General features: G+C 32.1%; 1 protein-coding gene across 2 annotated transcripts; it reads left to right on the forward strand.

Moving 5' to 3' along the window:
• Positions 1-80,690: 80,690 nt before the first annotated feature.
• LOC113398764 (lachesin-like) lies at positions 80,691-165,891 on the forward strand. 2 transcript variants are annotated; one of them, XM_026637650.2, is made up of 10 exons: positions 80,691-80,805; positions 81,513-81,666; positions 108,208-108,335; positions 120,625-120,832; positions 142,432-142,605; positions 151,275-151,403; positions 153,182-153,320; positions 160,628-160,776; positions 164,411-164,467; positions 165,535-165,891. In XM_026637650.2, exons 2-10 carry the CDS (start codon positions 81,594-81,596, stop codon positions 165,630-165,632), a joined length of 1,155 nt encoding a protein of 384 aa, XP_026493435.1. In that variant the 5' UTR covers positions 80,691-80,805; positions 81,513-81,593; the 3' UTR covers positions 165,633-165,891. The 2 variants fall into 2 exon arrangements, with proteins under 2 accessions (XP_026493435.1, XP_064072970.1); XM_064216900.1 differs by having other exon boundaries at positions 80,735-80,751.
• Positions 165,892-288,358: the final 122,467 nt, after the last annotated feature.

Here is a 288,358-nt window from a genome sequence, read left to right on the forward strand (position 1 = left end):
TCACAGTGGCAGTCCGAAGTTTCAACAGTGGCATTGTTAACACTCTCATATCTTGGAAAACACGAAAGGCCGTTGATCTTAGCTTGAAGCTTGAACTTCGATCGATCGATGAATCTTTGATCGGGTTAGATTGCCGTCCTATCAAATTATACGAGTCAGGGAATAGGGAGTGCATCTGTGTTAGCGTACATACTTGTCGACTAATATCTCCTGAGTGTTTGTCGGTACCTACTCCGTTGCAACCGGGCACCGTGACTGAAATCAAGTCAAGAATATATCAGAACATTATCTTAGTATTAAGAAAATATATATTTTTTTAATCTTGAGTACTGTGAAACACTCTTTGTTTACTTTTTCGATATAATCATAATATTGATATTAAGTCTTTATAGAAAAATATAAATAAATTTATATATCGTTATACATTTGGTGGATAGTCAGGCTTAAAGCGATCTTCCAACGATGCCACGAGAGATCAAACGTCGAGCCTCTAGGGGGAAAAAAATATATACACAGTATAAAATAGTAAACGCATACAAATGAGGATATGGCTGCATTTTCCGACTTTTAAATATGCAAATTTAAATACGATTAGTGCGAGTGGGACAGTATTTTAAGAATTCATTTGATTTAAACACGAGTAAAAGAGACGACGATATCGATGAGCTAGAGTGCAATTTCCGTTTTAAAACAGTTAACCTGAATGCATATTTTAACCATCTCTTACTTTATTAGCGATTGAATTTGTGAGCTTAGAGATTACTATGAATTATCAATTCAGCGCTTTATTAGATATTTAGTTATATCTTAATTTATTTTATTATTGTATATTTTAGTTGTCGGTCGCGGCTTCGTTCGCGTTTTAGGAGATGGTCGTCAAGTGTTAGACAAGACAAAGTAGCCCATCCTTCCTTGGAGTTCAAATTTTTGGTTTAATAAAAAAATTCATAAAAACAGTTCAGTAGTTTGCCCGTGAAAGAGCAACATACACAGAGAAATATTCTCATTTGTAATGTTAGTATAAATATCAAAAAAGTTCTTTGGTGTATTGTTGAATCCATAAACAGTTAGGTTTTAATGTTGATAATAGTTGTTTTTAATGCGATTAGCAAACAATGTACGTGATGATTATTAAATTAATTGGAATATTATACCATTAATAGTATTGGAGTAGCAAAATCCGGTAGTTTGTCCTATCTGTGTACATTAACTAATTGTCACGGCGATCGATTGAACGGAATAAAAATTGTAGTGTTGCAGTGTCATGTAGCGGTTAGTTACAATGAAGTGGTCCCTGGCGCTGCGGGCGGGTTCTTTTTGAAATGAAATAAAAATATATATTATAATAATAATTGGCTTTTCTTATTAACCAATACGAAGTCGACAGCTACTAAATGTATCATTCCTGTATGTGTATAAGCACTCCTATTGAGAGAAAAATTGCTTAATTAAAATTGAGATGCTGCAGCAATCACTGTTGGTAAATACAAAATAGATATGTATGTGTATTCAGTATTTAGCAATGTGTAGTTTATATGTGTAGGATACATCACATGCAGGTTTTCTCATCGTTTTACGTTCACCGCGGATGAGCTCGAGATGAACTAAATAAGGACAAATGAATCACATGGGCAGCTCGCCGATTGAGGTCTATCTTAATGTCGAAATATCATATAATTTAACCCAAAGTTATATTTTTCTAATCGAACCGGTAGTCTCTGAGATAAGCCAGTTCTACCACCAAACACCAATGCTATTGCCGGTTTGAAGAGTGAGTAAGCCAGTGTAACTACTGGCACAAGGGGCATAACAGCTTAGCTCCCAAGGTCGGTGGGGCATTGGAGATGTTTAATACTTCTTACAGAGCTAATGTATAAGGGTGGTGGTGACCACTTACGTTCAGGTGGCCTATTTGCTTGTCCGCCTACCTATGCTTTGAACCACTTTTCAGTTATACACATTTTATAAAAAGAAAATTTCGACCAATAAACTGTCCCGAGGTTACGACGGTGTCTCTGAATAGGGAGACTAAATCCTTCAGCTAGATAAGCATTTAATTTTATAGATTGTAATCTAGGTAAACATTTTTAATTATTGTGAGTGCTTGATTTGTTTTAAAAATTGAACTGTACCTAAATAAATTTATCGTGAGTATTAAACATGTTCTTTTGTAAAACATTTTTTTTTTTTGGGAAAGTCGAGATGTGCAGTGAGGTCTATTAATAGTGAATGGCGCCTTGTTATATACAATTTGAGCAAGTGATCACTGTACTACTATTTGTTTTATTATTAAAAAGGGTATTAATATTCTAAAAAAAATAAACGAACTCCGAATTGAACTGCTATTACGTCCATCCAAAGTCAGGATGGGTAGCTAATGAACTTATATCCAAAAATCTTGGCACCGAGTTTCAGTCTCGCCTTATATTTCCAGCGTGAGATTAAAATTTTAATACATGAGTGGAAAAATATTATTAAAACAAAATAAAACCCAAAATTGAACAGGAATAAAATATACCCGTTACTTCAGTTAATAAAATTAACCCGTTAAAATGATTGGTAATCATTTAAACCAACACGAATCCCAGTAGTTATTTGCTTTAAAACCAAAAATACATGGCTGCACACCCATCATCAGAATTTAATGTCCACTCGGTGATTTCCCTCGGGGTGAGGAAATACAGTCGACCTCACGTAGATAGAAACACTCCATAATATTTCTTATTACTTTTAAAATAAAGATCAACATTGTAAAAATGTAATCTCATATCAAGTTTCCTTGGTGTACGGTTGCGTAAAATATTTAATTTGTTCCAGCACTACTTATTGCGTTTTGCGCTTGACGAATTATATTAGGGCTTGTTACGACGTACGTCGGTCTGTACGCATCGTAAAACTCTTGAAACGACTAATCCAACAAGTCCCTTAGGAATTGATTATTGAGAGCGCTTAAATCGAAAGATATCGGTAATGTATACGAGATTTACAAGTAAAAATTAAAAAATAAATCGTGAAGTCTAATTATTTAATTTTAACCATGGATGAATCTTGAAAAGTGATCTCCCAAGGTGTCTAGGGGAAAAAAATATACGTGGTGTTAAAACCGAAGCCTACATTATTTTTTCCTATTAGTTTGATGTTTGATCTAACAGGGACATGATAACATTTGTACCTTATTTGAATTTATATAGTGTACAAAAAATCCAAAGCTATAAAAATTGATACCCCTGACGTGTCCCTTACACTTTTGTGAAGATTCCTGGCAAAAGGACGACTGCGAAGCAAAATAAAGTTATTGATATGACTTAATCGCATTAGATTTAGGCGTGGATTCAATAAAAAAATATATTTTTAAATTACAAATTAAGTTTTATCCAGGTCTAAAGATTGATTCAACCTATTAGTTATGCCAATCTAGGTAATTATTAAATGAAGTTTAACATATTACTAGTACTATTGGTCGTTTGGAATTCTTGATTGATGAAATAGAAGTTTGTTGTTAAAGAACCTACGAATAGTTAACCTATTCAAACAATATTAATACCGACTTCAGTTGACTGGTCCTTTCAGAATCCTGAGCTAGAATAAAACCAACTGAATTTATAAAAAATAAATACTTTTATTTCACCAAACAGTTCTTTTTTTAAAATGCCCATTTTAAAAAAAGAACTGTTTAGTCTATTTTTTTTATTATTATATTTATGTCTCCACTGATTTTGTCGGTGCCTTTGGTGTATCTTGTATTTTGCTAGTGCCTGCATTATTATTTTCTAATACAGGCACACTTCTTCAGTCTCTACTATTGGTTATAATTTTGGATCTTGATTCTCTCTTCAGATTGTGTTTAACCTTGTGGGTAGGCTATGTACAGTTGCAGCACAATATGCTTACAAAAATATTCACAATAACAATAATCTTTTGATAGAATCAGCGATGATCATTGTATGAAAACGAGAATTAAAGTTAAACGTATAAAACCAAGTTTTCGACTTTGCAAAGTCAATACATCTTTTCTCGGGTTTCGATACTAAAATTCTGAACGTATATTTTTAAAATGACGATTCGAAAGTGCTTGCAAGAGCCTACAACAATAAAGCACATTGATTATGATTTGTGTATTGACATTATTATCATAGCTATATACACACGAATATATAATCACGGTCTCTGCATAATTATATTTACAATGACGACGACGCTCTCGGCTCTCCTGTGACGTAATGGCCCCTCTCTGCCGCCGCTCTCTATTCCTTGTGTGTGTGTGTGAGTGTGTGTATATGTATGTGTATGTGTGGCGCGAATAAAATTTTTATGTAGTTCCATATTTATTAATTTTCTTAAAATATATAGATTACGATGATCATCAGTTTATTTTAAATTTATAGTATAAGTTGGCGAACGAGCGAATGGGCCACTAGATGATGAGTGGTCACTACCACCGCCCATACACTTTGGCGCTGTAAGAAACATTAACCATTTTGTATTGTTTTTTATTATTGTTGTATTATTACATCACTAATGCACCACCGACATTGTGAACTGAGATACCAGTGTATCTCAGTTCACAAGGTTCACTCACTCACCCTTCAAACCGAAACGCAACAGAACTAAGTATTGTCGATAGGCGGTTGAATATCTGATGAATGGGTGGTATCTAGCCAGCCGGGCTTGCACAGAGGTCTACCACCAAGTTTCAATATATCGGTTATGGTCACTTTTTTTAAAATATTTTTTTTTAATTATCACGAGTTAAGTATTTATTATGATTTTTTATTACACACACACACACAAATACACACATCACAGTATCAACGATGTATAATTGATAAAATACGTAACGTATAATAAATATTCTGTAATAGATCTCTACATTTTTAAATTTGATCTGTCACTCTAAGATGTTATCTGAAACGAAATTTAATTGATCGATCTTCGCTAATGGGTAGTTAACGCTTCCACCGCATTGCGGACAGGTTGAAGAGTACCCATCACTGAGTCACACAAACACACAGCCGTGAAAATGTTTTGTTACTGTATATATTTACATACTACAGTATATATAGGTATATACTAATATTATAAATTAGGACATTTTTTTGAACACGGATATAATACATTACATTAGCAGCCTGTAAATTTCCCACTGCTGGGCTAAGGCCTCCTCTCCGTTAGAGGAGAAGGTTTGGAGCATTCCACCACGCTGCTCCAATCGGGTTGGTGGAATACACATGTGGCAGAATTTCGTGAACGGATGTAATGATCTACCAGAATTATTAACACACTTAATTATTAATTGATTAATGCTTTAATGACATTTTTATTTTATTTTCTTATTAGTGAAACGTACATATACGATACACTAGTATTTAACGGCTGTTTCGTCTGTGTGCGAGAGGGTTGTTGCTGGTGTGATGGACAGTTTTCCGGGATAAGAAGTTACCCATATCCTATTCTGGACTATAATCTATCTCTGTCAATTTTCATTTCGTTCTGAAACGTGATTGCGTAACAAATATCCATATATAAAGTCATAAAGTATTTTTATTCGCCTACAATAATAATGACATGTCGGTTTCGTTTAGGAATTTAATGTTATGTTTGTATTTTTCGATCATAACATATTTGTAGGCAAATGACAACGATACATATTTAACCGTTGAGAAAGATTAGACTTCAATTATAATATGACGCTACGACCTATGAGAACGGAGCAGTAAAATCAAACGCGAGTAAAACTGAACGTGGATTTTTGTTTCTCATGAAAAAGTAAAGTAATGCAATGTTGAGTAAATCAAAATTGATTATGAGTTAAATAATTCCCTTTTTTACAAGGGCACCTACAGGCCACAATATTAACGTATAACAGGAACAAAACGTAAATGACCTTCCTCTTCTCCTTTTAGGCGGAGGTTTGGAGCATATTCGACTCGGCTGCTTCGATTGGTAGATACACATGTGGAAGACTCTCATATATACACATCCCAGTGTGATATTACAAATGCAAATAAGACACAAAAATTGATTTGTGTATACTCGATCTTAAATCTCGGGCTTAAATCTTCGTTTAAGTTACATCTGTTCTAACTGGGCCATGTCGACTATATTCGTACGTATATAATATTTTATGTCATATCAAATAGAGCGCGAATTCTCTTCTTTAACAATAGATGCTTTCGCATCATAATGTATGTTGTGTGCTATTCATAGACTTTCGACAAATAAATTTTCACATTAATAGACATGTCTCGAATTTGACGTCATAACAAATCTATGTATTATATTTTAATAATGTAGTGAACAATAGAAATGTATAGAATGCAGATGCCGAGATGGCCCAGTGGTTATAACGCGTGCATCTTAACCGATGATTTCGGGTTCAAACCCAGGCAGGCACCACTGAATTTTCATGTGCTTAATTTGTGTTTATAATTCATCTCGTGCTCGGCGGTGAAGGAACACATCGTGAGGAAACCTGCATGTATCTAATTTCAACGAAATTCTGCCACATGTGTATTCTGCCAACCGGCATTGGAGCAGCGTGGTGGAATATGCTCCAAACCTTCTCCTCAAAGGGAGAGGAGGCTTTTAGCCCAGCAGTGGGAAATTTACAGGCTGCTAATGCATGCTAATGCAAATAGAATGTAGGTATGTCTGAGTATCGCCCTTCGTCTTTATTTATGTTAAACAAGCTTTTATTTAAAGTCACACATATGTGTGGGTTCAACTTTATTATATAATTTTAATCCAGTTTCATTCTTTTAATTATTTTTGCACCAATTTATATAATAGAGCTAGTGACTAACGATACGCCGTGCAAAATTACAAAGGGACTCTCGTGGTTAAATCCCGAATAAAATATGACGTCCTTCTAACCAATTATGGTCATTGCTGTTATTCTCAAGAGAGACTCGCCAACTCCAACGGATTATCGTCTCTCCTGTATTCTAATATATTGTAAAAAACTCTACAATATTATAAAGTTCTGAGAAGTTTTTATCGAAAAATCCTAGAAATTAATTAAAGAAGAAAACAAAATATAAATATATAAAATTAATTAGTACTTACTTTGATAATAACACTGAAAGAAAGTAATTTTCTATACCTTTAGAATAAAATAAATCCCTTCCATTGTTACCGTTAAGATCTCGAAGTCGAAGCAGGAAGTACGTAATCTGAGCGAAGCTGTAATGGACCGCTTGCCGCTAATTACCGCTTGAAGCGACCACCGCAATGCGGGGCCACCTTCAGGAATACGTCTTTGAGGTAAAGCAAAAATAAAACTTAATGTAAGTACTATTAATTAATACGTCCTAGTCTCGTAATAAAATTAAAATAGGATATGTTTTTATATGTATTTTTAACCTGTTTATTTATTACGAGAGAGTACTTCTTAAAACCTCAATCGATCATCATGGAATTTTGCACACACATGGTCAGGACTATGAAAAAATACACAGTACCTTACAAAATCTGACCTCTTTAGACGCAAGCGAATCCGAGGATGGAAACTAGTTAATTTATGTTCTTGTATTCGATTTCAATGTACACAAAATGGTTTGTTTGTTTGAAGTGAATGTCAAAATGTTAAGCTTTATTAAAGGATCATTCATTGTGAATTATTTGAACAAAATTATTTATGTTTTGGTTAATGTTATAAGCACATCAAAATGTTTAATCTGAATGTTTATATGTTCATATTACATAAACAATTGAACATTACAACTGGCACATGACAATATTATGTTCTTTTTTTTTAAATATAAATTTGAAACATTTTGTTCCAAAAAGTTTTTAACCAATCGAATATATTATATAGGTAGATCTGTTCACTCAAGAAGGCGCGCCCTTCCACGTGAAAATATCAGCGTGCATTAACAAATATAATATAATTTGTATATTTTTTTGCTGCCTTTGTTCTTACATGTGTTTCACGCACACTAAGATATCTTTTAAGCACGAGTGTCACTCACACTAATGCACCGATAATTTATTGTTTAGGACCTTCAAGTGTGAATAGATCTACATCTACATAATTAGAGATGCATATTACATTCGAGTTGGATGAAGGTTACGTCAAAAGTTTTAATGCTGAATACCAAGTCGGAGACCGTAAATATCACACAGCTGGGCTAAAGCCTCCTATACTATTAAGGATAAGGACGAAGGCACGCTGCTCTACTGCAAGCTGGTAAATGCTATATAATATCGTTGGACACATCTAAGCTTCCTTAATATATTTTCCTGTATAACGTACGAGATGAAAAAAAGAGTCCAGATGACTCAGTGGTTCGAATGCGTACATCTTAACCGATGATTGCAGTTTCAAACTCAGGCAAACACCACTGAATTGTCATGTGCTTAATTTTTGTTTATAATTGATTTCGTGCTCGGCGGTGATGGGAAATATCGTAAGGATATTTTGGATACACATGTGGTTGAAATTCTGCCACATGTGTATCCACCAACCCGCATTGGAGCAGCGTAGTGGAATATGGACCAAAAACCTTCTGCTCAAAGATATAGGAGGCCTTAGCCCAGCAGTGGGAAAATTACAGGCTGTTACTGTACGAGATGAATTATAAGTACTTATTACGGATATGATGATTGTAAGTTAACTCCTTGGTCTCTCTCGAATTTGGATCAGTGTACTGCAACTCCTCTGATGTTCAGCAAGGTCAATTCAAGTAACATTTTTGCTCGAAAAGAGAGAGTATATGTACGTATATCACCGTAGAATTGTAAATTCCGTTAGATTGTAATCTATCTCGCGAGATTGTAAACTGCCGAATGTAATGTAATGAATTGTAAACATTTCAATAGTTTTTGATATTTCGGTTAGGTTAGAGTTCTTATAAATTCACTTTAATTAGTTTCGGTACATTATAATCTACCGGAAAGTAATGCGTTGAATTGTAAGCAGTATGTTACTGTTCACAACCTATCGACAGTTCACAATTTCGCGAGATAGATTATAATCTAACAGTATTTACAATTTTACGGTGTGATGTTTATTTTTAAATGCGCAGGTTGTGGTTGATTGGTGTCCGCTGTCAATACATCATTATTTACTTTAATGTCTGGCCGCCCACAAACCACATTGTGGATGTTGATATTTTCGAGCGATCAAATCAAAATGACATCGTGCGTTCACTTGCGATACCTGGTTCATACGTCATAAAATTCAATCCGAATCCGAAAATAATTTTAAAGCTTATATTATGATAATCATTTTAATCGTAAGTCAAATGTGATAATTACAGTAAATGTAATCAACTTCAAGCTAGTCAGGATACTAGAGCAGTTGTTCCGTGCGAAATTTACTTCGTCTGTCTGTCTTTTGCACTTTCATGATTGAATTAATAGAACGAATTTGATGAAATTCGGAGTAAAACAAGCTTGAATTCCAAGGAAGAATTAAGGACTACATTTTATGCCTAATATCTTATGACCAATCCCTAAAACGCGAGCATAGCCGCGGGCGAATACTAATATTCAACATTCTAATAATAATCGATAATATAATAGATTATAATAATAAATTCAGCTACAATTTGAACACAGTGAAATCAAATACACGTTTAAAACGATTTTAAGTTTGAAGACAAATCTTTAACCATTTACAAATAGTGCAGACCTTAAATTAGGCTTCGTTTGAACTAGCAACCCGACCAGACCGCTGTGGGTGAGTTTACAACTAAGTTCTATAAAGATGTCGCTCACCTACCCGTGGCGTCGCAAAATAATGAACCATTAAATCGTGGAAAAGTTACGACAAAGTAACCGTTACACTTACATGATCGTAAAATACTTTAACGCGTTCCTTTTTACTGTACGTTGGTGTAAAATAGGGTGGAGTTTTCTTGAAGTAATTAATGTGTATGATAAAAGAAGAAGCTGTTCAATTTATAACAAAGGTATGAAAATATTAGAATTCAGAGTTTGAGAGAGTCAGATCAGAGATATGTTTATAAACGTGTGCAACTAGATATAAGGCCGTAGATCCGTGGGCTCAAACCCCAGGTCGGCCGATAAAAACTTATTGGGTTGTTCTTTAGAAAGATTCTCTCTGTAACATCTCGGAGTTTAAAAATTGGAAGTTTGTACACACCTGGTTGGTCCGGTCTGGAACTCTTGCCGGTCGTGACATGGCGAATCGCCATCCCATCGAATTTTGAAAGTGAGAGAAGACACAGTGCACCTGTGTTTGCGGCCTAACTTTACACTATAATGTAACCTGTGTAGTTGGTTGGTTTCCACAACACTTAGAATAATAAATACAGAGTACGAAATAAACAAACAGTGCATTAAGTTTAACGACTGCAATTCATTTATTTTAAACACATATATTAATAATTCAATATAATCGTTACGTAAACATATTAATATTTAAGAATTATAATATTCTGATCTCGTTATCGAAGTTATTTTTATGCACAGAAGGAAGCGACCAGCTGTAATTAAACCGCACACCGCACAAAGAGAACGCTGTATAATTTAAATAATAAAATGTGAATATATATTTTTTTAATTTAATTTATGGCAAAGGAGCAATTGAGCCCTCAATTTACTTTTTGTTATTAAAAATAATTAGTAATGGGAAACTAATTTTAGGAAAAGTTAATATATATTTAAGTAGAGTCTTTGTGTTTGTAATATAAACTAGATTTTACTTATCAAGTATTTGGGGATTTTTTTTTTAATATACTTATTACAAAGATTTAATAAGAATTCGAAACAGAGGCAATTAAGGTCTTGCTATTTGCTGATAAATTACCTTCCGATATGGCACATTTCTGTGACTCTACCCAGCTAGGCGAGCTTCCCAAAGCCACCGGCAAGGAACCAGTTATATATAATCACTGGAATTTGTTGAAACTGATCTTAGAGGGGTCGGTTGTTTTGTCTAGTATCTTGTTTTGACTTGTAGTAAAACGCCCCGAGCGTGTCTGTTTGTCTTTCATGAATTATTTACTAAGCTTAAGCTTCGTTTATATGATCGACTCTATGATATTTATATCTCATAGAGTCGATCAGATCAATTACTATATTATATGATTACTTAGAGCTTACTTACTTTATAAGCGAAATCTTTAGTCGTCAGTGGCGTTTCATTCTATTACAAAATTTTATAAATATAAATTTTAACTTTTACATCCAAATTGATCTTACTATTTTCATGTGTTCAATATGTTCAAATGGTCCAACGTGTAATATATGTATATTCCGGTGTAGATTTAAATATTCCGGTGAAAATTTTTGACATTATGACAATAATTTAAAATTTTCAATATAATTTTATGTTGATGATGAGCAGCGGGGTCCCTGAACCAGGACCTAACGCAAGAGCTACCTCACATAGATGGTCAACCCACATGCATAATGATTATGGGCAACATATCCATGGTATATCGTAATGTACAACGCCTAATAGTTTCCGGTAGTACAGTCTCACTACACGTGGCTTCAGCTACAATTTTGAAGATACAGCATTTACATGGGCTCCAGTGAAACGCCGCCATAAAACTGACCTGGCTACGTAAAACTGACTGGTGATTTAAGAATAAAAGCCGAAGATTGGCCGGTTCTGAAAAAGTCCTAAGTCTAATAGTAGATGAACACGGGCTGATGGTAAAGATGTCATTGATTTTTATTTATAATAAGGTAGATATGTAAGTGACGGTCAGGCTTTGTGCAAGCTCGTCTGGGTAGATACCACTAACTTCATATATTCTGCAGCCAAGAGCAAATATTTAATATTGTTGTGTTCTTGTTTGAAAGGTGACATCTTAGTTTCCAAGGTTAGTGACCACTTACCATCAGTCTGCCTAAGAAAATTATCTAAAGGTAAGAGATTATCCTCATCCGTAGATCAATAATAAACATATTATATAATTTTTTGCGTCTTGAATTTGTCATTTGTGCCTATGATAACAAAGGCTCACTGATATATTTAATCAAGTATTATGGATTTAGCTGTAGTATTTACTGATATTATTGTGCTCTTCTTTTAACATATTTTGTGGTGTAAATTTGTGTTAAGTTATTGTATCTGTAGAAGTAGTATTTATCGTCGATAATAAACAAATCAAAACTACTGTATATTTTCTTATAAAAAAATATAAAATAATCGCCAACTTAATTAAGTAACCAAAATTTAAAAAAAAAGTTAAAAAAAAAAAAATATATAGAGACTTTATATAGAATATTATAGTTAAAATTGACCAAAAGATAGTCGAGTTACCCAGAACGCTGGTTCTATTACCTATATGAACAGATAGGCTTAATCTTTCAGCTAAGTAAGCGCCAGCTCGCCGGGTGTACCCCCGTTTCTTAGAAAGCTCGTACATTCGTTTTTTGTTATCTGATGGCGACGAATGATTTTTTTAATTTAATAATTTGTACAGAGGAGTTAAATTGTAACTAAATAAAATTGTGTCGCGTATATCGTTTGCAAAATAATTTTATTCTTATTATAGTACTTCTACAAAATCGCATTTAAATGACATTCAATCAAAATATTTTAATATATTTATTAAATTAAAATACGTTAATTATAATATTATCGATTAATAAAATGTTAAAAAAATAGTTCAAAAGCAAAATTAATTTACGCTATTTATTTCTAAAATTAATTTGTTTTGGAGGAGAAACAACAAAAAAAAAATGTTTTAATAAATTTTGGAAATCCAAATTTTTATGATCGAAAAATCGCTGCTAATCTGATGTCTAATTTTAATTATAATGAGAACTACATAGTAAACATAATAAACTAAATTAAACAATCTTCTTAAACATACTATAGTTGGATTGTCTATGGATGTAGTAGACATTAATATGTCGTTTTGTATCTGTGGAGACGGTATTATTTAATTTATTTATAAGCCTACATCTTACCGTGATTCAAGCGTTGGTGTCTTAGGATGCCAGGCTTTGTGGCGTGCCTGGGTCTAAGCTAGGTGAAGTTACAATGCGGTGAATAGGACGCCTTGTCTCTCTTATTTAAACTCTTCGTTAGAGTTTAGCGACAAAATGCGGTTACTGCTGTTGCCTTGCTACTGGAATTTGTATTATGTTAATAATTCTTTTCGTAGTTTCACGATGATATTTTACATTTTAAAATTAGTTTTCGTTCCCTTAAGTGTTAAGTGAATATATTTTTAACCATTAAGAAATAAAGCATTGGAATGAAACAAAAATATTTTATCATTTGCTAACTACGTGTTGAAGTTGATAGTTAGAAATTGTTATTTAAATGAGTAATTCTATATTGACCCTAATGGTTGAAAACAAAATTTGCCACACACAATAATAAATATTATATACTAACTTTTATATAATTATTATAATCGTCTTAACTGTACTTCGGTAGCGCTGGTCATCTTCAACGCATAATACAAGAAGTCCTCAAAGTGTGCGTCCACATACGTATTGTAACATAATACCTTTGTCTTATTTATTCTGAGCTGATGGCAACGACGGTCGCGTAATTCAAATTTAATAAAAATCGATTTAAATGTTCAAAATCCTAAAAAAAAAAAACAATACTTATAAACAATAAAATATATAAACGGTGAACAAACTTTAACGAGCAATCAAATTGGATTCAAGTTCGGCGTGAACCTAATCGTTAACAACAGTCCAATATCATATATTACTCTACCCCTTTATTGGGGGACAAGGACAGTGAATTATGAGAATCGCTACAGAGAGATGGACAATAAAATTTATAGCTCGGATAGCGCGAGAATGTTATTTGGTTCATATACAAAGTCGACCAGATGTGCGTTCCGCTGGACCGACAATTTACAAAGTTGATTTATACTGAAAGCCTACGCCAGTCGCATTCGAATACGAAATATCTACACACATCGATAGATCTATTCGATATCTAATTATAGAAGCGCGATCGTCACGTTGAATTGGTGCCAATTTTGTTGATATGTGTGAATGTCGAGTGACAGATAATGGATTCATTTAGGGGATTTAATTAAGCGTAATTTGAAACTTTGCTGTGAATTAAAGTGGTAAATTTAGTCTTCGATTAAACGGATTTCTGGTGACATCGATCGGTCGGTAGAGTATTGCTTTGGCATTGATAATTCAATTTGAATACGATTTGTATGATTTTAAATACTATCGAAATAGGTCAGGTATTTTGTCTATTGAACTATTCAATTTCTGTAATTGGTTATCCGCTTTTTAAATTGAATATGGTCAATTAATAAAAGTTCCATCTTTGGATAAGTTTATAGAGAAGAAAGTGTTTTATTTGATGACTGTACCAATAAAATTTCATTCAAAACTGGATTTAAGAGTATATTTTCATATATAATAAGATATTACTGGGCTACTGACTCTTCACCTTTTTGATGGTAAGGTTTACAGTTTACTCCAAGAATTTGCCCCAATATGGGACACATAATAGATTTTCATCCAGGTCTCCTAAATATAAATTTTCCTTAACCGCCGACCACAAGATAGAACACAATCTAAGCACATTAAAAATTCAGTGGTTGCTAGATCGTGATAAAAATAATCTTTCTATAGATACTTTGGATTATATAGTGTACTAGCTGTCCGTTTCGACACGTACGGTACGGTTTTGTCGGGGTCGATCGACCGGTGATCTTCTAGCTTACTCGAGGAATGATGATGATGGATGCATAGCGAAGGTCTTTGATCAGGAACGGCACAAAGCGCTTCTTCCGAACATTCTTTCCTTAGGGCTGCTTGGGAAATTATGCAACTTGATCACCATCTTTTTGGCTGATTAGAGCATCAAGGTCATTGTCGACGGTGCATGCTCTGACTTAAATTTCCTCAATTCTTGTATTTGTCAAGGTGGTCTAGTAACTCCTACTCCATTCCTTTTGCATATTAATGACAAGCTGCAAATAAGTAACATTAATGCTATGCAGACGATAGCACTGTAGATATTTTATACACCGGCCTTGTTAATATATTTATAGAACACGTTGAGTTGAAATAAACTTTCTTCGAAAATCGAGTCTTTAAACTTGGTCCAATTCAACCCTAATAAGACTCTAGTTTGTTCGTTGACCGCTATAAAGAACGCTCCCCTGGCTGATACCACCAGTATTGGAATACATTTCAAACCTTGGTGGTTAAGAAGGCGAGATAGTGGTTTACATCGGCTCACCGTTTTCTCAAACATTTCGAGGGATTGTTTGTATTAATTCCGGCCGCTCAATTTCAACGCGTCGAAATACTAAGATCCATTTACATTTCCTCGATGTCCGAAAATCCACAACAGCGTGATTTTTAAGACATTTTCTCATAACCAATCTATTAAATCGATTTTCACTGTCAGTTTTTTCTGAACTGATATGACTTGGGAACCTTAAAGAAAAAGCTCTATTCATACCTTAAATGCTGGCAACGCACTTGCAAGCGGCCTGGTCTTGCAGACTTTCATGACTTCCTCTTTTCTTAAAGGTCAAGTCGTATCGCTTCCTAAATAGTATTGATTTGAAAGAAGGTAGCTTTACGTTCAATTTAATCATTTATTTCGCTTGTTGGTAGGAGCTTTTGTAAAACCGACCGGGTATGTTTCCACCCAAAAAATTTCGTACGGCGCCAATGTCTATGATCACTCACCATCAGGTATTCCATTTGCAATGTACAATAAAAAAACAATTAATATTACTTCAAAAGAATACTACTCGGATATAATGCATTGATTTTTAAATGGTATATTGCGTATAAGCGACGAAGTCTGATACGATAAGGATACCACCATAAGCGGTCGGTGATTATTTTTTATTTTGCGACAGATGTTTTCACCACATTTAATTACGGCTTTGTGCAAAAGGTAATATTTACTCATCCATTAATCTACCGCAAAGTATTAATAATAGCAACCATTTGTAAACGATATACATATCTCAATAGAATCAAAATAAACTTTATCAAAGACTACACACAACTACAATATTCAAGACTAGCAATACAGATTAAGTATTTCGAAATTGTTGTGCAGTCAATTTATTTCAAGTGAATAGTTCCCTTTCAATAGTATTTTTCCTTACCTTTTTTGGTCAAATATAATCTCTGGCTAAAATAGTTTTGTAAATAATTCTATCTTAGAAATATATTCTATATAGAATGAATTAATAATCCAAAAACGTTAATATAAACTTTATTTGATGAAAAATACTTGAGTAAATTAGGAATATTTCTTCTGAGATTTTACTATGATAATGATGCTCTTGGCCGATTTCAGCCTTCAGCCTCTTAAGATAAATTAGCCAACAACAGATGATATATTAATTAGACAAGCGAAAAATAAGTACATGAGTTATTTATATTTCCTTACTCAATTTGCTGTGACGACAATACCGACACGACCGTACAATGTCCTGAACACTGTTGGACTAACGCTTTACGATCTCCTTGATGTACGAGAGCATATACATCCAAGTTATAGATTCCAGGCTGCTACTAAGAATGTTTTGACAAATAGCCTGACAGACAGGCGGTCAGGATATGTAGCCATGTAGCCTTAAACTATCCACTAGACCAACGAGGCAGTCAATGTTCATTTAATTTAATATATATTCCAAAGAGCATATGACTTTAATATCATTCTAAAGGCTCATTTTTGCCTCAATGTGCTTCACCTTTATTGAATTACAATTCTCTTTATTCATAAAGACCTGTTTAGTTTTGAAATATTCCTATAATAGAGTTAGCAAACAAATTATATTAAAAAGCAAAGAGAGCTAAACAAATTTGGACAGACTTCCATTGGCAAGCGCCAGGCTATTTCAGGCTAATTCGTGACGTCAGAGCTGTTTATCTAGTCTTTACTAAACAAGCTAATATGTTGCTCACTCTCGCTTACATTAATCTGTGCTGAATAAATTAATGATCACAAAGTCGATTTATTTACTCCTATATGGAAGTGAGTTCAAGAGCCGTAATAGTTTAGAGGCAAGTACACTTAAATCTTAACTGAGGATTGCAGGTTCAAGTCCAGACTAGAACCAATCAGTTTTCATATGGTAAATTTGTGTATTCATCTCTTTCTTAACTGTGAATGTAAATATCATGAGTAAATCTGCACGTGTCAGATGAAAATCGGCTAACATAGTATGTATCTACTTATCCATATTGTAATAGCGTATAAGTTCCAAAACTTTCACCTCAAAAGGGATAGTTGATCTTAGTTTAAGTTTCTTAGTAGCCGCTTGGTAGTACTAGTGGTAGTACTGATCACTTACCATAACGTGGAGTGTTTGCTCGCAAACATTGCAAATATAATTTGAAAAAAAAAAGTAATACATAATTGAAGTCGTTGTAATATTTTAGAGAAATGTTAAAAGTCATAGCCGAGCCGACGGCGAAGCTTTTAAATATAAAGGCGCTGGCATTATTTTCGTTCCCATTTCAACACTAATAAATTCCAGCCGAAAAAGTGCGCGAAACGGTTTACTTACGGTCGGTTTAACAAAGACATTTCGACGTGGCCGGTAAAATGATAAAATTTAATAACATGGCTGAAGAACTGCGCTTTGCTACGTAATTTTTACCCGACGTGCTCGTGGATGAATTTTTATTTTACTGATAACCGTTGTGGGATGTTTGGAGGATTCTTTTTGTTTTTTTTACATAACTTTAGTGAATACTAATGAAACTACTAGTATGTATACTAATACTGATAATTTCCATTTCGCAGGTTCTGTTAAGAATTACATCACAAAAGATGCGTTTTTTTGGACCTTACAATATTTAAATGAATAATGAATTGTTATTTTCGCGAAAAATAACCTATAATAGAACTAAGGAATATTGACTAGCGTGTATTTAAATCTTTTTAACAGTATGTTTTAAAAATCGTAATTCCACCATTATTAAGTAGGGGGTTGTGTCACATATTCATCATATAACATAACGTGATCGATTATCGGCTGTCACTGGCAGACAGACCATCAATCATTATTTTTGTCCTACATTGTCTTTAACCCTTACTCATAAGATTATTCCGTTTACAGTGAGCGACTTAATAATGACAGTATTAAATTTTCAACCGTTCGTTCATTTATCATTCACAAATACATTCGTTCAATGTATATATAATCGAAGCGATTTTAATACTTTAGTGAATTGATGTTGTAAAATTTTACGATGAGTTAATTACTTTTTTTTTTGTTTTATAAGTAATAATTTTGTAGGAGTTAAATCTATAGCTTAAGTTAGTAACTATTAGCAGTTCTGGCTTCTCTTTAAATGCTTTAATTGGATATGAATTTCGTTAACAATACAATACTCTTCTATGAGTCTACTTATTATATAATTTTTCACAGTTGGTGGTACCACCCAACAACGTAACAGTAATCATTTGTATTTCAGAATTCAAGGATGAGTGAGATTTTAGGTATAAGGGACTTTAAATCCCTTGTATAAATAAAAATTTTATTCTATAAATGTAAAAGTTAAATAGCAAACGGATCGAGTACTTAAAAAAACTTCAATTCAATACTTTATAAAAACAAACGTACAATATCGAAAAAAAAAAAAAAAAAATTATATTTTAATACATAAACATTTTCTGTACGAATATCTCTCCTCATTATAGTCGATATTTTTATACACCGTTTTGAAGAAAACAACCACGGCTGTAATTAAACCGCATGCTAGGCACAAAGAGAAAACTGGATAATTTTAACAATAACAAAATCAAGTTAAATCTGTGTACATAATTTAAAATTGTGGCGTTGCAGTGTTTCGCGGTGAGGCGTAAATTTTCATATTATTTATTGCGAGCTGTGGAGATTTTTTTTAATGATTTCACGTTCTATGTCATTATACAATGCGTTCGAATATATATTTATATGTTATAAATTAATTAATGTCGATTATAGAATTGAGTCGTGATAGCTTAGTGTCTAGATTTACGTTTTTTTTAACAAGATAGCTGGTTGAAACCCATGCAATTATTATTGGATTTTCGTATTCTCGTGATCGGTGGTGAATTAAACTATCGTAAGGAAACCTAATAACCCAGCAGTACCCACACCTCATCTTCGTGAGGGGCGTCACGATTCCTTCTCCAACAATCGAGAAGAAAAGAGATTTTTGCCCAGCAGTGGGAAGTTTATGAGTTATATAGTGTAAGCAGCGATATTCTCGGCAAGAAAATATTCCACCCGAGCAATATTCACGGAATTTGACTTTGTATATTTAAATTAGAAGATTAATATCAACATAAGCGCTTCAACAAACTCGCATTACCAGTATAGCTAAGCCTTTCCGAGAAGCATCCGTATTTTTCATTATTTTACATACTCAAATGAATATTCTTATATATATTAATAGCGTACACCGATTTTTGTCCTAGTGATAATGGGACGATAACTGCACAAGATTCGTTATGGTCTTATTTTGAAGAGCTCCAGCCGTAGATGTGCAGAAAATTTAAGAGGATTCTTCATTGTAATTTACTAAATAGTTACGATTTAACAAATAATTAATCTTAGAGAGCGGAAAAAAGTTACTGGCTTGTTGCAGAGCGGCGCTATGGCTGTATATAAAAAAAAAGTGCGAACAGACGTCGTAAGTTTACAATGAAATTAAATCAAACCTGTCATAGGTTTAGAAATTCCTAAAAGTCTGTTGAATAAACGCGAACTTTCGCGGGCGACCCACTAGTATATTTTATAATTAAAATATCCTCTGACACGAATTTGTAGACCACGGAATTTACTTACGCGTAACACGTTAGATTCGTAAAGACCGTCGCATCACGAGCGTCCGAGCCGGACGATTCCGACGTAGTGCTCAACAAATATGGGTAACCGTTTGACGCTAAGATAAACGAAATAGTTTAGAGACAGTTTAACTCTGATACCGTGTTTTGAAACGTGACTAACGTCCAATACTTTTCATTCTGGAGGCGATAAACTGTTTGTAAATACATATACACGTATGTTAAGTCCTTAAGCGACAGTATATTTTTTGTATCAATTTTTAGTTTGTATTTTTTATTTAAGTGTACATGTTTTCATTACCAGAGAGCATCATAGTATCAGTATTAGGATTAATATGCAACACCAAGATAAGTCTGAATATATCCTTCATTGAAAGGACGTTATTTGACTTCGTGAGATTAGTAAGCCGGTTCGAATAGTATTCGGCAAGTCTATAATAAATCTCTACTATGAAATAGCTACTATTTTCGTGTTGTATTTCCTTATATTATAAATGCAAAATTATATTTGATCGTAGCGTTTTGACGATCCACCTACCTGTTACATAAAAAAAAAAATCTATTAAGTATTTCTTTAATTTAATACAATACATGGATACAGGGTTATATATATACAGTTATCTCTAAGGCTATATAAATAACCCAATAAGGTAAAATAAGTTAAATTTCATGTAACTAGAGTACTAAGCTAATAATAGTATTTAAGTATACTCATACTTACATAATAATTCATAATTAAAAGAAACTTTTCATTTATGAATGAGAATTCAATCTCATGTCTCGCTCTAACCGTATATTAAGTGAGAGAGACGGAGAGATATAAGGTTTATTGTTGAGGCAAATTGTTTATACATATACATAGAAATATATTGCTGTGAGAATGGTATTTACATTTTCATACACGCCGGATGCAGATGTTTATTTCACTGGACCGATTACTTAATTAATTTTAAACTAATTTCACACTTAAATGAATAGTTTTAAATTAATAATATATGATACATATATTATATACTATAGATAACCCGCAATACATAGAGGTAGCCTTGCTACATATGATACTATTATTTTTAGAGGGTAAACAAATATTTCTACTTACTTTAATCAGAACTATAACATATTTTTTATTTATTTATTTTTACAGAAATAAAAAAATACGCTCTTAAAATTATTATCAACCTTTTATCGTAATGAAACTATAAAATAAATATTATTATTTTACTGTAAAATTTTAATCACTAAAGAATATTATACGTAGTTATAATTAGAGCACCGAAGGCTCTCAGATTTACCGTAATGGTATCCCTCATTTGTGCATACGCGTTTAACGGAAGAGTTAATAACTTAAGTACAATATTTTATTATATAACTAGCTGTGCACGCGACTTCGTGCGCGTTGTTTGAATTTAAGTTATTTGGATATTGTAGCGTGATTTTATTTTTATTCTATATATAATTCTAAAATAAAAGTAGCCTAAGTTACTCTTTATTACATCCGCTATCTGCCAGTGAAAGTCACGTCGAAATCGGTTCAGCCGTTCCAGAGATTAGCCGGAACAAACAGACAGACTGACAAAAATTGTAAAAAATGTTATTTTGGTATGTGTACCGTGTATACATACATATGTATTTAGTAAAAATGGGTTATTTTAATATTACAAACAGACACTCCAATTTTATTATATGTATAGATTGAGTTATTAAAATTTGATTTTATATTTTTATAGGTTAATTCGGTTTATATTTTTGAAGGTCAATATTATTTTCACCTTTAAAGACCTATCACTATGAATGTTATCCATATCGGTTGTTAATTTTAAGTGCTTAGTGAAAAGATGATGGTGTAACTATTTCTGTTCATCCTTTTCTATTATAGATTTTAATAATAGCGCATAAATGTTACTGGTGTGCGAAAGTTCCAACTAAGTTTATTCGCTTTTGAATCAGTTGGGACGCCTCAAAAAGTGAAGGAAGTTATCAATTCGGTTGATATATTTTTATATTTGTTAACTGAGAACTCCGTCGTTTATGAATAAAATAAGGATCCTATTTAAATTTGTAGTATTTTTTAACTTCATATTGTTAATATCAATGGAGCGATTTGAGTACGTTACTTACGAGCAGTTGGATATCTTCTCTGTTTTTAGACGTTTAAATAGTAATGATGTCTATTTTATGCCTAGGACTGTTTTAAGTGTTGCCATCTTACTTAATTTAAATAAAAAGTTGCTAGTTATAATATAAACTTCTCAAACGTACTAATTATGTACTTAAAGAAAGTGTTTGTTGCCAACACGTTTTCTGAACACAATATAAATAATGTATATTATTTTTAAAAAAAACACTATGTTTGGTAGCAGCTTCATCTAAGTATTTAAGTTGGTTTTACCATTGGCTTTTTATAATTATAAATATTTTTTCGAGAAAATAAGAGCTCGATCGGCTTTTCATTTTTTAATTTATCACATCCTTATATTTCCTTACAAAATAGACTCCATCTTGTCCATAGGCAATGTTAAATAGTATAGAAGTATTCTGCTATAAAGAAAATTATATGATATAGTACTCGGGACAAAGCTGAGAGCGTAAAATTTTAAGGGTAGGATCATTAGTTCCGGAGGTTTTAACAAAAAAAATTTACGACCTTATATGGTCCTTTAATAGTTTAGAGATCCTTCCGTTACACGTATTGGAACGATGGAATCACCAGATATCCATAAGAAGTCTGACAGTGGTTGTCAAATGTTAGTAGCATGCTAATTAATTCTATTATTATAAATATAATTGTATGGCACGCGCTTTTCCTACTTCACGTCACGTTTCCATCGCATTTGCGAACTAATGCCGAAAGCCGGAGCTCGAACGTTGATCAATTAAAAAAAAAAAAAAAAAAGTTTGGGTGAACGTAACGAACTGAATTACGTTCAGTATTCGTCAAAATAATATGTAGCATGCTATTTAATTCATTTTCGTTAATCAGTCTAGTTATAAAATTATGTTCAAACGTTCGGATGAATTTTAATCAAGAGTTAAGATTCCAATAGTTCGATTGTCAAAAATAAAATATACTGTATTTTTTTCTTTTTTGTAGGAACAAAACTTTCAATGGCTTTCAATGTTCAATAATAATCACTTTTAATAAAATTAACTTCTTTCTTTTTTCACGTCTGGCTAAGCGGGCAGATGACAAATAATGACTAAAAATATATATATATTTTTAGTAACATTTTAATAACATGATGAGTTTCCAAATATATAAAGTACGGTAAGAAACATGATTGATATTGAAACAAGCCTATCTATAAAATTGATCTTATAATTAGTTGCCTTATTATGATGAATACTTGTCGAGTCACAACCCTCAAAAACTTTGTGGCACGAGATTAGACTTCGGTAGTTAGCCATTGTTAGCCCTATAACGGGTAAAGTTAGAATAATAAACGTCTGAATATAATTTGCTTGTATAAGCTTGAAATATTGTCTACTTGGAAATATGTTAGCGTATCTTACATTTAGCTTAGATGTAAGTAAAGATGGGCCGATATTATGGACTGGCTCACACAAAAGGGACTAATGCTAAAAAGTACTGTAAATTGTAAGAGCCAATCGATCAGTTAGCAAATTTTGATTTCAGGGCTGCTGACGCTCGATGAAGATGTCCTTTCACGTCCAAGACCCAGAGTTTAAAAGATACAGCCCTGGTGACTAGACTAGTGACTCTCGGGCAATGGATACTTGAAGTGGCCAGCCTCAAGTGATAGTGTTTCAGACGGCCTTGAGGAGGAGGACGTATGTTGGGTAGCAGCTTTGGCTGTTCCCTCTGAGAAGAGCTACACCAAGCCACGAGCGCAGCACAGCAAAGAGCCGTGGATGGGTTATATTGGAAGTTGACCATCTTTGTGGTTTTGTTGGGAAAATTTGCGTGAAGAAAAAAAATCGTCTGCCTCACTATCTATCGATGTCCATAGTCATTTGGTAATGTAGTATTTATATATATTAATTTAACAGAACAAATTATATCAGAAATTTTATCTTTTCTTCTTTTAACGGTCATTTACTTAAACATTTATTGCATTGAGCACTACATAAGATACCATCAACAACAGCAGTTTTTCCCGTCAAATCCAATTCAGAATTCAAATTCTTTTGGGGATAAATGTACCAGCCCTCCTGTCACAATAATAAGGCAGCTTGTTATATCTTTAAGATTTTTTTTTGCATTATTTCTCTAAGGGCGCATGCGAGGGTGAGGGCGGATGTTAGATAGCCCACGCGTATATCTATCTCTATTCCTAAAGTCAACCAAATCCGTCCGTTAACATTGCGAGACCGCCTTACAAAACATCGAAGATTTAAAAAAACTACATTTATTAAGAGTATTAGTAGTAGTGTTAGTAGAATGAAATCGTGAGGCGTTGTTATTAGTAATTGAATAAAAGAAGAAATACAACTTAGTAAGCGAGTAAGCAGTCAAGCCCGAAAAAAAGAACGTTGTTTTTCGTAAAATGTTCTAATTAAACTTAATATACGCTATTTTGATACGTGTGTCCTCAAAATATTATAATTATAACAGTCAATTTCGCATATCAACTTTTGATATTTCAAGATCATATCATCCAATTTCTGCATTTAAATGTTACGTAACAATTAAGAAATGTTTCATTCAAATACGATCTTGAAAAAATGTTCCCATCCGAAAGAAGTTTTTACTTCGACGAAATTAATGAATATAAAATAAATTGAATTTCAAATTAAATTATAGCGTAAATAAAAGGTTTTGTTTAGTCGATTTCATTAAGTCCTGCCTCTTTACAGCTATAATTTAAAAATTTAACGCTAGGACACGTTTCAGTTTTTCTCCAGTGGATTTAATTCGGTTTTCTCAGCGTCCTGTTTCCAACGTCGCGTCGCGGAAAAAAGTCAAGCTGAAAAATTGTGTAAGAAGCTGTAGCGAGCGGAAAATAGCTCGGAATTAGATTATAGCGAAATAAAACGAATTCGAAAGAATATTTATTCCTTGTTTAATATAAGTTTGCTTGTATTTTATAATAAATGATTATAATTTAAGTTGTGATATAATTGATAAGTATTTGGCTCCGCTTATTAAGAGCATGTTTTTGTAATAATTATAAACGAAACTTTCTTTTAACCTTCGTCGAAACGAAGACGCGGACTCAAAAAGGTGATATAAATTTTGAATTCAATGCAATGCAATGTCGTACGCATTCTAGATTCTGGTTAGTCTCGGTCGTCCTATAGCTGGCGCGGTGCACATTTGTGTTTTTTGTGTAGCGGCGAAGGTTAATATTAACGTTATTCTTGCAGAGTTATTTCTCATTCTTTTTTGGCGTTATAATTATTTCGGTGTTTTGTAAACTTTGTACTTAATTTGCCTATATTGAAATAAGAACCTACATTATTTTTATTTGAATATATTTTTATTATAAATACGAATCGTCAGCTGTTATTAGATGATAATAGTGACGACAACTGCTGAGAGACAATTGAAGAGATGACCAAAAAGCCTTGTTTCAAAAAGTTGAGTATTACAATCAAACTAAGGGCGGAGAAGACCTTGGACCAAATGTGTTCTCTCGCTTCTTGCAGCCAAAAAACTCGATGTTAGCCTTTATGTAATTTTTACAGAATGCTAAACATTGCATTTATAAATATTTATGTTATATATGTAACCAACACTTTGGAAGCTATAAAAAATCTTTATCAAGGCGTGAGTACTTGAAAAATCTGCATCAAAAATTAGTCGAGCCACGAATTCCGACACTTCAAACGGTGATGCGGGATTTAATAGCAGCGATTATGCATATGCCAGGAAACAGTAGTTCTACTTCTACGCATGAGACTGACCAAAGAGAAGATGCAGTTAGTCTTCCTAACGCCAAAAAATATAAAATTGTGCAATTTACCGTCCGCAAGGCGAAGAATGATAAAGAGTTGTTGCACTTGGTGCAACAAATCCTTGTGTGGCGAACACAATTTTGAAATTTGTCCCAAATTTATTATTTAATAGTTTTTTTCTAAAATATTTCGTTCTTTTGTTTATTTTATTACTCAATTTTAATATTTTTTAATCCTTTGTATTTTTTTTTTGTTAATAAGATTAAGTATTAAAAAAAAAACCAAAAATGTTCAAATGAGTAAATATTCAGCCTCAATTAACTATCAACGTAATTACAATGTGCTATTAGTAAATAAAATAATTATAAAAATGTTAACAAAATATTATTGTGATAAATGATTAAAATACATATAAATATTTTTTTCCATAAGCTCTTAGAACGGCCCTTTTTTACGGCGTAGTCGAAACAACGAAGGTTAGCAATAAGCGTTGTTAAATAAAGTTAGTGATTTTATTATTTTTTTCTTTATAGTTTTGCTAACTTTTCATCGTAATTTCGTTTCAAATATATTATATTTATAATTTAAGTATAAATTAAATCAATTCATTCCCTTTTTTTATCCACATACTGTACAGTTATTAACTATTCTGCTGTGTGCGTAATAAATAAACTAATATTTTCTCTATCTTTCATTATAAGCATATAAAATTAACAGTGGAACCTTTTTTCTTAAATATATTTTGATACAAAAATGTTGTTTCCATTACAAATGTACTATCTGCTTTGTATTTTGCATTGGATATTGGGTTATTAATTAATACTTTGTAAGTATGACTTTTGATTTCAGAATAGTTAAAAACCCCATTAGAGAACTGACCAACAAATTCATACAAAAAAATACACTAATAATATTGGACCTAAGGTCATTGAGGCCATAATACAACTCTCTAACCCTTTATTGGGGGACAGGAACAGTAAATTATGAGAATCGCTACAGAGAGATGGAGATTAAAATTTATAGCTCGAATAGCACGAGAATGTTATTCGGTTCATACACAAAGTCAACCAGATGTGCGTTCTGCTGGAACGACAATTTACAAAGTTGATTTATATTTAAAGCCTATCTCACCGTGTTCGAATACACGTAACCGAACCTTCATTAGCGTTAAACTGGTTCCATACCTAATTAAAGTGTACAATGTCGTTGTTAATTATCTACTGTTTCGTTTATTTATACTAAAAGTACACATTTTGAAAATAGTAATGACAAAATAAAGCTTTGGTTCAAAATTCCGTAGCAATTATTGATTGAAAATTGTAATTAGAGATTCTCAAAATGGCAGACCGATAGCACGGCAAACACACGTCTTACTCATTTCGATTCAATTTTCCGTTCGCCTCCGGACATTTTTGTGGACGTCTGAATTCAAATTGGTTGCTCTGCTTGTGGAAAATTTCATCAGAAAATTGTTAGATACATGCGACAGACAATTTATCCTATCTTCAGATACCAATAGAATCGTCTAAGTTTGATTCACCTAATATCATATATTCATTTTGAAAATATTATAAATATTTTAGAGAATAATTAAAACATATTCCGTCGTTTCGTATGTCTTCTTACAATAAATGAATTAAATTACTAAATAGTATAGCTTAACTCAAACAAATTTTTGTTAAAAAAAATTGTACATTTCAATAAATAAAATTTATAAGGGTCGATATTTTGATGTGATTAATTTTTCGCTACACATTCACAGACCTTAAGTCGATGAGAATAAGTGCGATGATTGAATACAATTAAACTTTTGATTGAACACGATTGTCACTGTTTGCTTTTGCTCAACAAAGATTTGTCGTTGCCCTGTGATTTCCCTCGAGTACTATATGTTTATCTACGTTTGTGCGCCTTTATTTCAATCACAGTAAATTTGTTGTAAACACCGAAGGGCCTGGCGGCGTAAATTATTTTATAAATATAAACGTTTTGGAATAGGCAAACTTTTTCGTTAAGAGGAGACAAGGGTTTTGCCCAGTTGTGAGGTATACGTAGGCTGTTACTTTTATGCGTTCTAAATTGTATCAAGCTATAATACTTCTATAATTAATTCCCCTTAAGTCGAAAACATGGTCACCCTAATACTACAACATTTATTAAATCTATGTTTATCACAAAAGTGCTATAGAGTCGTGTCTCATCATCGAAATTTTAGGTTATTTTTATTTATTTCATTAGCTCATTTTAAGTACTAATAAATGTTAACTAAATGTTTTTACGATTACATAAAAATCTAAGCAGGAATTCCTAGATAACTTTATCTCAAGCCAATCTCTCTATTTGTTGTTTGTTTTTCAGTATTCTTACGTTGCACTGTAAGCATTATTCACGTGATCAGTTTGATAAACGAATCTTGTAAAACACAATTCGCTCACTCCGATATAAGTTCTACTTAAATGAGAACTTGTCAAAATATAGATAATAATTCTTATTGAATTAATAAGACTTCTATTGAATAAAAATGGTAAATTCGAAATTGCATTCCAAAATTATTAATGCTTATATAATATTTAAAATAGTGTGCCGACTTTCAGCAATAGCCGAACCGAAAAATTTTTTTTTTAGAATTTACTTTGTCGTGTTCGAGGTTTTCGAGTTCGAGTTGTTCGAGCAAACGTAAATTATCGCCTGTTAATTCACATTCAGTGGGATATGGTATGTGTTCCCTTTTTGAAAAGAAAACTATAGTGCACTCTATTATAGCACCTTTAAAGTAAAACCTTTACTAAACAAAATTATAAAATTTTAGAGGAGAAAATGTTAGAAAAACGTCACAGTTTTTTCTCAATTACTGGGTTGTATAAGACGGTTAATGAAATTCTATGGTAGATCTCTGTTTACATATTTTTTATTAATTTGTATTTATTTTAGACAGATCGCATTGATAACTCAATTTATGAAAATGTTCGTTTAGTAACGGCATTACTTCAAAGGGGCGTTATGACACTGTGGATTTGTCTCATAATGTTCTATGCTTCTGCTGGTGGTATTATTCAGCAGACAAATAGTAGGTAAATTGCTAGCTCAAATTAATGCTAAAAAATTAAATATGTAAATTCGTATTCCTTAGTATTTCTGTGTTGAATAAGCTCAAATTAATGCTAAAAAATTAATTATGTAAATTCGTATTCTTTAGTGTTTTTGTGTTGAATATTTTGGATATATAGTTTTTAGTTACATTTTGTATATAATTTTTTTTTTTATATATTTTTTTACTGAAATCTAAACTTAACGTGGATCGAACGAATCGTATACCCTCCAATTTTACTTGTATCACAAATCCGTTGTCCCTAAAACCAAATCAAAATAACCCTTGATCAGCACACGTGTGTCCCAAATTTATTCCTTTATATCTCGACTTCCATAATGCCTATTGACATACACTACTTTCCAAGATAATAACACTATTTTATATCCCAAATCTATTTTACCCGAGCAATTGAAGTTGAGTTATCATGAAATATCTTATGTATAATCTTTAATGATATAAAATTACGAAATTTAATATGATATTCGAACAATATGCGCGGGTATTTAAATATAAAAAGGAAAAGTGCGCTGAGCACGAAAATGGTAAGTAGGTATGTTCATTTTAAAGATTTTATTTATTTATTAGTTTATATATGTCATAATATACAATATATAAACAATATTTTGAAAGATGGTTAGATGTGTCCGTAGCTTATGTATTAAGATTTGGGTACTTTTCACTACCAAGGTAAATATTTTATTGTTACATAATTTGGAAACGGTGATCATTGAAAGTATTAATTTAATTGATATAGTGTAAAAAACAATTTTAATCAAGGTAACTCACAATATAAGGAAGAAAATAACCTAGAGATTTTTACTAATTTGTAAAAGATAAAAATAATTATTATGAATATACCAAGATAGATACATGCTATTTTTAAGACCTACAATTTTCTTGTACATCGTTTTGATATATCTCCTTAGGTTCAGCAATAACCATGCGGGCGCAGTACAACAGTTTGTATAAAACACCATCACAGTTAAACTATTTTGTATAAGATATTTACAAATTATAGGTCCAATTTTTTCCCGTCTATCTTTTTTTCTATTAGTGAAATCCACATCAAATACCATTTAATAATTCAGCAGAAGTTAACGATACAGACAGGAACAGAAAGCAATTTTGTTCTATTCTAGTTATTATTAAATAAAATCAATTCAATATAGAAGCATAGATTTACTCATTGATTGTCAAATTAGATACTAAGAATATCTACGGAAAAGGAAATACCCTAATCTGAGAAGATAGAACCTTAATCTTAAATATCAGAAAAGAAATAGCGGTGATCGTTTCATTCCCGAAGTGTATTCAACATTGTACAACAAAAACAACTAACCATGAACTCAGTAATTGTATAACCTCACCTTTCAAAACCATCCTTGAACAGTTAGTTTATTTTAAAAAAATTGCATCAGAGGCATTTTGAACGCTTTCCTTGATCCTGTTGTAGAAATGTACATAAAACGTGATACTCATACCATCGGTACAGGGAACAAACACAAACTTGTTACTCCCGTTACTCGACTCCTGTTATTGACTCTTAACTGACTGATTAATGCTAAGATGCTATGAAGTAAGAGTTAATATCTTACATTACATTAACAGTCTGTAAATTTCCCACTGCTGGGCTAAGGCCTCCTCTCCCTTTGAGGAGGTTTGGAGCATATTCCACCCCAATGCTCCAATGCTGGTTTTTGGATACACATGTGACCATATTTAATTGAAATTAGACATGCAGGTTTTCTCACGATGTTTTTCTTTACCGCCGAGCACGAGATGAATAATAAACACAAATTAAGCACGAGGAAATTGGGTGGTGCTTGCCTGGGTTTGAACCCGGAATCATCGATTAAAATGCTCGCGTTCTAAGATAAATATTTATGAACCTATTGAATTCGAGCTGACCCAGTAGCGATGATAAAATAGGTACTACTAAAATTGTAAACATTTAAAGACTTTTTTAACCGATATACTTAAACTTAATATTATAAATCACAAAATTTACCTATGTAAATAAAATTCTGTACTAAACGTCGTTTAATATGAACTGTGAAATAGAAAAACCCGTCCAAGTTTTCGAAGCAAATGGTAGAAAAAAAAAGAACTGTTTTCCAGAATTAAACTCAGTAATTTATCTTGGTCGTTCAAGTTCGTTGGAGTTTTCTACGTTTTTAATTAGTTTTGTTGCCCTCCCCCGGGTCTGGGAGATTTTGGAAATTATAATTATAACATTATAACTAGGAGACAACTTTACTTCTTTTAAATTTACTTCGACCGTTTGCTTTTAATTTAATTATATTCATGAGCTATTCGGTTAAGAGTTATGATTAAAATGCTTTGTTTTAATATTCTCTACGTATAATAGCGCGTCCTGGCTTTCTTCGGGTGTAATAAGAAATATACTTACTTTACGATCACAACGCTATCAACCAGTTCCAATCTAAACCATCAAACTCAAATACAAAAGATCATTGAAATCTTTCCAACTGCTTAAGAAAGTTCAGTTATTAACACAAGTACAGAATTATATATGTATATGGATTTAGTATATTTGATCTTGTCGGTAGATAATTGAGAAAACCCACCTGAGTAGGTAGTACACTCATCACATATTCTGGAGTCAAACAGGTATTGTATGTTTGAAGGGTGAGTGAGCATTGTATTATGCATAAGAGACATGCCATCATAGTTCTCAAGCTTGGTTGATGAGCTAAGTAAGGGATGGTTAGATTTTCTTGCCATTATCACGTTTTCTGCCTGTAGTTTATTTGTTAGCCATCTTTTAAATACTCTTCTTATTTTTTTAGTGAGGATTTCAGTATAGATATTATGGTAAGTCGAGATATATTTAGTCATTTGTTACTTTGTCAATGGGACAAGGTATTTTGTTATTATAATATAATCCCGTAGACAATTTTTCATTGCTAATTAATGCATTTAAATCATATGCTCCGTCCAGATGAATCGCCAAATGGTATGTTTGAGAAATAAGACTTAAAGTTAAATTAACAAACTAAGTAAACAAGTGCTGCAACAGAAGAATCGGTTTAAAAGGTAAAAGTAATAATAAGTACGGTATAGTTTTAATTACAAGATTACAAGGCTGGCAACGCACCTGCAAGACCCCCGGTGTTGCAGATGTCCATTGGCGGTGGTAGTCACTTTCCATCAGGTGAGCCTCCTACTCGTTTGCCACCTATGACATAAAAAAAAATAAAATTTAGATGATACTAAAGACGTTATTTTAGTTAAAGCCTTGTTAGAAACGATAGTATCTGTATTCCGAACCATTGTTAACTTACATTTATCATGTAAAATATCAATACAAAAATACAAATACGAGCCGATTTAAAGTGTAAGGTTGCCCCAGATACGTGCATACACGACGTTAGTACGGACGAATTATTTCACATCGAATAACAACAAATACTTATATATAATAAAATATTTTAATTTTATTTTAATATATTACAGTAGAAAGTATATGCTGTATACATATATGTATACAGGATCCCTTGCAAAGATAAACATTTTAGATGATCACGAGGCTTAACAAAGAGTTGTCAATCTAATCAATTTATTCTCCTACGAAAGTCTATTAAAATTTAAAGCAAGTCATTTTATTATATTTATATTTTCAACAAACAGCAATAATTTATAAAATTTTGTTACGAAATAATTTTTAAAACAGTTTCTATTCTAATTAATTCGAAACAAACTGGTAAATGTCTCGTTACCGCGCAATAAATGCAATGTCGACATAAAAATATTCTTAATTAACGTAAAATGAATCATCACGATATTCTGGAGTTCTTTGCGGCATCGCTTAATGAGGACTTTGAGTACACTGAAACGAAGACAACACTACGTTTGGATAGAGGAATGTTTTTAAATTTACTATCTATATTATGAAAATGTTGACTATGTACAAAATACTTTCCTGAGAATTACTATCCGGTAGTAATTCCGGCCAAGATGATCCGTCTTAGATTATATCAGTACTTAGTATCAGGTATGAATATCGTCAAGTGTAAATCTAAAGTCAAAAAATAATAATAGTTCGAATAAATAAAATAACGCGGCTATTAAATATATTTATATATATTTCTCATTAAATAAAATTGAAGGTTTTCCTATTTATACCATCATATTGGTTTTGATCAAATTAATAATGATTTTTCATATTTTATACTCACACAGAGTATAAAAAAAGAGCTATCCTTACAGTAGTCGGATATCAGTTATACAATCTGACATCTCACATTGGTAGTAGGAAACGTTAACATGACGGCTAACTCAAGGACGGCGCGCGTTCTTTAGTCAAAATAAAAAGCGCGCGCCTTCCCGGATTCCTGTTACAAACTTCCGTCCCTTTACACAAACAAAATCGCTTAGAGATTGCAGGAGCGAGAGGTAAGATATTACACATAAAAAAGTAGGCACACCTCCGAGAAACAAGTTGCTTTTAATAGAACACGTGTATGTACGTTGCGGTCATGACATTTAGAAATTACAACATTTTTTTTCTTTTGTTTTTATATTCGAAATTTGAATTTAGAAACAAATAAATAAATAAAAAAAATTCATATTTAATATATACAGACATATTCTAAAAACCACCACCCATAGACATTAGGCACTTTATGAAACAGTACTTAAATTATAATATAATAATAAAATTATGCTAGAAAATAAGACGGAACGTTATATAAGAATATGGTTGAATATATTTGCATTACGAATAACGTTTCGTAGTACGGTTCCTCGTCATTTTGACCAAGCTGAAAGTTAACGTTCTCACAACGTTAAAAGGTAATTAAATAGTAAGAAGTTTGTGAAAATTAAATTGTTAAGAAGGGATTAATTATCATTATATATTTAAACAGTTTTTGTAGTGCACACAGATATAATATATTAAACTAGTAGCGCAGTGTGGTTTTACTCGTTTTAAACGTTACTTCTCCATGAGGCAATAACATAACACAAAGACCCATAAGAGTATAGATCTTTGTTATTGCCTATATTGTATTATTGTCTATATAATATATAACTTGTCTCGAAAAAATGAATAAATAACGAAAAATATTTTATTTATTTATAATTCAGGAAATAAACAGACACGTTAACCCGTTAAATTACATGAACATGCTATATGCAATACATGAACCTATAGATAAGAAGAACAAAAACGCTCACATCATTAAAAAGTCAGCTAAAATTAAAAAGTAATAAAAATCAAGATGAAAGAAAAATATGTCTCGTTGCATAAAAACAAATATTTCCAATTAATAATTTATACGACATACCTAATTCAATTATAAACAATCACGGAATTATTTCTTTGATTACATTTCACAACTTAGATCCTGATTCAGAGACAAGTAAACACTTCAGCTTTTCCAAATTCAAAAGGATTATCTTTACAGAGATGATATAATGTGTAATTTAGTGTAAGACATAGAACAATGTGTTCTAAAGCTCATAATTTCTACCTCACTTGCACGTGACAAAGTTCTATAAAACTATTTTTTTTTCTTCTTTCCCGTACGCGACACAACTTTTACGTACTCACTGGGATAGCCACGAAAACATTCCCGAGTAATGTCTGTTAATGTTTTCGTGCATATAAATTCGAGAGCAACAGTTTTCTCATAATATATTTCTCTGGATTGTCACCGGTGCAGATTAGAAACCACTGGTTGTAATATAACGATGTTTTTTGAAAAATAAACCTCGCTTTTTGTCATCAGTGATTTAACATTTGAAAGAAGAAGACAAAGAATTATCTAGGCTACCAAATAACTGTGAATTTCTCGACTGAAAAACCTAATAATATTGTAATAGCCTAACCCGGGATTGAACCTAGGACCTCGGTATCTGCGGCCTTATAAGCTAGCGTTGACTGTCAATATATTACAAAAGATGTAACAGGCTACTACTACACATATTCCTTAAAAACAACAGCATTCATTCAGCAAACAGTCTTACTTTTAGTATTTGTATATCTTAGGTATTATTTGATTGAATACTTCGTTTAATTATAAGTTAACAATAAACTTTTAATTACGAGTTTTGTTTTCAAATATTCCTTATTTTTCCCACAATACCTTTTGTTTTTTAACAATAAATACTGAAACAAAGATGGAACGTTGATTTCATCTGAGACATTCGCCGAGGAGTATTTTGTTATATTCTCATGTTGAATTCGGTTTTATGTTAAGTTAAGATCACTGTAATTTTTCCCTGACATGACCGAAATTCTTAAATAAAGTACCGCTGTATTTCACTCGACGCGTGAAACTCGCGGGAAATCAATTCGTCCCCGCGACGATGGATGGATGACGCAGATTTGTTAACCAAAGAGCGTCCTAATAGACTGGTTATCTCTTAGGATAATTGACAATCAAATATACTCGAAACTGGCTCCTTTTGTAGCTTCATCATTATGGCATTGTATTCACTGATGAAATCCTTTACTTGGTGGTAAAGCTCTGTACAAGCCCGTTTAGGTAGACACCACCTACTCGTCAGGTATTTTGCCGCCTAATAGCAATACTGAATATGTTATGATCCTGTTTGAGTCAGCTAGTGTAACTACAGGCACAAGGGACATAACATTTTAGTCCCCAGGGTGGGGGCGCACTGGCGATGTAAGGAATGGTTAATATTTCTGACAGCGCTAATGTCTATGGGCGGTGGTGACCACTTAGCATAATATTAAAATAATAAACATTATTATTTTAAGCATTTTTACAGGAACATTGAAGTATAATAAAAGCACTTTTACAATTTTTAACAATTTATTGTTATGTAAAAAGGGGTCAACAGCAAAAGTTTAGAACATCGATGTGGTTTCATAATAAGGTAAGGTAAGGTAAAAATGATGCATTTAAAATGAAAATATGCTTTATCCAAGTAGGCTTTTACAAGCACTTTTGAATCCTAATTTAACAAACTATAATAAGTTCGGAATGCAGATTCCACCGAGAAGAACCGGCATGAGACTCAGAAGTTACTCTATTTTAATATTTAAAAATACAAAATCATGTTAGTTAAATACAATTATAAACCTACATTGGTATATATAATACATCCCGCCTAGAAGTACGAAGTGCACAGTGTAGTAAAGGATACGTACAAGAAAAAAGTAACTGAGAGTATCCTAGTAGTTAGTTACTACAAATAATATGACAAAGAATAAAAACTATGTTAGTAAAGAGGAAATATCGCTACATAAATAAACTCGCAGAAGAAATAAAATAACAGCCTCTAGGTATATGCTCCTCTTCTAGTCTAAGGCCTCCTCTTCCTTTGAAGAGATTTGGAGCTAATTCCACCACACTGCTCCTATACGGGTTTGTGGATACATAGAAGAATTCCATTAAAATTAGATACGCACAGGTTTTCTCAATATATTTTCGTTCATCGCCGAGCCCGAGATGAATTAAAGAACAGCATAAAACAGAACAGAATCTGTAATCATCGGTTAAAATGCATAAGTTCTAACCACTTGTCCATCTCGGGTTTCTGGACTATAACTATCTATAGATAAATTGACGCACACATACATGCATATATTCATGTTATACATAAGTATAACATTACATTATTAAAGAAAAAAAACATTCAAATGTTCGGCTTAAAGCTTTACGTGAGTGTGATGAAAGGTAAGAAGGTGGCTAATGCAGATAAATCCGTTTACGGGTAAATAAGGCGTCCTAATCGCTAAAAGCAGCAGTCGCTAAATGTTATTGATAGATTCTAAGGCCATTTGGTTTTAACAGAATTTTTTGAGTATACGTTTACTTATATCGTAGGCCTTTTTATTTATAAAGGCTTATATAAGTAAATACAACTCAAACATAACATATAATACGTATTGATTAGATAAAAGTGTATTATCACAGTTTTTTTTATTATCTATTTAAAAAAATCGAGACTCTCACTGGAATATAGATGATCTAAAAATTATGAAATAATAAAATTAGAATCTAAATGATAAATCACGTTGGTTTCATTTCAAAATCTATCATAGTTTCGAGGAAAAATAATATTGTAGTTAGGGGTGTAACCCTTATTATTCTAAAACGAATTAAGTTAGATAATTAGCCCAAAAACAACCATCAACTTAATAAAGGCGCTGATGTCAAAAATACGCCGGAGCAGATTTGACATGGACACGCCGAGACCCTTTATTCGATATTTTTATGTCACGCCTAGTTGTCATATCATAAGTTGTTTTCCTATATTACTTTTTTAACATGATATTAGCAGCCTATTTCCCACTGCTGGACTAAGGTCTTCTTTCCTTTGAGAAGGTTTGGAGCATATTCCAACACGCTGCTCCAATGCGGGTTGGTGCAATACACATGTGGCAGAATTTCGTTGAAATTAGACAAATGCAGGTTTCCTCACGATATTTTTCTTTACCGCCGAGCACGAGATGAATTATAAACACAAATTAAGCACATGAAAATTCAGTGGTGCTTGCCTGGGTTTGAACCCGCAATTATCGGTTAAGATGCACGCGTTCTAACTGGGCCGCCTTTCCTTAAAATAATTACCTATAATTCAGTAGTGAAATAAAACATTTTCAAATAATTTCATTTAATCAGCGAGAGAGACTTTATAGCTTTATAGACAATAAAAACTCGGTGTTGAGGTTTTGAGCAAGCCCGTCTGCGTAGGTACCACCCACGTATCTCATATTCTAACCCCAAAAAGCAGTACTAGTATTGGAGTTCCAGTTAGACGAGTGAATGAGACAGTATAATGAACATCTTAGTTACCAAGGATGGTGGCGCATATGGATGTACAGCATGATTAATATTTCTTATGGCGCCAATATCAATGGGCTATCATGACGAGATACCATGAGGTGGCCAATTTGCTCGTTCGCCTTCATAATATATATTTTTTTATGATATCGGTAGGTGGACGAGCAAATGGGCCACCTGATGGTAAGTGGTCACTACCGCCCATAGACAATGGCGTTGTAAGAAATATTAACCATTCCTTACATCACCAATGCGCCTCCAACCTTGGGAACTAAGATGTTACGTCCCTTGTGCCTGTAGTTATACCGGGTCACTCACCCTTCAAACCGGAACACAACAATACTGAGTACTGCTGTTTGGCGGTAGAATATCTGATGAATGGGTGGTACCTACCCAGACCGGCTTGCACAAAGCCCTACTACCAAGTGAACACATTTATTTATTTTAACCCATTAACGACTTTGCTTAATTTAAATTAGTTAAAATAAATACACATAAGAATTATTATACAATTAATATAGTAGAAAAATTTAACTGTTAGTTATTAAAAATAGTATATTATATAGCTGTATAAGTACATATTTTCCAAACTTAATTTAGAAAGAAACTTGTAGCTTAAATTTTTTGCTAATGGTTGGGTATAAAAATAGAGTAGGTATTTATCCTGCATCGTGGTAGTCGTGCTATTGTAAAAAACAATTAGGGATTTTTTTTACCATTTAAGATAACGCGAGTTAAGCTCGACTGGGAGAAAATTAGGTGATCTAATCCTCGACGATGCAATCGACTTTACTGTAAAGGTGATTCGAAAAAGGATTTTTGGTTATTCGTTTCACTATTCTTTAGAAAATTTTCGTCGATTTTGGAAACGAAAAAATTGGAGTTAGTTTATGGTATTAAAATTTAAATACTGATCTGTGATATTTAAAAAGTAATACCTTAAAAAAACATAAGCTGTACTCGCTGGTAGGGCTTATTGCAAACCCGTCTGAGTATCACCCATTCATCAGATATTTTTACCGCCAAATAGCAGTACTCACTATTTTTGTGTTCAGGTTTGAAGGGCGAGTGAGCCAGGGTAACTACAGGGTCATAACATCTTAGTTCCCAAGGTTGTTGGCGCATTGGTGGTGTAAAGAATGGTTAAAATTTCTTACAGCGACATTGTCTGTGAGCGGCACTTAACATCAGGTGGCTCATTTTCTCATCCAACTGTAACATAAAAAAAAAATTTGAATGATGACGAGCAAATATGTAGTAAAATTAAAAAAAAAAACCAAGCAATTTTTTATAACCTATTTCGTACTTCTGGTCGAAAAAGGGCAACACTAAGAGTTATTTTTAACATGTACATGTTCATAGAATTTTTATTTCGCTTAGTTAGGCGAACTAACAAATACGCCTAGTAGGAAGCGGAAAGGAAATAGTACTGTATGAAATATTGACTAACTGTTACCTACATATCTCAAATCGGACTAGGTCTCAATCGGATAAGTGTTACTGATTGACGTTATAATATCTGACGTGTGTGTGGTATCTACACAAACGGGCTTCGTAACGCCTTATCAACGAATGGTATTTACTGTATTCGAGATATATATTAGTATGTATATATTTTGCGTTGTTTGAAAATAACTATACTTAATGAAATTAGTGCATCTTTGGTCCACTTACTTCTGATAAACTTTAGTCTTTATCACGTTATGATTGTGTGTAAAGTATCTTTGGTCGTGTCGGATTGCCATCCCATTGGACTGTTAGACGAAATACATTGATATTATGCTTTCAGTTTCGTTGACATGCCACTACATTTAATTCTTATATCATAATTTATAATCGTTTTTGATACCACGTCAAAGAGTTCGCGTTATACGAACCTAGTGTGAACGCAAACGTGTCCACATTTAGAGCCGTCAAAGCATTAAGATTTTCTAAATATATTTTTTTCTATAAAAAATCTTAGCTAAGGTGCTCTATGTCAGAGCTATAACGTCAAAAAATATGTCAGTTCGCAAAACAAAGTTAAACGGAACGAAAACACGCAAAATATTTAAATACAATCAGAATGTGTTACAGCTATTTTTATAAATAAAATAATTCGCTATAACTGTATAAAACGATACTGTTATTTATTAAATTAAAATAACTATTTAATATAGCAAACAAACAACGTTGCCAAGTTAATAAGCCGTCTGCGATTTATGCTTTCATAATAGTGCTGCGGTTACCGCGGATGTGCGAACAGAGATAATACTGAACGAGGCATACAGTTGAAACTGAATTCACATTCACACGTTAAGAAAAACATGAATATCTAGAAACATCTATATTATCCACGTCAAAATTAATGTGATTTTAAAAATGGAACGATATCTTTTTTGTTTTAATGTCTGTAAATTATTTTAATTAATTCAATCTTTATTACTATTTACTCTATATTTATAATTCTTAGAAAATTGTCACATATACATATATTATGTGACAGTTTTCATCTGACTATTAATCTGGCAAAGACTAGATAATTTTAACCACAAATTAAGCACATGAAAATTCAGTGGTGCTTGCTAAGGTTTAGTCAATGATCACTCAGACATATCGATACTTACTCGACCATCTCGAGTCACGTCACTTCGACTTTTGACGCCCGCAGCTTCTCTCGTAATTTAAGGGTCGGTCGTCAGGTACTAGGCATAAAAAAAATTGAAGCTTGTTTCACAGCAAATTTCATCGTATTAGTGATTTGGCCGTAAAATGACATAATAGAACAGACAGATAGACATAATAAATTTCACATTTATAATATTAGTATAGATAAAGAATCACTCAAATTTATCATAATTATCAATTGAACTCATAAAGACCATTTAAAAAGCAAAATATATTTATATTTATTAGTATTATAATTTATTATTAATCATAAACTTAGTTTCAGAAATCATTTGTCGATAACTCCAAAGGAAACATACAATACTGGGAGTATAAAATAATGGAATTAAAAAAAATATTTTCATTGCAGTGTAAGCCAAGTGCCACATCCAAAAAGAAAACGATGATCGTCTCAATGTTTTTTAACAACCTACTTAGCCGGAAAGCGTTAAAGTCTATTCACGTTATCCAACACGATATCTGCAAATCCGATATCGTAGAACGTAAATTTTTATATTTACATTAATTAAGGAATCATAAATACAACTTACACAATTACTTCAATTATATTAGCAAACTCGATCGGAACGATGTAGTTTTATGTATTAAGTATTAAATAACAATACAATAAATTGACAATATTTGAGAAAAATGCAATGACAAGAAACTAAATTGTTCTTAATCAAATCAAAATTAAAACAATAACAAAAATAAGTTTAAATATTTTTTTATAAAACCTTTTATGGGTCCCATTTATGGGACGTTTTCTGCCAGCTTACTCTACTGTAAGCCGCGTAAAAGATCTTGGTTACAAACATTTTGAACATATTGCTGATCGTTTTTTTATATAGATGTTTCGATAGTTGGGCGTTATGCTATAAACGTAATTTGTTAGTTAAACGTTTTGATGAATAGACACTTTGGATACCTGAACGTTTTCACAGTAGCAGTATGTAAATTTCCCAATGCTAAGGCATCCTCTCCCGTTGAGGAGAAAGATTGGAACATATTCCAACACGCTGCTCCAATGCGGGTTGAATACACATGTGGCAGAATTTCGTTAAAATTAGACACGTGAAGGTTTCTGATGATTTTTCCCTTCACCGCCGAGCACGAGATTAATTATAAACACAAATTAAGCACATGAAAATTCAGTAGTGCTTGCCTGGGTTTGAACCCGCAATCATCGGTTAGATGCACGCACGTTCTAACTACTGGGTCATCTCGGCTCTCTTAAACGATTTATTAATACGCCCTAAAATTTAAAATAAAGCACACGCTTCTTGGCTCATACGCAAGATATTTTTCCACCTGTCGTTTTGCTCTTAGCTTTTACAATACATCCCCGTAACAACTTACTCACATCGTTCCTCACCATACAGAAAACATAACATTGCCATTCCCCTCTAACCCCTATGATCAATTCTCATATAAAATACATTCAATGTAGCAATTTATTGAAAGAACACCATAAATTGACTTATAGCATTTTAAGGACGTCAAAGTCGAAATGTATGCGTATTTACCAAATAAGATAATTGTAATTTTTTTTTCTAAATATATTGGCGGATTGGTGGTAAATTGTCACCTGTGGACATTGGCGTTGCAAAAAACGTTTACATCACCAACCCCTTACATCACCAACGCGTCCCTAACCTACGGAACTAAGATATTTTGTCACTTGTGCTTGAAGTCTATCTGAAATACTCAATCTACTTACCACATAAGGTTTTGCTGTTGGACGGTAGAATATGTGATGAAATGATTCTCCCACTTCCTCCCAAGTGGGAGAAGGCATTACAAAGCCTTTTCTCAAGTATATTTTTTAAATTTAATGTTATGCTACTTCTTATTTTTAGTTAATACGTTAGCTTTTTTAAATTTAACAATATTGGTTTTCTGATCTGATGAATGTTGTAAAGTGAAGCTACTCTAGACAGCTTCTAAGATTTTGACATAAAATTAAATAAGGGCTTTAGAAACTATGAACTTATAAGTTTGCCATTAGACCAGCAAGAAGCAAGTTATGAACTATTGATTGTTCATAATTGAACGATTTATAAGGATGCTCTCGGACACCGGTGTTCGAAGTTTAAATATGTGCTTTTTGAATGCAAAATTTGAGTGCATTTATGTATTATGCAATGATGCTAGAATATTCTGGAATAATACTCACAATACGACAAAGTGTAAACATAACTGTATTTATATAAATTTTCGAATTCATCGTATCGTATCGATGAATGTGAGAATACCTTTAAAGTTGACCCGCTAAAGCGGCTAAGGCGTTTCAATAATAGAACCGATAGTATTCTCCGGTTATTTAGTATTTCGATTGCTATTGAATCGCTATAATACCTTCTAACGATACTAAGTTAGTATATTAGTATTACTAAGGTTTCTAGATTATTAGCACCAAATAAAACGGCGATAACTTACTAAATATTAGGAATTAGCTTCTCCTATATGCTTAGTAATTGAAGTTTTAACGGTACAAATCGACTACGGAATCTTTATTATATATAATATATGAATACTAGAGAATATTGAGCTCATGTCAGTTAGAAATATATAACTTTATATATCACTGTAAAATTTTAAAGACCGATAGATTATAATCTGTCTCGCGAGATTGTGAACGTTGATTCGACAAAAAAAAAACATCGAAAAGTTCGATACTTTTTAATCTTTCGGTTTAAGGTTAGATTTTTATAATTTAACTGAAATTTACTTTAATACATTCAATTCTACGGAAAAAAATTGCGTTAAATTGCAGTATGTCATCTAATCTTTCAACAGCTTACGATATAACAAGATGGATTATAATTTAACGGTATTTAAAATATTCTGGTGAAATTATATGAGCAAAGAATACGTACCTCGGGATGGTTCGTTTATACGATACTTGCGTTTCGGCTGAATGTATATTCACACATTTGGAAGACGTATCTCCATCGAAAATGGAAAATTACGATAATGATCCATTTCTGTATCTGAGGTAGTCACTTTATTGATGATCAATTTAATCCTTGTACCCATATGATTTTGAATCAAGGGTGATAATTCCGAATGGATTTATGAGGGGCCTTGCAACGGTGGTGATGACACTTTGACAGTATCACCAATTAGTATGTATCTATAAAACTATTGGCTCTAAATTAAATTGAATTAATATGAATTAATATTTGTTATATTGAAATATAATAAGTATAAATTGTTCAGTACTTGAAGCAAAATATTAAATGTTATATATTCGAGTTTCATTTTTAACTCACTTGTAAGGGATAACGAATGAATAATTAAACTTATAATCGCAACCGTTCGAAAATCAATTATAGAAATAAACTAGCTATTAAGAATTTTTAAGAAATATTTATTCAATTTGTATAATTTATAATAATTTGTAATAAATACTTTGGTAAATAAGGCATATTATTCAATACAAGATTGTACAGATGATAAAAAAGCGTATAATTAATACTTGTTGAGTTCCAGGCAGGATATATTACATACATATATAATTGTATTTAACTATCATGGCTGTATTTTTTAAATATTGAAAAAGAGTAACTACTGAATTTCTTGCCGGTTCTTCTCGGTAGAATCTGCATTCCGAACCGGTGGCAGCTTCACTTAATATAGTTTGTTAAATGACGGCTTAAAAGTGCCTGTAAAAGCCCACTTGAATAAATTATATTTCGATTTTGACATTGAAATGCCAATAGCATAAATGACGGTTGAAATATTTTATATGACATCTGAACACTACAGAGATATCAATGTCAATATAGTCCGATTGAATTTTATATTTTAGTATATATAGTTTAGAGTACTAGCAATTATTTTTAATTTACGTTATTTTTAACCCTTAATGTTTGCGTTGTTCTAGGTTAAGGATTAACAAGGAAATTGCTACTACTATGCTAGTCTTCAAAATTTAATTGAGTTTGTTTCCTCAACCGTACCGATCAATCTCTTTCGTGTCTTCTCCATCCTACGTGACATCGGCGAAATAATCTGTGCCCTGTCGGCACAACTAAAGGCCATTAAACTAAGAATAGAATTGAATCAATGTCAATTTAGTATCGAAAAATAGTAAAGAATAAATAAAGCAAGATGTGTCGTAGGACACCCGGCTGGCACGAAGTTGCTGTGGCTATATATGATACATATTACATACAATGGAATTAATTAACAACGCTTAAGAATTTTATTAAATGACAATGTTATTAAAATCCCGTCTATAAAACCATATATTATAATAGGAAGGAAAGAGAGACAATGAACAAGAACGAGAAGTAGAAAAAGAAAGGTAGCCTGGAGGGGGGGGGGATAACGCTTTTTCCTTACGTGACGATTTATGACAGTTCACTCTACTGTGAGCCGAGTAAAAGAACTTATGTCCAAAAACAACATCATCATGTTGGTTGTTACAAAGTTTGCTGAAGCCGTGTTGCGCCCGTGTATTTGCAGAAGAGTCAATATACGTCAATACATTGCTGTGGAAACAGTTGCCGCTTTGAAACCGTGTTTATAGTGGAAGAGATGCGACAGACGGTCACGACGCGGTCGTCGTACCATGTGAAAAATCTCATAATAGTTCATACATTGCTAATTTACACGGCAAGGTGCCGTGACCATGTGCATGTGAAAAGGCACTAAGTCTACGACATAAAATGCGTTTTTGTGACATTTCAATATTAAAACGAATTGATGGTAGGGGATTGAAATATACAATGACAGCATGTTATTTAGACTTTGCGCCCTGACAGCGAGACTAAGGGAATAGAATTGGATTGATATTGTAAATATCAAAATGTTAGTTGTGTTATGACGGAATATTGGATTTTAAATAACTTTAGCGACTGCTTTTGTCTTGTGCATATAGTTGGAACTTGATTTACTCACTCTCACTTCTCGCTCATGCAATGGTTACTCTTTCCATAAGTTTTCATTAAATTCGTTACAGAGAGTAGATTGACTATCTACCTTAAACCAGCAGAACTCGATGAGACATAATGAAGAAATACTTCAGCTAACTACCGTAACATTCCAGCGTACGCCACATTAGATTTCGCTTTGGGGTGACGTAATGTTCCTAAGTCTTCTCCAAATTGGAATAGTAGGAAAACTTTTCATTCCTATCTGATGGGAGATATCAGTATGTCTCACCACTACACGCTACTTTTGCGCAGCTCTAGCACCATTGTTGGCCAACAGAAATACTTCACTAGCGACCCGAAGTCGCAGCACTCTCAGCAGTTCCCCTGTACAAAAATAGGGAAAATATTTGGAATGCCATTAAACTACTGGTAACTGCTCGTTTCGTTTATTTTTTAAATTACTTTACAACTGATAATAAAGAGGGTGACTTGTGAAAACTATTGAGATTTATGTATATACACAGCTTAGTACATCTGCCATAGCGTACCGCAGTGCTCGAACCGACGCGTAAGCGCTCGCGAAAGTAGTCGAATATGTGCTGTGCGTATGCTCGTGAAGACACTTTCCTTCATGGTTCTTATTGGATCTCTGACTAAAATCCGGGCTGAATCAAAATAAGTTTAAAGTGTTACATTTTTAATAATGACTAAAGATAAGTTTCATATGTCACTGATGTCAACAATACGGGAGTTCATTTGACAACGAGCAAATCACTTGAGTGATTCCGGATTTGTTATTTGTTATCCGTGCGCACATTTCGCCCACACATTATGTCTGATGGACATCCACTCAGATCGACCACCTCATCTATCATATTCATCTTTAATATTATAGGTATTTATAAAAATACCCTACGTACTCCTTCCTTAAAGGCCCGCAACGCACCTGCAAGCCCCCCGGTGTTGCAGATGTCCATGGGCGGTGGTAGTCACTTTCCATCAGGTGAGCCTCCTGCTCGTTTGCAACCTATAACATAAAAAAAAACAGAAAGGTATAATTCAAAAGATAAATGAATGATTTGCTAATCACAAAAATATACTACATTATAATATTTAAAAAAATATACAGCTTACATCTTTATTTAATATTTATGAAGAATAAGGAAAATTCAACCCGAAACCTCTCATAAACTTGCAACCGCAGCATTATCCCGACTTTTAATGTTAATGTCATGTTCACTTGCGGTTAAAACTAATATAAATTATATTAATATTCAAACGTCGCTCGTTCCAGATACAAACTCGTAATGCCACGTATTTTTGTTTTTAAAAAAAAATTTGCTTCTCTTGAAAAATCTTTACGATTATGGTAATTCATTAAAAGGCTTCTCGCGTACAAATACTATAATGTACGGTTTTAAGTATAATTCGTAATACGGATGATAAAAACGGCGGCGAATTCCTTCGAAGTATTTGCTTGCTTTTATTTAAAAAAAGATGGTATGTAGTATTGATAAATATATTATATATATATTCGTACTTATTGTACATAGTATGTATTTAGATTATATGTTTGTATTGATAATATAATTAATTTATTTATATGTAACTTGTGTATTCTATATATTTACATTTATTTATTAGTTTTAGTAATTGTGTAATTGTAGGCGTCTTTTATTAAGGGTGGATCTATGTTATATTTTTTTTTTCTCAGTGTCTATATATATATATAACATACGATTAAAAAATAAAATGCAAATGTTATGAGACCTTTATTTAAAAAAAAATCTGTAGTGTATCCGCGACATATAACACAAACTTCACATTAATCGAGTAATATTATTTTAACGACATTATCTCTAATTTATAAAAAATACAATATGTTGTAGTGCGCCTATTTTCTTTTAGAAAAAAAATAAATAGTCTTATGTAATTTAACACTCTAGAACACGAATGTCCAAATACATTTATTAATTTTGTGTAATTACATTTACATTACATGTAAATACATTTATTAAGTGGAGGAAAATATCGTGAATCTGCCACACGTGTTCCACCAAACCACAGTGAAACAGCGTGGCGGAATATTTGAATTGAATTTTAATTTAAAATAGAATCATCATTTTCTTCTTTCTCCCTTGTTCTGCAAATTAACTACTATTATTATTACTCTTGTTGTGTACAAGCAAATTAAAATTACATTATACAATGATTAAATTAAAAATTGAATCAATGAATCGAAATAGAATATAATTGTTTCAAAATTGACAAATGCAATAAGATACAAATGTATCCGACTATAAGCCGAGATGGCTCAGTGGTTAGAACGCGTGCATCTTAACCGATAATTTCGGGTTCCAGGCAAGCACCACTGAATTTTCAAGTGCTTATTTTGTGTTTATGATTCATCTCGTGCTCAGCGATGAAGGAAAACATCGTGAGGAAACTTGCATGTGTCTAATTTCTGAAACTAAATTCTCCTCAAAGGGAGAGGAGGCCTTAGCCCAGCAGTGGGAAATTTACAGGCTGTTAATGTAAATGTAAAATATATTAGACTATTACAATGGTAGAATCACTTCGATTTTTAAACTGTTCCACTAAGAAAGGTCCACGAGTGCTATAAAGAAGTTTTGACAAATGTCGCGCGGTGGTTACAGTGACGTGAAAAATGGTCCTCTTAGATAAAGGGAGACCAATTGTTATATATGGTATGTTCCAACCCCTTTCCTGGCTCAGTGTAACGAACGATATAAATGACCTACATATATGAAAACATAGAGATATATAAACTTTTATATTTATCTAAATTGTGCGGACTTTTAGTATCGAAAGTACTATTTTCAAAAATATACTTTATTCAAGTAGGCTTTTACAATCACTTTTGCATCGTCATTTATTAAACTATATTAAATGAAGCTACCACCGGTTCAGAATGTAGATTCTACCGACAAGAACCGGCAAGAAACACAGTAGTTACTCTTTTTCAACATTTAAATATACAGTCATGTTAGTTAAATACAATTATATATGTATTTAATATATCCCGCCTGGAAGTCAACAAGTATTAACTCCACGCTTTTTTATCATCTATATAATCTTGTATCGAATAATATGCCTTCTTGTTGTGGTTATGAAACGTAGATTCTAGGTTCGAATACGTGAGAGCAACAATTTTCAACACTGCTGAGCGGACGTATTACATCTGTGTTTTAAATTTGGTTCTTGAGCGGTGATGAATAAATAGGATATATTCATAAAATGAATAATATTCAGTTGTAATGTGTATGTGAAGTTAATATGCAATTGTCTCGTGAATACAAGTATAGAGATGTCCAGAAAGAAGTGCAATGAAACAAGTGTATACTTACCGTGTTTGAAGATTACAAATGTATGTGTTCTTGAGTCATCAGTTGCCACTTGCTTATTATAATACTTCACATTATTTAGATCTAAGTAGGTGGTTAGTCGAACTGTCTCGTTGGTCTAGTGGCTAGATATAAGCCTGCGGATCCTGCCCTAGGTTAAAACTCCAAGTCGGGCCGATAAGAAGTTGCCGAGTGAGTTTTTCTATCGAACAAATCATAGTAGTCTAAAGTCTGGAAGTTGGGAGTAAGTTGTTGATCCTGCACTTGAAGTCTTTACGGCCGTGCCAGATTTTCCGTCCCATTGGGTTATGAGAGTGCACTTGTGTTTATGCGCACACTTGTAGTCTATAATATATCCTGCGTAGTTGGCTGGTCTCTCTTGAGGGTGGTCACTGTGCCTGAAATCGGTCTGGACGACATCTTCATAACTGATTTAATAAGATTTACGTGATGGCTTTGTGCAAATCCGTCTTGGTAGGTACCACCCAGTTATCAGATATTATACCACTAAACAGCAGTACTCAGTATTATTGTGTTCTGGTTTGAGTGTGAGTGAGCCAGCGTAACTACAGGCACAAGGGACTTAATATCTTAGTTCCCAAGATGGTGGCGCATTGGTGATGTAAGGAATGGTTGATATTTCTTACAGCGCCAGTGTCTATGGGCGGTGGTGACCACTTACCTTCGGGTAGCCCATTTGCTCGCCCGCCTACCGATACTTTAAAAAAGTTCTCTTGGCATTTATTTATTCATTACATCTTTTAAAATTTACTTAAGATATCTACTTTTTATCTATGGAATCTTTTTATATATTATATTAAAAGTATATTAACCCGATATAGACCAAAGCCGGTGTCCATGTAGGGGTAATTTTTTTTATAATCCAGCATTTAATTTCCCATCCAGAATCTCACTATGCATTCTCATTTCGCTTTTTCATGCATTATAATATTAAAATCAAATAACTTAACACGTCATACTGCGTGCAATTGAGCGAAATCGCTCATCGTACAGATAATTAAGCGTTTGAGCCAACAAGCGCGGTCTGCCTCGATAACGATTAAGCCGCTGAGCGATCAGAGTCAGTGTCGCTTAAGCGGACAATGAAAGCGGCACCTTGTTTAAAATCTATGAAATTTTGAGTTAACGTTTTTAAAAAGCGCTTGATGCTTCAAGTTTTTTTAATAATGAAGTGACGTTTGGTTTGGATTTTCATTCAATTTTCAAGATTTGTTACACTCACATATATTACTTATTGATTCTTGAAGGTTTCCAAATCGAATCGGTTCCAAAAAAAAACCGCCGGCGAGAGCTGGTTCCACAAAATGGTTGTCCGAAACATAAAATGATATTTTGTAACATTGTGTCGGTATTAAGAAAAATAATAATAATCAAAGTTTAAATCTTAAAGCGGAAAATACCTACAATAATTAGCTTAATCACATGCAGCAAATTCAGTAACAGCTGGAATATCACAGTCGATAAAAAACGTCTTAAAAATAATTGGGATTCAAAAATAGATAAGAATTACAGTCTGCATAAATTTAATTTTTGTATATTATAATTAACATGAATATAGAATTTTATCCTATATGAATTGGATGAAATTCTGCTACATTTGTTATCCACCAACCTACAGGCGCAGTGTCGTGGGATAACTCCAATACCTTTTACTTAATAGGACAAGAGGCTGGTTAATATTCAAAGTCAGTCTATATAAATTAACCTTAAAAACATATATTTTTTTAATTTACCTTATCGACTTAGTCTAAGTATATCTGACCCTCGCTTTCATCTTCAATCAACATAAAGAAATAACATTAGAAATATTAAACATATTCGTATCATTTATACGAACCATTTATTTCCTGCTTCTGACGTAAGCCTTATTTTTGACTCAAATGATTCTTGTTTATAAATGATTTATCTCCAAGATTTAAATAATACACGTTAAAAAAAGACTTAATAACTTACTTATAAATTTAATAAGAATATTATCGCTTTATTTGGTAAGCAACATGTTCAATTTCAATAAAAAAGATTTAAGTTACATATAAATTTAATGTTCTAGGCACAAATGATCAATTAAAAACTTATTAACTTATTAAATTAATTATTGATAGACTTGGATTTCAAATAAATTTATTATTCGTTTCAGAAATAAACAGACAGAAACATTTGTGACATGTGCCCTTCAGTTCTGTAGCTTCGAAATGAATGTAAAATAAACAAAAACATAAAGTTTCGTTAGTGAAATAAATATATTTCTCTTATTATTAAAATAATAAAAGGCAACAAAGTATTCTAACGACGTTAAGTCTAAAGACAACGGAGACCATGACGGCAATAAAGAGTCATGCCATTTGCTGGCACGGTATACGAGTCGGTCTTGCTTCCTAAGAAGATTTAATGGATGTATCACATACCAAAATTACAAACAAAATAATATCTAAGAATAGAAAGCTAGCTATTGTCATGACCACGAGATAGAAATATACATGAGATAAAAATATACGAAGTGGACGTACAATCGTGCAAAATCTAAATTAGAATTAAGTTTTATAGGAGAGGTATTTTTTACAATATAGGTATAGACAGCAGCATTCTTAATTCAAATATTAACTTTTTTACATCGTCAGTGCGTTAACTGGGAAATAAGATATTTTTTTATTAGGTAGGTGGACCGTAAATTTGGCCACATGATGTTAAGTGGTCACCACCGCCCATATACATTGGCGCTGTCAGAAATATTAACCATCACTTATTTCGTCAATGCGCCACCAACTTTGGTAACTACGATGTTATGTACCTTGTACTTGTAGTTACACTGGCTCACTCACCCTTGAAACCGGAATACAACAATACTGAGTACTGCTGATTGGCGGTAGAATATCTGATGAGTGGTACCTATCCAGACGGGTATAGAACTCACGAAGACTTTAAATTGTCAGCGTGCATTAAATAATAAAATTTAAATGATGTTTTGTTGCTAGATAGATAATTATCTCTCACACACACATTGCCGTCTCACATACTTATAATCTGATAAGTAGTAGCGTTACCCATACTAATGCATTCCAAAAATATTATTATTAAAAATATAGCTAAAGCTTTAGCTAGCCGTTAAATTTCTTATTTTCTTCGAATAATTATACGTATATCTACGTATTTTGTGTTGTACAGATATTTTTGAAAATGATAAATATGTCTTAATTTTATAAAGTATCCGACGCATCAGAAAGGCAAATTCTTTGTCCTCTAAGCTTAGAATGAGCTAATAATTGAACTAATTATTTATTCAAGATAAGAATATTTCGTAGAAACTCAGACATTCTTAACGAGGAAAACTTATGAGATGCTATTAAACTTATTTAGACCTTTATATTTTCATTTATTTATATAAAATTGTTTGCATAATTCTGTACTTATAAAGGAAATGTACTATATTTCTATCTCTTTCTTTCTCGAATGACGTAATACCCGTAGGTAAAGACGACTTCGATATACTATGATAAACTAAGATATATGTTCACAATTTAAACATAATCAGTGAAATGAAAACGATAACTTACTGAGTATCAGTGTTCGAGGAATTTATATATAAAAAGTTAAAATGTATTTTTTTTTGTTTTTGTCCTCCATTGTAACCCATTCATTCGTTTGTATTGAAACTATATTTGTCATTTATTATAAAGTCTAATTATACACGAGCGAATCAGGGATGGATAGCTAGTATAATATTATTATAGATTCTCGTAAGAAGCATCTTCAGTGTAATAATAACGCCTGTGAAATTAAGATAGAATTATATCTAATCTCTTGAATGGAAGTCAGACGAACGGCTGAATCAACATTTGCCACACTTGTAAGTAGATAGGAGACAGTGACTGCATTAGTCATAGAATTACCAAAACTCGTGTTAAGAGCTTATCATTATTTTAATATACTAGCTGAGCCTGCGGCTTTACCCGCGCGAATATATAAAAGTTTATATAAACACACACAAACCGTCATCCCGCTTACACTCAACGAGTGATGAATTAAAAAAAAAAGCCTATGAGACTCAAACGACATCTTTACTAAATGTCATCTGAATCGGTTCAGCAGTTTAAGCGTGAGAAGCAAACAGACAGAGCTACTTTCGTATTACTTTTATAATAATTTTGCATTAATAATATTTATATAGATTAAAGTAATGTTATATTTTACAATGAAGTAAAAACTAACAGACGGTACAAGTTCTGTTGTTTCTCTCGTTTTGAGTTTATTGTACTCGAATCTTTTCGTCGATTAACTAATATTATTTAAATCCTTATTATTTCAACCGTAAGAGAAATTAAAATACATTAACCTAATAGAGCCGAGATGGCCCAGTGGTTAGAACGCGTGCATCTTAACCGATGATTTCGGGTTCAAACACAGGCAAGCACCACTGAATTTTCATGTGCTTAATTTGTGTTTATATTTCATCTCGTGCTCGGCGGTGAAGGAAAACATCGTGAGGAAACCTGCATGTGTCTAATTTCAACGAAATTCTGCCACATGTGTATTCCACCAACCCGCATTGGAGCAGCGTGGTGGAATATGCTCCAAACCTTCTCCTCAAAGGGAGAGGAGCCAACAGTGAGAAATTTACAGGCTGTTAATGTATGTAATGTAACCTAATAAATGTTATAATATTAAATAAGAGGTAGACAGCAGTCTGTTAATCTTTCAGGGCCTAACCATTGAACTGAATTTGATGAAATTTTGTATAAAGTAAACTTGAACCCCAAGGAATAGTATAGAATACTTTTAATGCTATTTAAGTTTATCTATGCATAATATAATAATTAAAGATTTTCACAAATAAATATACGATTTGTTAATAATAACTATTTATTACAGCCGATGGTTGGTCACCCAGATACTAATTTTAAATGTAATTATTAATAATATAAAGCAAGCCTATTAATTACGCATATATTTTTTATGCGCATTATACGCATTTCTTGGTGGTAGGGTTTTGTGCAAGCCCGTCTGGGTAGGTACCACCCACTCATCAGATATTCTACCACCAAACAGCAGTACTCAGTATTGTTGTATACTGTTTTGAAGGGTGAGTGAGCCAGTGTAACTACAGGCACAAGGGACGTAACATCTTGGTTCCCAAGGTTGGTGGCGCATTGGTGATGTAAGGAATGGTTAATATTTCTTACAACGCCATTGTCTATGGGCGGTGGTGACCACTTACCATCAGGTGGCCCATTTGCTCGTCCGCCTACCGATATCATAAAATATATATATAATATCTTAAAATTGTAACATCAACACACGTCTTCGTAATCCGAATTCTAAATATGTCCTTTGTTTTCAAATATGCGGACCGGCAAGTGTTAACTATTGCCTGTAGATGGCGCTGTGAGTAATATTAACTATTCCTTTCATTGGTAATACGTCTCCAGTCTTGAAAGCTAAGGCGTTTTCTCCCTTGTAGCCCTTCCATTAATTATACACTAGTGAAAAAAGGACGTGCAATTTTATTAGCTGCTTGGAAAACAAAGTTTCTAAACAACTCGTTTACCGTACAGGCCATAAAGTTACGCAATGTCCTTTCAGTAAAAATAAAAAAATCACAGTCGATTTCAACATTTAAAAGTGCTGTTATAAATGATTACCTAAATAACAATTTAGACGACTACAATTAATTTCCTTATATATATATATTTTATATCTTAAAATATTTATTAGTGTATAATAGATATATAAAATATATATATTATTACAAATAGAAAATTAAATGATATTTTTAAAAAATATTGTAATGGCGGCCAACAGACATTTTCCTTCTATGACAGGCCACCGCTAGATATTCGGACAGCCAAAACGGACGTAAGAGTACCGCCAACAGTCGTCCTTATGTATCCGGTCGCAGTGTTGCTATTTGTGATTTTAATTTTCTTCTAATAATATTTATATATGTATTAGTGTGAAAATATTTGTTGATGATTGTTTTGTTGATTGGGAAATTGGGTTGTCTGGAAGAGATGGCTAATAAGCCATAAGTCCGCCCTTTGTACAACAATAATTGTTTATATTTTTGTTTTGAGTATTATTTAGATTTTTGTTTTGCTTTTTTTTTGTGTTTAGTCCTAAGATTTTGTTTTTTTCATGTTTTTGGTGTACAATAAAGTGTATTACCATAATAACACCCTGGTATGATCTCAGACTCGAAGCAGTCATGTAAAAAAGCAAATAGACCAAAAAGGGATATTACAAATCATAATTTATCAAAACACATTAATCAATCAGGCGGCAAATAATTAGAAGGAACGATAAATGGCACTAGTGTCAATGACCCCGCGGCCAAGATTATTAAAAAAAAAACATTTAAATTAATGCTTAAGAAAAGTCACATACACCATTGTCGAAAACTTTTCCCAAGATTCAACTATAAAAAAAGTTTTACAATTGATAACGTACTTTCAGCGTCACGATACACGCTTAAAATTGTCATTATCAGCAAATTAAATAAATTTAATTGATGGTCAGGGTCAATGCCATGTTTCAAAACATGCAAAACGATTAAGAGCCGATTAAGCCGAGATGGCCCAGTGGTTAGTACTAGTACTTCATCGAAGATCGCCAATACGGTTGATATTTTACGTGCTTAGTTTGTGTGGCGTTTATCCACCAACCCGTATTGGCACAGCATGATACAATAAGCTACAAATTTTCTTCTCAAAAAATGATCATACTTCTGTTTAAATAAATTTTAGATTCTGTTTCTTGGAACGATAAAGTTCCTCGTAATGGAACTTAGTTCTTACAAAATAACATCCAGTGATATCCCAGTGTCATGAAATCTGCATCTTGTGTAAATTTCAGAGAATTTCTAATCAATAAAGTATATTTCCGAACGACACTCGCAATCAGCTATGGCGGGTTTCCAGAGATTTCCCGCGAGACGTTTGTTACGATAGAAAATTTGATTTCATTTTTATTTCTTTGTTTATTTTAACATTTTAAATAGATATACCGTATCTTGTTTTGTGATTCAGACAGTTCGTCATACGTTCGTTCGTCGATAGTATTATATTTCGGAAATATCTGTTCAAATTATTTAAATATTTGAGTGTGAGTTTATTTGCTGCTATTAACTATTGCATACATTTGCAATGTGTTACCAGATTAGGTCTTACTAGCTAATATCCAATACCCACGCGTTATGTTTCACAATCAATTAATTTAAAAAAAACTTTTTAAAGTTGTTTGTGGAACATAACGCAATAACTTTAAAATGAATTTGATAAAACTCAATTAATACGTCACGATAAAAAATATCATTGATAAGATTTAATAAAAGAATAATAAATAAATAAAAACGATCGTTTGTTTGTTTGTTGTTTATATTGAACTCATAGACTGTTTATTTGATGGTCTTCCAATTATGAATGTCAGATACATTAACATACATGTTGCACCGGCCCCTGTACTACTTAGACCCGTGTTACTGGGTACCCGTGTGAGTGACGCGTTGTTCTAATGGCTGGATATAAGGTCAATGATCCCGAGGGCCGAGTTATTGGAGTTTTGCTATCGAAGAATTCTCAGTAACAGACCGAAGTCTGGCAGTGGGAAGTGCTTACACTCCCGTGCCTCATAACTCTTTGGGGTCGTGTCGGATTTTTAGTCCCATCGGGTTACGAGAGTGACGTAATAGAGATTGCACCTGTGTTTGCAGTCGTGTATTACAAGTCCTCCCTTTAGATCGTCCGTGTTGACTGTATCAGTCAGAAAGTTCTCATCAGTGGGTACCTCTCTCATCCACCAAGACAAACAAAAGTCATCTCTGTTCCCTATCTATCTGTGTGCCAATTTTCATACGGAACTGTTAAGATATTAAAAAAATTAAAAAATTAAAGAGATTTCAATAAATTTAATTTTCGTTAATATCTTCCCTGATTTTGAACCGATTTTTACATATTTTTTAATTATAATAATATATGCAGAATTCGATGTGTCACTTATTACCTTTTAACGGCAATTTGGGCAACGCTTAGAAGGCCTACCCATATTTAATATACAAAGTAAACTATGAATAAGTATTAGTTATCAGTAAAATAATATTTTTCATTTTCCAAAAACCATTTCAAATATTTCATCACGTTTACGTATTTAACTTAAACACACACACTATATTTCTTATCGAATAATGTAAACAAACATTTTCATTTTTAGAATTAATTGTCATTCAAAGTCGGGCCAGTTTGCTATAGTAGCGGCACGCTATGATGGCCGTTTTGACGTTTGCCCGCTCATGAAGTTTCGTATTTAATAAATAATTACATCAAAGGAGCAAATTGTTGTTCTTTATTGTCAATAGTGACGTGCAGTTAGTCATAAAATTTATCGAACGTGATTTCTAAACTACAAATATTAGGGTACCGCGAAGATAACTTTTTTATTTATTTTTTTGCGTAAACGTGTACGTCACACTCTCACACTCGACCTCGTAGTCGGTGTTATATTTGTGTTGACAGTAAATATTTTATATTTTATTTTTTATATTTTGATAGTAAATGTTTTTGGTTTCTTTTTTTGTATCAATTTATTTCTTGTGTGTAATGTGTTTATAAAGTTATTCATTCTAATTCCAATTTTTTATTTAAATTGATATCGTTCGAATATATTACTTAAACTTATTTTATATTTTTTTTATTAAACCTTTTTAATCAGATACTACTTGCAACAAAAACTTCAATTAAATTACTTGTAAAAAAACAAAGATTTGAATATATTATATCGATAATAAATTTACATTTCACATCATTTTTTTAATGTGTCAAAACGGCCATCGTATCTTGCCGCTAGAATAGTATACCTCTTATATACAATATACATAGAGTTACAAAATTACCAAAGTATTTTTCCGAAAAAATTCCAGTTATCGAATGAGTTTCAGATTATGTTAAGCTTACAATCTATCGACACAAGCGCAATATTTATAGTTTTATAAAAATCATGTAAATTAACGTAGAAAATATTCGGCAACGTGGCCTGAATATAATCTTATTGTGAACGTCCATTATATCAGCATATACTATTTATTTGAAAAATAAACTTTAAATACACTGACACAGAGTCTCATTTCCGAATTTGACACAGTTTAGATATCGTTAAATAAAAAGCAAGAGATAAGCATTTATCAGAAATTGATTTAGCTATGATAACACGTGAATGTATCGAAATTTTGAAACATTTGATTTATATTTGTTATAAAAAATACTCGCGTGTGCAAAGTAAATATTAATCAAAATGAATTGGAAATATTATTGTGAATGTGTCCTCGGATGGATGTTGAATAACAAGATCATTGTGTTCCTTGGATTATTGTCATTTTGCTTATTCGTTTCCACGTTGGCTATTGCTGGTCAGAGGAATCGTCTGAGTCGAGAGGTTGAGGAACTCAGACAGTCTACAACTCCCAGCCCCGTGACACAAGGGCCCACGACACAAAACCCCACGTCACAAAACCCCACGACACAAAACCCCACGTCACAAAACCCCACGACAGAAAACCCCACGACAGAAAACCCCGCGACATCTGTTAGTGAGGTAACAAATTCTAAACCAGAAGAAGGTGATACGAATAATAATGAAGAAAAATCAGTCATACCACCAATTGATCAAGACAATGAGGCGTCTGTCATAGAAAAATCTGACGGAATTACGAATGATTTGAATTTATTAAAGCGAAGTAGGTTTTTTAATGTATTAGCTGTTGCCGCTTAAGCTGTTAAAATCCAAATTAGGCATTTAGAACATCGAGTAATCTTATTAATTAAAGTATTAAAGTAATTACATGTTGTTCTTTGTAAATAAGTTTGTTTTAAAATTTAATGTAATTTTATAAATAAAAAAAAATATATTTAAAAATAGTTTCATTTTCGTAATGTTGAAAAAAAAAATGTCATTTTGTTATTTTGCAATTTTTTTATAATTTCGCAATTTTTTTTTTTTTTGGTATTTACTCTGTGTCGTGTATTTTGTAAGTTGTATAGTTACCGTCTGTGACGAAACATCGATAATTTTTATCATAGCCTTTATCTATGATATACATATGTATATATTGATATTGTGTCTTAAGCACATTTCGTTAGTTAATCTTTAAGATACAGATTTTTTTTTTTGTTTAAACAACATAAGGAAATACTTGAACGCTGTTGATATTACTATAGCACATTCAGTTTACAACACAAATGAAATAATGTTTGTTTTACGGTACAAAGGCAGAAGGGATATGACATCTTAGTTCCTAGTGTTTGTAACTGGTAATATCTATGTGAGACTATTAGCTTTTCTTACAATACTGATTGGTATGGGGAGTGGACTTAACGTCTGCAGTACGCATATGACATTATTTTTTTTTATAGTTAATATTAATTTCAAGTTTTATGTATATAAGGTATCCCTGGTTTACTGCTAAATTAAATTCCTGGGTAATGTGTGTCTTGTAGAGAATTCCCTCAGCCATAAGTCATAAGTCTACCTTTTGGTTTAACTATATTATTTTGGTAAATAGTATTTAAAATAAATAAACAATTACACATTAAATCTAAACGAATGTATTTGTGATTATTTTAGTATAGTAGAACTTTTTATATCGGGAACAGAGTTTCAACAAGATACAAAATTGTCTCCTTATGCAACTTCCATACAAGCTAAATTACATGCCCTCGCTTAGACTAAACAGTGCTTTGAGCTGTGCCAGCAGACGGCTAGCGAAGTCATTTATCGCTTATGGGTAACAAGGATCGTTATTGTTAACTTAAGTTTCTATCCTATTTAGTTGAAGTACCTAAGACGACACTTCCCCTAGCGGGAAGCCATCGAATTAGAATATAAATTGAACTCTTTATATAAACATTTATAATTTGCATTTAAGGCTCCTCCACTGGCTCCATATCTTAATCTGTTGTAATCGAGAGTCTCGATATCCGATCGACTTGATTTTTATATATAAATTGCCAGTATTTGAATATCTTTGGATATTTTAGACATTTAATGAAGATCTGTGCCGTTTTTTTAATACCATACGAAGATGCTACTCATGCATAAATGTATGTCACAGAACTAGTTTAATTAACCTGTTTCAAATAATAGCCTAGCCATTATACTAAAGGGCGCTGATTAACAGATGTATGTAAGAATAGAGGATTATAAGACAGAGACGCAAGATAAATAGCTCACTGGTATTTCAAGGAGCTCTTCAAGAGCCTAGTTCAACGGATCGAGAAGGTAGTGGGTTCCATGCCGCCTAATATTAGGGGATTGAGAGAAGAAGTTCACCGTTTATGCCAGTGTCGTACAATCTGTTTGGTTACACGGACTGTCGGGCGTTAGAGACCTTCAGACTTACGCTGTTAATGAACGCCATGGTTGTTTCGGAGAATACCTGTGTAAGATTGGACGCATGGCAAAGACGATTAGTCAGCGGTCCGGAATGCCACTCCCACATGGAATACCTCACCCTGTGAGCAGTTGTGTCGGCGAAGCACGTCAGGCAATCGGGTGAGAGGTGGTGAGGGTGCGGAGACTGTCATGGTCCTGCTGCTATTTTGAACTGTCTTATGTAGTCGATCCCATTCAGCGGAGACCACGAAAGCATCCTGGTGTTTGAGGGGCGAAACCTGGGGCTTATAAGATAGAGCGTGATGTCAATATGATCCCACAGCTTCTCCGATATTTTTCGAAGGTAGTCATCGCAGTGGTTAATATGGATAAGAATCCCACGAAACCCGCTTATGACCCGTTAAAGTTTAACACACTGGTGTCACCGCGCGTAGTACCTAATATCCATGATGTATGGATAAATTTGTATATCGCTGATATGATAAAAAATCCATGTGGCTTTTTCATTTAACCTTTATTTTTTTTTCATATTATATTACATATTCTTTTTTTTTTTATAGAGGTGGCAAACGAGCAGGAGGCTCACCTGATGGAAAGTGATTACCACTGCCCATGGACATCTGCAACACCGGGGGGCTTGCAGGTGCGTTGCCGGCCTTTCAGGAAAGAGTACGCTCTTTTCTTGAAGGTTCCCAAGTCGTATCGGTTCGGAAAAACCGCCGGCGAAAGCTGGTTCCACAGAGTGGTTGTGCGAGGTAGAAAATGTCTTAAAAATCGCGCTGTTGTGGATTTTCGGACATCATATTCATGCATAAACAAAATATAAAAGAAATAAACAATATATTTTTTCTTGCGTATTTTTCGAATAGACGATATTTTATCGTCACGATTTCATATCACGATTTCCTGTTACAAATAAATACTCTTTCATTATAGTTTTTGATCTAGAAATAAAGGATATTTAGATAAATTAGTAATAGTGAGTTTTTTTTTATTATTCATAATAACAAGTATATATGTACATCTACCGTAAAAATAGCGGAAGTCTCATACAAACTTCCGTTATCTAGTTTATAGCTTGTTAATATCGTGTGTCGGAATAAAACTTTCAACAAACTATGTAATTACTATATATTCTTCAAGTTTAACAATATTAATTGAAAAATAAAGTCGCGAATAAGAAATAAGAACTGTAAGCTGGTACACGAGAAAAATAGAAGAGAAGATATTGAAAGCGTAAGAAAGTCTAAAGAAATACTATAAGGCGAAATAAAAGCGTATTAAGCGGGCACGATAAAAGCAGACACGGGTTCGACGCGGGGAAGCAATACCGGTCTACTGTCGCGGCCGTGGGTCGACTGCTGTCAGCAATATAGGAGTAGCAAAAATTTAAACCGCGAAGTACCTCATCCAGAAAACGCTGGAATGTTTGGGCCGCGCTCCTTAGACCAAACGACATAAAGGGAAACTCGAATAGTCCAAAAGGTGTCGTTATGGCTGTTTTCTTTATGTCTCCCTCAAACACGGGTATCTGGTTAAAAGCTTTAACCAGATCTAACTTAGAAAAAACTGTGCAGCCCGCGAGCCTAAAAGAGTAATCTTCAATATGGCGAATCGGGTACCTATCTGGTATAGTACGATTGTTCAGTGCGCGGTAATCCCCACGGGGTCTCCAACCATCATTCTTTGGTGCTAAGTGCCAAGCAGATGCCCACGGTGAGGCGGAGCGTCGAGCAGTGCCATCCTGCAACATTTCATCAAACTGCTCTTTACCCACTTTTAAGCGAGCTGGTGCCAATCGTCGCGGTTTGCAATAGACAGGTGGTCCAGGAGTAGTGCGGATAAAATGAACAGTAGAATGTTTTATCCTTCGGTCTATGCCACATGGTCTCGTTAAAGATGGGAACTTTGATAAAAGACTATGGTATTCACTATTACCTAATATCGCCTTGACACTGTAGTGTTGACAAATTGTAAGCGCTGCGGGGCACGTCAGAGAAGTCGTTCATTGCAGAAACAAACGTTTGTTGGATGGCGTATCCAACGACGTTTGTTTCTGCAATCAACTAATAGATTGAAATAAGATATAAAATCAACGCTTGTTATAGATGTAGGACGTCCCTCAATGATATCTATTATAGATACTGGCTCACTACTACCACACCTGGAGCGCAGGCGCATGTCCGTCTCGCACTTTGTTTGCGACACGATTCCCCGACAGTCACAGCTACCCCCTTCAGTGTGGTACGTGAGACAGTGTATTATATCTACTGTTTAGATACAAACACTACAATAGGTTTGTCGACTTCTGCTACTACAAAATTCCAAGTGAACACACAGGTTCGACGCAGGGAAGCGGTCTACTGTGGCGGCCGTGGGTCGACTGGTGCTCCGCGGTCCATTGGCTCCGCCCACTTTTGCGCGTCACAAACTGGATATAATAGTGGGATCGAGACGGCCAGTTTGCATCGCTCGCAGCCCGTCGATAGTGGTCACCACAAGTTTAAGTGGTTTGTGGATAAAAGTTACAAGTTTGGTATGTATGCTTATAAAATTCTTAGACTAATTCCTAGTGTCCATTAGGAATTACCGAAACAATTTTGATGATCATCAGTGAGTCAGTGACGAAATCAGGGCTTATTAGATATCAATAAAATCTAAAGTATAAGATCTATGTAATTAAAACTTTATACATTAAACTAGCGCCCCGCCCCGGCTTCGACAGGGTGTAATGTGGATACTAAATATATTACAGAATGTCCTACAAGTTCACAGCTTTTTTGTGATTAGACAATACAAACCGTTATGTCCCTGCATTTTAAAACTGTAATATCTTCGAAAATATTCGGTATAGGGACATATTGATCTACATTAAATGCACAATGTATTTAAGGTACTTAATTGGATAAGGATTTATGCTGTATTGCTTAAAATCGCTTCGAAAATAAGACATTATTTCTTGTAAAAAGTTAATGATAAAAAATGGTTATTGAGGGCTACTCCTAAGAGATAGACATGTAAACCCTCCTCTTGAATCAATCTATCTATTGAAAAAAACGTATCAAAATCCGTTGTGTAATTTTAAAGATCACAGGGACAGACAGCGGTAAGCGACTTTGTTTTATACTATGTAATGATAAATTCGCTCTTGACAACATATTCCGAGAATTTTATTTATCTGGTTTAATTCAAACCCAAGTTATAAGGGTTCAAAAAATGACGAAGCGCTTTGAGAAAAGGTAGGTAGTGCCCTTGCGCTTCACTTGCCTCGTTTTGGCACTTCCAAATATTTCAGTTTTATATTGTGATATTAAAAAAAAATCAAAGTTTACGTACAATATAAAATGAAACAATATCATATTTTTCTTAAAGACAAGCTTAAATACCGACGTTCAGCTAATACATTATAAATATTCATAGTCATAAGTAGCTCCTGAGCCACCTAACGCTTAACTTAACCAGTATAACGTGACCTCCCAAGTTACACCCGACTAAACCAACTGCACTCGTAATGTTTTGTAAACTGAGGGGGGAGGTGTTTCGAGTGAAATTGGTTGCGTTCACGATACTCGGTGGGGATTCCGATACACATTATAGGTACGATATTTCAATATCGTATTTACATTTCCTTTGGGAATGACGAGCGCTAAATCTGGAGTGTTATATTGTTTTTACGCCGACATTATTTATGCTCTGACGTATTATACAAAAACAATCAAGTTTTTTTTATAATACAAATTTAATTATAGAAGTCATAAAATTCATTTTCTTTGTTTTCTTCGTTCGTCTTCATAATATATTAAGAAAATGTACTTTGTTCTGGACCAACTGGTTAACACTTAAGTTATGCTACTGCTTGATAGCAATATTTCGTAATTTATCTCGTAAACTCAAATTAGAAGGGTTAAAGATGCCTTACAAACTTTGAACATATAACTGCACATAGATAAATATAAAGTTATATAACGTAACAGCCCGTAAATGTACCACTGTTGGTCAAAAATAGCCCATTTAAGAACATTTAGAAAATGGAGGTTTCCTCAGGGTTCCCTTGGATACTGAGAAAGAGAGAAATTTAGCACATGAAACGCTGTTCTCAAGGATTTGAATAAGATATATGTTCTATCAACTAGAACTCAGTGTTATCTTGGTTTAAAAATCATAAAAAAACATTAATACGTTTAATTAAGTCTATCAACGGTGGTAACCATTTATTTAAGATGACTTATTTAACTTACTATATATATATTTTATTGCCTCTGAATGTTCTTCGGTTTTGTTAGATTTGACAAATTATTTACGTGGATTATTATGGATACTTTTTACATTGGTAGGGAGAACTGACTTTATGACTTATTCGTATAAACATTACTGTTGATTGGTTAAAAAATAGCTACGCCATTTTCCATAAAGTTTTCTACACAAAATGACTTAATATTGTAATTGTACTTTTTTGTTACATCTCAACGCAGAAAGTCCTGTGTTAAGATGTTTCTGTACAGAATTGCGTGGAATTCGAATTGCGTGGAAAAAATATTTTATAGAAACTATACATAGTTTTCATGTACTATTGACTTCTGCACAATTATTAATATTATAAATGCGAAAGTAACTCTATCTGTCTGTCAAAGCCATTGAACCAAATTTGATGGAATTTGACACGAAGCAAACTCGAACTCTAAGAACGACTATAGGTTACGTTTTATAATTCTCTATTCAAGGAATGGCATTCAATGGCATTCATGGCAATCAATTGGCAATGAATATTTGTATGCTATTCAACTCAATTTCGTGTAGACTACCTGGGTTAAATATATAACGGATAGAATAAAGTAGGATCCCATATAGATGTTGTCATACTTTGTCGAGACAGAAATTTGAACCCTAATATTTAGGCTTTCAGTACAAATAACAAGCAGTAATATCAAGATATTTATACAATTTGATCTGAACGGGGGTTGATTAGAGAATAGGGATGAGACTCGATAAATTAAGTGTAAATTCATTTATTTAAGTAACGATCCGAGTTGATTTATTACGTGTCTTAAACATTCTTGTCAACTCTTCTATAAAAAAGATTAATAAATGGTTGAATTCCAAGCGGGTCAGCTGGTACAGCTATAATTGTAAATGTTTGAATATTTATGTATTTACTACACTATTATGCTCAAACGACTACATTAGCAGCCTGTAAATTTCCCACTGCTGGGCTAAGGCCTCTTCTCCCTTTGAGGAGAAGGTTTGGAGCATATTCCACCACGCTGCTCCAAAGCGGGTTGGTGGAATACACATGTGGCAGAATCTCGTTGAAATTAGGCACATGCAGGTTTCCTCACGATGTTTGCCTTCACCGCCGAGCACGAGATGAATTATGAACACAAATTAAGCACATGAAATTCAGTGGTGCTTGCCTGGCCTTGAACCCGAAATCATCAATCATCATATAATTAACATAAAAAAGGAAAGTAATAGTCTAAAGGTATTTAAGGCTCTTTTTGAGGAGAAGGCTTGGAGCTCATAAAATTGCTTCTATGTGAATAATAGGATACTCACCAGGCAGATTTTAATCCGATCAATATTATATTAACTTTACGTGCAAAACATTTTTTTTTTAATAACCATAAGCAATTGTTGTCGTTGTTTCTTTGTATATTTATTTATTTTATTTTATTTTTGTATTATATTATATACATGTAGGTATTTATTTATATTTATAGTTATATGTATATTATGTGTATTATTATACTTTATTTACAGTATAATATATAATTTATAAAAATTATTGTACCCCTTCCCAAATTTCTACAACAGTTAAGTTGTAGAAATTTGGGAAACATGTTTACAAGTTCTACAACCAGTCCTCTGCCCAAAGGTTGCCTGGAAGAGATCGCTGTTTTAGCGATAAGGCCGCCTGTTGCAGTCATGCAACTTTTAAATTTTAATTCTTAGGTATAATCTATTATTAAGTGTTGGTGCAATAAAGCATAAATAAATATATATATTTAGGAAAACATGTCAGACGATCTACGTATATTTTTATTTGTCACGACAATTGGTTTAACGTTATAGAAGTTGATATGTTGCGCCATCTAGCGGTTATTTACAACAAATTTTTGGTAATCGGTTAAACGTCTATTCATATCAAACGATATTAAGAATTAAATAGATATCATTGTTTATTTATTTCATAAATGGGTTTATATATTTACTTAGTCTAGACAAGAACTTGCTTATGCAATAATTCAAGTTTTCAAAGACCCGGTCTAGTAGAGCCCAGTCTGGCCATCCCTGATTATATACACATTTCTTATATAATATATAAATTGTTGGTATAACACAAAAAAAATATATCAGAATATATATATTATATAAGATTAAGTATATAGTATTCGGAATTAGTTACTAATTTGCTTAACGTATATAATACGAGCTTATAATATATTTACGAATGTCAAATGAACCAATTGAACATAGCTTACCATCGCCCTCCTTAAGGGGTTCAAAGATTAAATATTCTAATAATTCCTACCAAAGCGTAGGTACTCATTGAAGGGTGTATAAATGAGATCACATCCCTCACGAATTCCTCTTATTTTCACCCTCGCCGCATTGCTGACAGAAAATTGATGAAATAAAAATTGCTCCTTATATTTATTTTCTTATGATTAGTATAATTTTGTTGACGTAAATGCTATGGAAATTTCTGATGAACTTGTAATACAGAGCGGTTTAAAATGTCAATATGAAGAATAAAAAAAAAAAACTCCAATAACATTTCATTACTACGTTTATATATTATTTTATATAAAAGTCAAAAACAAAACAAAACTCTGATTCTAAACCGACTTTTCTTTAAGTAATGTTTTAGAAATAAGAATAGGAAAAATTGGTCAAAACATTAATTCCCAATAATAATTATATTATGGCCGCATTTCGGCTACTAGGTGAACATTGTAGGTATATATATATATATATATATATTATTTTCACAAATTCACTTCGACAGATTATAATCTACCGATAATTGATACGTTAAATTGTAACTACTTACACTTAAGTAATGTTTACAGTCTTTCGACAGTTTACAATCTCGCAAGATAGATTATAATCTGTCAGTATTTATAATAAAGTAAATACATGTTTTGATATATATTCTCCTTCTTGGTAATTATATTAGTACGCATTATGTATGATTGTTTTGAATATTTTAGGTATTAAATATAATTAGATATTTAGATAGTTTGCATTATTTATTAGCATGAATAAAATTACTAATGTGAGATACGATTAACCACTAAGTAAACAATTTCATCCGAGATGGCCCAGTGGTTAGAACGCGTGCATCTTAACCGATGATTTCGGGTACAAACCCAGGCAAGCACCACTGAATATTCATATGCTTAATTTGTGTTTAATAATTAATCTCGTATTCGACAGTGAAGGAAAACATCGTGAGGAAACCTGCATGTGTTTAATTCTAACGAAATTCTGCCACATGTGTATTCCACCAACCCGCATTGGAGCAGCGTGGTGGAATATGCTCCAAACCTTCTCCTCAAAGGGAGAGGAGGCCTTAGCCCAGCAGTGGGAAATTTACAGGCTGTTTATGTCAAACAATTTCATAATTAATTTCACATACCACTCTGTCAAAATATATAAGAATTCATTAAACGTCTTTTATTTGACTTCAATTGAGTGCGGAAAATGTTGAAACAAAAAAGAAGTAAACTACAGGTATTAAAATGACCAATTTGCCTCGTAAGCGAAATTGCACTTTTCTAAATCAAACCAGCCTAATGTAAAGCTAAGACTTAGAATATTCCGAAAGCGAATACACCTAACGAAAAGCTCAAATGAAACTGGTTTTGACATAATAGCTGGAACTTTGGGAGTTTGCACGACTACTTGTTTTGTTCGGTTTAATTTTTACACTAAAGCGTTTTACGTTACAAATAATAATATATGCGTTCATGTGAAAATACGAGCGATTGTTGATTTCAAATGTTCGTGTATCGTTTTGTTTTGAACCGTGTTGGCTCAGTGGTTAGAATAGATCTGAACCCGGTCGCTGCTTAAAATCAATGAAAGCGCCATTAAGTTCCACACGCTGAAACAGTATTTTTTTTATTTTTATTTTGACAACAAACAGTTAACCAATTCATAAATAAATACATCACCTTTCCACAGTAATATTTTATATATTCAGAAAAAAAAAATAGTATTTATTAAATATTTAAACAAATAGAAAATAAAAATAATAATAGTTTAAAATTGGAGTTGAAATTTTAAAATATATTATGTAAGTAAAATACATTATACAGTGATTAGATTTATCATACGCGAATAGGATGGTTAAAAAAACCATCGTAAAGAAACCTGCATGTGCGAGTGATTTTTTTATACCATTTAGCACAAGCTTTAAAATTTCTCGAAAAGGTAAGCAGGTTTTCAGGTGAAAACCTGCTAATAGGTATTAGCGAGTCATTTATGGCCTATTAAATATATACAGTCATAATTATCGTGCGCGTTTGAATTTAACAAAAATGTTATTGTTGTAAGTTACTCCTTATTAGATCAGCTATCTGCCAGTGAAAGTCCCGTCAAAATCGGTCCAGCCGTTCCAGAGATTAGCCGGAACAAACAGAAAGACAGGCAAAGATTGTAAAATATGTTATATTGGTATAATATGTACCATGTATACATTCATTTAGTAAAAAGCGGTATTTAATTATTACAGACACTCCAATTGTATTATAAATATAGATTAGTATGGTCTGATTTATTTGATCTTTGATTTTCCTTTTTCCAAATTTTTTTATTGACATTCTTTTGTTTTATTTTAGTTAAATGATTGTTGAGCTAATGTACGTTATGTACCCTTACAGACACGGTATACATAGTATGTATTTAGTAAAAAACCGTTATTTTAATATTACAAACAGACACCCCAATTTTATTATATGTATAGATATTGATAATGGGCAAAAAATGCGTAGATAATTTAATGTTTACCTGTACTCATACTCAGGATTATTGCATAGTTCTTGAATGTTATACATGAATATATCTTACCTATAAATTAATTAATTTATCTGTTAACTGTGATAATCTGTTTCGTGTATCATATTAAATAAATAAAAAATAAAAACTGTGAATTGAAGGATTTTCTCTAATATAATAAGAAAAAAATGTTTTTGAACAAGAAGGCGCAAATCTTGAACCACGTTTTTTTCAGATACACTGCTAAGCTATCTTCCATCAGCCAACCTGTTTGGCAACATGCATACATATACCTGTTAACATCAATGAACTTATATTAAAATATAGCATTGGAATACAAAGAGTTACTATGTGGAGGAAATATGACTGACAACCAATCTTATAAGAAATAAATTAAAATTGATTTTCTAATGTAAGATAAAAAAAACTATTTGCCTGAAATTCGACCTGATTTTTTGAAAAAGAGTAAATTGCAATTATCTTACGAGAAAAAAGTTAGTCCAGTCTAGTTAACACTTAAAAAATTGCAAATACATTAAATGAACTATTGTTCTTATTATATTAGCGGATAGAGTCAAAGAATATAAAACAGCGTTAAAAATATATCTGCATGATCCACCTAATAAATGTTGAGATTCCATTAAACAGAACTTCATGACCCAAAGGTCCTTTCGACGCAAAAATTACTGCTGTCGTTTAGTGCGCACTGTGATTGAAAATAAAAAACATAAAAGCTTGTATCTCTATGAAGGTTCAAAGTGTAATAAGCTATTATATACATTTATATTATATTTAATATTATGCAGATATATTTTTAACCGTTGTTTTATATTCTTTGACTCTATTTTTTTTATTTATATTGCTTATATAGATCCAGTGAATCTACTGTCACAAGGGACACATCTTAACTCCGAAGGTTGGTGGTGCAATGGCGATGTAAGGAATGGTTATCACTTACCATCCGGTGGCCCGTTTGAGTGTCGGGCTACCGATATCTTAAAAAAAAACACGATAAAGCTTCTAGAACTCTCTACAAGTTCTTAACTTGAGTCTATTTCACCTGGCCTGGTGTTCAGGATGGCACAGTTACCAGCCCACTCCTAATGACCAAAGTTTGGTAACTTTATATATGCGTAATCACCTGAACGGGTATTATACAATATTGTGGTCCGATGTACGTGATTCTATTATGAGTCGAAGATATACGTTCCATTATTTTATTTATTTACAGCTTTGGAATATTTACAGGATGTAACTAAATGACCAACACAAGAATAAGCTAACTAAAGCAAAAAAAAAAAAGAAAACAAAATAATACAAACTCAATAACATTATTCCACATTAGCATTACGCTTTTTTATTGACTGTCAAAAATCTGCTAACGGTCGAAGAAAAACCTGACAGTTGAGAAGAACTGGCGAAAGGAACTCAGCGGGTTTTTTTGTACGTATGTTTACCATAGTCAATGTAATAACTAGTGGATCGCACGCGAAACTTCTCGTTTATTCAACAGTATTATACAAATCACGAAACCTATGACAGGTTTTTTTTTTAATTTAATTTCATTGTAAACTGACGAGGTCGGTTCGCACGATTTACATTTGTTTTTGTTTTATACAGCCATAGCGCCGTACTCTACGTGGCCAGTAACTTTCTTCCGCTCTCTAAAATTAATTCTATGCTAAATCATAACAATTAAATAAATTGCAATCAAGATTCAAGAATCTTTATTTTTGTGCACATCTACGGCTGGAGCTCTTCAAAATGAGACTATAACCGATTTTTATGAGCAGCTATCGTCCTATAATCACTGGGACAAAAATCGGCTTACATAAGATGCGCGAAAAGGGTTAACACAGTGACGTAATTTAGACAAACTTTAAATACATTTAACAATACAGGAATTAAGCACTAAGGAAGTTCGAACTATTATGGATATTAAAAAATTTTGATAAATTTATACAAATCAAATTAATATACTCCTTAGCGATTTAGTCCACAGTGTGCACCCTCAAGGGAGTCTAGCCAAGATTGCAGAACATATTACCTCGGTAATGTCTTATCCATCACTCTGATGGTGTAGTAAATTCAATACTCCCCGTATTCAGATACAACAGCTTTATATGGGAGTATATGCCAATTTCCTCACTCTGGATTGATATTGAGAAATTTACTACATAAAAACCTAGTGGTCCACTTTTTATTGGCAAGATTCGTGATCCCAATCTCTCACGAGCCTTATAACTTAGGCAATAGATAAGGCAACATATTTACTATATAGTATATATATATAAGTTTTGGTTAATATGTCACATGATAGGATGTGGTCATCTGATGGTAAGTGTAACCTATAGATACATTTACCACCGCCAGGCCCCCATAGGCATTGCTTGTGCCTTTAGTTACAATTGCTCATTCAAATGGGAAGATAAGAACATTTTTTTAAATAAACACACACACATGTATTTTTTGTCAATATGAGCTGTAGTTTTACAGTTAAAGTTAAAAAGTTGGGACCTGATTAAAATTAATTCAATTCAATTCATTCAACAGATTTATCACATTCAATTTTAGTCATTACGGTTTAAGCCTTGTTATCTGTATTAATATTGGTATTTATGTCCAACGAAAATAATTCAAGAATTAAAAGTCCTTATATTGCGACATCAATTCTTTAATGATTGTAAACGTCAGCAAAGTTATATTTCAGATTGTGTTTGTTGTTAACATAGTATTATATAAAAGATACAATTATATTATAATTTGAAAATAAAAAATGAAATATATACTATGTTTTTTTTTATAATATAGGTATGCAGATGGACAAATGGGTCACCTGATGGTAAATCTCCACCACAGCCCATAGACATTGGCGCTGTAAGAAATGTTAACCATTCCTTAAATGCGCCAGTGCGCCACCAACCACAGGAGCTTAGATGTTATGTCCCTTTTGCCTGTACTTACACTGGCTCACTCCCCCTTCGAACCGGAATACAACGATATTAAGTATTGCTGTTTGGCGTTAGAATATTAGACGATGGGTACCCAGATGCCAGCCACCAGGCAAGAATATTTTAAAATTAGTTTTTGTATATATATATGTACTGTATATATATACTATGAATGCGCTGTGCAATAATATAATATTTGGTCAAAATAATATTGCGATTAAAATTTTGTATGTATTCAGTCACTACCAAATATTTATGAGGCGTATTTAATTATACGTACAAATCAATGTTATCAATATCTACTGAACAAATTTGTTGAAACTGGAACATAGTATATTATATATAATGGTCTTGGGCTACCGACATGACCTAGTGGTTAGAACACGTAAATATTAACTGATTTTTACGACTTTCGAGGCACGATTGCTTCATGTCCTTAATTTATTTATGTCCATAGTTTATAAGTCATTTAGTGCTCGGCGACGAAGGAAAACGTCGTGAGGTGAACTACATGTGTGTACGGTATATATGTACCCCAACTTGCATCGTGGTGGAATAAGCGCCAAAGTACATATTCAAATTTAATAATACTGTTTTAAATATATTCATAACACCTAATTTTCGTATTACTTTTAGTTTATTATTATTAAACATTAACAGTAACATATCTCTTATTTATTCTTGTGTTAAAATACTCTTCATGAAGAAAAAAGGTAAATTATAAAGCATGCTTAAGCCACATCGTTTCCATACATTCTAAATGTATATTTTATAAAAAATAATAATAACATGGACCTGCTTCGATTGGTCGGATATCATCTAAGCGTACTTGCCAACAAATGGTACGTCTACTTAAGTGTGATCCGCAGGGTTTCTTGCAACCGGTCATTAATCAAACACACCACGAGGGTCTGAATCTCTGACATCCATCTAACGCCTCTGTGTAAACTTAGCTTAATGTCTGAAGATTTATATTCTTTTTTTTTAATACTTGACGTTATTATAGGTAATATGGTGATTCTGTGATGTGATTATAACATATCTTGCTTTAATGATTTCCGCGGCGGTAATTGAACTGATATTTCGATCGAAAATAATTTCATTATAGATTTATAATGATAGACAATTCAATTAATAAGGTATGGACTTTATTATTATTTTTATTCTAATAATAATAAAGATACTTAAGTTATAAAGTAGCTACCATCCCTACACTTCTACACAGCTATAATAAAATTATACATAAAATAATTATATGTTCCTATGTATTCTAGTTGGTATGTTTTTATCCGACACCATCAACAAACATCGTCATAATCAAATATTGAAATATACGCCTAAATCTTCCTCATGAATCAGTCTGCGTTGCGTTCAGACACACAGACAGAAAGTCGGACGTGGTTGTTTGACTTCATTTTGTAATATTTAATTATAAATTATTTATTGCACTTCATCTCACTTGTTACTCGTAACCAAATACCGAACCTTTCTTCTTATTGATGTTGGATAACACAATAATTGTAAACAACAACTATGGAAACGACTATTTTTTTTAGGAACCTTCAATTAGGATCCCTTTTCCGTATACATCCTTGGTGAGTCATAAAATTGAATTATAATTTAAATGTAAGAAAGACAGACCATTTAAAATTAATTATTTAATACACACTCGCTCCACGTACAGCTCAATATTATAAGTATAGATAGAGTAATTATGTAAATATAGATGCTACTCGTTTAAAAGGGTTATTTTAGCAATGAAGTTTGTATTTGTTATGTAATAAAGTTTGTTTTAGAATGGCAGGTTAGATTGACGGTCATAGTATCGATCGTGTAATGTTAGAGGAGCTTTACTTTCACTACAAATTATTTTGTATATACTGTAAGACGAGAGATAAGTAAACTGTTAAATATATAATAAAAAAAATATGAAAGAGAGGGGAATATATTTGTTTCTGTTTGTGTATGATAAACAGCCTAAATAGTGCACTTTAAAAAGATCAAGAGCCGAGATGGCCCAGTGGTTAGAACGCGTGCATCTTAACCGATTGTTCGGGTTCAAATCCAGGCAGGCACCACTGAATTTTCATGTGCTTAATTTGTGTTTATAATTCATCTCGTGCTCGGCAGTGAAGGAAAAAATCGTGAGGTTTCCTCACTGCATGTGTGGAATATGCTTTAACCCAGCAGTGGGAAATTTACAGGCTGTTAATGTAATGAAAAAGATCAAGACATTTTTTTATGTAATTGGTAGGCGGAAAAATTTACTACCTAATTCCAATTGGACTGCCCCTGGGCACTGTAAACAATTTTAGACAAGGGGTAGTGTAAAAGCATGACCAAAGCGCCACCGACCTTGGGAGCTAAGATTTAATAAGATAACGCAACAACTCTAAGCATTATTGCTTTCGGGTGGAATAAATGATGGGCTTTCACCAAGCTCTACTACCAATAATATAATTAAACGCCAAAGCTGGACAAACGTCTTTTCTAAGAAAGCGTTTGCCCACTATTGGGATAATTCCAGGGCGTAACTAGAAACAGGGAATAAGGAAACCATTAACAAAAGTTATTTTATAATCATCATAATATCATATCTCATCGGAAAAAGTGGGTGTCGTAAGGAATATTCATTAGTGAAATCCATCAATTGCTACACGGTCAATTCGAACACAAAGAAACAAAGCCATCCTTTGTGATATTTATTAATATATAGGTAGATGATATTTATTATTATATAAATGCGTTTGTTGTTATATATAACTAACTAGAAATATTACCGTTGGTACTTTTTATGAATCCTCAAAAGCGAAAAGAATTACAAGTACGATAAACCTTGAAACTTTGGATACGTTTTTTTTATGATTAAGTCTATGTAGACATTACAGGCCTATACCTTAAGGGTACTAAGAATTAATAACTCCATTAGGCTACAGAATATTCTAAAATTAGAAAGTTTTCAGAAATATCAATTTTTTATTGGGTATTTGAGCTTATATGTTAGGCTTTCAAATAGTTATTTGTATAGTAAGTATAGTGTTATCTATAAGACGTTTTCTGCCTCGCACAACCACTCTGTGGAACTTTCTCTCGCCGGCGGCTATTCCGAACCGGTACGACTTGGAAACCTTCAAGAGAAGAGCGTACTCATTTCATTAAAAGCCGACAACGCACCTGCAAGCCCCTTGGTGTTGCAGATGTCCATGGGCGGTGGTAGTCATTTTCTAGCAGATGAGCCTCCTGTTCGTTTGCCACGTATAACATATAACAAATCTATGCTATATATATTATGTAGGTGCATATCTATGGTCAATTTTTATTAATTAAAAATGATGAATGTTAGTAATAATAATAATACTTTTAAATAATAATAATAAGGTTGTCTGGAAGAAATGGCTTATAAGCCATAAGACCGCCTTTTGCTTGGCCAATTTTCTTTTAAAGAAAATATATTTTGTATCTTTATGTATATTTGGTGTGCAATAAAGAGTTAAATAAATACTTTCATACGAAATACCAGTTTATATTAAATTCAATCGAATGGTTCTAAAGTATTTATAAAAGCATATTCGAATGACATTTTCATCATAAAAAAAATGGAAGTAATAAAAAACAGGGATGTTGAAACGTATAAAATTATTTTAGCTAACACGTCACGTTACATGAAATAATAATAGTTATCGATGTTGAATAAATTTTTGAACGCAATTTTTAATACTATTGCCGAAGTAAATTGACATTTGATGTAATAAAAACAAAAATATAATTGTATTAAATTTCCACGAGATATTATTCGTATACAGAGTGTAGTTCTATTTCACGGGTAAATAAGTATGGTGTTTAGTGGTTTTTTTTTTTTTAATAATTAGATATAAACAAATAAAACCACAACAAGGGCCTAAGCTATACGAACACGTATGAAAAAGTACTAGTTCAAATTTGTAAATCGTAAACGGTTATTTTTATTTATAGACGACGATTAATATATGGTTTACTAGTTATCGCCCGCAGTTTTACCCACTTCTGAGTTGTCACGCAGGTGTCAGGTACATTTTAAAAAGCTAGCCTACTCTAGCTTAGCCATATTTTAATCTATATGAGTGCCAAATTTCATTCGGATCCGTTCAGCCTATCTAGCGTGATCGACTAACGGACAAACATGCAAACAATTTCGCATATTTTATAATATCAGTAAGATTTTGTAAATATATACTATATAACAATAAAATGTAACTAAAATGTTAAAATATAAAAATAGTTTCAGTATCTTATTTAAAACAGACGAAGACATTCTCGTAGACAAGATAAGCATTTTTTCTATAAATATTTTGAATGAACAAGTTTTCTTTTCACTCCCTTGACTGAAACCTGGACACCAAAAATAACAGATACAAAGGTATACGCAATAGATATCATTTTAATAATGTTTTCTGAAATCTTTAAGGAATATTATCTTTGAGTTTTTAGTTGATCTGTATGTTTAATATTCGAAAAAGAGTTCTTTTGAATAAAAACACTATTATTCGATGTTTTTTGGAAGCTCGGTAACACCCCCTTATATTAATACTACTGCCAAACAGCAATACTTAGTTTTGTTTTATTCTGGCCAGTATAACTACAGGCACAAGGAGATAACATACTTGTTCCAAGATTGGTGGCGCATTGGTTATGAAGGAAAGAGTTAAAATTTCATACGTCGCCAATGTCTACAGGCCGTGGTGTCCACTTAAAATCAGTTGGTCCGAATACTTGACGGCCAACGGATGCGAAAAAGATAATATTTTCTTTTTTAGTCAGTTAATTACAAAAAATATACTTATAAAACGAATTCAGAAACGTCGTTTATTTTCCTCTGGTCTTTTATCTCTGTTTAGACTATTTTCAAATACGATCAACAACTTACTCATCAAATATTCTACCGGGAAGTACTTAGAATTGTTGTTTTCCTGTTTGAAGTTGTTTGATATAGTCAGTGTTGTTATATATACAAGGGAAATAAAACCTTATCTATATTATAAAATAAAATAAAAATCGATGATATAATGTTTAATACATAACATTGATGTTCTCTGTCAACACATCGCAATTGGCCGATCGTTTCAGGTCAACGAGTTACGGTGATTGATAGTGTTTTTATTGATGATCAAATTAAATATTTGTCATCGATAAAAGGTCGTATCTATTACTGGTGAATTATCAAAGGATGTTTGTTGTTATAATAACGGATATCCGTACATCAACACAAATATATATTTGTATTGATGGTTTTTAAACGATAAACGTTAGTTACTCAGTAAGAATTATTAGAAGATAGGTTTACTATGTAATATTAGTACTGGATAAATTAAACACTATAAATAAATGTATATTACAGTAATTGTTACATATGTCTGAAGAAGTTGGTTTTGAAAGAAATGTAATTGAAAATTCTTTACAATGGCCAATGTTTGTTTTACTTGTTATCGCTAAAAAATGTAAACTATACGTCAGAGTGCAAGAAGTTATTATACAATTAGTGAGTTTTTAAATAATCGCATACCTTGGGAATGAAACGATTGCCTGTTGGCTATTATTTTAATAGTAAAAATCGTTGAGATTTATAAAAAACTACAAATCTTAATATACTTAAGGGCGTTGACCTAAAAGTATATTATATTAAAGAAGGCTCTTACAAGCGTTTTTTAATCATGTTAGAAGGTTCGGACTGTAGATTCTACCAATATGGCCGCAACTACAGCCTAACAGCAAAACTTAGCACGGTTGTGTTACGGTTTGAATGGTGTCAGGCAGTGAACTTACAGGAATAATTTAAATGTAAGATGTTATATTATATATAATGAAATATCTTGCCCCAGAAAATATGTATTAATTTTGTGGAGTCAAAATCTTGATATAAATATATAAAAAGAATGAAAACAAAAAAAAAAACATTTCTTAACCGAGCTTTTACAATTTTTTTTTAAGTTACTACCGCTTTGATTGTGAATTCTACCGTTAATAATCTAAAGGGAATATATTCAGGTATTAACATATACTTGGTGGTAGGTCTTTCTGCAAGCCCAACTGGGTAGGTACCACCCACTCATCAGATATTCTACCACCAAACAGTACACAAGAAACATAACATCTTGGTTACCAAGGTTGGTGACGCATTGGCGATGCAAGGAATGGTTAATAATTCTTACAGCGCTATTGTCTATGGGAGGTGGTGACCAGTTACCATCAGACCAATCGCCAACATGTACCATAAAAAAGGTTCAGCAAATATATTCTAAAAAAGAACTAACCAGAAACGACTACAAATGAAGGGAAAATACAATTTAATGGTATAATATAAATATCACCAGCCGTTATTGTTTAATCATTTTGAATGTTAAAATCCTTTTCAATTTCCAGAGACTAAAGGTATTTAATGCGAAAACAAAAGCGACGGAGAAGCTGTTATAAAATAATTAATTGTGACGAATATTTCTATGGGGATAAATCAAAAATTCACGACCTTTGTCGAACTGGCGTTTTTATTGAAGACAATAAAACTTACATTTCAACGGGATGTTATTACTTATTTATAACGGGACAATGGTAATTTGATATCTATTTCCAATGGCATAAGGTTCATAATGTTCTGTGCATTCGTGTTTTTATTATCATGTTTTCATCAGGACATTAAAAATGGCGATACTTCTGGATGTTTACTCGATTAATTGACAACTGTGAAACATATTTGTCTGTTTAATGAGGTTTTTTTTTACAAAAATACTTGTTATTATTTTATATATTAACTCATTTCTTATGACAGATTTATATTTACGTATATCGAATGCTTTTTCCAAGACCACGAAAACAAAGAGACCATTTGTAATATGTAAAGTATCCTTTGAATATCCTGTTACTGCGCTACGATCTTCTCCTCTTTTTGTTTTTGAGAAGGCTTAGAGCTTATTCCACTAATCGTTTAATACACGTGTGTCATATTTTCATTTGACACATAGAGGTTTCCTCATGTTGTTTCACTTTACCGCCAAGTTGAATTATAAGGACATATTAAACATATGAAAGATCCGCGGTGCTTGTCCGGGCTTAAACCTGAAATCTACGGTTTAAATACACGTGGTCTAACTACTTATCATATATGATTTTTCTTGGTGGTAGGCCTTTATGCAAGCCCATCTGGGTAGGTACCACCCACTCATCAGATATTCCACCGTCAAACAAGAGTGCTCGCCATTATCTATGGGCGGTTGTGACCACTTAACATCAGGTGGCCCTTATACACGTCCGCCAAACAACACCATAAAAAATATCCATTAAATGTATTTTTACTAAAAAAAATTTACATTTACCTGCATTCATTTCATTCCATTATAATTTTCATTTATTTGTTTATTCCAAACAGATTTCTGTAATTACTCACAACATAATATTATTTGAATAAATCATGTAAGACCTTAAAAAATAATTTGCCTTAGAACTGCCAAATCGTTTTAACGTTTAATGTACATATATTGTATAGATTAGTTTCCTTAAAAGAAACCTTTCATTGCCGAACAAAACACTGTATTAAGTAGACAATACTTGGACCACTTATAGGCTTCTTTGGCATTAATCTTCATATAATCGATAAAGTGGTGTATGTTATTTGAACGATCACACGTTGAAATATTATACTCTATAACCTATTACTTTTTATACCTCATTACATAATATGTACAACGGAAATGCTTTTTCTGACTTGTATTTATTAAAATAGCATTCGGATATTTATTATTCATCCATTACAAATGCACGTCAAAATGTATTTATATTTATTTTGGGATCAAATAAATATATATAAAACATATATTATTAAAAATGTTGACTGCCTCGTTGATCATCATCCTCCAGCCCTTATCCCAATTTTACTTGGGGTCCGCGCAACATGTATTCGTTCCATAATTTCTCTGTCGGACGTCATCTCACAAGTAACATTCTTTCTAACCATATCGTCTTTCACACAATCCATCCATCGTTTCTTTGGTCGTGACTGCCTCGTTGGTCTAATGGCTAAATATAATACCCCAGATCCAGAAGTCAGGCCAATATAAATTTCTTGGGATTTTCTGTCATAAAAATCTTTAAATTGTAGTGTGTGTATGTGTGTGCACACCCGTGCTTCAGAAAGCACGTAATGCTATTGGTCCTGCACCTGAACTATTTGTCGGGTCGGATTTGCCGTCCCGTCAGATAATGAGAATCTGCGAATAGGAATTGCACATGTTTTGCGAGCACATTTGTGCACAATAAGATGTTCTACGAGATAACTGGTCTCGCAATGGGTCAGAACGACAACATCATTACACCATAACGACGAGATTTATTAGTAACGTTTATTTTATAAATTTCACACGTTTTTTTTAAATAAAAACCACTTTTAGTACGAATTTATCATCATGTGGTCCTTATTGTAATTTTACATACACGGATAATAAAAAGTACTCTAGACTTATTATATATGTAGACTAAGAAATGACTATTAAATAATAATTGGTGGCTAAATTATTAACATTCACAAAAATGTTATGTTATGATACATTAAATAAATATTACACATTAAGCCATATAAAAATCTAATAGAGGGATACGAAGACAGAAAAAAGGTATTAATAGAAAACAAAAAAGATTCTATGTTAAAAAAAGCAAAGTTTATTTCAAACATGCGAGATCTCGTTCAATTATTTTTTACCTGTCGACAAAGTAAATGACAGACGCCAAGTCTAAGAACAGAAGACGACTTCCCCTCGGCATATTTAAAAAAAATACAAATAGCCTTTACGTAAGGGAATCCAAACAGTCTTTGTTTTCAAAAATAGAACACCAGGGAAAGGAAACAAAACACATTCGTATTCCTATTCACGCAAAAGGCGCAAGGTTTAAACGTTTGAGCGGTAACCTTTTCATGCGGCGCTACGTAGCCGTACGTAGCTGTGTGCTACAACGTGCTCAGTGTGCTACGGGACTCGGCGCGGTTCGGACGCGTCTTTGTGGCGCGGTTTAACCAGATCGTGACTTGTTGCGATGTTAGTGTGTATAAGAAATGATTTAAGTGGTTTTTTTCCGTGTTAAATTCAATGGTACTTGCCGATTTTTATAAATAATTGCTTTTGTAGTTCTATCCATAAAAATAAAGAATAGGATACTAAATCATCAATAACGTATAATAGTCTATGTCAAATTATAGTCTACGTCATTGTGACTAAATGACATTATAAATTAAAAAATACATAACAATGTGTACCTAAAAAGATAAATTTTCAATAGAGGTTTTTAAAAGTAATACTTTAATCTTTTTATCCACTTGCGCAATCTGTATTCAAACTGGCGCTGTCATTCTTCGAATATATATTTCCTGATTTTTATCCATATTGAAGATTATAAATATTGATAGCCATTTGGAAGCCAACAATGGATTGGTTATTAAAAAGGGGAATGGAAACAAACTAATTGGCTACAATCAATCCGATCGAACAGAAACAATGATTGAAATGAAATATTCCAACAATATACGATTCGTTTTATTCGACATTAAATTTTAATACATCAATGATTGTATTGTTCAATCTTAAGCCTGTATAACAATACATTATTATTATACAATAGAGACCGGATTATTAATTAATTCAATTCCCTCTGTCCTTTTATAATAAAATACGTGACATCTATAAAAAATACTGTTTGTAGAAAAAAAAATTATTGTCTTTGACAAAAGCATTTATACTTTGATCGAATGAAAAGAGATATAAATTATAATTATAAAATTGTAATTAAATGAACACTGCAGTGAAATAAATGAACACACGAGTGATTGCTGAGATAAAATGTACTGTTTTGGATGATGCTGTGAATAGTTGATGATAGCGGAATGAGGAGCGAGAGATCTTGTTTCTGGTCCATGCTTCAAGCTCTGGCCTTATTGCCTACAATGGCTTTGAAAGGTAAGTTCATTCAAAGTTGTTTAAGTATAATATACCAATGCTACTCATTGTCGGTGTCTGGCAGATAGCTCATCAATTATAACTACTGGGTCGCACGCGACACTTCTCGTTTATTCAACAGTATTTTACACATTACGAAACCTATGACAGGTTTTTTTTTAATTTAATTTCATTGTAAACTGACGAAGTCTGTTCGCACGATTTACATTTGTTTTTGTTTTATACAGCCATAGCGCCGTACTCTACGTGGCCGGTAACTTTTTTCCGCTTCCTAAAATTAATTCTATGCTAAATCATAATAATTAAATAAATTGCAATCAAGATTCAAGAATCTTTATTTTTGTGCACATCTACGGCTGGAGCTCTTCAAAATGAGACTATAACCGTTTTTTTATGTATAACTATCGTCCTATAATCACTGGGACAAAAATGGGCTTACGCTATTAATCAATTGTAATACCGCCCGAGAGATTACTCTAAAAGTATTGACTTTGTATTGTTGTACCGTATGTGTGTGAGTCTGTAATTGCATGCACAAGGGACGTATCTTCTCATATTTGTTTTGTATACGGTGTAGGGAATAGCAAATTTAGCAGGAGTGTAGAAGTAAAGGTAACTAATTTATTCGTTGTCATCAAATATTTAACAGAACAAATTCCTATAATTGATTTGCTATTTATTTAACAGATTATATAATTTATGAAAATTATATTTACTGAAACAAAAGATTTAAATGTGTTCCAAGTCGATGTAAGCACCAGCAGTATGTCAATTGCTTAATAAATCGCTGTTTTGTGACGAAATATCCACAAAATTTTAAATAAAATGCTCGATTAATATAGATTATTACGAGATAGTTAACAAGTTCGCAAGATATCTATATAACTTATAAATAAAATAAAGTATCAAGTTAAGTCAATATCATATTTTAATGAGTTAAATTTATTATTTCAAAAGTTTTCAAGAACATTAATTCTGAAATACTTTTCTATTTTCGACGTCTATTGAATGAATAAAATAAAATAAGCACTCGAGTCACACTCGAGTAAGATCACACAACGTCTCAAAAGTTGGTTAACTTTGTAACTTTGAGTACTAAAAAACAGAATATTATATTTAAATGTCTAACAAAACAAGTTAACATTGACAAGCTTTCAAGTATATTTACAATGAGCTTTACCGAATTATGAGTATAACAGAATATTTCTAAAATCATTTTCACCGAGAATCAATCGTACAATTGTTATTTATAGATAAAATTTAAATATATATAAAATACATTTATTTATCATATCAATTAAATATGAACTACATAATTGGATCGAAATTGTAAAGGTTAGATTCTAAAGTTAGACAGGCAAGAAATTCAACGGTTACCCTACTATGGAAACTTCTGTATATATAATATTAGTTACTTGTGATTAAGTTTAAGTATTGCATAAAAGTCAAAGTCAAAGTATACGCTCCACCCTCACTTTCATATTCGTAATGGCCGTTTCTCCTCTTATGAGGAGGTCTATGAATACACGAGGGGCTGAATTTCATTCGACACATGCATCCTTCATGACGTTTTCCTTCGTCGTCGAGCAATGGATGAATTTTATAAACACAAATTAAGCATGAAATTTCAGTGATTCGGGTTTGAACTCGCGATCTCTGCCTAAGATTAACGTGATTTAGTAATGTCTATGTTATTATAGCTATGGTTTCTAGATAGGTTTAATAATTTTAAAACGCTTATAATTAATTAGTGTCTACTAAATTTAATATGCTTTTTTTCTCGGTTTGATATCTCTTTGTTGTTTTTTTAAAGTACTTAAATATATTTTTCGATAGTTTTAGTATTAGTTAGTTATATTGTTATTAGTAAAAACTTTTGTAACACTTTCAATATTATTTTTTTATCAAAATAAATAGAAATCAGACTATAAACGACATGGATATGAATATAATAAAAATTACGTAGAAATATCAATTATGTATTGAATTCAGATTTTTTTTATTTGCTTCTTATTTTAAGATAAATCCGTCTCAGTAGTACTAATTTAAAGTTCCTGATGAGTTAGAAGAGAAGTATTGAGTGTGTTAGATTTTTTATAGAGACTTAATACATTATGTCAGGATATTTTAAGATGAAACACGAATGTTTATTTAGCCATTATAATAGCTGTAGTAATCGTAATATTGTATCAATTAATAACTACAATAAAACCAATTAACTTAATCAAAATATACTTCATTCAAGTAGGCTTTTACAAGCACTTTTGAATCGTCATTTAACAAACTATTTAAAGTAAAGCTACCACCGGTTCGGAATGAAGATTCTACCGAGAAGAACCGGCAAGAAACTCAGTAGTTACTCTTTTTCAATATCCAAAAATACAGTCATGTTATTTAAATATAATTATACTAACTTTGTATATTGATAATTGCAAAAACACAATTCATATATTCATCAATTATACTTCTGCTTCGTACTCGATCTTAGATACGAACACATGAAGTATCGCGTAGTCATACGCCGATCTCGCACTCATCTTGAGACTTTTTTATTTTTTTTTTCACCCGCCTTCCCGCTTACCTTCCTTTAGTTTAGATAGCTATATCGACATAAGATATTTCTCAACTTAATAAGCTAGGGTGAATGTAAGGAATTAATGTAAATGAGAGGGAGGGTCACTAATATCTTCGGACGAAGCCTCCGTATAATTATGATAGAACTTCAGATACAGGTAAGTTCGTTTAATCATTAATTATACTTCTGCTTCGTCCTCGATATTAGATAGGAATACATGGAGACTTTCAGAGATAAAGTTGTGAAACATTTATGCACATCGTAGGTATATTTGTTTAATTATAATCAAAAGGGATACATTAATGTTGACATCTGATTGAACAAATGATTACTTATAACAATAATATTACATCATTCATGTTATTATTTTTGATATATATTTAGTTATAAAATATAACAAGTGAACTTATAACACGTTTATCATATATTATTTGATTCATGAAGTAATACTGATTTTGCAAATGAATCATCATCAACTACATTACATAAGGTTCTATTATAGAATCTAAAGAATGTGTTGGAATTAGGGGTCCAGGCCGCGGTTCGCCGGATCAAATCCAAGCTGATGCCAAGTCGGTGTGCTGTGGAGGTGGCAGCGTGTCGCGTACTGTAGGCGCTAAATTTTGACACGTCAATGCCACTCTCCTCCAAAGTGGATTTGATCCAGCGGCTTAAGGTCTGCGAACTAACAGCTTTGTGGGGCTTTTTAGTACCGATGAACAATAAACGTTCGTTCTTGCGGATTGAAGTTGTTAAATTAATGTATGCAATTAATGTTTTTCCGGGGAATATTTCGGGTTTTCTTCGAAAAGAGGTAATATTAAATACGGTGCAAAGATCCAATACGAGTAGTTTTGATTGAATCAGGAATTTTAATTGTGATTTTATTTTCATATTTTGTGATATTATGAATATTAATTTTTGATAAAGTCTGGACACGATGTGCTGTAATGAGGGCCAGTAGGGTTAACATCTTTTTAGAAGTTTGATTAAGACGCAGTTGTTCATTTGGATAACAATGACTTAAATGATTTATAACAATAGAAGTGTCCCATGTTGTATGGTATTTAGGTTGCGGTGGTCGTAATCGAAATATGCCCTTAAAAAACCTCTTAATTCTATCATCTTGTCCTATTTGCGAGCCTAGTAATAAACTCAACGCAGACCTACACGTATAAATGGTGCCATATTTAGCCCCTTCTTCGTAGTAATTAGTCAGAAAGAAGATTATTACAGGAATCGATGCTTTTATACAATTATATAAAATTATATAATACGTTGACTTTATACAATTGACAAAATAAAAATCATTTTTTGAAACTAATTTCATATTGCTTCAATGAATTATTTGATAATGAAGCAAACATCACTTCTATAGCAGACGGGGGAATTCTTCTATTTATCCATGCCGCCCGGATAAGGTTCCTAACACCAGGATAAGTTTGGTGTGGATACAGCGATTGCTGGAAGTATATGACAAAATTGGATTTTCACACGAGTTAAACCTTAAGGGTTCAGATATCAAGAGACTCCTGAAGAGCGGATACCATGGCTGCGTAGGCCAATCGGGTACAACCAGGATGCCTTCGGCTTTATCAGAGTCTATTTTTCGTAATGTTTTTAATATAATCGAAAATGGTGGAAAAGCGTAAACATTATAAGCGGCCCAAGGAATAGTAAATGCGTTTACTGCGAAAGCACCCGGATCTCTATGCCATGACACATACTTTTTGCATTTTTTATTTATTCTGCTTGCAAACAAATCGATATCAGGCGAACCAAATCTAGTAACGATTGCTTGATATACCTCATCTGGTAACTGCCACTCGATATCCGGATGTACCCGTCTGGACTCCGCGTCCGCTGTCACATTTTGTGCAGATTTTATATAAGAAGCGTATATATATAAATTACGAAATTCACACCACTGTCATATGCTTTTCGAAATTTGTGTAAGGTGTGGAAATTGAATGCCACCCATTCGATTTATATAGGATATGGCAGTCGTGTTGTCTATACGCAGTAGTATTTGACAATCCATTAAATTTTTGGCAAAAATTTTAATTCCGAAATGTGCGGCTAGTAATTCATCATCGCTCCACTGGCCACTAGCCGTCTGATTCCCGCAAGCAATACCCCACCCCGTTTTTTGAGGCATCTGAAAAAATTTCGAGGTCATAATGATCCTGTTTTATTTTGGTTACCGAGTGATCGATAGCATAATTCCACCAATTTAAGTCAGATGATAAGGATCTCGGAATATGCATGTGTATCGTAATTGTTATCATTTGCTAAATTTAAAAATATTATCCTTTCGAAACTTTTAGTATATAACCAACCGTAATCTACGGCCGGACAGGCCGAGACTAACAAGCCAACAAAACATGCAAATTCACGTATCATCGACTAATTTTTAGAAAATTATTTATTTCTTTTTTGATTTTTGATACGAATCTTTTTCTCCTCCGGAAGTCTGACCTCGAAATTTCTAGAATCAATAATATTGCCTAGAAAGCAACAAGACTTGCTGGGAAATAAACAGCTTTTTTCCTTGTTTATGATGAATCCAAGCGCTGTCAGTAGCGACTTGGTTATGTTTGCATTCAACAGGCATTTTTTATAAGAATTTCCCATTAATAAAAAGTCATCTAGGTATACCGTAGATAAATAACCCGCGGACCTAAGTAGGCGCAAGACTGGTTTTAATATTTTAGTAAAAATATACGGGGCTGTATTTAAACCAAATGGTAAAACTTCAAATTGGAAGAGATCCTGTTCGAATTGGAATCGAGGGTACTTTTTCGAGTCAGGGTGAATTTTAATTAAAAAATAAGCGTCCTGAAGATCAAGTTTCATCATAAAGTCACCCCTTTTTATCAGTTTTAATGCGCTTCTCAAATCTTCTAGTTTAAAGTGTTTAGTGTTAATAAATTTATTTAACTTTTTTAAGTTTAATATAAACCTCATTTTACCATTTGGCTTAGATTAAGAAAATTCTTGATAACAACTGATTTTTAGATGGTTTGCACTTTGAAATGGCTCCCAATGAAAACAATTTATTATATGCACAAAATGAATTTTCTCTGAAGGAGAATATTTTTGTAAAGTTGGATAGGGTAGGTCCAGCATAACTGGTCGAGCAAACTGTGTTTTATAACCATGGATATATGAAAGTATTATGGGGTCATTAGTTATCATCGACCACTGTTTGTAAAAATGTGACAATCTGCCTGCATAGTTTACCGGAATTAACGACACTTGCTGCGATGCTGATGATGTTGCGACGGCCTGAATGAGCTCGACTGCTGATTCTTCTTCGGTGCAGGCTCCTACGTCCTCTGATGTTCTGGCTGCCTGCGAGCCTGAATTGGACCCTTCCAGTTTAAAGATCTCGCAGAGTTGTTTGCTTGTTTTTTATGTACTGGCTTCGGAGCAAGCGGGCCTTTTAATTCGAAACCTGATTTATTTATGGCCTTAGCTGCTTTTAAAGTATCTGCTAATTTTTGTCCAAAGAGGTAATTATCTATTTTAGTAGTGCCCTGAAGCGGATCTTTTCTTAAAAATGAAAGGACAAATCCTCTTCGTCTCATCGAGTCCGAGTACTGACAATCACATAAAATGCGACTCGTATCCATGAGATTTTTTATTAACTCTGCGTCTTTTTCTTTAGAAGAAAACAGTCGCATCAAAGCCCGACCCAACGCTGATATGGCTGAGGTTAGCTGGGATTGTTTTAATTCAATAGCTTTATCGTGGTTTATTATTACATCAGTAAGGGCGGCTTTCAACTCAGCATTTAAAACCGGAGCGTTAACTAATTTACAGTTGCTAGGAACTAAGGATTTTTCTTTCAACTCCTTTCTGACTTCTTTTGTTAGGCCATTGCAGGCGTAATATTCCAATCTAACAGCTAATTCTTTTTGAATTTCGGGGCCAAAGGTATTTTGCTGTGTAGGATCTCTACTTAAGATATCTAGAATAGTATCGTCCAATTCAGGTAGTGACTGGATGTTCTCCGAAACAACGATGGTCGTGTTTAAGGTTGGCGCCACGGACAGGTCAGACGTCGTTGGCACTGTCGTAACGGCAGTTACTTGTGCCGATGTTGACGGTAATGGTTCGTCTTCCTCTGGTGTTGTAATCACCACGACTTCGTCATCAACAGGATTTTTTTTTATTGGCACGTATGGTACTGTTACAATAGTATTGAACAGTCGTAAAATACTGTTCGCGTATATAATATTTTTCGGGTAGTAACAACCGCTATGGGAAGCACGCAAACCCTGGTAACAGTGCTTATACACGAGTACTAAATTTTGATGGTAAGAAACAGCCACAATAGGTATCAGTTCAGATACCAGACGTTGATAAGAAACAGCCGCAAAGAACTGTTCGCAATATCAGATATTAACGTTATAGCACTTATACCCATATACAACAAAGTATTCAATTTATAAACTAACCTTGTTGTCTTCTGTTTCTCGTGATAGTAACCGATCCGAGGAGCGGGAACTTAATGAGCTCGTTCGCGACCGAGAGGAACGCGAACGGTAACGACGCCGTTTGTTCTTTTTTCGTAACTTCTTTTCTAATTTTCGAATCTTTCGTTCCAAAGATGAAATATCTTCCTCTACATTTCTACGTTTAGGCATATTTTTACGAAAAAAACCTTGTTAAACTATAAACTTAAATTTACGTGCGATACGGCGTAGCACTAAAACACGAATGAAGGTATGAGGGAAGGCGGGTTAAAAAAAAAATCTCAAGATAACGAAGCCTTCGTATAATTATGTTAGAACTTCACATACAGGTAAGTTCGTTTAATCATTAATAATTTAACAAGCAATAACAATTATAATATATCACAAAATTATATCGTACCTTAAATGTTAGCACCTTGCTGGTCCAAGAAGAGTAAAGTGTAAAATAAAAGTAAAAGTGTTCTGTACCGAGCTTCAATCACTTACATAAGCCTCACTACAAATCACGTGACTCACAATAATGAACAGAAAAGTCAAAGTACCAGCTTATTTAATATCAATGTTATCAATACAATTCAAAAATAACTTAAATTAAATTATTATTATTACAGAATTGATTAAAACATACAATACATAGTGTAAGCCTTGTTTGTAATCGTCTAATTATTTATTTATTTCTTACCTAATCTGACAAGTGCATTTATTGATGTAGGTAATACACGGATTACGATCACCTAACAATGAAAGCATTTCTATATATTTCCATTTCATAACATTTGTATACAAAAGAGGTTTTGTGTCGTTTTATTAAAATGAAATGTTAATGAAAATTTAACGTTCAAATACAATTTTATTCAAAATATTTCCTGATAACAATACAAAGGGATTATTTAATTTGAATGCTTTGATATACATTTTAAACAATTGTTAGGAATAGTATTTATTTAAAAGTAATATTTTTTTTGTGTTATAATTTAAAAAATAATTAATGACACTTTTGTCTTTTTTTTCTGTTAAGTAACATTTTTATAAAATACGTAATAGATAAATTAATTTAGAGAAACATTTATTTAAATAATAATATAATTTATATTGAAGACTTAATTATACATATAACAGTTACTGTATCGATAAATGAACAGTAATCGAATATTTAATTAGAAAGATTTTATGAAATTAATTTAGTAAGATTTTAATGATTCTTGTGTTTGAATTTCTACTTCTTAATCACGCTCAAATTAATGAACAAACTAATGAAGTTTGACTCAGCCTGTTATGAATTATTTAGTATATAATAATATATATATTTAAATAAGGCATATTATAGTTATATTTTATTTCACACAGCAAAATAAAAATGAAATAGCTACGAAAACGTGTTTGTCTTAATAATCATAATCTAAGAAATAAATACTGAATAAACATTTTTTTTACTACTTTATTTGCATTAGAATTATAAAAGTTAAGGCCTTAACTATTTTCGATTAAAAATAAAAATAGTTACTGGACATTACATGACCCCAAAATTTCGATCATGTGGGCAAAAAATGAACCAGCCCTCCTGTCACTAGTGGAGGCGAGGTGTTATACTCTTAATTAAAGTTTTTGCACTATTACTCCAAGGTCCAAGTTTTTCAACTGCAATTGAGATAAATATAAAATTTGGAATATGACACGAATATTTTGATCGTATGTTCGCTTCAGCTTTTGCCGCAGCGGTTCCGGCTCTTATTATTGTTTCTCTGGTATTAGACAGAGCCAGCGTGTCAACGCGTACACGTCCAAGCGTCCCACACGAGGACGTGTCCTCAATTGTCTTATATAATTTACTTCATATTTTATAGTGAATGAAAATGTTAAATTGAAAAAGAATCATATAAGCCTGACGCAATTCTATCATATGTGTACCCGCTATCCTGTACTGGGGCCGCACGGATAGGCTCTAAATCTTCGAGAAGACAGGAAGTCATTGACCAGCATTGAAATCAAGCTGATATTTAACTGAAATAACATATATCGTATAATAACATATCGTTAAAAAATTAATTCAATGAATAATATAAAAGTAATGTTTGAAACGTATTATTTTCCGGTGCATTAAAAACGGCTCAATTTTATATTTAAATTTACAATTAAATAAAACTACTTTAACGAATTTCCGAAAATGGATTTCACAACTAACTTTGTTACTGTCGGCTGTACGGTAATAAATTAAACTTTCTGACAGACAATTACAAGTCAGTGTGTTCTTGAACACAAAATTTAATAATATATAACATACGTAATTGTTAATTAATTATAAACATTTTACAATATAATTATGTCGCGGCATTTACGAATGAAAATATAAAAAGGTTTTATTTTTAATAAATAAAAAAAAAAATTATGAAAAATCATATTTATTTTTGACTTAATATACGTCTTACAAAAAAAGTCTTATTCGATTTATTAGAAGGTGATTTCCAACTGTTGGGCAAAATCTTACACAGTGGAATTATATGCGAAACGAGTTCGGTTTATCTATTTCAATGGCGTAAATAATTGCAAAAGGATTAGTTAGTCAGTATAGCGATTTTATCACGATGTTATTTTATACGGGAAAATTTTACGCAGAAATAAATATTTTTTTTCATTATTCGATTAATTTCCTATGCAATAATACAATTTATAAATATTTCATAATTAGAGCAGGGGATGTTTTATTTATGTATATATACATGTATCTATCTTTTATTGCTTAGTTATACACTTATTGAGCCGAGATGGCCCAGTGGTTAGAACGCGTGCATCTTAACCGATGATTTCGGGTTCAAACCCAGGCAAGCACCACTGAATTTTCATGTGCTTAATTTGTGTTTATAATTCATCTCGTGCTCGGCGGTGAAGGAAAACATCGTGAGGAAACCTGCATGTGTCTAATTTCAACGAAATTCTGCCACATGTGTATTCCGCCAACCCGCATTGGAGCAGCGTGGTGGAATATGCTCCAAACCTTCTCCTCAAAGGGAGAGGAGGTCTTTAGCCCAGCAGTGGGAAATTTACAGGCTGCTAATGCTAAAATCTTTTATTGCCCCGTTATACACTTATTGACTAAAATTATAAGATTTATTTATATAAGAATTATTATCATGAATGCCAAACTGTGTTAAATGCTACTCGCTTCTTGCCACCATTCAACGCGGTCGGTTTATACGGTAACTATATTCAATTTTTATTAAATTAATCGTTTGTATATATAATCTAATATTATAATTCTATTTCATTACAATTATCTTTACGCCTATGTACAGTATGTATTATTACACTGATTGAAAAAGGTATTATTTATTTTAGAGTCAGCCTGTTGTTTCCAACTAAGGACAAAACATACCTTTATCCGCACTTACGACATACTAAAATTGCAACATGTATAAAGATACAAAGCCTGAATTGAGGCACCTCTTTGTGATAAAGAATTATCTAAGATTATTAATAACATTAGGTTAAAATAACATCATTATTAAATGAAACCGTTACTTAAGTTTTTGCTTAGTATTCGTACGATTACGGTTTGTGAATTCAGTATTTAGAGAGTTTGCTACGTTGCGTGTTGGTTGATAATCACTATATTTTACAATTAAATAAAGAAAACAGTACCTAAATCTATATATAGATATAGATTTAGGTACTGTTCTTGTTAGGTATTTATGCTCCTCATACTATAGAGTATGAGGAGCATAAAAATATTACTATTGGTAAAATATTTATAACATGAAACAATGGTATGACTTATGCAAATAAAGGACACGTTACATCAAACCCGTGAACTCCAGCAGAGACCAAAACCAGGAGGCCGTCGAAATAATTGTCAGTTTTATTGATTCTGTATATTAATTTTTATACGAACATCTGTCCTGGAACTGGTGACCTGGATCAAATTACATACTTACGGAACCAGATGCTCAATAATATACACTCCAGAATGAACCAACGGGCTGTTAACCCGAAGTCCTCATTTTCTTAAGAGCTCAAAAATCAATGTAACGAAGGTTCGACTTATTACTGGCCTGGAAGTCAATTTAGGTTGACATAATTTTATGTTGAGTTTAAAATTTTTATGTCATATTGAAGTATATATATTTTTTACATTTATTTACATATAACTGGTTGTATTATTAATAACTAATTTATAGAACAAACTATAATTTTATTGGTTCGCTAAGCAATACAGACATACTCAATGACAAACACGTACACACATAAATACACGCACACATCTAAAACCCTATACTCTTAAAACACGTGTCACAAATGTTGTTTTTCTTTAAAATTATCTTGAAGTTGAAATTATAACATTAACTTATATTAATCATTTATTAGCATAATAACAAAAAAATCTTAATAAATTACAAATGTGCGTTTATATGTACGTTTTAAATAATTAAATTTATTATTTTCAAAGAATCAAATATGAATGCTATAATTAGAAAAAAAAAAGAAATGAAATCGTTCGCATCTCCAACTGAATTTAAACTTTGTAAGATAAGACAAGGGTGGAATAGGAAAAGGCTTACTTGACCACTAAAAGAAAATTCACTCGTAAAACTTTTAACGACCGATTGTAATTATAAGGCACTTCGGCTTCGGCTCGTTGCGTTGACTAAGATATGGGGTTACCTTTATGCAGGCGGTGATTTGCATCGTATTACCTCTTTTGAAATGAAAAGAACTTAGAATTTGGATAAAGGAAACTCATATTCAGCCATTAAATAGTTAAAGCCATTAATAGTCAACCAGTAAATTAAAATAATGTTCGCTTGAATATGAAGTTTTTTTTTTTTTTAATTTATATTCATTGCATTTGAAAGGGAGTGAATTTTTCATATCACAAAATATTTATTATCTTCATATATATTAATAGCGTAAGCCGATTTTGGTACCAGTGATTATAGGACGATAGCTCCAGCCGTAGATGTACAGAAAAATAAAGAGGATTCTTGATTGCAATTTACTAACAAATATTTAATTTTAGAGAGCGGTAAAAAGTTATTTATTTAATTACTTTATTAACCCCCAAAAAGTAAATGGGACAAAAAGCGGACTTAATGCCTGAAGGCATTCTCTGTCAGTCAACCTTTAGTTCAAACAGAATACCATGAAGGCGATAATTAATAATTGACAATACATAATAATATACATACTCATATACAAAACTATTAAAAAAAACATATACATACACACACATATAGTATCTAAAAAGTAAATATTGATCTATATTATCTATAGTAAAAACATTTAAACAATAATTAATTAATAATAGTGCATAACAGTGGTCATGAAAAGTAGGGGCTTTCTGACAATATGTGCTCACTTCGTGACGTGTCAGGTGTCGAAACTTTTTTAAATAAACGCGAAGTTTCGTGGTCGAACTACTAGTATATATTAATGTATATAAGCAGAAATTATATAATAATTTATAGTTATACAAGCATAGTCCCTTCGGGACAAATACCTTTTTTATTACTGATAAGCTTATTCTACTCCACGTTTCGCAGAATCCTTGCTAATATTATAAAGACGAAAGTATGTTTGGATGCTTGTTACTCCTTCACGCAAAAAATACAGAATAGATTATATAGCTTATAAATCAGAATAACGAAATATATATAATAGTAGTATATAAAGATGTATGAATAATACCTGACAACCAATCCCTAAAACGCAAACGAAGCCGCACGCGAAAACTAATGAATTATGAACTAATCTTATATACATATACTCGTAATATCTATCTTATATTATATTACTAATCTAAGAATTATATCTTAATTGCATTTAAATTATTTTTTTTTGCTTAAGCTTAGTGCATGCTGTGGTCTCCTATAATTGAAGGAGCACACAACTTGTAACCCTTACATTGTTTAATTTTAAGAATATGTATTTAGTGTGTTTCTTTTGTTGGAGACTCGTAAGTTAAATAAATAAATAAACACAAATTAAGCCCATGTATATTGAGCTGCGACTCAAATTGAGCTTCGAGTCCATAAACTTCTTTTATCGTATTATAGCTGCTCGGCTCAGTATTCTGTGAATTCAAATATTGACAATGATTCCTTGTCTATCTTCTTTATCTTTACATAGTATAAAACAAAGTCGCTTTCTCTGTCCCTATGTCCCTTTGTACGCTTAAATCTTTAAAACTACGCAACGGATTTTGATGCGGTTTTTTTAATAGATAGAGTGATTCGAGAGGAAGGTTTTTGTATATAATACAAAGACAATATAGTTAACTAACACTAATAATTTTAAAAGTTTCTAATGTGATGTCGTAAATTTATATTTTTTTTGCGCTTACATTGTAAACGCTACTAGATAGAACAAAATAATGTACTACAGAATTGTACACCTCAAAAATGTCTATAAAAAAGTCCGTGATGGTATATGTCTATCTCTTAAAGATAACCCACGATATACATTTTTTATCGTTTACTTTTTACGAGAAATAATGGCTTATTTTCGAAGCGATTTTAAGCAATATAGCATTAATCCTTATCCAATTAGGTACCTTAAATAAATTGTGAATACAATATAGATCAATATGGCCCTTTACAGCATGTAATTTAAATGAATATTTTCGAGGATATTACAGTTTTAAAACGCAGGGACATAGCGGTTTGTATTTCCTAATGAGTGAAAACTGTGTACGTTGTACCTATTTGTTATCACTACATAGTATAAAACAAAATTGCTTCCCGCTGACTGTCTTTTCCTGTCTATGGTTAAATCTTTAAAACTATGCAACGGATTTTGATGAGGTTTTTTTTAATAGATAGTGATTTAAAGAGAATAGTTTTGTATGGATAATACGTGGACAATATAGTAGATAAACACTGATAATTTTAGAGGTTTCTAATGTGATGTCGTAAAAAGACACATTTTTTGCGCATATATTGCAAACGCTGGCTGAAAACTATGAGATAGATCAGAATAATGTACTACAGAATTGTACACCTCAAAAATGTCTACAAAAAAATCTGCGATGGTATGTGTCTATCTGTAAGTGATAACCCACAATAAAAAATTTTTGTTATTTATTTTTTACCACCAATATTGACTAATTTTCGAAGCGATTTTAACCTATACAGCATTAATCCTTATCCAATTAAATACCTTAAATACATTGTTGATTTAATGTTGATCTATATGGCCCTTTACAGAATATGATTTAAATTAATATTTTCGAAGATATTACAGATTTAAAAATTGCGGAACGTAGCGTTTGCGGTGCTACCGACCGGCCGGGGCGGCGGGAGCGTGCTATAGGCGCGTCGGAGGCCGCACTTCTCCCTGTAGCACTTTGAATTTAGCAGCGATCGGACGCGGTTATTATCGGAGCTCTCTAGCGATTGAAATAACAATCCATACTTCCATACTAATATTATAAATGCGAAAGTAACTTTGTCTGTCTGTCTGTCTCGCTTTCACGCCAAAACTACTGGACCGATTTAGATGAAATTTGGTACACAAATAGTCTAGAGCCGGAGAAAGGACATAAGTTATAAGTTGTTGAAAGTATTGTCATGCTTAGAATTTTTAGAACTAGAAGCATAAAACTTCTTATAGGGAAATTCTACCCCTAAATGGGTGAAATAGGGGTTGAACGTTCATATGGATTTTTTTAAGTTAGAAACTCGAAACTTTATTTTTGGGATACTGATTAAAAAGAAGTAGATACTTATTTAAGTGTTTATGTATATTGTACCCCTACGGGGGTGATATAAGGGTTGAAAGTTTGTATAGAAGTCCGTCATTTTTAAGATAGAAACATGAAACTTTATTTTTGGGATACTGATTAAAAATGATTATATACGTATTTGAGTGTTTCTAGATATTCTACCTCTAAGGGGTTTAATAGGGGTAGGACATTTTTTATATAGGTTAGTCTGGAAATCCGTCATTTTTTAAGTTAGAAGCATGAAACTTTATTTATGGGCTACTGATCAAAATGAGTAGATACGTATTTAAGCGTTTCTTGATATTCTACCTCTGAGGGGGTGAAATAAGGGATGAAAGTTTTTATGCAAGTCCGTCATTTTTAATTAATAAACTGTTTTTTGGGATACTGATTAAAATGAGTAGACACGTATTTAAGCGTTTCTGGATATTTTACGCCTAAAATAGGGAGAAATAGGGTTAACATTCCGTATACAGGTTAGTCTGGAAGTCTGTAATTTTTGAAGCTAGAAGCAGGAAACTTTATTTTTGGGCTACCGATTAAAAATGAGTAGATACGTATTTAAGCGTTTCTTGATATTTTACGCCTAAAGGGAAAAAGTAAGGGTTGACATTTCATATACAGGTTAGTCTGGAAGTCCGTCATTTTTAAACTAGAAGCATGAAATTTTATTTTCGGGCTACCGTTTAAAAATGAGTTGATTCGCATTTAAGCGTTTTTGGATATTTTACGCCTAAGGAGAGAAATTGAATTGACATTTCGTATATAGGATAGTCTGGAAGTCCGTCATTTTTAAACTAGAAGCATGAAATTTTATTTTTGTGCCACTGATTAAAAATGAGTTGATTCGCATTTAAGCGTTTCTGGATATTCTACCCTAAGGGCTCAAATACACACCAATGTGGTATACAGAGAGGTATTACATTAACGTAACATTTTAAGTTAATTTGTAAATATATTCATATTCTACGCGGGCAAAGCCGCGGGTAACTGCTAGTTATATATATAGCATGCTATAATTTCGTTGAACGGTGATCGATAATTTATGTAATTCAAAGCACTTTGACACCTCATTTTCGATTCTCGAATGGTCACTAGGAAGCGAATAATTAATGACTCAGCATCGTAATTTCTGACGCACGGGATCCTAAATATATTACAGTGAACGAACGACATATTTTGAATTGTTTGAAAATCAATATAATTTATAATTATGCAGGACTTTAATTGACACTAATATATACATGGGTGGTAGGACTTTGTACAAGATAGGCCGGGTAGGTACCACTCGTCATGATGTTGAAAAAAAGAGTAACTACTGAGTTTCTTGCCGGTTATTCTAGGTAGAATCTACATTCCGAACCGGTGGTTCTTACTTTAAATAGTTTGTTAAATGACGATTCAAAAGTACTTGTAAAAGCCTACTTGAATAAAGTATATTTTGATTTGATTTGATTTGTTATATTATACCGCCAAATAGCAATACTGGGTATTGTTGTGTTTCTGTTTGAACAGTTAATGAGCCAATGAAACTATAACTACAAGGGACATAACATCGTTTATAAATGGAAGATTAATATTTCTTTCAGTGCTGTCAGGTGGCCCAGTCCCCAGTGCTTATTAATTAAAATATATATATATATATATATATATATATATATATATATTTTAATATATATATTGGAGTTATATATATATATAACTCGTCATCGGAGGAGGCGTTTACTCTAAACAGAGGTCCTTAATAATAATATTGTGTAACAATTATTTTATTCTATTGCATTAATGAATAAATTACGTATTATTCAATCATACTAGTATTTTTAATTTTTGGTATTTTTAATAGAAATACTATATAGTTTTATTGTATTAATGACTATTATTGCATGCTATTCAGACATTTTTTTTTTATTATTATTATTGTAAATTGATTTTTTATTAAGGAAATAAAAAGTCTTAATTATTGTAATAATAATTATTATTATAATCCGTAATATGAAAGTTCTATATGAATAGGTTTATTAGCTTTACATAAATAAAAACATAATAACAAAAGTATCTTTAAAATGTTAGTATGGTTTGAGTTGCTCAGAACCGAATCACAATCTTTATGAAACATGTTGCTAACTTTCGCGTAGTTTAAATATTCAATATTAGCTTTTGAACTATAATAGCTACGGTTTTTACTTTCTTACAATATTTTAGAATAAATTTTAGTATATTATGCTAAAATCATGACCCAGTTCAAATGCCTGAATTGTAACCATTGGTTCTGGGTTTAGGCCCGGACAGATATTTCCGAGATTTGTTTAATTTATATATATATTCTATATATATTTATATTATAAAAGTGAAAGTAACTCTTTATGTCTGTCTGTCGCTCTTTCACTACCAAACCAATGAACTGAATTTAATGAAATTAGGTATGAAGGAAACTTGAATTCCAAGGAAGGACAAAGGCAATTATTTTTTTGCCTAACACATGACAACCAACTCCCTAAAATGCGAGCGAAGCCGCGGGCGACCACGAGTATTATATTTATAAAATAGGTAGGTGAACGAGCAAATGGCTTACCTCATGGTAAGTGGTCACCACTACCCACAGACATTTGGCGTTGTAAGAAATAATTATTACATATATACGTACAAGCGCCTCTTACCTTGAGAGAAAATTACTAATTTTGGAATTATATTGTCTTAAGAATATGGTTCTCATAGTCAGCCCGGTGGAGTTTTTTCATAGTTGTTATTGACAGGTAAGACTTGGATTGATGGTTGATTCGACAAATGATGCGGCATGAACAAAAGGTGGATTTATATAAACTAAAAATATCTTTCGGACGTGTTTCTCATGTTTGATTGTCGACATAATGACGATAAATAATAAAAATACAATGTGATATTTTAGTTTTACTTGATCACTTACGTTTGGTTCGAATTGAACATGAGTTTATCTATTTTTAAGGCTATTTAATAATAGCTGACGGGTAATACCGTCACCTGTTATTATGTTACCTGTTTCTTTATTATATTTAAAATTTAAAACAATCGGTTAAAAAAAGGTTTAGATCAAAAAAGGTTGTACTTAATAATTAATTGTTAAACTAGTGTACTAGTTGAGGGAGATCGTAGATCGCAGGTTTTGGTACAAAAAGTAGCTTATGTTAAAGCGTAACAGATAGACATATAGACAAAAGAAACATTTACTTTCAAATTTATCTTATTAGTATGGATAAAGGGATTTAAAAAAGAAACGGTTTAAATCATGCAATTTATTGTAAGCCAGTTTCACACAACAAATTACGAATATATGTATTAAACAATTTTTTTTGTTAGTTACTAAGTCCATTATATAAAAAAACTATCTAATAAAAAAAATTAACATTTTTTTAGATAGTTATTGTATTGATTTAAAATACTTTAAAGTTGGAATAGTTAAATTGGACTATCGATCTTTTCAACGTCTAAGTTTTCGTCCAACACGTTCTCAACTCGCATTAGCTACAGCATCAGGTGCAGGCGAAGCTAACTTTATAATGACATGCATGTCCGTTTACTTTTATAATCGTTTTTAGCTCTTACACTTAAATTTTTATTATGCCTTTTATTATGAGGAGGAGTTTATTTTTTCTTCATATACATCACAAAAAATATGGCAAAGGTAGCAATTTTTACATCCCAATACTGTTAATTAATAAAACAATTCTGTTTGCTCTGTTGGGTTAATCGATCGCTGTTTGATTATGAAAGGGCATTCAACTTTGAAAGAGATAATCTTTAAAACGAAGAGAAAAGCTTAAAATTAAATGTTAGAAAAGCTACTTAAGTTCGGAATTACCAAAAACTTAACAAGATTTAAAAGGTCATCACTAAAAGATTAATAACTTATTGAATGCCGCGTTGGGCTACTGATTAGCTTATAAGCCTCTAGATACTTAAGTTCAGGGTACAAATTCCGGGTTCAATCAACAAAAAGTTATTAGATTTTTTGGTCGAAGAATTTCATTCCTTTGCCTCACAGAGTACGAGACTTACGAGACTAGTACGTAGAGCCGTTGCTCCTATGACTCTTTCTATTTGTATTGGTTTTGCCAGTTCATCAGATTGCATTTGTATTTGACATTCAACTAACACTAAGAATAATACATATACTACAAAAAAAAATCAGTTCCACATGTGTTTGAAAAAAAAACAAACAATACATAAATGTTCTAATTTAATTCCCATAATTCATTCGTTTTATAAGAAATGATTTCGACGAATTTATTAATGAATGAGATATTTAAATAAATCACAATATTAAGCTTAAAAAATTCAACGTATTGACGTTGAGAATTACATTAATGCTACAAGCATTTACAATTTATTCGATGAAAATCACGAATGTCATGGTTGCTCTTTTATAATAGATATTAAAATTTAGAATACTTTTATACGAATTTACTTTTAAAAGTACATTTAAAATGTCAAGATCTACTATCGTTTTGGAACGTCGACCGCTTCTACAGCAAGAATAGATGGAAGACTCGACACTGTCTAGCCAAATAATATAAATATCAAAGTTTTAATATTTATTTTTCGATTACGTTGAACTTTCCAATGGATTACATACATATAGGCCAAGATAGCCCAGTGGTTTGAACGCGTGCTTCTTAACCGATGATTACAATTTCAATACCATGCCATGTGATGAACTTAGCAATGTTTATATAACGATATAGTATTTTATGACCATTAGCTCAACCGCAATCCATGAAAAATATATAAAGAAATTTGGATATATTCAAAGAGGTTTAGGTTTCGTATCGATCTGTGCAGAAGGGGCCTCGTCGTTCAGCACATTAGCATTTGGTAACAGGTGCGAGTCGCGCCGAAATTTGTGAATTTTTCCTTCACTTAACCGATGTGTAGTGTTCTGATGGCAATAAAACCATTTTCAACTTATTAATACAGAATTAGAATATTATAGAATAACTATTAAAATATACCTTATTTGTAGACTTTTGCAAGTACTTTATTATAATAGTGAATATCGTATTATATGAAATAGATCAAAATGAAAATGAACTCAGTAGTTACTTCTTTTTGACACTTTAAAACGCTAATTTTTATATATCCAGTCTGAAAATTATCACAATACTAAGACATTTTTTATTATCTCTAAAATTCAAGTTTGTTTTATGGAAGCTGTCTCAATCAGGGCGAGATTTATATAGTAAATAAAAAATAATCATTCTAATTTTTTTATTTTTTATTTAATGTTACATATTTTCCTTTTTATTTAGTACTAGCAGACCGCCCCGGCTTCACACGAGTCCAATGCTGATATTAAATATAATATAAAATGTCCTTATATACACCGTTCTCAAATTTTTCAGTCAGTTCAGGACCATATTGATCTATATTTAATGCACAGTGTGTTTAAAGTACTTAATGGGATAAGGATTAATCCTTATCCCATTAAGTACTGAAAGAAAAACACTGATACAGTATTAATACTGTATCAGTGTTTTTCTACTATATTATGCATGTATTATATGTACAAACCTTCTTTTTAAATCATTCTTCTATCAATAAAAAAACAGCATCAAAATACGTTGCGTAGATTTAAAGATCTAAGCATACATAGAGACAGACAGACAGCGGGAAGTGACTTTGTACTATGTATTGATTGAAACTTTACTCATTCTGATTGACAGTCAAAAAAACTAACTAAAAACGTGTGCAAGAAACAAAGATATAGACAGACAAATACGATTTTTAATAAAAGTACAAAGAAGTAGTCAGGGCGCGATCATTTCATTTCCGAGGCTGTCTATGAAATTACTAATTGCTTTATAAACTTTTCCATATACTTTCCTTAACATTTTTTTTTAATTCAGTAACATAGGCTTATTAAAAACCTGTTGTGAGGCCGTTTGTCCCACAAAAAGTTATTGACTCTTCGGCTTCATATAGTCCTGTAACTGGAGTAATTATTGTGTTAGTACTTATAGTTATAATTAGTTATAAAAAAGTTAGTTTAAGTTACGTTTTTTTTATAATAGACACCGATATTGATTAACTTAAAAAGCGTAATCTGATTTTATTATTCATCAGAGTCATTTACGAAATCAATTTATACAAAAATGTTTTCACCAAATTAGTTGCTCATATTAAGAGAAGTATCACAAATATTATTTTGTTAATAGTCAACCGAAAATATATAACATACTAGTTGCCGCGGCTTCACTCGCGTTTTAGGGGTTGGTTGTCATATGTTAGGCAAAAAAAATAGCCTATGTCCTTCCTTGGAGTTCCAGTTTGTTTCATTACAAATTTCATCAAATTCGATTCATTGGTTTGGCAGTGAAAGAGCGACAGACAGACAGACAGAGTTACTTCCATATTTATAATATTAGTATAGAAGTATAGATTAAAATGCATTTTTTATAATATGCCCTCTAATCTCCATAAGCTTGTTGGTCGTGAATTTGTTTTTTTTTTTTTTGTTATATTATCGGGTTTGGTGGTTTGTTTGCCTTTGTGTTTTTTTTTCGGACATCATTGCAATCAAACTGTGATATGAAATATATAAATTAGTCATATATCTTAAATTTAAAGTAATGGATCGAAATAATACAACGTATATAAAACTAATAAAAAGCATTGAAAGAAAACTGTTATTATTCTAGAGATAGAAGACAAAACAATTGCCTATCTTTTATATTTTTATGAACGAAAGATCGTACCGAGATGAAACAGTTGAAAACCATGATGAATTTGTAAAGGTTGATTTTAATTGGTAACCCTTTTTTATTATATAAGTAAGTCCACCTACTTATATAATAACAAATGGACTACCTCGCACATCGTCTTTGTAATAAATATTAACCATTCATATAATTGGGTGGTAGAGCCTAACCAGGCGGACTTGCACAAAGCCTACTACAAAGTACTTCCCTTTTTAACATTCAGGCGAGAATCACCTTCATACCTTTAAATAGTTATGTATTTATAATTCTTATTATCAGTGATGATGAAAAAACCTATATTTATAAAAGAAGCCTTGTAATGTAGAATGGTAATATTAATCCTTTTCCGAGGAGACCTATGTCTAACTGTGATATTACTCTACTATAAACTAAGTAGAGCGACACTAGTTTCATTTTCAATAATTTACTGGCATGTGATATTAGGTCTTTTATACCGCAAAAAACGGGTATGCAAAATTTCAGTCCGATCGCTTCCACAGCAGAGGCGTGAAAACGTAACAACATAAACAATACAATAAATAAACATTTTTTCACTTATATCGAGTTAGAATTATAATAAATAAAAGAATCACAGCATTGAAGTATGTAGACAGCCTAATTCAATATTGTTTCAATTATGCTACGAATGATTAATGACCCAAAACACAAATTAGTTCTAATGGAAAAGTTTTAAGAGACAACGATTTTCCATTACGCCATTCCATGATACAATTTTCATTATTGTTATATTCAATATTTATCTGTTTTATTCTTATAATATAATTATTTAAAAGTAGTATATTTTTGAACATTAATTAATACATCAAAATTTAAAGGCCGAAATATAGCCTTCAATATTTATGTTACTGGGGAGGATAATATAGTTACTATAGAATAATTATTAGAATTAATTAATTATTAGTGTACTATAATTCTTGCCGAGATAGTCGACATTTCCATGGGGTTGTAATACATGAGTTTTGATTTGCAAACATTTAAGCTTTCAATGAAAGACATTCTTATATTCATATTGAAGTTGTTAAATTCAATCTTGTGTATGTTTTTATCTTCTCCGATATACTTGCATACTAATATCATCTAGTAGTTATTAACATTACGTTTGTAATCAATTTATTATTTATTATGTTTATCGAAATTTTCTAAATATTACTTTTAAGAAAAATATAGTCGACTTAATAATAAATAATATTCTGCCACTCTTTCTGATTAGAATCGTTACGGTCTCGAGCTTTGTAATTTAATCGGATTGTTAGACATTTCAAACGTGCCTCTAAGTCATAAAATAAATTTATATTTTTAAAGTGAAAAAATATGGTCCTGTGCTAGATGATTAATATTTCATATAAGACTAGCTGAACCTGCGCCTTAACCCCCGGGAGATTTATAAAAAAATATCCATGGCACCAAAACCACCCTCAATTTAACACTTTCGAGTAGTGAATTAAAAAAGCCTATGATTGCCCCGGGACTCAAATTATCTCCATACGAAATTTCATCAAAATCTGTTCAGCGGCTTAAGTGTGAAGTGGTTACAACACAGAGTTACTTTCGTATTAATAATATTAGTATAGTTTCATATGTATTTTATATTTAAAACAACTGTTAGTTTTAAATAAACTCAATGTATATTAGTACAAAGAAATACGTATATTCAATTCTTTTCAGTCCAGTGTGCTGTCGAATGTCATGGGTTTCTTTTAGTTTTGACACCTATATAGACAAGTTATTTTATTATAATATTAGACACTATAGATACATTACAAATTAAAAAAATCTTGCGTCAACACAAAATTAAATAGAATAATCTTACAAGTAAATATATGACATATCTTAACTAAAGCATTGGATAGATATATCGTTACGAAAGTTATCGATAGTTACCAAGTAACTTTAAAACTTAGGAGCGCTAACAAAAGGGATAGAAGCAAACTTGAATACGGGTGCATAATTTTATTACAAAATTTAACATTGCTCCATAGAAAATAAGATTCATTATCGATTGCAACTTTAGAGCCGTTTTATGATTATCTAAATGTTACTGTAAATGTCAAACTATATTATATTATGTCATGGCTTAGACTCGAGTTCATAATCCTTATTTGAACTTTACTTAGCTTTTGTTCACTCGTGACTATCGAAATATCATTACTCAAGGTAGGGCACGTTTTAATAACCTTAACATATTTTTCTTTAATAACAGTAGGGATGAATGATTAAATTAATGGTGTTACGTCTCTGGCTCACTAACCTATCTGGGTAGGTACCACCCATTACATTACATTACATTAGCAGCCTGTAAATTTTCCACTGCTGGGCTAAGGCCTCCTCTCCCTTTGAGGAGAAGGTTTGGAGCATATACCACCACACTGCTCCAATGCGGGTTGGGTACCACCCACTCATCAGATATTCTGCCGTCAAATAGCAGTACTCAGAACTATTGTTTTCCGGTTTGAAGAATGAGTCAGCCAGTGTAACTACAGGCACAAGAGATATACTAGCTTAGTTCCCAAGGTTGATGGTGCATTGGGGATGTATGTAATAGTTAATATTTTTTACAGCGTCATTGTCTATGGGCGATGGTGACCATCAGATGGCCAATTTGCCCGTCCAATTTGCCTGTCTACCTATGTATATCATAAAATAAACCTCTCAAGCCGCCGATTTAACATAAAGATTCATCTGATGAATTCAAACTATTTTTATAGTAATTTATTTCTCTAGTATTTGACGGTCCCGTCTACACGCGGAATAAAATTCATACCCCCATTCCATTATCCCCCTTTTGAGTTGAAATCAAAAAATTGTTTCTTCGTGTAAACTTATTTTATAAAATAAACATAAGATTCAAATTACAGCTTTCTGTTGTACCTACCCATAAGGGCTTTATGCAAGCCCTTATGGGTAGGTATCACACATTTTCGTATATTCTATCGCCAAACAACATACTTATTATTGTTGTGTTCCGGTTTGAAGGGTGAGTAAGCCAGTGTAACTATAGGCAAAAGGTACAAGTCATCTTAGCTCCCGAATTTTGTTATCTAGGAACCTGATCATATTTCTCACCGCATCAATCAAAATCAAAAATATACTGTATTCACGTAGGCTTTTACAAACACTTTTGCAAAATATTTTAAGTAAAGCTACCACCGGCTCGGAATGTAGATTCTACCGAGAAGAACCGGCAAGAAACTCAGCAGTTACTCTTTTTCAACATCTAAAAATACAGTCACGTTAGTTAAATACAATTATATTATATGTATGCTATGTTTAGGGGTATCATCAGGTGTCCCATTTGCTCGTCCGCTTACCCTGTACTATAAAAAAAAACAGTCGTATCGATTTTATAAGTACAGATTGTTGTTGTAAGATTACTACAACTTAACGAGAAATTAGATAGTATTAGTGAAATTGAACCAAGAATATTATCCGCAAGGATTAATTTCATAAAACATAATACAAAGTCTGTATTTATATAATATACTTATGTTATTATTTCGGATAACAAAACTCGGCCTCTCATATAAATGTACCAGAGAATAGAATACATTACATGTTATGTAATTACATATATTCTTTCTTCTTTTACACCGCTCATTATTTTCATATAAACGTTTACATTAAAATGTTATGTAACATATTATCAAAGAAATGATTCAACGATTCACAGAATATATTAATCTGAAACTTCTACAGTTATAACATATATGTATTAATTATTATTATTTACATATACATACAAACATCATACCTTCATGATTGAATGTTATACCTTAACGAGAACCAACCAAACAATTTTATATGTATTTTGCAACCCGTAATACACATATGGAACTCAATATGCAGAAACGAATAAAATTAAAATATACAAATACATTCCATTTTCAAATATCTTCTTTAATCTAACAAAAATTCACATTTCGACATTCATTTTCAAGAAAAGCTTTCCGAGCTACATCACCTATGTAAATCAAAATGTTTTCAGACTCATCTAAATAAAAGGTAAATTTTTTAAGGCTTCCTTCCTACTTTCAATCATGCAACGAGAAGTGTTTTGTTTATATTAAAATTTTGACATGAATGTACAGTAATGACTTAAGTAAATGTCACAGGAATGCTATATATTTCAACTTATGATAGGTCTTCTTCCTTTCACTTATGATTTACCCTTTCGTTTATCATAAACAATTTGCATTGGTGTGTTCTGGTATTAAGGGTCAGTGAGCTTTAATATAATGAGTATTGTATTACATGCATAGGAAACAACCTTGTACTTGGATTAATACGCCTTTCACTGCCAGTTGTGACTGTCAGTGATAACCACTTACCATCAGGAGGACCATTGTCTACATACATATATGTCGTAAAATAAAATAAAATACCACATATTATAAGAATTAGTTTTATATAGTATTATTATTTTAAAATCTATAGTATAATTATAATTGCGACAGTAACTCTGTCCGTCTGTCATGATTTCACAGCTAAATTACTGAACTGATGCGATGAAATTTGGTACGAAGCTTGACCCCAAGGACGAACATAGGGTATTTTTTTACCCTACCAGGTTGTAAAGTTGTATTTGTGGCGTAATATGCTATATGCTATAAAGGGTTTTCGTCACAAACTGAATTAGTTGTTCAGCTATTAATAATATTAATTTTGATCTGGAGTCAGGGTTAATGTTCCTTTGCTGTACAGCAAAAGCACGGCCTTTTTTTCCTGACGAGGAGAAGATTGAGCTTATTCCAGCAACGAGTTGGTGGACACATGTGACATAATTCCATTCCACACATGCAACTTTTTTCACTGTGTATCTGATATTTACCGCCGAGCACGATATTATTTGTATATAAAAAATGGTCGATTTTATATATAAAAATTAAGCATATGAAAATTCAGTTCTACTTAGCCGGCAGAGATTCCTTGCTCCTCTTTTTATTTTATTTCATCATGATATTCTGTGTTTATCTGTTCTCTAGATGACGTGAAAAAATTAAATATAATAAATTGTTTCAGATTCTCAAACTACAACAAAGAAGTTCTCAGAAGAACCAGCATTTGAGAGACCTATTGGCAATCACACTTTCTTCCTAGGCAGAGAGGCGGTACTAGGCTGTGCTGTCACAAACCTTGGAAAACATAAAGTTAGTTAAAGTTATTTATTCTATATTATATTAAAATTGTCCAACGATAGTGTGTAATTAAGATAACCATGTAAAATTATTTTTTTGTATTTGCCTAATTAATAATGAAAAAACTTGAGAGTTTTCCAATATTAAAAAACATAAGGCGAAACTGGTTTCAACTGGTAATAAGTATTCCTGATAAGATAGAATTTATTATTTGACAAATTAAATTGTTAAAATCAATCTTCAAAATTGTTTCGAAAAATCTAAGTAATAATAAACAGTTCCATAGAAAGTAACAAGACATCATTTAAAACAAACGTGTCGTTAATTCCTGTGTCGGTCAATCAAAAGATGTGCTATTCATTCTACTAGAACAGTAGACAGCTTAAACACCTACAGATCATAATGTCGTCATATCGAACGTGTCAAGCCCATAAAAAATATTTCTTTATATCAAATGGGACGAAAAAACTAGTATCTGTCAGTCAGTCAGTCTTAAGGCTGCTTAAGGTTTTTGCTATTAAGAACATTGTAACTACGGATTTATTTGATTTTTTTTTATTAAATATTTGTTAGCTCTGAGCTCCGTCGTTTGTAATCCGATATGGAATATTTTATTTCCATTACTTTCCGTTTGGTCACAATTAATTTATCTCTAAAGACTTATTAAATACGAGATGTTGTATTTTTATTAACTTTAATTTTATTTACATAGTTTTTTTCTTTAAATGTTTATTAACTCTTTTTGTCATTAAAAGTGTTTTTTTATAAGTTAGTCTTTTGGTCAATATGCCATTTGTCTAGTGATATATAACAAATAACAAAAACTTCATCAGTTAGTACGTGTCGATTAAATATAAAAAGGCAACTGGATTTTAAGCCAGCCATACAATAACGATTGGAACTGAAATTTCACAAAAACTTTTAGTTCCGCTATCAAAACAATGTACAATACAAAATTTTATTTATACGTTTTTGTACAAAACCCTAACTTCCTAACGAACATTATAAATGTGATTGTTACGATTTCAAGTTCTAACTACTCAAACAATTATCATGAAATATTTCTTACAAGTTTTCAGGGCCACAGAACCGACTGCACACTAGAACGACGCACGATAGATAAACAAAAACGCGGGCGGAAACCAATAATAAATACAGAAATAATGTGTTTTTGTAAAAATTCATTTAAACAGACTTGTTATTGCCCGCGGCGTCGTTTTAGGGATCCGTCGTCAAGTATTAGGAATTAAAAATAGTTGTTCTATGTCCTTCCTAGAAACAGACAGACAGGCATATAAGTATAGATTACTATAGTAAATATTTTAAATTGGAAGACAGTTTAAAAAATTTTTCAAATGCATTCAAAAATTAAAAGTTTATGTTTATGTAACAACTGCAAAGTTAAATGAATCGTCCTTAGTAAGATGATACGAGAATATTTTATTAAAAATCGCTATTTTTAAATACAAATCGTATCTGACAGCTTAAACGACTAATTGTCACAATGAAGACTCCAACAGAGACGCGTTTAAACATGTAAAAGCAATCTGAACCGAAATGGCATTCAACGTCACATATTATGTTTAAAATTCTACCAAAAATCACAATGTTTATTTTTGAAATATTTATGCAAATGATGATCACATTCTGCAAGCAGGTATGTTTTAATTTAAAACTCTTTTAAAAATATCACAATTTGTTTTGAGTTTTTTTTTTTAAATATAAAACAATGCAATTGCTTAATGTGTGTTCTGTCAGTGATAATCGCTGTTCGATAACGCTTGATAAAATCTCAGATTAAAAAAAAAAAAGATTAAATATTTTTAAATCAGATAAGATTGTAAGACGTAGACAACAAACTCTTGAAAATAAAGCACTTTCAGAAACACTTATACCATTAAGAGCGGAATAGTTTATCCCATAAAACACTTTTTAACGTTATTAATTTTCCTTTTTTTGGGTCATATAATCTTGAAACCGTTCTTATAATGTAATCATAATTTTCAAGAGTACTTTTGTATTTTTTGTTGAAAATACATAAAATATATTAAAATAAACATAATACATTAACATACATTAACAGCCTGTAAAGTTCCCACTGCTGGGCTAAGGCAGAGGAGCTCCCTTTGAGGAGAAGGTTTGGAGCATATTCCACCACGCTGTTCCAATGCGGGTTGGTGGAATACACATGTGGCAGAATTTCGTCGAAATTAGACACATGCAGGTTTCCTCACGATGTTTTCCTTCACCGCCGAGCACGAGCTGAATTATAAACACAAATTGAGCACATGAAAATTCAGTGGTGCATGCCTGGGTTTAAACCCGAAATCATCGGTTAAGATGTACGCGTTCTAACCACTGGGCCATCTCGGCTGTTATCCTTATTAACACAATGCTTAATCTGTGTTTATTATTAAATGTAATACGTTAATGGTAGATATATTTTTATTCTTTATATAATTTGTACTGACTCAAATAATCCTATTTCTAAATTAAATATTTATTTTTGGCATAGATTTGGCAACGTAACCTTTCATTATGAATCGTATTATAGCGGAAAAAAATATAGTTTATTTTTATATTTCATGAATAATATTATTAGATATTACGTGAGTTTATTTTTTAAGTTTTGTAAGAGACTTGAAATTTATTAATAGATTTTATATTTATATAATAGCTAGCCGAACCCGTGGTTTAACTCGCAAGATATATATAAAACTTTATGGCACAAAAAAATTTAACCCCCATTTGACCCCCCTACCTTTTTTCATGGTATAGGTTACGGACGGGCATATAGGCCCTGATGGTAAGTGGTCACCACCGCCCAATAGAAAATGGCGCTGTAAGAAATATTAACCATTCCTTACATCGCCAATGCGCCACCAACCTTGGGAACTAAGATGTTATGTCCCTTGTGCCTGTAGTTACACTGGCTCATTCACACTTCAAACTGGAACACAACAATACTGAGTACTGTTGTTTGGCGGTAGAATATCTGATAAGCTTGCACAAAGCCCTACCACCAAGAAACACATCGATTGTCCCATACAAATCCCCGTACAAATATTCTCCCCTCTTTTCATATCCTTAATGTGTCATTTTTGTTAAAAAAAACTAACTTGTGTCCTGCGCCGGTACTTAAACTATTTCCGAATTTAGCTCAGCGGTTCAAACCTTACTTTTCGTATTTTAGGATGGATTATATTACTCGTGTGAAGTTATGTACAATTATTGCAATGTGACATTTTACTTTTTAAGTAACTTTATACTTGGTGGAAGAGCTTTGAACAAGCCTTGCGTAGGTACCACATACTCATGAAATATTCTAACTCTAAACAGGTTACCAAAGATGTTTATTATTACGGATTGATATTCCTTACGGTGTCATCTTCAGGTGGTGAATACTTAACTTCAGGTGGTCCGTTTGCCAGCCTGCCTATTCATTTCAAATTTCGAAAGAACTTAAATCAAACAATTCACTGGATACCAAAAGTGCTTTAAAGAAAATGTATTTTCCCTATCGTAAAAGTTTTATGTGCGCTACCATTGAAACTGCCTCGGATATCTTTTAAAAGAATATTGCTTTCAAATTGACATTCCACCTTTTTTGAGGAGCGCTATTTCGGAAATATGTCGGCTTAGTTGAAATTTTCTAAAATAATATTACGAAATGCTATTGAATTTTACATTCATTTACAAAGTTATTTCTAAGCTTGTGTCCTTAATCTATATCAATATTATAAATCTGAAAGTAAGTCTGTCTTTCTGTCTGTTGCTTTTTCACGGCCAAACCACTGTACCGATTTCGATGAAATTTCACGTAAAGCTAGTTTGAACGTCAAGGAACGACATAGAATATTTATGGTAAACACCTGACGACCAACTTCTAAAACGCGAGCGAAGCCGCATCTGACAACTAGTACATACTATATACTTGAAGTACAAATAAGAACTATTCAAGTTACTTTAGGTATTATGATGACGAATCTGAAAACGTTAAACATGAGGCCTGTTACGCTTTTTTGGTTCCACGTTATAGTTTAGGCTTCCAAATTCAAATTAAGAAAGAAGACAAAAACTCTCGTTCCAAAATTGAAAACCATCGCATCGGTTCGCAGTACCTCTAGTATCAGAAGCACACTGGAAGTCTATAAATCTTTGGAATTTAATTCTTGGTTTAAATGTCGTACAGTAGTGGATTCACATTAACATCTGTGTCGTACATTGTGGTATAGAACATAATGATCAAAATCACTTATTTATCTCAGGATATTATGGGACGTTATAATATTTTGATAAATTATACTAATTTTATAATCAACCAGTGAATGTCTCATGTCGCTCGGACGTAACTGAAAATCAGTTTTAGTTTTAGGTTGTCAATCTGTCAAATTGTTGAATGGTTATCTATCTTAACGTCCTATAACGTTTAGTATTTTTAAGAATTTTACTTTAGTAAACTTTTGTATATAACGGAGTAAGTGTTAATGAAGGTCAAGTGTGCAATGGAAGCTTATTTATAAGCTATTGATGGATTAGTTTGACTTGCGGTCGAATAATACATTCGTTACAAAACTATCCAGCCGAACCTACCTATATATGCATGGATCAATAAATACTACGTGGCTAGAATAGACAGAACAGATATACCTGCAATGAGGCTTCGATGTGGGCACGATCTGTCAAACTAGTATTTTTTTAAATTATTTAATTGGGAAAAAAACAACTACCTGAAATCTAATATAATATTAAAGCCCCTATCACGTGATATATATAATAGATAAATATCTTGAGGAAAACTTGTATGAGTCGTAATATCTGAATATGTATCCACCAAACTTTGGAGCAGTCTTATAGAATAAGCTCCAATACTTTTCCTCTAAAAGAAATAAGGTGTTCGAGCATTGGAAATTATACTGATTGTTAATTTTTTTCTATACAGTTTAGAATATACAAGAGAAAATAAATTGAAACTGAAAGATCTCATAAATTGGCCATGTTTTTAATGTGTGTTTTAAATTAAGACATTGAATTACAATTGATATGAATCACTATACTATATATTACTGGCTGTGCCCGTAAATTCGTGCGCCTTTGAATTTAATAAAAAAATGTTTGTTGTAGCCCAAGTTACTTCTTATTACATCAGCTAGTACCAGTGAAATAATTATACTTCTTTTTACAACTACTGTAACAATCACTCTCAAATTTAAATATTCAAAACTAGTTGTCGCCCGCGGCTACGCTCGCGTTTTAGGGGTTAGTTGTTATGTGTTAGGCAAAAAAGTAGACTATGTCTTTTTTGGAGTTCAAGTTTACTTCATACCAAATTTCGTCAAATTCGGTTCATTGATTTGGCAGTGAAAGAGCGACAGACAGACAGAGTTACTTTCACATTTATAATATTAGTATACAGGTATATATTTAGCTTTGTAATAAAATAAGATAAGGGGATACTGTCTATTTCGGTGACACTTCATGGGCGCTTTAGCGAGCAACTTCATAATGTAGTTTTCGTGTCGCGTCACACAAATCACTGTCATCATTTATCCATAACGCTCTAAAAAAAAAAACACGGATTTTAAATATAAACATTAATAAGCGAATATCTGATCCATTACTTAATGCTTCCTATAGGAATAATCATTTCATTTTACATAATGCACAATTCATTGTCCGGTTCACGTACCGGACATGCTAACGAGGGCGACCTATTCAATATCGTTCAGAGATACTCGAACAAAACAAATATTGTTCGGTACATCTGTGAATCTAAAGTGATTCGAAGTGGACTCAAGTTAGCATTGTCTGCATGTTCATCACGCATGACTACCTCTGAAACAAATTAAGCCGGCAAGGGACGTTTCCGAAGGACCAAGCTGTTTGTTTCGGAGGTATAATGAATAAGGTTTGAATCAAAGAACTTTGACTGTACGAGAATTAATATTTACGGATTGTCATTTGGAATTAAAGGTGCTGTATACTAGCTTCATACATCTACATTTTTTTTATATCACATGGTAACGTACTCACTTGAATTTTGTAGATAATCCTTTTTTGATAGATTTAGAATTCCGTCTTGATCAATAATTCTAAATTTAAAATGACTTTTTTTTTGTAACAGAATTATTTTTGTAGTTATTTTAATCATCTTTAACAAAATATATTACATATTTAATACAAATGTTTTATTTTGGAACAACCTCGCTAGAAAAACACTTAAATTTAAGATTTATTACATAATCATTACATAACCTATAAGAGCACTAGAGGGTCCTTAGTTTAGTGGCTAGCTTATAAAACTATAGATCCCGAAGGTCTGGGTTCAAGCCTTATTAAAAGTTATAGGATTCTGTCAAAAAAATCTCAGTAGATGCCCGACATTTGGCTTCTACGAGTACACTCTCATGCCTCGAAAAGCAGTTAAAACCGTTGCTCCTAGACTCCTATTTCAGGTAACAGTTGTGTCATATTTTTCGCCCAAATATCATCTACATCAAATTCAGATAGTTAGGCTAAAAAATTCCAGCCAAAATTTGAAATCAAACAATAAACTATTTCACGCGGGCACAGTAGTTTCAAACGAAGTTTGACCGCCACTGTAAACAGTACTTCGGTCCTGTCCTTGTGGGAACAAACATTTGCGTCCCACATCGACACCGAGTTACTACGTCTCTGTTTGTGTTTATATGTTACGTAGGTTGTTAGGCTGTTTGATTCGTGTTAAATTCGCAATAGTATCTTCACTTTAAATAGCAGATATAACACTTTTATGTAACAGTTTCCATTAATACAACTACTAAGATTATTACGTTCCTGTTAATAACTCTATCTTCTTGGATTCAATGATTGCTAATTTGTGTAATGTTATAATATAATAATCTTTAAAGAACTTTTGAATTGTCATTTTATACTAAACAAAGGCCTATTATACCGCAAAGTTGTACAACTCGTAGATTCGACATTTCTGTGGAAGGAATTATGACGATTTTAAAGTTGGCAATTATACATTCGTGCCTTGGGAAGCGATTATCTTATCTAACGTCGCTAAATCCTCACTTTAGTACAATATTGAACGTCGTAATAGATTAAATTTTATTGTTACTATTTTCAAATAATAAAATTTAAGTAATTTTAGTTCGTCTAATCTTATTATTTACTTCATGAAAATATTTTCGGTAGTTCTTCCAACCCCAATAGCTTAATAGATCAGCTACTATCTTAATAATTACTTGGTAGTGAGGCTTTGTGTAAGCCTGTTTTGGTAAGTATCACCCATTCAGATATTATTCCAAACAGTTATATAATTTTAATACCAGTTTACCAAAAACAATTTATAACATAAATAAAACATTGAAAGAAACGGTTGTGTGCGGTGTTTATGTCATAGGAATAAAATTACCACCTTTAAGCTCATTCAAATTATTTTATTTTTAGCATTTTAATACATACAAAATCCTCTTAGTTTGTTTTATAAGTTTTTATCAGGTCGAAGAGTTGTTTTTCATTTATTTTTATAAAATGTAGTAAATAATTAAGATTTAAAATTTTAATAATGTTAAGTAACACATATACAATAGCAGTAGCAGTGGTTCATATCTTAACTAAGTTATTGATTTTCTTTGTTTCTAATAATAAAACTATGGCTCTTTTAGATAACGATAACTTACAATTCAAAGAAAGTCATGATGTTAATAAATTCCTTAGTAAAAACTATAAAGCAACCAAATAAATCTATACAAAGGAATATTAGTTACTGTCTATAAAAAGAAACGTATATAATATAATATACGAACCAAACCAATTATCTAGAAAGCAATCAGAAAATTAATTACTCGGAAACAATAAGCGTAACATTGTCACTCATCTCGACCCGGACCTCAATCGCTGTGTCGAATTAGGTTTCATAATAAACAATAAGAAGTTCGAGACAAAAGCAACTAATCGGAGAAGAAACAAAAGAAATCAGTGGGCGAAAAAGAAAACAAAAGGCGGCCTAACAACGACTGTATACACGAGCTTACTTTACGCCACAGAGTATCTAAGAATAGCTAATCAACTTTACGTTTTTCGTTAATGACAATGTCCAACTGAACTGATTTTGGAATATATAGTATTAAAATATTGCATAATTATATTAAAGGTAAACGTACGTGACAATGTATCAAACAAAATATGTGTTAAAGTTTTACACAATTCCCAAATTGTTTTGAAATAAGCAACGACATCTGCCTCATTATAATTTTTGTTTCATCAGAATAAATGTTAAAATTGATACATTTACAATTATATCAAAATAAAAAGTAAACAAATTGATTAAGAAAATATCGAAACAATGGCAATTTTTATGATAATTTGTTTCATTTGCAAAAACAGCAAATGTTTTCATCTGTCGAAATTAATAATAATATTATTTCGGGTTCTTTCATGATGTCTTGTTATTATTTATGAACATATTATTATTTTTGTAACATAAAATTAATAAACAATTGATTATTTTTATTTTTTAAGCTGTGGTCTTACTCAAAGGTCCGTGTGTGGTATTAAAATTCAGAAGGCGTTGCGAAAACTAGAGAAGGTGCACCTTGATTTTTGTGCATTGTTACGCGGTAGGCATCCAGCCAATCCGCCATTTGGAACGACTTGTAATGAATCATAATCAACTCTGCTTGACTTTTTAAGAACTAAACTACAAATAAAATTTACAAAATGAAATACGTTTTACTTTTGTTGTATAATTTTACCTTGAAAATGCATATAAACCATCAGATTCTCGTCGGTGAAAAACTGTAGTATTATGACGATTAAAAATTGGCCTTACGTAAGGTTAGAGTTACGACTGCTCATATAAATTGACATGATAATATATTATAAGATACAACCTCTTTGAGCTGTCAAACCTACCTATCATGGTTATAAATAACGTGTGCAATAAAAACATTTTTTTTCTTTGGTAGCGTTAAAAAGTCAGTAGATATCAGTTGTTAGTCTGGTAGGGTATTTGTGAAGGGTCGGTTAGTGGGTACACAAGTATACAAGTGTATATTCATAGAATAATAATTATAAATATTGTTGCTGTTGTGGTTTTCCTAATTGGTTGTTTTAATTAAAATAATAAATTTTATACCCAAACCTAATTTATATATTTTATAATTTATTTACACTGCTGATTCTAAAAATGGGTACATTATATATTATTTATATTATTTAGTTTAATCAATTCTGTGTAATAAGAGCTTATACATCTTATACCACGACCCATTGATTCATTTACTCCAAAATGGACAAAAAGTTAACTCGATTCTATATAGACTACAAAACTGTCTGGAGTCGGTGCCAAGCCTGAAGATGAACATACAAATAAAAAAAAATAGACATCACTATCTATCTATAACTATCTATCTATAACTATCCATCACTAATCTACAATGTTTTGTGAACAAGATTTATTACAGCCCTTATATTATTTTTATCGTTATGAATTTGAATGAACCAATAGCATCCTAAGTAAACATTTCTGATTAGGACCGAAATCTATTATTGCGGGCGTAAAGGACAATTTTATTAAAAAGAAAAACGTTTTTAATGTTTAGGTATATAAACGTATTTATGTATGATGATAATAATGATGAATAAAATCCATTCTTAATTCATTAATTTATAGTACATCCTTTATCATTATTATTTACTTGGTAGTAGGTTGGTAGTTGGTGGTAGGTACCCACTCATCAGATATTCTGCCGCCAAGCAGCAATACTTTGTATTGTTGTGTTCCGGTTTGAAGGATGAGCGAGTCATTGTAACTACAGATACAAAGGACATAATAACTTACTTTCCAAGGTTGGTGGAGCATTGGAGATATAAGGAATGATTAAAATTTCTTACAGCGTTAGTGGATGATAGTGAACACATTCCAAATCAAATGAGCGATGGTGACCACTTACTATCAGGTGACCCATTTCATTTGGCTACCACATCATCATCCCCCTTATCCCAATTTACTTGGGGTCGGCGCAGCATGTCGTCTTCCCTATCTGACGTCATCTCACAAGTAACATTTTTTCCAGTCATATTATCTTTCACACAATCCATCCATCTTTTCATTGGTCGTCGCCTTCCTCTATATCCATCCACGTTAATGCTCAAGACCTTCCTCACAATATGTTCCTCATTCCTCCGCATAACATGCCCATACCATGATAGCCGCCTTCTCGGCCGTTGGTGCGACTTTCAAACTTCCTCTTATGTACTCATCCATTCGTTCGGCTACCTATTTCATAAAATATTTATGCGAGAGGAACATCAGATCTATTGTCACTGTTATTGTTCATCGTGTGGGCGCACAGTTGGTAATCGTGAAAATACTAATACGAATAACACTCAAAGCACTTCAGGGATGGTAGGACAGTTCCGTGACCTCACTCGGCCAATGATTTGCAGTAAGTGTTCTGGCCCGAGCGATGCCTTCACGACTCTGTCGAAAGCGCGCTGAAGATAGTACCGAACTACACCGAAGTCAGTTCACAACCGTAGGCACGCTTTTCGTTCCGTTGAGTGTCTGTACGCTTGACATATATATATATTTGGTTCTAATAGTACAGAGAGATATGACATTTCAAATTAATCATTTATAAATAATATACAGATTATATCAATATAATTGAAATGTCTCAAGCTGTCGAAGCGTAAGCGTAATTGTAAGCTGTGCGTAAGCTGTCGAAGATCTCTTTGGAGGAAAAGGTTTGGAGCCTATTCGATCCCGCTTACCTAGCGTGGTTGGTATAGACAATTATACGTCCGATACATGTTGCCTTAAAAAGTTTCTTTCGCTATTGAGATTGCGATTTTCGATTATTATTATTATTATTAAAAGCAATTAATCACGAAATCATAGAAACTATAACACCTTTACTTGGTGGTAGGGCTTTGTGCAAGCCCGTCTGGGTAGGTACCACCCACTCATCAGATATTCTACCGCCAAATAACAGTACTCCGTATTGTTGTGTTCCGGTTAGAAGGGTGAGTGAGCCAGTGTAATCACAGGCACAAGGGACATAACATCTTAGTTCCCAAGGTTGGTGGCGCATAGGTGATCTAAGGAATGGTTAATATTTCTTACAGCGCCTTTGTCTATGGGCCGTGGTGACCACTTACCATCAGGTGGCCCATATGCTCGTCTGCCAATCAATGCCATAAAAAAAAAAAAACCTACAAACTTGAAAATTGGCAGGTAGGTTTCTTATAGGGTAGACCCTCGAATTCTAGGTTCGGATATGAAGATATCCGCTTAGAACAGGTTTTACGAAACTACACCCCTAACGGGGTAAAACGGTGACTGGAAGTTTGTGTTTTATAAATTTCACGCGAGTAAAGCCGCAGGTTCAGCTAGTTTATAAAATACGAGTATAAATATAATCGACGCCATATATCATTCGGTATATTTTCACAAACAGCATTTCTATGTATTTTTTCTTTTAAATTAGAGTAGAACCAAACGGGAGGTATAACGTGAAGTACCCTCACATACATAAAAATGATATACCAAATCGTTTCCTTAAATGATGGATGATTCTTAAGATAAAACAAAAAAAAATACACACCTTCTTTTTTTAAACTTGCCTAAAAATGAATTCTGTAAACCTAAAAATATGTCTTTGTTAATTGACAGTATTAAACCAGCGTATATTTTATTTGATACGTTATATATGTATATATCTGTATATTCGATAATAATTATGTCTTTTAATTTTTTTTATTCGCTATTAGTATTTTCTAAAACGATTTAAGCATTAATCTTATTTAAACTGATAAAGATGACCATTTCAAATACGCTAAATGAGTTTAGCGAAATTCATTTAATATATCCTATAATAAAAATCTACTATAATGATACTTATAGTAGGATTCTCTTCCCTCTGACAAATTTTGACATTATATAATTATATTAGACTTCTATAAAAAAAGAAAATCACAACCTAAGTATTAATCATATCATTATAAATATTTAATAATTAAAAAAAAAGCAATTCTTGTAAAATGGAATAAAACGAAAATCTTGGAACCTTATGACGTTTAAAACATATTGCCTTAAATCAACATTACTCTGAAAATTGACTCTTATTCTAGTACTAAGAGGACATAATTATTTCAGTGTCTTCACAAATAACTTGAGTCAATAATTAAAATTTCAGAAACCCTATATTTGTTTTTCATTACTGGAGCGACAATTTTAGAATTTACGTCAGCTCGCTTCATCAAAAGCTTATCCTCTGAATGAGCTCTAAAATATTTCATGTTGTAGGTGGGTTGGCTTCGAGCAGAGGACCAGACGGTTTTAACGATGCATGAACGAGCAGTCCTCGGGTCGAGGTATGCGGTGAGCCTGGACGCGCCGAGGACATGGCAATTGCGTATACGACCACTGCGAGCCGAAGATCGTGGCTGTTACATGTGTCAAATTAATACCCAACCAACAATGACCTGGCAGATAGGCTGCATCGATGTTTTTGGTAAGTTTTATATTATTACTAATTATATACTTAGTGTCTTAAATATTATGTCTTTCACGACTTCGTACGGCTAAAATAATAATTACTATCTACGTTAGACAGTGTTGAATAAAAACCATTTAAGGATAAACTCAAACACGCATACATAGTTTCATAAAATCAGTAATCATATAAAGATAACGACGATAAGAGATTAATAAAGTTGACGAATTAAATTCAACTTGGTTTTTCTTAACTTAGTAGCAAATAATATCTGAATACTGTGATCGATTTAATAAAATAAATATAATAAATAGTTAATAGTAATTCTATGATAAGATTTTTTTTTTATATATAACTAATAGCTTTTATCAGCAATGGCGACGAAATGATTTTTCTTTGAATTAAACCCTTAACCTTTAATAAAGTTGAAGCTATATTTACGCTTCTCTGTAAAACTTAAAAGGTTACATGTATTGTATGTAAAAGCTTAAAATTTACCCTGTAATATTGACTGAGCCGAGCCCAGTGGTGGACGCGTACATCATAACCGATGATTTCGAGTTCAAATCTAGGCAAGCACCACTGAATTTTCATGTGCTTAATCTGTGTTTATAATACATCTCGTTCTCGGCGGTGAAGGTAAACATAGTGAGGAAACCTGCATGTGTCTAATTTCAACGAAATTCTGTCACATGTGTATTCCACCGAGCGTGGTGGAATATACTCAAAACCTTCACCTCAAAGGGAGAGGAGGCCTTAGCCCAGCAGTGAGAAATTTACAGGCTGTTAATGTAAAAAATTAACTGTCATGTCCCGAATAGTTCTACTTCGGAAATACATTTTCAAACAAAGTAAAAGAACTTAAAACAGTTAAATTAAAATCGAACGTTTCCTCAATGAGCTATTTCTAACGTATCAAGTAACCGGATTGTACACTTCACATATGTGTATAAAAGTAATTACTCCGTGACGTCACGTCCGACTCGATCGCTTCTGCCCACTACATAATAAATAAACGACACATGTTCGCAATCTCAACATTTACAGTAAAAATACATAAAGATGATGAAAATGGAAAAAAATGTTCGTATATTTCTTTGATGGAAAAAATATAGAAATATTTTTAAGTGAGCATTTCATCATCAGGTTTCGTTGACATTTAAATACTAATATCACATTATATTGATTGTATCTAATATAATTATGACGGAGGACCGTTACGATAGCGTCCACTCGAGCGAATCCATTCATGTTCTAAACCGTCATCAAACGTCAAATAAAAATATATTTGTTACTATGTCGTTATAAGTATGTATATATATGCATAATCTTAGATTTCTTAAATCTTAACCAGAAGGTTATCCAGAAGAAAACACAATTAATAAGATCGTATTGGATTTCTCTTGTCTTAATCTACTTATTAATTATTTTTTTAATTTGCTTAATGAGATAAGTAACAAAGAGTTTAAATTTAAATGATTAAATATTGATAATAGAATCAAAAAAGGTTTTTTAATTCAGTTTTGAAGTAAGCGCACGCATATGTCAATCAGATTTGATCTATAAGGTTAAACGATCAGTTTATAATATAAATTCCCGGTAGTGCGAAACGATGTATCATTTTATTGAATACTTCAGTCATTAATATTCAAAGTGACAGCATTTTTGACGTACGTTAATAAATATACCCTATTCAAGTTAGCTTGATATTTTTGACAGACGGGCTAGTGATGAGAAACAGAAAATATAACATTTATAACAGCCGATGGAACGATGGAATGCGTAATTCAAATTAGAATTCAATTTTTTTTAACTTATTTTACTTAAAAGAGTTATACCAGCTACAGAGACCCCAATCAAAAGGCCGTTCGTAGCAATAACTTAACAATGGTATTTAATCGATTTGTAATCGATATTTGTAGCAGTTACTGCCTGTTATTAACGTCTCAACCGTCCGACCGATGTAACATTGTACAAGCTTATTATTATTTTCAGTGTTTCTATTTAAATTTTACTTTGAAGCAATAGTATATAATAGAAAAAGTTTAGACTTAAAATTTTCGGATAACGCTTGAATCTTTAGGAACTTTTGTATTATATGTATTTTTTTAAATATTTTTACAATTTTTAAAATCATTAAATTAAGAAAATAATATGTTCGTCATTGCAAAGTTATGTCGATCAGAAAAATTTACATCTGTCAAAAAGATCAAGCTATCTTGTACAGGGTATAGTAGTTTCTCGCTACCGGAAGTTTGTATTCACTTTTGATCTTGTATTCGCTTTTGCTGCTAAAGTTCCGCGCGCTCAATCTGCCTTTTGTTTTATAATCGAGGTTAAAGGGTATCGCATTAATTTATCAATATATCAATTATATTTAATTGTAAACGTCAATTAAAGTGAGTAATGAAATCAATTTTATGATTGACTCTATAAAAATGTATTGGCTGAGCGATAACAAGCTTTGAAAGCAGTCTGGCAAATGGGCCGCTTGGTGGTAAATTGTCGCTTCCGCCCATAATTTTAGATCCATCAGTCTGTTGTAACACTGGCTCACTCATTATCCAAACACAATAATATTAAGTGTTACAATTTCGCGGTAGAATATGTGATGAGTGGATGCTACCTACTCAGACGGCCTACCTACCTTGTGTAACGACATACCCCTATAAATATTACCTTGTTCGTCGATCGTTCCGAGAAAGAAAAACGGTTCTAAACTTAACGAACTTTCATCCTGTATTCCCTGTATCCAATAAAAAATGTGTTAAAGGTGTCCTGGAGTCATTTTGTAAAACCATATCCACGATTTCCAACAACGAGCTAACTTTGTATCGTCGAGTAATAAATGTAACAAGTTTATGTTTGTTCCCCGTATTAATAGTATGTGCGTCATAATTCTAGTTAAGCCTTTTATGTTTTTAAGAAAATGAAAGAAATCTTTCTCTACCAAAATCCAATTTGAATACGTTAATATATGTATGGATATAAATACACACACGACGTTCATAACACCTGGGATCATGGAAACTGATCCGTGGCTTACGATGCGTTGGCCGTTAAGGAATAGTTAATATTTCTAGCAATGCTAAATGTCTGAGGGGTGGTGGTACCACTAAAAATATCACAAATTACGTTCATATTGTCAAAGAAATTGTTCAAATTGTAACATGGTGAGGTGACCACCTGTCACCACACACACATGCTGGTGGTCACTGTAGACACTTGGTTAACTTACCCATTAAAACAAAAGTGAAAATTAAATACAGTCGAAAGTACGAAATGTTGTCCAGGCAAACGTTGTCAGGTGAGTTATGGCACGATTAAGGCGCGGTTGATTGAGCGTATCTTTGAGGCCTCATAAATTTAATACCCCACCCCGTTGAACGCGCGGATAAATAAGGGATTACTGATACAAAATACGCTCCACTTGATTGCCTTTGATATTTTATTTGTAAAGATTCATTTGAAATTTACATAATATGTTATACGATATATTCGAAAATTTTGTTTCGGTTCCAATACAAAATATGCTATCTATACTATATAATAAAATTATAAATGCGAAAGTAACTCTATCTGTCTGTTTGTCTGTCGCTCTTTCACTGAACCGAATTTGGCAAAATTTTGTTTAAACCAAACTTGAACTCCAATGAGAGACAGGTTATTTTTTTTTACTAACACATGACAACCAACCCTTAAAAAGCAAGCGAAGTCGCGGGCGACAACTTGTTTATTATAACTAGTTCTCATCCACAGCTTTGCCTTTGTGTGAAGGGGAGAGCAGGTGTCGGGTATCCTATGTTTTTTTTTTACTCTGGGTAATCTATATATGATACGATATAGTTAATATGTTAAAGAGTAACAAACAAACAGATAAATAAACACTATTCCGCGTATATAGTAGTATTTAAGGCGCATCTGTGTCGATACACTTAATCAATATACTTAAAAATACTTGTGACTTCTGATTAAACAATTTTATTTTTCAAGTTATATTTGGTAAGTTTAAAAACAACTAATAACCAATTTAAAGTGAAACGTGATCTTCGCGTTTGGCAGTTGTGAAACTTCGAAAATAATTGACATTGAAAGAATTAAAGTTTAAGAAAGTGAAAACATAGAGTTTAATTTCTGAAATAGATATTTATTATTTTAATAATAATATTTTTTAAGATATAGCTGGCATACCGCTATAGAAATATGCGCTATGTACACAAGTAAAGGATGTGACGTCATAAGACACGGCATACTAGTCGATCTTATGTTTAAGGATCAGCTGAAAGGCAAAATAGATATTGGACATTATAAGACAAAATAATTTTAAGTGAAAAATCTTAACTTCGATTCGATAGCCGATAGATGCACGGGAATCGAAAGTGAAATTTTACGAACGATTCACGCTGTTGCCCCTTTTGTTACATGAGAGAGAGAGAAGATACGACGCAAAGATAACTCTTTATCTTCTGTCTAGGTCTAGCATTATGTTTATGAAGTTTACATTTTTATCATTTGTATCGCTTGTACGGTGCTGCACGCGAATTCTTATATCAAATACTTTATGGCGAAACAAAATTAAATCGAACATTTCATCTCAGCCTTATTTATATCACGATTATATATTACAAATGTAATATGTATTTATATATATATGTGATAAGATTATACAATAGCAGTTGCTAAGTAAATATTAAAAACAAACAAACTCTTTTCTATTTATAAACATCATTATCTATGGCTGGATATAAAATATATTAAAATCAGGTGAACGTTTCCGCCCAACCCATTGCTTGCTTTCTAGGGCGTGCAGGACTGATCGATCGGTCAGGAGGCGAGGTTACGATTTGACATTTACAATGCTTTGAATATTCTGAAGTGCTTTACTTTCTTATAAATTTATATATATTATAATTATAGCCGGCTAAATCTAAATTGTGACGTATTTTGATGTTATTTTTAAAAAGAAACGATTCACGCGCCTCCTATTAGTTTATGTTATATTAGGATATAAACCTTTACGGTAACACAATCACCGCAAGAAAGTGATCATAAGAAGACTAAGAGATACCAAATTGAGACAACAGCCATCAGTTTACCCCGTGATAGCATGGTCATGGAAAACAAAAAATTACCCAGTAGTTAATATTTTCGGTAAGAAAATGCCTGGGTAATAAGAGGAATTTCGAAACCCGTTCCGGATAACGCACGAGTACCACAACATATGTACTTAAAATTAACTCAATCGGATGTACGACGTGCGAAAACACGTCTAAGTTACTGAGTTTCCTGCCTGTTATTTTTAGTAGAATATACATACCGCATCGGTGGTGGCTTTACGTTAAATACAGTTCTGTTAAATGACTATTCAAAAGCACTCGTAAATATCTACTTGAAAAATTATTTTGATTATAATACGAACAAAATAATCTTTTTTTTTTTAAATATTTAATAATGTCTTAAATGTGCAATGCCTTTTGAAATTACTTATAAAACAATTATTTGCACGAAAGCCTACTTAGGTCAATGGTACTATGAGAGGAATCTTGAAGTAAGTGCCAAGAATAGCTGTACAAAACATTAATTCATTCTGTTTCCTGAATGCACAAAATACGTTTAAAGACATGAATTATTAAGTAAAAATAATTGCCTGTAAATAACTTAATAATATTATATATGTAAATATATATTTATATGGTTGGTTAGTTTGTTACGCCAGAATAGCTGAACAGTTATGAATTCAATTTAGCTCAGCGATAGATTTTAGTCCGGAATAGAAAAGGTTACTTTTATTTTGTAAAATGTAACAAAACCTGAACCACCCTGGTCAAACACAGCCGAGGTCGGGGTTGAAAACTAATTAATAATACAAATAATTGTTTATCGACTTTGCGTAATTTACAAGATAATGGGATCAGCTATTGAAAACCAGTGCTGTATTACGACACAGCTGTACTCCTTTTGCAACTTAACCTAACAGGTGAAATTTAAATTATTAACATTGGTTCAGTTCTGTAACGTACGGCAACAACAATAACTTTTTTTTTCTAAATTTCTCATTGCTTGGGCAAAGCTCCTTCTCCCGTTTGAGAACAATGCTCGGTCCTCACTCCACCACGCGGCTCCAATTTAAAAAAAAAAAATATTATCACAAATTTTGATATTCCAATTTAAAGCGATCTTAAAATGTATGTATATGTATTTTTTTGGGTACAATGAATCTGGAAAACATATTCATCGATACGGAAAGTAAATTCTGTACGTCCTTCGTTTATTTTATTTGCGCACGTATCGCGCGGAAATCATCAAATGGACTGTAATAATGCACGGTATTCTGTATTGTGAATTTCAATGTTAACACTGAAATACATGCCTGGAGGTAATTGATTTACAATAAGAATGATATTTATAAGTGTAGACTATTCATCAGTTTTCTATGTAGTCTTGGGTTTGGGTGATCATGGTACCGTCGTTACTTCAGATTTTCCATAACAAATACAAAACAAAACTTTAGCTGCTTACATTGGGATCAGAGTAATGTACGTGATGTTGTCCAATATTTATTATTATTATTTACTAAGTATGTATGACTATAAATACTTATATAAGATTTTAAAATTATTATTGTTATATATTATGTACAAAGATTTATGCACATATATGCGAGTGAAAGTTTAAACAAATCATACAAAGCTACTTCCATTTTCCCCCCTCAAAGTAAAACACCTTTGTGTTTTTCGTGTGATTGTGAAATAACTCTGTTTTATTATCCTCTAATAGTTCTTGATCAATTATTTATTCATTATATCATGATTTATAATACACCACTATTACACTTGACTACGTGTGTAAACTCTAATTTTATTTCCAATAACAGCTTTGTCGACATTTAAAATGCCCTTTTTTGTGAACCCATATTGAATATTATACATTATTCAAGATCCCGACAAATTATATCGCGTCTATACAATTCCATGTCAGACTTGTTTATGTGTCTTTAATTTATAAATGACATTTAAAATAAATATGACGGGCCACTGTGTTTTGAGAGTGTCAAGAAACGAAAAATAATAATGACATTTTTGACAGTAAAATTGGATATAGTGCGGTTTGACGTTTCTTCACTCTGACGCAACTTCAGGCTCTTTTGTGTAATGCATTTGCATTTGTCGTAAGCAAGACGTGCCTGGTGGAGCGTCGTACTTTATTATAATATCAAAAGTGCTGATTGTATTGCTGTTATACTGTAAAACCTTCAAACACGTGGTTTTAATTCTCCTCGCCCGCCTATCCACGATCGCTCGGCAGCCACAGATGGATACAGAAAATAATGATAATGGCAATGTGTCGTTAAAAACGTTATTTATATCGATAATTTTATTTTGATACTCTGTGACAGTTAAAATAAACGAATCGAAATTATTAGTTTTCAATTTTGTGTACATAAAAATTGTCACTGACGTTACTTATCTATAGGGGCTGATATATTATTTTAATACATAATTTTCATGTAAAATCAAAAATTTATATGTTTCAATGTTTTATCAGCATATGTTAACAGTAAGTTTATGCACATTATAAATTGATTTTTATTTACATTACATTAGCAGCCTGTAAATTTCCCACTGTTGGGCTTAGGCCTCCTCTCCCTTTGAGGAGAAGGTATGGAGAATATTCCACCACGCTGCTCCAATGCGGGTTGGTGAAATACACGTGTGGCAGAATTTCGTTGAAATTAGACACATGCAGGTTTCCTCACGATGTTTTCCTTCACCGCCGAGCACGAGATGAATTTTAAACACAAATTCAGCACATGAAAATTCAGTGCTTGCCTGGGTCGAACCCGAAATCATCGGTTAAGATGCACGCGTTCTAACCACTGGGCTATCTCGGCTCAAATTGATTTTTATACTCGCATTGAATGCGAGACATCTTTTTCTTGGATGTTTTACAACCCATCCAGATTTGTTCAACACAAAAATTTACATTTATAAATTAATATAATCTTGAAAAAGCATTCGTGGAAATAAAATTATTCGAGATATTTCAGTGGAATTCATTTTATATCAATTCATTAGAGCATTTATACACTAATTGGTCTCTTTCAGACCTTATAGAGCCATTAATATGCTCAAATTAAAAGTCAAAAGAATTAAAAAACCAACAGCTTTAAACGTTTAAAAAAACGCTATGAAATATAAAAGTCATTTCGCCGAGCAAATTATTAATAAATGAAAAGAAAATTTCTTAATTACCAACATTTGTGTCTTTAGTTTTTAACTTGTTCATTAAGAACATTTCGTTGATGTAATAAGACATGGTCCGAATATTTTGGTGTTTTTCTTAGCTAATATGTATATTTTAAGATGATCATACCCACCACGGGTATAAAACGATCACCTTCAGGTTGTTACAAATAAACATAAAAGTACATTCATCGGAAACAACCTCAAGCATTATTTATAAAAAAAAAAATATTGTATTTTTCCGTCGGTTTTCTCTGGTGAGATCTAATATATGTCCTCGAAACCGGTAATAGAATTTTGACAATCAATAAGTGCTTGAATAATATATAAAAGATAATGTTTTTGATTTTATTATTCATTTACTGTGAATTATCTCAAGTTATACTAAAAGTATTATGATATACAATTTCTTAAAATAATATATAAACGGTGCTTATTCTAATTTAATCAATTAATGTGTCACATATTTCTGAAGCGTTAAACATGTTACTTTGAAAAATAAGTTATTTTGTGTAATAATAATGTTGTTGTGTACGAAGTTTATATTATTTTTTATAAAATAGGAAGGTGAACTGTTAAATAGGACACCCGGTTGTAAGTGGTCACCATTTATGCGCTAAACGAAATAGTAACCAGTCGTCAGGAACAAAAATGTTATGTAAGGCACATAACATTTTTGTTCCTAACGTGCCTATTGTTACACTGACTCACTCACCCGGCAAGAACCATACACCAATACTAGTTTTTCTATTAGGTTCTGGAATATGTGATGAGTAGTAGTCTGATACATATCAAGACTAGCTTCCATAAAGCACCAAGTAAAGTATTATTATTAATAGTTATTTAGATTATTATTAATAATTAATGGTATGTTTAACGTAAGATTATATTATATGATTACTTAGTATACTTTACTATTATAAAGACGCAAATGACGCACGAGGCAAAACCGATGGAGTACGTAACCGAATACGAGTCGAACTCGCATACTAAGGATCTTCCACTTTGGGCTTAGACGTTTCACTGTCATGAAAGCAGTCATATTTACACGTATGTAAATGTCATGTATGTACAAATGCAATTGAAAAACGGCTAGTTATTATGGTTCTAATTATATTGCCTTGTGAAAGGCCAACAGGCTTGTCGTTACAAAAAGTCAAATAACATCGGTCGCAATATGCGTGATTAGACTTATAGCACTGAGCTATTTAACTGAATTGTACAGAAAATTATGAGTTACTCAATTTGGTATATGTAACGTTATAAGTTCATTAGTTTGTTAGAATTAATAAAATACCTATATATTTTTTTTATGAAGTATTAATACAATAGCAAAATTTAGTGTCTAAAGTCCTGGTGAGCAGCTAGTGAATTTCGTTCATTCTTGTTTAAAAGTGCTCCGTCGTTTTTCATTCGTTAAGTGTATATTATAGTTTATATTCTTAGGTATTAATTGGAACATGTCATGTTCACGATATCGATACAAAGCAGCTGTCCGTATTGTTATCACAAAGTCTTACAAAATAATTTTATATATAGAGTACGTGCAACTATAAAAATAGTTGCTCGTAGTCTATGAATAAATGGATTAATAAATTACATTTAAGATTGATGTTTTTATATATCACCTTATATTTCATCTTATGAAACCAATATGGATATCGAGATAAATTTCTCAGTATTAATGGAAATTATTTGGAATGGAAATTTGGATGGAATGGATGGAATTTTGGATTGTCCGGATTGGAAGACATACAACACATCAAATATTTTTTTTATTTTTAATATTATAGAAATAATACTTAGTTTTTAGTCCTAAGATTTCTGTATATATGTATTATGTTTGTGGTGTACTATAAATTATATTAAAATTATACTGTTATCACATATAATAAAGATTTTTATTGAGCATAAGCATTGACTAATAATAGCTTAAGAGTAATTCGGTTCTGGTTTTGGAAAAATCGGAGAAGTTATATGTACTTTAGTTTATCCACACATCATAAATCTAAAGGTAACATTTTAAAACGTCTCAAGTGCAGTCACTATAATTATTAATTATTGACGTTTTAATAAAAATACGCGTCGTTTCGCTTTATCGGAAATATGTATTATGTTGCTTACTTTACTCAAATCAAATCAAAATATACTTGATTCAAGTAGGCTTTTACAAGCACTTTGAATCGTCATTTAACAAACTATTTAAAGTAAAGCTACCACCAGTTCGTAATGTAGATTCTACCGAGAAGAACCGGCAAGAAACTCAGTAGTTACTCTTTTTCAACATATAAAAATACAGTCATGTTAGTTAAATGCAATTATATATGTATGTTATGTCTCCTGCCTGGAAGTCAACAAGCATTAACTCCATGCTTTTGTATCATCAATATACTCTTGTATCGAATAATCTGCCTTCTTTACCAATGTATTTTTTACCAGTGACTGATGATGATAATATCTCTGTCGAGTATCTATCATCTAAAATAACAATGTAACAACAGTAGAAATCATTCAAGTTAATTGTAGGGTTCAATGACAGGATACTGTGACGTCTTTTACTACGTGTTTTGTGTGGTTAAAACTACAATGTAATTATGTTGTATTTTGGTCGTAATTTAGCTCGACCTTATTGAGGAAGTCGTTGTAAGGATAGAACAATATATAAATTTAACTCAACGCTTGAGTTTTAATTCAATATTGAGGGTACTAAACCGGACAAATACTGAAATTTCAAGTAGTTAATTTACGTTAGTAATTGATCTCATTGATGGGAAACCTCGTGAGGAAATCAGCATATATTGGATGTGAATCTTTCATATGTGCATAGCATTGGAACAGCGCGATGGAACGAGCTCTAAAACTTTTCCTCAAGAGGAAAGGACCCCTTTCTTCAGCAAGCGAACCCTTTAGCTGGTACTTTGATTCAAGACATTTACATAACTTATCCTTAGGATAGGTAATAGTAACTCATTAATTATTCAACCGCCAATATCGATGTATTGTAAGATGTATGACCGACTATAAATTTATGTAAAATATAATATCGCATAGGGAATTAGCCTTTACAGCTTACAGTACAATGGCGGCTAGTTATTAACTTGTATTGCGAATATTTTGTTTACAGATATTCGCAATGCTTCATTTCAAAGAATTACTAAAATTCCAATTTACCCCTTCCAAGATTAAAGGGATCGAACCTGTGACTTTTTACATCGCAAGACCCGTAAACCTTTGGGCTAGTGATGCTTATATTAAAGCAAAATAAAAAATAATAAACATAGTTTTACAGTTAACATTGTTCATATAAAGACTCCTACAAACATACGAATCAAGTCACTGGTTCTCAAACTAAAATATTCACTCCAATGGGTATTAAAGAGTAATAACATTTTGTCCTCGCTTAAAACATAATAAAACTTCGTCCTTCTGAGGCTAAGGGAATAGTTTAGCAATATAGTAGTATTTGCATGTGGTCCCGATTTCTTTTTCAATTTCAACTTGTTCGCCACTTTATTGAGGTCGGCGTCACCCGCGCTGACGACGAGCAATAGGAGAATATCTCGCTATAAAATAGGATTCATATAAAATATTTAACAACAGACATATTCTTGACGTCTATGTAGTTCGATAGGATACAATTACATAACGGATGTGTACGTGAAATAATGGACGTGTGTATTACTTTGTTTGTGTGTGTTTATATTTATTTAGTACAAGCATGATTGTTTTTGTCGTAGTGATCGTATTGTTATAATACGTTTTACCGAAACCCATCGATTATTTCTAAGTAGTAGAGATTATTGGTAGTCTGCCTTACCTATTGACTAGTGTGTACTTTAGAATTTAAAAAATGACAAATCTCTACTTTAATTAACCCATTCTTAAATTCTTACAATCTTCAGCCAAAATAATATTATAAAAGCGAAAGATTCTCTGTCTGTCTGTCCGTCGCTCTATCACAGCCAAACTAAGAAACCGAATTCGATGATATTTTGTATGAAGGGATCTTAAATTCCAAGTAAGAACACATAAAACTTTTTATGCCTAACAGCTAACTTGTATTCAATAAGAAATATATAATATTGTGTATAAACTTACATTTTTGTTTAAAAATGTTCTGTCTATTCCTTTTTACTTGTGGCAAGTTTATTGAGGGCGGTGTCACCCGCGCTGACAACGACTAATAGCAAAATATCTTGCGACAAACCAAGATAAAGTTTTTTCCTACTCATATTTCTACAAAAAATACTCCTTGATTCTTTGTTATTATACTTTATATACGATTGATATTAAGCTTTATATATATATATATATATATACATATACGTTTTAACAAGAGATATATATTTAAAGCGTTAATTTATCAAAAACTAAAAGTCCGCTGCGGTTTTGCAAGCGATTTTGTGATTGATCAGCAGGTTTTAGGTACATGAAAAAAGGCATATGAAATTTTACCAAAATCGGTTCAGTAGTTTGGACATAAAAGTGCAACAGACAGACAGAGTTATTCGTATTTATAATATTGGTAGAGATGTCTCCACTATTTTTTTCTCGTTTAAATAATCTCGTCTTAAGGTTCTATTCTGTTTTTTTTTTTGTAAATAGTACAACATTGGGAGCGAAATGTTATGAATTTATACATACAGACAGAAAATAAACCGTAGATTCTATTCGAATTTAATCAAAATCGAAACATACTTTATCCAATTAGGCTCTTACAAGCACTTTAGAATCGTCATTTTATAAGATTAAATTCGGTTCGGAGTGTAAATACTACCGAGTCAAACCGATAGGAAAATCAGTACTTACTCTTTGCGACATTTAAATAATTTAATATAATTTACTTTATTGATACGCGCTTTTTATTATCTATCTAATACTTTATCGAGTAACATGCCTTATTTGTCAAAATTTTATTTAACGTGCGATTAAATTTTATTCATTGGTTACAACCAATGATTGTCGAGCGTAAAACGATCTTTTAGCCTGTTAAATATGTATCGGGGACCAATAAATCTTCTGAATATTGTTATGGCCCGTTTTGATAGGCCACTGTTTATTGGTAACCCAATTTCTTCCAACTACAGCGGTTTCTTGTGATGTTTTCCTTTCTCGTTACAAATTGGAATTGGAAACGTCTACTGAGAAGAAATAAGGTCGTAAAGAAGAAGCGTATTGGTCATTTTCTATACTCTACTGTCTACTGAGCCAAGTGGGTTTTAAATGGCAAAAAAATAAAATTTTAAATGAAACATCGTCGTTCTCAAAGACGGATGAAAATAAACGTCGAACGTTAAACATTTCTCGAGAAAGTTGGTTAAAAAGTTTCGAAACTCTGTCTTTTATATCGCGCGCGGGATGTTTGTGTATTTCTTAAGATTTCTATTATAGTTTCTGATACACTAAATTGTTATAGGAAATATATTTTTTTTATAAATACACTATCTATTTAAGTACACTAATCACAAAACTTAAAATGCCATTATGCATTATGTGGATATACATCTGGCAAAGTTTCATTGAAATCAGAGACATGCAGGTTTCCTCACGATGTTCTCCTTCACCACAGAGCACGAGATGAATTAATACAAATTAAGCACATGAAAAATCAGTGGTGCTTGCCTGGGTTTGAACCCGCAAAATAATACAATTTTACTTGTACTTAGACATAAATGAAGTTAGTCGTGTGCTTGGGTACTTGACACATACATACATTAGTTTAAATAAAGTAAATATCACACTAACGAAATAAATCATTTTTAAATACATATTTATGGGGATACATATTTGGCGTACGGGACACACACACACGTTAACGCAAATACAAATGATTACGCATAAGTTAGATAAATATGACATAGGTACATTCTAAGACCATTTTTATTCGGAGATACTTCTAAAAATAGACTCTAGCTTCATTTACAATAATAGGTATTATTAAATAAAAAAAAAAAGTTTAGAAATATATTGATAGACACATTTCTTATTACGTATTAAATGTATTTAAAAAAGGCCGTAAAATAAAAATCGGATAAGTAATATCATACAAAAGTAAAATGCGGAGGGATAGCTTTAATAAATGCATTTTCTAGCAGAAATCTTCAGGTGAAGTATTTCAATGGTAGTACTTGACTTGGAATATGGAGTACACTAGAGCTACATATCTACATAAAAAAACTGAAACACAAAAGGCAATTGATTTAATATTCGTATTACATAAATAATAAATGAACAAAAATTTCTAAACGTATATTTATCATACAGTAAACTACGTTTTTACTTATTTCAACAACGTTTCCGAACTTTATAGCGTCACAAATTACTTTTTCTCATTAGAACGACACGTTAACACAGCAAGCGGCGAACTGTTCGGAAACTGATGTATTTCTAGCCTCAAATACCGAAAGTTTGACAATTTACTTTTATTTGTGCCCACGATTTGCATGGCGAAACTCGCGATTCCTTTTCCAATTTCGAACTTGTTCCATATTCGAACGCGACCTGACTCTGTGACTCGATTAGTTTTTTACAGCCATTTTTCTTTGGCCAGTTGGTGTCGAATGGAAATTTCTTTTGAATCTGTGCGAAGTGAGTACGCCTCTCTTATTCTGACTTCTTTTATTAGTTTTGTTTGAATGTTTCTAACTTTTTCAGATGAATTATTGAAAAAACATACGTTTCTTTAGTACCTTAATAAAATACTAGAGTTTCTCATTTCTTTTTTTTTTTCGTTTTATGTGAAATATTTTAATTTCTACTGTTCTCTCAATAAGCAATGGTTATTAAGAATGTAGCCACCAATGACTTACAATAAGATACAATGAATTAAATTTTGATTTATTTAAAATCTATCTTAAAATTAAACAAATTATAATAATTAATCAACATTTGACAAAAATGCGAGAAGTATTTCCTCACTGAATTGCAATTCCGATCGTCTAGACGAAAAATAAATATGATTTTAATTCCAATTCTACATATTTACGACTTAGTATAAATATTAATAATTCTTATGTAAGTAAATAAAAAAAATACACACAAAAAATATTGTATATATTTAAATGTTATCTAAACATTAGTCCATGTTATGGCATTTATAATACGACCAGTTATTGGTTTTATACAAGAATTCATATTACTTCGTAATAATGAAAACGTGGAGTGTTGATCTTCGTAGCAAATGGTTTCCTTGAGATCTCTATTATTACTGGAATTGTAAAACATTTTTCTATTTTTTGCCGTCTGGCAGTTTATCTGAGGGATCTAAATCAACAAGGATTAAAAGGCTTCCTGTGATTTGTATTCACTTTTAAGACTTGCAAAAGAAATAACGCCCTGTATTTACTCGATCTTACTAAAAGTACAGCTGATATTTGATTTGATTTGTCTAATTTGATGCGTGAAGTAAGCGAAAAAAGGGCCTGGACACAGTTGCTTCCGCTATATACGGTGTCATTGTGTATTAAATAACAAATAATAAAATAAATGAACAACGTTTGAGAATAATTAAATGATCAGACAAGATTTACTCTGTGCTTTGTGCAAACCAAATCAGATATTCTGCCGCCAAGCAGCAATACTTGGTATTATTGTATTCCGGTTTGAAAGGTGAGTGAGCCAGTGTAACAAGCACAAGGGACATAAGGAACATCTTAGTTTCCAAGGTTGGTGGCGCATTGGCGAAGTAAGGGATGGGTAATATTTCTAACAGCGCCAATTTCTATGTGCGGTGTTGACCACTTAACATAAGCCGGTCTGCTTACGTATTACATAAAAAAATGAATAGTTATTAAATTAAAATAATGACAAAAAATAAGTTTGAATAATGTTATATTAGGAGACAGAGATAAAAAAGGGAAATGTCGAAGGAGAGGGCATAACCCTTTTTAATTACGTGACGATCTCTGCCAATTCAATCTACAGTAATTGGTGTCAAAAAAAAAAATCGATGTTTTGATATTTCTTAATTATCTCTTAATATTCATGATATTTGGTTAAAGTAAAAATAGCGTAGAAAAAAATTAATGAAGAAATATATTCTCATTAAAATTATCAAGAATCCTGTGACTTATTAATTTATCCTTTGTAATCAAATATTAGTTATATAACAACGATTCTTATCATTACAATTTAATTATCCAGTATTACTTTCGTTTTTAACCGGGCAATGATCGATATGTTCCGAATACGATTCTTATCATCATAAGACGTGAGTTGTCAATTGCAGCAGTACAATTCTGTAAGAACTCACTTTCAATCTCACTCGTGAACAATTTTGACCATGCTGTTTTGATGCACGTACCCTTTAAATGTTATATTTATTAATACCAATGTCCTATGTTACCCTCTGGCATTTCACGATCGTGCACGGCGGTGAGTTTCTTAAAGAATAGATCGCCGTTCAAAACCTGTCGAGTAATCTTTACTAATATTATAATTGCGAAAGTCTGTCTGTTTGTCTGTCTGTTATACTTTCACGGCTAAATCACTGAACCGAATTCGATGTGATTTGATATGATTGAATCCCAAGAAAGGACATAGGCTACGTTTTTATGCCTGACACGCGTAACCGCGGTCGAGAACTGATATACAATAAATAACATAAGGGTAAGCCGGCACTTATACCTATTTATAGCTTAAACTACTAATATATATTCTGTATTAACAATGTTACGGACTATTGACTAATTGCCATTGCCATAAATTCAAAAGCCATAGAAAGCCAATTAAGATTCCCGGATATGAATATGAATCTTTTTTTTTTAATCTACGTATATTATGACAAAAAATCTTCGTCGACGCAAAATTTCTAACCCCGAATTTTTCACCGACGCGACGAAGGCTTCTCCTTATAAATATTCATACACAGCTCAATCATCGCAACATGCAGTTTTTGAATGTCAATCAAATAATCCCTTTAACCAATACATGAAGGTTTTATTTAAACGAGGTATCAAACATGTATCAATCAATCGAGCGGGATTTACATGGAGAAGAATTTAAGCCGTTATCGACAGTATATCCGGAGCGACAGTTTGCCGACGTAATTTGTTTTGAAATATCCCCTCATATAGGGTCAGCTTATGGAATCATCCCATTTAAATATTTCAGAAGCGTAGATACGTTGATCACATATTCAAATCGGTTTCGCAGAAATTTCCGATTGTATATCCAATATATTCCTATCTATTTATTCAAAGATTGATCGTGACTTTTTTTTTTAAATATAACGTGATATTGTCGAATTCAATATAATATCAAGTTTAATGTCAGTTGTATCAATATTGCTAAAGTCCACTAAGTATGAAATTTTATTTTAAATTTCAATGTTCAAGTTTTAATTGCAATTATTTTAATGACACTTTTGGCTAACCTGAACCGCTAATATGGAGCGCCGCATTAGACAGGCGTGTCACCGACGCTATTGCCTATATTTGAATATTACGGGAATGATTTTTAACGTATCCTTTTCTTGTGGCAAGTTATTTGATTTTTTTTTAAGTACATATCCTATTGGCAAGATAACAGGTAATCCTTATTAATTACCTGATATTCCCCAATTAAAAAAACGGTATAACACATACAAGTCATAAATAATAAGGGATATGCACATTCGAGTCAATAAAAAGAACTAAGTTGATTAACATTTAATGCCCCACTGCTGAGCAAAGGCGTCAACTCCCTTTTGAGGAGAATGCTTGGGGCTTATACCACCATGCTGGAATTTCATCCACCACGTGCAGACTTCCTCAGGCCGTTGTTCTTCATAGTCACATTAATTCAGCGGTACTTGCTCCGGTTTTGAACCCAGAATCATCAATTAAAACAAGATTTCACTCTTTACTCAAATTGAATCTAAAACATAAATGAAAATCCTAAATGTATTAAAACAACTACAAAAATAATATAGAAATATATATAAAATATGATACTCACATACGATACGATAAAATATATTAGTCTAATGTATACCATGATATTTATCTTCTTAGGCGCCGAAAATGTGATCAAATCATGTATATATTTAAAACTCTTTCAAATAGTTTAATAATTTATAAACGTCAATCTTTTATATTACCTTAACCTTTTGGCATGTATAACTTTACCGAGTATATATATGGGTCAAATATTGCATCTGAATTAAAAACTTTCATTTCATTGAACTGAAATTTCGCCATGACTTTTGGTGCAATTAACAAAATCATCTAGTACAGTTTCATTTGATCTGTACTTGTTAATTTAGATTCCATATTTATGTGACACGTGTATAACCTCATTTTTAACCTATAAGGCAGACATAAAAGACTATATGAATAAAATTTATTTCGCCATAAAATGAACGTAAATATAAATAGGACGAAACGCAAAGAGGTTGCAAATTTTTCATACCAAAACTCTTTGTTCAACATCAACCACCAGAGGAAAAGTGAAGTTTTTAGGGTCGCGATAGCAGTTAAAATATTAATACTTTCTCTCAGATAACAAAGTCATGAGGACCGACATTTTTTACATGAAGTTTAGACACCGACGTAGATTAGTACTTAAGAATATAATTAATTCACACATTACTAGTTTTATAACTGCGCTCTATAAAGCAACTAAACCTATTATCACGAGCTATAAACTTTAGTTAAAAACATTTATAAGATGAGAAGTGATTTGGCATTATATTTTATATAAAAAATTGTAAACCGAAAAGTCTTGGACCTTATTGCGCGTTGGTAAATGTAATGTGAAAAAAAATTCATACGATACAAATTCTTCAGCACTAAGCTCGCGATTTTGAGCACAAATTAAGCACATGTTAAGTGGTGACTCTATGTATAGAATTTAAGTTTTAAAACGCTTGTTTTCGTTTCTTTTTTAATCTACGCGTTCACACATCGTTTATCCAATTGAGTTGAAACGTTTCGATTTCTGGAGTAACATTATCTACGTACAATGCGTTCAAAATATAATGCAATGTGATATACGTTATTGATTATGTAAAAGAATACTTTATAATTTACCAGCATTATCTCGTAAATAATATTATGGTTATATATTTATAAAAACGTAACTTCTTAAATTCTTGGCGGTTTTCCGAATCTACATTCTGAACGGAATATATACAAACGTCTAAAGTTTTTTTACTGGTCCGACTTGTGATTTGAGCTCAGGAACTTCCGCCGTATAACCTAACTACTAGATCAACGGGGGCTTATAGTATATGTTATTGCATCAAGATCTATCCTAATTATATTGCGTCGTAACTAAATCTTGATACTCTAAATCTTGGTATCGGTTACTGAACACCCCATATCAATTTCCGAACTTTGTCTAATATAATAGCATATACAGTTATATTTATTGTACATTTTAGAGCTGTCTTTATGTAGTAAGATATATTTGAAATATATATTAGCAGCAAAGTATCCACAAAGAAAATTCGCAGCTCAACTATGATTTATGTAACTTGCATTACAATTAAAAATATTAATAAATACATTTTAAAGCATGCGATTCGAGTCGAAGAGATTTCTATCGTTTTTAATTTTTAATCTCGTGGGAATGACTTGCTCTGGCTACCGTGATGCCTTAGCGACTACCCACCTGTACCTCCAAGCTATAGGGGTTATTGGAGTACAGAACAGGGTTGTTCTCTGTATTCCGGGGACTAAGTACTTGCAGCGTCGCTTACAGGGGGGAGAGTAGGTCTAGGTTACGAGTAGAAGTACCTAGGGGTAGGTAACAAGGCCTTCTCCCCAATATACTTCGACGGACCGGGTCACCGGAAGCACTCTTAATGCTCCGCTCGGCATTTATGTACATGACACTTTCTCAGATGTATATCATCTCCATCCAGCAGATCTCGTTCTGATGGGATAACCTGGGACTTCAGATGATTTTGAAGAACACATAAAAAGAATATCGATAAAAAAAAGGTCTATTTGAACCTTATACCATATAGCAGATTTTCTGTTATTATTGATTTTGATTTAACTAATTATAAATTGACTCTAAGAAAGATTCTCAAATTGTCTATATACATATTCTATTTTTTTAAATAAATAGTAGGTACGATAAGGATTTATTCGGCAATTGTCCCACCACCAAACAGCCAATACTTTCTAAAATATGTTCCGATTTAATTGTGAATGAGCGAGTTTAATCACAAGGGACATCTTAGAGCTCGTGGTTGGCACGTTTATCGCACTCGTGTAATAAGTGGCAATTTAAAAACAACCATTTGATCGTCTGCCATTGCAGAATAAAACAATTACATAAATAGTACTTAAGTATCCAAATAATTACTAATAATACACTATCAGCCGTTTTACTGTTTAATACAAAATTGACTGGAACGTTATCTGTTTGATTTATCAATTTCACTCGAATGTTGATTTAAAAAAAAAAAATTCACCAAAAAATACGATTTGAAAATACCAAACTACGGCGGTGCAACAAGTGGCCGAATATAACAAAATTTCAACGGTTTTCCGTTTCTTTTGAATACCGTGCATGAAAACTTTAATAGGATTTGCTTTTTCCGGTAGCTGGTATCGTTATTATAATCTAAAAAGGTTGAATTGAAAACCGATCCTTTTCGTGAGCTAATACAAAAGCGGATTTGTAAATTCTTTTAAAATATTATTTGTACATATAAGAATATTTATTTTTAAATAAAAATAAAATATGAAATTTTATTTAAAAAAAAAATTAAACCTTATTTCATCCTTTGTCTGAATAAGACAGAAAATGTAAAAACTACAGAAAACAAATTATTAAAAATAACCCCTTATTTGGGTTCCTTTAGAGAAGTTTGGTTTGGCCTTTTCATGTAATTTGTATAAGTTCAATACACAAATATTAATATAATACAATACAATACAATCATATATTAGCATTGTTGACTTAGTAGCATTGATCATTTTGATAAAATCAGGATAAACTTCTAACGCCAAGTTTCCGACTCCGCAAAGTCAACAAATCCTTCTTGGGGGCAAGGTATCTATATTAAGATTCCGAAAAATTTTTAACTTTGCCGTTTCATAAATTCAAATCATTTGAAAAAAATACATTAGTAATGAAGGCATATTATTCAATACAAGATTATACAGATGATAAAAAAGCGTGGAGTTAATACTTGTTGAGTTCCAGACAGGATATATTACATACGTATATAATTGTATTTAACTAACATTACTGTATTTTTTAATATTGAAGAGTAACTAATAAGTTTCTTGCCGGTTCTTATCGGTAGAATCTACATTCCGAGTCAGTGGTAGCTTTAGAATAGTTTGTTAAATGACGATTCAAAAGTGCTTGTAAAAGCCTACTTGAATAAAGTATATTTTGATTCGATTTGATTCAAAGATATATTTTTTTTCACAGTGCCACCGGACATAGTCAGTGATGACACATCTGGGGACGTTTCTGTTCAGGAGCTAGAGAACGCCACCCTCACTTGCAAGGCCACTGGTCACCCTCCGCCAAAAATCACATGGAGGAGAGAAGACCATGAACCTATTCTGCTCAAGAAACCTTCCTCGAGAGATTTTGATAAAGGTAAGATTTTGTCCTTATTTTGATGCCATTTTTATATAACAGTCAATAGTCTATAAACGTCCTAAAATCAATACTTAGGCTTAGAGGGCGAGTATGCTAGTGCAACTGCAGTCACAAGGGGCATTGAGTAAAGTTCGATGATGCATTGGCAATGTAAGGAAATATTAACCATTCCTTTCAAAGAAAAAATGTCTCTCATCTGTCTCCAAGAAGTTTTACATTAAGCGTATAGTGTAACCTAAGCATTATTGCAGCAAGCGGTAACCACTGTTATGTTTTTTAGCTTATGTAGGTATATCATATTATTAATCACAGGACACTGGGCTAAGAAACTTGCCTAAAGTTTCCTTTACATTCAGCTTTTGGCAGAACAATATTTGTTTTTGTTATTTCATTGATATCTTTTTTAAAATTATTGTTAAGTATAGAATTTAATTAATTACTATATGCAAAAACTATAAATAATATTAATATACATCAATAACTAAGTTGATATAAAATTGCAGTTAACAATACCTTTAATATGTTATATTACGCAAAAAAATCACAAATGCCGTGCACTCAAAGGAACAGCAAAAAAATCTATTATAAATTTACATTTTTTTCTAACGTTATCAGCGTTCACAAGTGTCCGCGTTCGTATAATGTTTAATACTAATAATTTTAAAATTAAATTTTCACATACATTTAGTATACTCAAATCGAGGAAGTGCTCGAATCAGAATGGCAGAATGGCGTGTAGCACTCGACAAGTTATGAAATTTCCCTTCGTGTTCTACTGAAACGTTTTTTACATTATTCTGTTGCCTCTATTAACTTTATTGGTGAAGATCATAAAATGGCTCATTCGAAACGTTTAAGTGTTTTTGTATTTACTCGTGATATATTTCGACAATATGAAATTAATTTTGCTATATAACACTTCCTTAATATGATGTTGCAATTTTCTTGTCCAGCAATATTGGTTTGTCTATCTAAATAAAATTACGACTGTGTTTCTGATCGATTTTTGTCACGGCCATCATTTTCAATAGAACATATGCAACTGTGTTATTTGCACCGACATAGGTGTGCTCTCGTAATCCGATGAGATGACGATCTGGTAAATAAAATTGAAGTAAATTCAACTAAACTTCACAGAAAAGCATTTTTGAATCGTCGATATTTAATTTATTTAGTTAGATAATCGTATTTCTCATTTAACCAGATTTACAATTATGGTAATATTTTAATAAATGATAAGATTTATTGATTAATTTTGTCTGAGCAAAAATTTGAAATTTGTTTAATGATAAATTATATTTTCCAATGTCTTATTATATACGTGTATATTATTGCACAAAAACGTTCTTCTGTATGCAAGCGAAAATAATGGATACTTTTAAGGATATTTTTTTCGTATATTCTTCCGTATAAATATTATATTATCAACATGTGGACATCCGTCCATGATCATAAAAAATTCAGGTACCAACTTCCAAACTCTCTGACTCTACCGAAAATATCTTGACGAGAGAAACCCAATAGCTCTATACTCACCCGATCCGAGTTTGAATACTTCGGGATCATTATTTATATATATCAATAATGATATTATAAATGTGAAACTCGATCTGTCTGTCTGTCCGTTGTGCTTTCACAGCCAGACCAAATTGGATATGAAGCAAGTTTAAACTATTTATTTAAGTCGTTAAACGCAAGCAAAGCCGCGGACAACTAGTAGTTAATAAAATTGATCATAAACCTGTATGTTTTGCTTAAAGAAACATTGCATTTATTTATGTATTCAATGCACGATCGAAAAAATATAAAAATCAAAAATCTATAAGAGTTCATTTCATACTTATTCTATTAATGATTTATAGAGAACGTTCTGTGAATTGCAGCAATAGTGCTTAGGTTACACTACAGGTTTGATGTAAAACTACTCGGAGAGAGATGAGAGTCAATTTTGAATGCTTGTAGACATCTGTAAAGTTTTTGGGACAAATTTATGCAAAATGTTTTTTTAAAATTAAAAATAAGTTTAAAAAAAATAAAAATATTTCAATATAATATAGTCAGTTCCTATGGCTTTGCGTTCGTATTTTAATATTATTTTATAAATTATTTTAATTAAAAAATATATTATATCTTGGTTAATAAAAACATACAGCTACATAAAGTTCAGAATCCCAATGGTTTTTTTTTGTAAGGAGATCCGAAGTAATTTTGAATTTTAATTGTACGACTACAAAAATTAAAACAAAATGTCATAAAGAAAAAAATTGTATTAAAAAAAAAAAAAAATTAAATTAGCATGAAATGTCTGTATAATTGGTATCGATATAGAGATGTTTTTTATTTTCAATATTTTTTTCTTTAATGCTTTTATATTTATCATCCAAGACCAAAATAAGTAAAAATATACTTTGATATATTTGGACTATAATGAGATGGATTTAAAGATAATAATTGTAGATATTATGTAGCCACAAAAGTAACAAAAATCGACATTAAGTCGACCCCAAATACAGCAATAATAAGCGATAAATTAAAAAAAATACAATAACTTAGACAATATAGCATTCACACTATTATATAATCCGACAAAAAATACACGAAACTATATATAATTTTATGGAAAATTTATATATAACGAATAGCACACTTTATTAAATCTACCCACCAAGTTCTGGAATCCTTTAATGTGTTCTATGCTTTACTTGTAGAGGCGAGCAAGACACAGGTGTGTTCGCAAATTGCCGTAAAGATTGGAGCGTGCTCCTTGCCCTTATTTCTATTTTCCGCTCCGTAGGTGGCGTTCGCGTCGCATTTATTAAACGTCTGTTTGCTTATCCCATTCTGGGTTTGTTGGTAGAGCATAATGTTAGGAAATTCTCATATTTTTTGCCATATATCTATTTCAAGACCGTTTCATACGTGTGTGTAAAAAATGTATCAATTTCCTTATACAAGGTCGTAAATTGTGGCTTGTATTTCCCAGCAGTATATGCTGTGACTGACGAATTGTGAAGACTATTGTTGTGTTCCGGTTTGAGTGAGTCAGTGCGACTACAGGCACCAGGGACATAACATTCCAGTACCAAAGGATGGTGGCGAATTGGTTATGTAATAAATGTTTACAATTTCATACGGCACCGATGTATATGGGCAGTGGTAACCATTAGGTGCTTATTTCACAGTTCAACTGTGCCATCAAAATAAAAACATTTTTTTTTTAAATATCGAATGGAATGAATGATACCATATCCAGAACCGTAAAAGGCAACATCCACAGGCTCCCAGTTGCCCGTACCTTTTTTACATTTTACTTTAATACATTTTGGCGTTTTAAAATTTATTTTATTTCTGAACAAACATCAACAGATCTTCGCTGGTCCTAAGATTGATAGCGAAATATTGAATACATAAATATATTATATCTATGTCTGGAAACATTAGCTTAGCATTAGAATATATAGATCTCTTTACGTTATTTATGAAAAGGACCAATTTCCTATAAATGTAAATTAGTTGGTCTTCTTTTCTAGAAACAATGACATGACACTATTGAATATCTTTTGTATAGATTTATTCCAGTTAGAAAAATATTTTACGATTCGCTTTTTAAATTGATGTCTTAAAGTACTATTCGCAGGTGTTTTCAAAGCCAAGAAGATTGAAGAAAGTTTCTTGTTAGATTTGTATTTTCAAATACATGACTATAGTCTATATTCTGTGCGAAATATCTTTATATGTTACGTTAAATATTGATTACTGACTTATTATATATTTTTAAGCTATTTTGATCCATGTATCGTTTAAATGTTATAGATATTATATAACATTTCGCATATCGCTTTCTGATGTTTAAGATCGTGTTCTTTGGTGAATATTGAATTAGTTCTTACTTAGAAACGCTGTATTAACAATTCTTATTATATATATATATACCACCTGATGGTAAGTGGTGATCAACGTCCATAGACGTATATAATAATACCGATTGTCACTCAAACAAAAATTAATAAATGATGAATTTATTAAATAATTTCAAAAATTAATTCCCGATGATATTCAAATAATCATTTCAATTTAAACCTCGTTTGATTTTCTCACGCCAACCGAAAACATCTTGTTTTTATTTAGAAAAAGTAAATAGCTCTGCAATGGTTGGTTGTTGAAAAAAATAGGATTAAAACAGATCTTTCTGAATAACCTAGATCCAGCTTGAAAATAAAGAAAATTGCCGACTTAATCATTCGCTTCGACTGCCGCTGAAATTGAACTTTCATGTCTAGTAAATTGATGAGTCTCAATCTCTCAACAAATGTAAAAACGTGGTGAGATTTCGTTGAAAACGCAATCAATTTCACTATGAAAGTAAACGACTGTTGTACGAAACTCTTTTAAAATCATTTATGGTTCCAACTTTTTTTTTTCAATTTTAGCTTTTCTTTGAAATATTATTTTATAAAAGACTTTTCGCCCGCGGTTTTAGGTATAGAAAAGTTCAGTCCTGCTTCATAACAAATATCATCAAATTCGGTTCAGTATTATAACCATGAAAGCGTAGCAGATATACAAGATTACTCCATCCGTCGCTTTTATAATATTAGTATAGATTCATGATATTTTATTTACCAATTTTTTGTTGGCAGTAAGGATATATTTGTTTTGTTGTTTTGTTCAATTAAACGGCTGAACGACAACAAATACATCAAAAAATCATGTTATTCCAATGAGAAAATTGAGCCCAACGGTGTACATATCATAAACAGTGCTTTATGTTATCATTACCTGACAATAGGTGGTGGTAGGTCTCTGTGCACGCTCGTCTGACGTCACTGACGAACAGCGATACTTAGAATTGTTGTGTTTCTGTTTGAAGCGCCATTGAGCCGGTATATAAGTAGTTATATACCGGTAGAGGTACAAGGCACATATCAACCAAGGTTGGCGCATTGGCGAATTAATTTTTTTACAGCGCCAATGTCTATGGGCTTTCGTGGCCATCAGTTGGCTAATTGGCCCATCCGTCTATATAAAAAAAAAAAAACAAAAAAAGTACATTAGAATTCATACAAAATTATGCAACATTAACAAGAAGATTGAAAAGTAATATTGAAAGAAATAAAATATAGTTCCTTTTATATCTTCGCGTTCCTATTAAAACATCAATAAACATCTTCATCCCTTTGCCAGGAAATAAAAAAGTTACTATTTTCAACATTTTTTATTGTATATTTATGAATTATTAAAGTCAGAATATAATTTGATCACTTATTTTAATTACTCGGAAACGAACTAAATAGCCTTTGTATGTTGTAATTACATTAATAATTCCGTAATTTAAATGGTCAATACGTCTCCTTTACACGTGCATAATATTCAAACCTATACTCAGTTATGACTGTTACTTTTAGAAATAGAACTTGAATTGTGTCCCATGTTATATACATAGGAACTTAAATAAATGCCTAGTTTTTACCGATGGTAGTACTTAATGGTATAGTTGTTAAATGCAAGGCCCCAATTCAAGTCCCAGGTCGGGCCGATACAATTAATTGGATATTATTATCGAAATATTTTCAATAGCAACTCGGAGTCTAAAAGTTGTAAGTTCGTGCACTCTCGGTAAGCACGTAAATCAGTTGGTCTTGGGTCTTAATCCTTTTCGTTTGTGTCGGATTTGCCTCTTTGGACTATGAGAGTGCAGCTGTGTTCGTGCACATACTTGCACACTAATAGTATGTCCTGCATAGTAGGATAGTTTCCCTTAAGACTGCCCACCGTGGCCAAAATCGGTCACGGCGTCGTTAAATATGAATTAGTTGCTCAGCCCGGTGTAACCAGCTTTAAACGTCACTCAACAAATCCTGTAGATTGCTATCTAACTAACTAACATCACAGCAGTGATGTTACGTAGTCTACAATCGAAAATTCGAATTTCAATAAATTGATTACCTAACTGAAAATAGACTAGTTAAGAATATTCAATCATGAGATCAGCGCGTTCATAAAAACAAAATAACTAGCATGATATATTAGTATAATGTCAGGATTAGCCATGATTTATGACTTGAGGGTGCAATTGGATAACGAGATAAAACTGCAAAATCGATTGTATAATCACTTTACTTTTTCAAATAAAATTGAAATCAAAGATTAGTCCAAAAATCAATTTAACAATCGCAAATCACTTTTATATCACAAATCAATCGAAATTAACAAAAAACTAGCGTAGATTACACGTAACAAAAGTGATTTGTCGTATTTGTGGTGCGCTCACCATGACGGTTACCCTTCCCAGTTGAATGCCATCAACATGGCCGCGCTAACCATACACACGACGCTGCGCTAGATTTTGACAGTTACGAGTAGTTGTCAAATCTAATTGTCGCCGAATTCGCCGTCAATTAAAATAATATAAAAAATATATAAAATTAATATTTATTTGTATCGTTGCAACATGGCTGAGATGACCCAGTGGTTAGAACGTGTACATCTTAACTGATGATTTCGAGTTCAAACCCAGGCAAGCACCACTGAATTTTCATGTGCTTAATTTGTGTTTATATTTCACCTCGTGCTCGGCGGTGAAGGAAAACATCGTGAGGAAACCTGCATGTGTCTAATTTCAACGAAATTCTGCCACATGTGTATTCCACCAACCCGCATTGGAGCAGCATAGTGGAATATGCTCCAAACCTTCTCCTCACAGGGAGAGGAGGCCTTAGCCCAGCAGTGGGAAATTTACAGGCTGTTAATGCAATGTAAAACGATGCAATATCAGTTCTCCAATCCGATACTTAGTACTATGTATAGTTGGTTACAATTGGTTTAATTTAAGCTACAAAGTTTTTGGTCTAGAAAACACGTGGTCGTGCGGATGGTATCTGATAATTTTACAAAGAATTTTTAAGATATACCGGTAAGGGATTAACTTGAATAGGTTTCTGATTACAGGGCACGTTGCTTGTGGTGGGGATTAGCGATTTAATGATATATATTATATATATCATTCATATATTGATACGTCACGCATTAAAATTATTCTCAAAGTACTTACAGACTCCTTAAGGATTATTTATATGACTTGTAGTCGCCCGTGGCTACGCTCGTGTTTAAGAGCTTAGTTGTCAGGTGTTAAATATAAAACAATAGCCTATGTAGCGTGGAGTTACAAGATTGCTTAATGCAATTTCATCAAAATAGCTTCAGTAGTTTGGCCGTGAAAGTAAAATAGACATACTTTACTTATCAGGTATTTATCGCATTTGTAATATTAGTACAGATAAAAAATCTTGGAGTTATATAACATAGAATCGTATTCGTAGAATGTATGAATATGTTCCGAAGCGGTAGTAACTATAAATTTAAATTAATCTTGCAAAACGACGATTTAAAAGTGCTCACAAGAGTCTACTTAAACAGAGTATGTCTCGATTTTGTTTGGTTTAATATAAATCTTATTCTATAGTAATTCTTATGATATCTTTTCTCATTTTGTATTTATTATTTGTTCTTTTAATAGCTCAATAATGTGCTGTTATTTACTAAAATATTTAACCATTTTTTTAAAGATATGATTGTATATAACACTCACTTAATAAATTAAAATCTTCCCAGAATATATTTTTTATTTCAATCGTATTTATGTGTAAAAATGTAATCACGCTCAATAGTCTTCACAGTAATTAAATATACTCTTATGGTTTTATTAATACGCATATCAATAGTTTTTATTTATATAAAGCATTAAATCGCTAATACCCACCACAAGCAACGTGCCCTTTAATCAGAAACCTATTCAAGTTAATCCCTTACTGGTATATCTTTTCCGTACAAAAACCTTTTGATATTTGCCAGATAATCTTTAAAAATATATAAAATGAAAAAATAGCGGTCAATGATCGAATTCGTGAATATATTGGTACCTTTTTTATTTCATATAGGCAAATCAATGGTAAGTGGTCGCCAATGCCACCTTGGAAACTAAGATGTCATGTCCCTTGTATCTGTAGTTATATAATTAGTGGGTGGTATCTAGACGAGCTTATACAAAGCTCTACCACCAAGTGAAGCTTGACTCTGTGTATTTAGTTGACCACATTTACCCTGTAATTTATCGGTGCTTCAGTATCACATTACATCATTTATGTACATAAAAACATATATATATTTATAAACATTTAACAGCGGTTGTACAGTTATATAGTTATCTCTTTCTCTCGAACGTCAAATGACATGTGTCAGATAGAGATAAATAGTTACGTAGCCATTCTCACTTTAAAATATAATTAATGAAATAATAACATTGGTACTATTATAAATATAATTAAAGATTCTTAATGACGTCACTATGATATTGTCTACCAGATCGAATAACTGTTATGTTGTTCCTTCCCGACTTAATGAGTTATATACTTGACAAACGAGGCATTCTTAATATATATTAGGTATATATAGAGATAATCAAAGCGTCACGTATGATTAATAATAATTTTACCAGCGCTTATGACATTACTGCTAACAAGTAATGTGTACTTGTTATTAAAACATATTAATTTATTAAATAATTCCATATAATTAAAATTTCTTACAATAAATAATGTATAAAGTATTTTTAAGATAAACTACTATTTAACAATGTGAAGTTCTATATGATAAGAAATTGTTCGCAGTTGAAAGTTACGTGGGCAGCTCGATGCCTCTATGGCGTGTGGACCGGCGGCAGATGGGTGCATTCCTCTGCATCGCTTCCAATGACGTACCACCAGCTGTCAGCAAAAGGATTACGTTAAACGTTAACTGTAAGTATAGTGCTTAAATCGCTTCGTTGTTTAAAATTTATTTCGTTTAGTAGAAAATTTTAGATAACAGAAATATTACTATGTTATATTATAATCTGGTTAAAACTGTGTAAGAGCCGAGATGGCTCAGTGGTTAGAATGCATATATCTTATCAACCAAACCGCATTGGAGCAGCGTGGCGGAATATGCTCCTAACCTTGTCCTCAAAGGGAGAGGAGGCTTTTGCCCAGCAGGGGGTTTACAGGCTGTTACTATAACTGTGTATAAATAAAAAAATAAACTTGTGTAGCTGCAAATTTCACACAATAAAATAGTTAATACAACATTCTGGTGATTTTACTACATTTTTATACAGTCATGAAACAGGGTTAACCCTTGATTTCGTTAAATAATATTATTTCGATACGGAAAGTCGATATAAATAAACATCACATATAACATGTACAATGAATAAAGTTGATTTCCTCAGAAGTATTGTTTTGTATAACATTGACAGAATATATATATCAAATGAGGCCGTATGGACGCAGAGATGAACAGTTCACGCTGGACAGCTTCCAGAACCGTGACGGGCGGGTCGGGTGAACGGATTATGGCTTTATACATAATAAACGATTTTCGCATACGGCGAATCCGAAAAATCACGTCCAGCAGAACTGATCTTCTAAATATAAAATATATTTAAAAAGAATCGTTAAATCTTTTTTTTTTTTAGACGTGTTCTATTTTTAAATATTATCAATTTTTGTTTCATTCCAATTTGGATAGAACGTTTTTTAGTAAAGTTTTTGTTACATAAAATATTAAATAGTAACAGTAAATGGTCGACTTCTCTTCAGGAGAAGGAACAACCACGCTGCTCCTCCGCGTGCCTGCGCTCCGATGCGCGTTATTAGATTTGCATCCAACAGATACCTTACAAGGTTCTCCTTCACCGCGAACTAGATAAATTTACTATAAACACAAAGCACATGAAAATTCAGTAGTGTTTGCCTGGGTTTCGATTAAGATTCATTTTTTTCTAACCAAGGGACCTTCTTGGTTTTTCTTGTTATTTAACTCAATACATATTAAAATAAATGTATGCTCAATAAAAAGTATTTAGTTCGTTTCATCAATAACATTCAATATTCGAATTTTATTCGCACAGTTAAAAACTTTCTATTTTAGATAAGAAACACTCACTGAAGAGGATAATTTATGAAATTCATATTTCAGAAATGATGACATTCGAAAAGTTTAATTTTAAAACAATAATTTTTGATAGAACAATAAGTGTTTTCGAATTTAGTCTCGATAGTCATAAAATTATATAAAATTATATTTAAGCTGAAAGGCTGTATTTTGAAAATTCGACGTTATTTCCATCACATTCACCTGAACCGTAGTTCATTTATACCTCTAGTTCCGTATCTAGGAATGTGTGTTGGCGACCTGCCAATGACGTACTCATCTGTCACTCCGGAATAGAAATCTCTGAGTGCAGTTTACAGCGACAAATTATATTGAAGTTACAATTTAAGAAAAACATATTTAAAGAAAGCGAAGTTTTATAACAATCGGTCTTTACATTTATACTAGCTAGGCCGTGCGGGTTTACCTGCTTTAAAAGTTCCTGCTCGGCCTCCGTGAACTGTAGCGTGATATTAAATAGTCTTTCACCAATTTCACCATAGTAATCACCTTTCTTAAGAATTCGTGGTGACCACTTACCATCAGGTGGCCCATTCGCTCTTCCACCTACCGATATCATAACAAAATGTCGCTTTTGTTGCAGTTGCACCGACAGTAAAAGTGCCAAATCAATTGCTTGGTGCGCCGTTGGGCACGGACGTCAAACTCAAGTGCTACGTGGAGGCCTACCCTAACACTATCAACTACTGGATCAAGAATAGAGGAGAGATGTTACTGGACGGGTGAGTTATTATTCACTTATCCACATCTCATTATATGTTTAGCGTAAGCCGATTTTTGTCCCAGTGATTATGGCTCGATAGCTGCACATAATAAATCAGTCATGGTCTCAATTTGAAGAGCCCCAGCTGTAGATCTGCAGAAAGTTAAAGAGGATTCTTGATTGCAATTTACTAAATTGTCACAATTTAACAAATAATTAATTTTAAAGAGAGGAAAAAAGGTTAGAGAGCGGTATCACGGCTATATAAGAATAAAAATGAAAAAGGTAAACAAAATTACAGTAAATTCTTATCAACAAATCCAATTCAAACTGAACTAATGTATACTACTTGACATTAAATATTCAATTCGATAAAAGTTTTCATAATTTTGGCGTCAAATGTAGATGAGTGATATGCAGTTTACAATGAAATGAAACCAAAATAAAAATTGTCTTAGGTTTCAAAATTCCTAAAAAATATTTTGAATAAACGCGAAGTTTTGCGGCAGACCTACTAGCTATATTGAAATAAGGAGTATCACACTCAGTACTTGATTGTTAACAACCAATCAGAAATATCTACATATTGTATAAATATCTTAGACATGAGAAGAACTGGTGATTGCGTTCACAAGTGCTTCAGCACTATAATATATATTTTTTTTACAATTGATGTTAAGATAATATTAATAACGTCATTCTTCTGGATGCGATCATTTTATTTGCAATATGTGCTTGTATTTGTAGAGTATATTTTTACTTATAAGGAATTGCATTAATATTGTATTCATATCTATCTATTAAAAATACCTTGACTGAGGAGACTGAATAACCACTGATCGAAAACTACTAAAGCGAGAAGTTTAAAAATTCTAAGAGTATTTTTAATTTCTTAAATTAATGTTTTAAGAAAAGTCCATCTAGCTAATATGTATGTCGCAACCAGCTAATTAAATTGGCCTTTTTATTAACAGCCTAGCCATTTTATTAAACGGTGCCCTGAATGACATTCGGCCTTCACAAATCTTCCTTTTATATTATAGAGTACCTAATTGACTTTAGACTCTCTTGATAATAAATATAACCAAAATGGTTAGTATATGATAAATAAAATTTTATAAATCAAATTTAAAACGTTAATAATTGAAAAGCTACTTCTGGTAATATATATAATCCTGAAAATTAATATAATTAAATGATTAAAGAAAGATTATTTGATTAAATAAAATTTTATAAATTAAACTATGTAGGCTAATAATAACTGGAAGTCTTATTATGCTAATCCCGATAATAAATATAATTTTAAACATAATGATTTGGTTAGATTTTATAAAATAGACTCATTGCCTATGACATATATAAAACGGTAGGAATCAGAAATTCAAAATTTAGTATAACTCGTAATGATATCCAAATATTTCATAAATCAATTATATACGTGTGCTCAATCCGGTCTGAAAGGCGAATGAACCTGACGCCTATTCTACTACAAATTTTCACTTGATCGAAATCGAATCCAAATATAATCGGGATCATAACGTATCATATATAAATAAGTTGAGTTAGCCCTCGGTTACGTTTAAGCTAGATTAAGCTGAGATTTCTTTTTGTGAAGAATCATAAGTTTATAGAAATAGGTCTTTGTTTGAAACAGCAACTCAATAATATCTTAAATAGATAGATAAACGTAAATAAATAGATAAACATATAAAATTTGTGTTTGTGTTTTTTAAGCTCCTTACGCTGATTCGTCTTATTTACTCAACCGATCTTAATGAGATTTTGTATATATTACATTGCATTTATGTTTTAAGGACTACATAAAAGGACATAGGGTACATAACATACGTAGGTAGGTATGGTGAAGTCGCGTTTGAATACTATTTTTTATAAGTTTGCTATTTTTAATTACAACTGTACTTCTTTTGTATATTCGATTTCGTTTGAGAAGTCACTAGTGATCTAATTCCATTACCTTGTCTACTGTTCTGGTATCTGGAGTTAAAAGAAAATTTGAACCAGTGATCTTTATTTTAAAATCCACCAATGCTTTTCTTGAAAACGAAATAAAAACTGTGTCTGGTTTGTAACCAACATTAATGGAATACATTATAAGAATACATGAACAATGACAGAATATTTAATTATAAAGATTTTTTAACATTTGAATATCATTATATGTAATACTAAATCTTTAATTCTGAAGACACAGATAAAGATCGTAGATAGATGTAAATAGAATAGAATAGGAGAATTTTGTAGATCATTGAGAAGGTTGGTCACCAGCAATCACATCTACGCAGCGTAATTGGGAGGAAAATTTCCACTAGACTAATACTAAATGGTCCGTAGCCAGCGTAGCAACCGTAGCAAGCAACTTGAAATCTTTACACTGAATAAAACACTTGTATTGGATATTGGAAACTAAGCCATATATCAATATATTGTGAGCGTATATAAAAAATGAATCTTATGATTTTATTTTTATTTATATCATTAAAGATAACTTCTACGAAGAATAACGTACGAGTAAAAAAAAATGAAAATGTTCGCAAGTTGTTGTTCAACGAAATGTTATCGATTGTTACTGAGAATTTTTTTTAAATTAATTCGATACTAGAGATTTTATTAATATTGAAACAAATGATTATTGCTACGTGATAATAACCCACGATTACCTATAAGTAGTTTAAATCAAAGTCACTCTCTCTGTCTGTATCATCGATAACTTCTTCTTAGCTTATTTTGATGCGGTTTTCACTAATAGAAAGAGCGATAAACGAGCAATATTTGTATATATAATTTGTAAATATTTTATACAAAATTCGTACATAGATAACACTGGCTAAGTCTTAGGAGTTACATTAAAATAATGTACCAGAAAATTGTAGGTCTTAATAGAGGAGTCGATTTATACTAAAAATCATGTTTCATGTTTTTATAAAAAAAATATACTATTTATAGAAGGTTTATTTGTACATACGATTTTGTACGCTTTCTTTAATATCACGTTATATTCAAAACGACATTCGAATGAGCCAAAATTCAGGCTCGACGCGGATTATAGTTACAAGTTAAATTTCCTCTTACCAGCTCAATATCACTGTTTATTTATTCAACTCTTTGTTCCGTTTCCGAACGGACGGTTGATTTGATTTAAATTTCGGTGTTATAATTGAAGTTAAAATTATTTTTAGTCAAAATTCTATATTAAAATCTATACATTTTAAATATAATAAAATTCGAGTGTCTGTTTGTTATATTAAAATAATCGCTTTTTACTAGATGTGTGTATAAACGGTACATATACCAAAATAACACTTTTTACAATTTTTGTTTGCCTCTCTGTCTGTCTGTTTGTTCTGGCTAATCTCTGGAAAGGCTGGACCGATTTTGACGGGACTTCACTGGCAGATGTAATAAGGAGTAACATAGGCTACTTTTATTTTAGAATATAATATAAAATAATAATTAAGTCACGCTGCAATGTCCAAATACTGTCCAGTACCGCGCGCAGCCCTCGCGTCGCCTTTACGTCGGGTTCCACCCACTAACTTAATTCTACAAAAGCTGCCTAATACAGAATTAATAAGTTATAATAAAATCTGCGAACTGAACGATAACTTTTTTGTTCAATTCAAACGCGCACGAAGTCGCGGGCAGAGCCTAGTATTAAATATTTTTGTCTATGACAATGCGGATTGAAGAATACACGTGGCAGATTTTCAGTCACCACATGCAGGTTTTCTTCGCGATATTATAAAAATAAATTAATCAAACGAAAACTTATTGATACTTGCCCGAATTTAAACTTGGAATCAACGATTAAGCGTCTTCTAAGTATAAGCCATCTAGGCTCAATAATGAAATAGAAAACAAAAATCAAATAACGATTACAACAATACTCAAATACACACACACACGCACACACGCAAACTTACACGTATACACATATTTCCTATACCAAAAGAGATAAGCAAAACAAATGATGACCTACATATGATATTTACAAATAAAATATGTCGAATCCTATAATGAGTTGTGAAAAATATCGAAACGTAGAAGAAATATAAATTAACAAACGTATGCGTGGAACACACATCGTTATCCTGTAAATTGCAATATCGATCGTTCGCTCATCAGAACTTAAAACCTTCTCCTCGAAGGGAGAGGAAGCCTTAGCCCAGCAATAGCAAATTTACAGGCCGTTAATGTAATGTAAATGCTCGTTAGAACTAAGAGCACTTTTTGCTTATGTTATACTAAAATTTAGAAAAAAGGTAGAAATGATCGGCTACTTACAGTTCAACCTACATTCATGTAGTTTAATATTTATACCATCGCTAGTGATGATTCGACGTGTATTTAAAGTAATATTTATTACAATATTAATATATAAGTTAATAATAATTAATAAATAAAGTCTAAATTTATATTGTTACGCTGTAACTTTCGTTCCAATGACATAAACAAAATTAACAATAAGATAACAACCGCGCGGATGGGTCATCTTTGGAGATAAAAATATTAAATTAATAAAAAATATATATAGGCGAAATACCACTCACTGACTAATCACGAAATCTCAGAAACTGTAACACCAGCAAACTTGAAATTTGGCAGGTATGTGGCTTATAAAGTGTAAATATCCGCTAAGAACTGATTTTACGAAACTCCACCCCTAAGGGGGTAAAACGGGGATTGGATTATTGTATTTTATAAATTTCGAGTGAGTAAAGCCGCAGGTTCAGCTAGTAATTTATACATTAATATAAAATTTTTTTGTCTAATAAAAAGTTTGACCAAAGAATATTCCTGATATATTCCAAGTTATTACTGACCAAAACACTTAACTACTCGGAAAAATTTTACAGGAAGTCCATCAAATATAGAACAGAGATATAAAACCTTGCAAGCCGAAGAATTAACTTTATGATCTCGAATAAAATAAAAAAAAAACAATATAAGAAACGTGATGGTATTGCAAATGAGATTGTGCTTTAAGAAAAGTTTATAGCCGACGTTACCCTCGGCCGAGTGCGTAAAATCCTGGCATTGATTAAAAAAGATTGCTAAAAATTAATTTCGTATTTTTTTGAACGAAGTCTTCTACTAAAGAAGACTTCAAGTCGCGTAAAAGGTTACCCGATTTAAAATAGAGTGAAATAGCAGACATCGTCGCGTAAGGATGAAGCGTAAGGATGAAGCGTTGCTCCAGGTGACATTTCCCTCTCTGTCTTTTTCTCTCTATCTCTTTCATACGGCTTAATATATTACTAATTTTATGTTATTGTTTGAATTCAAACGGGATTTCAATAACAATTTTGTTATTTTAAAATTTTGTTAATTTGTATTACTTTGTCTGTTTTGTAATATATAATATATATCGAAAAAAAAAATTACAACCGGATGTCCCGCGCAACATTTTTTTTTAATATATCTGTGTCAAAAATATAATTTTGTTTTAAAAATAGATAAAATTTTAAAAATACGGGTTAAATCATAAATATTCTTCTTTTCGTCCAATAACGGCGGCTTAGCTATGTCCCATAAGAATATTAATTAATATTTAGAAGTAAGTAAATCCTCTCATTTTATGAAACATTGTTAAATAGAACATAATTACGGACTTATGTTTTAGCGCTTTTAACGTAATTATAATTTATGGACTTTCAAACTGTAGCGGGACTTTAGACAAAACAGTTACTTTGTACACGAATTGCAAATAATATAACATTACGAACTCGTTGATTTCCAAATAATGAATTTTCATAAATTTATAGTTGGTCAACGTGAAAGGAATTTATAAAAAAAAAAAAAACTATTTTATAATGTAATACATATGTAGATAAGATCAAAATATTTTTGATATTAGTGAGCGTAAGACTACTTTTAAATGGTCATGTACCAGTATTGAATTAACTCTAAAGCTACCACCAGTTCGGAAATTAGATTCTATATATAACCGACAGCAAACTCTTTTTCACAATTTTAATGACAGAGTATGTCAGTAAAGTACAATTAAATTTTTATATGCCACGCTTTCTTGTACTAGTAATATACCTTATTTGTCAATGTTATTTGACATAAGATTTTTTTTTAATACGGCATATTAAAAATCACTGAAGAATCTTATTATAGAAATTTATACCGTGGCCCAAACTAGGAGTTATTAGTTTACCTTTCCTCGTGTCTATACAATGACTGTCACTGTTTCTTTCAAAGTGATCTAATTAACCCCTTATCATATTACTTTTCAATTTTTAATTTCAAATTAACCTACTTCACTTTATCCTACTTGAAATAAGAAAAAGTTGTTTGACTTTATTGAGCTATTTGTGTTAAACAAGTCACACAACTTTGATTTTTGATATATAACGTCTTTGGTGGTTTGGTGTGATGGCGTTTCAAGGTCGAAATCAACCCCACCGTTTTTGGCTTTGACGTTGCTTTTTACCAAACATGAAAGTTATTATATTTATTTAATAAAAAAACATGAAGTTTGCTTGATAATACATAATAAAAAAAATACGACAAATTTGAAAATAAATCCCACAGAATTGAAGAGAATCGATAAAAGATATTCAGTCGTTAACCTATTTGATGTGAAAAGATTTTAGTTTATCATATGTAACTACTGAATTGTACGAAATATTGGTCATTCTTCTTCAATTTTGTTATTAAAATATTTATGTGATATTTCACATTACGTATTTTCGTGTATGGTTATACATATATATTTATAAGCAGTATCAATTACTTTTATTACACGACCTGCAAACATTATTCTGGGAAAAATCGCTTCTATGCTATATATTAGCGTCGTTATAATAACTTTACAAACGTGTATATTATGATAAGTGCTCCTCTATTTTCTTTAGGTATTTTTTGTACAATAAATAAGTCTTCTCTCTCTGTTCTTTATTCTAATCGAGATGTGAATGGAGATAAACCAGCCGTTTGATTTCGATGTTCAATGCTATTTGTTAATAGCTCTGTTGCATTATTATGTACTAACACTAGGATAAGATAATTGTTACTAACAAAAATTGACATATAGTTTGAAATATATGAGTTTTTATTATGCACTACAAACAGTTCTTGTATATCTCTATTTTTAATTTTATTTCCAAAATTATAATAATAACTTCGCAGAAATAAAAATTCCATTATTTTTGCGAGTCCATCGTGTACCATCTCTTCGAGATTTTGACAAATGATGTCGCGTCATTTCAATGTCAAAGTTGTTTGTTTGTCTCCACTTCTTTGGTTAGCATTGGTTATACGATAAATGTCAATCGATCTAATCGTGTTTTTTTCTTTCAGACCGAAATACACAATTAGAGAAGAGAAGACATCTTACAAGGTGTCGATGTGGCTGACCATCAGGCAGTTCTCGAAGAGTGATATTGGGACCTACAACTGCGTCAGTACCAATTCATTGGGCAAGAGCGAAGGGACCTTAAGACTTTATGGTATGAAATTTTTAAACTTTTTTTTTTACTTGTAATTTTTTGGTCGGTTTCATCCTTTATGCAAGTAAGTGGCTGGACTTTGCTAGTGTTCTTTCCTTTTGAGGGGAAGAAAACCTTATTCTACCACGCTGCTCCAATGTGGGTTGGCTACTACTATGTACTATGTACTAGATTGGGTTTAATAAATAAATAAACATTGGACAACATCACATACATTACTCTGATCCCAATGTAAGTAGCCTGTGTTATGGAAAAGCAGAAGTAACGACGGTACCACAAACACTCAGACCCAAGACAACATAGAAAATTAATGAACTCTTTCCACATCGACTCGGTCGGGAATCGAAATCGGACCTCGGAGTGGCGTACCCATGAAAACCAGTGTACACACTACTCGACCACGGAGGTCGTCACAGAGGGTTCGAATCCATAAACTTACTTAAGTCAAGGTTCACGTTTACTTGGTTTTTATTCGGCGTATACTGTTAACTTTATTTATGCCAAAACAATATACGTTTTGGTAAGTTGTCACTATTGGCAATGCACCACTAATCTTAGAAGATAAGATATCATGTTAATTGAGCCTGTAGTTACACTGTTTCACTCACCAATACTAAGTATTGCTGTTTGGCAGTGGAATACCTGATGTGTGGATAGAACCTACCCAAATGGGCTCGTACAAAGTCCTACCACCAGTTAGTCTTATTCGTGATAAAATATTCTTAAACAATTTTAAGACATAAATACTTTTTACTAACAGTATTTAAAACTTCACTCCTTTCAAGACGATAGGGCAAATGTTGCGTTCACCTAAAGATAGCTTACCCCTGGAAAAACCCGGAGTTTACAAAATCGATTGTAGTTGTGGTAAATCCTATGTTGGACAGACGAAACGTACGGTATCTTGTCGTATCAACGAACATATTAAGGCGGTAAAAAACAATGATACCAAGAAATCAGCCATCGCGGAACATCTTCTGGAAGCCGGGCCGAACCATTGGATCGAGTTTCATAATGCTCAGATACTCGCGACAGAACGCCATTACATACCCCGACTGGTACGAGAAGCCATTGAAATTACTAAATATAGTAATTTCAATAGGGAAGATGGGTTTCAACTGTCGAAAGTATGGAGTCCAGCGATAAAGTTATGCAAACCCTTGAATAATAATATAAAAAATTCGCGAATCTATACGATGAGTTTCGTTTGTAAAACACGGGGTCGAGTTTCGAGTTTAAATAAAACAAATAGTAGGGGTGAAAGTGACAGTGGTAGTGGTAACCAGTGTTTACGCAGCAAACGTACGAGAAAGGAGGTAGTCCGATATGGACACTTCTAATGCCGTCAACATCTACCCGCAAACGTCAGTCTCGTGAACAAGACATTCGTAGATAATGTCGAAATATCGAGATCTGCCAAATAAAAATAAAAAACATGGTAAATATCCCGTTTTAAATACTGTTAGTAATAAAAATAACCATGTTAATTTAAAATCTAATATAAATACTTTTTGCTTATCATTTCAAAATGTATCGCAATAATATTTATTATATCAATTTATGTCTCACACTTCCGATCAAAAAGGAGAGAATGCAATATTTCTACTGCAATAACGGAATATACGGAAATAGTGAGCGTTTGTAAAATACACATTGAAACATTTTCACGCAAAGTTAGACGGCGGAATCTAAAAGCAGCTTGATATTGAATACATATAAGATGGGCCACTGTTGGCACGCGACTTCGCTATCTCCTTTGGCAAAATTCCAGATAAACACACCGATTTGACGACATTTGGATCTCATTAAATGCTTCATGTACTTTTTACCAACAACGTTGCAGCAATAGTTGGTAGTTTATTTTGTTTGTATGTGTGCTATTTATAAATGCAAGATTTGATTGTGTTTGAGTTTAAAATATGCTTGTGTGGGTAGGTACCAGTCGTAGTCGAGTAGCTATTCTATACATAAATACCTTGTGTGTTCCGTTTGCGTGTATAGGGTGAGTGAGCCCGTTTAATTTCAGGCATAATACAACAGATTTAATAAATTCGTTTTCCTATTTGCCGATGCATTGATGATATAAGGAATTGTTAAGCCTTGTCACTACGGAAGTGGTCTTCACTTACCATCAGATTTACCATTTTTCACCTGTCCTTTTAATGATATTATAAATATATAAAATAACTCAAAAATAACAGAATATTAAATATTTGTAAAATGAGGAAAATTAACATTTTCCTTGATTTCAAAGAATCAAGATTCTTTTAAATCAAGGAAAATATTTACAACATAATAAAACCTTCTAATAAAAAAAGATTAGACGTACCAAATAGAATAAAGATTTAATCATCCAAATCTGCTCAGACATTTCTGAGTACTCGGTAAATAAATATAAAAATACGCGCTGAACATAAAAAAATACGTTTAAAAAAGTTAAAGTTGAGAGCTTGTTTCTGTGCATAAAATATTTTTACAAATGGTTAATTTCGGGTTTCAAAAATTAAACGCTTTTAGCCAAGAACACGTGGACTAAATTTATTATAATAAATTTCCGTATTGTTGGAAATTGTACCCTTCCTGAATGCTTTTTTTTGGGTACATCGAAAACCGTTTTTATATATTCATTTTTCTTTTCATTTCAGCGGCATACCCGCTGTATTTGACGGAATAATTATTATTGCGACGAATGTTTAGTTTATTGTCATTTGTTTCATGATTTAGACAGACATTTATCCATTATTATTTATTATTATTATTCATTTAATAATTATGCGATAAAGGACAGTCGAAAATATTTATCATGAAATAATATCGAATTTTGGTTCACCATAATTTACAAGATGTAATCAATTCTTAGCAAAGCATAATGCGTTTAATTATTTTTTACATTTATTGGTTATTCATGGTAGAGCAAGCAAGCCCGTCTGTTCGGATATGTTTCGATCAGTCGCGTATTATCGATGTACTTCTCACAGCGCCGATATCTATGGGTGATGGCTTACCATCTGATGGCCAATTTGCACGTTCGCCAACCCATGTTATAAAAAAGGGGAGTCGAGTTTAAGTGTACATGGATACAAAAATTCTCAGTGAACAGCGAACAAATGTTTGAGCAAATATTTAATATTTGAAATACCTTTATTAAATTTAAAAAGTTGTAATTTGTTACGTATATGTTTTGTTTGTACACTGTTCAATATATTACTTTGCCCGTTTATTGTTTCAGTGTTCTGTGTGTTTATTTTAAATCACAACTAGAATTTTGACTTATCAAAACTGAAGGGTGGTTTGAAGGGTAAGTGAGCCAGTGTTCCCAAGGTTGGTGGCGCATTAGTGATGTAAGCAATGGTTACAACGCCATTGTCTATGGGCGGTGGTGACCACTTACCATCAGGTGGCCCATTTCCTCGTCCGCCTATCGATATCATAGGAAAAATAATAATAATAATAATTTATAACTCCCTATAACAATCTCCCTCCCCCTATCAAGCTCGGACGGGTAAGGACGGTATAATTCTCAAGAAAATTTCAAAGTCATCATAGAACCCCTCAAATAAATTAATAACCTTTGGTTCAATGACACAAAATATTGTTTATATTTGTCGCATTAAATGATAACATTTTTTTCCAGAAATAAAGCTGAATTCATACTCGGAGGATTTCAGCAATCAAATAAGCGTCGCAGGAGGTATGGAATCAACTTTTTTTTTGAAACTTAATGTCGGAATTCGTATAATTTGCGAAACTTCTCAGGTAACTCAACGGAATTAAGTTTGAGAACACCGAGGAACTGCCAGTCACAACCGTTACGTTTTATTAAATTTTTGGTACGACTCAGTTATTACGGAAGGAAATTTTCATTTTTAATCGCCTTTACTGAGCTTTGCTTTTTTGGCGTACATTAAATGTAAATTGTCATCTTGGGCGTCATTTAATTTATAAAATAATGAAGAAATATGTTTGTTTTCGTAGGATATATTTCAATTACACTCTAGGCGGTTGACATGGAAACTCTTTTTGAAAACTTTAGCATTTTAACATTTAAATATTATACGAAGAGGAAATATCTTCTCCATTATGCATATTATCATAAATTCTTGGTCAATAGTTCGTGTCTACATCATTCATAGACTTTCACGTGAAATTTTCTTTAAGATCCTAGAACATGAAAATTAATTGCGCTACAGGTTTTTTAAATAACAAGAAACGATAAAAAATATATAAGCAATTATTTATTTCGATTAAATCTTATTAAATAATTATTTTAAATTATTCGAAATAGATTGTATTGACTATTATGCAGTAAAGTAAATATTTCTATTATTATAAACTTGACAAAATATTTGCATTGTAACAGCTTTTGTAATAAGACACAAGTCACGTCTTAACACCTATTAAGTAGAGCCATTCTATTAGAACAAACTCAAAACGCACTGCAGAACATGGTCGTGAATTAATAAAAATCGATATGCGACATTTATTAATAAAACTATAAAATCTTAAGGATTCATTCACACCGTAATTCATTTTCAAGAAATATTGAGTGGGATTATATATTACCTTATAAAGTCAAGACGGTTACCTGAGAACAGTATAATTCTGAACAAAATTTCGAATAATAATTTAGTTGAGTGACATACGAGGTGAATAATTACAATATAAAATAGCAATAGACTACTAAGTATATATTAAAATGATCAAAATGTTTTAATAATTTGTAATGTAACGAATACATTATTTCCTTTCAATCAACAGGTCTCACCGAAGCAGCCAAAGGAAACTCCGAGGACAAATTCCGTATAGAGCGAACACTTCTGATAATGTTATTTTGTATAGTTTTCATGTTAACGTAGTTTATACCATGTAAATAAAATCGTTAAATCATTTCTATGCTTAAAATAATAATTAAATAATATTATTTAAATATCTCTGTAAATATTATTTGTAAGGTGTAAAATTAAAGTGACAACGATATTATAACATTACAGATTAAAACTCTTGTAACCGAAGTTTCGCTTAGATTCGCCAAATTGAAGTATTGTTTACTATTCATTGTAAACTCATCGCTCGATTATAAGACTGTTTACAACAAATAAACTGAAATTATAATCATTTTTTTGTTATTATTATTCCATTTCTATTAATGCATAGATCACCTGGGACACCTGGGACACTTGATAGTAAATAGTCACAAGTCACGTCATAGACGTTGGGAACTAAGATGTTATGTCTCTAGTACCTGTAGTTAAACTGGCTCACTCACCAAACTGGAACAGAACAATGCTAAGTATTTCTGCTTGGTGGTGGAATATATGATGAGTAGTTGATACCTACTCAGGTGGATTGCACAGCGCCCTACCACCAATTAAGGTAATGTATTAAGAGACTTGAAGGTTTACTGAAAAACTTCTACTAATATTAGTTAAAGTGATTCACGTTGTGTGTTATGTGAGATTAATAAGCTCAGGACAAAAAACAGGAAGAAGTTATATTATTCAATAAACAATAATAAGGAAAATTATTTCACAACATAAATAAATCACAATATTGGTGACATATAAATATTTCTGCTATTGTCAGTAATTATTATTTACAACATGCTATCGCCCGCGGCTTTGTTTGCGTTTTACGTATAAAAGTAGCCTGTACATTAAATAAATAAATACTGGACAACATCACATACAATACTCTGATCCCAATGTAAGTAGCTAAAGCACTTGTGTTACGGAAAATCAGAATAAACGACGGTACGACAAACACCCAGACCCAAGACAACATAGAAAACTACTGTACTTTTTTCTACACCGACTCGGCCGGGAATCGAACCCGGGACCTCGGAGTGGCTTACCCATGAAAACCGGTATATACACTACTCGATTCGACGATTCAAGTTTGCTCCATACCATTTTTATTAAATGGACTCCTTTTCTACATATCTTTCTGTTATGTTATTGATACGCGTTTTAGTATATAATAATAAATGAATAATCAATTATATAAATGAATAATACATTAATAATAATGATCGTTTAATTAAATGAATATAATTATGAATCGCAGAAGCTCCGACTGTACGATCATACCGGATGAAGGAGTTCTAGAAGTGAAGTAAGATAAATACTCCGATATCAACTATGATACAACCGGTTCACTCCTCCCTTTCAATTTTATTCTATGTCGTCTAACACAAATGAAATATATTTATAAATATGTAATAAGAACTATATTGTAATAATTTTGAAAGTAATTTTATATCTAATATATTTAACGTAACCACGCGCTTCGAGTTCAAAAAACAAAACCAAATCTAGAACAGTCTATGTTGTATATTTGTCTGTATAACGTCCACATTTAACTTTTCCTTTTTAAGTTTCCTTATTAAAAACTAATGAATAGTGTTTGTTGAATTTCATCTTGATTGGGAAAACTAGAATTGTATTTTATAAAAATAATATATATTATTATTTTCTGACTTGTAAAATAAAGGCCACTAACAATCTGTTCGTGCCCCGCCACCACAAACGTCTCCTCTCCCGTTTTGAGGAAGAGTTGGAGCTTACTCCACCATGCTTCTCCAATGCGCGTTAGTGGATATACGTAGCAGATTCTCATCCATCACGTGCAGGTTTCCTCACGATTTTTTCCTTCAAAGATATCAATTATAAACGCAAATTAAGCACATAAATGCAGTGTTCTTGAGCCAGGTTTGAAATCAGAATAATTGGTTAAGAATCACAGCTTGTAACCACTGGGCCATCACGGTTCTTACAGTTAACAGTAAGTTTGTAAAACCAATGCTGGTGATGGAAATGATGATTTGGAGTATATTATCCATAACGCTGATTTAGTACGGATTGGGGATGTACTAAAATATCATCCTAAACTTGAACATTACCCTTAAAGTAATGTTTTCCCTTCAACCCGGACTTTTTCGAAATTATTATCAACAGCTGCTTAAAAAACGCCATTATGCCTGATTAGATTTGTGGGTTCAAATCCATTCAAGCATCTTTGCTTAAGATTCACGTGTTTTATCCGCTGAGCCATCGCGGCTCCCATCGCTATATATACTACAACTGATTTAGTAGTACTTTAAAGTAATGATCTAAGAAAGTTCATCTTTGAATTTACGCAAGTTAAGGAGCCAAGTTTGGGAAGTATTTAAGATGGCGGCTTTAAATTCAATTTAATCCTGTAACACGACGATTTAAAAGTACTCATAAGAATCTGATCGGATAAAGTATGTCTTGATTTTAATACCTCAATTATTCACTAATAGAATGTCTAGGCAATTAAATTTGTTTATTGATATATTAAAATCATTAAAAAACATTATATATACAAAATATCATAGAACACTTTGTGGTAGGGCTTTGTGTAAGCCTGTCTGGTTAGGTACCACCCACCCATCGCGTATACTACAGCCAGTCAGTAATACACTATAATAAAATCTTCTCTGAAACGAACTGCATGTTCTGTTATACGTTTTATATATTTTGGTTTAGTACTTCCTTTAGTTTGATAGTACAAACATGTCTCCTATTAAAATAGTATAATAAGACTTTGATCTAAATAAAGTGTCACGTTGAAAATAAACCAGTAGTTATTTATTGAGTTTTAACAGTTGAATCAAATAGATTGTTGTATCTAATTGTAAATTTACTAATTTATCGTGATGGCATTTATTTCAAAAGTAAAGTTAATTAACAGCCTAAAATTGTCCCACCACTGCACTAAGGCCTCCCCTCCCTTTTGAGTTTATTCTCTCACATATTTCCAATGCAATTTAAGCATTGTATGTTTTTCATAATTTTTCGCTACTATTATACATTACGGTTAACATATAATTGTATGTATCGACATGTCATTTAATCTCTGAATACATTTAATAATTGTGGTTTTCTCTTCTGTTTTAATAATAAATATCAAAACGATAAACTTACTCGTAATTACAATTTAAACTGACTTCATATTGCGGTTGATTTTCAGCTGTTTAATTTTATTTATAAAACTGTTGGTCTAGCTTGCGTCTTAGGGGTTGGTTGTTAGGTTTTAGGCTTGAATAAATAGCCCATTTCTTGGACTTGCCTTGTACCAAATTTCATCAAATTCAGTACAGTGATTTGGCCGAGAAAGAGCAACAGACAGACCAGAGTTATTTTGGCATTTGATATATGAGTATAGACTTAATTATATTGATAGAATCATGGAAGGCATGTAAGAAACACGTCGGATGAAGAAAATGGCGTCCGGTCTAAGAATTCCATTGTTCGTCTCATGAATGGTTCAAAGCAACCGAAATAAAATGATCAGAAAGGACGCTAGTGGAAATTCGTATTCGAACATGACCGAATTCGTACTAAAGGTCGCTCTTTAAAATTCCCACAAAATTGATTTAAAATAATAACCAATGTAAAAAAAACTTACATATTTACTTAACTTACTTACTTAATACAAATTTTAAATAAAATGTAGATACATAAACAGTTCAGTAGCTAAGTTACAATTAAGATATTTTGTAATTTAGCCTAGTTTCTTTCTGATCATTTTATTTCGGTTGTTTTGAAACAAATTCCTAGTTTTTATACATTTTCGGTAAGCTAAGTAAACGATTATGTTTTTAAAATAATCGGCAGAACAACTTTCATAATGTTTTTTTTTTGTTTTTCAGGCATATTTGAGGAAAAAATATAAAAAAAATATTGAAATAAGATCGTTTTCCGTCTCGCATTTTTAAATTTGGACCGATAATTATTGTTTAAATATTGAAAAATATCCAGTGTTTAATCATTTTTATAAATCAGAAGAAAAAAAATAGATTTTAATTGATACTTTTTTTTAAATAAATTTTTGAAGTTGCATTTTTGACTTATTTTGAAAAAATCTAAAAAACGCGATAACTCAAAAATGGTTCAATTTTGCATTATGCATATGGGGGTTAAAATTATCACAAATAGTCACCCCTATTACCTGCTAACGGGAATACGTCGAATTACCAATAACCCTGAATATTTTATAAAATATTCTAGCCGTATATCTTGTAAAGATTGTGAGGTATCCGTAAAAGCATTAACTGCATCCGAGGGCGATACTTATATTAAAAACAAATACAGGTGTACGCACACTACTTTTATTAAACGGTAGGACCACTTGTCACAAATTCTACAGCCAAACGGCAATACTTAGTGTTATATTGTTTCATTTTAAAGATTTCCTTTACACACAATGTGCCGGTGTAACTAAAGACATAACATCTTAGTCCACAAGGTTGATGACGTATTAAAGATGTAAGAAATTGTTAATATTTATTACAGTACCAATGACTTAGGGCAGTGGTGACCACTTACCATTAGGTGCCCTATTTCGCCGTCTATCTATATTGTATAAAAAATATAACAAATGCCAATTGATTCACGTACTTTTACTGAAATATATTATTGTAATAATATAAACGAAATCTCGAAATGCACTTTAAATCGTTATGTTTAATTTGCATTAATTCTACCTTAATATATTTCGTGCACTAATTAAATTAATGAACCAATTACGTGAAACCATTTTAAAATTATACAGCTCTTTTCGTGTACCTTATAGTATTTTCGATTTTATTTATAATATATATAATTTATGTATTTATTTATAGCTAATTAGGCTTCAGAGCTTACGTACGTAGGTCTACGTAGAATGTTTATATTGAAGGACGAAAAATACATAGAAAGAGAAGACAGAACAATTTACCTATATTTCATTAAAATCAAACGAATTGCTAAGGAAAATTTAGTAGAAAATCTTAAAGACATTCCTTTTTTTTTATTATCCAGGTAAGTAAGTGGTCCTGGCACGCAAATACAAGTGACTCATAAGTCGTTTTTGAAGTCTGAACAACATCCACATACATTATTTTACATATAAGACTTTAAATTAAAATGGTTATTTTTATTTCTATAAGTATTTGAAACGGGATATTTACCATGTTTGATGGAGCTCGATATTTCGACATTATCTACGAATGTCTTGTTCACGAGCGAAGTTTGCGGTTACAAACTCACCGTATCGATACGGTGAGTTTACTTATGTAAATGTTAATATCACGATTTTGATGAGTTATAAGGTACTCTGACCTTAACGAGGCGAGAGGGTGAATCGTGAACGGTATGTGATATAATTGAATTGTATTACATAATTATATATGTTTGGGACATTAACTTATTCAAAGCCAGCTTACGTAGAGCCCGGGGGACAAATTTATATAAACAATTGTACCATTTTGCGTTAATAATAATAATAAACCATTATTTGGACATATTTTCAATACTAACAATAGTATAACACAACATAATTAAAATGAAACAAGCAAATTATTAAATTAATAATATTTAATATTAATTTTGAACTTATATTGCAATCTTATTTTCGATCGAGATAATAACTATGACGTCAGGGCTATCGTATCATATCGTAGTGCACTAGTGAGCGTTGCGGGGCGGCAAGGTCACCTTAAAACCTGTGAGGTGATCCGCCGAGCCACGAGTGGAGTACGACACGAGCGGGATCGTTGATGCCTTGTACCGCTCCGTTCCGTGCCGTGCCGAAGACAGCCATCACATTGGTTTCAATGGGAAAGTAAGCCATTTAAATTTGGGCCTTTTCTTGAGATTCAACAGCGTGAATAAAGAGTTGATTAACTTAAAATACCGCAGGTCCCGAGGTTCTATTAAAATGGCAGTTTAATGCTATTTTAATAGAAATTAAAATAAAGGTATGATTTAAGTTATTCTGGTTCACGCTCGCAAATAAATAACACGGAACAATTCAATTCAAGCTGTATATAAATTTATACTCGACGATGTTTCTTGGAATTCAAACTTTAAACAGAAATTACAGATGCAAGCCTGGAAATAAATGTTATTGAACAATACATAAAATGAAATTTATCGGGCGCTAAGTTTCTAGGAAAGAGACTTTTATTCATGTTTCGTTTTACAACAAAAAAATCTCATTGTACACATCTCACTTTGAATTCAATGAAAAATATATTTGTTTTTTGTAAGTACCTTACAAATAATCTGTTTTGGGCTGCCCAAAGAGCAGAATTAAACCTGCAGAATCACCATTTAGTCTTTTCTATCGATCTTATATATTGCCATATTTTTTTTAATTGTACATATGTGTATATAACAGATAATAAAACTATATAAAAACCAGTTGCAGTATTCAATATAATAGTTTTATTAATTATGTTTAAACAATAATGTTTAAACTTTGCTATCACAAAAACTTGTTTTTACAAACAAACAATTCCTAGAATTTAATTTTAAAAATATATAACATAAGTACAAACATCAAAATATTTTCCCAGTAGTGGTGCATTCCAGAACGGATACTTTATCAAACTCGGTAGAATAAGTATTTTAATATCAATAGACAGAAAGTAAATAAAACGGAACGGAGAAGTACACGAACTTCAGCGAATTGAAGCAAAAAATGTTGCGTGCAACTTTGTGCACGTGACACAAGTAAACTTGGTTTGAAAAAAGAATGGAGGAAAAGGTAATTTGACGTTAACATAACTTAATATAGAAATTCCACCAATTCAACCTTGAAACTACTCTCAGCGCTCAAGGGAGTTTGATTTCAAAACAGTTCAGTTAATTTTAGATGCAATATGAAACATTTCTGGTACTTTCTTCTTGGTGGTAGAGCTGTTTATGCTCGTCTGGGTAGGTACCACCCATCACACATTCAACAGCTAACAGCTATACTTAGTATTTTTGTGAGTGAAGCGAGTGACGTGGTGACAAATTATTAACAGGTGTCATTTGCCAATGCATCTTCTAATAACATAAATTCGATATTTTTATTATAATAGGACCCGCGATGGAACCAGTGGTTGGCACGCGTGCATCTTAACGCTTTATTGCGGGTTCAAACCTGGATAAGCATTACTGAATTTCTATGTTTTAATATGTGTTTACAGTTAATATCATGCTAAGCGGTGAAAGCTAACATCGTAAGCATGTGCCTAATTTTGATGAAATTCTGCCACCTTTGTATCCACCAATCCACATTGTAGAAGGGTGATGGAGTCCGCTCCTAACTTGCTCCTTAAAGGGAGAGTAAGCTTACGCCCAGCAGTGGGACATATACAGGCTGTTACTTAACTTAGCTTTTATTATAAAATTTAAAGGTTTAAAATAGCGTTAGCTGTTTTTCAATATTTGTCGAGAATGATAAGAAGCGATTTCTTTCAGAAACCTATTAGAATGAAATCTTGAAATCACCGGCGTACAATGTGTATCGATGTAAAACATAACCTGTTTGCACGTTTCAATCAAACAATAAAAAAAAAACTTGCAATATTTTAAAATGTTTTCAAAAAAAGAACACAAATCAGCTACGTCTTATGTCGGTATCATGTATTCCATCAGCTCCGAAGTACTTGACTAAAACATCCAGTATTGATGTGTTCCCGAGGGCGTTGAATGAAATATCACCTACGTTGCGTCTATAACTATCGCATTATTTCAACGCGAATTTGCTTTTGTGAAATGCATACGATTATGTATCTTATTTTCAATGTAAAAGTGCATAATATAGCCCGATGATATTTTTTCCTTTGTATCATATACAATTTTATTAATTGTGCTCATAATAACTTTTAACAGTATTCTTAAGAGTATTCAAATTATGAAATATCTATTAAAAATCTCGTTATATTTTACGTGAAGTTTTTTTTTTTTTTAATTTATTATTTAAAAAATATATGTATTGGAATATATCGTGTAATTGAGATCAGTAGAGATCTATTTAAATCTAACAAATGCAAGCTTTGATTGGGAGGTCACTGGCGAGTAAGATACGGGGTCTACTAATTACGGGCACGGGGCCTCTTTGAAATACGTGTAATAAAAACATTATTATTACTATTTGCTCACAAAGACTCGCTCCTCTACATGAAATCGGCGTGCGTTAGATGAGTTAGGGACGAAGCTTACAAGAAGTCTTAGTATGTGATAGACGACTAAGACTAAGACACCAAAAAAATGCAGATTTTTTTTTTATGATATCGGTGGGTGGATGAGCAAATGGGCCACCACCCATGATGGTAAGTGGTCACTACCGCCCATAGACAATGGCGTTGTAAGAAATATTAACCACTCCTTACATCACCAATGCGCCACCAACCTTGGGAACCAAGATGTTACGTCCCTTGTGCCTGTAGTTACACTGGCTCACTCATCCTTCGAACCGGAACACAACCGGATATCTGAAATATGAATATCTCATGAGTGGGTGGTACCTACCCAGACGGGCTTTCACAAAGCCCTACCACCAAGTGATTATATTTGTATTGTTATTTTATTGAAACGAAAACAATTTAACATGGAGGGGTGTGCCTTCGAGAGTGAATGATCTATATACTACAAATACGAACGGTAGAGTGACAACGCAATTTCAAGCAACCCAGTGTTGCAGATTTCTATGGGCGGTGGTGGTCACTCCATCATGTGAGACTCTCATTTATCACCAATGTCATAAGAAAGGTATAAGAAATAAAATTTCATTAATAAAATTAATCGCAACCAAATAAACAGGTTGAGTCTTATTTGTGTGCGCAAAAGGCACACATAGATAATATGTTTATTGTGTTATTTAGGACACGCGATACACATGTAGGCTCAAATTAAAAAAAATAAAAATCTAGTATATATTTACTTTTGCCCACTATTGCCCAGTAATACTTTAAAGTCCAGTACAGCAAATATAAATTACATAAAAAATGAGGACGAATAAATTTTGTAGTTAATTGGACTTCCAATATGAACCTTTTTGATTTCATAAATACCTACTACACGAACATGTCAAATTGTATTATATCGTTTCAAACTTGGACGAGTTTTCAGACTTTTTATAAGATCGCGATCACTTGTCTAATTAGATCAGCTCATGTCATTTTAAGTATACTTGATCAAAGTTACGGGTACAAATATTTTAACAATAAAAAGTTTTTTTTTTATTAATTCAAGTTATGAACGTTTTTTATAGATATATATATTTCATCCCACGCGATCTGGTTACTAACGGACCCAAGTACCTTTCAGAAGGTATGATTAGTATATTGAAATGTTTATCATAGATATTGTAAACGTTTATTAAACCCTATGCTAGTGTGAGTGCAAGTCTTATATACTGTAAATTACATAATAATACAACATGTCACCACATCCAACCTCGTATAGGATTTAATACTTAATTAATCAAATAAAACGCAGCATCCATCTTGTAAGATATATGGATGTATAAGAACATGTCCATCAACAATTAGTGAGTACGGAATCCCACAAAATAAATGAACGAATGAATTGAATGATGTAGCAACATTCGTTGATTTATGAACGCGATTTCAGTGGATTCTGTTTCTATTTATTCGGTACATTTTGACTGTTTGAATGATTTCAGCTCACTGATCACACGCACAATCACGTGATATGTGAATATTAATAGTTACCAATGTGAGTGTAAGTTATGAATATTTTGATTGCACTGTAAAATCACCAGTCAGTTTTTCTTGTCCATTTATATGTGGCCAGAACAGTGTGTTTAATATAATCAAAATAGTTTTTATTTGGACATCATGTTATAGCATTGAATTAAATGAAAATCTAACCCGGTTCGGTAAATAGATTCTAACGAGAAGAACCGGCAAGAAATTTAATAATTACTTTTTTATTTTTATTACAAAGTGTATGTACATAAAGTACAATTAAATTTTGAAATATTTTGTCTGGAAATCAATAACACTAAATTCAGGTTTTTTATCAATATATAATATAATATTGTGTTTAGTAATATGATTTATTTATCAATATTCTCTTGACAAGATATAAATTTATTACAGTCCAGGTTAAAAATAACGGTGATTTCTTATTATACAAACGAATACCGTGACCCGGAAATATTGATAATAATAAGTATTGACTTTGCGTAGTCCGAAACGAGGCGTTATAAGTTTACCTTTTATTTTTGTTTTTATACAATGATGACGTCATTGTTTCTTTCGAAAATATCTGTATTATTGTGAATAAAAGAATTATTGTTGTAAGTGTTTTGTGATGAAAGCAAGTGTGACAGAGGATCGGGTAGATTGGACTTTCTCAATACCTTTGCTGGTAAATTGATAGTCTGCTATCTCGTACCAGTATGCTTGAGTTGCTTGTGTTGGCTACATCCCGAATTTAACGAGTGAAGTTGCGCTTACGGTTGATTGTTGCTACCTTCAGACGATTGGATTTTGGCCGGAGCGACGATCGGTACTTTGAAGTTACTTATTGTGCCATTCGCCTTGTGCTATTTATGATCTTGGCTTACTTTTGTGATTTCGTGTTAAATATAATAGTTGAAGTAATTATTACCCGTTGATTTGTATCAGTTCCATTTTTAATATAAATATTTATTTATAACTTTCGCTGATTGTAAAATTGATCATGTTTATTAATCAACTCTCCTTATTTAAAAATTTGCTACGCTTAATAGACAACATTAGGTTACTCATTTTTAATTGAATTTTAGTTTGTTCAGTACAAGTAAATCATAAAAATTATTTGGTTATCATATTTTATTTATTTATTTAAATTCTTTATTGCACAACATATAAGTAAACTGATAACATAAGCAAAACCAATAAATAATAATAGTCAACAAATGGTGCGCAAAGGCGGTCTTATTGCTAATGGCAATGTCTCTCAGACAACCTTTGTTGCAAGAAGTTTTATAAGGAAACAGGTAAGGACAGTTATGAGGCGGATAATAAGTATTACATTAGAATATTTCTATTATTTTCGATTAACAATTAAAATATATGTCTGAAGATATTAAAATATTAATAAACATATGACTTAATTACATACAGGAAAGCTCCTTCACGAGACGCATTTGAATGTGAAATTGAATATTTATTTATATCGAATATTAATTTATCATTTTATCACTGACTTTAAGTATAACATCAGTATAATATATAACTCCATATTTAAGTATGTAGTATTGTATGTTTATATAAAATTACATATTTTAAGTACTTTTTAATGTTGTATAACATGGTATTATTGTGTTCCGGTATGAAGGGTGAGTAAGACAGATTAACTACAGGCACAAGGGACGAAACATCTTAGTTCCCAAGGTTGGTGCCGCATTGGCTGAGTAAGGAATGGTTTATATTTCTTACAATACCTATACACCAGTGTTGGTGACCACTTACCATCAGGTGACTAATAAAGTTCTATATAATACATACTTATATAATAAAGTTCTATATAAAAAATCAGTGCTATTTTAACTGTAAACAAATAATATTTTGTATGTTAATTCACTTGCAGAGTTGTATAATGTAGACCAGAACGCGTAGAAATGTGACGAGTATGGCTTTATGACGTCATTAGAAATAAAAAATGGCGGTTATCAATTATTTTGTAAAGACTGTACAATTAGTACGATTTAGTCATTTATTATTATTATTATATTTTAGTCATAATTGCACTCTTTAACATGATGCCAATGATATATATATAGTATCATCTGTCGTACATTTTTAATTATAAGAAAAATATAAAAAAAAACTCTAGAATCCCGTTTAAAACTCAAGTTTCTTATAATAGTATAAGATTAGTCATAAATGCGATCACTAAACTGTGAACTTCTTTGGTTTAAATCAATCCACTATAATACTGTGTAAAGAAGATTTTTCTTAACTACTGGTATTAATACAGTTGTAAATATATATATTTTTCAAATCAAATTAATTTTAATGAGAAGTGTTTTCTTTAAATAATAAGCAATACGTTAACAAAATTGATGGTTTAAAATCGCCACAATAAATTTTACTTTGACCCTCTTTCTCGGCGACGCTCACTTAAAAAATTAATGAGCTTTCGTTCCGAGTAAAATATGCAATTTTCGTGCATGTTTTTCCAGCACATATAATTTTATAATAGCTTAAAAATGTGTTCATTGAAAAGAGTTTTTAATAGTGTGATAAAATAAAAATTTAAATACAGAACGTGTTTAAGTGAAAACGAACTTGTAGCATTACTTAAATAGAACAAAAAATTATATTTGTTACTATGTATACTAAGTAGGCGGACTGAACCAACTGCTGGTAATTAGTCAGCACTGTCCAGAAAAACTTAATAACTTTTTACTGGCTTGACCCGAGATTTGAGCAATGGAACTTGGCTTACGAGCGAGACAATAAAACAGAGAGACAAAAAACCATATTTACTCACACATGCATACATTGAAGGTCGTCTTTATTAAATAAAAATATTCGATTTTATATACTAACTATTTACGAACCACAAGGTGACAGAAGAAGATCAAATAATGTTGATGTGAAATACTAGTGTGTCAATAAATAATTTGACCGTTAAAAAGACAATCCTTATATCCGTAAGCAGGAAAACCAGTGTCTTGATTCTAATATCAGAGCCTCATTGTAGGAATTTTATAAAATGTGAGTCTATCATAACGCCACATTGGCTGACTCACAGTGGCTCAAAGAGTGAGTCTAACTAATATACTTATTACTATTGCACCTTATTCCAAGAGGCAATAGAACTAGCATCATATCAAACGCCACTATATATATAAATATACATATATATGAAATTTGCTGAAGATGTTTGACCTCGTAAAATTCTGGTAAAACAATTTTATTACAAGTAAAGACTACTACATACTTTTCAGAAATCTGCATTGTGAACAGATTCAAAAGTATGTTACAAAAGTAAATAAATATTTAATTATTAAAAAATAAATGAATCAACTTCGAAGGTAAAATTATTTTACTTAAGATATAACATCGCATTTTCTCGGATTATTCTACCTGACCTATTCTTCATAAGGTTACTAGCCGTTGCTCAACCTTGGCAACCCTTTAATAACGAACTAGTGACACAGAAGGTAATCTTCTTACAGTTACTACTTATCCGTTTAGGTGTGTTTTTAAAGCGAAAAGACGGTCAATAGTTAGTATAGAACAAAACAGTTAATTATTAATAATCCAAAAGCATTTCAATATTAATAATTTTAATATTTTTTTTATGTAAGGTCAAATAATAAGATATAGGTACAATTTTGTTATCTCAAATACACGGCAGTTTTAAGAAAAAAACAATATCATTTCAAATACAGTGGGAAGGAGATTGTTATTGTGTCTGTGTTCACAATATGTGTGTAAGTATAATTTATCAATTGGCAATTAAAACTTATTGTATCCCTGCCAATATTGGTAGAGTATATGCACAAATCCGTTTGAGTGGATATCACCTACCAGCAAAGTATTATATTGCAGAGTCCAGTTTGTAGGGAATGTGGTATTGTTACACAATCAAAAAAGAACTAACTGCACTTCTTAAAATAACTAAGTAAGAATTTGTAATTGGAGATATTTAATTATTATTACGTTAGGTTTTATTATTATATATTGAGCCGAGATGGCCCAGTGGTGCATCTTAACCGATGATTTCGGGTTCAAACCCAGACAGGCACCACTGAATTTTCATGTGCTTAATTTGTGTTTATAATTCATCTCGTGCTCGACGGTGAAGGAAAACATCGTGAGGAAACCTGCATGTGTCTAATTTCAACGAAATTCTGCCACATGTGTATTCCACTAACCCGCATTGGAGCAGCGTGGTGGAATATGCTCCATACCTTCTCCTCAACGGGAGAGGAGGCCTTAGCCCAGCAGTGGGAAATTTACAGGCTGATTATGTTTATGTATTTATTATGTAGGTTTTATTAGGGTAGGTTACATTGGTCATTTGTACATATATTTTTTTCGTATAGATAAAAAAATATTTTTTATTTTATCAATCTGATACAAACAAAACGTAGTAATAGATTGTATTGTCACTAACAGTGTGTGCGAAATTTCAGTTCAATCGTTTTGGTGGAATTGGTTTTAAATTCAGTTGCAAGGGTTGAACCACAATGTGATATTAACGGGAGAAATTAATTGACTAAAGGAACTAACTTTTCACAATGATTGTATTATTACATAACAATGAGAATGTTGATAAAATTAAAAAAAATACTGTTTTTGGATCAAAGGTATTTTTCGTGCCTTACAGTAGAGTGAACTGTCAGAAATCGTCACGTAAGGTAAAATCGTCCAGACGACCTTTCCCTCTATTTCCTTTCTCTGTCTATTCTATTATATAATTTACACGGAATTTATAATAACAATTTAATTTTATAACATTTAATTATTCTCATTTGTTACATAATATACACATATAGTTATTTAATACATAATATATATAACAAGAGCAACTTCTTTCCAACTGAAAATCCCACGAAATTCTATTTTTTTTATTTTCAAGTGGTTTTTTTTATGGAAAATAACTTTATTTGATATGAAGGTAATAATCTTTTTCGGAATAAAACAAAACTAAAAATTCCGGGTTCACTCTAAGAAACAGCTGTTCTTTTATTGTATTGCTCTAGCGTTAAGGATAAAAGTTTAGGAGCAAATTTCAAGAACTTCGCTTGCTTGCACTCTCTCAACTCCGCAAATTGAAGTAAATTGCTTTTCACAATTATCGCAATTTTCTTTAATTACTATATTTTTAATACCTAAAGTGACTTCAAGTCCTGATATAAATATTTTAATAAAGCGGTTACATTAGCTACCTAATACATAAATTCTGTGAATCTCGAGTAAAATCCGCATTATTCGTATAGTGTCACTATTTCCTCTAAGAGTAAACTAGAGAGGAGTTATTATTTAAGTCAGCGCTTGCCTCTGACGGCTTTATGACCGGCGCAATTTAAAAAACAAAAGCGATTTAATACTCCATTCGTTTGATTGAAGTCATATCTTAGATTGCCAAAGCGTGAGGCGATTTGCAAAAAATATGGGAACAGAAGCGGTTCTCTCGAAGATTAAGACGCCAATGTTAAGTAAGTTTTGTTGTAGATGTTGAAAAAACTTTTCTAAGATATGATAAATCAACTTTAGATTTTTACCAATCTATACCAAATAAGGCAGATATTATATCTAGTGATAAATCATCATCATAGATATGGAATGTCAATGGCAATACTCTATTACACCGTCAGATCGTATGACGTATCGTGTCCATGCGGATGGATGTTTGTAGGTTAACCATTGTTAAGCCAGCTCTCATATTTTAGATAATTATATATTGGATCCCTCACGACAAAGGCCAGGTCAGACTAGACTATCTTTGGTATTACTTTTAAAAAGAAATAATGCATAATATCATAAATAAGTAAAATCTAGTCGTCGTAGAGTTCATGCAAAATTATTGACATCAAATTTAAATCCAAAAACTATGACGCTGCATGGCAATAAAATGGAATATTTCAAAATATAAATAATATGATATAACAAAGGTACGGATAGCACGTCTGCGGATAAAAAAGTGTAATTAAAAAAAAAGACACTGATTACATACATATTTGGTGTTTTATAATATCTTTTTTATATAATTATGTAATAAAAACTACAATTATCAAAGTTATTATATGATATGATATTTTGTAACTTAGACTAGCTGTAATAAGAACAGCGACAAATTCCCTCAGAGAGCTACACTATGATAAAAATATTCTAGAGCGTACGTATATTGAATTACAAAATGTTATGTTGTTTCTATGAGAAGAATTCTAAATATATTTGCTCTGCGTATTATCATTGTGGAACTTGGGGTATTAAATAATTAATAAAATAAAACATTATTATACATTTGGTGGTTGGAAAGCATGCATCTTAACCGATGATTGCTGGTTCAAATGCAGGCAAGCAACACTGAACATCTCGTGTTCCGCGGTGAAAGAAAACTTCGTTAGGAAGCCTGCATATGTTTAATTTCAATTAAATTCTGCAACATGTGCTTCCACCAACCCGCATTGGAGCAGATTGATCGAATAGGCTCCAATAAATTTCTCCTCGAAAGAGAGGGGATGCTTTAGCCCAGCAGTGGGACATTAACAGGATGTTAGTTTTTTTCACTATATATTAATTAAGAATATAAAGTCTGCACCGAATGTTTTGATTGACTAATTATTATTGATTTAACATTTCATTTCGTTAAACACTATTACTAGATTTATTTAATTTATTTTGCACAACTGACTTAATGTGTCGTAATTTTTTATCGGTTAGATCTTGAGTTTGAAAGCACCTCGGGATCTGCTGCCTCATCGAGCAACTAAACCAAAGAGTCAGTCAAACAACTTGTTACTTTTTTATCACCATAAAAATAGTAACACGAAGCTTAATATGCATTTAAATAGTAGTTTTAACGTGAAATCGAATAAAACATAATAAACACATGACCTACTGTCAAAACAGTTCAGTGGAAATTGTTACATAACAAAATTAAAAAATACTACATTCAGTAAGCTCTTACAACTTTGGAATCGTCTATCGTTTTTGCAGGATTAAATTTAATGCTGAGCTAGCAGTGGTTTTGGATGTAATACCAAGAAGAACCGACGAGTAAGTAGTAACTCTTTTCTCAAATGTAAGATGACATAACTCATAATTTCATTTCATTTTTTTTAAGCGCGACTAAAATAAAATTTTAAGATCATTTTTTATTATATTTCTATCAGTAACGTTATCTTCTAGAACGTGTATTGAGAAAATGTTTTTTTTTTTTTTTTTTTTATCACTAAAAAAAAGTGTCAGAAAATATTTAAGTATGTTAAAAAACTTTTAAATTAAAAATTAACTTTTGAATTAAAAATAATTAACACATAATTATATCATCACCTATATGATACAAAAATAGTTCTTGCGTTTGAATTTAAATAAATAATAATAATAATGTTTTTTAATTAATAAAATCTAAATAACATTATAAGAAAGTAATCATTTTAAAATATTCTATGTTGTGTTTTTAATAATACTTAATTTCCTGCTTAGCAGTGATGGAATAACTCGTAAGGAATGCTGCATGTTTCGGATGAATCTCTACATCAGGTATTCCTAACCCTTTAAATACAAACTGTTGTTGTATCTTGGTACGAAAAATGACAATTACTAGAACAATGTACCACCACTTGTTTTATTATTTATATCAAAAATAAAATAAGTTGGAATTAATCGTTCAATCTGTCTATAATTGACTTAAAAATCCTTCGCTTTCCAATAATTTTCAATATGAAAAGCATACGCAGATATGAAGCCAAAAGATAAACTACACATCGGATTTTGCAAACAAATAATATTTATTGATAGTTAATCAAAATAAACCAAGCGACGGATTGTTCAGTCTGTAAAATATATTAAAACTTTTTCATTGAAATGTCTGGTATATGATCTAAATATATGTACTATACGATTTAACGAACGTTCATGTAAGTGAAGTTACTATTAGGTGGCCCATTCGCTCGTCCACCATATATATCATAAAAAAAAGTATTAGTCTTTTGAGTTTCTCTCTACTTCCAATTTCTAATCATACACCAGTTGACAAATAATAAGAAATATCAATTCACAAGTCGTTTGACAAGAGGGCAATAAACTAATACGAACTAATTCTATGTTTAAAAATAATATTCAGTTAATTTTATCTACATAACTGAAAGACATACATAAAATATATATACTAACCCGTTTATAGTCAACATGTCTATACTAATATTATAAATGCGAAAGTAACTCTGTCTGTTACGCTTTGACTGCTAAACCACTGAACTGATTTTGACGAAATTCGAAATGTAGCAAGCTTGAACATATGCTTCTTTTATTTGCCTAAAATCTACGAGACCCACCTCCCAACACGGGGAGAAATCGTGGCCAACAACAAATATATTTTTAATTTATTTCTTCATAACAATATGACACTTTTTATAACTTAACATACTTCATACACGAACGTAAATTATATTTTAATATAATAAAATGCAACTTGCATATGCAAACATTTCACACAGATCTTATATTTGGACAATAGCATAAAACCGAATTATACTGTAAATCTTTTTACAAAAACGAAAAAGCCCTACATAACCGCATTAGGTGACTTTGAAGCGAGTACTATGTTGGCTTTTTTTTTTTTCATAAACTTCATTTTCATTGTAGTGAGAAGCGCTTTTTGCTTTTAACTCGCTGAATTTTAGATCTCGTCGTAAATACATTTGGTACAGTGAACCGTTTATTTAAACATTTTCGTTTCGTATTAATATCATTTGTAAATAAATATATTGTACAGTCATAAATAAAACTGAAATTACGTCGTTCTTGGGGTTTCTGTAACAAATAAATTAATCATAATCATATAATTTTCAGTGGATTTTCATGAAGGATAAATAATTGTTTTATTTTATTACTATACCTGGGTAATTTAATTGGTGCAAAAACACTGAGTTTATAAAGGTCATATTTGGTGGAACTTCGAACCGAATGTAATTTTAAATTTAATTCGATTATATTAAAACGACATTTCGACGAACGATATATTTTATAGTTTGAGCTATCTACGAAAACTCAATTGTTTTCTGTACAGCTTATCTGCAAAACTATGATTTACAAATAAACTGTTAGAAAAAGAAATTACAAGTTATTATATATAATAGCCATGTGTTCTAAACAGATCAACCTTAACAAGAAAAAAACCTATTAGAAATGAGCATATGCTTCCGTGGAATAAGATCCAAACCCTCCTTTAAAAGAAAAATGTCATTAAAAACATCATTTTAGGTTCACCATTAATAAAGTACACGTTGTTAGCAAATATGGAGATGCTGCGTGACCTCAAGTGACCTATAAATTTATGTTATGTTGTAACTCGAAATTCACCGCAGAACATGATATTGATACATCAGGAAGTGATATGTGACCTTGATTATAATAATGATGATAATAATATTTAAAGAACACACAACAAATTTCCATATTACAATTATATATTAGTAAATTATTATCATTTCAAAGTTTAATCAAGTATCAAGTTACACATCTGTTCTGTTTCTTAGAAATTAAATTGTGATTTTGCGTGTTAAAAAAAACATAAAGCAGGCACACTAAAATAAAAATGAAAAATAAAGGTAAGTTATACCAAAAGCACGCACAACATGCATGATGCAGGTTCAAATACAAATATAAATATATTTATATAATCTCTTCTGTTGTTCTCATCTGTTAACAATTTCATTTTTCCTTTTGAAATTAAAAAATCTGTCAAATTCCTCATACATAGAAGTCTAGCAATAAACATATGAATGTGCGGCCGTTTGTACTTTGACTTTATGAATAGTAAAAATGTTCTTACATATAATAATAGACTTTTGTAAACTACTTTTTGATAGCCTCGAATTTCCAATTTCAAAATTAAAACGGTTTAGTTCATTCTCAAGTAGATATCTGTGAATGAATACAAAAACATCATAAGAAACGCCATTCGTTTTATTCATAGAATTGTCTTTAGTAACAGCCTGCAATGTTCCATTGCTGGTCTGATGGGAGACATCAGACCAGCAATTCCCTTCGCTTTTTCTTTAGGAGAAGGTTTGGTCATCTGGCTACTCAAATGCAACTTTAAGGATACACATGTGTCAGAATATATATGATGTTTCTCTTCACCAACAAGTAAGAGATGAAATATAAATATTAATTAAGCACATGGAATTTCAGTGGTGCTTGCCTGGGTTTGAACCGGCAATCATCGGTCGAGATGCACGCTTTAATCAATGAACAATCTCGGACTTCGACAATTCTATTTTAAGATTAATAGTCACAATGGTTTCAATCCTTTAAGAGCTAATCCATTATTCGAATGAAGAATAAAATCGGACGCGTCGTTAATATAGTGACTAGCTTATAAAGTCACAGATTCCGATATCCTGCTTTCCAAGTCCGGATTGGGTTGGTTAAAAGTTATTTGACTTTTCTGTTGCAAAAATTTTCAGCATCACCATGAATCTGGAAGTTTCTGGACGTTGAAAGTGTTCACACTGTCAGTATTCGAAAAGTACGTAAAGCCGTTGGAACTGCTCGGATTCTCTCTCCAGTCGCGACAAATTTTCTGGCCGTTGGTTTGATGCGATGGGCGACTAAAATCGATAAAGTAATGGTCAGTCTCAGGTTATCACCCGAACTGTTCTACTTACCATTTCTTGAGAAAGTTACTTAGTCGCTTGCGTTTTAAGTCAGCTATAAATGAGGGGGAATTGCAGCTTATCAAATGATGTGAGAAGCCGCAATGCGAAAATAGTCCACCGCAATTCCTCCTAAGCAAAATGACGTAAATCCTAAAACTTTAGCCTGTACTTATTCGTTACGGACTAAATTTGTCTGAGACATCTGCCACTCCAAAACTTACTGACTTATTTAATTTTAAGCGTTTCACTTTCAAACCTTGCACAAAAAATACTTTTGAAACGAAATTTGACCTTGAAATAATGTTCTAAGAAGTTTCGCTTCAAGGTCAAAACGTAACAATGTTTTAAATAAGATTCAAGTAAGTAAAATTGCGACGTACGAATTGCAACACATCTGCAATACAATTTGTATGTTGAGACTAAAATGTAATCGAGAACAACAAAGCATAATATCTCTAACAATGGAAGACAAAGTTTAATTCGGATGTGTGCGTTCAACTTAACCGCTAGTGTTCTCTAGTTAGCGATACTGAGCTCACAATATCCTATTAATGTTAAATAAAGATCTATATACAGAAACTCTATGAATTATTATATTTTATTTGAACAATTAATTATCTTGTCCCTAATGTTGATGAAATAAATAAATAAATATATATACAGTTTATAATTTAAAAATCTTAATATATTAATAATAGAGCAACTTAATGTGTAGTGTACATACCTAGCACACATAAGGAAATAGACACACATAAGAGAGGATCACGTCGTTTGTCATTTGTCATCATACGATTCGGTCACACACACAAGGCAAGTTGATTTTTTACGTCAAAAATCTAATCTGCTAGCTGAATCTCGTGAACAAAATATTATTAGTAAATGATATCGCCAATATATTTTTATTGTACACTTTTCAAAAATATATAATTCATAATAGTTATTGCAATATTGTTAGTTATAAATTCCTGTTATACTTTAACATATCCGTTTCTAAAATAAATAGCAACCAAATTTAATAGAGCATGTTAAAAACCGTACATTCGCTTAAAATAAATAGTTTCGCGATGACTCTTTCATTTGAAAAATTAAACGGCTCGAATTGAAATAGTCCTGTTTTCGAATGCCATTAAAACCATGTAGACTGAGCGAAACGGGGTAGTATACAAAATACCGACGTTTGTTTGCTAAAATTAAAGGTACAAGTTAATTTTTCACAGAGCGACGAACTCTATGGATTTTATATGAACTTATCATTCATTAGCTGTATTTTGATGGGAACTTAAAATTTACGCTTGTAACAACAATAGTTAATTTAAAGCGGTTAAAATTACTGATTGTAATCTATCTATGTCATTATATACTAAAACCTCGCCAAAGCACGTTGCATCTTTTGGTATAAGTTTTATGTATATTCGTTTAGTCGTTTTTTCAGTGCGGCCTTACGAAAACGCATCTTCTTATTTAAAAGTATTGTCACGGGAAAAAAAAAGTAACGTTTTTTTGGTTAATCAAGTCTTTATTACAAAAAGTTATGTTTTGAAATAATTCAATTACAATTATTTTATTTTATACAAAAATCAGGGGGGTGGGCCGTAGACGGTATCTGGTCATGAAAGGTATTAACTAAGTATAGCATCAATACACAATGGAATTTACATAATCTGTTTTTGCTAACCACTATGTACTATTTTAATTACGCATTTATATAATTATGAATTAAGTAAATGAACTAAACAATATGAGTAATGGTATGTATGAGTTGGCGTTCATTTTAAATTTCGAATTCAGTAAAAAATAAACAAGCAGGATAGTGCAAACCCTGAACGCAGCGTCCAATTGAAATGAAACTTTTGTTTCAATGCAAGAATGAAAGCAGCGGCAGCAGCAGAGAACTGGACAAACAACAATTCCTCCACAAAACAGCAGCTCCAACTCAGCAAAATTCTTCAGTTGAGTCCACCAAGCAATATTATAATTATGAACAGAACAACTTATTACCTGTCTTGCGTAAGCACTATAAAGGTCCTAAGAATGCCCTAGACACAGGTACAGGCAAGAATAAGTCATTAAACATCAATAATATCTCATAAGATTTAAAATTCGAAGTTTTGTTCATAAACCGATAAATTTTCATAACAATAAATACAATATTTTTATTAAAATTAAAATATTGCAAAAATTAAATTTACAGGGCTACAGTATAGAAGTTATAAAATAAAATAAAACTTTAAGTACGTGTGAATACTTTTAAATTATGTTACAATGAAACCGCCTAAATTTTTCATCAAAAGTACTCTTTTTAGTAAAGTTTAGAATATGACTAACCATAGCTCTATCGTATTCATTTATAATGATAGATTATACGTCGTTTCAAACTTTTCTGTAGACATTTTAAACGAGTTTACATGACAAAGTTAAACGAAAATGTTTCCTCTATAAATCTATAATTTCCTCACCGATTATGTTAAATGATAACTTTGTTATATAAAAATCCTTAGTTCGAGTCGACTACAGACAATACTAAGAGAAAAAATTTAAATGTTTTGTAGTCCCAACCCGGATCCAATTTGGGATCTCGACACTTGCATATATCGTGTATATATATACATACATATTATGTATTTTAAAATAAGAATAAGGAACGCTCGCTGTTTTTTGCCAACTGATAGACTATTTATCGACAATCTCTATATAAGTTAGACCGACAAAAATAATTAAAAAAATATCTGTCGTGAGACACCTGGTTGGAACGAAGTTGCTTTTGCTATATATTATGAATTAAATGGCAACACAATGAAATAAATTAACAATTTTTGAGAATAATTATATGACAATAGGCTATTTGACTGGTTTTTTTTATTCTAGTACGTATTTGCCGAAAAATATCAAATTAAAAATTCCATATTTAAGTAGCGCGCGAAAACACTACTTTGACAATATGACGCTGCAATGGGGTCGGTGACGTCACTTGCCTGTATTGTAATCTTTGGCATATAATCCATATACAGTAGGCAAACGAGATTAACAAGTAAGTGACGTCATCATGGACCCGACCAATCAGGAGCGTTTTGCGTCACGTGACAAACGTTTAAATGCATTTCTTATTTATGGATTTTTGAATAAATTAATTATTATTTTCAACTTTCGTTAGTAAATAACCATTTTTAAACTCATAATATATACTGATTACAATAATTGATACTTTATTTTTCGCATTGTCAAATAGCATATTACCAAATAAAAAAAAATTAAACAACGTTCCTTAAAATCCTATAAAATAGGAAGAGACAGAGACGAAAAGAAAAAGGCAGGGAGGGATAACGCGTTCTCCTGACGTGATGATTTTTTCCAGTTCACTCTACTGGAAGCCGCTTAAAAGAACTTTATTCCAATAATATTATTATGATTAACACCTCCATAATAATTACTCTGTAGCAAGATTTTTGTTATTGTTATATAAGTCTTTTCATCGAAGGATCGTATCATTTGTGTTAGGGCAACAAACATGATGTTAAACTGTTAAGGGCGTAATCGTTCTCGAGGGATGCTGTAGAGGATCATTAATAATGAACCTTTGATACTACTCGTGAGATTGGTCTGATTTATGAATTGTTTATCAAATGTATACAAATCAATATATCTTGTGTTTTTTTTTTAATATCTTTTTTGTGGTATAGATAGGGGGACAGGTAAATGGGCTACCTAAGGGTAAGTGGTCGTCCCCACCCATAGACATTGGTGCTGTAAGAAATAATTAACCATTCCTTGTATCGCCAATACGCCACCAACTTTGAGAACTATAATGTTCTTTCTGTCTGTAGTTTTACAGGCTCGCTCACCCTTCAAACCGTAACACAACAGTACTAAGTAATGGTCTTTGACGGTAGAATATCTGATGAGTGGGTGGTACCTACTCAGATGGGCTTGCAAAAAGACCTACCACCAATTGAAAGTAATAAGTGTTGTGAATGTTTTTAACACTTAATTTTTATTCTACAAACTGGTCAGTTTAAGTCCTCCCACTAATCACAAATTCTCTGGAAAAATAGCAATTCTTAATATTGTGATCCGGATTAAAGGATTAGTCAGCCCTATTTATGACAAGTGCGTGGGTGGGTTTGAATTTGTGTCAACCCCGAGCTACGAGTGGAGCAACCCGTTAGAAGCGGCAGATGATTAACACAATCCCGCAGTATTTCCGATCCGTGACGAAGACCGCCATTGCAGTGGTGTTCTTGACTATAAATTCCACAGAACTCGGTTCCTCATCTCTGAAGAACAAAAATAAACAAAAAAAAAGATCGAGTCTTAAGAATTGAATTGAATATGATTAGTGTTATCAATTTTTACTAAAAAATATTATCTTCTATTATTTATTTGTTTTTTAATATTTTTCCGGTTTTTTTTTTACGTTTTGGACATTCCATTTATATTTCAATCTCAAAATTTCTGACCGAGCACGTAGACGCCAATAGAAACGTACGTGTAGAATTCCTGAACATTATAGTTCGAAACATTTCGTGATGACTAAGCTTATATTTCGTATGTTACATAAACTGGAGTTTATTTATCAAATTGACGAAAACGAACATCACTTTCTAAAAAAATTAGTCATAATATTATTTTACAAACAACCAGAATACTAAAGATGTTTTGGTCAATAGGGCGTGGTGATCACTTAACATCAGGTGACCCATTAATCAATCAGCCTTTATATTTACAATTAAAGAAAATATAAATAAAAGTAAAATCAGGAATTACAAAAATATTTTAATACGCAAGTTAGATAACTAAGGCACTATTTTCGTTTTAAATGGCTACCAATTATTCCTTGTTTTTTTTTTTCTAAAGGTGAGCCAATCAAAAAACGACATATCTAATTGTAAATGATCACCATCGTCTATATCTGCCACATGAGGAAATCTACGGATCTGTTAAAAATATTATAGTTCAAGAAAACCACGGGACAGATTGTTCAATAATTGCATGACTTGAACTTATGTGGGAAAAAGTTGTTATGCGTAGATATTATTCTGCAGGAAAGAGCATTTTGAACCATTTACGATATTAGTTCTAGGACATCATTACACGAAAAATTTAACGAAATAGGTGTATTAACGGCAGCTTAACAAAGTATGTATGACAATATACTGTTTATACAGAAGATACAAAAATATTTCATAAAAGCCGATATACATATTATTAATACAGGAATATATTGCAATGATAATGAATTATGCTAAGCATCCAGGATGTGTACATACGATAATACAATTACAAACGTAGGGTTTTTTTAGTAGTAAGCTAACGATGGGACCACATATATAATATTTCTTTAGAATATTTCCAATCAACAAACTGCTATGAGCGAACAGCACAGAGGGGCTGATGCGTTATATCGACACGATCCCGCAACCTTTCCGATAAGTATCGAAGTCGGCCATCGTTGTGTCTTTAATGGATAAGACTCCTACATAACCCGGTTCCTCTCTAAGGGGCCCGGGTTCCTTCCTGAAGGTTTCCACTGCGAGACAAAAGGTGCTTTGTAATTAGTTTGGATATCTAAGTAAACAAATTATAAGGTTCAATAAGTTTTTTTTTCTTCATTAATGGCAACAGTTGTTTGAATTCAAGGATGAATATGGAATACTTCCAAAAACAGGTCACTGTGAATACACATTAAATGAGTGTAGCAAAGGTTTTTTAGCATTAAAACACTGAACTCACCAGGACCAGTGAATTGCGAGTCATAAAGAGCCTTTGATATGAAATTATGTTTGTAAACGTAAGCGATTTCTAGTTAAGTTTTGATTTAAAATAAACTAACTTGAACTAGTCCTGGTTTTTTTCGTTATCAATGAGCTAGTACCCAATATTATACCGTATATTAATTGAAATATTATTTTCAATATCAAATAGCTGAGATAATGTACATACATGTCTGTTATATATTAAATAAATAAATATTGGACAACATCACATATATTACTCTGATCCCAATGTAAGTAGCTAAAGCACTTGTGTTATGGAAAATCAGAAGTAACGACGGTACCACATACACCCAGACCCAAGACAACATAGAAAACTAATGAACTTTTTCTACATCGGCTCGGCCGGGAATCGAACCCGGGACCTCGGAGTGGCGTACTCATGAAAACCGGTGTACACACTACCCGACCACGGAGGTCGTCTATATTATATATATATTAGATAAACATTAAATTTACAAATAATTTTTTTTATCAACCAGTTAGTTTTTTTTTTAACAACTTAATTTGGTGGCATATTAAAAATAACTGTAGTTTTTTATGTTCATATATCAATCATGATAATATTATGCGTCTTTTATATACGATTAATAATGCGTCATAAGAAGTATTATATCTCTTTTCACGATTGTACAGTCCGATGCGGAAGTTGTACAAACGACATTACGAGCAAATGGTAATGAAATGTCGTTTGGTACGCTTATCGGCTCGTTTATAAACCAGACCTTATCGTGTATGGCGCGACTACCTCGAAGTATCTTTCTCCAATATGCACGGTATTTTGCGAGCATCTCCCAAGCACTGACTGCACACCTTGGGAATGAAATGATCGCCTCCAGGCTGCTTCAAATAACTAAAATATAATTATCATTGTACATAATAATGGTTAAAAAAAAAATATATCCCGCTGAGTTTCTTTCGCCGGTTCTTCTCAGGTCCGAGGTGCTAAATTCCGAACCGGTGGTAGATTTTTGACAATCAATAAGCAAGTGTAAACACTTCTGTATTGAATAAAGATTTTTGACTTTGACTTTGACTTTGCATTATTATTGACATTGAAAGACACCATGTCTCTTTTGGCACGATATTTAAATATTCTCTGTCTGAAGATTTTACTAACTAATAACGGTTTTAGTACAATAGTTTGGTCCAGTTGATATCCTAAAGTAGTCCGAACAGGTCTATATTAAGAACCTAAAATGAAATTTATTTTGATAATGTTTTACTTTTAGTCGATTTTATGACATGTTTTTTTTTCCACTTAGTAAGAATAAGGATCAAACAATTGTCTCCTGAATAAATTGTTTTACAATGATCAACTGAAATTTCGAAGTAAAATTAATAATTCATACCTTACTGTCCCAATAATCACATTATTAAGGATTACCTTCAATAATTTTGGCCCTGAGAGACATTATTACACCTTATATCGATTTGCAATATATCTCTCACTTGACTCTTCTCGGGGTATGATTGGCTTATTTTTTTATGATTTAGATAGGTGGACGAGCTGATGGGCCCATAGACAATGACATTGTAAGAAATATTTACCATTAATTACATTGCCTATGCGCCACCAATCTTGGAAACGAAATGTATTGCCTTGAGCATGTAGTTGCATTGGCTCACACACCTTTCAAACCGGAAAATAATAATACTGAGTACTGCTGGTAAAACATCTGATGAGTGAATGGTATCCGGGCTTCTTTGTGCCTAATTAAAATGTAATGCCAGTTCAATATTTTTAATAATGTGAAGTAATTTTTCAAGTCAACGTAGAACTTAAAATTAAGATTTGCTTTCCAATACTTAGATGGAGGCACTCGCTCTGGTTCATATTTACTGACCGCCCGCGTGCGAGACATTATTACTTTAGTATTTGTGTGACTGGCTCCTTACCGGGACAACTAGATAACAGCCAAAATATTTGATAAAGTTATGTGCCAATACTTCTACACACTAATCCGTTGATAGCAATCGTTTTATGCTGTCATTTATTATATTTACTGTGAAAAAATACATAAGAAATTAAATTACTTCAGCCTTCATACCAGCAATTATAGGAAAGAAACCCCAGTTCGATAATGAAATAAAATACTCGTCACTTTTTCAAAAAATGTCAGATAATACTGGTTAGTATTTTGTATTCATAAAATAAAAAAAAAATTGTTTGGTGCTAGCGAGCACTACTAAATTTTCATGTGTAAATGTACATTTTATGACATATGGGCAACATGATTGTAAGTGGTTACTACCACTCATAGTTACTGGCGCTATAAGAAATATTAACCATGCCTTCAAGGTCATTGCCCTACCAATAGTAGGAGATTTTAGGTCTATATTTGCCTTTGGTTATACTGGCTTATTTATTCTTCAAACCGGCACATAAGAATAATGACTGTATTACATCAGCTAATGAGTGGGTGGTACCTACTGAGACTGACTTGCAAATAGCTCTATCACCATTAAACCAAGTGAAGCATATTTTGTTTTTGTAAAAAAAAAAAAGCAAAATGTTGGAGAAATTTTAGTGCTCACGTCAAACATAAAGTTCTAGAGGAAATTCCATTCGAAAAAAGAGGCTTTAATAATGAATTGATTTTTTAATGCTATTGAAATATTATCTGTAATATCAATATTGTGAGTGTGTGACTTAATTTATAGGTTTCTACAGATTACTTGCTGAAAGCAAATTGAATAGATTATTTTTCTTTTCATACTTTTTAATTATTTCGAAAATGTTTTAATTAATTTAATAAAATTATAATATATAATCGATACGAAATAATATCCAATAAGTAAAAATACTAGCCAAGTGTGAGTAGGATTCCGTACTATCATTATCCATAAAAACAGCAAAAAAAATCATGTCTGTTGTATGGAAGCGCCCTTAAACATTTATTTTATTCTGTTTTTAGTTATAGTAGCAATAGAAATAATCACCTGTGAAAATTTTAAGTGTCTAACTGTCACGGTTCATAAGATACAACTTGGTAATAGACGGACAGACAGTGGATCCTTAGTAATAGGGTGCGTTTTTACCCTTTGGGTACGGAACCCCAAAAAAATTGAAGTTCAAAGAAAATAAATTCCACTACAATTTATTAATTTTCTTTTTAATGTCATACAAAAACTGTTTAATTAAAATATACAAAGACATCATGTTACCAATCGAGTAAGGTTTTTAATATTAATGTTTTGAAATATGTCAGTTACAAGGTTGACCGACTGTACAGAGAGATGTCGACCACATCGTCCCTCCGGATATTGCGAGCCTGTTCAGTGCTAGGAAGTAGCTCAATTTGTGCTCCTGGCAAAATTTACGTTTTCACATCTTCTGCTTGTCCGGTGAGAATTGTATAATTCTCTAGAAATTAGTTTCGCTGTAGGTAAAGTTTAACCATTGGATATTTGGCACACGTTATATTCAAAGCCTAGAATATGTTTTTATAATGTTTAATGCTTACGATTTTTTTATCATATAACAGAGATCAGTCAATATGTTCCTTCTTAATTTCTATTTGATTTTTGAATTCTGCTAAAATTATGAAAAAAGTTTCTTATTGATTTTTAAACATTGAATCTCAAAAATTTAATGAATGCATAATTACATTTCTCTTCATTGCTCGTAGATCTATAAGCGTTTGAACGAAAATAACTCGAAGTATAATTTAACTTCTAAGTAAATCAATTGAAGAGCTTTTATTTATATCGTCAATGCGCCACCTTGGGAACTAAAATATTATGTGCATATAGATAGATAGATGAGCCGAGATGGCCCAGTGGTTAGAACGCGTGCATCTTAACCGATGATTTCCGGTTCAAACCCAGGCAGGCACCACTGAATTTACTTGTGCTTAACTTGTTTATAATTCATCTCGTGCTCGGCGGTGAAGGAAAACATCGTGAGGAAACCTGCATGTGTCTAATTTCAACGAAATTCTGCCACATGTGTATTCCACCAACCCGCATTGGAGCAGCGTGGTGGAATATGCTCCATACCTTCTCCTCAACGGGAGAGGAGGCCTTAGCCCAGCAGTGGGAAATTTACAGGCTGATTATGTTATGTTTATGTATGTGCATATATGTTATGCCTATAGTTACACTGGCTCACTCGATCTTCAAACTGGAAAACAAATATACTGAGTACTACTGTTTGGCGGTAGAATATCTAGAGAATATAGATGAGTGGGCGTTACCTACTCAGACGGGCTTGCAAAAAGCTCTACCACCGAGTAAATACGAAATCTCTTTTATTTATTTATATTTTAATGTATTTAAAAGAATGTATAAGAAAATGTTTAATAAATATATCTGTTATATAACGTTATTATATAACACCCCTTATTTCACACCTTTAGGGGTAGAATTTCCAAAATTCGGGTGTCATGATATGTTAGTTTATAAATATACAGACTAAAATATAAGTTTAACCATTCCGTTTCGAATAGAAATGTGAATAATTGCAATATAAATACAATTGCTGAAAAAAAAAGAAAAGCTCACTGATGTTATTTCACCGGTTAAGAATGTGTAAGGACATTTTCCTGCACGCACACATAATAGATCGTTGAGCATTCATTTACAGTATTGCCTCACTGATTGACCAGAATTCGTCTGTAATCTAACAATATAAAATTCAATTTCCAGTATACACCTCCTGTCGAGTGAGTTGTGTTTACAATATCGGGCAAATTCTACCATTACAGGTTCCACGCTGTTTTATTCAGTTCTTCTAACTCACTTATGTACTGCTCGAATCTGAACAGCTATAATACAGGGTAACGCTCGGTGAGAGACTGGCTTAACGATTCTGTATTGAATAAAAACTTCCACTTTGACAGCCAATAGTATATATTTTTAACGTATATTATGTGTAGGTTTAGGCGAGCAAATGGGGTACCCGATTGTAAGCGGTCGCCTTTGCCCATGCACATTGGCACTGTAAGTAATATTAACCACTAGATGATCCTGCGGCTTTACCCGTGCGCAATTTATAAAACACAAACTTCGAACTACCGTTTTACCCTATTAGGAGTGGAGTCTCGTAAAATCCTTGTTTAGCATCTGCTAGATGCGTGCACCCTATAAGGAACCTACATGCCAAATTTTAAGTTTATAGGCGTTATAGTTTACGAGATTTCGTGATTAATCATTGAGTGGTATTTCGCTTTTATACTTATAACTTACCTACATTGCCATGCGATGTATACAATACACTGACAACCTCGGAACTAAGATGTTACAATACACTGACAACCTGGGAACTAAGAACCCTTTTAACTGGAAAACAATAATAGTAAGTATTGATGTTTGGCAGTATTTAGAACAATATGAGATGAGTTTCTAGTACCTACCCAGATGGACTTATACAAAGCTCCATGAAGTAAATTAGTATTTATTACTATTTTTGCCTTTGAAATCAAAATCAACTTGAATCGAGACTTTGCTAGACTTTGAAAATAACTTCAGATAAGAAACTGAATGTAAAGCTTTCTTCGGTGAGACAGAAGATTCAACTGAGAATAACTGCTAAGAAACTTATGAAACTCAACATAAGGATTCACGTATTTATGTATGAACTGATATGACTTAAAATGTATTTGAACGTAATAGTTAATACAAAAGAAGTTAAAATTTGATTATGGAATAGCGGAAAATCAAGTACATCACGGTCTTCCACAAAGAACGACCGGGATATAGTTCTTAACAACAGTTTAAGTAGTCCAAAGAACTATTAACATATTTTTCTCCCCTAAATCCTCTTGCAGGAGGCAAGAACTTACATCTTAGTACAATTCGTCACGCCTCTGTGGTTTAAGCCTTAACTTCCACTGTAAGCGATATTGAAAGATTCATAGGATTAAGTCAGCTTTAGGTTAAGACGAACGTAGTCATGAATCTAAAACGAAATGCTTTGAACCGAATAAATATCACAAATGTTTTTACGCATTCAATATGGGTTTATAATAAACTCATCCAGGCTCAATTAAAACGAGAAAATGATACGAGGAGCATGTGTAAAAAATGCTATTTTTAGAAATTTAATTTAATTGAAAATCAGGTAATCCTCAATTTGACACATACGAGATTGAAAGCTATCGGCAACTTACAATCGCACTATATTATATAATATAGATAGAAAAAAGATATAAGCTAACAGTTACTTCAATAATCATGATGTATATTAATATGTCACACTTTTGGTAAACTAAACCTGTTCAGATAAATATTCCAATGTGTTCAAAAATTTTTAGTAGTTACTATGACTTCATCTGACTCGTGATTATATCCGGAGATGATTTTTAAAGAAACTGTACTTTTAAAATATAATTAAATGCTTAACAAAACAGAAAGTAGCACCTTGCTGCGTCACTGTAACACAATCTTTATTTCTGAAGTAGTGAAGACTGATCCTTCTCTCAGTAGCTGGGTGCGTCGTTCGCTCCACCTCGCCTCCGTCTCAGCGGCCGACTCTGTTTTATAGCAATGCATTAATCTTGCAGCACTCTTTATAATATATCAGCATAATATATGTTATAGCTCAGCATTGTTTATACGTAAACAAGTTTGATATAGAGAGCCCCTATTTTTTTCTTAAAGTGTAGCATTTTGTAATCTAGGTAAAACTAGGTCAGTTTTTATATTTTATTAAACTTGTTTAATGGTTTTTGATTAAGGATTACGCATTTGTGCTGAAGGACAAATTAAAAGATGTGTAATGTCTGCGTGGTGGGCCCCTTTATATCTTAATAAAAAGATTTACAGTTAATTTGTCATATTGAACTGTGCTGTGATTTGATGAACACCACATGGAATTTCCTCCAACAAAGGTTCTCTCATAAAGTTATTCAAATTCAAGCTCATGAAAAGTAGTGCTGTGTGTGAACCCGAAATCTACGTTAAAGATCAAATCGACTGGTTTGTATCAGCTCTGAATGAAAAAACAAATTAAAATTTTACTTTTGTTTAGTGTCGTAATCTGCTAAATTTAATTCAATTAGTATAATTAGAAAAATATTAAAACTACTTTGTCCCACAAGTGAACTCCAACGTGGGCGAGTGGACGAGTTATATCACACAACAACCAATTACATAGCCTTATAACTGATCGTGTATTATACGAACAATAAAATTACATGCATTTTTTTGCTATTTTTAGTACGGGTAACTTCCAGTATATATTCCGGGAGCAGTAAATCCCCTAAGAGCGAGTAATTTCGTTACGCCTTACTTTTGTTTCTAGACTATTAACAGCAGCGCATAAAATGACCAATCACTATACTTGATAAATTATTTATATTTTTATAATTTTTTGTAGTATAGGTTGGCGGGCCGGCTAATTTCCCACTTGATGGTAAGTGGTCGCCACCACCCACTTTGGCGCTGCAAGAAATATTAACCATTATATTGCCTATCTGCCACCAATCTTGGGAAAGATTAATTTTTAGAATAATTGTTTTAGTCACGACTGGAAGTCAGCTGATTAAATTAAAATTTGAAGGGACGATTCTTTAAATATTAAGTTTTATAATTCATATTACTAAAGCAGGATATATAGCTGTATTTAACTGACATAACTTTGTTTTTCAAATGTTGGAAAAGAATAACTGAGATCCTGGTCGACTCTTCTCGGTAGAAACTACATTTCGAACTAGTGGTAGCTTCACTTAATATAGTTTTGTTAAATGACGATTCAAAAGTACTTGATTAAAGCATATTTTAATTTAATTTGAATAGGTATATTCGTTCCACATCTTTCAGCACTGATATCTGTCTCATTAGTTTCCCAGTCTATGCGCGATTACCCCCGGGATCTAAGATGATATGTCCCATGTGCCTGTAATGATATTCGCTCATCAAACATTATACATAAACACAATATATTATTGTTGGCCCGTAAAACAACTTATAAACAGATAGTCTAACCAAACACTCGTTCACTGTTATTATCAAAAAGTGTACGACTTTACGCAAGTATAATCTTTATTAACTTACCCTCATCCGTTGAGACCGCTATGTAACACCGGAAAGGGAACCAATAAAAACTGTGTATTTTAGTTGGATACAGATAAAACTATAATAAAATAACATGAGTATAAAAAATATCTTCGTTGAAAACAATTGTGTTAATCTCACCCACACATATATCATGATGACTATATTGTTTACATATATAGTATTTGTAACTCTATACAAGTTTATAAAGAACTGCTTCACGATACGATATTAAAAACCGTCAAAGTACTTACCGACTGGACGGTTTTTAATTAAACTTGAAATTACTCTACGTCACTGTACAGAGTACTGCTGATATATGAGAAAAATATATATAAAAGAAAATCATATATGTTATCTCCAAATAAAATCTACCAAGTAGAAAACGCGCTTGAAGTAGCTACAACAGGCTCATTTGGTATTTTCGTACATACGTACAAATATTCAAGTCTTTGTCAATTAGTAAGATACGAGTTTACTCGTCAGCCTCGAGTACTTATGAAGCTACAAGTTTGCTCAGCATCTAACCAAACATTGTGGCACACAGAGTTAGTTAAATTGAAAATTACTAGACTAACGACTACTTTTGTTTTTGTCGCTACTCGTATTGTATTTGTTGTTAGATTTTTCACTATCGAGTGATTCTAAAAAATATTAACTATTTGTTGTATGAGAGTGATCCTTGTTCGTTTCTCAAGTGAAATCGCTTTGGATAACGTTTCTGATGAAAAATTATTTGATATTTCTATTTTGAAACCGTCTGTAATGTCTAAATTGTACGCGAATATTAATTTACACTACAAATTATTTACATTATTCTGTCTTATTATTCCTTTCTGTAATAAGTTTTATTATATGATCTTATTATTAATATTTTGGAATGTAATTTTTCCTGTATTTATATACTAGCTGTTGCCCGCGGCTTTGGTCGCGTGAAAGTTGAATGTATTTACAGATTAACTTAAAATATTACGGTAACTTAAGACTTCTTTGTATACCACATTGGTGTGTATTTCACCTCTTAGGGCAGATTATCCAGAAACGCTTAAATACGTATCTACTCAATTTTTAATATCAGTATCCCAAAAATAAAATTTCATGTTTCTAATTTAAAAAACGACCGACCTTCATACAAACTTTCGACCCCTATTTCACCCCTTTAGAGGTAGAATTTTCAAATTTTCTTCCTTATTGGATGTCTAATCAATAAAAAAAACAATCCTAACCTAACCTAACCAAATATCATGGCCCTAACTTTAATAGTTTACTCTCGGCGATGATGAATCAGTCAGTCAGGACATCTTATTATATACATACATACGTATATAATGAGTACAATAATGCTTTATTCAAATTGTAAAATTTGTTCTTTTTGTTTATTTTACTAGAGATTTATATTTTTAAAGTCGGGTAACTTTAAAAATACAAAATTATTATAATTGTTATATTAAAAAGATAAACAGTTCTTTTAAAAGAACTACGGTTGATAGCGGCGTATCATTCGAATTGAACTTTAATATGAAAATAAGTTTCATTAGAATACAATCTGTAAATTAAGAAATAAAAAAAATTGTAGTTTTTTAATAATCGCAAAGCCCATAACATCTAGATGAAAGAAAATGTGATTACATAAAAGTAATGTACAAATTAATGTATCAGAGGAAACACAAAAATTAAAAAGAAAATTACTTCTCTAAAAAAAGATAGAATTTTTTTTTTTTATTTGTCAGCTTACAGTGTGATAACGAACATAACAAACCAAAAAAGAAACGAAATAGTATCTAGACGTTTATTACATAATCTGGCTCGAAAAACTGAATGGATTTCTAACGAAATTTGTTATTAAAGTCAATTTTCACCGTGAAATAGGACACAGTATATTCACGTCGAAACATATTTAATTTGTTTTTATAATTCATCTCGTGTTCGACGTCGAAAAGAAAATTTTATGTGAAAATTTACCTCTGTTGAATATGATACCGTTACTGGTATCTAAGTATTGACATAGATTGAAGTAGTATGGTGGAATATTCAACAATGTATTTCTTTATTGTCATATAAGCGTTTTGTAACATTCTTATTTTTAAAATTTGTATATATTTTTATATTTTCCGCGAATAATAAATTCAATGTTTTTGTAATATTTTCGACACAACTACTATTTTTTCCTATTTTGTGTTCCTATTGAGTGTATTAATATAGACGCGTTTTGTTTTTTTAATTGTGTTTTGTAAATTTTATTTGTATATATGGTCAGGATTATCACATAGCTCTTGGATGTTGTATGTTATATATAGGTAAGGTAAATAAGAGTTTATTTACCTGACCTACAAATTATACTTATATTTAACTGTTACAATATTTTTGTGTTAAATAAAAAATAAGTCTCAGGCCTTAAAAGACTTATTAGCCCAGTATTGGGAATTTATAGGCTTCATAATTTCCATGGACAATTTCATCAAAATATGTTGATACACAAATTCAGATAACGATCGTTTTTTTTTTACGATATTATCGGTATATAATATGTCAACAACAATTATGTTACAAATATTTTCAAAATATTTCTTATTCGTACAATCCGAATACAATTTCATTTTATATACAAGTTTATAGATAACTGAAAAACCCCCAGAACAATATCCAGGGCTCAATTTGTATGGCGTCGGAGGAAATACAGGAAAATTCTTTGCAAATACGAAATATTTATTCATTGCTTTGTGTGGATACCATCAAAGGAACAGATATCGACTAAACGATGTGAAACATTCGAAAAATAGCTCTCTCGAAGATGACAAGTTACCTCATAAAATAGCAATTCCACTACTAAGGGATTATGAACAAAAAAAAAACATAATTCACTTAAGATATAATTTAATATAAACGGGAATATTTATATTATTATATATTTCAGAAAAGTTTGTTTGCTTAAACTCGCTAACCTCTGAAATCTATTAACAAAATTAAAAAAAATCTTGTTAAGTAAGATATACAATTTTTTTTTGTTGAATGCATGGGTCTTAAAAAATGGGCAACCTGTTGGTACGTCACTACCACCTATTGAAATTTTCACTGTAATAAATGTAAACCATTACTTATATCGAAAATGCACCACCAGCCTTGGCCACTAAGATGCCATTATACCATATGTTGCGAAAGTTTATTACAGATTATTAATAACACCACGATACAGCATAAGTGGAGCTTTAAATTTAATTCGGTTTGGTCATCCATAATCAATCCAATCATAAATATCATAATCAAATCAATCCATAAAGAATATCGAACAAATATAATTACGGCAATCTTTATTAGTGACCGCTTAAGAACGACTTTAAATCGAGTGGTCAATGAGTTGCAATGGTAAGGGATCCAGCTCGGGCCAAACGCGAGAACATGAATCAACCATAACATGCACCCATATATCAGACGTTTGAACGTCTCTTAATCCTCTCCCTTAAGTATATTTGTGAGATATGACGTCATATGTCAAGGGGCACTGTCTTACGTGATATCGCGGTAGGTAATTTAGTAGCCTTAAAATATGACGCGTTTTATTCCCCTAATGGTTACCATCTCCTTTCACGTGGGTAAGGAATTTTAAATATAAATCGCTTGTAACATACGCACGATTGAAAAATAGCAGCTTTTCGTTTATAAACGAGGAAAACACTGTACACGTTTTTTTTTGAGATAACTTAAACGACGCCGATATTTATTTGTGCAAACCCGTCTGGTTGGATACCACCCATGACATATTTTAACGACTACACTAACTATAACAATATTTATTACATTGTCAATGCAATGATGGTGAGGCCCAGTTGCCAGTTTACCTTATTCAATAAGTCGTGTGAAAACGAATTCATTTTCCTTATATATTTTTTAAGGTTATTTTTACTAAAATGTTGTGATTATGTAGTGAAGGTTATTTGCGAGTGGAGTTATTATATTCTACATATTAATGCAACATGCGATATGTTACATTTGAGTAAAATATATGTGACGTAACGGTTACTTCTGTCACGTGCACCGAGGGCCGTTTTAATTTTTTATCTGCATATCAAAATTGAAATCAAAATTTACTTTATTCAAGTAGGCTCCTATCAGCACTTTTTTAATAATAATTAAATTTTAAATATTTCATTAATTTATCACTGGTTTGGAATATAAATTAAAACTGGATATTAATCTTTTAAATATAAGTTATTTTTTCTACCAATTAATTTACTTATACGCCTTTTTGTAATATTTATACAAGTTTTTATTTAGCTTGCACTTTTAAAAACATATTTATTTAATCCATGTACAACACTCAAATTTATAGTACTTGAGTATATTGTACAAAACCGTGTGGAAGATTTCAGATTATTCTTTTACTGAGTATCAGATTTTAAATTCATTTGCAATATTTTACTTACAAACATTAAACACTGACATTTAATTAAAGTAAAAAGAAAACAGCATTGACGTCCACTCACGACATTCATATTTCGAACAGACATTATTTTTTTCTGAAACTATCATTGATGTAAGCAGATTGGCAAAGACTTTAATAAAAATCATTGTAAATATATGTATGTAGATCTCTATAACAAAAGCTCTTAAATTTTTCTTCTATTGTGTTGCTATCGCTAACTTAAAAATATTTGTTGGAACTTTTAATTTTAATTGTATAGAGTAACTTTGTACAAATTTTGCTTGTACTAAGAGGGGTGGGCATTTAGCATAATATATTAGAGTCAGTTATATATACGCTAAGCTCAGTCTATCATTACGCCTTGACGGCAAATCTCCTCGCCAACCTATTTTATAAAAAACTAAAATAACGCAGAATTAAAAAATAATTATAATAATTTTTAACATTCAAAATAACATCTCCGTTTAAAGCCGTAATCATACCGTTTTCAATTTGGTCGAGTCTTTTCATAAAATATTTCCTGTACAAACAAAACAAACGAAATTTCACGTATCTTAATTTAATTTCAAAGGGTCTTAAAAATTGTACGTTATTATTTTTTAATGGCATCTTCTATTGAAACTAATGTTTATAAAATATACGTTATATACTATAGATTTATCATGCTTATTATATATAAAGTATCTAATTCATGAATTCACTAATATAAATTCAAAAGTTCTGTCTGTTACTGGAAATAGCTTGAGTCCCGGAGGCTACTTTTTTTTAAATTTACTTCTAGAGGTAGGTATGGTTTTATGAATTCCGGCTGGGATCATCTGTTTATTAGTACGTGAATACATAGTAATGATACGCTGATTTAAATTGCAACTTATTTTTGCTTACGATGTTTTACACTGAATATATTTTTCTCTTAAATTTTTTATATTATTATTTTTTATATTTTATATTATTAGTATTAAGTCTAGTGATTGGCAATACAATCAATTATTAAGAAGCAATGTCTAATGTATCGTTTCTATGAATATTTACTACGTGTATCGCAATTTAACATTGCTATCGAAGGCAATAATTAATTTAACAGTCGGCATTTTCTCTAACGACCATTTATCATGCTGTCATTTGTTCAAATAGCACCTCAATTCAATCGTTCCCGTACTCATATAAAAAAACTACTAGCGACTATGGACGATGCAAAAAACTGAGTCACAAATTTCACAAGCAAAGGTCACATTGTATATCAAATAATGGAATCGCATCGTCCACACATATACACAGGCCTCCTTATCCTCTTGGTTTTAAGCCTTTGTATGTGCAAGCCATCAGCTCCGATCCAGACTTGACATACATGACATGACATGACAGACTTTGAGAATGTCAAAAGACATTGTGATCGTTTTTCATTAATTAACTTCGACTAAGTATTTGCTATAAAAGTGAAAATGTAGTTTAATAATATAAAGGTAATAATGGCGGTGAACAGTGCGTATAAATAGAGTTCTTTGTGTTAATATAACACATTAACAGTCTGTAAATTTCCCACTGATGGGCTAAGGCCTCCTCTCCCTTTGAGGAGAAGGCTTGGAGCATATTCCACTACGCTGCGCAAATGCACGTTATTGGAATACACATGTGGCAGAATTTCGTTGAAATTAGACGATGTTTTCCTTCATTAATATTATAAACACAAATTAAGCACATGAAAATTCAGTGGTGCTTGCCTGGATTTGAGCTCGTAATCATCGGTTAAGATGCACGCGTTCTAATCACTGGCCCATCTCGGCTCTAACGACATTATTTAAAAGGAAACGGGGAAGCCAATCCAGGCTTAAGCTTGATTAAGGAAATTGATCCGTAAAAGATTGTTTTACTTATTGTATATATGTTTTAATCCACTTTTTATAATAGATTTCTTATCATTAGGTAGTATATCTTTTAATAAATTACTCGGTGCTAAGGCATGCCCGACTAGGTAGGTACCATCCACTCATCAGATCTTCTACCGCCAAACAGCAGTACTCAGTATTGTGTATGTATTTCGGTTTGAAGAGCGAGTGAGCCAGTGTAACTACAGCATCTTAGTTCCCAAGGTTGGTGGCGCATTGGTGATGGAAGGAATGGTTAATATTTCTTACAGCGCCTTGTTTTTAGGCGTTGGTGACCACTTACCAATACGTGACCCATTGGCTCGTTCGCCTACATATATCATAAAAAAGTTATCCCCGAGGGTTTTCCACGTTTATCACTTTTGCTTTCTTCATCGAATTCCAGCTACTTTTTTAATATCGTTGTCATTTGTGTGATGTTTATCTTTTTTTTCTTACGTTTCTAGAACGATCGGCCACGTTGAAATTTTCGGTTCTCCATCACTATTTTTTTGCTGTAGTAATTGATATCCGTGCGAATAGTGAAATTTTAAAAGGTTACATAATATTAAATCATCATATTACTTTTATTTTGAATATACTCGTTGTCGTCCGCCGTCGTCGTCTTTGTTCGTGTTCTAAATCGTGTGTAAACAAAATGTCTGTCTACGTCTTTTCTTGGAGTTTAAGCTTGCTTGATACGAAATTTTATCAAATTCAGTTCAGTAAATTGGCTGTGAAAGAGCATGAGACAGACAAACAGACAGGCAGAGTTGTGTTCATTTTTATAATATTAATATAGATAAATATAACTACATATAGGTATTCCAATCATAACAGGAAAAAAGCCAAATAAACAACATTTGACAGCAAATCTTGATTAATCTATGATATTCAACGTTTTGAACGTCGACGAAACTGTTACCGGAATTTTGGAAGTAAAATTAAAGTGGTTAAAATAAAAAAAGAAGTTAATTGTAATAATGTTATTTTATAAATATAGGTATATTAATCATAAACTCTTAGTAGTGCACAATATCAAACTCAAACTCGCATTCCTTTATTCAATATGGAAGCATTACATTCACTTATTGATAGTCAAATTAAACACTAACACCGGTTCGGAAAAGGAAACACCGTGACCTGAGAAGAACCGGCGAAAGAAACTCAGCGGGTCTTTTTTTGTCAATTAAATTAAGTACATATATTGAATATGACTAGAAATAGCCAGGAGGCGATCGTTTCATTCCCAAGGTGTGCTATCAATCATAAACTCACTAAATGTTATACCTAGTACCTTTCACACACAAGCGTTCCTTAACATATTTTTTTAAATTTGGCTACAGAAGCATTTTGAACACTTTCTGGGATCCTGTTGTAGAATCGTATACATTGCCCCACGAGTAATAAAGCGGAGTTATTAGCAAATAGCATGAAATGCTTAATCGAAGGTTTGTTTATCTTTTTTCCTACTTCCGTTGAAATAGGCTATATATATTAACATTACTTATTTAAAATTATAAGGTAGTTATATGTATATTTATTTAAAAAATATTCCTAATTTTTTTTTCGCTGAGTGTTTTGCATTATTTGGACTAACACTTCTCTTAATCAATATACCATAAAGTATATACGAAACTCAAAACATACTAAACTATTACCAAGCGGTATGAATACTACGAGAAAACTAGCGTTATAACATTTACCGTAGTCACTGTTAAATGAAGCAAATACCACAACCGGGAAGCGTTTGTGATTCCCATTATTACTTTATTACCAACATTTCGGAAGTAATTATTCGTTTATGGGATACGAATATTACGTTTATTAATTAAATTGTTTACCAAATATACGTTAAGTGCGTAATACTTTGTTTACATATTTATAAATGCATATTGATTTAACTTTAAAATTTACATAAGACATTTCATTATTACGGAATGAAATTGTGCCACATGTATGGAAATGATCAGAATTGAAATAGCTTTGAACTGTCACTGTATTTCATTTCACGTATAACCCCCAAAACCACATAATGAACTGAAGCACAATAATTACAACCACAATTTCCAGTACATTAATTACCTACGATAATTGTCAAAGTTATGAGAAGCATAAAAAGAGGGTAGAAGAATAAGGGTAGCGATGTGATTTTAGCTTTTTAGGGTTCCGTACCCGAAGGGTAAAAACGGGACCTTATTACTAAGACTTCGCTCTCTGTCCGTCCGGCTGTCTTTCACCAGGCTTCATCTCAAGAACCGCGATAGCTAGACAGTTGTAATTTCCACATTATTTATTTCTGTTGCCGCTATAACAACAAATATTAAAAACAAAATAAAATATATATTGAAGGGCTCCGATACAAATAACGCAATTGTTTGACTTTTTTGCTTGATATCAATAAATGTGTGAACCTACTGTTGTTTACCTAGTCAATCGTACGGACCCCTTCGTGGGCGAGTCCGATTTGAACTTGGTCAGTTTCTCCAACTCTCTGCCTTTATAATTGTATACGAAAACTTCACATTCTAAAAGGCAAAACAAGCAAAAAATCTCCGTAGTCATTCTTTTCCAATATCATTCGAAAACAATTAAATTATTAATATACAGCCTGAAAGTCAACAAGTACTAGAGCATATTAAGTACTATCATATCATGTATACATCTCTCAATCTTGTATTGAGTAATAGGTTTTATTTATCAATATTTTTTTGACAAAGGATTTCAATTTATGAAATAAACTTAAAAATATCTACGAAATTTTATTAAGGAATGCATACCTTGTCCCAGTAAGAATTTATTGACGTCACGGACACGGAAACTTGGCGTTGTAAGATTATCCTTAATTCTCGTGTTTATATTATTTAATTATTATTGCTGAACCTATTAAACTAATCAACTTAATCGTCAATATACATAACATAAAAAAAATCAAGTAGGTAAACTTTTGTAAGTAATACATAAAAATAATTAATTAAAGATTTTTGGCAAAATTCAGTTTTAAACTTAATTCAGCTTAACGACGATCAACTTTCTTTAATTACAAAAGCATTAAAAATTCCACAGCCACTAACCTTGGGGACGCCTTGAAGTTTGTGGAAACGACTGCGTCTCAAACGCAAAGTCTGAAACTTACGAGCGTGACGAAGCATTCCCCAACTATAAGAGGCTTGGTCCTCGTTTTGCCATTGTGTCTATGTTTTGATCATTTATGTAGAGAACAAACTGCATAAAGAGATTCTGTAAGTGTATTTTATTTTTTTATGATAGATATATAAATAGATCGACGGGCAAATTGCCCACCTAATGGTAAGTGGTCACCACCGCCCATAGACATTATCGCTGTAAGAAATATTACCACCCCACACATCCCCAATATGTCACCAACCTTGGGAACTAAGATGTAACGCCCCTCGTGTCCATAGTTACACTGGCTGACTCACCGTTCAAAAAGAAATAACGATACTAGTTTTGCGGTTTCACGGTAGTATATCGAAGGTGTAATCTTAACAGTGAGTATTTATCGAGAAATAAAAAGTTTGTATAATAATTATGTGTAATTTAATAGCTAATATTCTTTCAACACACAACAGTTATTCATAAGTATATTATATGAAAAAATGTTTATATTAAAAAGCGATAAATATTGCTAATGAAAAAATATTTCTAATGCAAAAGTACATTTGATAAAACTGTGTTGAATGTACGCCATGTATATCGGAAATAGCTACGTTTACTGCTAGTCGATCGACTAGATGTCTATGGAACAATAACAAAACATACTACAACAGGATTTTGGCTACGTCGGTTACGAATTGCGCTACAGCTGTCTACGAGTTTACGCACGATGTCGGTTGGGAATCTTTAGTTTAGATACCCATACCTTTTAAATTATATTACTCTTTAAGACTGTTAAATAAACTTAAAGATTTTTCTACTTTAGTTATTATGCCTTCTAAGTTAAAATTTCATTCTGAACTTAGTAATCAGGAAATTTTATATAATGGTACAAACATTATTTTTTGTATTACGAATGTTGTTAAAAATATATTCTAAATATGTATCTATATTTTGATATCATGCTACTCTGTGAATTTAATTAGTATGCCTCAATGAGATGAATGAAATCCTATATTTATAAAATTGCAAGTAACAGCCATCAATCATTGAGACTCGAATAAAAATGAAAGAATATTTTCTGGTAAAAAATAAATTGAAAAATATAAGTGGAATTAACTACCATTTACTTTATATATATTTAAGCGACTCAACCCAGCTTAAGTCTTATTCTCGTTTTTAATATTAAAGTAAGTCGCTTTTGCTATTCCCAAATGATTCTTATGAAACAAAATATAATATTCAATATCGAAACAATGTAATATTTAATATTCATGTTTTTTCTAAACGTCAAAAGGTCGTCATAACGAAAAGTTAATAGCTTTCCAGGGACTGTGAAAATTAAACAAAGGCCCGTAATTATGGATGCCAATCTACCTTATTATTAGCCAAAAGGGAGTAATGGCACGGTACTCTTAACTTAAATCAACTTGCAATTTAATTAAATTCGATGTTAAAGTTTATGGAAATTTTATTTGAATCTGATTTTTTTTTATCATTTAGAATTTTTTTGGAGAAAGTGTAACAGAATAAAGTTAATGTCGGTATTAAAATAAATACTAATCATATGATTTTTTTTCTGGTGCATACATATTGAACAAAAAAAAAACCACGACAAAGTATTTTTTGTATGGAGCCACGTCCTCTTCCGAATGTTATATAGAGCCATCCTATCGCAACAAGTGGATGTTGTAGGAGCCGAGCGAGATTCACTCAACACGTGAGTATTGAGGAAATGTTTGTATGAAGCTGATTAAGGAGAGCGAAGAGGTTGTTAAACACTGTTTTGAAAGAAAATCCTCCAGGAGAAGCATTCTTAAAGATTTTCTTAGACAGGCTGCCAAACGGACCTCAGCCGAACCAATTTTTCTACACTGGGCTGATCCCCAGTAAATGATGGTGATCACAATATTGTAAATAAATAAATATATTATTAATAATATAAGGATTTAATACAGTATCAAGTAATGAACATATTTTTTTTAATTAATATTTCTGTGATGTTACGATTTACTTGGTGGTAGCGCTTTGTGCAAGCCCGTCTGGTCACTCATCAGATATTCTACCGCCAAACAGCAGTACTCAGTATTGTTGTGTTCCGGTTTGAAGGGTGAGTGAGCCAGTGTAAATACAAGCACAAGGGACTTAACATCTTAGTTCCCAAGGTTGGTGGCGCATTGGTGATGTAAGGAATGGTTAATATTTCTTACAACACCATTGTCTATGGGTGGTGGTAACCACTTAACATCAATGGCCCATTTAATCGCCCGCCTAATTATATTAAAAAAAAAAAACGAAAAGTAATTTAACAGATTCACTAATATAATGACGAAATACAAATAAGTTAAGTCCCAGGGGTCATTAACTCCATCAGAGCGTAACAAAAATTTACTCACAAAATTTCCGTATAAACAGTAGAAAAGAAATTATATTCCCGTAACGGTAGTTAGGACAATACTGGAAGCGCTATATCACCTTTGTCCTCTGCCCTCGGAGGTGTTTTCTAACCTTTTTTTTTACAAACTCCAATAACGTGGAGTAATGGCCCATAAGTCATACAAATTACCCGAATATTGCAATATTTTTACGCTCGTATGAAGTATAGATTCAAATAGCTATGTTTATAAATTATGTGTAATAAGCCTGTTGCTCTGTACGAAAGAAATTTAAATAAAACATACCTATATATTATACGGGCAAGCCCGACTGTGTTTAAATTCCAATTTTTCTCATACTTAAATCATCATAATTGAAACAAAGCAAATAAAATTTAGAAAGTTAAAAAATTATATTATTTAATTTCAAGCAACTAATTAACTCGGCAAAATATGATCATCCATTTTAAATACTGAGTGACCTTATTTACATGTACCAGGGATAAAGAAATAATAAAGCGTATAAATTATAACAATATAAAAAATCCGTTTCTAAATTATGTTGTTATGTAGCTTATATTACCCACTGATTTTTGTTGTATTAAATACAGTTATATTTAAAGATTGACGTTTTAGTATCCACCAATCCGCATTGGATCAGTGTTGCTACAAATTAACTACAAATCTATCCCTCAATGGGAGAGGATGCCTTAAACCAGTAGTGGGATGTTCACAAGCTGTTACTTTACTTAACTTTTTACTTTGTATGAATTAATGCTTTAATTCATTCAAAGTAAAAAGTTTTCTTATATATTGTTTTACTGTAACTTCGAATGGGAATATGTTTTGTAGTTCCCTAGATGAAGTCCTTGTCCACATACTCCGTCTACTTAGGTTAGGTAAATAATTAAGCACCGACCTCTCATGAGGAAACAGTCGCGACAGTGCTCTTCTGCTGAGATTAAGCGACATTGACTCGACTGAATAACTTTAAAGAATAGTATATTGAATCGCTTGACAATTCTCTTAATTAGTAATTTAAGTTAGCAATTATTATTACATGAAAAAATATTATTTTCACCTAATTTCCGTGCGTCACAAACACACGTTCTTGTCTGTTACAGTTGTTGATTTTCCTTTAAAACGCCTCCACTAATTCCAAATAATAATATACTTAATATATAACGCCTTACCTTTGTTTGTAGACTTTTAACAGCAGCGCATATAATGATCAATCATTCTCGATATATTATTTATATGTATGTTTAGTTTTTTTATGTTATGATAGTGGCCCACTCGGTGTCAAGGCGTAACCACCGCCCATAGACAATGGCAATGCAAGAAATATTAACCATTCCTTACCTCGTCGTCAATACCCCACCAGCCTTGAGAACTAAGATGTTATGTCCCTTGTGCCTGTAGTTGCACTGGCTCACTCACACTTCAAACCGGAACACAACAATACTGAATTCTGTTTGGCGGTAGAATATCTGATAAGTAGGTGGTACCTTTACATGTACAAAGCGTCACCTGATAGATAGTAAAACTGTTCATCAATTAAATTTAACAAGCGTGAAACGAATATTCGAAGCGTCTATATATAATAGATAAATTAAATGCCGTTACTCACTAATTGGGTCGTTCTATAATACGTAAATTTATATATGTATGTATGTAAGACTGTTTTGAGATCCATTTAATTAACAAAGGACTTAAAACATTCGGAAACGAGTTTCGTTTGTTTAAGTTATATAATAATAAATGTCATATATGAAGTTATTTTAATGTACGTAATGTTTGAAAACCAAATTCAAACAGTGTTTCCCGATGCTTCCCTTATGAATGTTATGTAATAAATGATAACGATTTAACAATATCTTTAGTCGTGTAACTGGTGTATTATTGGCACAAATATTTATTAACAGGATTCTCATAATTGAAGTTTCCTTGAAATATTAAAATTCGATATCAAATTATTTTCTAATTAATTTAACATTGTTAATATACAATTATTATTATGATTCCATATAAAATGTTATATCCTCAGTTTATAAGTAATGTTTAAAATATAAAAGCATAATCAATTAAAATATTCGTGTATATATAAATAAATATTTAAATGATAATTATATTATATTAAACGAGGATACTACTTTATTGATGTAAGAAACAAGAGTAGCAGCTTTATAATTTGATGAAATTAAGTTTTTTTATTTTAGCCTAGTGTTTGCAATTTTTCAAGCATATATCATCTCCTTGTTAGCATTTCCTGGATCAAAGGACTATAATACTTTTTAAGGCGGTTCGGTCTCTCGGTGGTAATTTTAACTACTGGTTACGTAAGATGCACCATGAACCTTAGGAACTGCGAATTTAAGTATCACTGCTCGGCGTTGGAATATATTATGATGAATGGGTGGTATCTACCCAGAAGGGCTTGCACAAAGCTATACTAACAAGTATCTTAATATAAAGTTAAAAATACAAAGTATAAAACGCTTTATTAAATAATGAAATGTTATTTAAAAGAAACAAGATATTAAAAATTTCTTCAACTCTTACAAAGTACGGGAAACTTATTTCATTACGAGCGACTTATTCCGAGTTGAGCTTAGTGTGTGAATACCGGTTTCAGGAACTTTCTCTATTAAGTGCCCATAGATAGAGTTTATGTTTTTAGCTATAATATAAAAAGCCTTTGTTGTATCATTTTTTGCATTAAATATATATATTTTTTTACTTTATATAAGAAAATGTTACATTTTGACTAAAAACGTTTAATTACATAGAACGCGAAATATTAATTTTATGCTTAAACTCTATAGCGTTAAATGAAAGCTAATAATAAAAATTAATGAAATTTGTTATAAATTGCTTGAACTCTAAGGAAAGACATAGATTTTTTTATGTCTAACACCTGATAACTCACCCCTTAAATGTAAGCGAATCTGCGGTCGACGACTAGTACTATTATAAAGCTGAAAAGCAGTCTATTTAATAGCGTAAGTGGCCTTTTCAGACCCCAATGCAAAAAGAAACTTGCTTTTGGCTATTACGAAAACGCACGATAACTGCCAGATATTCGGTTGTTGCCACCTGAAAGTTGGTTTTTATTATAAATATATTGCAATATTTTTTAATCCTAAAGTTATTGTTTATACATGATACAATCGTAATACAAAGCCTATGGTAGAGGAAGAAAGACTGAGCTTAGAGGACCATTCATGGTATTTAGATCAAAGATACAAAAATATTCATAATGGTTCTTATTTTAAATGATATAGTTTAAATCACACGTGCGGAAATCCCAAACACATTTTTAAACATCTATGAAGGCTTCGTCGAAAAAATAATCGCTTGTGACTCGCTAGGTTCCTCTCGAATCAGAGCTCACATGATACTGCATTGGTATACCTACGCGTATCATTCTACTATCGGAATAAAATCTTCTAGATCTGTGCTAAAAAGGAAACTTCCACGGGGACCAATGTTAGGTCACTTTATATTTTTCATATTTATAAATGATCTGTCTTCCCATGAGATCAGAAGCTTAGCTTATATTCTAACAATGTCAATAATACAATACCAAGGATACACATGCACGACAAACAATTTAATTTTCCATGCTATAAAAAAGCGTAATGTTTAAATTAATCCATTGTGTAGTATATACCTATAATTAAGATAAAAATATTAATATTAATTAAACTAACATCAAATCGTAATAATCTTAATGTGACCGATTAGATTCTTTGGGTACTTTAGATTCGAAACTTAATTGGAATCCGAATTAATCGTCCCGAGGAGAAAGTCTCAATCTTCTGGTTCCTTAGAAAGTCAAATAACTAATATTAGTATTGCTCGATTAGTAAATTAAGGATAACTTCGTGGTATGACTTATGCCATATTACTCTGGAATGGAGTACAACAGATATTTAAGCTAATTTCGTTCAACAAAAATAAGCTTTTGAAGCATAATTAATTATCACTATTGTAATATTGGAGGTCGAGTTATTTTTTAATCCATCGTCGTGTTTAAAAAAAATATTATATGTATTCAAAATCATATCGTTTGAAAATCAGTGACAAACATTAAACGCAATACACGAGAAGTAAAGTATATATACTTAAAAGAACAAGTTTCCAACTCCGTCAATATATTCTGCCTAGGGCAAGGTATTCGTTTCAATATAAATTTTTCTCAGATAACATTAAAATCGTATGTTCCAAGCATATTTATAAAATAAACATCAATGCAATGCACGATGCAAGTTTATTTAAAGAATTAAAGTGGAGTTGAGTTAGTATTTTGTTGATTGTTATACAGAATATATAAACTTAATTCAATTTAATTTATATTCGCTTTTTTCTTAGTTTTTGTCGGTGAAAATAAATAACTATTGTGTTTCTTGGCCGATAAATATTAGTGTATTGTTATATTTAATATAGTGGTAATCTTGTTAAGTTAATATTACAAACCAGATCGGAAACAGAACCAGTCGGCTTACTAAGAAGAGAGACTTACCAATTTATTAATAAAAAAATTAAATTATATAAATATATCTGTACATACTATATCACTTAGGAATAATGTAGCCCATTTCTAGTGTTAGTTTTTAGAATTGGTTATTCGTTCTGGAGATTACCTCCTAAAAATACCGCATAAAAATATATCTATGTAATATTAGTATATAAACAATATATTTCACTTTAACATTTTATAAGAAATAAGATAGATACAAAAGACATGTTTTGAATTCTTATTATGTAAGAGATTTCGTTCAGCACACACAACGAAGAAAAATGAATGAATTTAGACTCGAGTTCCATCACACTAATTATTGCGAAAAACAGCGTTGTAAATCTGTTCATTTGAAAAGAGACTGCGAGTTTCTTGCCGTTTCTTTTCGATGGAGGCTGCTTTCCGAAACGGTTTAAATATTTACGATACAAAAACGTTTCATTGTGAAATTTACTTGAATAAAATTGATTTGATTTTGATATAATTTGATTTGAATTTTAATTTCCACGTCATAAAGTAGCTGAATTCACGATCGTTAACATAACACATACATAACATAAGCAGCCTGTAAATTTCCCACTGCTGGGCTAAGGCCTCCTCTCCATTTGAGGAGAAGGTATGGAGCATATTCCACCACGCTGCTCCAATGCGGGTTGGTGGAATACACATGTGGCAGAATTTCGTTGAAATTAGACACATGCAGGTTTCCTCACGATGTTTTCCTTCACCGCCGAGCACGAGATGAATTATAAACACAAATTAAGCACATGAAAATTCAGCGGTGCCTGCCTGGGTTTGAACTCGAAATCATCGGTTAAGATGCACGTGTTCTAACCACTGGGCCATCTCGGCTTACAACATAACATAACACACCTCTTCTAATATTTGCTATCTAGTAGATACATCGTTGTAAGGCTTTGTAAGAGCCCGTCTGGGTAGATACCGCCCACGCGTCATTCTATCGGCAAGCTGGTTTACTTAGTATTATTGTATTAATGTTTGAAGGATACCCTTATCCAGTGTTTCTACAGGTACAAGGAATATAACATCTTATTTCATATGGTTAGGAACGCATTGGCGATGTACGTAATTTAAATATTTCACAGCGCCGATGTCTATAGGCAATAGTGACTACTAACCATCAGGTGGTACCTACCAATGTTATAAAAAAACTAAGCTTCTCAGCAAGGAGAATTTTATTTAAGTAAAAACAAGTGATTGATAATCCATTCAAAGTGCTTAGAGAGCAAATTGTTACTGAATGGACTAAAAGTTCTGATCTATACTAAATTACCTTCTGACTAAATAATGAAAAACTCAATGAAAGTTAATAAAGATAATCTTCCTAAAACTAATTCCAAGTTTAAAATCGGCTCATCGATATTCTGAATAAGTAAGTTTTGTTTCGCCTAGTTCTTTATCAACGTTGAAATCTTTAATGTATTTTAAACAAACTTCGTCATTACCAAAATTCAAATTACGCAAATTATCTTTTCTTATAATATTCTCAACGTTGTATCAGATATGAGATAGTTATATTTGACATAGATTTTCAGAGACGTTTATTATATCTAAATACAATATATATTATAAACATAAACTTCCATAATTATGTTTTTAAATCAATTCAAGTCAAAATGTTCTTTATTCAAGTTGGCTCATAAAAGCATCGTCAGTGTTGAGTTAAATGTAAAGTTACTACCGGTTCGGAAAGTAGATTCTACGGAGAAGAACCGGCAAAAAACCCAGTAGTTATTTATTTCCGTCATTTTAATTACGTAGTATGTTTACATTACATTACATTATATTATACATATACATGAGTTATATGCCTTATTAATATACATGTATAAAAAAATTAATTATAATATTTATATGTTTAAATCCTCAATGTTATTTATATTACAATACCTCTTTATGTAAGTAAACTTTTAAATTGTTATATGTTTAAGATATTTGTGATATTTAATTGGAGAAATAGAAGTTTCTAGCAGATTATATTTGATAGAATCTTTACAAACCGTCAGTAGATTTACTTTTAAAATCATTATACAAAAACCTACTTGAATAAAATATTGTTTGATTTGAATATAGTCTATGAATATGTATTTGTATAATCCATTGAATCCAAGCCGACGTTATTACTTAAAACTCATTTATTTTATACCGTATCTGCCCACATTCCGTAGCAGCTACCCACGTATCATTCACATCATCCTTTTTGTGTATTAAAAATGATTTACATTCAAGACTTAACAAAATATACAAGAGATAAAAATACAAATACATATTGAGTTATGATATATCCGATTTCCAGTGGTTAGAAGAGACGGTCCAGTGATTAGAACGCGTGCATCTTAACCGATGATTTTGGGGTCAAATCCAGGCAAGCACCGCTAAATTTTCATGTGCTTAATTTGTGTTTATAATTCATCTTGTGCTCGGCGGTGAAGAAAAACATCGTGAGGAAACCTGCACGTGTCTAATTTCAACGAAATTCTGCCACATGTGTATTCCACCAACCAGCATTGGAGCAGCGTGGTGGAATATGCTCCAAACCTTCTCCTCAAAGGGAGAAGAGGCCTTAGCCCAGCAGTGGGAAATTTACAAGCTGCTAATGTATGTATATCTGATTTACGTTGGACTTTACAAAGACGATACCAAAATACTTATATAATATAATAAATTATTATTAGGCAATGTTTACCTCAGTGTAAAATTTAAAACAAAAGCAAGGAGCAAAATATTTAATTTAATTTAATTTACGTACAAATTACTAAATACTATAAGCTTTTGCCATGCTTGATAAAAAAAAAATAATTAAAAATTTCCCCTTAACACTTTCAAAGTACCGTAGAACCGGTGTTATGATAAAACCGGTACAGCCGTTATCCAATACTTAGCGTACCTCGTAATTATTTTTAAAGTATAATCAAAAGGTTACAACTTCACCTCGTCGGCTAATAAATTAAAATTTACAACTAATAAAATCGTCTGGTACCTTTTACACCTTCCCGTATTGAAAACTCGTAAAGTTTTATGTCTCGTAAAAAAGCAATTTTAAGATTCTACGCGAATCAATTTATTGGTATCATTTAAAATCTTGTAAACTACTATTTAATAACCTCTTAAAACACGATTTTGAAATCTTTAAACCGTTATTTTTCTTTGTTGCATTGTTCTATACATATTACGAGATTCAACATTTAAAATAAGTACATTTAGTACTATTTCAGTATTATTCATTCAGATTATTTCAGCGTATCGCTTAGGTGCCGGTGGATTCGGAGCATCAGAAGGAACAGTTTTAGAAGCGACAATTAGTAGAGGCTAATAATATATAATGTCAACTGTTAAATATAAAATAATATTGGACGTGTGAATGAAAACATTATGACGTGCATAATTTTTTTTAAATTTAAATCAAAATCTTTATTTAAGAAGGTTCATTAAAAGCACCTTTGAATCGTCATATTAGAGTGTTGAATTAAATGCATAGCTACCACCGGTTCGGAAAGTAGATTCTATGGAGAAAAGGGCAAAAAACTCTTACTAATTAAACCAATTTTATTACACAGTATATCAGTAAAGTATAATTAATTTTTTATATACCTATACTGCCTAGAAATCAATAAATATTAAACCAATGCTCTTTTTACATTAAATATAATCTTATATTGAGTATCATGCCTTATTTATCAATATATGACATTAGCTTTAAATTTTTCAGTAATACATTTTTATAAATAAGAAACATGAATTTCGATAAAATGTTATAATTCCGATAGCATTATTGTTAGCTTTTGTATACTAAATATTTCAGAATGACGGTTAGTACAACTATTATAAATCATTAGAAATATAACAGATCCAATAAACAATCAAACAATTTAATAATTTGTCTAGTTATTCTTCTAATTAAAGTTGGAGACATAACTGGCAAATGTTTATTGGTCACCAGCGCCCATAGACATTGGCACTGTAAGAGATATTAACCACAATGCACTACCAACCTTGGAAGCTAAGATATTATAGCCTCTGTGCCTGTAGTCACACTAAAACATCCTTCAAACCGGAATACAACAATAATAACAATTTCTATTAGGTGGTACAATATCTGATGAGTGGGTGATGCCTACCCAGAGCCCTAAGACAAGAGGGCACAAAGCCCTATCACCCAGCGAATCATATATAGGTAACATACTATAAATACATATCTTAACAAAATGTAAACACAATAATTTGTTTAATCTCTGGACGTTTATACTAAACATTAATAACGTAATAACGTAGGGCATTTATACTAAACTTTTTTCCATCTATTGATAAATATTACGTATTATTAAATTTAATAGTTTGATTAATTTTATTTGTTTTTATTAAATTGATTTATTCCGTAACAAATTGAGATTGTAAGCAAAATATTAATTTCAAAAAAATATATTTGTACAATATCATATATAAAACAGATTAAGGTATTTGCTAACTTATTCATAATAAGCCAATGAAAACAAATCAAAGGAATGTTTGGTCAAAGAGCGGTCGTTGTAGGGTCGTTGCTGGGTAGACAGAACCAACAATAACCTTTATTAACTTATCAATATCTTCTTATATAAGTTAATTCGGTACAACAATACATAAAGCAATATATATTTTTTAATAATCTTCGGGTCTCATTACATTCGATGGACAGAAACGAGTTTTAGTAATCGGATATACACAGGGACAATTCATTTCCAATCTACTTAGCGATGAAACATTAAAATAATCATTTTCTGTAATCCGATTATGTACGAAATAAATGTGGACCTTGTATGTTATAGTATAATAATACGTTACATTCAATAAAAACGACCACGAATTGTTGGATTATTGATCCTGTTATATTATTATAAACAAGCGGACTGGCAAATCTGCCACCCGATGATTTAAAATTTAGTACCTATTGGCACTATAAGGAATATTCAACATGCCTTACATCGCAAATGTATTTGGCAAAGTTATGTTCCTTCCTGTAATTATACGTACTCACTCACACTTTAAACACAACAATTCTCAGTGGTACTATTTATTGTAATAGTTATTCATTCAGACGGATTTACGTAAAGCACTAACGCCCAATATTTAGTTATAAAAACATGAGTGTTATAATTTCAGTTTATAATTCGTCGATTTATCGTTTGTATCGACAATTATATTAATACAGTAATTGAAATTATAAACTATATTTTATTGAATTTTAAAACGAATCCTTCTTAAATAATATTTTTATTATAAAGGCAAATATCGTTGATAAATTTTCAAGCCAGTTATCATAATTGTCGTTGACGTTATTGTTATCGTCGTTCAAAAATGTCGTCATCAACTTTACAATAAAAAATCACTAACATTCAAGTTGCGTTTGTGTTCCGAAAATATTCTATAAAACGGCCTTGCCATCTGTCTGTCGGCCGAAGATTTAAGTAAAATTCCATTTTAATCGTTTCGAAGCGAAGTTTTTGAGCACAATTTTATCTCGACGACGCTCAGTTATTTTTCAATTTCAGAGGATCCAGTGAAATGTTCAAAGTACGTTGTTTAAGAGTCGATTACGAAGGATAAACTTTATTATTGCTATGAAAAGTAACACGATGACTGTTGTTTTGTTTTATGTCTAAGTTGTTTAATTGATATTAAGATCTTATTTAGGTCTCGGATGGAAGCCATCTGTGTGACTCATTCAACAGTTATTTTACCTTTAAACTTTTATCGGCGTTGGATTTTTTTTCTAGACGTTTTCTACTAATATTATAAATTGTGAATGTATGTATGTTTGGGTATTTGTTAGATGTTTTCCGGAATAAAAAGTATAATATGTTATTTATTTATTTTATTTCATTTCATTTGGCACAGGAACAGAGAAATGAATCAAACAATTTTGAACAATTATTATACAATAAATTACTAAAACTGTTTTCCAGTACACGTCATTATTATATCGTAACGCATGTAAAAAAGAAATTAGAAAATTAAATTTTGGGCACCTCTTTTTTACAATTTTGGTAAAAATATATGTAGCTGTGTTACAGTAAATAAAATTAGTAAAATACTTTTAACAGTAAAATAACCATATCTCTTTTAGACGTTATGGCTTATTGAACTTTGAAATTTGCTAATATTATCGAAAAATATATCCTGACAAGACCTTAAACCATTATCGTACTTAGATATTCTGATAACGCAGGCTTAGTGTATACACTATCTGTGTGTCTAATTTCGTCCAAACCCGTTCAGGCATTGCGTGATTAAGTAACAAATATCAAAACATACTTTTACATTTATTGTACATATATAATATAGTTAGGCCCTGCAGTTTCAGCCGATTTTAATATGATTCCTTTTTTTTCAAATGGATCAATTCAAGTCAACTAGTATGATATATAATTAAAAACGAATTTGAACTCAAAACTCTTAAATGATGCGAGTACAGGTGTGTCGCTAGTGAAAATATCTCTCATTATAATATACGAAGGATGTAACTCATACTCTGAAAATTCATCTTAGACGTTTTACATCCCGTATAAGTCTGGATTTACGCCGCAATAACTCACCTGCAGCCGGTCAGACTATGAGAAATGACGGCACAATTTCGCTAACAAACACTCATGTTTATATTTTGCTTCTAAGTTTTTATTATATTTGAAATACTGATAACACACATCGACAACCAAATCAAAATATTTTTCAATCAAGTAGAAGAGAATCGTTATTTATTATTGAGTTAAATGTCAAGCTGCAGTGGTAGATATTTTATAAAATGGCTTAGCCATTTGCCTGTCCGAAGATTTAATTTTAGAAAATGATTGAAATAATTTATTTTCGAATCGAATCTACTTTGTTAATCTTTTTTATGAAAGTAGATTAGATTCGAGCAGAACCAGCAAGAAACTCAGTAGCTAATCGAATCGAATCAACAAATCTAAATATCATACGAATTACTAGTTAACCAACTACCTGGACAGACGTTACTGTTAAATGTTTTTTAATCTGTTAAAAAAACGAATACCTATTCTTTTATTGCTGTCTCTAAGAAGAAATGGTACCCAATAAGTTCCTGTGTTTGGTAAAGCGTTAATAAAATATGAGCGGTAATATCAATTACAATGCAAATTGTCAATTGACAAAGGCCTACCATCAATAAAAAAACACATCACGGGAATATAAGGACAGTTTCACGCAGAAGCTTCTCTGTAGCCATTTATATTCAGGGAAATGGAAATAACAAGAGTATAACTATTCCGTTTATTTAACTTCAAGGCACGTCTCTTAGGAGTTGATTGTATTAGATAGCGTTTGCTCCGGCTCGGGTTGAAAGTCTAAAGTATCTAAAAATTGATGTAAATCTATCTGAGAATAATAAAATGGCCGCTTGTCTTGTGAACTTGTCAAGTATGCAAGTTTACCAAGAATCTAAAGTCAGGTGTACTTTGTTTGAGCTTCACACTTTAACATATCAAATGATTTGTACAGTAATATAATATAAATTAATTCATATAAACAATTATAAAAAATATAATTTATTATTCGTTTTTATAGTTATAACTTTAAAAGAACATCCATTATAAGAACCTTCTGTTCCAGGGTATAAAATATGAAGATGTTCTGTTGGGCTATTTGTTCCGCAATTGTTTGGTATCTTTACGTAATTGCATGGTAAGATATTTTCGTGAAACTTTAAATTTATAACGTTCTACTGATCATGTTTCTTAAATTAAAACCTTCTAGAACATGAAACGACCCCAAAAAAATCACCCAAGAAAATACTTATACGTAATTATAGATCTTTTGAAGGCACTCGATTGAAGAGCGATTCAAGATCTGCTGAAAGCACGAATGGCCACTTCCCACTCTAAGTAGTTAAGTGTTACTCTATAAGTTGGGGGTTGGAAAACGAAATGGCCATTCAAGGGAATAATCTGAAAAGTATGACTATACTAATATTAAGTAATACCAGACTTAAAAAATATATATAATTATATTGTAAATAAGTTTTTTTATATTATATGAAATGTTTCTTTTTTTTCACGCTGAGTCGAATTTATGAGATAAAATCTGGATTTGATGAAAAAATCGTGAGATTTTACTCACGATTTGTGTCGCATGAAATTATTAAGAAGCGTGGTGGAATGAAAACTAATTATTTTGTCACAATTTACAGTCTCGTCATCAGGAAGGATCTTAATAAAGAATTATAATATGCTGTAAAATAAACTTAACAAAAACACAACAAGTATATAAAATTATTCTCAAATAGCTATCAATAAGTGTCGCAGATATAATGGACGGGAGAACCCCAACTGTGAGGTGTTTAGGTAGTCTATTTTAACCTCGTCGATTCGTGTATGTTCCTCGATTACTCAAAAATGCCTGGATCTATTTGGAAAATTCTTCTTTTGTTTGATAGGGTAGTTTTCAGGTAGTTCCAAGGCTATTAGGATGGATCTGATGATAAGAACCTAGAAAAACCGAAGTAACTCTTCAAATTTATAGGCCCACTTGAAGCGGTAAGGGTATTTTTTTACATTGGATTTGCTTTCGGAAAGCACAATTTGGAAAAGAAGAACTGATAATAAAGACCATAGATGACCTACGTAGTTGCAATGCGTTTACTTTAATATTTAAAAAAAAACAATGGAAACATTCTCAAAACTGGCAAACAGTTTTCTTGATCTACTACCATAGATCACATTATTTAATAATTTTTAATTGTAACAGTAATATAGCATATTCGCATAAAGCGTATTTTATTCAGCCTGAAGCCCCAATCTCTAACTAAATGTTATAAAACGAACAAGTTGTAATCGGCAGAGAAGTCGCCACATTTAACAATCAGCAATGGCTTGAAATACAGACGAGCTCTGCGTGACCCGACAGTGTAAGTTTCGTCTTGGGTTGTTAAGTGCTTTTCACAGTCGAGACGTATCTATTCAGTATTTTAGAACGAAATCTTAGTACTCGAGAAAATCAGGGCTATTTATACGTGGTATTCTCAATTGAAAGTGCTTGTAAGAGTAAATTCACGACATTGCTAATATAACAAATGTGAAGAGTTTTAATGTTTGTCTTCTGAATGCTATTGATGTATTAAAATTAAATTTGCCCAAGTAGATTGTTCCATTAGTCAGCACTCCGATTACTATCGTCACCATTGCGCTTAAGTAAAACATATTATGTAGACTTTATATTAATATTAGTTAACATTTATTAAAATTATTTAAATTAAATTCCGTGATTTCAAACCGGGGCAACTACCTTTACTGTGGTGATAGGACTTTGTGCATGCATATCTAGGTAGGTACCATTCGCTTATCAGATATTCCACCGCCAAACAGCAAAACTTAGTATTTTTGTGTCGCTGTGTGATCATCGTCATTGAAACCTCTTATCTGCTAAGTGACCCTTGTGTCTTAAGAATTGCTTTGTGATGTAAAATATAGTTAATAACTTCCGCCTACTTTTATCACAAAAAAGTACCACTAATTTTTAATGTGAATAATTTGTGTTTTTAATTAATCTGGTAGTCGCAATAAATGAAAATATCGTGAGGTATCCTGCAAGTGTCATATGAAATATATTAAATATGGAAACAGCTTGGTGTATTAAACTTTTAAAAAATCCTCAGATGAAGAGCAGGCTTCAGCCCAGCAGTAAGCCTAATAAGGCTTCATTACGTTTTATAATTCATTTCATTTCAGAAATCAGAATCAGCCTTAAATTAATGTTCATATTCACTCTGCGTTCAACCTAATGTATACAATACTTGATTTTAATTTATAATGTTTTGAAAAAACAGTTCTGTAGCAACGTTTTTGGTTAAGAAGTGGCAAATTATTCAAATATCAGCAGTTGGGTGCAGACACAGTTGCAACGCCCTCAGGGATTTCGCTTATAAATGGCTTATTAATACGTGAATAAGACTTCATTTGCTTGATTACGAAGTTACTAAGCGCTTTCTTGTGACACATCTATTATATATAATTTGAAACGTCTAAAACGGGACCTCAACTGCAGAATCTATTTTGGCTATATCAAAAAGCCAGCTGAAACAGTTTTTACAGCTATAATAGATTTTTTTCTATTGAACGAAATCACATATTCCTGCAAATGTTTCAAGAATTGCGCACTGGAGTTCATTTTTCCGGGAAAATAGTTTAAAGCGCTTTTCTCTTTTCTTTATTGGAATCCTAATATTTTAGAACTGATTTGTGAGTATTCCTACCTCTATTTTACTATTTTTGCAAGGCTTTCCTGTAGATCGTCCTGCCTGCCTTATTCTGAAGATAATAGTTTTAAAAGTCTACTGTTCAGATGTCTTCTAAAACTAAAAGGTAAAAATTGTACGTGACCTTATTTTATGATATAGGTCGGCAAATGGGCCGACTGATGGTGAGTTGTCAGCACCACGTATAGACAATGGCGATGCAAGAAATTAAGATTCCATATCATCGTTAATGCGCCACCAACCTTGGTAACTACAACGTTAGGCCCCTTATACCTTTAGTTACCATTAGGGTATATTTTTATTATCTGTTAATATAAATGAATACTTAAAAGCAAATTAAATATTCTATTACGTGCTTAATAAAACTACTATAGTATTTTTTTATTATAAACAAACCGTGAATGAGGCGTTCATATTACCTGTGGGATAAAATTACAATGCCTTAATATTATTCTTTTTTATGCATGCAAATAAAAAAAAATCAAGAATACCCATATATAGCATATATGCATAAGCTGATAAACATTGAGTTTTTTTATTTTTAATTTGGAATCCTTACCACATAGAAAATTACAAATTTAATCCTACAATAAGGTCTTAATTAAAATGACTTCTCAGAAACCCATCCAATATGCTCTAGATAACGTTAAGCAAATCCACTCCTATTATCAAATAAACCAACATATCCAAACTCAATTTACGATACTAACAATACTTTGACTCAGTAATGAATTTCGAGTTCCTTTGTAGAGTATAACGAGGGCACATTTTATCGGACATGACGTCGCTGACAATGAGAAAACCTCATCTGTTATCGTCGGCAACGAATGGAGGGCGTTGACCTGACGAATATAAGATTAATTGATGTCTATATTCAGAAGGGACTGTATCTGAAAGGGTTGATGATAGACTAGAAGACAAGTTTGATGGAATTGGAGAGATAGACAAGCCTGTCGTATTGTTTAAGTTATGACTTTCTGTGGATACGTTTTTGTTACTAGAAATTGTAATATTGATATTTCATAAATTCGTATCTCGATCTGAATCGTTGATAGATTCGAATATTTGTATAAAGTAATTGTGACATTTAAATTGTATATTTAATGATGAAAATTATTCGGTATTAATTTTGAGCTAGCAAAACAGTTTTGAATAATAAATTACAATTTCATGTAATCTTTGTTGAGAGCCTATTTTAAATTGAACTCTGTTTTTTACTGTCGTAAAGTATTTGCTTTTAAGACCAGGTCTAAAGCATCGTAGCATAACTATCGATAGTTTGACTATCGATAGTTGACCTCGAAAACTATTCAGGATATCGATAGTATCGTTTTGATCAATACTATCGATACTATTGGTTAATCGGTTTAGGTTAAAAGTAATGGTTTTTGCAAAACTATCGATAGTATTGCCCATGGGGAGCTATCAATACTATCGATACTATCGATAGTATAGACACGTGGCAATACTATCGATAGTCTATCGATAGTGGACTATCGATATGCAACACTTGTCTAAATATGTCTGTTAGTCGTTTAAACCCAGACTAAAATCAATAATCCTCTTTCAAATTATCTTTATAATTAATAATTTATAAAAAAAAAAAAATTATATTTATATACCTAATAATAATAATACATTTTTAACATCAGAGGCTTACTTTGTTAGAATTTGTATACTTATTTTCTAGATTAGTACTTATTAATTCACGTAAATCTAAGTAATATAATTTTATTATATATAAAATATTTTTGGCCTTGACAGTCATCGCTGTTCGATTCTATTAGAAATAGCGCAGCAACAAACATACTTTCATAAATGTATGTTTTCTTAAATAATCATATCTGCACGTGTCGTCCGTGCCTAGAGTATTTTTCTATTATTTTGATTTATGTTATTTTATTTTGAGAGGGCTGATTAGACATTAAACAAACTATTGTTAAAATTCTCTGAAACATCTTCTGTTTTTCAAGTGCCTATATTGTTTTTGCAATTTTATATCAATATATTGTCGTTTGTTATAATTCTAAGAATTTTACATCTAATACGTCAGAAATAAGTAAGATTAATTTTAATTAATAGTTAGCGTCAATAGCGCAATGGTTTAAGGGCCGCGTAGCGATGTAAAAAGTCGCAGGTTCAATCCAGACCGATTCGGCTATTGTCGTTCCCACTCCTAGCACAAGCTTTAAGTTTAATTAGAAGGGTATATATAGGAATATCAGTAATCCCTTATAATGAAGCATTACTACCATTAATGCTAAAAAAAAAGGCATCTGATACTTATTAGTAATTAGACTTTAAATCATTTATAGGAAAGGGCAGAAAAAAAAAGCTCCTCTATATCAAATAAAGTAATGTATGATAAAGTCGACTCATCATACAATTGTAGTTAGTTAAATGAATAGTTAATACGTTAAAATTGAGTGCTCAATGTGAATGCCTTTTCATGCGAGTTCAATAAGTTTCTGCTCGTCTGAACTACCATTGTTAGCGACACATTGAAACTCAAGCTCTATTCATGCATTTTAAGTGTCACATATCATTGTGGTACCAATATGGTATGATGGTTCTTTAATCTCTATTCTAAGTTCCAGCATTTTATGACGTATCGTAGTTTTATTATTATAGCCATTTCATAGTAACTGTCGAATCTATTTAATTATGACATTATGTTGTCAAATATACTGATATCAGCGATAATAAATAACATGGTATTAATACGATTTGTTTTCAAGGTCAACTTCAATATCACTTGTATATAAACAACATAATTTATTTTTTTTGTTTTCACTCTTATTTGCGTATTGTACCGTGATTGAAATTGAACTATTTCGTTAGAAGGAATATGTTCATTTTGCACGATACGTTACAAAAATTAAAAATATAATAAACAAAGAGAATAAAGAAACAAGAAAAGCAGAACAAAGGCTTTCTTATCACTCAGTAGCGATTTCTTCCAGACAATCTTTGTAAGTGACTTAACACTAAATCACAGAAATGAGACTGATTCAGAATTTTTCCGCTCTTCAAATTTTCCCTTTTTTTCCAAGACGCACAGGATAACATCCATTACTCGGAAAACAACCAGAAATATTTCAAGATTATCCCATTTAACGAGGAATTCAAATTCTTATATTAACTACAGCTCGCAAAACTTATATAGAGTTTTAAATTATAAACATTCACATAGACACAAAAGCTATTATTGTTTAATTGTAAACAGGTCAAAATAAAATAATAAATGTACTTAAAGCTGTTACTATATTTAAATTAGCAAAATACTGTTCACATTCTCGCATCATTCAGTACAAATTCTTATAAGTATTTTTACAATTTGGCAACTCGTGCCAGTCACACTGAATCGCGGGACAGGAAGATTAATGTTGTGCGCCTAATTAGAAAAGTTTTCCAACAGCTACTTAACGAGCGCTCTTTACCTAGGACGGAAGGCCCCTGAGCGACAAGGTGCTACAGTGTGACTTGGATAATACTTTCTAAATAGTTTAATCTAATATATTAAATACATTAAGTGATTCGTATTATAATATATAATTTTAACTCTAACTAATAATATTAATGTATATAATAAAAATATATATATAACTTATTTTTATCCTCATATCTTGTGCCTAGTTGATAATTCCAACTAGAAAGAGCAAAGGCCGGGATCATGGTTTACAAATTGAGAAACTAGTCTGTACCAGCCAAAGGATATGACTGATGTATCGGCCACGTGTATCCACCAAACCGCATTAATCAAAAATCAAAGGAGGTTTTACCCCAGCAGTGAGACATTTACATGCTGTTGGTTTTTAAACAATAAGTCCATTTTAAACACGCAAAAGTGTCTCAAACGAGAATATTCGATACAAAGACCAGTTTTCATCATGAACGAAGTTTGTAATCCACAGATAATCCTCGGTTTAAATTTAAACTGCTGCCAAAGCCCACTGGTTTATGATTGATTGTACATCGGATTTTCTTCTTACACGTTAATTATTTTACACGAAAATTTTGATGCGATGATCATGTGATTAACATAATACTAGCGAGTTTAGTTTATTAACTTACTTACTTTAATTCGTATGGGTAATGTAAAAAGAAATAATTTACTACTAATAATTGGTACTGGCGTTTTGTGCAAGCTCGTCTCAGCCACCAAATAGCAATACTTAGTATTACTGTGTTCCACATTTAAAGTAGAATGAGCCAGTGTAACTACAGGCACAAGGGACATAACATCTTAGTTTTCAAGCTTGGCGGCACAATGGCGATGTAAGGAATAGTAATTATTTGTTACAGGCATTCCTAGATATAAAGAGACAATCAGTTAAACTTAACACTAAGCTAAGCTTGCTATGCTATGCTATGCTATGCTAAGCAACATTAATAAGAAAGGCCTATTTATTTATTATAAATGCTAACTTTATATATTCGCGAGCCCCTCCAAGTGAAATTTTCGATGCGCATTAGTATAGACGCTCGAACTTACAAGACAAAAATGGTTATTATGGGTTATCCCCAAGAAATAGACATATACCATCATCGACTATTTTGTAGACCTTTTCAAGGTGTACAATACTGTAGTACATTATTTTGATCTATCTTATAAGGTTCAGCCAGCGTTTGCAATGTAAGCGCAAAAAAATGTGTTTATGTACGACATCACTCCAGAAACCTCTGAAATTATCAGTGTTTCTCTATTATATTGTGCACGTATTATACATTACCTTCCTCTTGAATCATTCTATCTATTATAAAAACCGCATCTAAATGATTCTAATATGACATACATATATTTACACGCACTGTCTATCATATTGACGCTCTCTTCAAGAAGAAGAAGTTAAAAATTATATATCTGCAGAGTTTAAACGCTAAATGTCAGAAGTGACAAGGCACCTTGTCTAAGTGCTTAATATTGGATAGAGAAAGTCAGCTCATGACAAAGTTCTTAAGAACGAAATTACGAAAGTTGCTTATTGTTTATTAAACGTTCTACTCAATTAATTAAATTTAAATGACAGCTTTAAATTTTGATAATTTAGATATTAATACTCATGCGATTATAAAAAAATATATTAGCTGAATAAAATATTGCAAATTCCAATGTCTTCAGTCCATTATCCATTAAATAACCATTGGGTTTTGCCGTCAAGAAATTCTCGGTAACAGTCGTACGTTTTAGGGTTTTAAGTGAGATTAAGCCACTCATGATTCGAAAACCAGGTAACAAAAACTATCTATAATATGATACTAGTTTATAGGAATGAGAGAATTGTGATTGCACCTGTGTTAGTGCACATACTTGTGCGTTATAATATGTCCCACGTGACTGGTTGGCCTTTGTATATTTGCCTCGTTGGAAATTAAATATAAATATTCGTACCAATATCTTGCAATAACAAGTATCTGGCAAATAGATGGTGTTTATTGATTGATTGTTAAATCATTTAATTTCAATTCAGCTGTCAAGCATTTAAACGTAGCGCTGATTGAGTCTATTTGTGTGATCCGAGTGTTAGGAGAGTTTAGTGATCACAATATGATTGGTTTGAATATACTTCGTGATTCAAAGGAGTTGACAAACGTCTCTATAGGATATGAGACATTTAATTGTAAATGTATGTACTTATCTTTGTTTTATAACAAGTTTTTATACACGAAATAAACGGTTAGCTATTTAAAAATGGAGCAAGTTTTATGTTTTAATTTAAACTATTTTGTAATAAATTTGAAAAAGTATTTTAATAATAAGACCCAAATTAAGTTTTTTTTTTCTTTTTCAGTGTTTTTTTTTATTTTTTGCAGTCGGTCTATCAACTGATAGTGAGCTGGATTCACTTTAAGGACTTCATTAATTAAAGCGGAATATCACTATGGAATAAATTAGGTTTTTTCTGTGATTTTCTAGTTTATTTTTAATTTAAGATTGAAAACTAGAATATTATAACAAATGAATCATATCATTTATAAAATAAAATGGGTCGTGATCACAAATGAGAAATACATTTATATAAAACCCTGACGCCGCGTTATTTAAAAAAAAGAAAATTAGAAATATACGGAAAATAATTCGACTCATAGTAACATTCGGACTTAAGTTAAGGAGAAAGAAAATCAATGATGTTTTCACCGAAAGATAATATTCAGATATTTACAGATTTAGAGCAGAATAGACACCACATTTTTATTATTTTTATAACTACGATGACGTCACCTCAGCTATAGTACTTAAATGTTACAGCTGTTTGAGCAACAAAATTACTAAACTATAAGTAATACCTCCATCGACTCGATTACCTTAGGAAAGTTTCAACAGTGTATAACAGCACAATTTGTTTTTTTTTATGCTCTCAATGATACGACTCGCCACTGGCGCGATCGAACCCAACTCAAGTAGTAGTGCGTCAAGCACAAACTTCGAACACGCTTGGTCGGATGGCTTGTGGTATCTAGCCTACTCTAAATTAAGACTTTAGACAAAAATTATCTCTTAATAACGTTAATTTCTGTCATAAGAAGTATTTCTTTAGATATTGGCATTGTAAAAAATGTCTATTCAATATTTACAAAAATTCCTAAGAATATTCTTCAACCTTAAAATTAATATATCCTGATTACGTACAAAATTAATAGGTGTCAAACATAGAGAGGTTCCAATTATGTAAGGTTTATCGGATTTCGAGGCTCGCATTATGATGTTGCGGAGGCTTCCAACCTATAATCCCACGATAAATTTGTCTAAAAGCATTTCAGTCCTTATTAAATACAATGTAAGATACAAATTTCTGTGCATAATTTAGCTGTTATAATAAAACATTTTAATACTTTGTCCTATTTTGGTCTTTATACACAAGGGAATAAGGTAAGAAATATAATTTTATAAATTAATACAATACAAGCTGGTTTGATCATGTGTAAGTCGTTTGTACTCATATACTTGCTGTGTAATTACAATCAATTTTTATTAAAATAATAACGGTATCATATAACGGCTTATCGTCTTGTTACTTTTGATGTCTTTAAGGGTTTCCATTCAATTTAATAGATATATGTAAAAAGTATTCATTTGTTAAGGATTTTTTTTCAGTTTTTCATATATTTTATTTCATATAAATTTTTCGAATCCGTTAATTTTGACAAAAAACAAAACCTCGAATTCTTCGAAGCAATGACATATTTATGGAAAGTGTAAGTGAAATGTTATTTTAATGGAGGTAATACTATTTTGATTCATACGTTACTCGTGAGCCGAGATGGCCCAGTGGTTAAAACGCGTGCATCTTAACCGATGATTTCGGGTTCAAACCCAGGCAGACACCACTGAATTTTCATGTGCTTAATTTGTGTTTATAATTCATCTCGTGCTCGGCGGTGAAGGAAAACATCGTGGGGAAACCTGCATGTGTCTAATTTCTACGAAATTCTGCCACATGTGTTACCACCAACCAGCGTTGGAGCAGCGTGGTAGAATACGCTCCAAACCTTCTCCTCAAAGGGAGATGAGGTCTTAGCCCAGCAATGTGAAATTTATATTGTATTTATGTACGTTACTTGTACCTTGTTTCGAAATGTTGCCCAATTTTGATTTTATTCAACACATGCCTTGTACCTGTTACTGGCACATTTGACCTTTAGACCGGAATACAAGTTATTGCATTTTGGCGATTAAATAATTGTTGCACGTGTAAGATTTACACCGATGGGCTTGCATAAGACTTGTCACTAAGTTACATTAGAACGAGATGAATAAATATGAGTATGTATGACTGAATGAAATGGAACCCATTTCCCAATTAACTACCCGTTAAAGTTCCGATCAGCGGGATTAGGATCAATTCTTTGACTTCACATCACTATTCGTATACCGTTAAGCTACTATTGAAGCTAAACTACAATCTTGCTCTTTTCTTTTATTTAACATTAGCTGAATAGCAGTAGGTAAATTTAAACCCCGGGACTCAAACTATCTCCACACAAAATTTCATCAAAATCGGCTTAGTAATTTAAGAGTGAAGAGGTAACAGAGTTATTTTCGTATTTATAATTTTATATAAGATTTTAAATTAACATGGTTATTTTTATTACGAGACTCGTGAACAAGACATTCGTAGATAATGTCGAAATATCGAGCTCCACCAAATAAAAGTAAAAAACATGGTAAATATCCCGTTTTAGATACTGTTTATAATTTTAGTAGTATAGAAGTATTGGAAATAAATCAACTTCTTTTTCAACTATAATGAAGGTATATTTAAGCGATTATATACATAATTATATTTAGCCAAATAAAATAATTCGGTAAAGACTACAAGAAACTAAATCAGACATATTTCATATCGACACAATAAGAAAAATAAAATAAGGACGCCTTATCGCTAAATCAGCGATAAGGCCGCCTGAGTTGCACCATACATTTTTTTATACTCCATGCTTTATTATGAACCTATAAACAAATAAGAAAGATAATATCTATCTATCTATCAAATATTATATTGTAGTAGTAATATTAAGTATTAAATACATTACCATATTGAGGCAACAATAAAAGCTTAGTTTTAAATAACTTTGTATATGAACATTGAATATATCCTCTGTAATATCCTCACTAAATAAATCGCCAAGTCCGATAGAATTCAACCGCAAAACCACGCAACCACAAAGCGTGAACCAAACGTCTAACAGTTTAATTGGCGGTCCATCGATTGGTAATTACTGACAATTACCAGTTCTGTGCGTGTTTACGAATTCACGTTTGTTCGATGCATTAGTGGGATAGAATACAAGCCATCCGGGATACGGATAAATGCTGGAATTTATTTTGTCGAAATTGTTTTGTTGTAATGTATTCGTGTGACGGAATTTTAGTATAGGTATTGAAAATATAGTTCGGTGAAATTTTCTGGGATATGATTAATTTGCCAATTAATCAATTTGAAGCTTGTATCAACAATAAATTAATAGGTACAAGATTTTCAATAGAATATACAAAAATAAATATATATATATTATGTATATATTATATACTTTAATCCACAACAGTGCGATTTTTAAGACATTTTCTGCCTCGCACAACCACTCTGTGGAACCAGTTTTCGCGGCGGTTTTACCAAACCGATACGACTTGGGAACCTTCAAGTTAAGAGCGTATTTCTAAAAGGTCGGAAATGCACCTGCAAGTTCCCCGGTGTTGCAGATGTCCATGTCTGTGGTAGTTACTTTCCATCAGATGAGCCTCCTGCTCGTTTGTCAACTAAAAGATAAAAAAAAAAAATAATAATAATAGTAAGAACAACAATTGAGCTTTTTTCAGTTTCTCTCATAAGGATCTTAAAATACTTTGATATATAATTATATTTATGAATACATCGGCTGTAAATCATAATCAACTTTCTTTCTCGGTAGAATCTACATTCCGAACCGGTGGTAGTTTTACTTTGAATAGTTTGTTAAATGACGATTCAAAAGTGCTTGTAAAAGCCTACTTTTATAAAGTAGGCTTTAAATATTTTGATTTTGATTTTTGAATACCTTCAAACTATTTCTTATGTAACCAATGTGCTACTAACTTTAGGAACTGTAATGTTATGTCTCTAAGCCTGTATAGAATAATACTAAGTATTTCTGCTTGGCGGTATGATATAAGATGTTTGGATTCCTATCCAAACACGAGGTTTTTGAAACTATTATCCGTTTGAAGCCAGATAATTAGTGAATTTCCTAAAACAAAGAGTATAATTGGTTTCTGTAGTCAGTTGTCATCGTTCGAATCATCAAACGTTTAGAAATGTTTGTCAGTTCCGACTTTATTTATTTCAATAGACCGATTATTAATTATGAACTAGTTTTCGCGCGTAGCTTTGTTCGCGTTTTAGGGGATGGTTGTCGGGTATTATTCACACAATATATTTATAAATTACAGCATATGTATAGCACACATCTGATATATAAGCTATATTATTGTAAAGTTTCATTAAAATCCAATCAGTAGTTAATATGTAAAAGTAACAACCATCCATACATACAAACTTTCAATACATTAGTAGGGATTCAAAATTAAATTCAACATTATCGCGATTAAATCGTGCTTTAGAAGTAGCAGTCAATTCTGCCTCTACATAATGAAACATTTTTAGTAAGTTATGAGTAAGTATTGAATAATACTAATTTAGATATCCTCATTATGTAGTTTATGTTTATCTCAACACTTCTTTTCTTGCCTAATTTAAAGGTTCTTTAAAAAAAGATATTTTTTAAAGATTGTCAAATTACGATGCCCGTGAGCCTGTTTTAAAATTGAATGTTAGTGAATAAAGAGTTCCATTATAAATAAAATGAATATTATGTTTACCTCGAGTTTCTGAAATACTGATTAAAGTTAAACCTGTTTCTGAATAGTCAGTGGACGGTTAAATTAACTGATTTGATTTCTGAATAGTCAATGAACGTGCAGGTTTACCTGACTTTAATCAGGGCTTTAAAAACTAGACGTTAGCATTATTTTATATTGTTAAAATTATATTCATGTATTTATGTCTAATAAATTATAAATATATATTTATATTAATAAATTCCAGTTACTTCTATTAGAATATACATTCTAGTAATACAAAATCCAATATTTATATTGACATTCAACAAGCACGAGGGAAAAATAGAAATATATCGAACACTAAATGAAATTAAACTTCACAATATTGTGTGATCAAACATAATATCTACAATATAAATAATAAATTTTCATGATTATCAATAGTTGTATATTGCGTTTTAAAAGCTGTTAAAACTATCATCAAAATGGTTATTACGTGGTCTCTGTTTGAAAAGCAATTTTTTATATGTCTCTAGAGTCACTTGAACGCCCGTATGAGTCGAGACTCTGTTTGAAACAATAGCCAGGGTTTTGGGAAGGGTTCGACTTTTTTGTTACTTTTTTTACACAAAGAGATTTGAAAGATATGCGTAGATTTATATGTGGAATATTATTTTGAAGAACACACCGTTATATAATGTAAGCGAGTAAGCACTTCATGATAATAAAAGCCATACTACAAATATCAGTTACGTCACACAGTCAATCATAAAAAAATTTAAAATATGAATATTGAAAACTAACCTAAATTAAAATATCACGTTAATATTAAAATTACAGTTTTAGAGACAAGGTACGAGTGTGACAGATTAAGTAAGTAATAAATAAATAATTAGACAATTACAAACAAGGCTTACACTATGTATTGTATGTTTTAATCAATTCTGTAATAATAATAATTTAATTTAAGTTATTTTTTAATTGTGTTGATAACATTTATATTAAATAAGAGGGTACTTTGATTTTTCTGTTCAATATTGTGAGTCACGTGATTTGTAGTGAGGATTATATAAGTGATGGAAACTCCGTACAGAGATACTTTACTCTTTACCAGCAAGGTGTTAACATTTAAGGTACGATATAATTTTGTGATATAGTATAATTGTTATTGCTTGTTAAATTATTGATGAATATATGAATTGTGTTGTTTGCAATTATCAAGATACAAAGTTAGTATTAAGGTAATGTAAATATTAATTGATACAATATTACGAATACTACGGCTATTATAATGGTTAAATAAATATTTGTGTTTCATATATAATCTTTTATTGTCTTAAAACCTTCAAATATAATAAAGTAATAAAGAAATAGATATTATCTTAAAATAACCTGACATAATGTATTGAGTCTCTATAAAAATCTAACAAGTGCGTATCGGACTCGCACATCTAGGGTTCCGTAAAGGTATTTCGTAAAATTATATATAATTATGTGCCAAATTTAATTATATTTGGTCAACGGAAAGTATCCTATAGGTTTATGCATTTGCGAGTTTTAAAATATTATGTGGCATAGAGTGGGTCACATAAGCTACCATTTCTTTGGATATCATTTTCTTAAATATTTGATATAAATTTCCTCTTGATACCTCTAGTCTCTTCTGGGAGGGTCTGGTGGCAGATAGCAACGATGATTTAAGAGTTCCGCGTTTCCTTTTGAGGGTTGGAACCCTACAAAACATTTTTGAAAAAACCTTCTCTAACTTCATAAATATGACGCAAAGTTGGCCTATGCATTCTATTATATTTTGCAATTAATAGTTACAAAACTTTTCAAATTTGCACAAATTCCATTTGAATTCTTTTCAACTAACGGTGGTAGCTTTACTTTAAATAGTTTGTTAAATGACGATTCAAAAGTGCTTGTAAAAGCCTACTTGAATAAAGTATATTTTGATTTGATTTGATTCTTTTTATGACATAGGAAGCCTGGCAAGTAGGCCACCTGATTGTTAGAGGTCACTACCGCCTATAGACAATATCACTGTAATTTTTAACCATTCCTTACATCACCAATGCACCGCCAACTTTGGAATCCAAGATGCTTTGTCTTTTGTGCCTGAAGTTATACTGGCTCACTCACCCTTAAACCGGAACACAGTAATACTGAATATTGTTGTTTGTTTTTTATATTATAACATAAAATTTATACCAGAACGATTATCTTGCTGGTCTGGTGACTTAATATATGGCCGCAGATACCGAGGGCCGATTAAATATTATTGAGTTTTCCTGTCAAAAAAGTCTCAGTAACAATCTGATAGTTTCAAGTGTGTACACTCTCGTACCTTGGAAAGCAAGTACACCCGTTGTTCTTCCGCCTAAGCTATTTCTATTTGTATATAATTTGGCATATTATCGGATTATAGAAGTGAGGTAATAGTGTGTTTGAGGACACACTCGTGTGCTGTATATCTTGCGTAGTTAACTGGTCGCCCCTGAGATTGACAGGCGTGACCGAAATCATCATCGTTATCAGAACATGCAACGTATTTCAGAGAAGGTTTTACTGTTATAGGGTTAAAACAAATTAAGGTTATTATAATTATTGGTTTTATATTAAGGTTGTTTTTTTTTTTAAGGTTTTTCTATTATATAAATACCTGCGCTTTTTATTTTCACTGGTTTTTAATTAGACCATTGTGACGTGACAAGCCTGAATATCATTTTCATTTATGTACTCGTATTTAATTACTTGCAGTTTAAAATAACTTTTTTTTTGTATTCTAAACATAAATTTACATTTGCTTTGAATTTTTCCACAGCAAGCGCGTCGAATTTTTCTCACTGATGCTCCTTTTAAGTAACTAAAGAAACCAAAAAGTTACTCAGTCCTGAATTCTCACAAGATTTATAATGCAAGCTCAAAGGCTTGACTCTTTGTGTCACACTGTTGTTCCTGGTCGAAAAATGTTTATGACCAAGTACAAGATGGGAGCGTTTTACTGTAACACAAATGTCGTTAAAAACACATTGAATCGCTAAAAGATTTTAATATTAACCATTTGATAGTCCGGGATCATTCTTGTGGGTTATATTCTTTGGTTTTGATTTAATTCGTGTTGTTTATAAATTTTAATTATTATTATTAAACTTATTAAAGTCAATAATACTCATCACCGCTTATAGACATAGACAGCCTAAAAAATCAACTCAGTGAATCATTCAAATTCCGCATAAGAGCCGGACTCACTCAGCCTTCGAACTGGACTAACATAAATATTGCAAATAGATATATACACTTGAATTTTAAATGGATTTCTTTTTTGACACAACAGACGAAAGTAATTTAAAATTATAAAGTTTTTGAAAACATGCAACTATACGAATATGGATATTAAATTATTGGTATTTGTATTTCCTTATTTTAATCCTGATCTGGACATGTCGATAATATTATTTTCATATATATGTAAATAATGTTTCTCTAAGAACGTTATATTACCAAAATAATGAAACAATCTATGATTCTTTGATTATTTTTTCATTGAACAATTTATCCATTTTATTCTTTGTACCACAGTTCATCTTGGGAACAGTTTAAATTGCTTTTTCAGACACAGCGCGTCTATTCCAAGTACTAACAACAGTTTCTTCTCGATATTAGTCCCGGATCAAGTTTAAACGGTTTTTGCTTTTAAATAAAAAAGCACTATGTATGCATAAAACATTCAAAGGACACATTTGAAGTATATAAATGGATTAGATATTGTAGTATCCCATTTTATCTATACAATGAAAGTGCAAGAGTATTTTCCTTTCCATTTAATGATCTTTAAGTTATTTTGGTATTATTATTATGTTACTCCCTCGTTGGTTTTGTGGCAGGCTTATAATGCTGTTGATCCCAAGGTGTAGTCAATCCTAGATACAACCAATATTTTGTCAGTAACAGTCCGGAGTTTAAATTAATTTTTTACTCGAAAAGTTTGTATATTATTGGCGTTGCAACCTGAACTCCTTAAGGTCGTATCGGATTTACTGTTCCGATGTACTCGTATTATGAGTGAAGGAATATAGAATGTGTATTTTTTGTTTACTCTCATACTCGTCCATTTTAATCTCCTACATGGTTGGTGAGTCTCAATTAAGAAGGGCCATCATAGCTGAAACAATATTATTTCTTTATATTTTGGGATGCTATAGCCATCATCTAGTATTAATCTCGTCATCATCGACTGGTTGAAATGTTGAAATACTTCACCCATTGATAATTGGACTAGTGATGGGAATTATAATCATCCCTAAAGTATCGAAATTTGTCAAGCATACCTTGAAAAAAGGTAGTAAAACAGGAACCGTAGTGTATTTATTAAGTCTACTAGAACATACTTTATTCAAATAAACTTTTTTAAGTAAAATTAAATCTTTTTATTAAAAGGAATGATATTATAACGTAACATACTTGAACAAAGCACCAGGCTTTAAATGAATTCTAAACTTAGTTACTTACTTGGTTACAATATCCGGTTCAGATTCACGCGTTCAAGCTAGTAGTAAAAGTTAGATCATATAATATATGCTTGGTTGTAGGTCTTTGTGCCAGCCGTAGTATTTTTATATTCTAATTTGATTTGATGTGCCTGTCGTTACACTGGCTGGACAGGGAGGAAGACACAATGCATCTCAGTTTCCAAGGTTGGTGGTGCATTGGTCATATGAGGAATGATTAATATATTTTACAGTAACAATGTTTATAGGCATTGGCGACCACTCACCATCAGAAGGTCAATTTGCCAGTCCACCTAACAATATCATAAAAAAAACTTATATAAACAATATTACGACACTTTCCATAATACATTGAAGGTCTAAGGAGTGCTATATATGAGTATTTAGTGTATTTACTATCATAAAAAATACGGGTATAGCAACTATTTTGTTTTGTTTGTATTATTTTGTTTTTCGTAGTAAATATATTTAGGTGTTTGGAAGGTGAAAACTAAATAACAGAAATAGCGTTTTAAAATAAAACGTATTTTCACAGTAACAAAGTTGAAAGCCTAGCAACTAGTTAGTACTGAAACGGCAAACAAGTTGAAAATAATGCTATCGCGGTCACGAAACGTCTTATTCCATCGTTTACGAATGTGGGGTCGTCGTCCTGCAGTTCCGCATTTTAAACCATCCAACGTTGCTGGAAACGATAGGTAAGTTTCTGGTTCTAAATTCGATGTTCTGGCATTTTAGAGTACCACTTTCGACTTTTTGTGTCCGCTAAAAGAAAATTTAAATTTCAGTGATTCTGGTTGAATTTTAAAACGTGAATTTAAAATTAGATTGTATGATTCGTTTTCTGTACGCCAGCTTTTTATAGAGATACATACATTTTTTAATAAAAAATGTAACAGGTTATGAATATCCCACTGCTGGGCAAGGTTTGATGATGAGGATGATTTAAAATTTTTTATGTATTATTATTTCTCAACAGACGGACCGTCGGTGCCGTTTTTAAATCACACTAGCTGTGCCCGCGACTTCGTGCGCGTTGTTTGAATTTAAGTTATTTGGATATTGTAGCGCGATTTTATTTTTATTCTATATAAAAAGTAGCCTAAGTTACTCCTTATTATATCCGCTATCTGCCAGTGAAAGTCCCGTCGAAATCGGTTCAGCCGTTCCAGAGATTAGCCGAAACAAACATACAAACAGACAGACAAAATTTGTAAAAAAAATATTTTGGTATATGTACCGTGTATACATACATATGCATTTAGTAAAAATGGCTTATTTTAATATTACAAACAGACACTCCAATTTTATTATATGTATAGATTATTTACAATTACTATGTTATTTTATTAGCATCAAAAATTGTTTTTTTTTTATTTTTTGAGGTTGTGTGGATACCCGTCTGGCAGAATGTTGTCCAACTTACGCAAGAGTCATCGTGATTTTCTCCTTTACCACCGACCACGAGGTGATTGTAAGCACAAGTTAAGTTCAAGGAAACTCTGTCATACTTGTTCAAAGGGTGACATGGTGTAAAAAAAAACTTTTCTCGCGTGTGCTGAGTAGCGCGCATTTTATTTTTCAGTCTTATTATAGATAACATGACGTCATCCATCGAGATTATTTTAAATTTCGTATAATATAATAGCTGCAAGTCCCGACTTCGTACGGGCAAATTTCACACGAAATTAACCCTCCACACACATAAAGTTTAAATTTACAAATGTCCGTTTGAAGTGGATGCTTACCTTATAAATTATATTTCAGCCAAACTTCAGCTTTTTAGACTCAGTAGTTTTGTGAATGATGACTGTCAGGTAAGACAAACGATTTAGGTAAGTAAATATATATATGTATAGATTATCATCAAAGCTACTGTCAGTTTAATTTGCCGGTTAAACTTGACCAAGTCAGGTGGTGGGAAGAACGTCAGCCCGCCCGAGGAAATTACTAACCACACATCAATTATTCAACCGCCAACTAGCAATTTGTTTACCGGTTTTAGGGGTAAGTGAGCCAGTGTAATTACAGACACAAATGATATAACATTTTAATTTATTTATTCAATTTGAGCGGCACTTTAATGAAATAATATTTTTTATTCTCACGTCTTAAAAACTAAATACAATTATTTTGAGAATTATTTATGGTCAAGTAGAGTTTTCTTTTTTAATGATGTTTCGGACGAGCAAATGGGCCACCTGATGGTAATTGGTCACCATCGCCCACAGACAATGGCGCTGTTAGAAATATTAATCATTCCTTACATCGCAAATATGCTACCGACCTTGGGAACTAAAATGTTATGTCTGGCTCATTCACCCTTCAAACTGGAACACAACAATACTGAGTACTGGTTTTTTGTGGTAGAATATCTGATGAGTGGGTGGTATCTACCCAGACGGGCTTGTACAAAGCCTTACCACCAAGTAAATAAATGCTTTATATTATCTTACATCCAAGTCCTCATAGAATCAGGTATAATATACATAATAATTGTACTTAAAACAAACCAACAAATAAAAAACACAACACAAAGGTCATCTAGTTATTATTGAAAATGACAATGAATTAGGAAATATTGGTTTTACTCTGCCAATGTGTATGGTTCAGCCCTGTCCTTTGTCTGTATAGTATTTTGATCATTCTTCCATTCTCTAATTTTATTGATTAAATATAGAAAGACAAACAGACTCATGACCAGAATATATTATTAAAATGACCTAATAATTTAAGGTCATTTACTTTAAATTAAAAACATACAGCTAAATGTGTACTTAAGATGTTTTTTGCGGAACCGATCTTATTTCTGACCTCCTCATCATCATCACCAGCAACTCATAATCGTCCACTGCTGGACATAGGCCTCTCCAATTGCACACCATTGTGCCAGCCGTCTTGCGCAAATCGTCGCTCCACCGTGCCTGAGGACGTCCTACACTACGTTTGCCGAGACGCGGTCTACACTCTAGAACAAGTTTTCCCCAACGGTTATCGGTTCTACGACAAATATGGCCGGCCCACTGCCAGTCCTCGTTAAACATAAATTAGGCCACTTTTTTATATGCGTAGTCCTGACCGTTGACTATGTGGTATTTTGATCATCCTCCTTCATTAATTAATCATTTATTTTATTAAATATAAGAACATAGACAGTCACATGATCTGATACTGTTAGAAAGTTAAATGTTTTTCTTTTTTTATTTGAACGCACTAATCACTGGTACGACCAGTCAGATTTGAATAACTATTTGTACATTTGATAGCCAAGTTATTTAAAATCTATTGGCTATTTAACATCACGCTAAGATCTATGAGTAACGTTTAATGCAGGGGCATCTATGTGATGCACCCGGTATTTAATAAACAAAGAAAAAGATTTACTTCACTGTATTAGTTCGTATTAATAAATGTCATCATAAACAAACAACTAATTATAAATTCGTATTTAAGCTTGGAGGTTAATTACATTATCGTGCAATTAGTCAAGCGTGATATTATATGCAGAGAAATATATTATGATTTTAATAAAATACTGTCAGACGCAAATTATATTTGCAGATATGGTTAGCAGTTTATTAAATAAATAGTAACTGTTTTTAGATTAAACCTTTATTTTCGATTTTTTTGTTAATTAATATATATTTACTAATATAATATGTATTTTCTGATCTGAAGAGCTGCTTGGTGGAATATGCTCCAAGTTAAGGAGATATTATAATATAATTTTGTGATATAAACTTATATATAAGAAAATAATTCTTGTGAACTCAGAATGTAAGTAATATTACCTCACAGTTATATTGATGTAGGTACAGTCAACATAATAAAACATTATAAAATTTGAAAATATATCCAGTGGCTTTTTATTATTTTGATCAAATTTTTCATTTCAAATTAGTTATTAATTTATTCTTATGTAAAAATATCACGTTTTACATAACTATTGAGTTGAACGTGTTACGAATTTTTGTGCTGTAATGTTATGTTGTAGTTGATAGTTAGAAAATATATTGTATGTTTATGCGTCAATTTTGTATTTTATAAAGTTTGGTATGCCATAGTAATCGATGAGGAAATGAGCTGGAATTCCAAGTAAACGACGTAAATTCAGAAAACAGAAAACGTAAAAGCCAATATGGCCCTGTGGTTAGAACGCGTACATCTTAACTGATGACTGCGGGTTCAAATCCAGGCAAGCATCACTGAATTTCCATGTGATTAATTTGTATTTATAATTCATCTCGTGCTCGGCGGTCAAGGAAAACATCGTGAGGAAACCTGCATGTTTCTAATTTCAACGAAATTCTGCCACATGTGTATTTCACCAACCCGCATTGGAGCGGCATGCTGGAATATGCTCCAAACCTTCTCCTGAAAGGGAGAGAAGGCCTTAGCCCAGCAGCGGGAAATTTACAGGCTATTAATGTAATGTAATGACGTAAATTCTATTATAACTTTGTCATGATTATATCGTTTTTATATTTTCAAAAATGAAATAAAAAGAATGATAAAATTTAGTTAATTTGTCACATAGTAATTTAATCCTTATCAATATAACTAATAAAGACTATATCTGACTGATATCTGAATAGAAGAAGCATGTATCCCATTGTTAAGTATAGATTTCCTCTCATTCTAAAGTGAAAGCAATACTATTTTATCACGCATCAAAAAAATCACAGATGCAGGTAAAACGAAATTTCTTATAATTTACTTGATTTTACACAGTTAATTTAATTTAGTAAGTATTTTATATAAATCACGAAATGTCTTCCAATTTATTTATTTTTTATTATGTACTCGTAATGTCAAAGGTAATTGAGATAACCTGGAATGTATATATTCACAAATAATCTAGGGTTGTCCAAAGGAATTAACGCAGATGCCTTTAGTTTGATTGCTATAAACGCTTTAGCGTGTTCTTTGCCTTTTATGACGTATAAATTAGCATATACCTCTTACGTGCTCTTACAATAACAACGTAACAAGAAGACAATTTCTGTATTAAAATATTTTTTTGTCGTTCCACGATATTTTCGCAAACTAAAACGATGACAATAATTACCGAAGCAATCTGTCAGACATGTTCGAAAAATATAATATGAGAATTGCATTACAACCAACCAACTATAATTCCGCCAAAATATTGTATCGTGATCGTTTACGAGACAAGAAAAGTTACTTCGTTTTTAGTTTTAGGTTGTATTCGTGGAGAAGAAAAAATAATACTTTGGCGAAAATGTCTTCATTGTTCGATACTTTATATATTATATTTAACTCTTGTATCACCACAATTATATCGGCCTCCTGAACTCGACCAAATTCAATACAGTCACGTTCTCAACATACGCTCGGCTTTATTAGGTCTACTTACTAATAAAATCCTATTCAAATCGAATGAAAAATTGTCTTAATTAAGTGCACTTCAGAGCCGAGATGGCCCAGTGGTTAGAACGCGTGCATCTTAACCGGTGATTACGGGTCAAAACCAGGCAAGCACCACTGAAAAACACGTGCTTAATTTGTGTTTATTATTCATGAGGAAACCTGCATGTGTCTAATTTTAACGAAATTCTGCCACACGTGTATCCACAACCGCATTGGAGCAGCGTGGTGTAATAAGCTCCTAACCTTCTCCTCAAAGGGAGAGGACGCCTTAGCCTTAGCTTACAGGCTGTTACTGTTGTACGTGCACTTGATACAATTTTAGTGCTCTTAATAAACTGCTGATTTGTTTGATATAAAATTATTACATTATTTTAGATATTTTACAACTGCCATACATCAGAGAATAAGAGATAAGTTGGCAACACTGTATAACATTTGATAGATAAGTCACGGAGTTTTGAATCGTCTTTTTAAAGTATTATATGAATTATGAAACTCCTGTAATATGAATGACAGCTACAGCTCTATTTGTCATTCAGAGTAAATTCCTATTAAAATGAAAATAGATAAGTGTAATTTTAACATGTTCATAAAAATATCGTTTATATTAAAGGGCTTAAGAAAATATTTGCTCAGTTTTTTTCATGTTGGTAATTGAAATACATGATTTTTTTTATTAATTCTGTTAAATATTATAATAATTGATTGTAATGTATAACATTATGTTGTTTCCAATATGTAAAAAACAATCACAGAGCACATAAAACCATAGGTCCTGTGCTGTAAATGACTTTCATTACTTGTAAACGAATATAGCCTTAATAGCCACCATGCTAAATCTAAAATAAACTATACAGATTTAGAACTTTTTTTTATGATACGGGTAGTTGGAAAATCAAATGGGCCACCTGATGGTAAGTGGTCACCATGGCTCAAAGACATGGCGCTGTATGAAATATTAACCATTCCTTACATAGTCAATGTGCCATTAACCTTGGGATCTGAAATGTTATGTCCCTTGTGCCTGTAGTTACACTGGCTCACCCTTCAAACCGGAACACAACAATACTGAGTACTGATGTTTTACGGTAGAATATCTGTTGAGTGGGTGGGACCTACACATACAAGCTTGCACAAAGCCCTACCACCAAGTAAAACGTACTATGAACTTAATGTAATTCTAGGTAAACTATAACTAAATTTAAACTATTTGTTTATTAAATATACGTGGTATTAGATAAGATCTTTCCACTTTAATTAACGATACAGTTTCGTATTAATCACTATTCAAATTCAGTAAAGATTTCAGATATCATACAAAAACTTTAGTTATCCGTAACTTTAACAAACTTGCTCAAACTTGTTTTAGATTTGAGATAAAAACAGACGTGAAATTAATTGATATCATCTCTCAACGTTACTTTAAAGATTGTTTCGGAGTATGTTTATAGCACGAAAATGTACATTGTTTGTTGTTATATAACATTTTTCCACAAAATTGTATTTACTTTAGGTGGTTAGTTAAGTACATAGTACTTGACAAATCACTAGTTATTTCAATTCCAATCACAGTATATGTTACATAATATAAGTTATATAATAAAATTCCGCAGACATTTTTAAATTTGTTTCATAGATTCAAGACAATTGTAAAAAATACATTGGTAAAGAAGGCATATTATTCGATACAAGATTACATTGATGATAAAAAAGCGTGGAGTTAATGCTTGTTAACTTCCAGGCAGGAGACATAACATACATATATAATGGTATTTAACTAACATGACTATATTTTTGTATGTTGAAAAAGATTAACTACTGAGTTTCTTGCCGGTTCTTCTCGGTAGAATCTACATTCCGAACCGGTGGTAGCTTTCCTTTAAATAGTTTGTTAAATGACGATTCAAAAGTGCTTGTAAAAGCCTACTTGAATAAAGTATATTTTGATTTGATTTGATTTGATTTGATAGGTAGGTATGTAAGTTATAGTATAATAACTACACGTATTGTAAGCCAAGACGACCCAACAGCTAGAGCTCGTGAATTATAGCTGAATCCGGGCTCAAGCCAAGGCGATCACTTTTATTTGATCAATTTGAGTTTATATCATCTCGGGATGGACGCTGAAGAAAAAGATGATGAAACATACATAATATGCCAGATGAAAATCTTCTACATTTACATACATCCATCCGTGGTGGAATAAGCTCTAAAAAGGAAAATAACCTTAAGCCCACCAGTGGATGTAGACTCTTACGACTATTTAAATAAAATAACAATAAGTTCATTTTAATGTAAGATGCTTATAATATAATAAGTTCATCCAAATACATCCCAATATTTCGTATATGTTATGTTAATATTGACAATAGAACTAGAAAATCGTGCGCTTTAAAGTTACGTGATGTTTACTGATTGACAATGTGTTCGCGCCATGACAGGTTGAAACATCGACCAAAATATTATGGTAATAAGGTTATTGCGTTGCAAACTCAAATACAACATATGAACAGTAAACTAGAACAAATGTTTGCGTCTACTATTTAAATTGTTTTTTATTTAAATCAAAGTCAAAGTAAAAAATCTTTATTCAATATAGAAGTGATTACACTTGCTTATTGATTGTCAAAAATCTACCACCGGTTCGGAATTTAGCACCTCGGACCTGAGAAGAACCGGCGAAAGAAACTCAGCGGGATATGTATATATTTTTTTTTCTTTTTAACCGTTTTCCATGTACAATGATAATATTTTAGTTATTTGAAACAGCCTGGAGGCGATCATTTCATTCCCAAGGTGTGCAGTCAAGACGTGACATGCCCTAATAAATAAATAATAAAACATTATACAAGAGAACACGTAAATATTTAACTGAACTCACCCTTAAACATTCCTGCACATAAACTTGAAACGAAAAACATACAACTAAATGTGTACTTTAGAATTTCTTTGCCGAACAAATTCCGTCTGACCATATCGTTAAAAATAATTCAGACCACTAAAACACCTTGCAACTATCTTTCGTGCCCCAACACAGTTTACCTAATATAAGTTACGAAAACGTAAGATAACGCTCATTTACTCCAATTTTATTACGATATCACAAACTTAATCCTCTAAATGAGACGTTACATTTAGAAGTTTAAAACATGCATTTGTAGTGAAATCATTTATCGTGATTCGTAACCGACGATTGCGGGTTCAAACCCAGCAACACTGAATTGACTATTGTACTTTTACTACATTTGTTTTTATAGTTCATATCGTGTTCGGCTGTGAAGGAAAATATCGTGACCAAATCTTATAACCACGTGTTTCTCCACCATGGAAGCTCCAGCTCCAGACCTTCTCCTCAAAGACTTTTACCCAGCAGTGGGATTTTGACTGGCTTTACTTTTTTTTTACTTTTGTGTCCACGATTTTACTTAACTTTGCCTGCTGGTATGCTTGGAGCGAATTTTCCTGTGCAAACTAATTAAACCAGTTTTAATAAACCGATTCAGCTGCAATTTTAAAGATCTTCTTTGTTTAATATACTTTTATTTGAAAAAGTCTATAACATTTCCACCAAATAAAAGCTATGTCTTTTATCATAATTCAAATTGTGCTAGTTTTAGATTGAAATTGCTTTTGCACTCGTTTTTAAAATGAACTAAGGGTAACAACATTTTTTGTAAAGATATTTCTGATATTTCTGCTGGTAGCAGATCGTTTCGGGAATTTTCTTCGCAGTTACATTACAAAATATTTCAAGTCTGTACGTTTGTTTAAATTCAAACTATTTTGTATACGTGTTCAAGTAGTCTTTGGGATTAATGTTTTCTATGAACGTCTTATTCTTCATCACTGCCAATGCTTTTAATGTGAAATTTGAAGATTTGCTTTAATGCTGAAAAAAAAAGAAACATTTTATGGCAGAGATGTTTTTTATTCATAATCAAAATATCCATTATTCAAGTAGACTTTTACAAGCACTTTTGAATAGTCATTTCGATGACTATATAACTGTATCAAAAGTAAAACTGGCTCAGAATGTAGATTCTACCAAGAAGAACTGGCGAGGAACACAGTAGTTGCTCTTTGAAATACATTATTATGTCAGTTAAATAAAATAATGTAACAATTTTGTGTCTTTCATGTATCCTACTGTCCTGTAATATTTAATTAACTACGAATGAGTACACAATCTTTACTATCTCACTCTCACAGTCAGATAGTCCAATGAACTATCACAGTCGGAAAAAGACCAGTATTCGTACGTGATTTCGTCGTATTATAATAGTACAATCCTACTTCGTAATCTCCTATCCATCTACTCTATAACTTCTTACATATAAATCCAATTCCAATGTCATTGACCAAAATGACAAAAATGTACCTCGGGATTCGTAGCCTTATCAGCAAGGCAATTTTTTTAAACGTTGCTCTACTCGTGCATCGACGGAGCTCACCTCAGGGAAAAAAGTTCTCGTCGAGTACGAAACTTTCTTGTCAAAATTCGCAAAAACGCCATTCAACTATATTGCTAAAAAAAATTCAACAGTGTGACACAAGAAGTGATTTACATATTTTCATCGTTTCTTGTATTTGTCTCAACGGTATCATATTAAAGATACGCTCCTGCCCAAATTTTTAAGTCAAATTCAGTACCGCTACAATCTCAATACAATTTTCTACTGAAATGTATTATTCGCCTGCAATGGAATGGAAAACTTAAAGCATTTCAGGTTTAATATGAAGCATATCTACCCATGAAAATATTATAATATATTTTCTCTTGTTTTTAATTATAGTAAAATGAACATTCGGAAGGAATAGATTTGGTGATAGGGCTTTGTACAAGCCCTTCAGGATATGTACTACCCACTCATCAGATATTCTACCGCCAAAGAGCAGTACTCAGTATTGTTGTGTTCCGATATGAAGGTTAAGTTAACCAGAGTAGTGTGCCTGTAGTACAAGAGACAAAACATTATAGTTCCCAAGATTGGTGGTACATTGGCGATGTAAGGTATGGTTAATATTTCATACTACGTCATAGTCTATGGGTGGTGGCGACCACTTACCATCAGGTGACCCATTTGCCACCACACTGCTCGAGATTGATAAGATAAATTTTCATCCGACAAATACAGGTTTCTTCACGATGTTTTCCACTAAAGTCAACGACATTGTCATCTTTCGACTTTTCTATTAAAATGTTTGATTGTTCAAAAATTACATTTGACGTAAAATACTTCATAAATTAACCAATAAAGTTATCGCTTTATTGTAGTTTGATTTACATTCGATGTTGTTCACATAACTCCGCTGTTCACTCTTGCAACAAAATTTATTATATGTATGCGCAATGAATTACCTTTGCACTGACGAACGCAGATCAAATCGCAGAATTTATTTTAAGCGATATATTATACGAGTTTGTTTTCAATAATACGATTTAATTATATACTAGCTACGCATTAAACTTTCCTGGGGGTTATTCTGCAAATTTATAACGGTTACGATAATTTTAATTTCTATTCTTAAAACAACCATAAATCTCAGCTGAATCGTAACTGGGGCCGATTCTACTTATTTACAATGTTTATTAGTAGATTTGCACCCCTGCTCGCCGTAGGTCATAGCGTAATGTTACGTAGTTTACAAACTTCTTCAATAATAGAGCTAACAAAAATTTCATTACGACAGATACGCTCACTCATGAGTTTTGTATCGCTATAAACACTTTGTAATAGCGTGCTCGAATTTTGGCGATACGATCAATGTAATTACACAAGGAATAAGGAAATTAAATCCTATAATCTCATAATCTACATTCCGAACCGGCAATAGCTTCATTCGATTTAATCCTGTGACGTGACGATCAGACTTCTATACATAATATTTAGTACTGACGCGTTGACAGTGTGTGTGACATTTTACAATGTAGATTTATATATAGTACAAAGGCAAGTCATAAACAAATAATTAAAAAAATATATTTGTCTATAGATTGTTTTTTAAATTGGCTTTAAAATTGATAAAGGTTTAGTTAAATATCGTAAACATGACTGATTGTTCCTATAAACAAATTGAATGATCTTCGTTTCAGTTTAAAACAGCAATCTTTGATTACTACGTTCGTATCCTAACAAATGTATATGTGTAGTCATCTTAAAAAAACCCTTAAGACCGATATATATTTGAATATCACTAGATTCAGAGTTTAATTGAATTGACCCCGTTGATCTAGTCCCTCCTGTGTAAGCCTGCAGATCACACAAATTCCGTGTTAAAATTCTGATTTGAACAAATGAAAATACAAACAGCTCTCCCATCTGCGACGTGTACTGGATTGGCTGCACTTAAATGATATCATTATATTGAAACTAAATGTAGGTGATTATAATGATTGACTAAAATGGTACAATAAAATTAAATATTTCGACTAATATTATGGAATTTTCATTAAATCTATTCATTCGATGTTAGAAACCGGTGGAATCATTCTATTATCATATTTACTAGTGCAAATATGCTAATATAAGCTATCACTGTTTGCGTTGTGGCTTAGAGTTTAGAGTCACACCAAATAATTAATTTATATAAACTAAGTACACCATTGCAATATTAAATGTATATACGATTATGCTTGGAATATTACTCGTTTTTTTGTAACATGTAAAGGATATATAAAATATAATCATTATAATATGGAGATGGTTTATTTACTAATACATTAATATATACAGTAATGTATTTGGACCACCAATGATCAATGGTCACCACGGCATTAACCCTGTAAGAAATATGAACAATTCCTTCCAACACAAATGCGTATTGAAGACTAAAATATGTCACTTTTTCCTGTAGTTGCCCTAGCTCACTGAAACTCTATTAAATAGTCCTTATAACACTAATAGAATGTTTGAAATAAAGTCAAATTGTCTCAACAAATATAACACATTGATCTTAACTAAAGATGGAACAGCGTAGCAAAGAAGTTTGTCTGTCGGTCTTCTACAAGATATTCATCGGAGATTGTGCACAGGTGTTATGTCCTTATATAATATAATTTACTCTTCTGCTATCGAATAACTATGTGCAAGTGGAAACTATCAGGTGGTCTATTTGCTATTTCCAATGTATTTGTTGTTTTTTTTTATGCAATACGTAGGTCGACGGCAAATGGACCAACTGATGGTAAGTGGTCAGCAGTGCCCATAGACATTGGCGCTGTTAATAATTTTGCCCCATCCTAACTTCGCCGATAAGCCACCAATCTTGGGAACTAAGATATTATGTTCCATGTGCCTGTAGTTACACCGGCTTTCTCGCCCGTCAAACCGGAGCCCTACCACCAAATAAATTTTAGTATATATACTTACTATGAAGTTAAATTTATATACAATTTATTTAAATATGTATTTATGGTAATATATGTTCAATCAACATGCAGCAGCATCGTAGAATAAACCTCCTGTCCCCTATAGAAATAAAAGAAGTCACCAAATGTGTCTCCTATTTTACACTAACCATGCAAAATAATACTTAAATAACTAATAACGATTAAGTAAAAAGTAATTATGTCTATTGAACCATTTGGCGGCATATATTACACAATCTTTTTTTTAATCTTTCACGTCAAATATTCGATAGAACAATAAAAATACAATCTTATTTCATACGTATAAGGTCTAAAACTGAATGGTATATTGGTGCTTGCTAACTGGTGTGGAGAGCAGTCACGACCTATAGCTGATATTATTAGCACCTGCAGAGGCTTTCAGGGAATTAAATGACGTCGACCGATAAACGCTTTTAGCGACACGCAACTAAGTTAACGCTGAAAGACCTTTGCACTTTTGATTGTTCATATCTATACTAACCATATTTTTTATAGTCTGTTCATAAATAAGAATTTTCAGATAATGTTATTTCCCTATATTTTATATAATAGGGTTTGAAAGAGTCGAGATGGCCCAGTGGTTAGAACACGTGGATCTATCCAGATGATTGCGGGTTGTTTATAATTGATCTTGTAGTCGGCGTTGAAGGAATACATTGTGAGGAAACCTGAATTTGTCCAATTTCATTGAAATTCTGCCTCACGTGTAACCAATCTGCATTGTAGCAGCGTGGTGGAATTTGCTCCAAAAACCTTCTTCTCGAAGAAAGAGGAGGCCTTAGCCCAGCAGTGGTATATTTACGGGCTGTAATTTTTTTTTACTTCAGGGTTTTTAAACCATTAAATGAACGGCCTTCTTTAAAATGAGTCAATAAATTCGATATTTTATCTCGAGATACATATGGCACACTTTCGAAGACAATTAATATAAATACAAAATAAAATTAAATATAACTCCATTATAGTTCAAGTAAAAAAAAAAATATATATATATTTAGCATACAAAAGTGAAATAGATAAAAAAAGACAAGAATGTAAGTTAGTTTAAACAATTTACTAACAAACCAAACAGTTCTAACTTCGAATGTATCTTAACATAAATAAATCACCAAATCATACATATTGAAGTAAATTACTTACTCAGTTGAGCTTACAAGTCCAAATAAAAACACAAATAACACTTTTAACAAATTACAAGTCGCGCCAATATTGACCTTACTGTCCGCGCCTAAAAAGCCAAAGTAATGACAGCTTGATACGGTTTCGCGCGCTTTTGTTCTCTTTTTTTATTTTATTCATTCCAGCCAGTTGTATAGTTAAAGGAATCTCCTAAATCGGCCGTTTCTGACATCGCGACGTCCTCGTAGCGTTGGTAGCGTCGCTCTAGCTCGGAGTCATACTCGTTACTGTGTCTCCAGAAGAGCCAGAAAATTCATTGATATGATCCAAGGTACACCGACGATTTTTCTGCAATTGGCTCACATTCGTCATCTGAAACAGTAACATGTCTAGATATGCTACAACTTGTATAGACGGAAAAGAACCTAGGCACACACAGCTAACTATTAAAATAAAAATTATAAGTGAGAGCTCTCATTACTAAATTTACCCAATACCATCTCATATATCTTTATTGCGGTGAATTCTCCGGAGACAGGGTCCGGGCGTTGTAATATCTGTGAACAGAGCAGCAGACAGAAGGCGTCCCGACTGTCTGAATGGACCACATGTCCAACGTGACCCAGCGTCTTCCAGGACCACACGTCCAAGACCAAGCGTCAATGAAGACCAAGCGTCTTCCAGGACCACACGTCAAAGACCAAGCGTCTTCCAGGACCACACGTCCAAGACCAAGCGTCTTCCAGAACCACATGTCCAAGACCAAGCGTCTTCCAGGACCACACGTCCAAGACCAAGCGTCTTCCAGGACCACACGTCCAAGACCAAGCGTCTTCCAGGACCACACGTCCAAGACCAAGCGTCTTCCAAGACCACACGTCTAAGACCAAGCGTCTTCCAGGACCACACGTCCAAGACCAAGCGTCAATGAAGACTAAGCGTCTACCAGGACCACACGTCCAAGACCAAGCGTCAATGAAGACTAAGCGTCTACCAGGACCACACGCCCACCATAATCAATCTTCTATGAAGATCAAGCGCCTTCCAAGAGCACACGTCCATCATGACCAATCTTCTAAGAAGACCAAGCGCCTTACAGGACCACATGTCCATCATGACCAATCTTCCATGAAGACCAGGCGCCTTCCAACACCCTAATCCAATTTTTAGTACCGGGCATGATATCAGGTAGCTTCTGTAATAAAACTTTAGAGCCAACCAATTAACATGTCAGTCTGTATGTCTGTAATTGGGATTATTACAACTAATACCTAGGGAATGAAAACAATAACTAGATTAACGTGACATATCCAAGTCACCCCCTCACAGTCACAAGGCATGATAGCTTTTATTTTTTACTTACATTCAAAAAAGTCTGCACAAGACTCAGGACACCACTCTCCACTCCAAGGCACCATATATTCGGCAGCAGCTTGTGTTGTTTTCCCGTAAGAACCGCTCAACAACTTCAGTTGATAACGATTACTAGGCAGGATTTTAATCACTCGATAAGGTCCTCTCATGCCCGAATCCAGCTTCCCTGTGGACTGGGTGTACTTAATTACGAAAACTAAATCATTAATTTTAAAAACACATGGCGGGCGTCGTCGCTTGTTAACGTAAAGGTCTTGACTGGCTTGATTTTTCTTTAAAAGTTCGCTAGCTCTAGATCTGCACAATTCTCTCCAGCTCTCATGGTTCTGTGACATGTCTACCGCCACGTCACGAACTAATGCTCGTATGATAGGTGTCGTGGCATCAGTTCCGATAAGAAGCTTTAGTGCTGATGCTCGCGTCGTCTTCTGCTTTGTTATATTCAAAACAAGTTGGAGCTTCCACAGTTGTTCAGACCAGGAAGTGTTTTTATTGTTTACTTCAATACGTATCATGTTTAAGACAGTGCGTACGTATCTTTCTACCTGTCCGTTTGCATTGTGCATTTCGGGTGTAATGTAGTGAATATCGCAGCCAAGCTCAACAAGGAATGACGTAAACTCAGTGGATTCAAACATCCGTGTTCTATCAGTAACGAGGAGTTTTGGGGTACCAAAGAGGGAGATTGCGTTGTTGAAAGTGCGTTTAAGTTCGTTTACATCTTGTTTATAGATGGGATACAATAAACAAAACTTTGTAAAAGAGTCAACCATAAGTAAAACAAATTTGTACCCGTTGGATTCGGGTAATGGACCTAATGCATCTAGATGCAACGTTTCAAATGGGATGATGGATTTTTTCCAAGAGACTATAGGTTGATGGGAAGTTCTTGGAATGCGTTTCATAGAGATACACACCAGACAATGTTTGATGTACTTGGCCACAAACTGGCGAAGCCCCGGAAACCAAAAATATTTCAGTATTAAGTCCTGTGTTTTTTCAACACCAATGTGCTCTTGTTCGTCGTGAAAGACTCTGAGTAAACTTAGTCGGTGCCCTTTGGGAATGAAGCAAAGAAGTTTTGGCTCCTCGCCTACTGGTGTATAACGATAATACAGAAGTTCGTTTTTACAAACGTATCGTTGGGGGTCTAACTTCCCATCTTGTAATTTTTGTAAAAGAATCTGGGCCTCTGAGTCGGCAGACTGTGCAATTTGTGCCCAACTACGGGGTTTGAAAATATGGTGAACTTCGGCAGGAATAGGGTTGCGACTTAGGTAGTCTGCATGTGGCATCATGATGCCCTTTCTGTACTCTATAGTGAAGTTAAAGTCTTGTAAGTAGATCCACCACCGAGCGACGCGTGGCAAAAGATCTTTCTTTTTTTCTGTGGCCTTGAGAGCATTGCAGTCAGTAATAATTTTAAACTTTAAACCAATCAAATAATGTCGAAAGTACTGCAAAGCTCTCACGACCGCCAGAGTTTCTAACTCGTAAGAGTGATACCTGCATTCGGCACCTTGAGTGGTTTTACTAAAATAGGCTACCACATTTTTCATGCCATCAGCCTTTGCTTGCATTAACACAGCACCATAGCCAATGCTACTAGCGTCAGTGTGTACCTCAGTCGATAGTACAGGATCAAAAATGGACAGTACAGGAGAGTTTGTTAGTGTGGTTATTATTTCTTGTTTGACTTTTTCTTGTTCTGTACCCCAATGAAATATTATGTCTTTCTTGGTCAGGCGGGATATGGAGGTGGTCTTAGCTGCATAGTCTCGGATGTAGCGTCGGAAATATCCCGCCAGTCCCAGAAATTGTCTAACTTGTTTGACATTAGTGGGAGATGGAGCGTTAACTAGGGCTTTGATTTTCTGAGGGCTCGGCTTGACCTGACCCTGACTAATAACACGTCCTAAGTATTCAACTTCTAAAGTGAGGAAAGAACATTTACTAAGATTAATCGAAAAACCTGCCCCCGTTAGAGTTGTTAAAACTTCCTTCAGCAATTGTATACCCTCTTCTATGGTATTGCTCATAATTAAAACATCATCGACATACACTAAGACATTACCAGCCTCAATATGCTCACGTAGTGTATTATTAATAATACGCTGGTACACAATTGGCGAGTTAGTTAAACCGTAGGGCATACGCAAGTACTCGTATTGACCTTCGGGAGTCACAAAGGCTGTCTTATGAATAGACTCATCATTGATAGGGATCTGGTGAAAACCAGTAGCCATGTCAAGGCTGGTGAAATATTTAAAATTCCCTAACCTATCTATGTGATCCTCTATTAGGGGTAAAGGGTACCGTTCCTTAAGCGTCAGTCGGTTTAGCGCTCGATAATCGACACACATTCTGTCGCTTCCATCTTTCTTTTTTACAAGGATAATGGGGCTGGCATACTCAGACTTTGAGTCTCGAATAATACCCTTATCCTTCAGGTCATTTATTATGTCACGAACTTTAAGTTTCTCTGAGTGTGATAGCCTGTATGGTCGATATGCAACAGGAGTGTTATCTACGACGTTAATGTGCATTTCACCCGTAGTTACAGTAGTTGATGCTGTACCCGAAATAAAGAATTCAGAGAACTGTTCAACTACCCTCATAAGAGATTTTCGCTCAATACCCAGAAGGGGCGTATTAACGTGTTCTACTGTTTGACTCGATACTACATGAACATTTTTTTCTGAAGACCGAGTAAGATATTGCTTGTTTTTTGTGCGTACGTATGTAACACCATCGCGGTTAAGAATATCCGTACCTATTATAATGGGGGTATTCATACACGATCCCGGTACTACTACAAAGTCAGCCTCGAAGGAAATCTCATCGAGTTCGACAGTTAGTGTCACAAAAGAGTCTGATTCAATTATTGAATTGCTTATACCTTTTAAAGTGCAACGTTTGGGTTTTCTCTCGCATGATAAGTATTTTAGAACATCAGACGACACCATTGAAACATTTAAAGCACCGCTGTCGATAAGAACATCGATGGGAATTCCTTGGACAACCGCAGTGGTTAAATCAGTATGTCATGGGGCACCAGATAACCTCAGCGACGGGTCAGTGCAAAGGTTAACGTTACGAGTATTACGACTGGTAGACCGGTCTTTGGCGAAGCAAGAGGTCTCACTGTGACCTGCCTTTTTGCAAAAATTACACATTACCTTACCGCCAGTTGTATTTGATTTAGAAATTTGATTAGAAACCCTCTTATTTGGGCATTGTAAATATTTGTGTCCGGTTTGACCGCACGTAAAACATTTCGTCCTAATAGGGACGTTTTTCGAGCCTTTCTGTGGTTGACATCGACTGTCTTGCTGACTGCGGGTAGGCTTAACATAGATCGACATAAACGACACTAAATCTTCGCAAGAAAGGTTAGCATTTGTTGCAGCTGCTCTAACCTGCACGTCTGTAATGCCCCGAATCACGATCAGTACCCTAAGTTCGTCACTTAAGCCCTTTACTATTTTAAGGCGCATTAGCGTTCTTCGGGCATACTCTGCGTATGTTTTATATTTGTCAGAATTTGAGTGCAACGCATCATATAAAATATTCGCATAATCAAGTTTTCGCGGACACAATGACTTGAATTCACGGCAAAAGTTTGACCAAGAGCGATCAGTGGTTACCCACTCATTAAGCCATGAATGTGCGTCACCCTTGAGACAGCCCGACACGCGTGATAAACATTCAGAGTCATGCCAGTTATTAGAAATCTTGGCTCTTTCAACTTCATCACACCAAACATCAATATCATGTATGGCGGGATCAAAATTCGACACAAAATAGTTTTGTTTGTTTGATGAATTCAAAGATTTAAGAGCTTCGGCAAGAATTCGGCCTGAGTCAGTTAATACTGGATCAACGTGTGGCTGATCAGACGCAGTAGCCGTCAGCGGTACATCAGACACAGTACTTTCATGTGGACGCACATTCAAGGAATCACAACCTGAAGGGTTTACAGGTATCAGCCTATTAGTAATGTTAGCCGCTACATTTTGGGTTTCACTATTATCACGCGGAACCTCGAGATGGCGATTTTCGAGAGATTCTAATCTTGTTAAAATTATTTCTAACGTATTATGCAAAGAAACATTCTCATTTCGAGGCTTAGGGTGTCTTAAAGGAGTTCTACCTCGGAAGTGGGAATTAGCACCTGAGCGGGATCTTGTGCGAGAACGTGACCTACGGCACTGAGAACGCGATTATCTTCGCCTTCGAGATGAATTCCGCGACCTATCATCGGTCTCATATCGACGCGACTTGTTTCGCGAACTACGCTGTTCATCAGCCATAATAATTTACGAAATTCAATCTTACAATAATGAATTTGGTGTTTTATTTATAAATTATTTACTTACTATTCTATTGAATAATAAGTAATTTTAACTGAATAAATAAACAATAAGAAATAAGAAGCCTGAAGGGTATGGATTAAATATCCCACTTCTGAATTTAGCATACAAAAGTGAAATAGATAAAAAAAGACAAGAATGTAAGTTAGTTTAAACAATTTACTAACAAACCAAACAGTTCTAACTTCGAATGTATCTTAACATAAATAAATCACCAAATCATACATATTGAAGTAAATTACTTACTCAGTTGAGCTTACAAGTCCAAATAAAAACACAAATAACACTTTTAACAAATTACAAGTCGCGCCAATATTGACCTTACTGTCCGCGCCTAAAAAGCCAAAGTAATGACAGCTTGATACGGTTTCGCGCGCTTTTGTTCTCTTTTTTTATTTTATTCATTCCAGCCAGTTGTATAGTTAAAGGAATCTCCTAAATATATATATAATTAATTTAAGCGTATCTTATATCATACTTGGATTTTAAATTTATCTCACGTTTCATTATCCTAAATCTTGATCTTCATAGATGGACGGTATAATAATACATATTTTACTGGCTCCTATCGTCGCAAAATTGTGCAACTTCATCAATACCAATTTTCTTTAGACCTCGTATTTTATAGAAAATCCCGTAATTTATATCCAAAGGGTCCTAAGCGCGGTTGCCTACGTCCTACATGAAAATTTCATTAGGACCAGTTCAGTGATTTAGTTGCGATGAGGTAACAAGCAGATAGAGATCCTTTTCATTAATAGAATTAGCATTATTGATCACGTGATCTCTTCTGTGATCTTTGATTCTGTGATGTACCGAAAGGTTTTAAGGTTTAAGGTTTTAAGATGAAAGGTTTTAAATTGTTGAAAGTATTGTCAATTTTAGAACTAGAAGCATAAAACTTATATTTTAGGCTGTACACTTATAAACTAACATAACATGACACCCACTAAGAAGCGAATTTTGGAAATTCTACCTCTAAAGGGGTGAAATAGGGGTTGAACGTTTGTATGGAAGTCCGTAATTTTTTAAGTTAGAAACATGAAACTTTATGTTTGGGATACTGATTAAAAAGGAGTAGGTACTTATTTAAGTGTTTCTGCATATTCTACCACTAAGGGGGTGAAATAAGGGTTGAAAGTTTTTATGAGAGTCAGTCATTTTTTAAGCTAAATATATGAAACTTTATTTTTGGTATACTCATTAGAAATGAGTAAATACATATTTAAGCGTTTTTTGATATTTTACGCCTAAGGAGAGAAATTGGGTACAAATTTCGTATATAGGATAGTCTGGAAGACCGTCCTTTTTGAAGTTAGGACCAAGAAACTTTATTTTTGGGCTACTGATTAAAAATGAATAGATACGTATTTAAGCGTTTCTTGATTTTTTACGCCTAAAGGGAAAAAGTAGGGGTTGACATTTCGTATACAGGTTAGTCTGGAAGTCCGTCATTTTAAAGTTAGAAGCATGAAATTTTATTTTTGTGCCACTGATTAAAAATGAGTTGATACGTATTTGAGCGTTTCTAGATATTTTACGCCTAAGGGGAGAAATAGAAGTTGACATTTCGTATACAGGTTGATCTGGAAGTCCGTCATTTTGAAGTACTACAAAGAGGTCTTACATGATCGTAATATTTTAAGTTAATTTGTAAACATATTCATATTCTACGCGGGCAAAGCCGCGGGTAATAGCTAGTAATTAATAAATAACAACAAAATTGTTTATTTATCATCACTTAAACATTTTTTATCTTATATTATTTAGATAGAGAGTTCAATAGTTAATAGCTGGATAGTGTATAGTAAGGTTATGTTTGATTTAAATTATACGTAACATAGGTGACACCTTGCTGAACAGTGTTTTACTATCATGTACGACAATGAATTTACTTTTACGACAGGCTCAACCTAATTCTGAAAACGTCAAGTCGACTTGATACGTGATAAAACATATTTAGAAAGAGTATCGTTACAAATCACCTGGTTATTTAAATATACAATCGTAAATTGTAACTTATCGTAAATAGTAAAAAAAAACGATAAATATTTTTGTTTCAAGTGCCTCGAGTTTATTATCCATGCAAATTACAAGCATTAATTATTTGCCTGTTAATATTGTATAGGCGACCATGTTGAATATTTATCACTTAGATATTGAATCTGAGTGATAAATATTATATAGTACATAAATATATTGATATGAATATACGATAATAATCAAAGCTTAATAAACCCTGTGATGATATGTGTTAGAAAAAGTAATTCAATGATAATTATATAAATTTTATTTATAAAAAGAGATTGAATTATGACACTCTTCTCAGACAGGCTTGGACAAAGTTCTATCACTCCATTATAGAAGAACGTTTAATTGTTCCCTTAGAACTGTGTCTTTAAAAGAGAGAGAAAAATATTTTAAGTACCGATTTTCCAGAAACAAAAATCGAATCTCAGTATTAAATATATTTTTAATTAAATTATGTTATTGAATAACTTCAATACAAGTAAAAAGATCAATTCAACTAAGAGAGCATTTTTTTCTTTATAGTATTCAACCCTTTGTATCTAAGAAAACGAATTTATTACATTTCAGTGACATACTTTAAAATATTTAGCTTAGTGGCAGTTCAAAGCGAAGATACGCTTAAGTGAGGGTTGCCAAAAGTAATACATATTATATTATTTTTTATTTTTCACGTAGTTTTATACGTAAAACATTCAATTAAGTAAGGAATATTTAATAGTTTTATACAGAAAGAAAAACAGGCACCTTGTTTATCTCATAACAAGTGGTTACCTCTGCCCTCTGGAGTCAGGTATAACTTTCCAGTAAATATTTTTACTGTGAACTAATTTCACGGTTTGTTTTTGTAACTATTAAGCTAGCTTAGATATATATTTATTCTTAAAAATCGGCAGTTTTAACTAAACAAATAAATTTTGCAGTTTATGTCAAAGATATATATATATTTTAAATTGTACGTTTTTAATGTTTAGTACTTCGGCAGCCCTATTCTTGTAGACATGCTGTACAAAGGCGGGCAAAAGAAACGTTTAAAATTCCCTTTCTTTTCTTTTGACAAAAGTCGCCCGGGGTCGTTATCACGCAGAACTTGCTTCTTCGTAATTGTTTTCGATTCGTATCCTTATTTTTTTCACTGTTCGCTTCTGTTCTTGTGATAGAACAGAAAATCCTTAAAAATGGTATCTGAAATCTTACTTATATTGTAAATGCGAAAGTTTGAATGGGTGAATATTTGTTACACAGTAACGCCATATGGGTTAACAATAACAAACAACATTAACAGCCTGCTGGGCTAAGGCCTCCTCTCCCTTTGAGGAGAAGGTTTGGAGCATATTCCACCAGTATGCTACAATGCGGATTGAGACACATGTGGCAGAATTTCGTTGAAATTAGACACACGCCAAGCCAGGCCAAAAAAATATTCCATAAAAGTGCTGTATATATGTGCTAATTTAGTAAATTATTATTGTATGTATATAATGCAATTAATATATTAATTGAATTGATGTCATGTTTAATGGACTCGTTTGTCTGTGGTTCTAAGCTTGGTGAAAAAATCGCACGATCATTACCCCGCCTCGAGGTGTAAAATGGTAGGTATCGAATTTACATTAGTTGTAACGACTCAAGACGAGGAAATATACTTTGTAAAATCGTTTAGATTTGGGGTTTTTTTCACTTTTTCTTTGGTGTATTTTTTATTTAAACAAATCATTATATTTTATAGTTAGCGGGTTATTATTATATTGGCATACAAATTTAATGAACACGTGTTAGCAAATATATATTACCGATACGACTTGGGAACCTTCAAGAAAAGAGCGTACTCCTTCCTGAAAGGCCGGCAACGCACATGCAAGCCCCCCGGTGTTGCAGATGTCCATGGGCGGTGGTAGTCACTTTCCATCAGGTGAGCCTCCTGCTCGTTTGCCACCTCTTACATAAAAATATATATATATATATATATATTAAATACATGTATCCTGCATGACCTTCCCGGAGTAAAAACTCCAAGCCCTTTTATAATTTACTTAATCGTGTTCAATATTGTGTGATTTATAATAAAACAACTTCGTTTAATTAATTTGATTACTATGAACTGTACCAAAAAAAAAGTCAAAAATAAAATATCTAAAATAGTTCTATAAATTTAATATTATAATTAATATTAAATATTTGTATTTATATAAAATTGAATTGAATCTAAGGATACTCTGAGTGTACAGTTTCAATTAAGTTTTGCCTTTGTTAAATCAAAAATAATATTACTTTCGAAATGTCAAACATACTCTATGTTACACCTTACGAATATAAGGAATCCATATAGGCATTTACTACTTTGTTCATATTTTCCCACCAATCCATCATTTTTTCAATTTTCTTTCCTTGTATTATGCCTGTAGGGGAAAGTAAGGTAACAACAATCTTGTTCATTATGCCCATAAAGTCATGTAAAACAACTTTCTTCCACTTCTGAGCAATAGTCTCTCCTGGCTTAAGCATAACATTTAGAGCTTATTCCACCAGGCTACCTATTCGATACAAGCAGGTACCAACACGATGTTTTCCTTTACTAAACAAGAAAACTCATTTTTAGCTAGGATCTGTTAATTGGTTAAGATTCTTATGTATTAATCGCTGATCTATTCCGATCATACTAAAACTAATTATTTAGAAAAAATCATACAAAAGCGCTGCCTCGATCCGTATTAACATCTGTGTCATGACGTCATAATTGTCTTAAACACTAATCTTTTGGCATGTTGCTGCAATTTTCTCGACGACCTAATAATAATAATAAAAGCTGTCTAGACGTAAAAAGGAAACAAAAGTCGAAGCAGACAGTGAAAATGTTCAAACAAAAGCGATAAATAAAATGAAGTAGCTGGCATGTATGCACGATATATATTGTTTGAGAGTTTCAGTTATCATAACAGACGTAGTCTGGGTTGGAATGTTGATATGACGACAAGTTTTTAATTCATTATCTTCTGTTAGTGGATGTTACTGAACTACTAACAGTTTGACCGATTTCATTTTTTTATTGTGTGTATTTAATGGGTTTTATGTTTTCGGATTCCGAGAGCGCTTGGAATATTTAATAAAATTCTCATTTTAATAAATAATAAATAAATATAAATTATAAATAAATATTGGACAATATCACATAAATTACTCTTGTCAAAAATGATTCCAATGTAAGTAAAATAATAATAATAAAGATAAATTTAATAAAGAAAAACTATTTATTTACGACAAAACAGTATTTATAATTATCTAATAGTTACTTAACTTGGCCTTTTAAAAAATATAGAGCTCATGCCAAAAAAAACTTTAATAAATAAGGCAAATTACTCACTACAGGATTATATTCAAGATAAAAAATCGTGTATTTATTTATTAATCACATTAAAATTTAATAACTATGTAATTAAAATGGAAAATAGTAACTACTGAGTTTTATGCCGGTTCTTGTTAGTATCTTATTTTTAATCTAGTGGTAGTTTTATATTTAATTCAACATTGACGAAATTAACATAAGATCCAAAAGTGCTTTTATGAGCCTACTTGAATAAAAAATAATTTTATTTTGATATTTCCCAATATATAATATTTTATTTTATGTATCAAAATGTGAGTAAGACTGTAAAATAATGTAAGCAAAAAAAACATTTAATTGACAAAAATATATGCAGCAGTAATTTTTTTAGTCTATATTTTTTGTTTAAGATTGACTTGAATTGTTCACGTAATTTAAAGTTAATTTAATTTAAAAAGTATAAGTTAATTTTAATGAAAATTGCCACATGACTCATAATAATATTATGTTACAAATGAATATTTATAATAAATATTAGGCTCTTAAAACTCGAACCTATTACAATAAACTGCAAATAAAAAAGTAAATATTTTTTTTATCGTAAACATAATAAAAACTTTTGTGATAAAATATCAAATTAAAGAAATAATATCACAAATGCGTTATATAATATAGGTCGTCTAAATAAAGATGTTATTTTTGGCGACCAACAGGAGAGATTTACTGCAACCGCTATCTCTACATTATTGATGATTCTCTTAGAAGAAATCCTTCACAAAACGATAGTATATTACCCCGAGCGTCTAGATTTGTCTTTTGTATTCATTTTTATATAATAATCAATAAATTAAATAATATTTATCAAATAAACAAAAGAACAAACTTGAACCACATTGTTATTCATTTGATAAAACATTACATTTGTAAGTGGTTGAATAGAAACCTACTCATCATGTTTTCTGTCGCCAAACAGCAACACATATTATCTTTGTGGAGTGAGTGTGTGTGAGAGTGTGTGTGTGTGTTGGTTTGAAGGGTGAGTATGCAATTGTAACTACAAGAACAAGAGACATAAATTCTTAGTTCACAAGGTTGATAACGCATTGCGATGTCAGGAATAGGTTAAATTTCTTACAGCAGTAATGTCTATGGACGGTGTTGACCATGGTAAGTGGCTCATCTTTCAGCATATCTACATAAATGCCAATAATCTATATATACGTACTACTATATTTACTATAGTTATTTTTCCATACATTCAATGTCATAGATATACTACGATTAAAAGTTATTAATTGGCATAGTGGCATATAAAATAATTTTTATAATAAAAATTATGCTCAACTATATATTGCAACGTTGCAATAAAAAATCTCAGTATACACTTTATCTAAGTAAAACATTTCTTTTCTTTTGTTTTAGCTTACAGACTGAAGTAAAATAGAACTGAACTGTAAACACGCCTTAATTATATCGCCTACTTCACCCGAGGCAGAGAAACTCGGACAGGATATTGCGATGCAAGAAATATACAACCGTTTGGCAAACTGGCATGGAAATGGCACTTGGTTAAATCAGCTTGTCGAGTGAAAGATAAATGTTGTATAGTCTGTATGTATGTTGATTTCTTTTTATTATTCAATCGATAAAAAGTTATTGTCACACTTTTAAGTGGTTCTATGTGTGTATTTATACTTGTAGTAAACGGGTTTACCAATGGTACCACGAAGAACTGTGATGGTCTAGAGAATAGAATGCGATTTTCGAGCAAGAAAAATGCAAAAAATTAGTAACTAAGTTACCTTGTGCTCAGTTAAAATTGAAAAAATAAATTGTAATAAAACCTACATGACATTGATATCATGAAATTCTCCCACAGTTCCATCAACCGTTAGTCAAACAGTATTGTTGAATATACTCAAAGCCTATTCCTTAATCGGAGAGACGGAATTTGCCCAACAAAATAAGTCCCGTTTTGTTAACAGACTGTTGCACTTTACTTTAAAAAATCACGAAGTTATTTTATTTCTAAATCCAAACACCCTTCATCGAAGTGAATAAAACTGGCGTATCCACATTACATTATCATCATTATTGTTATAATCTTGAAAAGAAATTGATAGATTGTGTTTTTTTAAAATCAATTTAAAATGCAATGTAAAAAGAGCGACCAATTCACGTCAGCTTTATTATACTTGTTAAATAAAGCATGATGAAGCTTATATTCTACACTCGAGGCAGCGCGTCTCGGACAGGATATTACGCTGCAACGTAGATACCGACCATTTGGCACGCTGGCACGGAACTGGGACCACTTGTCTTGATACATTTAGTGCTTTGTTAAGTGAAATTTCTGCAGAAAAAGTGATAAATTACTATTATTATATATATAGTGGGTAGCCCGCGAAACTTCGCGTTTATTCAAAAGATTTTTTCGAAATTTCGAAACCTAAGACAGGTTTTATTTTGATTTCATTTTCACTGTAAACTGCAAGTTACTCATCTACATTCGGCGCCAAAATGATGAAACCTTATTTAAATGTTTTTTGAATTTTTTAATGTCAAATAGTATACATTAGTTCAGTTAGAATTGGAGTTTATCGATAGCAATTTATTTTAATTTTGTTTACGTTTTTCATTTTTTTCCTAATATAGCCGTAGTACCGCTCAGTAACAGGCTGCAACTTTTTTCTAAAATTAATTCTAATAAATTTAGTAAATTGCAATTAAGAATCTTCTTTATTTTTCTGCACATCTACGTCTGGACCTCTTCAAAAGGAGACCATTGTCTTTTTATGTGCAGCTATCGAGCCACAATCACTGGGACAAAAATCGGCTTACGCTATTAATATATAAGATATAAAATAAATAAAGCATTAATTTAGTTTTAATATCTTGGTTCGTTTTTAAGGCTCCATTTCTCGTTTTAAATACAGAAAAGTCTAAATAGAAGACTAAGTAAGACGACCAATTTTGGTCGTCCAAGGGTTATTTAGCGGCGCTGAGGGTTTAAAAATGCAAATCTTTGGATCGTCAGTTCACGATTCAAGCCAATCAAATATTATTAAGCCGCTAGTTAGCATTTTATTATTATTAATCGATAGTAGTTAGTATTATAAATCCATATTTTGCCCGTCACATATAGTATAGTAGTATTTGCATCCAAATACGCATCCAGGTGGATGTAAATGGTCTTCACGATCGTGTCAAATTGTTGTCCCGCTGAGCTCTTAAAATTATCCACTGTGACCGAAATTCGTTCAGCGGGTCAGTCGATTACGAATATCTTGAATAATTCTACAATATTCAAGCAACATTCTTAAATTAAAGTCTTCTACTATAGTATATATGTAAATAAATGAAAGAAGTTAAATATGAAATATGAATAAATAAACAATAAGCAGTCATAACGCCTAAGGTTGGATTCAAAGCGTTTCTTTGAACAAAGTCAAGCGGATTACGTGCTGTGAGCGTGAGCCAAGTCGCTTACGAAGCCAACAAAACAAACGCGATTTACAAAAGTGAAAACGTTTTTCACCACGAAATTCTATTCAAGATATAAAATAATACAATGGACTCCATAAATTATTTCTTGAAATGTAATGTTATGTACATTTTTTTCACCTTAATCTGGGCTTATTTTGTGATATAATGCGGGCGAAATATCGTAAGATTAATTTCACTGTTTGTATTTCGCTTTCATTATTAGTTTTGTAAAAATAGCTTATTTTACAAGGAATACGTTCATCTAGATAAATGTTCTTTGTTTTATGTTTACAGAAATATCAAATTAGAATAAGATAATTATTAGCAGAGAGTATTTAGGGCAGGAAAGTAAATTTTCAATAATATTTGTTTAATATCAGTAAACTTTTAATATTATCTCTCAGAACAAAACACCAGTTGTAGCCAAAAGAAGCAAGCGAGTTGCGAGTATTTCCTTCTTTTTATTTCTTTATACAACGAGAACAATCGTAGCAACCATAAAATAAGAATAAAACCCACGTATATAGCGGTGACTAACCTTTGACTGACTACCGTCTACACTCGTAGCCGGAGAAACATAATGTAAGAAAATGTAAGAACTACGTATGTCGTAGAAAATACGCTACTCTAAATTTAATAAATTTGAAGTCTTAATAGTAATATTTTTTGCAGTAGTGTGATCATATTAAAGTCACAACAACCTGTAAATATCCAGCTACTCGCCTAAAAACTCATTTCCGTTTGAGGAGAGGGTCTGGTTTATTCCACCAAGCTGCTTCAATGTAGGTGAGTGAATAATCATATAAATAAACACACTTGGAGGTCTTTTTACGATGTTTTCCATTACCACTGAGCGCTCTGACGTTTGAGTCGGGCATTAAACATAACATCGATTGATAAGGCAATCGAAACTTTGAACTCCTCCAAAACTTGCAAGTGTGCTAACGTTTGATTCATTTGCCACTCCCACCGTAGTTTCTATAACCAAATATTCGAGGCAGTGAGCCCTCAGCTACCCTTAAGGCTTTACCGCTTGGCGGAATCCGGCTGGGAGGTTTCTCTTCTCTTCGGTCTCGGCACGAGATGCCAAAGCATCAACGATGCTCTGGAGTAACACCGCTGACACCTTCAGCTTCTTAGTGAAACTTCCCACTAATTGGTGGACTTCTGGGCTTTCTCCAAAATAAATATGGTGCTGCGGCCAGCTTTTGCACGCAGCTCCTCTGCAACTATCTAAGTGGAATCTTTGAACGTCCGATGAAGTAGATTAATAGGTATACAAAAAAATTTGTGTAGCATTCTTTTGGAACACCCTAGGCCGAAGCGAATGTTCAAATGCCTATTTTCTGGCCTCGTCGGCTTGGCCTTCAGCTCGGCCTTAGCCCGAGCGAGGCCACTATCACGTCTCTTAGACTTCGTTTTGCCGCAAATTTTCACAACCATCCTCGTCCTTGTCTTCGTATCTAAGTCAGAGTTAGAAATTGCAAGACTATTTGGCCGTTTTCGAAAAACCTATAATCATGCGAGGGTAATCGCCATTCCACATAACTCAGACACATCTGATCGGTTCGACGGCTTCAGCAAGCATTCCAGTAAAGATCCATCCTAGCTCTTATTAAGTTAAAACCGAAATAAAATATACTGAAAACGAAAGATAATTCATGTAATTTTAATAAGGATTATGAATATTTAGATGAATTAACTTGTAATAAGCATATCTTTAGAGACATAATTTTCTTTGATTCGATTGCACCGAACCATAACACATCGGACGAAATTAACTCGAGAAGTTCTGACAAATTAGCGCTAATTTAATATAGTTCGTATAAGTTAAGAGTTGTGTAACATATCTAATACAGAATTCGTTAAAATAGAGTAGGTATATTGCTATAATGTATGGAATGGATTTAATGTTTCAATTTCGATTTGACTGCCTCTTTAGTTTACGTTGATAGATTCTCAGTAGACGTCTGGATTCTGAAGAATTTGGCAGAGCTTATACTCCCCTATCTCGGAAAGAACGTTAAGTAAGTCTCTCCAGTCGTGACGGTATTGCTGTCATGTTGAATCATGAGATGAGGAAATAGAAGGTACGCTTTTGTTGCGCATACACTTATAATCTCATAATTATCTAGTCTATTTTTTGAAAAGCCACCGTTACCAAAAATGACCAGGCGAACATAATGTTTAAATTATTTTTTAAGTATATTAACTTGACTTTGTATAACCTACGCTAGTAACAGCGTGTATACATCCTGCTGCTGTTCTTATATCTCTTCTTCATCTGCAGCTAGAAGCGTATTTCATCGCACTGCTTCAATACAGGTTTTTTTATATACTGGGAGCAGCCTACTCTATTGAGTTTGTGGGAGATATAAAAACTGACGATTTAATTAAAAACGTAATTTATACAAAATGTGTAAAGTCAAAAAAGTTCTACGGAACTATATTAAATTAAATAAAATGCTTAAGCTGTTACATAAATAAATAACGCTGTTGCTCGATATATATTTTCTAAAAAGTATTGAATAAGATTTCAATGAAAGTCGCATTTTAAGCTATAGCATATTCTTACCGGTCAACCTCAGAAAGAACTGTATGAGTGTAGGATATGTATACAAAGCACCAACTGTCTCGTTAGCTCACTGGCGTGCCAGCTGGACGATCATTTTTGAGGATGCTGAAAATAAAAAAGTCAGAGGAGAAAGTTTGGGTTTTTATAATATTAAGGAGGTTTTATTTAGTAGATAAAGATTTAATACCACCGAAACTTCAATTTAACTGTTACTAATATAACATTTTATTTAATTATCGATCCTGAGTTTTGGATTTCATTTTTGAAATAAAAACTTCAATTATGAAAATTTGCATAATTTTATACAATTTCGATCATAACATAAGGAAGTGCTTAAGAACAGAAGCACTAGCTCATTTCAACATGTCAGCAAAGTCAATTTTTCTATCGTTCATGTCGTTACGTTTCCAGAAGACCTTTTGAGGGTCTAATTCAGAAGTTTATTTTATATCCGAATCCCTTATTAATAAAGATTTCACAGTCAGTTGGTCTTATATCCTACAGACGAAGCAAGTATTTACCTGAAGGAATATTTTTTGTGCGACAATTTACAATTTAGATACGATTTTGACTACCGTTGTGTAGTCAATGTAGCCTTGATAAATTACATTCATATGTTTAACCTACCGATATAAATCACTTCAATAACCTAATACAACAACTTGCATTTAAACGGATTAGATTTACTATTCCCATGAATCTTAAAAATAATTAAGCCCCATTTTCACAATCTAACAATTAGCTTTTTTGAACGTTTTTCCAACATTTGAAAACTAGAAACGCTTTTCGTGAAACTCTTAATGGAAAACAGACGTGCTACGCTTCTGGTTCTTGGAGCAGTCGCTTCTATTAATAAAATGTAAGTTTACAATTAACTTTAAGCCATTACAAATATTTTAGCTTACTAACATAATATTTTTTTTAGTTGAAGTTAAATATTTGGTACATATATTGTTAAAAGTTGTCTTTGAGAATCACTTTACGCGATTAATGCTTAAGTCCACATTTTTGCTTATTTTTTTTTTATAAACATTTTTTTTTTATTTTAGACTATTTTTTTATGATATTAACTAATAAAAGGTACACACTAAGTTATTTCTTCAGTTTAATATTGTTAAGATATTTTAAGTTATAATTTTTTAAGATTCTAGCATATCTGAAATAAAACCAAACGTCTGTTTTCAAAGAATTACTAATGTTTCAATTTTTCTCTTCAATTTGGTTCACCAAACGTGATAGAAGTTGGTACAACAATAGCCTAAGGGGTCAACATCGAACATGCGACTTTTAAAATGCTAACCGTTCATTGTACATACATTGTACAAACATATATAACATTGTGTAAGTTGTATCGCAATGTCTGTGAGATATTACTGCTAGGTATCTGTTGAAATTAGTTTTGTATCCAATTTATTAAATTCTCAACGAAATAATTTATACAACTTATATAACTAGCATTACCTAATATTATTAATAATAATTGCACGTTATTAGTACAATCTATTCATTTTATTTGAAACTGTCATCCATTCAAATCAAAGAAATCAAAGTGTAAAATTAATTTATAACCAAAAATATAAACTTTATTTAATACGAACTCAATTTGTGGTTTCTCGTATTGTACCAAGGATCCACTATAATATTTTAAGATGATAAAAGTCGTGGGATTCTTCTATCCAGAAATTCTCAATTGCACCCAGAAAATATGTCGGGAGCTTGCTTGACTCGTAAAGACGTTGGACTTGCAACACCGAATGTATTATTTCATGAATTTCTGTTTTTTGAGAGCTTTGTAAGAGTAAAGATAAAGACAATATAGACGACACCAACAAACTCTGCGGGTACACTTGTACACTAATTCGAAATTTGAAATTCAGTCATAAGTATATTTATAGAATAATTGATTTTTGAAATCAATAAATAACCAAAGGCATAAGTAATATTTTATTTTTACACAGTAATTCCATTAGAGTAATTTCACGAAAATGTGTTACATACAAATTGTTACATAATTATTTTAACGCAAAAATTGTATGTTAAGTAATCTCCCAGTATGAAGCGTGTGTCGGGCCAAACAAGCTTTACCCAATTTGCAAATTAGATTTTGGTCTGCTCCATTAATTTGCGAAATTTTAAGCAAATTTACTAATCGTGTGATCGGTCTCTTTGACCTTTAACGGCTCTTTGCAAATGACTTCAAAGTACCGAGATTCAGACGGAAGGAAGCGATAGTCAATAAAAATACGCAATTAATTAGCTTTGTAATGATGATATTATTTTTAATCACGAGTAAGCTAAGAAGAAGATGTAATATAATATTTTGGATCTTTCGTAATAGGTTATCATGAATATTCACGATTACTCGCGGTATTATAATGAATCCGTTGCTGCTTCGGTGACGGAATAAAAAAATTAGAATTATTAAATTGATATTGACGGATATTTTTAGAACGATACGTTTATATCATTCGAAACCATGACCATATTTATTTGGTCTTGGTTCAGTAAAGAAATTCAATTGAAGATTCAGGATATTTTTTTATGGTAGGTGGACGAGCTAATGGGCCTCTTGATGATAAACGGTCACCACCGTCTGTATTAAATGGAGCTTTGAGAAATATTAACCATTTCTCACATCGCAAAAGAGCCACCAACCTTGGAAACTAACATGTTATGTACCTTGTGCCTGTAGTTACACTGACTAACTCACCCCTTTAAACCGGAACACAGTACTACTGAGCACTGCTATTTGGCGGTAGAAAATATGTTGAGTGTATAGTACCTATATAGACGGGCTTCCCCAAAGCTCTACTACAGAGTAAAGTAACTGCAACGCAAGCACCGATGCTTCAGGTAAAGTAAAACATCGAGAGGTAACCTGAATTATGTCCAATGAAAATGGCGAGGTGGACTAAGATTTGAAATTAATCCTCAAAAGAAAAAGAGGCCTAAAGCTGCTAGGAGTCGTACATTTACAGTAGTTTTTTCACCAATATTTCAGATAAAAACTAGTGTTTTTTCTTAAGTACATTTATATGTACATATTTACGTAATATCATGTTAGTACTTTTCTAGCTAAATTGTTAAAGTGCCTTTAATATGAGATAACGTTATGTCAATAGGATGAAAACGATATCAAAAATCTTTTCAGCGAAGAAAGTACAAGGATTACTTTCTGATCGAAAAGAACTGGTTACTTTTATACTTCTTACGGAATTTCTCATACAACAATTTCTAAAAGGCAAAGCTTTAGAACCAAAGGAAAATATGAGGAATGTTTGTACAGAAAGAGGTTCTAGTGAAAGTAACTTATGCGAGGAAAGTGTATTTTATCGGCCGGACCCCTCGGAGAACAAATTTCATGAATAAATTTTTTCCTTTGTAAACAAATCGGGCGATATTAAATTAGGGGCAAGCGGGTTGCAATAAGCCCGCTCTGGCTCTCCTGTTTACTTGATGCGATAGAAAGGCTTGTAACAAACTTCGAAGCCGGCTTTTGATTATATTTCATCTATGTCCCAAATTTATTTTAGTTTTATTCTTATTTTCTTCTATTTAATCTTGGAACTTGAGATTGTCTTGGGAAGGTTTTTTTGGAGCAAATTATTCGTTTCTTTATAAAACTCAAATTGGTATATTATCCAGAATATTATTACAGTCATTGATTAATGTCACTTTGCCTTAAGCCACATATGAGATTATTGCACTTATTGAAAGATGAGTGACAAAAGTCACTCCTTTTATTTTTGAAGTATACTTATTATTGTTTAGCAATAGCGTATCTTCTTCTTAGTGACCAAACTTAGGTGTTGAATTCTGTGTTAGAGTTTGGAATATCCCTTACAGGGTAAACAACTGCTGATCGACCAATACCTCATTTAGGCTTTTTGTAACATCATTCAACTTGGTTTAGATTCGTAATAGAAAATAGATTCACCAACAAGTGAAGACTGGTTATCTATCAATTATGATGTTGTGAAATCAAACTTTAATTTGACCTCATAACGCCCACCAGTTTCTTATGATATCGTTTTGTAAAGAAACCATTGGTAATATATGAGTCACTATGAGTTCTAGTTTCAATTTTACTTCATCCAAACGAGAACACCTTATTAAAAAATCAAATCTCTTCTAATGGTTGCTACGTACCTGTTTGCTGAATAGGAACTGTTAATAATCTCGCTGTAGATAAATTAGTATCTTTCATTGCTAGTTAGCCAATTAGAGCTTGAATTTTTGCCGTGGACGTCTTTTTAGAAGTGACTTTTTTCTCAAAAATCATTATTTTCGATTAGACCTCTAAAATTGGTTATTTTATAATTTTCTCTGAAATCTCTGATGTAATAAATTGAACAATGACATTTCTTATCGAAATTATTAATTTTTCGAAAACCTACTTTTTCTTACACAATTGGATGTTTATGTGAAAAAAAATTTACAAAATATATTTACTTATGTGAGGATTCTTTTTTTTTTCCTCTATAGAGTATTTATTCGGTAACATATTTATGTAATATATGATATAAAGTTAGAGACATTTCATAAAATATAAGGCATGTTATTGTATCTCTTGAAGATGTTTATGAGCGCTGTTGTGGCTCAAATACGAGTACTTTTTAAATCAGTTAACGCTTCAAATAAAGTTAACATTCTTAAGAACCCTGTATATTCTGTAAGCATATGTAAAATTACGTTACATTCGTTACATAATTTTAAAATATTAATTATTCATAAAATTTTGCATATTTACTTCTACTTCTTGACATTGAAATTTAACTTTCATCGCCCTCAACGAAGTTGCACCTCAAAATAGATTTGAAAATAATGACAGTTCTTTACAAAATCATAATTTTCACGTTCAAGCTAAATATACTTCGAAATTTTGACAGAGGATAAAAATCTGTGGGTTGTGTTATTGTGTGTGGGTGTATGTTCGACGAAATTCTCATTCGTGTTCTAAGATATTCCGTGCACAGCTCTTTCATAGTTCGCTGAGCGAATTTAAATCAGTAAACGGAGTCCGTGTCGTGATTATGTAACACAAATGCAACTGTATTTTGAGGGTTTGTAACCACTGCTTTGTGTTTCAAACAATAAAATACTCTAGAAACTTCTTCAAAATTTCATAAAATAATAAGTTTATCTGTTTTAAAACCTTATTTAGTTAATAATGATGATCAATTATTGAAATCAGACGTGCCGTGAAAAGTAGGTGACCTGGGCATAGAAATGAAGTAATAAAGAATGTTTGAAGAACCTAAGTCTGTTTAAAGTGAACATTTGAAAATGAAAGCGAAGGATGAACGAAGCTTGAGATTATCTATGTCCATGAACTGGGATTTTGATAGACGTCAGTAAAATTATAAGTAATATGTAAATTGTATATACTACTTGAAGCGTAAATAAAAAATAGACGGCAAATAAAAAATCAAGAATGCTTAAACATGATTTTAATAAGTATTTCCTATCCAATTCTACGTCGGATAAAGTAAGGTTGGAGTCGAAATCATTATTGATATTTCATTTTACAGATTATAATGTAAGAAAATTCAACTGTAGAGTTGCGAACTTAGAGATGGCAAAGTTTTGTTAAATGGGTCGGGTAACAATAATTTAAATATAGTAAATAAAGTAACCTTACAGTCTATAAATGTACCACGGCTAGGTTAAGACCTCATCTCCTTCAAAAGAGACGGCTTGGAGCTGATTCCATCCGAATCATGTGGCAGAATTTCATTGAAATTTGATTAGGGTTTCCTTATAATGTTTCCCATCATCGCTGAGCACAAGATAAACCATAAACACAAATCAAGTATCCCAGTGGTTCGGTGACCCGGTGGCCATCTCACTCTTAATATAATATAGATTAATATACATATTTTGCAAACATGATATTAAAATAAAAACCAAACAAAAAAAATTACTTAATATCAAAAAACAAGGAAAAGATCGTCATACTTAAAAGTTTACATATATTGACATAGTTTTCAAAGTCAATATTAGTTGGAAACCAGTATCGTAGATACCAGCATGAGACGGTTACTGTCTAAGTTTAATCGGCTGGATGAGCTGATATTCATAATATTGTGTATGGAGTTGCTTCGTGTAGACATTTTAAGATAAAGGCAAATATAGTTTCATAAATTAACCAATAGGTCCAAATAAGATGTTTGACATAAAAAAAAAATAGAAATATGAGTGTGCCAGTGTAACTACAGGCACAATGGATATAATATGCTAATTCCCAAGGTTGGTGGCGCATTGGTGATGTAAGGAATGGTTAATATTTCTTACATAATAATGTCTACGGGATGTTGTTGGAGGTGACACTTACCTGGATAAGTAATTTGTCACTCCGCCTACGTATGTACTAAAAAATGACCGATATCATCCCCTTATTCCCTGAAACTTTTAATAACTAGTAAGACCACGACAACCAGAAATAACACAAGCATTCATTTAATTACAGAGCATTGTTTTCTAATCAAATAATTTTCATCAAATTAACTAATGGCAGAGCTTTGTGCGAGCTCGTCTGGTAAGTTACCAGACCCTCATCAGCTATAATACCGCTCAAACAAACAGCAACACTTCGCTTTGAATGAAGAGTCAATGCAGCAATTGAAGGCACGAGGGTCGTATAATATCACAATTTTAGTAATACTTTGACATAATTTAAAAATATAAATGAATATTTCTTGCATAGCCAATATCCAATCGCATATTTCGCAATAGGGCAAGTCGGGCTGATCCTAGGCCGTGATAATTAAAGGGGATGGCAAAGTTTGATGATATGACTGATTCATATTTATTATAGTTAGTACCAATGGCAGCGGTGACCTCTTAATATCAGGTGGCCGATTTGCCAGTCCGCGAAGCGCAGTTTATTGTAGTTTGAATTTATTTTACTTAGTGTAACAGTAGAATAATATTTTTGTTTCTAAATAAAAATACTAATGAACAAAGAAATAAATTCTTTAGTTCGTATTTAGATCGCGTTTATATCCCACATAAATAGAAGTACCGAGTTATCAATGAGGCGTGCAGATAACTACTTTTCAGCGTTTTCACGAAGGCTCACCTCGCCATGAAAAATCGTTGTGATTTTTATCTCGCCTCTGCAGTTGGCGTGATTTTGAAGACCTTTATTTCGCTTAGAAAAGCGGTGTTTATAATTTAAAAGGCGCAATGTATTTTTTATGTAACTATTTTTATGCCTATTATATCTGTGTACAAGTAAATTCTTTCAAAGTGTGTCGATTCAATATTTGAAAAAAATAAATCTCATAATTAGTATTATTACAAAATTGCGTTAAGTTAATAGTGATTATATAACAAAATACATTCTAAAATGAACTAATACAAACAAATGATCTGCTACTGCTAGACTTGTGTTTATTGTTATACACACATATTATATATTATAAATCTAAATAGGTAGGTACTTTCACCTAAATCGTCCTTTGATGTCTTACGGTTTAGCTATTTTTATTTTTATAGCATAAATGTTTTAATGACTCAAGCCTGCGATTGGAATATGATGAATTATGTAATAATTATATTTAATAATAACAAGAATACAATTATTTATTTCAAACAAAAGTTTCATTAAATCAACATAAATATTACGAGAGCGCCTTCTGTACGCTCTCGAATTTCCCAAAGGATAATATACAATATAGCGTAATAGCCTCCAGGGATATTGAAATATTCAATGAAGCAACATTGTCGCGAATCTTACGTCATAATAATTAAAAATATGATGATAAGTGGTCATTCACCTTAATAATGTTTGGCAAAAAAAAAATATTAGTTTTTACTGCTAACATTGTTATTGTCGGTACGAGATATTAAATTGCAATTCGAATTTATATTTACGGAGAGATAATTCTATGCGAAATGTGGGTAGGTTTTTCATTTATTTATTTATGTAAAAATAAGTAAAGATAAAAAACAGTACAGTACCTTATCCCTCAGTTCATCACCACAAAGCGAACGCTAGTTATTATTTATTTACATTACATTAGCAGCCTGTAAATTTCCCACTGCTGGGTTATGGCCTCCTCTCCCTTTGAGGAGAAGTTTTGGAGCATATTCTACCACGCTGCTCCAATGCGGGTCGGCGGAATACAGATGTGGCAGAATTTCGTTGAAATTAGACACATGCAGTTTTCCTCACGATGTTTTCATTCACCACCGAGCACGAGATGAATTATAAACACAAGTGGTGACTACCTGGGTTTGAACCCGAAATCATCGGTTAAGATGCACGCGTTCTAACCACTGGGCCAACTCGGCTAATACGCTAGTTATTGCTTAAACCATTTTAAGAAGATATTTTACGATTGAAAAAAAAAGTATACACACGCGACAAAATTATTAATAAAGTATGCAATACTTAATAAAAAATAAATAAAATATATATTTTATTTATTATTTATATTTATTTATATATATATTAAAAAAAATAAAAAATAAAAAGTTGGGTTCCAAAGCCAACTGATTTACTAATATAATAAATACCAATGACTCTATTATTCGTTTATTACTCTCACGCTTCAACGACCGGAGGGATTCAATAGAATTGATAAAGACTACGAAGTGAGCAAGTAATGCTGACGTAATAATAAAAAAACAATATATTTTAAAAATGTAAAAAAGTAACAGGATTTAGAGTATACGACATTTCAAATTTAATTTACAGCGCCTCTCTGTGGAACCAGTTCAAGCAAGCGATTTTCCCCAACCGATACGACTTGAGAACATTCAAGAAAATAACCTACTTATGTTTTACAGGCCAAAAACTCACCTACAAGTATTTCAGTGTTGGAGATGTCCATGAGCGCAGTTACTTTCCATGAGGTGACTCCGAGCATATCTCCTAAGCCAAAACAAAAAAAAAAAAACAAGAATAGTTTGTCACATTCATAATTCTAATGTATACTTCAGGTTGCAAGTCGCATGCGTGAGCATCTCGGCCATTCTCATACTGTAATTATGTTGGTTGAATTATGAGCCAGTGGAAGTTACATTGTGTGTATAAATAGTATAACAACTTAAGTCTCATGCGATGCTCATGTGAAACATAATTACTCTGCGAAAGGCAATGCAATGACCTTATTTCCTATTGGTTGACGTGTTTATTCAATTTCTCGTTACCCAACAAACGAACTGTGCATTAATTATATTACAAATATTTAGTGATCGTTTATTAGGATAAATAGTTTTTAAAGCTAAACAACCCAGGGAGGTTTCATTTTAATATTCTCCATTTTTTTTTTATGTGGTTTAGCTAAATCTATCAGCTTCCATCGAGCTAGCATAAACTAACGGGAGTTGTGATCGATACGCGTTGATTACATAGCATGGCGTTGAAAGACCGTTAATAAAGTATGCAATATATACTTTATAACTATATTTTATACATACTTTATAACTTTATAACTATAACTTAAATAACGTTTCTTGAATATTGTATTTAATGTAACATTCATATAAACACAAGAAAGGTCTAATAATTACAATCTAGGTAGCTTACATTAAAGATTTTTTTGGACAAAGTTTGACGAAGTAAAACAGCGATACTATGTTTTTATTTACGATAAATATTAAGTTTAAAATTTTTAAATATACAAGTAAAAATTACCTTAATATTGTTTACCAAGAATATCAAATATGTACTAGACTTTTATTTTTTATCTTAGCCTTTTATAAAATTTAAAGCTCATGTAAAAAAAAAAAAACATTGATAAAAAATTTAATTGTACTTTACTGTAATTAAAATGGTGGAAAAGAGTACCTACTGAGTTTCTTACTGAGAGTAAGCTGGGTCTTCTCGGTAGAATCTACTTTCCGAACCGGTGGTAGCTTTCCATTAATTCAACAATGTAACGTGACGGTTTTATAAGTTTTCTCGAATAAAGAATATTTTGATTTGATTAAAAAGTCAATTAAAAATTAAGTCTGCTTCCAATGAAATACTTATAAAGAATATTCACGAATAGAGCTTACAATGAAATACCTCAATTCTCTGTGGCTTTAGTTAGCTGTTTGCAGAGAAAGCTGTACTGATAAAGTGGGATTGATCCCACACACGGGATCCGGGATTCGGGAACCTAAGTGTCCGATGAGCCGTGAAATTCACTTCATTCCTCGGTTGATTTTCCCGGGATTGGGGTTTCTGTTTGCACATCTGCACGTAAGTTGGCTTACAAAGTAAGGATATAATAAGAGTCGATTGTTTGAATTGGAATTACTTTTTTGTTATTGTCATATATTATAATTTAAAAAAGTCTGTTCCTTACATATTTAGTTTTGATTAGCTTTAGACAAATTGTTACTTTTGTTGTTACAAATAATTCAGTAAAAAATATATCATACATATACTGTATACAGATTGTAAAAGTATAGCTGTTATGAAAAATGTTTATTTTATTAGCTTGCAAGACATTTTTTTTCGTAAATTAGTTCATCAGTGACGGCACTGATCAGTGACAGCATTGAATGACTAATTGCCTTTGCAATACTAAGTACTGCAAGAACTTACTCTTGAAATGTTAAAAACCGACTTACGATAATATGCTTATTTGATTCCTGTACCTGTATGTGAATTTTGAATTTGTTATTAAAGCTTACGTCGTCTTTAATATAATAAAACAGATAAAATTTTTTATTGAGCACTTAGAGACTTTTATAAAGACCAATTTAACAAAATAAAATTATAACACAATTATTATTATTATTATTTTAATTTAATATTAAAAACAGCCTATATATTATAAAATATCAGTGCTAGGTTAAGGCATCCTCTCGATTCCAGTGGTAGGTCTGGAATTGATTCCAATCTGCATCAATTCGTCAATTCATATGTGGCAAAATTACATTGATATTAGGCAAATGCAGGTGTTTCTTCACTGCTTGAACACTACCATCATCATCATTAGCCCACATTCGTCCACTGCTGGACATAGGCCTCTCCAAATGCACGCCACTGTGGTCTTTCTTCGGCTATAACATATAACACTTGAGATGAATCATACACACAAATGAACGTGTAAATTCAGAAATGCTTGTCTGGGTTTGAACACACAATCATCGGTTAAGATACACGCGTTCCTTTGAGTATGATTGAAATATTTATAATTGTAGTTAAAGATATTCAAATAATAATTTTAGTATTTAAAGAAAAAAAAAAACAAATAAACCTTAACCTATGTTCTAGCTGATTTAAAGTTGGTTGAACCTACATAGATTAAGAATGAAATAAATATGAAAACATTCGCGATATTTGAAGCTGATGAGTGTCGAAAGTAACCATGTAATACACTAGCAGCAGTATATTTAATTTTCAGCGCTTTAAAATTGGTATTTTTTTACATAAACATTAGTTGCGAATTTCACTCGGAATAGATTAACAAACAGATTAAAAAAAACACGATGAGATATCCATCGGATCCATATACCTAACAACAAAAATTGCGAACTTCCGAAAATTTATTTAGAAATTTTCATTCCAAATTTCATTCCAAAACCATCCACGTAAAGGGCGATTTAAAAAAAAAATATTATTCCAATTATCTTTTACCAATAAATAGAACCCTTTCCAATTTCTAACTTTCAAAAATGATGAAATTCCGTACAAGTATCCATCCTAAGTTTCACGGTATTGGGTGATGAAAATTCAAAAACAAGTCTTTAACAACTTTTTGTAACTCATTTAAATAATCCTAAATACCGACTTCAATATTTTTAAATTAAAACGAATAGTAAAATTTCCATAAGATTAAAATTTTATTTATAAACAATTAAGACTTGTATTATTACCAAAGGTGATCAACGAAACTTCTTACAAGTACTATAAAAGTCGAAGTAAGATTATATAAATATTCCATTGCAGAAGTGATGCTCTAGTCCCGCTTGAGAAGTTACGAACACGGTTAATGTTTAAAAATATACAAAAAATATACTTGTTAAATAATTTACCGTGAATTAAAGAAATATATGTACAATTAAAAAGCGAGGAAACATTGAGATGTGAATCAAGATGTCATCAACATTTTCCACTAATAATCACTAAATAGGTAATGATTGGATATGAGTTGAACATTTCCCAACTTCGGTAATTCAGCAGTTGGATCAGGAGGAAATGATAGAGAAGACTCAATTATACGCAACGACGGTGCAGAAGTGGAAGATCAATTCAGCTTTATCACAAATCGGTGTGGTACAAGTTTGGAAGGTTAAGCGTTGCCTTGATGGTTCGTTTACTCTTCATCGCTCCTTCGGATAACAGTCGAGATACGATATTTCAGTTCTATTAACTATCGGAATATTAACAAGATTTTGGTTGCTTATAACACGTGTAAATGATAAACGACTTTAATATACGTGTATTGTAATATCATGTTGTAGATAATTGCAAAAAATAAGGTTTGATTAAAAAAAATACTACGCTAGGTGGTAGGTCTTTGTGCAACCCGTTAGGGTCGGTAAGCACTCTACTGTCAAGCAGCAATACTTAATATTGGTGTACCGATATGAATGGTGAGTGTGCCAGTGTAACGACGGGCATAAAGGGCATGACAGTAAACAAGGTTGGTGGCGTATTAGCGATGTAAGGAATGGTTTATTTTTTTTACGGCGCCTGTCCATCCATTGTTGACCACTTAACATCAGGTCACTCATTTTTGCGTATGTCTAGCTATGCCATAAAAAATCCGTATAGTAGTAGTTCAGTAGCAACTTTTAACCAAAATTGCTTTTTGTAATAAATTTTTTATGACATAGATAAGAGAATATCTAAATTGTAATATAATATGATTAATCGATGTTGCAGGTAATTAATGAATAATCAGGTAAGTATTAATTTGAATTGGTAATATAATATTATAGTATTAGATGACAACTGCACTAATTACAAAAAAAAAAAAATGTTGATACCCTATAAAAACAGGCAGCATGGTCTACTCAGGTTCACTTTTGTTTTGGGTCGTTGTGCTGAACGAACGTGTTGTTTACTTTGTTATAACTTTGAAATTCCGATTTGTTATTTATTTGTCATATATTACGATTTGCTTATTGTTAATTTTGAAATCTTGTAATATTTAGTACTAATCAAGTTTATTATTTAAAATGTGATTTTAATTTCTATCTTTTGTATGTTTTTTTTTTATGTAATATATTTTTTTTTTAAGTAAAACCGCTTCTAATTCCTAAAAATAGAATAAATAATTAATAAACAAACTGTATAAACAATAACATTTATTGAATTCAATGTGTGAACAGTGTCACAAAGTCTCGTATATTTTCTTTTTATGTGACAACTTTTGTAAGTTATTGGTATTGCATTCTTTACAAAACCGCATTAAACCGGTTCGAACCAACTTTATGCGGTAAAATAAACGTTGGATTTATTTCTTGATGCCCGTCCTCGCGTATAGTCACGATCCATTGTTTGTGAATACGGATTGCATCATTGTAAAAAGATTTATTTTAAGTTGGAAAGTGACACATTTCAAAGAATTCTTTAAATCAAAAAGGTTGTAACAAACATAATAATATGTTCAAAGGACAAAGGAATATTACTTGTCTGTATATACAATCGCGATTTATTTCTGTAATAAATAATAAACATACGTAGGTACCTATGACTTAGAATGCTACACTGATATAAATACCATAGCTAGCATTTAATATATGTCACTAAAACTTAGTGACTGGCCTGTAATTTATTATCTTTCAAATATTTAAATAATATAGTATACTAACTATCCGTTCCGAGTCGTTCGCGTGAAATATGAATTTTATTTACTTCCGGACTATAGGAAGAGTTTAGTTACATACACAAGTAGAAAAGTTGTCCATATCTTGTAATCGTGAACCTCGGATTGCAGTGAAGCAAATTACATGATTCAGCTAATGATTCAGAACCCAAAATTAATACTCCTATGTAATTTAATAAGTAGAAAAGTCTTTCTAAATCCTATTACGGCTCTTCTTGGTAAGTATAGTACCGGTAGACGACCTTGTATATACCCCTTGTAAATTGTAAAACAGAAATCTATGAGGGGGTTACTTAAATGACTGACTATATGGACTTAAGCCTATCATTAAGTTAATCAAATGAAGTAAATATTGCACTCTCACTATATTTGATATACTAGGTCGTAAGTCTGAAATCAAAAACTTACAGCATGTCCGCCAATATTTCAATCGCTTATGACTTGAATGAGCTGGAAGTTTATCTAGTAGTAGATTACTGAATAATCGTTTATTAGTCCGGGGTTCTGAGGTGAAGGTGCGCCAATTATTACCACACGTAGAAAAACATATCGAATACTGACGTAAATATTTGTTACACATCGCAATCAACATCAAACGCAATCAGATTTCTCAAACGATTGGTAAAATAATCTCTGGCTTAAGATAGATGTCATGAAGATGTCATGTCATCAGATAGACATGTCTTTATGCAAAACCCACGTATCACAGTCACGATCGACATCACCGATTTGACAATGACCACCGTCAGGAAGACAATCTAGCAATAAGCCACCTGAAGATAAGATACCCATAGACACGGTCACTGCAAGTATAGATTCCTTATTCAGCTAACGCGACGCTAAGCCTAGGATTATAATAGAAGTATAAGATATTATACGACTTGTGCTTGTAATGACACTCGCTAACTCACCTCATACTGGAACCCATTAACACGAACACCTGACTGAAGCCGAGGGTTGGTTTGCTCAATTTAATCATACTCTGCGTGAGTGTGAGATCCACGTTTGTTACATAAACACGCAACGTAAATTAGACGAAAAAGAATAGTAAAAATGTTAATGTAAATTATATGAAAGACGTAGATTTCAATATTTTATATTATTTAAAATTTTCAATTCACGAAACAAAACAGTGTACAATATACAAAAGTATACTTAAATCCGATTCTAAGGAAAACAGTAGTCGTAACATTCAGTAAATAGGAGGAGATCTTATCTCTTTTTCTTCCTCCTCTTAACTTCCTCTAGGTTTCTAGGTTTGCAGGTTTCCTCAAGATGCTTTCCTTCACCGTCAAGCGCAAGATAGATTATAATTATAAACACAAAAGAAACACGACAATAAATCAGTGGGACATGCCCGATTAGAACCCACGATCTTCAGTTAATCTTGGTTTAAAAGAATAATCATCAAACATAAATTAAAAATTCGGCCTGCCTTAATTAAATACGAAAAAAGTTACGACAAACAAAAACCTCCCCAAAACTAATTTCTAACAGAAAAAAAAACATCAGCCACGCGGAAATAGCATTTGAAATTTGATTAAAAATAACTCAGACTCTTCTTTGTTTTTTGTTTTCTAAACAGCTTTGAACGTTGAATAAAATTCCATTTACAAGGGTGATTACATATGATATTTATATTAAACTTGTATAAAAAATGTTATTACTATATTACCTTAAATTGAGTGGGGTGAACAGAAATTGATAGATAGATACGGGGTAGAAGTTAGATTTTTTTTATAACTAGGTTTCGGGTTTTTCGTGATTGGGTGATGAACATCGAAACCCACAAACTTTCGCCTTTTTAATTTTAGTGGTCTGTTCGACTGTATCGTTTATCTAGTGGTTTGAAATAAGGCCAGAGACCTTAGATTCTGGTTCAAACCAGAACCAGTTGGATTATGAGAGTGATGATATAGCGAGTATACCTGTATTTGTCCACACTATAATATGTCCTGCGTTGTTGGCTGGTCTTCCATGAGATTGTCTGCTGTAACCGCAATCGGCCGGATGACATCATCACTCTGTATTATTTTATTGTTTTTTTTTTCAGCAGTCAGTCTTACTTCAGACGTGAATATAAACTGTGAGATTTTGACGCGGCCGTTGTATCAGCTGAACATCGGTCTATTTCGATTGCCATAGTTACTTAATTCACAATTCAATATGGGAAAGAGTAAAAATGTTTTCATAATTTCTTAAGAAGTGTGCAATTGTGCATCATTCACACATTGATTTTTATAATGTACTGTTACGTTACTACACTGTCTGCGTTAGACTTAACTTTGTTTCCGACTTACGCGAAAACTTTCAAACCAATTTGAAACTTGGGCGTTGCATTAGTAGTGATTTATTTAACAGAATATACTTCAATTGTTCACTTGAAATAATCTTCAACTTGGATGGAAGCAATCACTTTCTATTGATTATATAGTCTATTTTTATTGA

Source organism: Vanessa tameamea, chromosome 14 (assembly GCF_037043105.1).
Source record: "Vanessa tameamea isolate UH-Manoa-2023 chromosome 14, ilVanTame1 primary haplotype, whole genome shotgun sequence".
NCBI lineage: Eukaryota > Metazoa > Arthropoda > Insecta > Lepidoptera > Nymphalidae > Vanessa > Vanessa tameamea.

What these genes read in the sequence shown, in the direction of transcription:
- LOC113398764 (XM_026637650.2), top strand. Translation starts at nt 81,594, where the DNA reads ATGAGGAGCGAGAGATCTTGTTTCTGGTCCATGCTTCAAGCTCTGGCC. An exon ending in GATTACGTTAAACGTTAACT is followed by an intron (nt 151,404 to 153,181) that starts GTAAGTATAGTG and finishes CTTTTGTTGCAG; the next exon opens with TTGCACCGACAGTAAAAGTG. An exon ending in TCAAATAAGCGTCGCAGGAG is followed by an intron (nt 164,468 to 165,534) that starts GTATGGAATCAA and finishes TTCAATCAACAG; the next exon opens with GTCTCACCGAAGCAGCCAAA.